The sequence below is a fragment of the Hemicordylus capensis genome, chromosome 2 (assembly GCF_027244095.1).
Source record: "Hemicordylus capensis ecotype Gifberg chromosome 2, rHemCap1.1.pri, whole genome shotgun sequence".
Taxonomy (NCBI): domain Eukaryota; kingdom Metazoa; phylum Chordata; class Lepidosauria; order Squamata; family Cordylidae; genus Hemicordylus; species Hemicordylus capensis.
Window position 1 is genome coordinate 257534566 of NC_069658.1, and position 240878 is coordinate 257775443.

Below are 240878 nucleotides of genomic sequence, written 5' to 3' on the forward strand. Positions count from 1 at the left end.
CAGCCCTATCTTGGAGATGCCAGGGAGGGAACTTGGAACCTTCTGCTCTTCCCAGAGCAGCTCCATCCCCTGAGGGGAATCTCTTACAATGCTCCCACATCTAGTCTCCCATTCATATGCAACTAGGGCAGACCCTGCTTAGCTAAGGGGACAAGTCATGCTTGCAGCCACAAGACCAGCTCTCCACCTCCTTGCACTATGCCTACAACTGGACTAAATTTGGTGATCCACAAATTTGGTTAGGTGATCCACAAGTTAGACCTTGTGCCTCAAACATTCATGTATCCACCATATTGGATTGGGGTGGATGACATCATTATAAACTACACCACTGAGATGTCCATGTGTGCCACTCACTATAACTGTACCTAATTTGGTTCAAATCAGTTAGACGGTCCACAAGTTAGCCCACTTGCACCTCAGACATTTGCATGTCTACTACCTTGAATCAGCACTGATGACATAATCACAAACCATGCCATTGAGGTGTCCCTGTGTGTCACTCACAACAACTTTACCTAATTTGGTTCAAATTGGTTAGACAGTCCACAAGTTAGCCCAATTCCCCCTCAACAGTTTACACATCCGTCATCTTGAATTCAGGTGGATGACATGATTACAAACTACGCTACTGAGGTGTCCCTGTGTGTCACTCACTACAACTGTACCAAATTTGGTTCAAATCAGTCAGACAGACCACAAGTTAGCCCACTTGGACCTCATATGTTCATGCATCCACCATCTTGGATTGGGGTGGAGGACATCATCAGAAACTATGCCATTGGGCATCCCTATGTGTCCCTACAGCTGTAGCAAATTTGGTTCAAATTGGTTAGGTTCACAAGTTAGCCCACATGCACATCAAAGGTTTACGCATCTGCCATCTTGAACTGGGGTGGTGACATCATCACAGACTACACCATTGAGGTGTCCCTATGTGTCCCTACAACTGTACCTGATTTGGTTCTTATTGGTCCAGGCATTGTGAAGTTGATAGTGGGGACACACACACGGAGTGCTGGATGATCTCATAAGCCTACTGGAAAACAGGCTAAAAGTCAAAGGTAGCATAAAAGAGAACCAGAAACTATTGCATAATAAAGATTATGACTGGTATCTCTTTTCTCCTAACTCTCTGCCCGCTCTGTTTCTCCAGTGACTAGGGGCGTGTATGAGTGGTTCATGCCAAACTGGTTTATGCCAACCCAGGGCCGGTTTGGAGGTTCAATCACAGACTGAACTGGGGGCAGACCAGCAGCTACAACGGGCTTTCAAGTATTCAAAGACCGAAGGACTACCATCTTGTATCTTTTGTTTTACTTTTTGTTGTAGATCTAGATAGATAATCTAGCAGCGTTGCTCTTATTTCTGGAATTAATTGTTTCCCGAAAATGGCCTCTGGGAAGCAATATTTATTATCTCATACAATAGGTTGTATCTTAACGTCTTCCATGGGGAGGATTCAACATGTGTTGGCAGATCAGTTGTGACAGGTGGCCACACAGCTGGGCTGTGAAATTGTCCTTGGAAAATTTTTGTTTCCTTTTTTAAAATGTATGGAGCTGTCATGAAATTCAGTGTGGGGTGTGTGCTTCCCTTTTGCTTCTGCAATGGGGATTTATTGTCAGTGTCTAAACTGCATATTCAGTATAATAATAACCATTTTCAGTTGAGCTTTGTTTCTTTTAAAAAGATTATAGTCATTGAGGCTATTCTCACGATCGGCCAAAGGCGGGCTAAGGGTGAGTGTAAGAATCACTGGGCTCGCAGGCAAGCCCAGTTTCCTCAAAGCGGGTAAGTCACTGAAGTAGCCCTTGCCTAAAACGAGGTTAACAGAGCGAGTGTTCTGTTAACCGTGTTTATTTGATTGTGTATTGCCGTGACGCAGCTCTGCGCTGTGGCAGCACATGAGGAGATCCCCGCCGGGAGGCTGCAAGCAGCCTCTCGGGCTCAGGAGTCTCTCCAACATGCCCCGCGCACTTGCGTGGGGCATCCTGGAACATCTGGAGGCCGTGCAGCCCCCAATCCCTGCAGCCCCCACTGGATCCGTGATGGAGCCAGCAGTCATGTGGGCAGCTGACCTGGCCACCCAGGCTGCTGACTTGATCGTCTGAGGGGAGAGCGGGCTAAGCCCACTTTCCCCGCTAACCCCCTTACGACGAGTCTCACTGATCGTGAGACTCGCCTCCATGTTCCATAGCATGGGTGTCTGGAGTAACAGGGGAAGAGGGCCGTTATGCACCTATTGAGCCTGTCCCACTGAATTCAGTGGGGCTTGTTCCCAGATAAGTAGGATTGCAATCTTTTTCCGCATCCTCACCTCCAGAACAGTGCACTGTTGGGAAATTTTTTGTGCTACAATATTGTTTTCCAATGTCTACAGCACATCCCATTGGTTTTGGGATGCAGCTTGACAGTTCAGGTTGTTGCACCGTTCCAGTCCAATTTGGGCACTGAAGGGGGTCATAAAAGTGCAAGATTGGAAAGATTTCAGTGCTGCAATATTCTTCTCCAAGTGTCTGCAGCCCATGCCACTGTTTGGGGGATGCAGATTTACCGTGGGGTTGTTTTAGTCCATGGCACTGTTCCGGACCATTTTTTGGCACTGAAGAGATTAACAAAAGTGCACTACTGGAAATATTTCAATGCTGCAATATTATTTCTCAGCATCTGTATCCCATTCTGCTGTTTGGGGGATGAATTTTGAGAGTTCGGGTGCCATTCCGAGCTTTTTCAGGCCATTGTGCCATTCCATTTCATGTTTTGCACTGAAGAGATTCACAAAAGTGCAAGTTTGGAAAGATTTCAGTGCTACAATATTGTCCTCCAGTGTCTGCAGCCCATTTCACTGTTTTGGGGATGCAGTCTGGGGGGCATTCTGGGCTGTCTCAGGCCGATGCACCATTCTGGACCATTTTTGGCACTGAAGGGGTTCATAAAAGAGCAAGAGCATGCGTTGAAGCCAGGTAAGTGTCAGAGCTGTGCTGCTGATGTGAGCGGGCTGCTGGGTGCAGTATAGCCTCATCAGGAAGCTGCCTGGAGCAGCAGCCACGCTGATAAGGACCTACTCCCCATAACCGCCCCAAACCGCAAGACCGATTCAGGCTAAACACACTCCTACAGGGTGCTTTCCAGATTACCCATAGATTATCCAGATTATCCACAACTGTGGTAAAATGCTTCGGCTTGGCAGGATCGAAATTGAAAACAATCCCCAGAATCTATAACGGAACATAAGCTACTTTTTTGCAACGGACATACAACGTTATAGCACTACATCACAGTGATAAAAGACATCCGAAATGTGAACGGCAACCTGCTGACAGCGTAGGGACTGCATTTTCACAACAAAGGAAGTACAGAAGCACACTTTGCAGATCCGTAGTGACACTGTGGTAAGGGTTAATCTGGAAAGTGCCCAAGAGAGGTTAAGTAACATAATGGATAATTTGGTCTAACAACTTGATCCTAGATATGACTGCTTGGCAGTAAATCTCATTGAGTTCCACTGGATACTTCCTGGTAATTAGGTTTTGGATTGCAGTCTAAAACTTAGTCCTATGCATATTTACTCAGAAGTTCCACTGGATTCAGTGGGACTTGATGCCAAGTAAGTGTGTATAAAAAATGAAGACTGTACATGCTTTTCTGTGGAGCTACTTGGCAGATTGCTGGTGGGGTGTATGTAGCTCCTTTAATAAATGCATTAAAGAGAGCATTTTGGCAAGTACAGGTCCTCCTAGCAAACTGCTGCAGTTCTGAAAAGCTGCACGGTTTTAAAGTCTACCTTCCCTGCATTGATTAAAGGCAGAGAAGCCCCGTCTGAGTCAAAAATGGAGATTAAAAATATGAATTATTATGCTGTTCTGGCAAAACTAACAGTATGTTAGGGTGAAAGAGGAAAAGCAAAAAGGTGACATGTTCGTGAGAAATTGGAAACCTTGAATTCCGTTTTGGAAAAACAAAGCTCACTCTTTGGGAGACGTTTTGCATGTGTTTGGTATGTTATAGTACAGCATGTTCTTAAAGCTACTATAATTCTTGACTGAATAATTAAGAGAAGATTCTATTTTCATATATATATATATATTAAGCGTTATGGTAATTATATTTATACCCATTTGTAAACTTGGTTTTTTGCACCTTTTTCTAGTAATTAAAATAAAATAACTGTCCATGGTGGTACACACACACACACACACACACACACACACACAGCAGTTCTTGTCAGCAGATTGAGCCAGCGTGGTGTATTATTATTATTATTATTACTATTTATATCCCACTCTTTCTCCAAGGAGCCCAGAGCAGTGTACTACATACTTGAGTTTCTCCTCACAACAACCCTGTGAAGTAGGTTAGGCTGAGAGATGCGTGACTGGCCCAGAGTCACCCAGCTAGTATTATGGCTGAATGGGGATTTGAACTCAGGTCTCCCCGGTCCTAGTCCAGCACTCTAACCACTACACCACGCTGGCTCACGGAGGAGGAGTGGGGATGCATGTGTGTTGAAACCTGGGGGGTTCTCTTAATTTTTCACCTAACACTTGCTCCGTGTCTAAGTGGGATGGTCTGTGTGAACAAGAATCTTTGTGAAATCATGGGGCTGTTGTTTTTGCTACTCAGGCTTCTGATTACTCCTGGGTTGAGCCCCCTCAACGATTACCCCCCAAGACCCCCCCAACACACTTGTGACCCACATTCAGGCAATGGATTGTTGGCAACCCTAATCCCCATGCCTGCCAACATGTTCCTATTTCCCCATTCAAGTGGGGAAAATTTGGTTCAAATCGATTAGGTGGTTCACAAGTTAACCCACTTGTGCCTCAAAAGTTTACACGTCTGCCAACTTGGATTGGGGTGGATGACATCATCACAAACTATGCTGTTGGGGTGTCCCTATGTGTCCCTTAAACTGTATCCGATCTGGTTCATATTGGTCCAGGCGTTGCAAAGTTGGGGGGCAGGGACCCACATACATGAACAGACACACATACAGAATGCAGAGTGACCTCATAAGCCTACTGGAAAATAGGCTAAAAATCCACCAGTCTTTCTTCTTGAGAGAACCCTAGGATCCTCTTTTGAATTTCACTTTGGAGATTTGATTTCCCTATTCCAACTCTACACACTGCTATTCACTGCTGGTTTCCAGCAAGTGGTTCCCACCCTGGCATCCAACACAGAGAGGAAAGCAGAGGAAGTGGAAGAATCATGACTCATTTTGCCCTGAATTCTCCTCACTTTTTTCTTTGTTCAAACCTGATGTTTATTTCTGCCTCAGAGGATCATGTGCCACTCAGAAGTTGGCTGTTTACGCCTACCAGATCCAACCCCCCGCCCCCCGCCCCGACCACACCAGCTATTTTAGCCTCAAGTGGGGTGTGTCTGTGCGTATGTATATATAGAACAGATGAAATAAAACCCCTCACTCATAGCTAGCAGGATCACTTCTCGTCTTGGAATTATCATTCCGTTCTTTCAGCACAACTACAACATGGGCAAGCTCCTGGTTTTGTGTGTTGCAATCCTTGCCTGCATCGGTATTGGTAAGACATAAATTTAATTTAAATGTTTTAACATTTCTTCTTGTGCATTATTAAAGGAACAATATCTGGAGCAATTCCTATTTCCTAGAAAAATAGGGGGTATTCATTTTATTATCGCTTGTTTCCAGAGCCTTTTCAGTCTGAAATATTTTTCATTTAGCCAGCCAAATTAAGCAATGTATTAATAGGAAATACAAATGTGTGTGTGTGTATTTCTATACTGCCCAAAACTTGTGTCTCATTAATTCAGATATATATTAACAGGAAAAGGAAGTGTTTGGTGGTTTTGGTGGTTTTGTTTGTTTTTATTAGCAAAAGCATTTCCATAAGTGATGAAGAATGTGCCCCCCTTTTGGATACTGGAGGGAGTAACCTTGCCCCAAAAGTTAACTGCCTCCTAGTAATAGAACAGAAATTTCAAAATAACTCTATAATGCAGTAGAGATCGGTGTATCACTGGCTATTAGTCATGATGGCTATGTGGAACCTCCATGTTCAGAAGCAGTATAACTCTGAATACCAGGTGATGAGGGAGCAGCAGGAGGGGAGGATTATATCCTTTTTGCTGGGCTTGTAGGCTTCTGAGAACCATCTGGTTAGCCACTACAAACAGAACACTGGACTTGATTGATCTCTGGCCTAATCCAGCAGGGTTCTCATGTTGTTATGCAAGCTTGAAATGCTTTTGGTGCCATCCCCCTGAAGCTGGGAGCCCTGTTCCCAGCCTTCTGTGCTTTGCGCTCTATACTACTCTCCTGTCTCCCCAAACAAATGGGAAACCCTGCATCCCAGGACCTCTTTGAAGTAACCTCTTTCAGGTCCAAAAGAGCTGCCTTGATGCTGCCTTCTCCTAGATGCTTTCCTAAACATTCCACTCCTTTCTTAAGCAACCCAAGAGTCCCAGCTGTACTTTATATTTTCCTCTCAGAATAACATTGCGGGGAAGGGTTACTCCCAAAAACTTTCCAGAAGCATAGCTGTGTTCATTTGTTAGGACATAGGAACATGGGGAGCTTCCATATACTGAGTCAGACCATTGGTCTATCTAGCTCAGTATTGCCTACACAGACTGGCAGCAGCTTCTCCAAGGTTGCAGGCAGGAATCTCTCTCAGCCCTGTCTTGGAGAAGCCAGAGAGGGAACTTGAAACCTTCTGCTCTTCCCAGAGCGGCTTCATCCCCTGAGGGGAATCTCTTGCAGTGCTCACACATCAAGTCTCCCATTCATATGCAACCAGGGCAGACCCTGCTTAGCTAAGGGGACAAGTCCTGCTTGCTACCACAAGACCAGCTCTCCTCTCCTCTCACACACACTCCTCTCCTCTCTCACACACCCACACCTTGTGGCATCTTAAAGATAGCAGATTTTGTTTTGGAATGATACATCTAACAAGAGTGTTAGCCCATAATCATTGTTTCCACTGATCTGACATAACCTCTTCTGAAGAGTAATGTAGATATGTTCATAAGAATTTCTTTTAAAGTAACTTTGACTATATGTACAATATCTTCCTTGTCCTCTTTACTGCTGGTTGTTTTTTTTTAAAGAAACCCTAATATGATGTATTATGGCAGAAGAGTGCTAAATTCCATTTCATCAGATGATGTGGACTCTGGCCTACACACACACTCACAAACACACATACACACACATTGCCACAATAAATCTGTGATTCATTAAGATGCCACGAGACTCTTTAGCTGTAAAAATTTCCAGTGAATGTTCTTGGTTTTGAGGACCTACCCAACTTGAGCATCATCCAAGGAGATTAAGTGATGGAGTGATCGTAGAGGTCACTGTTCAACCCCTTCAGCCATCTCAGTACATTTCAACAGCCATTGAGAAAAGCAATTCTTTCTGTTTCCCCATTTAAGAATGGTCCTTCGGGTTAGCAACCACTGTGCAAGCAACCAATTATTCGCGTGATAGGGCATTCCAGTGGCCATTTGGAAATCCAGTGTAGTCCTGTGGCTACTCACAAAGAACCAAGGCATTCCAGTGGCCATTTTGTGCCATTTTACTAAGTAGCCAGTCAACTGCCATTGGGATTGCCCTCCAAGCCTCCACATTTCTGCCTGTGCAAAAAAAATCTCCTCCTGTCTTCCTGATGCTTGGTTGCAGTACCTCATGCTTTAAAACCTTGCAAATCTCTTTAATGTGGAGAGTGAAGAGTAACAAGAATGTCAAGGCCCTTAGAGGAATGAGCAACTTGAAGGCAGTGTTTGCCTTGGAGGATATGGAATGGGGGACATTAACTGATAAAATCATATTTCTAAAGAGGGTGGCGGCCGTACATGGTTGATTAGACCAAAGGAATGCTGTGCAGTTGCTGGGAAATGTTGTTTTAAAAAATGACAAAATGGACACCAGTCAGGGATGGGCTGGGACAACCTTGATGCTGAGATAAGAAAATGCATGTCCAAACATATAGAAGTCTCATTCTTGTAAAGGCTCACTCACGCTCTCTCTCTCGCTCTCGCTCTCTCTCTCTCTCTCACACACACACACACAACACACACACACACCTTGGTCAACTGCCTTAAGACAAAGAAAATTCACTAGAACTGAAACAAATCTCAGGGGAAATTCTCAGACAATATTTTTACTTTACATTAGCATGGCCTATTTCTTTTATAGCTGAGCCCTGTGGTACCTGAAAGAGTAACAAATGTGGAACATGTTTCCAGTCCAGAAGTTGTTTTCATAAAGAGATGTTTATACAACAAACAGCCCTTGTGTCATGTAAACATCATGAGATCTCTACATGACATCACACAAAATGTCATGATCTTATCTTTTGGACATATATCTGGCCCCAAGTTACTTATCTCTCATTTTCTTCCCTTATTCCAATTTCAGTGGTGTCAAATTGAGGATAAGAGAATTAAATATTAATATAATGGGAGTTTCCATAGAGAATGAAAGCTGCTGAAGTAAATGCTTTAAATGTTATATACTGGCGTGGCATAACTTATGTATATAATTTGCTTTGAGATATATTACAGCATATTGTATGCTAGAGCACACATGTCGCAGTTGAAATTAAGAAGCTTTCTGTTAAGGCCATTTTTAAAGGAGAGATAAGGAACAAGAGAGCCTGGATGGGTCAAATATTAGAAGAACATGCAGCAGACAAAAGGACTGAATTGACAAATCGTTTTTGGCACAATCTGCAACTTCAAATTTGAATGGGGAAGAAGAACAGGGAGGAAGTAACTTTGGGCCAGATATGTGTTCAACAGATAACAAGATGAAGTGCGGGCTGTCTTCTCTGATAGAAAACAATTCCTGGACTTGGAAAGATGTTTTGGGTACTTGGACTGGGAGGGGGTGAAAGGATGCAATTCTGGACCAATCAGAAGAGCACACCTGTATGTTTTGGGGCAGTTTAGGCTATATAAAAGAGACTTCTCAATGTCCAAGGCCAGGTGAAGGGAAGACAAAGATGTCCATGCTGCTTGAGTAAAGAAAGCAATCTGACTCTTCAAGTCAGGACCCTGACTTCCTTCCATTCAGTGCCTGGCCAGCATTGTGTTGTAGGAGGCAGTGATACATAGTGGGTAAGTCTGTCTTCATAGCAATTAATTGAATGTTGATCGATAATTAAGGAAGAGGTAGGGCCGGGTGTGTGTGTGTGTGTGTGTGTGTGAGAGAGAGAGAGAGAGAGAGAGAGAAGGAACTAGATGTCGGAACTCTGGATTACCGTTTGTGGGTTGATTTATTCTAGCCCCTGGACTAGTAGGGGGAGTAGAGAAACTTCTATAAGCTTAGCGTCTACCTGATCCTTCAGAAGTGTTTTCTGGGAGAGTAAGATATGTTTGACCACACAATCCAAACCCCTCACAGATTCCTTCAGAAGAAAGCACAAGCAGACTTACCCTTGGGTCTGAATAGAAGAAGGGAAAGCTAGGGCTTCTGAATTTCTTCTATTTATTTATGAGCCTGTTTTCAACAGAAAATCATCAGTACAAGTAGGCCCTGCCCAAGCCCCACCACAGAAGGAAGACTGGGAGTGGCAAAGGCACTGCCACACCACCACCAGCAGCCTGCTAATGCTGTGCTTGGTGGGGTAGACAGCAAAAGTGGTGACAGATCCATGGCCTGAGTCCACTGAGTCACCACCTCCAGCCTCAGAGGCAGCAGGATGCCTCTGAGTCCCAGTTGCAGGGGAGTAACAGCAGGAGAGAGGGCACGCCCTCAACTCCTGCCTGTAGGCTTCCAGCGGCATCTGAAACAGGATGCTGGACTAGATGGGCCTTGGGCCTGATCCAGCAGGGCTGTTCTTGTGTTCTCGGAGTATCTGATGAGGAAAGCCACTTCAAATGAAACTCGCAGCATTAGGGATGCAGCCCCTCCCCTCCCTACTGCAAGTTTTCTTTTGTGTAGATTCACACACAGCTCACTTCTGTGTTTACCTTGTGGTCAATGGCTTCCTAGAGGAGACAGGATGCCATGTCTCCCTCTCCCACAAGGGTTTAGTAATTAAAGCACCCTCTGTGATCTGACTCTGTTGAAGTACACACACACACACACATGCACTTCTGCTTAATTGGTTTGTGAATCAGACTGCCCGTTAGCCATCAGCCTTGGCTTTCTATTCCTCCCACCCCGCCACGATCCCAACACACACACACACACACACACGTCCCCAGCATGTGTCAGCCCTCCTGCAGCATTGCCTCTGCTTTTGCAGCCCCATCCCAGCTTGGAGGGCATGCAAGGAAATGCTCGTTTCCGCAAGGGACTGCAAATCCTCCTCCCAGATATCCCCCCTCCAAAAACTTTCAAAGAGCAAAAAGCCTGAAAACGGAGTTTTCAACTCTTTGCTTCAGGGTAGAAGGCAAGGCCGCTAGGTAGCTTTGTTTTTGCATTCCATAGGTGTGACTTGCTCTTATCATGTAAATGTAAAGACTGATGTCAGTGCTTTGCATTGGATTTCCCGGAAAATTTGGAAAACCAGCATTTAAAAACCTCGGAAATAAACCAAGTTGAGCTGAAATCCAGCAGGAAAAGCCCGATTTGTGTGTGGGGTGCTTCCAAAGACACCGAACTGACCTCTGTAGTGAGAATACACAGCCTGCCTCACAGAGGAGATTTGGGGTAAAGCCCCTGTGTGGGAAAGCTCCAGTTGAGTTAGTTTAAGGGGGAAATTTCCATATTTCTTATGGGAGCCACACCTTAACAATGGCTTTTTGATTGAGCATATTCAGACTAGTCCATGGAAACATGATTAATACAAGTTTGGGCTGCAAAACAAAACAGGACCAGTTTTGAGGAAAGAACAAAACAAATGTTATGCAACTGTTCTTCAATGTCTGTGAGAAGGGTATTTATAAGAGCAGTTTTGGAAATCCTTTTCTAAGAGCTGGGGATGGATGATCATGAGTCAGAGAGAGTCTTGGCTGACCACAAGAAGAAGAGGAAAAAGCGACATTTTAGAGCAAGAGCCTAGCCACCAGACCAGTGGATTTCAGACCTCCTAATCTCTTCAGCACTAATTTGTCTACTCTCTATATGGTAGCTGCAGAATCTCTGAACACTCCTGAAGATTCTGGGCTATGTTCTAAGGCACAGCAACCATTCCTATGGTTGCTAGCCAGGCTTCTTAGACCTAGTTAGTCAAGCAGGGCCTCACAAATTGAGATCGTGAGGTCATTCACACAATCAAAAACTGTGTTCTAACTGGGTTTGGGAGCTGTGTGTGCTCCCAGTTTTAGGTTGTGTGGAAGCAAGGTAGGAGGAAAACCTGGGTAGAAGTGATTATGTGGAAGCAAGGTAGGAGGAAAAGCTACCCAGGTTTCCCTCCTACCTTGCTTCCACACAATCACTTTTACCCAGTTTTTCCTCTTACCTTGCTCCCACACAACCAAAAACTTGGGAGCACACACAGCTCCCAAGGCCAGTTAGAACACAGTTTTTGATTGTGTGAATGATCTCCATGTCTTAGAACACATACAACATCCCTCAGTAGCTGCCTCTTGCAGGGGAATCTGGCCACCATTACCAGTCCTCTCATGGAGTAACCTCTGATAAAAGCTGTCAAGGAACTCCAGAGTTGTTAGGAACCTGAAGACCATAGCTTCTGCCTGATTAAAGACCTAATGACATTTGGGTCAGACTCAGACGTGTAACAAGGGTGGGGCAGCCAGGGCATGTGCCCTAGGCACAGCTGAGGGGGGTGCAATGTGCCTGCCATGCCCCACCTGCACCCTCAGCACCACCAAAAAAAATCCCCCCCCAATTTGTTTTTAGTCTGGGCGGTGCCCGGAGCCCCTCCCCCTCCCTGGCGCAGGAGCGCAAAGTGCCTGCCATGCCCTGCCCACGCCCCCAGCACCATAAAAAAGGTGTTTTTTTTAAAAAATTGAGTCCCGGCGCCCCTCCCTGGTGCAGGAGTGCAAAGTGCCTGCCATTCTCCGCCCGTGCCCCCCGGCACCACAAAAAAAAGTGAAAAAAGTTGGGGGTTTTAGTCCCAGCGGCGGCACCCCACCCTGGCATGCCTCACGGCTCACCAGTAGCGAGATCTGTCTGGGCTGGGTGGGCGCTCTCCCATTGGCTCCTGGTGTCGAACAGAGGAGCGGAGAGCATGCGCCGCACTGCTGGACGACAAGGAGCAGCACAGCGTGCTGCCCTCATGTCGGGTGTACTGATGCTGCTCATGGCCTGGCTGAATGGGAAGTTAGTTTTTTTAAAAAACCATTTATTTTCTTTAAATTTACCCAGGGGTGTCAGGGGGAGGGTTGAGGAAAACAGGTGGGGTGGGGGCAAGCATGCTTACTGGCTTCTGGGAGGTTGTTTGGGGTGGCTGGAAGCGGGTGACCTCCCTATCCCACCCTTTCCACCTAGCCTGAGCCTTGTGTGTGTGTGTGTTTAAACTTTATTTTCTTTAAATTTACGAGGGGGGAGGGTTGAGGAAAATGGATGGGGGTGGGCGCGGTGGGCTTGCTTGAGCTGTGCTGGCTGGCTCTTGTTCGTTTTGGGGCTCAGCGGGGTTGTCTGGGGGTGGCGGCCGGCAGCGGGTGACCTCCCCACCCCCGACAGCAAGAGGTGGTGGTGGCAGAGAGCCTGCCTTCCCCCTAGCCTTAGCGGCGCACCCTGGGCTGGCTGGGGTGGCGAGAGAGAGCTAGGCTGGGGGACTAGGAGGGACGCCATGCGGGCGGACTCTGACTCTCTGGGAGCAGATTTCTGGGCTTGGTGCAGGCAGGCAGCAGCGGCAAGGAAGCTCTCGCGATGCCCGAGGGAGCCGCCTGCGCCTGCTGGTAGCTCTCTGCCATCCATAGCGGCCTCCTCCTCTCCTCCTCCTCCCAATGGCGCCCCCCTCCCCCAAGTCAAGCCAGGCCAGCCGCGAAAGGTGCCGAAGCTGGAAGCCTGCTCGGTGTCTCAGGGAGTGGCGTGGCGGAGGCGGCCGGCGGGGCAGAGCGAGAGAGAGAAGAGAGAGCCTTCCTGGCTTGTCCTGAGGTATGCGCGGGGCGTGGGTTAGCTGGCGCGGCGCCCTGGCTGGCGCTCACAGCAGGAGGAGGACTGGAGAGACAGAAGACGAGAGAGAGGTTCTTAACCTCCTTCTCCTTCTCTCGGCTCAGTCAGAGTGGAGGAAGCCGTGAGGCGATCTATGATATCTATCATAGACTCTTCCTGCTCCAGAGCGCTTACTGTGTGCCACAGAGTCATTATATACTGAGTTGCCAACTTAGTCCCAAGCCAGAAATGCTGCCTGTCTCTTTAAAAGTTCCGCAGCACCCTTGCTGTGTATACAGTCATTGTACCTCTTACTCATAGATGATCTATGGCCCGCCACCCCACGAGAGAGCAAAGGCTAAAACGCAGAGATGTGTAATTGATCTGATTGGCAAATAAAATCACAAGAGTATTCTAATGATGAGCTACTGTTGTATTATATTGAAACAAAAATAAATATTTTAAAACTGAACTTGAAAAACATGCTGTTAATAAATAACAAAAATGCATTCATCTTAACAATCAGTAATTCATAGTTGTTTGTATAAGTTACAGCTTAGTAAATGAAACTGTAAGAAAACGAAGATGTAAAAAGAATTCATTTTATTTGAATAAAATCACCTAGTTGGGTTTCTGCCTGTCTAGCAGCAGTTTAAAACACTGATGGCAAGTTGGCATGATTCAAATTAGACAATTCTCTTTTTCAAATTACTTTTAGGAAACTAAACATACATGCATGCATATATGAGTAATTACATTAATGTGCAATTAATCACAGACATCTAAACGTCTGCAGATTTAATGCTGGATATTAATTCTTATTTGTACTGCCCAAAACAACTCTCTGGGCAGTTTACAAATTGAGTGTCAGTTATGAATAAATAATAAATAAGTGCCTGTTTTACATTTGGTTTTTAGGACTTGTGTAATTGTTGATTTTGCCATGACTGAATAATAAAAAACAGCATATTCTCCCATTGTTTTACCCTTGGGAGTTTAGAGTTCTCCCAAATAAGTTGTGTTAAAGATCATTCAAGCCACTGGTTCACAATGTTCAGGTTTAAAATCTCTGGCTTCATTAATACAAAATGACAGTGATAGGCCTAGTTTGATGCCAGAATCTTTTTGGCATTTTCAGTATTGTGATTAGTATCCACAGTTGTACAAATTCTTCTTGTTCATACACGTAGAAGAGCCTTTTGGTTGCAGTGCAGCCACCTAAGGGCGCAGCGGGGAAATGACTTGACTTAGAAAGCCAGAGGTTGCCGGTGCAGTTCGAATCCCCGCTAGGATGGTTCCCAAACTATGGGAAACACCTATATCAGGCAGCAGTGACATAGGAAGGTGCTGAAAGGCATCACTTCATATTGCGTGGGAGATGGTAATGGTAACCCCCGCCTGTATTCTACCATCTTCACCACTGCAAGGATCCTTCCTGGTTAAATAGTTAGTCAGGATTAGTGAGCTCAGTGGAGCTTGACTTGTATTTTTGTAATTTTGTTTTTTGTATTTTGGAGCGAATATTATGGTAAAAGACAAGTTTTCTGAAAGATGCGTGTCAGATATTTGGACAGGGGGTGCCGGGGGGGCGCAATTTCAGTGCTTGCCCTAGGCGCCGTTTTCCCTAGTTATGCCTCTGAGGTGGCCCATAGCCGCCGCCGCCCCCCCCCCCCCCGACTAGTAGCTGTTGATAGACCTCTCCTCCATGAGAACTGGAAGTCCTGTGTGGGAAAGCTCCTGTTCCATTTTTTCCCCTTCAAAAATTCAAGTAGGGTGTGGTTTCTTGAGTTACTATGACTCAGATGCATGGAAAAAATTTCTCTCCACTACTTCTCATTCCCTCCTGAATGAAATTATTTTATTTGTATTTCATAAATTTTTTTCTAAAACCTTCCTTCCTTACCACAACCAAATATATGCTAGCAAATATGTAACTTTTGATTTGTTTTGTTTGCTTGTTTTTAACCCCTGCTAACTGGGCAAAGAGGCGCTTTTTACCGAGGTGATTCTCTTTATTTAGCAGGGGGAGAGTAACTGGCCCTATCCACCCCCAGCACAGTACTTCCAGTGACTGTTGCTAGTGTGTGTCTTATGTTTCTTTTTAGAATGTGAGCCCTTTGGGGACAGGGAGCCATCTTATTTGTTATTTCTCTTTGTAAACCACCCTGAGCCATTTTTGGAAGGGCGGTATAGAAATTGAATTATTATTATTATTATTATTATTATTATTATTATTATTATTATTATTATTTAATGTCCCCCCCCGATAATGTGTAGGGATAAAAGATGAAAAGCAAGCAGTCTTTAGATATAACACCACAAAATAAATGATGTGAAAGGAAGTCAGAAAGAATGACTTTCTATTAAGAAAGTAGTTGCTTAATATGGCGAGTCTAGGTGTACTCTGGCACTTCAAGAGTTTTTCTTTCTTTCTTTCTTTCTTTCTTTCTTTCTTTCTTTCTTTCTTTCTTTTTCTTTGCCCCTTTTGCCCTCATTTTCATCCCGTGGGCTTTTATTTTCTCCCTACACTGAGGCAGCAGCAAGGTGGCAAGGGGAGAGCAGTTCAGTTTGTTCAGGAGTGGAGAGGCCGGCAGCTTGCTGACGGTAGGCAAGTCCATAGCAGAGGAAAAATATAACTGTGGAAATCCACAGAGGCGGAGCTGTAATAGAGCACGTGGGCTAAAAGAACCTGCCGTACCCTGCATCAAGGAGCTGTGGAGTGTCTGGAAGGCTCCTGCCGTTGCCAGTTTCGTCCTTTGGTGGCTGGCCCAGCTCTGCCCCTCCTCCTTCTATTAGCTGGGCTCCCAGCCAATGGAAGGAGGGTGTGCATGTGGTCCATGACTACCACCAGCCGCCTCCTTTGGTGGCTGGCCAGGCTCTGCCCCATCAGCCAGGAGCCTGGCTGATGGAAAGTGGATGGGTAGAGCTGTGTAAGTGGGGTGCACATGCATGTGAGCATGCACACTGCCACGGGGGGGCACCATGGGGAAGCCACCCATGTCATGAACATGGGCCCACTCTCCTCTCACTACGCCCCTGGATGTCTGACTCCTGGCTCAGGGCTCACATTTAGCAAGTATGCTATGCCAGCTTTCCTGACTGTCCCGCCCGTCCTGCCCTCCTCCTGCAGAGAGACAATTCTCAGTTCCTTTCAGAATGGCCTTCATCAAACCAAGCTCAACAGGACTGCCAACCTTTGACGTAGCCCCTATATCTGTCCCTCGGACAACAAGCTGTGGTTTGTAGCAGACAGTTCTGTTAGCTCCATGCCATTAAAAGCTCCATCTGCTGGTTTCTGCAGATGGAACCTCTGTCACAAGGGCAGGAGCAGGCCAGGGGACAACTCTAGTCCATAGCACATCCCTGAGAAGTAGGGTGCCAGCTTTCCACCCTGCCTTGTGGTTGTGCCTTTCACAGCAGGTTTATGTAGAAACGTTATCACTTGCTAACGTCTGCACACGTAAAACTGCTCTCAAGAATCAAAAGCACAGGTCAAGAAAGTTTATTTTTCTGATTGGTTAGCAATAGTAATGAGGAGAGCTCGCAACCCCCACACTTGAATTTTCGAAACACTACCCCCTTCCCAGAGAAGCCAGATGTCTTGTCTTCTGTTGCCCTTATGCTAAAAGACTACATGCAAACCCCATCCTATCAAAGAAAGTCTTGCCACCTTTAGGGCAGAGAGAGACTGTGTGCCTTTAACAGCTGGATAGTCTTCAAGAGATGATTTCCCTGTCGTGAAATGCAGTGATGGGGAGAGCTTCACCTGGAGCATTTCCAAATGGGGCTTTTAACTCAGAGTGGAGGGTGTGCATTCACACATCAGCCAGATTCACACCAAAGTCCGTGCGAGATATTGGGGAGCATCTCACACACAATTCGAGTTTTTCTTTTGTGCATTAGGACATAGTTTGATTTATGTCCAGGATTTTTTTATTTTTTTTAAAACAACCCACTTTTTGCATCGGTTTCTTAGGGCAGATTTGAACTCACAGTAAAGCCTCGCAGTAAACCTGCTGTCTGGGAAAGCTCCAGCTGACCTTATGCCTGTCACACAACTTTTAAAGGCACAAGAGCAACATTAGGAGGAAAATGAGGCCTCCCTAAGGGGTTGCAGAGCAGACAGGATGACGGGGGCGGGGCTGTAAACCTTTAATATGGCTTGGATGTTTAATGATATGTTTTCAATTAAATTTTTGGTATCTAGTGGTTTGGAAACTCCTCCAAATACAGTTATTAGTAGTAGGATATTTAACAGCAAGCCACATACAGGAAATTTTGGTGTGGGGTAAGTAAAAACACCCACACAACCATCTGCACTGCCACACCAGTCTACACATGGTCTTCAGTGTGCTTTGTGTCCTACAGCAGGAAAAAAAATATTTCATATCATGGTTTAATTTTTAGTTGTTTGGTGGCTGCCTTGTGTGGTTTCCTGTTGCCTGCTGCATATGAATGGTATATTGTTGATGTTTTCATCTGATATGTTGGTTGCCGTTTGAGGGTGCTGTACAGTCCTTGGAGCACTATGGAGCATAAAGTGATGCATTATACTCCCCCAAAAGACACTTTAATAAAGGCAGTTAATATATATTTTTAATAAAATACGAATATGTAATGATAGCTCAATAGAACTATGGGCAGAAGCAATATAGCTTTGAAAACCAGGTAGTGGAAACAAAATAATGGGGGTGGGGATTGCCTTGGCATCCTGAGTGTGAGTTCCCCAGAAGCCTCTGGCTGGCCAGTGACTTCTGTGACTCCAGTGATTTGGAAGCCAAGGGGTCTAATTTAGGTCAGGATGCTTGACTAGATGGACTTCTTTTCTAATCCAGATGGGCTCATCGTAAGGTTAAACTACTTGTTCCACATAGACATTTGAAACTGCAGTCTGCAATGCCCCCCTGCTTTGTTTGAAAGAACAACTGGGGTGGGGGATGAGAGGATGGATGGGAAGCATACAAACTGCCTTGCACAAGGCCTATCTAGTCCAGCATCTTGTTTTTTACAGTGGCCCACCTGATGCCTCTGGGAAGCCCACAGGCAAGAGCTGAGGGCATGCCTTCTCTCCTGCTGTTGCTTCCCTGCAACTGGTACTCAGAGGCATCCTGCCTCTGAGGCTGGAGGTGGCTTATAGCCCTCAGACTAATAGCCATTGATTGACCTGCCCTCCATTAATCTGTCCAAGCCCCTTTTAAAGCCATCCAAGCTGGTGGCCATCACCACATCCCATGGCAGAGAATTCCATAGATTCATTGTGCACTGGGGAAAGTGCTTCCTTTTGTCCGTCATAAATCTCCTGGCCTTCAGTTTCATGGGATGACCCCTGGTTCTAGTGTTGCGAGGGAGGGAGAAAAACAAATCTCTGTCTCTTCTCACCACACAGGATTGCCAATTGTGACTGAAGCTATTCCTGGAAATTCCCCCTCCCCCCATATTTTTCACAATATGAAGGCATTCAGATGTCCAGGGTTGCTTTCAAGAATTGTCTGAAGATGGATGCTGTGTCCTAGGGGCTCCAGGCTACTCATGGAGGTGCTGATTTCCATGCTCATTTTATTTATTATTACCCTGTCAAACCTTATAACCCATATTTTAAATCCTCAAAATATAGATTTCTCTCCCCCCCAAAAAAAACAAACTGAGGAGTTGCTCTGAAGTTTTTCCTCTGTCTGCACCCGTCAGTAGCTATTTCTAAATATGCTGCCACCTCCTGGCTCCCTCCAAATCCCCTTTAGCTGTTCTTCCCTCTGAGCAGTTGCAGATGCAGGTTTGCTGCCCTCACAGCCATGCGCCTGGAACCCACATGGGAATCATGCGGGGAATTTCTTGCTGAAGAGGGGACCATTTGAAGCAGAAAACCCTAACCCTCCACTCCCTGTAATGTTCCTCGGTCCATTAATATAGGCAACAGGAATGAGGCAACATACAGCTTTAATCTGCAGAGAGACCTCCGCAGTTCACACAGCAGTTCTAAGCCTTGCTGTGCCCTCACAGCACTGTGCATTTTCTTAGGGTATGTCCATACATGACATTGTTAATGAATGTCCTATAGAAAAGAATATCTATACATTACAAAGTGATCTGTTATGAGGGTTACAACAGGCATAATACGCAAGAGAGTTTCTGAATGGGAATTTCCAGAGTTGTTAAAAGATGTTTCCCCAGATGGTGGGCTTAACCATGGAATTAAGTGGGGTAAAGTAGAACAAGTTATGAGGTAATATATTAGCCACATATAAGTGCAATAAAGATAATTCGAAGAGACCTGGGGGCCACTTACATACAGCTGCTTTAATAGGGTTCCTGTCGGTCCTTTCCCATTTTTTTCTGTGCGCCGTTCAAGTCTGTGTAGGGTGTACCACTCCCAGTGGTACTTTATGGTGAACATAAGGACATAAGAAGGCTTTTCATAAAGCCTTGGGTTTTTTGCTTTTTTTAAAAAAAGTGTTTAACATTTGCTTGGTGATCTTGTGGGACATCGTATGCACTCACCCCATGTGGTGTTCTGCAAGATGACCAAGCAAATGGTGTGGGGTTTTTTAGAAAATAAAAAAGTGAGGCTTTAAGTAAAGCCTACTTATGTTCTTATGTTCACCATAAAGTACCACTGGGAATCAAACCGAGTCAGGAGACTTTTCAAAAGGGAAAAAAAAGAGATACGTTTTATTAAAAGAGGAAAATAAAACTTAGTGCCTGTGAATATTGTCCCACAAGATCATCAAGCAATTTTTCTAAATAAAAAAAGCAAGGCTTTAAGAAAAGGTGCTGTATCAGCATGGCCCCTCCACACATCTCAGAAGAAACATCGATGTATATTCGATATATCGAAGTATCCCAGAAAGTCATTGTAAAAAGTGGGACTTTTTAGGATGGAGATAATGTGGGCTAGGCTCCAATGCGCAGGGGGGAAACTGATTCATGTATGGAGTGTTCCCCAATATCTTGCACAGACTACAATATAAATCTGCCCAATGTCTGAATGCATACCTGCCCTTCTCATGGTGCAGCAGAGTAAAATTGCCATCTTGGAATGGCCAGGGAGTCATGCTATCAGAGGCGTATCTAGGGAAAATAGCGCCTAGGGCAAGCACTGAACTTGCGCCCCCGTCCCCTAACACCCATCTTTCAGATAACTTTACCATAATATCTGCTGAAAAATACAAGTCAAGCTCGTTAATCTTTTCATATTTCAAAAAACTATTTAGCAGTGGACGTAGCCAGACCAAAAAATGCTGGGAAACTACAAATTTCAGTATACTGGGGCTCCTGAAATACCCAAATACTATGTGGAGGTGTACTTGGAAAACTAAACAGAAGTGCCTGTCTAATTCTCTACTATGCATCTACTAGCATCACTATTACATAAGTTTTAAAAATAAATGGAGAATTTGACTTTTCCCAGATACTCTGGAAATAATTAAAGTATATGCACAGTAAACTGTGTCACTGCTTGGAATATATTCTAGTCTTTAAGAAAGACAGTTAAAATGAGAGAAAGAGAGCAAGAAACTCCCAGTAGGCCTTAATACTAAGGATTCCACACTGATTCAAAGACAAACTCACCATTAATAGCCATATTATTAAGACATCACATTTAAATCACTTATCACAAGAAGCAAAATAAGAGCAAATGAATACAATCCTAGCTCATAAGCTTCAGCTCAGTATTCACAAGCCCTGATTCTCTGTACATAGTGACAAACTGAATATGTGTACAGTGACTTATATTTTAAAAAAAATTTAAAAATTACCTGTAGCCCCTTCATGGGTGGGATCTGCAAAGGTTCCTCTCCCTCCTCCTTCAAGTGGCGCCCGGGGCACCTACCCTGCCTGCCCCACCCTAGATATGCCCCTGCATGCTATGCTCAATGCACTTACAATCTGTGTACAGTGTAGACATGTATAGATCAATAAGCATGTACGGGTGGTCTTCATTATCTGTGGGGGTGCCATTCTTGGCTACAATCGTGGATAATGGAACTATGGATAATGAAACCTTGAGGCAATGGGAAATGGGGCATTAGGTTCCTGGAGGCTAAAAAACCAGCTAAAAGTAAGAGAAATAAAGTGCCATACCATGCTCTGTGGCTCTCCAGCTGTCCCACAATAACCCCACCCCACCCCAATTTTGGTGATTTTCCACACACACAAAATTGGGTGTGTGTGTGTGTTTGGTTAGAACATAAGAACAGCCCTGCTGGATCAGGCCCAAGGCCCATCTAGTCAGGCATCCTGTTTCACACAGTGGCCGACCAGATGCCACTGGGAGCCTACAGCAGAGGTTGAGGGCATGCCCTCTCTCCTGCTGTTACTCCCCTGCAACTGGTACTCAGAGGCATCCAGCCTGAGGCTGGAGGTGGCCCTCCGACTAGTAGCCGTTGATAGACCTCTCCTCCATGAAGTTATCCAAGCCCTTCTTAAAGCCATCCAGGTTGTTGGCTGTCACCACATCTTGTGGCAGATAATTCCACAAGTTGATTATGCGTTGTGTGAAAAAAGCTGTTGTTGGGGTTCTTTTTTTCTTTTTTCTTTTTTACAAAAGAGCCACAAAATGGCTCCTTTCAGCAAAATGGTGGCTGGAAATGCCCTTGTAGGTTATTTCTGGTCACCTAGGAATTGCAGATAGGCAGATTTTAACCCTTTTAAAAACTGTATATAATAAGGTCAGGTCTCCATTGGCCAACCACAGATATGCAAAACTATGGGTATTGGGATCACAGGTAACAAGGGCCACCTGTACAGTTATTCCACACTATGTTCAATGCATGTGTAGCAGTACACTTCCTAGCTATACCCTGCATTTGAGGAGGCCTGTCCCCAGGTTCACCTGTAAAATAAATGCATTACAGTCTTTCACACAAAAACATGTACTCTTTTATCTTAACATTTATATCCCATGCTTCCTCCCAAGGAGCCCAGAGCAGTGTATGTTCATCCTCACAACAACCCTGTGAGGTAGTTGAACACATGTACAGCATCATGTCTGAATACTATATACATCTATTATAGTTTCAGCATTCCATTGTTAAAGATGTGTGAGACAGATCACATCTACAATTTTAAACAGGCTGCAGGGGTGCATTACCTTGTTCAGCTTATATTTTCTGAAGAAATGTTCAGATTGATTTGAAGTGTCCTGCATTCGGGCAGGTCCCTTTGAAGATTATCCTCATGAAATTTCAGTTGAAAAAGATGAATAATAGCTGAGCTATGGTTCTTTGAAAAATGGCTCATCAAAAAATTGAATTGGGTAGCTTCTTGTCAGGTTTCTTTCAAACACACCCATTTTGGGAAGCAAAGTTCTTAGTGCTGCGGCCATTTTTACTTACAAGGTCTGTTGTATCAATTCCAGAGAGTAAGGAAGCAGATGCAGTTGGCCAGACCTGGCTCTTGGGGTTCTTCGTTGATAACATTTTTATTTTATTATTTCCTATAAGCAGCATAGAGACAGTCTCACACATTCTGAGCAGCATCTGCTCTTCCTTCAGTGAATTTGCCTTATCAAGTAGCTGCAACAAGGATCAGGCCTGATCTACAGGATGCTTAGGAGTCCCACTCTTGCGAGATAGGGATGAGGGGGTTGCCCTTTTATTTCACCTTCCTCTGTTAGTTTGACACCTGGCTTGGAATTTAGACAATGAGAGGGAATTTATTATAATTATACATTGTGTGGTATGTTTATGCTATAAAGAAGGTGGGGTCACTGTGTGCTGAACCATTTGATTGGCTGTAGTGACAGGAGGAGGTCATTGCTCAGTTTGTTATATCTTTTCATCTTTAAAAGATTCCCCTTAGGAGTTCTGGGGACTGTATTGGTTTGTATTCTTGTGAAAGGGGGAATTGGAGTGCTAGGGTTAGATTTCAAAAAATTTGTTGAAAATCTCTAGTGAACTATAAAGCTTGTTGGGTCACCTTGGGAAAATCTCCCTCCCCCTCTCTCTCTAACCTAACAGAGCAGAGGTGTTGTTAGGAGGGCCATGCTTTGGAACATCTGGAACTGAATAATGTGCAGTACCCTACTGGAACCATGAAGAGGCAGCCACTCCCAGTGCAGTCACGTCTGCTCAGTACTGTGCACTTCCAACGCAGGACAGGACCTCATTTATGGGAAGCAGAGTCCCATACTGCCCCAGAGATAGATGGAAAGGCATGCAAAGAGTGTTGGGAGGTATAGTCCTTTCCCCATAAAGCTCTATGGAGAGAAGTGCTGGAACAGACTACACTTCCCAGTACTTCCTGTGCACACCTCCACACCAGGGGTGTGCATGGACCGGTCCGGGGCCATGCAAAAGTCCTCTGGACCGGTCTGGAATTCGGCCGGTTCGGTGGGGGAGGGGGGAATGTGGCTTTAAGGGCAGGGAGGTAGTACTTAAAAAAAACCCCTGCCGCTCTTCCCCCTCCGGCGCTGGACTTTTCTAAAATGTTTTTGGTGCAGCAGAGTTCCTCCCTACCGCTCCTGCCCCCATAGTTGTCTTCCGCGTCGCTGCCGTGCGCATGCGTGGCACCAGCTTTTACTGCTTCTCAACTTGGAAGACAACGACGGGGGCAGGGGCGGCAGGGAGGAACTCTTCCGCCCCCAAAATGTTTTAGAAAAGTCCAGCGCCGGAGGGGGAAGAGCGGCGGGGGGGGGTAAGTACTACCCCCCTGCCCTTAAAGCCACACTCCCCCCAGTGCCGGACCACACCTCCGTGGTTTCATGCACATCCCTACTCCACACCAGAAACACTCAGTACTGCACAAAGACAGTAAGGGTATGCATGAACCACTCAATGTCGAGCCAATTCGCATTGAACTGGGCTGGTTCAGTGGTTCGATCACAAACCGAACCAAGGGTGGTTCAATCCACAGTCAAACTGAAACAAGCCCAATTCAAGCGGACCAGTTCAACATAGAAAAGCAGCTGCACAGGGGGAGCGGCAAGAAAGGTAATATAAGGTTCTTACCATCCAGCTGCTGGCGCCACTGCTCGATGCCCCCTAGTTCAGCCCAGTTGCCGCCGCATCCATCTTTAAGCCGGTCACCCACATGGCAGTGGTGCAGTTCCAGCTTCCGCGGAGGCCAGAACTGCACTGCCACTGCAAAGGCAGCCTACTTAAAGATGGATGTGGGGGCGATTGGGCTGCCCTAGGGTGTCGTGAGCAGTGGTGCCAGCAGCTGCACCAGGCCAGGTCAGCTGATAAGAACCTTAGACTACCTTTTTCACTGCTCCCCCATCGCCCTTTGGTGGATTCCCCGACCCCTTCATTTGTAAAAGGGAATCCTCACTGGATTCCCCTTTACAAGTATTGCCGCTTGAACTTCCAAACCAGTTTGGCTAAATGGACCAGCCAGTCGGTGTGACCGAACCAGTTTGGCAGTTCAGTTTAAATTCAATTTGAATTCGAACCAACTGTGTTTTGGGGTTTGTGCACACCCCTAAAAGACTGCACTGCACTGGAAGCAGCCTCCTTTGTGTGCTTCCAAAGGATTATTTGGCTTCAGACTTTTTGCAGCATAGCCCTGATTGCTAGGTACTAGAAGAATAACTAGGTATTTCTTTTTAAGTACTGAACTCAATGGAGCATGTATTGCCTTACATCATTACTGTCTGTGGCTTGAAATGAGGTATGCTGTGGTTAGTTTCAGCTTCACCATTATCTTAGAGCTAGATGGCTGGTAGAATGGTAGACTTAAGTCCCAGATGTGTCTCTTCACTGAAACACACACACACACACACACACACACAGAGAGAGAGAGAGAGAGAGAGAGAGAGAGAGAGAGAGAGAGAGTGTCTGAAGCCAGTATTGCATTTCATCAAGTATCCAACTGGCAACCAACACCATCCACATAGAATGCTGGAGTTGGACATGACCCTGAAGGTCATCTAATCCAGGCCTGCTCAACTTCGGCCCTCCTGCAGATGTTGGCCTACAACTCCCATAATCCTTGGCTATTGGCTACTGTGGCTGGGGATTATGGGAGGTGTAGACCAAAAACATCTGGGGGGCCTAAGTTGAGCAGGCCTGATCTAATCCATCCCCCTGCTCAGTGCAGGATGGCCACAGCCACATCTCAGAGTTAGGGCCACCATTCTGCCACTGTCAGCCATCTAGCTTTAAAGTAGTGCTGAAGCCGGAACCAAACACAATCCCATAGCATATCTATATTGTCTAAAAACCAGTGGTCTCCAACCTGGGGGCCTCCAGATGTTGCTGAACTACAACTCCATCAGACCCAGCTATAATTTATTGTGGTTGGGGATGATGGGAGTTGTAGTTCAGCAACATCTGAGGACCCCAGGTTGGGAACCACTGGTCTAAAAATTGTATCTGTTAAGGCTGAGGCCTTCAAATACGTCATGTCCTGGCATTTTGGAGCATGAGTGAAAGTGGAAAGCCCTTAACATGTCATGTTAAACCAAAACATGTTTTATCCATTGAATATTCTGTACAGTACTGAGGGTTTGCAGGAGCTGGGTGGTGGTGCTTCCTGGTAAGGACATGAAGAAGGTGTGGCTCTGGGAGTACCAATTCAATTAATTGACCCCATTTATGGGATCATGCTGATGGGGCATGCTGGTCTATTCTGACTCCCCTTTGTCAAAGTATCAAGTACTTTGTCGAAGTACCTTTCTTGTCTGGTTGTCAGTTTTCCTTCATTAAGAAAGCAAGAGCCCTGGATGCAATTCCCACATTTCCCAGGAGATAGCCAGAATAGCCCTGCTATGTGACCAGCTCACTCGTCTGAGACAGAGACTCAAATGCAAGAGGGGAGTGCTTGGGAATAGCTCTCCTGATCCTTATTTGGGGGTGGGGTTGCCAACCTCCCAGGAATTGGCCTCATTGTCCAGGTGACTATTGAAAGAGTCATGGAGATGTTAATATAATGGGCTTAATATTATGAACAATATTGGAGGACAATCCCTCTGGAGGCTGGAGTCAGAGTTGACAGTCCTGCTTCTGGATAGGAGTGTGCCCGAACCGGTTCGGAGGCCATGCTGGAGGCCTCCGAACCGGTCTGGTTCCGAACTGGTCCGGCGGCTCAGCACGGAGGGGGGTTGTAGCTTTAAGGGCGGGGGGGTAGTACTTAACCCCCCCCCACCGCTCTTCCCCCTCCGGCGCTGTAGTTTTTGTAAAAGTTTTTGGGGCGGCAGCGTTCCTCCCTGCCGCCCCTGGCCCCGTCGTTAGCCCTCCTGAGCTCAAGTACGCTACACGCATGCGCCCGTTCTGGCACACATGCGCACTCGCCACCGCCGCCGCGCGCGCTCTGTACACGTCACACGTGTACGGAGCACCAATAGAGCACCAATAGTCACCTACTACCCCCCACCCTTAAAGCTACAACCCCCCCCCGTGCCCATCCGGACCGGTTCGGAGGGATGCACATCCCTACTTCTGGATAGACTTGAACCCCGGTTCTTTTTTTTTAAAAAGGAAGCTCTGTCTGCACTCTGACCAAATGCAGGGCTGTCCTTAGGGCATGGCAAGCAGAGCAACCACCCCAGGCCCTGCTCTTCTAACCCCCATTAGAATTAACTGGAAGGGAGCCCCACACTGGCTGATTTGCCCCGGACCCCACACTCCTCCAAGGCTCTCTAAGGACAGCCCTGACCAAATGCACATAGTCTTTGTCAGCAGGAATAATTTGGGATGCACCAATTCCTGATCTGCAGGAAACAGAAAAGCTACCATATGTTGATGCCTGTGCAATCCAAATCAGGAAAATATATCTTTCAGCTCAGCAATCCTCTCCTCCCCATCACTACCATCACCATTCATTGCAAGCAAGGACACACACAAACAGGGCATACTGTACTAGCAAGCAGGAAAAACACATTCTCTGAGGCCTTGGAAAAGGTTCTGTTTTTCCATGAAGAGTTGAGGTTTGGAGAAGAGTTATTTTTTCCGGGCTGGGCACCCATTTTATTCTCCTCTTCCAGCTTTGCTTTTGCAAACCTCTGACTGCTTTCTGTCCTGGCTCCAGAATGAGAACTGCTACAGATTTTTCTTATTTTGCCCTGGAATAACACACTTATATTAGCTTCTCATACCACACACACACCCTGAGTGTGTATTTTTTCCTGAGAAACTTGGGGCTGTGGCGTTTTATTTGTGTGCCTTTTGCAGGGTGGATTGCTCATTAAAAGAACCTGGTTTGTTTACTGCTGAAGAAAAATAAGAAAAATAATCAGCTCATCTTCAGCTGATCAGACACATCAGAGTGTCTAAAAGAGTAGAGAGGGAAGAGATGAGGGTTGTTGGGTAAATTGCTTTTGAACCTCAGTTTTATTTATTTATCTGTCTGTCTATCTATCTATCTATTTATTTGATTTCTATACCGCCCTTCCAAAAATGGCTCAGGGTGGTTTACATAGAGAAATAATAAATAAACAAGATAGATCCCTGTCCCCAGCGGGCTCACAATCTAAAAAGAAACATAAAATAGACACCAGCAACAGTCACTGGAGATACTGTGCCGGGGATGGATAGGGCCAGTTACTCTCCCCCTGCTCAGTAAAGAAAATCACCACATTAAAAGGTGCCTCTTTGCCGAGTTAGCAGTTTTAAAGCTGAGGCTCACTTTCTTTTCCTTTTTCCTTTTCCCCCAACTCTAATGCAATATTTTCCTTCCTTCTCTTTCCCCACAGAGGAGAACCCATGAGGAAAAATATTTAGTCAGAAAATGGAATGGTTTTTTTTCCAGGTCCCACCCGTCTCCCCACATTTAAGACAGCCTTTTCTTTTTTTGTTCTTAGGGGGCTTCCAAGGCTCTTACAATGCAGACGGGATATTGGGTGCAACACACTTGTTACATAAAAACATTTCCTTTTGGAAAGTCTAGGAGATTTTCTCATAAGCCGTGAGGCTTAAAATCACATTGAACCATCCCTTATAGGGTTGCTGCTGGGTCCCAGGGTTTGACCTGAAGTTTCAATAGGAAGGAGTAAATTGGCAGGAAGGAGTAATTGGCAGGGTTGCCAATGTTCAACTGCCCAAATAAGGGACACGAGTGGGAGAGTATGTGGGAGTAATTGGGAGCCTGAGTTCTGTATGTGTTTCTACCATTTTCAACTTAAACTACAGTACAAGTTACAACTTAGATTGCTTCTCCTCTGCTTATTGATATAACCATGATTAGCCAAACTGGGTGTGATGCAATAATGTTTTCTAGAAAGAGAAGCGTTGTTAGCCAGTAAAAACAGGTTTCATACAGGAGGACAAGCTAGTAGTCATTGCTTGCATGATTTTTGTGATCCTGATACCTGGATAATGCTAAGCTAGCCAATCACTGATGGCTGCTAATGTTAATGTTTTTGTCTTTTCACCCAAGCTTTCCCAGCTTTTTAAAACTGTTTTTAATTTTATGGCTGATTTTATTTTATTTTATTTTATTTTATTTTATTTTATACATTTCTATACCACCCAAAATGCAAGTTCTCCATTTGCATTGTTTTAACTTTTTATATGTGCTTTAATTGTTTTATGAACTGCCCAGAGATGAAAGTTTGGGCGGTATAGAAGTTTAATTAATTAATTAATTAATTAATTAATTAATTAAATGTCCCCAATATGGGGCTGTTGGCAACCCTAAGCCTGCCAGAACTGTAGAGTTCTCTGGTAGGGAGGGAGAAGGGAAAGAAGTTGGGGCTCATTAATTACTCAATTATTAGTGAAAAAAACTGGTTTGATCTGAGCCATAGATTCTTCCCATTAGCTGAAAATAAGGGACAAATGGCATGCCATATGGAATAGTCAGTTAGGGCTGAAATAAGGGACGCCCCTGCTAATATGGGACTGTTGGTAACCCTACAGGCTCAGGGCAAAGGGACAGAATCAAGAGAAGAGGCTGTTTTTTGCTTGGCCTGATTGGGAGTTCTTTGCTGTTATCACCACGCTTATGCCTATCATCTCCCTGCCTCACTGGCATCCATCCCATCCCAACTGGGCTGCCCTGACTTACGAAGCACTGCCCCTCAGCTCCTAAGCTTTACCCCCTTAATGTTCTGAGCTTCTGGGGACTTGGAAACTCTACCCCCTAGCTTTGCTAGGGTTGATAACCTGTGATCTTAAACATACCTTATCAAAGAGCCAAACCAAGGATGTCCCTACAGGTAGAACCTAGGTGGGCTGTGACTGGTCATGAATGGCATGTCAGCAGTGGGACCTGACAGTCATTGGGCTTTTCCAAGCGGCATTATACCGAGCCCTTTTTAAAGCTTCCTTAGTATTTTCCTATCCATTCTGACACAAAGTCCATATGTGTCCCAGAGGCTTCCATGATCTCTTGTAGCTTCTCATCATTTTTTTCTGGCACATTTTCGTGCGAGAACTTTCCTTTAACTACATTCACTGCACCACTTGTAACTTTTGCTTATTACTTTAAAGTATTACTGTATTTACCTGAATCCAACAATAGGATTTTTCCAAGTTCTTTTCTGTTCGAAATCAGGGAGCCTTCTTAAATTCAGAGTCTTCTTCCTTTCGGATAAATACAGGTTTAACCTGTATTTTTAAAGCGGCTCGTCTTAAATTTAGTGTCTTTATTCAGGTAAATAAAGAAAAGTTGTGCCATAGAGTCAGTGTTGACTCCCGGCAACCACAGAGCCACATGGTTTTCTTTGGTAGAACACAAGAGGGGTTTACCATTGCCATCTCCCACGCAGCATGAGATGATGCCTTTCAGCATCTTCCTATATCACTCTGCCCAATATAGGTGTTTCCATAGTCTGGGGAACATACCAGCGGGGATTCGAACCAGCAACCTCTTGCTCCCTAGACAAGTTACTTCCCCACTGCAACATTAGGTGGAACATTCAGGTAAATACTGTGAGTAGAGGTTATGGGTTTGCAAGTACTGGCCAGCAGGTGGCACAGTAAATATAGCAAAAGGAAGTGAGGGCCCACTTCTTTTCCAAACAACCTTTTCAAATGGCATGGGGAGGACGGAAAGTTGCCAGCAGCCTTCTCTTTTCTCGTGCTTCTTGCGCGGGGAGAATCTGTCCATGAAAAGCTTGCAAGGGCAAGGTTGCTCCAAAAGAGCTGCCCGAACAGCAGCTGCAGCAAGAGACATCCTGCCTGAAGTGGCCACTTCCTCTTGCCTCATGAAAGGGCAGCCCCTGAATCCTCCCCAGCACCTGTTAGTGGGCACAAGCCTTGCCATGTCCCCCAGAATTTAGAGCAGGCCCAGGATTTTGGCTCTTCCACCAAGCGAATCATGTGATTCATGATTACCATTGTTGTTAGCCATCTTGATACCAAGTGGATAAGGCAAGATGTAGATCCCAATAATAAAGTAATACTGCTAAAAGTCACAAAAATTAATGCATCTAGTGATGACCACTAGCACAGTCCGCTTGACTTTAAAGGGGGATTAGACTCATTCATAGGGAACAGGTCATTAAGGGCTGTTGCCTGTGATGGCCTTAAGGAACCTCCATGTTCAAAGGTAATGTATCTCTGAATGTCAGTGGCGCTTTCCAGACTAGCTGCTCATCAGCAGCAAAATGCCTCCGTTCGGGCAAGTCTCATTCGGAACATAAACAGTAGGGGGAGCAGTCTCACAACAACTAACAGCCCCAAAAAACCACAACTTTTTCACCCCGGATATACAGCGTCCTTGCTCTATATCTCAGCAGTTAAATTCACAACAAGGCATTGGAAATGTGAACGGTATCCTGCTGTCCACATAGGGGCTGTGGTGTCATGACGCAGGAAGTGTGGAAGCACACTTCTGAGATACGTCCTGACCCCGTTGTAGGGTCTAGTCTGGAAAGTGCCTAGGGGAACAAAAGCAAGAGGACAATTGCCTCTGGAAAGCCTGCAAGAATGGCTGAAGGTATCTGGATGGCAGCTGTAGGAAGTAGTACCATAATAGAAAGTTAGAGTTGGAAGGGACCTTGGAGGCTGTTTACCCACTGCTCAGTGCAGGAGACTGCTACAGCATCCTTGTCATAGGGCTGCCGAGCCTCTGTTTGGAAATCTCTGTGCTGGGCTAGATGGGGTGTATCTATAAATGCAGCGGGGGGACTAGAAGGTAAATTTAGAGGGATCTCAAAAGAACAGAGACTATGCCCTTGTGGCTCTGGAGAACAGGAGTCTATCTTTCACATTTTACTCCGCTGTCTCATCTATAGGAACTTACGAACTTATTATATTTCCTCATTACTGACTGATTTCCCAGGTCATACAGATGCATTTTACGTCAACTATCTGCTCTCAGATCAGAAGGAGGAAGTAACATTTAAAGTTGCTAAGTTCTGTGAGGCAGCTAAGAAGGCTAGACAACAGATGGTAAACCAGATTATGCAAACGGGAAACTGCTGATTAGGATGAGTCCATGTTCCTGATTATATTATGTATATATTACTACTATATTATGTGTATTATTATGTATGTAAATTTTGGTCTATGACCGTAAATAAACATGATTGATTGAATGCAGTGGGGGGTGGGGCTCAAAGGCCTGGGGCCCCAGAGGGAGGGGGGCCACCAGGTGGGTGACAGCTTGCTCTTTGCTTGCCCCCCTGCACCTCTCTGAAAAAGAAGGCAGGGCCCACTCCAACTTTGCTATGCCCCTGGATGTACCTTTGGTCTGATCCAGCAGGGCTCTTCTTATGTTTTTAGCCATATTCAGAAATTGTGTTGTACCTGCACTCAGGTGTCAGTACACACGTTGTTTGAATGACTGTACTTGCATTTATTTTAAAAATGAACCTGGGTACAAGCCTCCTGAAATGCAGGACGCAGATAGGCAGTGTACTGCCGTACCTGTATTCAGCGTAACATGTAAATGACTGTTCCTACTTACAGATGTGTAGCCTGTACATAGACATTATTTCTCTGTGTAAACCACCCTGAGCCATTTTTGGAAGGGCGGTACAGAAATTGAATAAAAGCATCATCATCATCATCATCATCCAATAGATTATAATAGCTATAATCCAATAGCTTATAATAAAAAAGCAGGCTGGGTGAAAGAGGTCGAAAAATGTAACCAACAAATGCAAGATCTAATAATAACAGCAGAATTAATAAGTGAAAGAGCAAAGAAAATAAAAAAATTGGACTGCACCAGGCGACGATGAACTGCATGGCTTTTGGCTTAAACACCTAACAAGCCTCCATAAACAACTATCAAAACAGTTCAAACACATTTTGCAAGGAGGTGATATTGAACAATGGCTAACAACTGGCTATACCTCCCTCGCAGCTCAGGTGGAAGAGGAATGCTGCAAGTCCATCAAACAGTAGAGAAGGAGAAAAGAGGCCTTGAAGAATATATCAAGTACCGCGAAGAAGATTCATTTCAAATGGTCAATAATGAGAAACTATTCAACACCAATGAAACAAAGCAGACCTACAAGAAAGAACAATCAAGAACCGAGCAGAAAAAAGGAAAAAGAAGCCACTGCATGGTCAATATTTGCACAACATAACTGGAAAATCAGACATCACCAAGACCTGGCAATGGCTTAAGAATGGCTACTTAACTAAAGAAACAGAGGGTTTAATACTGGCTGCACAAGAACAGGCACTAAGTACAAATGCAATAACCAAAAGTCAAAAAATCCACAACAAACAGCAAGTGCCGCCTTTGTAAAGAAGCAGATGAAACAGTAGACCACCTAATCAACTGTTGTAAAAAGATCGCACAGACTGACTACAAACAAAGGCATGACAAGGTAGCAGGGATGATACACTGAAACATCTGCAAAAAATACAAGCTACCTGTAGCCAAAAATTGGTGGGACCATAAAATTGAAAAAGTTGAAGAAAATGAAGATGCAAAAATATTACAGGACTTCCGACTACAAACAGACAAACATCTGCCACACAATACACCAGATATAACTGTAGTCGAGAAGAAAGAAAAACAAGTCAAAATAATCAACATAGCAATACCAGGGGATAGAAGAATAGAAGAAAGAGGAGAGGAGAGCTGATCTTGTGGTAGCAAGCATGACTTTTCCCCTTAGCTAAGCAGGGTCTGCCCTGTTTGCATGTGAATGGGAGACTTGATGTGTGAGCACTGTAAGATATTCCCCTTAGGGGATGGAGCCGCTCTGGGAAGAGCATCTAGGTTCCAAGTTCCCCCCTGGCTTCTCCAAGATAGGGCTGAGAGAGATTCCTGCCTGCAACCTTGGAGAAGCTGCTGCCAGTCTGTGTAGACAATTCTGAGCTAGATGGACCTATAGTCCAACTCAGTATATGGCAGCTTCCTATGTCCCTAAAAAGAAATGGAAAAAATAACAAAATACAAAGATCTAAAAATTGAAACTGAAAGGCTGTGGCAGAAAAAGACCAAAATCCCATTGGTAATTGGCACCCTAGGTGCAATTCCAAAACAACTTGAAGAGCACCTCAACACCAAAATGTTGGGGCCACAGAAATCACCATAGGGGCCACAGAAATCACCATCAGCCAATTACAAAAAGCAACTTTACTGGGAACAGCCTATATTCTGCGACGATATCTATAATAACAGCAACAACACTGATAATAAAATTCAGCCATCCCAGGTCCTTGGGAAGGACTCGACGTCTGGATAAAACAAACCACTCAATAACACCTGTCTGACTGTGTAAATAAAATAATAATAATAATTTTATGTCTAAAAGTGTTAGACATAATGTGTGATGAGGACTTGAGTGGGAGCTTTCCTTTCTATACACAGAATTTTCCGTCGTTCTGTGGGTTTTAGTCTCATTGCTCCATTTGAACGAACAGCAGCATGTGAACCTTAATGACTTGTTCTCCATCAATGAGTCTAATCCCCCTTTAAAGTCAAGCGAACTATGACAGCGGTCATCACTACATGCATTAATTTGTGTGACTTTTAGCAATATTACTTTATTATTGGAATCTACATCTTGTATTATTTATTCATTCATTCATTCATCATTCATTCATTCATTTAACTTAGATACCACCCAAACTTTTGTCTCTGTGCAGTTAACATATCCACTTGTTATCCCGTTTCCCACCTAGAGGCATTGGGTGGGCCACTGTGTGAAACAGGATGCTGGAGTTGATAGGCCTTAGGCCTGATCCAGCAGGCCTGTTCTGATGTTCTTATGAAAGAAAATTGTGTTTAAAAAGAACTGAAAGACTGAATTGTGTTTTAGAAATGAAATGTCATATCAAATGTAATTACAATACCTCAAGGCAGCTCTGCCTTGGTTCTGCAAGCAGCTGCTCCAGGTCTTCCACAGACTCGGCACTCCTCCTCCAGTTCTTCTTTTCCGGTGATCCCAGAATTATTAACAAGAAAGGAAATAAACCTGACTTGCAGGCAAACAGTGTTGCAATATTACATTTGTCTGGAAGCATCACTTTTCACGGCCGCCAATTCAACCACAACCCCAAAAGGCAGACAAGCCATGACAGCCCCAAACCATTACATTTTACGGTCTTTGTGTCTAATTACCTGTCAGTGAGTCACCTTCTAATATCACTGACATCAACAACCCAATTAAGATATGCTGTTTTCAATGGTGCGGATCCACACTTTGCTGACTTTTCACATGTCACCACAAAATATGCCACCACAATAACACTCAGCAGCTGAGCTCACCAGAGACTTCAACTAGTTCATAAGAACGTAACTTAAGAACAGCCTTGCTGGATTAGGCCCGAGGCCTATCTAGTCTAGCATCCTGTTTCCCACAGAGACCCACCAATAATCATTGGGCTAGTTTGGGCAATACCTTCAAGTCAATGATACCTTCAAGCAAAGGAGGATAGAGTTAGTCTTTATACATGCCCTATGTTCTCTGTAGTCACCTAATGGTGCAGCGGGGAAGTAACTTGCCTAGGGAGCAAGAGGTTGCCAGTTTGAATCCCCAAACACCTATATCAGGCAGCAGTGATATAGGAAGATACTGAAAGGTATCATCTCATACTGCACGAGAGATGGCAGTGGTAAATCCCTCCTGTATTCTACCAAAGAAAACCACATGGCTCTGTGGTCACCAGGTGTCAGCACGGACCCGATGGCACAACTTTATGTTCTCCATAACTGGAGCGCATTGATTTCAAAGGTTTTGGGTCATCCTGCTCTGGGTAGAAAGAGGCTGATAGGCTTTATGGGAAGGTACAGAAGTGGATGAAGATCCTGGGCAGTTCAGACACCAGTTTGGGAACTCATGCTGACCCCAGTGGCGCACCCAGGACATTTGGGAGCCCAGACCTGAAGAGCTTTGGAGCCGCCCCCTCCCATCACGATGGGGGGGGTGAGGAGAAATCCCCCCCTTTTGCAGTGTAAACCCCGCCTCAACCACCACTGCATGGCAGTGGCACTAGCTGCGGGGAGCGGGGAGAAAGGGGAGCGATCCCTTTTACCAAGATCTTTACCCGGGGGGAGGGGGGGATGGAGCATAGCGGTGGTGGTTGCAGGGAGGGTGGGAGGGCGAGGAGGGGAGAGTTCCCCCTGTTACCGTCCGGGATAGAAAGTGGCAACCTCCTTCCAGCTCTGCTCCCTCCTAGTTTTTAGTACATATGGGCCTAAGACTTTTCAGGCTCCTGAGAAGATGATATAAGCTCAACCACTCACATAGACTACTGTGCAAAACTGAAATGGTTCTTTCACATGGCCTTCTCATCCTGAGGTCTTCTATGTTTGCCTTTTTAAAAGGCAGCACACAACTGGATGGTGCATTTAATTAGCCCCATTCTAAAATGTGCATGAAGGCTGGGGACTCCAAAAAAGGCAAAAAATGGTTCTTTGCTGTTTCCAGGATGCAGTTGTGCTGGCAGAATCTAAACCTTGCCCTGCCCTGCTTCCAACAGAGTGAGTCATATGTGCGGAGAATTGCCTCCACATTTTGCCGTAAGGAAAACTCCGCTTGGAGGGCCTTTCTGCACAATGGTGAGGAAAGTTTAAAAGAATCCAATGAGCTTTGCAAAATTTTGCAGAGACTTTTCAATGTTTCTGGAGTTTCACCACCAAATTCTGCCAAAAGTAAACTTTGAGGCAGCTTTGGAGGGCCATTGTCAAGCAAGGCATCTGTAGGAAATTAAGACTGGCTAAGCGTGCTTAGAATTGTTCCAGACAGAAAGAAGGGAAAGCAGCCCAGGGCTACTTGTTAATCTGCTGCCCAGTGGGGGAGAAGCCCCACTCTTCTGAAGTAATCACCTATTGCCCCGTTTTCCCCCAGCCATTCATTTCAGAAGAGGGGTGAATTATTGAGGCTGAATACCAGGAAAGCTGGTTGCAATATTTGGGGGAGCCTTCAGTGACAGAGAGGCTAATCAATGCTGTTTTAATTATTTGTTGGGAGGAAGCGGCTTTGAACTCGGGTGGAAAGTAGGGGTGCAAATGTTTCAAATAAATTCTAAGCATAATTCTATCCCTGTCAACAAGACCAAAGATTGTCAGAAGACTGTCTGGCCCCCATAGCTGGAAAGGTGGGAGTATCTGGGGCAAAGGGGGCAACAGGCAGGTGGGAAGGCAAACCGCTGAGAAGCGCAAAGTGTCTTCCTTCACTGAATTGCACCGACCGAGAGATTTCAGGAGAGCTGAGGAGGCAGGGGCGTGGGATTGGCTCTTGGAGATCACCCAATTCCCAGGACCAGGAAGATTCTGTCTTTGTTCTGTTGGTCTCCTGAAACTGCTTGCCGTTTCCACCTTCAGTCCACAGGAATGCTTGATCAAGACCTACAGCACTGGTCACAAACTCCCCCCCACCCCTGGCAACTTTGCACTGGTATGTGAGGCCTGACTCCTGAGCAAAGTGAAGCAAAAGCAGAGGGTGGGGGCACGAAAGGCTGCTTCCGCAGCTTAGCCGGAGCAAGCCTCCTGGGAGTTATTCACACTTGGCTTCAGGGTAAACGTTGAGCGAAGCCGCTTCGAAGTACACTCGCAGCATTGAGGGAAGCAGCCCCTCCCCTCTGCTCTCGGTTTTCTTTTGAAACAAGTCCACAGGCAGGCATCAGTGTTTTCCTTCTAGCCAAGGGGGAGGGGGAGACCTCCCTGCAGTGACAGATCTGCATTTCTGAAGAGAGCATGCCTCTTATCATGCTAAGGATTCTACATCAGTGCCTCTCCCATTTGCTCCAGCGTTTTCAGAAAAAATAGCTTAAAACCAGCATTTTAAAAACCTGGACATATGTCAAGATAAGCTAGAATTTGCATCACAAAGCCTGGTTTGTGTGTGGAGTGGGACCAAAAATCTTGAAGGGACATCAAGGTAAGTTTGGCTGGTGTGTGAACACATACACTCTCTTCTGAAGGAGATTCGGGGCAGAAGCCCTGTGTGTAAAGCCTCCCAGTTGCCCAAACAAGTGAGCCTGACCCAGAAGCATTTTTATTATAAGGGTCAGATGGTATCGGTTGACACTGGCCTATTTGCCCAAGGAAGCTTCCTTGGCTAGTAGTTCCCTCTTTTGGTCAGTGACATGAAGCAGTGCCCCTGCCTGACATCTCTCAGGTCACCAAGATTCACTGCAGGCTCAAGTTCAGGGTGTCAGCTACAAAAAAAAAAAAAAAAAAAAAGGCTTCCAACCAGTGTCCTCTCTATTTTTTTTCTTATCTGTGTGAAGAATTAGTTTTGTTCTGGGCGGCAGTATCAAGGCAGTGTGTGCACACATGCATTCAGAGTGGTGCATTCCTGATTCAGCCTGAGCGGGATCTAAAATTAGCTGAGTGGACATCAAAAACCATGTGAGCATGCACACATGTGCACACCTTAGAGGGAACACTGCTTCCAACAGCCCATAGCTCGAACAGACTGTGGGTTGCTCAGCCGGAATAGGATACACGTTTTCCTTGCACCTGTACAAATGTTGGCATTGCTGCTTTCTGCAAAAACCTACAGGAAACAGGCTGTAGGAATAGGATTCCTCCTGCTTACCCCATCCCATAAGGGAAGTGCCACTAACCCCACTGAGATTATCTCAGTGTCCTTCCAGCTGATCCATGGAAGCCTCAACCAGCTGCATTCCTTCACTTACTCACTCACTCTCTCTCTCTCTCTCTCTGCCCTAGGATCAGCTCTGCAATGTTTGAAATGCTCATTCACCGTTTTTGACATCCCCTGCCACACCTCAACCGTCACCTGCGAAGAGGGTCAGGTCTGTGCTACCATCCATGGAAGAGCAGGTAAGATGGCTGCTTCATCTTCTTAATTCCCCCTCCCCGCCGCTTTCCTATTTTAGCTCCTGTTATGTCTCCTAACATAACACTGTTTCTCTGTGATAAGCCTTTTGAGATTAGTTTTAAACATAGGGGAGGAGCCAGTAGGTACATATGAAGCTGTCTTATATCGAGTCAGGCTATTGGTCCAGCTTGCTCAGTATTCTTTGTTCTGACTGGCTGCAGCCAGTTTGAACAAAGACTGGCTCCCTCGCTCAGAGGTAGAGATGTCTAGTACACACATGTGCAAAGTATGCACACTCCACCCCAACAAAAAGCCAGGTTTTCCCTTTTAGTCTACCTTTTAGTCCCTTTTAAAAGGTTTTCCTAGTATCCTGCCTCAACTAGATGCTGCATCCATAATACCTATAGCAAGAGACCTGACTACCCTTAAGTTGGAAGTTCAGGGTTTTTGTTCTCCAGTACCATGTTGTGTGGTCACTAAGAGTCGACACCGACTTGATGGCACTTAATCAGTCAATCACCATACTGTAGATAAAGTTATCAGTTTTGAGGCAAACTTGGAAGTTCCCTACTCTGTGAAACATCCAAGGAAATGAGCATATGCTGCCATATACCGAGTCAGACCATCTAGCTCAATATTGCCTACACAGACTGACAGTGGCTTCTCCAAAACTGCAGGCAAGAATTTCTCTCAGCCCTATCTTGGAGATAACAGGGATGAAGCTTGGAACCTCAGATGATCTTCCCAGAATGGCTCCATCCCCTAAGGGGAATATCTTACAGTGTTCACACTTCTAGTCTCCCATTCATATGCAACCAGGGTGGAGCCTGCTTAGCAAAGGGGACAAGTCATGCTTGCTACCGCAAGACCAGCTCTCCTGTGGGAGATGTTTTTTATAAAACCACTGAAATTTCTATGCTATTAATTTTTCAACACCAAACGACGACCTTTTTATTCCCTCAGGCTTGTTTGGGGTTTTAGTTGCTGGTTTTAATTGCAGTGATGTTTTTGTAAATGTAAATTAAAGATGTGCACTTGTGGGTCTGCAATTGGAGGCTGTAATGGGGGGGAAAGAACAGCTGCCCTTGGTTGCCAAGCTAGAGGTATGTAGAAAGAGTTAATGATGTGCAGAACCAGTTTGATGACGAACCAATCCACTGCAAACTGGGCCAGTTCAAGCGGTTTGATCACAAACTGGTTTGAGCTGATTCATTGGCCCAGCCGATGGATTCTGCCAAAATGGTTTGTGGATCTGTACTTCGGACCGAATTAAATCTGAATTCGGACCGAACTGCACCAACCAATCTGTGCACACCCCTAGAAAGAGTAGTGACTGTGGCAACAGGACTATCTAGTAATAAACATGGCAGGAGGGGGGAGGATCATGGTCTACTGTCCTCCCTCCTCTCCTAAAAATCACCCTCCTGTAAAACTGCTTATCTTGCAACAGTAAATGAGTATTCATTTGAAGCACTCCTCTACACACAGTCCAAAAACTAATATTTGGGTCTCATTTAGAGGAGCAGTTCATACAAACACACACACACACACACCTGCATGCTAGGAGTGGACAGAGGGAGGGATCTGCATACTATGCAATGGTTTGTATGTGTGGACAAAATTAGTATCTGAACTAACCCAAAGACCACTGTCAGTCTCCAGCCTGACCTGTGTTTACTCCAGGTCTGCCAGTTATTTCTCTTTCTGCCCCAAACCTTTACAGAAGTGGTATGAGTTGGGGGGGGGGGCTAAGTGTGGAGCACAGGGCAGCTGCCCAGGCATGCTTGTTGCTAGATCTGCCCACCTCATGAGCTTTGTCTTCTTCCTGTAGCTGGCCACAAGCTTATCAAGAAGAGGAACTGTGTCGATCAGCAGAAATGCAACCAGAACGAGACTGCATCCTTCCTAGGGGTCAGCTACGTCACCACTTTTAACTGCTGCGAAGGCGACTTCTGCAATTCGGCTGCCACGGTGCCCTCGGCCCAGCTCTCCCTGCCCATGGCCTTGGCTATGTTGGGCGTTTGGCTCACTCGCTTCCTCTAATCCCTCTCCTCAGGAAGGAGAGCAAGCAGTTTCTACAGTGGGGGACAATAAATTTACCAAACACTGTGTAAAATAGCTCTTCCCCTCCTTTTCCTTTTTCCTCTTTAAGAGGCATTTGTTAATTAATTGAGGTTTGTATTCCTCATAATCCTTTGCTATCTTAAAACATATGAACTAAGTATACGTTGGTTGTGGGAAAGGTTTGGGGGGACTAGAGATGTGTTTGGAGAAGAAAGTCTCTCTTCCTTTCCCTTTTCTGTTGTCTCTTTATCCCTGACCTTGGTTCTTTCATTCTGGGTATTCATGCACAAATGAGCAATTTTTACCATCCCCTTTACCACACATCTGCACTCGAGCAAGTACACATCTTGCTCAAGTTCCACAAGGAGATATAGATTAGGGTGAACCAACACAGAATGAAATATCATCTGCTGATAGTCCACTTGGCAATTTGTAGTAGATCACAAGGGTTTCTGATTCCCATTAGCTTAAAAATATCCAAAACAGAGTCACCTTTGATCCACATTAGTCTGCTGAAACGAAGAAAGTTCAAGGAAAAACCAGGCATGGGTTTTTGTGGCAAGGACTGTGAGCTCCATCCTAGGACTGTAGGCAAATTCCCGAGCCAACCATGTGCTCAGTGGCACCCTGTGCCTTAATTCTAAGTGTATGTCCACCTCCTGGAGCTACAATTTCACACCTGGTGTACCTCAGTTGGTGTACCTCAAGGTTTTTGTAAAAACACAAAATAGATCCTCCGGGCCTCAAGCCTAGTTAGTTTGGTCATCCAGGCTCACTTACCAAGTGATTTGCAGCCACACTGTTGTAAATAGGTAATCACTTGGCAAAGAAGTGCCTCCATCCACCTGTATAAACTTTATCCCAAGCTAATGCCAACAAGGTCAGCCACTTGCTAAGGCCCCAAACCATTTTAAGAGTGAACTTAGTGAGGGGTGGGGGGGGTGGGGGTGTACCACTGCAAGGAACTCTGGGACATACTCTCACTTTGTAGGAGACCTGCCTTTGTTGTCAGCCAGAGTCTCCTCCAGTGGAGTTCTTTGAGGGCAATAAAAACCTGGAACTGAATCTTGTATTATCGTTCATCCTTCTTTTTCATCACCTTTCTCTTGCATTTCATTTTTCCATTACTTTTTGTTTTCCCTTCATTTCTCACTTCTTTTCATTCATTACAATCCCTTTCTTTCCTTTTCTTCTTAATATATATGCTTAAACTTTCTTTGTCTCTTCCTTCTCAGCCTTTTCAACCATTTACAGTTCCTCCTGCTTTTATTTCCTTCCTGTTCTCCCTTTTTTCATTAGCACTCCAAGTTCTTCCATTTAAATCCACTTACTGTATCAACATGTATTTTTTATGCCCCTCCCAAGAGCCTGTGGTCAACTTTCATAACTCACACACAAAATATGCTGACCACTCCTTGCTTTAAGCATGGCTCTGGGATTCATCCTGTTTTGATTCTTTATCTTTCCCAGACAGCAAGCTTTACTGCGGCTTTATTGTGGCTTTCTTTACCCCTGACATATATCAGGCTAGGCTCTAATGCACAATGAAAAAGCCAAATTGTGTGTCAAGTGCTCCCCAATATCTCGCACAGACTTCGACATGAATCCAGCCGATGTGCGAACACACACCCTCAATTCCTGTGGGAAAGAGAGCTAAAAGCCTCGTCTGGGGATGCTTCTGATGACAGTAACGTTTCATTGAGGAAGTATTCCAGAATGTAGATATTCCCCCTGCCCCAAAGTGCACTTTTTTTTTGGCATTGGGGGTGTGCCCTTCAGCAGATGCCAGTGTTTGAATACGGAAACCAAATATATCAACCAAACTGATAAATGTCTTTTTTTAAAGGTATGCAAGTTATATATGTTGCCAGTACACTGATCAAAATATAACAGCTCCACAACTGTCTGTCCATAAGGCAAACATTTAGACCCAGATGGGTGCTAAATGTACATTGTAACTGTTCTGCAAGCATCCAGCTGTGCAACTTCTGCTCTGCACACACATCTGGAAGGATTGTTGAGCTGAGCCTCCATTTCTGTTCCAGCTACACCACAAGCTGTTGTAGGCATGCCTGTGTGCAGCCACGTACTTCAGAATTCAGAGTCACACTCGGCTACTGGAATCTTGTCTTCAGATGTTGGCTGGGCAGCATTTCAAGCAAAATGCCCTATCAAGCCCCACATTCAGACCTTCCTCGTGCCTTCATATGCTGTTTGTGGGCTTAGGCAACTGGTGATGGACTAGGCAGATCCTTTGTCTGATTCAGCAGGTTTCTTCTGGCTTCCTTAAATTTGTTTCTCACAAATAGCAGTTCTGCCAACAAGGCATCCATTTCATGCCAACAATATAAATAAAGATCTGGAGACCATTCCAAAAGCTATATTTCAGGACTCTGGAGTGAGCAAATAAATAGGTTTTATGTCTTTCCTTACACTGAAGTACAGCTGAAATTGAAAATTTTGCATCAGTTTCAAATTACCAGTTTTTTAAATTCAAAATTTAGTTTTCACATGAAAATCCAAGTACATGAATTGAGATAACATTTTCCCTTCCAAAATTCATATTTAGTTATTAAAGCTCGGGAGCTACCCAGAAAATTACATCAAAAAATCACTTTCTATTTCCTTATCAGCAATAACAGCTTGAGAAATATTTGCTATTTAAGGAATAGACGGTTAGATACTAGAGTTTCACGTTTTGCTCCGGAGGGCAGAGGTGGATGCGGGGAAGAGAATGAAACTCAAAGGCACACCTGCACCTTACCCCCAAAGAGCTGAACATTCATTCAGATTTATACATTTCAAAATTTGGATTTGAAGGCTGAGATTTCATATGAAATCCAAACATTTTGGAATTCATGTGAGACACTTTCCCTTTAAATTAACTGTAGCTCTAAAGAATATCTTCATTTCTAGAAAAATAAATACGATTCCACATATTTGAGTTTCTTTCCCTCGCCCTCTTTCTCACTTCAACATTGCCTCATTTTCCTAAGATAATTATCATGTGCACCTGACAATGGCATTCATTTTTTAAAAAATATTAATTCTAAAGCTGTTGCTACAAAACAAAATAAAAATGAATTTACTCTACAGTACTCTAAAGATATTTTTGCTAAGATATCTCAGATATGGAGAAAGTAGCCTCCCCAGGGGCAGATTAGAGTCTGTAATCTCTAAAAGTGATCTGCTTCCCTGTTTTGGGTTGCTACTTGCCCCAAAACATCTGGAGGCAGATCTTTCAGCAAATATCGCTACTATTTCCACCCAGGCAGGCAAATGCAAGATGGCTTTGCAGTCACAGTCACAGCCAGCTCGCCAATGAGGCCAACTGAGGTCGCTGCCTCAGGTGGCGGATGGCCGGGAGGCAATCCCCATCCCTGTCAACCACCTCCATGCAGTCTACATCCAACCCATGCAGCCAGCCACCTCCGTGCAGTCTACAACTGCATCCCTACCACACCCAGAAGTGCACCAGTGGTGGACTGCTACACCTCTTCTTCTTTTGCTCTCCTTCCTTCTTTTTTAAAATGGTGGGAACCAGGAGGAAGAAGAATTGTGGAGAAGAGAATGTAAGCTACAGCAGTCTAGCCCACACTCTCATCTCCCATTCCTCTTCCACACTCTTTCCCTCTATCAGAAACAGTAGGAACAAGAGGAAGAAGAGCAGTGGTGCTGGTGCACTACTGGCCAAAAGGAAGAGCCTGAGGGAGGGAGAGCAACAGTGGTATTAGTGCTCTACTGGGTAACGGAGGGTGTGCAGCTGCCACCAAGTAGAAAGGCTGATTTGGTGCCTTGTAAGATGGAGCAGTCCCTTGTCATGCTGCCTCAGATATTGGTGGGGGCTTGGGCTGGCCCTGTATACAGTGCTTCCCTCTGGTGGCATCTCTGAGACCGGCAATGCTTCAGCTGGCAAGGCTCCAGTTGCTGTTCTGTTTTTTCTGAATCCGTGCCAAATAAAGTTTGGTTTGATGCTCGCTTCTTCTGCCTCAAGGTCTCTCATTGCTCTCACATTGTTCAATCGGAGCTTGCAGGCTTTTCTGCAAACCCCCATCTAGCAACCTAGCTGAGTTCTGGTCAGCAGGGCCTCCTGGCTCTGGAAGCAGGCTGCCAAATGCTGCCCCTCCCCGCCCCGTTCCTGCCCCACTACACCTTACTTGGCAACTGACAATGAGTTATGGCCAGTCATCAAGCATGAGTATTCTTCCTCTCATGGGGAATTTGAGAAGGAGAAGGGTGGGGGAGCAGAAGCAGTAGTGGAGGCGAGAGCTATGTTTGAGCATCTCTTCTCCTCTTCTTGCCATCTATAGTAGTGGTGGCAACAACAGCACCGGCTAGCAATGTCTGGGGGATTGTGCTCCCAGATGGAATAGCCTGTCAGCCTGTCACCTGAGCTGACTCCGTTCAACTCATGGAGGGACCAGCCCTGTTGATCAGGGCTGTCCTGAAGGATTGTCCAGGCTCTGGAATGGTTGGAAGAAACCAGAAGATCATATGCAGAATGCACAACCCCCCATTGCACACTCAACCAAAGTGTTTTTCAGTTCATAGGAGAGGACAAGGCACACCTGCATGCACACAGCCCCCTGAGAGCACTGACATCCATAAAGCTAAAGCATTAGAGTGCCTGCCTGAACGTCTATAATTGTGGCAAAGCCCAACATCCTGAACAAGGATGGCCAGCTCTCAACCTGGATGGTCAGATTCTCCCCAGACCCATATGTTACCATTGCTCCATGAACATTAGCTGGGAAGAATGTCCTCTGCCCCATGCTGCTTAGCATGAGTCTTCCACACTGAAGAATATCTCCTTCCATGTGCTCCAGAAGCCACTGCATTAGGGATGTGCCACTGAACTGGTCCAGCTCAAGGTTGAGCCGAACCACTCCCCACCCACCCCCAGTGGACTTGGAACCGGGTCAGGGGTTCTAATGTCCAAAACCAATTTTTTTAACACCACCTTCGGGGGGGCACTGTAATGACCAGGCCCCTCTCCCCACCCCGCTGGCCTCCCTGTCTCAATATTTATTTATTTAGTTAGTTAGTTAGTTAGTTAGTTAGTTATTACATTTATATCCAGCTCTTCCTCTGAGGGGCTCAGAGTGGTGTACATGGTTATTTTTATCCTCACAACAACCCTGTGAGTTAGGTTAGGCTGAGAGATACATCAAAATGGTTCAGGCCATTTTTGGCCCATTCTGGGACTCTCTGGTGGTGACCATTGTGGAAGCCACCGTGCATACGCACTGGTCGCACAGATGGCCAGCGCACATGCGCGGTGGCCTCCAAAATGGCAGCCACCAGTGCAGAGAGGCCCAGAATGGGTAAAAAGACCGGCGGGGGCAGCCGGTGGCAAGGGCGCAGAAGAACCCACACACACAGCAGTGCCCCCCGGAGGCAGTGAATTTTTATTATTATTATTACGTTAGAACCCCTGAACCAGCTTGAATTTGAGCTGAGCCAGGGAGTGGTGTCTGTTCGCCGGTGCGGCGGGGACGCAACTGAACATACCCGGTTCTGTTCAAGTCTGTTTTGGACTCAAACCAAACCAGGCAAACCAGTTTTGTACACAACCCTACTCTGCATTTTTGTAAAGGCTTCTAGGAACATCCTTTATTTTGTGTGGTGAGGACGTCAGAAGCCCTGCCCAGTTTGCTGAGCCCTGCCCAGTTTGCTGCTTTGGCCCAGCTATCTCCAGTCCTTAGCTCATCGCTAAGTCCCCTTCTGGAATGAGGCTGCAGGGCTGGCATGGGTTCAGGAGAATGGAGCAGCTGGGGTGCAGTTACAGGTTCAGGAGAATGGAGCAGCTGGGGTGCAGTTACAGGAAGTCAGACATGACTCACTGCCTGGACTGGAGATAGCTGGACCAAAGCAGCAAACTGGGCAGGGCTGAAGAGCAGTGTTCCCTTTAACACAAGGCTGCACAACTTCGGCCCTCCTGCACATGTTGACCTACAACTCCCATAATCCCTGGCTATTAGCCACTGTGGCTGGGGATTATGGGGGTTGTAGTCCAAAAACAGCTGAAGGGCCTAAACTGAGCAGGTCTGCTCTAACAGGTATTCCCAGATGTTGTTAACTATAACTTCCAGCATCCCCACCTGCAATAGCCTTTGCTTGGGGATTATGGGAGTGGTAGTCAATAATGGCACAGCAGGAAATGACTTGACTAGCAAGCCGGAGGCCGCTGGGTCAAATCCCCGCTGGTATACACCTATATCGGGCAGCAGCGATATAGGGAGATGTTGAAAGGCATCATTTCATACTGCACAGGAGATGGCAATGGTAAACCCTTCCTGTATTCTACCAAAGACAACCACAGGCCTCTGTGGGCGCCAGAAGTCGACACCGACCCGACGTCACACTTTACCTTTAGTCGATAACATCTGGGAATCCCTGTTAGAGGGAGCTTTGCTAGAGAGTCGAGGAACATTTCTGGGAAGCTGGAGACAGATCTGGGAGGTACAAGGTGGTTGGGTAGGGTCAGAACGAGCCAGATGGAACAGCAACTGACCTGTGGAGCTGCAAAGGTTTAAGTAGAAGCTAGCAGGTCTCCACACTTTACTTGACTCCTTAGAGTCCTGACACCTGGCCCAAGTTCTGTTGCCTTCTCTGAAGAATCCCTCCCTCCCGCCTCATTCCAAGCTGAGGTGTTGAGCAGCCAACCGTGTACTTCTTCAGTGCAGAGCTTGGCAGCTCTCCCTGGGACCTCGTGATGATGGCAGTCACTCTTTCCCACAGGGTGAGGGGACAGAGTCTGTGGTTCAAGTGTCCCCATTTCCTACTGGGGCTGTGCTTTCACTGGCTGCACTTGGGATGGTGCTGTGTTCTAGGGAGTCTTCCAGTTTAGGGTCCATGGTGGAGACAGCTGGGGTACCTCAGCAAGGATGTTCTTGGGGTCCCCGTCAAGAGGATCCTGGCTAACGACTTTCTTGGGATCCCCATCAAGGGGTTCCATGTCAGGACTGGCTGACGGCACCTTGGTCCTCAGGGTCCGCATTGGGAGTTACCAAACCAAAGCCCTCTCGGGCCCCTTGTCAGGGGATTTATCATCAGATTCATCATCATTGAAGGGCTCCCCAGATGGAAACCTCACACTACCTTCTTGAAACAAGAGGGCAGATAGGGGAAAGAACTAGGGATGTGTTCAAAGCATTTGGGCACTTCTATTTCCAGGTGCTGAAAAACTTCGAGCTGCCACAGCCGAATCATTTCAGCTGGGGGCAAAAGGGCACTTTAAAGGGTGGAAAGCAGGTCTTACTTGCCCCTCCCTTACACTTTCGCTGCCCCCCACCGCCCCAGAGCGGTACTGTTTGTATTTATTATTTGTTTGTTTGTTTGAATGATTTTTATACCGCCCTTCCAAAAATCGCTCAGGACGGTTTACATTTAGCAGTCGGGCTCTCTGTTTGCCCAGCTGCATTTGCTTAGAAACAGGGAGCTCCCTGTTCCCACCAGGGAATGGCATCTGAGCATGTGCAGAGGCCATCTTGAGCAGAGAGCCCAGCTGCTAAATACAAACAGCACCGTTCTGGGATGGTGAGGGCAACAAAGGTGTAGCGGAGGGGCAGGCAATACCCACCTTCCTCCCTTTAAAGTGTCCACTCTCCACTGCCCCAGATGTGCACGAAACACTACATGCATATCCCTAGAAAGAACCTGTTGGGGGTTTCCTATGTTTGAATTTGGTTTCTATCATTATCTGGGGCCGCGAACAGGATAGAAGCAGCTTGTCATGCAGTGCTAAGCACTACACCCAGCCCAAGTAAGAAGAGAACATGCTCTTGAAGCCCTGTGAATATGCACAGGCTTCCAGGAAACTTCTCATCTAGCACCTGGGAAAAGTAGGGCAGAAGCTTAGTTTGGCTGGCACAGCTCTCTGAAGGAAGTTGCTCAAGGAACCAGTAGGAGTCAGGCTTAACTCTTGCCAACCTGGAATGCAATGAGGACAGGGCAGGGAGGTGCAAAAAGTCAGTGTGTGGGCTGGGTGTGGCCCTCAGTCCATCAGTTGAGCCATCTGTGTCCTAAAGGAACATGCATATGTGTACAGTAAAATGATCCAGATATATAGATGCATGAAGCTGACCTCTACAAGCCATACAAGTTATTTATTTATTTATCTGGCACATTTCTATAGGCTCCCCATATACAGATCTCTGGGCAGTTTACAATCTGAAACACAGTAACCATCAAAACATTTAACACAATTTAAACAATTTAAAATATAGATTAAAACCTCTAAACTCAAAACTATAAATTAAAAGCCTGATTAAACAGGTAAGTTTTCAGATTTTTCTTTAAAACATCCAGAGAAGGGGAGGCACTAATTTTGTTAGGAAGCGTGTTTCAAAATTCCGGGGCAAGCCTTCAATAGGGGTGTGCACTGAACCATCCACAGCGGGTCAGTTTGAATTTGAACCAAATTCAAACCAAACCGCTGGTCCACAAACCAATTCATTAGACCTGGCCTGCAATTTGGTTCGTGCTGTCGAACCAGGCTGAACCGGGTTTGAGTGCCTTTTACAAGCAAAAGGGATCCCTAACTATAAAGAGGTTCAAGGGGCAGGCAGGGGTGGGGGGAGGGGAGAAGTCACCTTACCACCAGCTGCCTGGCTCTTCGCCAGCTCCTCCACAGCAGAGGTATATTGAAGAAAACAGGGAATGGGATGGAAGGCAGCATAAGTTTATAAAAATAGATCATGACATTTTATAATAATTAACAAAAAGATTACTGGTTTACTGGGTGAGGAAGATGTACTATGCCTAGCTCAAGAACAGTCAATCTTTCAGTATTGGTTCCCTCTCTACAAGGAGAGCCGGTCTTGTAGTCGTGAGCATGTATTGTCCCCTTTGCTAAACAGGGTCTGCCTTGGTTAGCATTTGGATGGGTGAGTACATGTGAATGCTGTAAGAGATCCCCCTTAGGGGACGGGGCCATACCTCAGTGGTAGAATATCTGCTTTGCATTTATTTTTTATTTGTTTTATTTATTTAATTGATTTTTATACCGCCCCAAACCAAAGTCTTCCTTTGATCTTCCTTACTGAATACGATCTTCCTTACTGAGTAGCTATTAGTGGGCTTGCTTGACTGACTATGAGGATGGTCTGATTTGGTATAAGGCAGTTTTCTATGTTACAATGAAATATGAAGAACGTGCTTAAAGGAACGACTGTTAAACACTTATGTCTGTGGTGTAAATATGCTCAAAATGTCTGATATATTACACTGAGCACCATTTCAAGTTTCAGCAGAAAGAGTGAAATCTGTTTAAATGTGGCTTCTCTGACTTTGATACTGTATTTACCTGAATCCAACACTAGGTTTTTTCTAAGTTCCTCTTTAAGACAACCCCCTAAATTGGGAGGTCGTCTTAAATTCAGAGCCCTGTTCTTATTGGGTACTTACAGCTATCTATCACCTGTATTAAACCTCTGTTTTTAAGGGAGTTATCTCAAATTTAGGGTCAATACAAGCAGTTGTATAAATGAGGACATTTTACCAGGAATCACTTTTTAAACCCCTGCAAAACTCTGCCATGACAAGCTACACCTCTGGAATTTTGTCTGCTATAAAACTGTTATTAGGGTTGCCAACGTCTTACCAGTTCCTGCACTTTTAATGTCAGCTGGATTGGTAGGTATCAGCCAGTCAAAACCTTCATGCCCCACACGGCTTCACCTGCTCACCACTGCTAGTCAAGCTGACATTAAAGGCATAAGAACAGGTCAGGGTAGGTTTTTGTGATCATTTGGCAGCCCTAACTGTTACAGGCCTCCTAATGCTGAAAAGATGGCCACCTTCAATAGACAGTATTTGGATTTTAGTGAAATATTACACAAACAGTCATTATTTACATGGAAAATAAAACAGACAGCTTCACTGTGGAAACACTGCTTCTATGTAGGGTTCTTCTATCTGAGGGTAGAAGTATAGATACAGTAAAGGTTTAGGGAAGTTTTGACAGAGTAGGAACTCCCTACTGGAAAAACACACAAAATCTGGAAAAAGTTGAAGTTGGAAAACACCGTGATGGTCAAACACTAGCAGCTGGAGTCCAGGATCAACTGACTCATGGTATACAGGATCTTTCTCTTGCTTGTCACAGCATCTCTGATCTGGCCTGGATATTCTCATACACTCGAACCATGTATCGTGGTTCAGAAATACCTGTAATATACATTGTCAGTGATATGAATAAGCCTATTGAAAAAACAGCCAAGGTAACCAAACACTGCATCAAAACAGCTGGAATTCTGTGACAGAATCAATTATATAAATCTTCATTTTTCTGTCAGAGTTAGTGTTAAGCAGGCAAAGCTGTGAGTCATCAGTTTCCACCTTCCCCTCCTCCTCCCCCTTTTCATGTGCATATCAGGTGCCTGTCTGGATTTAGGGAGGGTATCTGGGATATAAGAGTGTGGATTTTAAACAGTGAGACATGGAACACTGAAGTTGACATCTGTACATCGAAACAGCTGTTCTTTATTTGTAGTTTTTAAGAGAGAAGAATTTGGTGTAGATCCATTATGCATATTGTGTCACCAGTATATCAACTAATAAATGTTCACGTTTACTTATTGTGCATAACAGATTTTTCAGCTGGCTCTCAGGCAGGACAAAAAGCCCTGAGGCCACACTCTTTGTTCTTTTGAGTCCTGCTCAGCCCTCCGCAGACTTGTGAATCCTAATTTGTGGGTGGCGGCAGTGGTGGTGGTGTTGGTACACACACACACACAGACACACACGTTTTCAAGTGTTTATCTGCAGTCACAAAAGCTATACATTTGCTTCTATTTAGAAAGAGAAAATTGAGGTTCTCAGGATGTGGAGTTTTGATCCTGATGATAGATTTTATTTACTTATATTTATATCTTGCTTTTCCTCCAAGGAACCCAGAGAGATACACATGATTATGTTTCTCTTCACAGTCACCATGAGAAGTAGGTTAGGCTGAGGGATGAATGACTGGCTCAGAGTCATCCAGTGAGTGTCATGACTGAATGAGGATTTGAACTCAGGTCTCAGACCTAGTCCAACTGTCTAACCATTACACCACACTGGCCTCATTTTGCACATGTGTAGTGTAATCACAGTACACGCAGAGTCATGAGCACCAAACAGTCTCAGTTCCCAGATATCCCCATGATACCTTGGACCCCATCCTCTTCACCTGGTGTCCCAAGCACCTGACCCCCTACTGCTGCTTGCTCTTTGGTAGGGTTGCCATATTAAAACTTGGGTAGGGTTGCCTAATTGGCATATCATGCAAATTTTGCAAATAATTGGCATGGTATGCAAATTAACTGATGCACTGTCCCATTGACTTGTGTCTGCTCTGAACATCTATCACCAACAGTTGGGAAAGATCTTTTTATAGGACCATTTCATGCAGCATTAAACATCCAGACTATATATCCCAACACTTTGTAATACATCCATTCTGGTTTTAATCTTAGCCCCCTTCAGACATTATAGAGGACTATAACACTTACAGAGGGAAAGCAGGGAGGAAATCCCACCCCACCTCTGTCAATCACGCCCTTGCGCCCAATGAACATGCTTATGCTGCTATTTGTCTAAGGGGGTAGCACCTTAAGAACATTCAACAGCGATTCCGTGTGCTAGATTGAGGTTGCAGTTCATGGAAATGCCACTGAACACACAGACAGTGCTGCTTCCTTTAAACAAAGAGCGCCATAAGCCATAAGCGAGTTGTCACATGCGTGACAGTGGTGGTGGGGGACTTCCTCTCCGCTTTCCCTCTTGTAAGCGTGAGCGCGGCAGCCCTCTGTAACGTCTGAAGAGGGCTCTTGTGTAATTAGCTGTGTGCAGTGCTGTCATGGATCTCTCACCAACTACAGACTGCCACCCCATTCCATTTTCCAATACCTAAATATAAGGGTGTGCACAGAACCAGGCGGGGAAGTTTGAAGGCAGGGAGGGGGGTAACTTTAAGGGTGGGGAGGGTGCATTTACCCCTCCCTCTGCTCCCCCCCCCAAACGGCTCTCCATTAGTAAAGGTTCTGTCGGGGCGGCAGCATACTTCCCTGCCGCCCTGTTCCTTCTGTGGTCGGAAGTAACAGGAAGTATTGATTTAGCATACTTTAATGCAGCCCATCAATACAACTGAAGACGCCTACATAAAAATAATTCCCAACAGCAGAACTCAAGAACATGGATTATGAGCCCCTATTTAAGTACTCTTAAGTCGGCTTAATACTTTCTCTTTATGCTGAAGGGAATGCAGAGGCTATGAGCAAATTCTCTGACCTTTCTCCTGTCCGGCATCACCAGAGTCTGGAAAAGAGCAGAAGGGAAGGGAGAATTCATGGTGGCTTGCAGCAAAATAAGAAAACACAATAATATGAAAATATGAAAAATACATGAAGTAAACTATACTAAGTCTGACATAATATTAATAGATTACACTAAGTTTGACATAATATTAATAGCAGCCAGAGGCATAGCTTGAGGAGAGGGGTCCCATGTTCACCCCTCTCCCCAGCGGCCCTTCAGAGTGAGGGAGATAATGAAGAAAATGGGGAGGAGTGGAGCTGGGGGCCCCCTTAAGAGCTCCCCCCCCCCTTGGTTCTTTGAACCCATCTGCTCAATTATAGCTACACCCCTGATAGCAGCAACAGGGGGGGAAATGCACTGAGCTTTTTAGTTAAGGTTGCAATCCTATAAACACTTACCTGGGAGAAAGTCTCATTAAAACCAATGGAGTTTATTCCTGAGCAGGCGTACAGAGGAAGTTAGGCAGCTGTGGGAAAACCCTATGCAGTGCATCTTACTGCTGGAAAACTCACAAGTCCAAGAATTCTGTCCTCACCTGCTTTGGCTCACTAGACCCTTATCCCAGGCAACCCAGAATTCCTTGCTCCCAGGTGCACCATTAACCTATCAGATCCCCACTTTCCTCTCAGAGAATTAAGGAGCCCCAGGTTCTAGTCTATAATTGGGAAACCTACCTTCATGCCCCCCACAGCATGAAGATGTTGGGAGACCTACCTTTGTTGGGCTTCTCTTGAGGTTTCTGGCTGCAGGGAGAAATGGTAAAAATCAGTCCAAAAGCACAAAAAGATGCAGATATCATGCCCATTGATCTCCACTGAAGCAATGCACAACTCGAGTCTCCAAGCTTCTGAGGATGGGTCAAAGTACAAATATATAAGAAAGAAGAAAATTGCTGTTTATCCTTTTGCTTTGTGCACAAAAAGCGTGATCAAGATCAGGGACTTGTATGTATCTGCTACCACCTGCTGGTTGTACTGCTTAACTGGATAATCAGTCTTATGTTGGAGCCAGCTTCCCAGGGTGCTTTCCAGACTAGCTGCTCATTAGCAGCAAAATGGCTCCATTTGGACAAGTCGCATTCGGAATGAAAACAGCAGGGGGGGGGCAGTCTCGCAACAACTAACAACCCAACAAAACAGCAACTTAGCTCCATTTCACAGCAATAAAATTTGAAACAAAGCACTGGAAATGTGAATGGTACCCTGCTGTCCATGTGGGGACTGTGGTGTCAGGATGCAGGAAGTGTGGAAGCACTCTTCCGAAATGCTCCCCAACCCCATTGCAGGGTCTAGTCTGGAAAGCGCCCAGGAAAGAAGCAAGGGTTGTATCAAAATGGGAATGTAATTCAGATTTCTTCCAATGGGAGATGTTGGGGGGCATCTAGATGATGTTTAAACATGTCACATAACTTCTTAGCCCCATCTGCTGGTAATCTGGGGGTAAGTCTTGTCTGGCCATCCCTGGCTAGCCACTAGCCAACAGGCACCCTGCACAGCTGGCTTCCCCCTACATCAAACTGACTGCACTACAAACATGCAAAACTGTTTTTTCAGAGTTCAGGGCACAAAAAGATATATTTGTATTGAACACAGTGAAGGCATTTTCAACACAGTCATTTCACTCTAAAAATGTTACACACTGAAGCTATTCACACATGCGTGCAAAACCCTAAGGAAGCCCAGCTCGGTTTTGCACACATGTGTACTGCCTGGATTGGTCTTGATCCCGGCGGCACCATGGTGGCAAACCCGCCTATGAAGCCAACCTGTTAAATGATGTCAGGAGAGCGATCAGATGGTGGAAAGCAGACAGTGAGGATCCCGGCCAGCTCCAGGGAGGGAGGATCCATTATTGGAGCTCCGGGGGGAGGCGACGTGGGGTGATGCGACCTGGCATCCGACCCTCAGAGCTACCAGCAACAGCCGGTGATTGTCTGGGCGAGCGATCCGCCAGCCCAAAGGAAGGAACCTACTCGTCTGTGGAGAGGTAAGTTTTTAAAGGCTTCCTTCCCACTAACACTCTTGCTCAATTAGGGCTCAATCTGTCTTCACCCTAATTGAGAATAAGCGGAACATAGGAAGCTGCCAAATACTGAGTCAGACCTTTAGTCCACCTAGCTCATATTGCCTACACAGACTGGCAGTGGCTTTCTAAAGTTTCAAGCAGGAGTCTCTCCCAGCCCTACCTGGAGATGCCAGGGAGTGAATCTGGGGCTTCTGCATACAAAGCAGATGCAGGGGCGTAACAAGGCTGGAGTGGGCCCAGAGACAAAATTTTAAAATGGGCCCCTCACTGATACACACACACACACACACTTCACAATATATAGTCATGTGACTTGCCTCTGGGGGGCCCCTCGAGGTGTGGGGGGCCCCCAGGCAGCCACCTCCCCTTGCCTAATGGTAGTTACGCCCCTGCTAGAGAAAGACCTGCTGTTCTGGTCGCTCCAGGTCTTAACACACACCAATTTCGGAGGATGAATACAACTGAAGGAAGCCCGGGCAGGTGTGCGGCTGGGGGAGTCAGTCATGTGACCTGCCTCTGGGGGCCCCCAAGGCAGTGGGCCCCCAGACAACTGTCTCCCCTTGCCCGATTATAGTTACGCCCCTGAGCAGATGCTCTACTAATGAGCTACAGCCTCGTCTTCATAGACAGTGTGACCAGAATCTGTAATATAAAGCTGCTTGGGGCCTCACTGACTGACTGATATGAAACTCCCAGGCCAAACCATGAAAGAAAGGAACAAGCCATTTTCTCAGGCATGTTCTAGCCCTTGTCCAGTCCACACACACAAAAATAATTTTTTTAAAAATCCCAAACCCCAGAAAAATTTATTACTTTACAGAAAAATCCAGAAACATTCTCCCATTGGAAAGCATGGGAAACAGACCTCATAGAGTTAGGAAAAAACTAGAGACATGGTGAGCTAAGAAGTCAAGATGCTTGCAAATTCCAAGCCCTCACTACTCACTCACTGACTGATATGAAACTCCCAGATCAAGATATCTTATCTGCAAAAGGCTGCTCTCTCCTCCCACACATGTTAAATATTATCTGTTTGCTTCTTTTGGTTCTCAGCTTCTGTATTTAAGTGCCTTCAACTGGCATGCTAAATCGAGCACTGCGGATGGTGTATTACACCAAAATGTTTGCTCGGTTTTGTTTTAGCTTACATGTTTTGTGGAAAGTTATTTTAATATCTCTTAATATCTTTTATGCATTAAAGAGGTCATTTGAACTTTGTCTTTGGAGCAGTGTAATTCATATTTCATCACTGGTATATCGTCTTATTTGACATATTTGTATACCGCCCCGGACTTGCGTCTCTGAGCAGTTTACCGTGAAATAACCAGAACGAAAACAATAAGTAAAACATTAAGCGTTAAAACAATAAAACATTGACAAATTCTGTAAATCTAATTAAAAGCCTGGATGAATTAATGTGTCTTAACAGCCCTTTTAAATGCTGTCAGTGATGTAGAGGCTCTTATTTCAGCAGGGAGTGCATTTCAAAGCCTCGGGGTGACAATGGGGCGACAACTGTCCCTCAGTAGCCGCCAGATGAGCTGGTGGCAACTGCAGATGGGCCTTCCTGGATTACCTCAATAGGAGGTGAGGCTCATAATGGAGAAGGCATGCTTTTAGATAGGCATATGCACAAACCTGTTTGGAGGTCTTTTAAGGGCCTCCGAATAGATTCAAACATCCAGCTGTTCAGCCGGTTCGAAGGCGGGGAGGGGGTTGACTTTAAGGGTGGAGGAGGGTGCACTTACCTCTCCCACCTCTTTCCCCCTGTTGGCTCTCTGTTAGCAAAGGGTCCATCGGGGCAGCAGCATACTTCCCTGCCACCCCGTTCCCTCTTTGGCCAAAAGTACCAGGAAGTACCAAGCATGTATGTGCACACTGGGTGCATGCATGTGCACATAGCACTCACATGCATGCATGCTGGGCGTACAAGCAAGCGAGTGTGACATGCGCACGCATGTGCCCGGCGTGCACACGTACCCGGTGCACACAAGGCAGGGAGGTATGCTGCTGCCCTGACGGAGCCTTTGCTAACAGAGAGCGAGTGGGGGGGGAGCAGAGGGAGGGGTAAGTGCACCCTCCTCCGTCCTTAAAGTCAATCCCGCCCGCCCAGTTCTGTGCACAGACTGGTAGCCAGTGTGGTTCTTTTAATATAGGTGTAATATAATCTCTTTAAGAAGACCTAGAAACCAACCTGGCTGCCGCATTTTGCACCAGTTGCAGTTTCTGGCTTATGTACAAAGGCAGCCCCATACAGAGCGCATTGTGATAGTCAAGTCTGGAGGTTACTGGCATATGCGCTACTGTTCTGAGATCGTTTACCTCCAGAAATGGATGCAGCTGCTGTATCAGCCAACAATATTTATAAAATATAGAAGCAGACAAAACCCAGTTGAGAAGGTGAGACATAAAATTTCAAACATAATTTAGTACAGATATAAGGTTTATCTTTTGAAGAATGTACTGGACAATGATGGTTGTTTAATGGTTTATGGGAGGAGTTCTCAAAATGTGTTCCTTAGACTTTGTTGGATTACAACTCTCATCATCCCCAGCGACAAAAGTATTTGGCCATTGTGGCTGGGATTGATGGGAGTTGTAGTCCAACAACATCTGGGGACTCAAATTTGCGAACCCCTGGTTTATGGTAAGTGATCGTAGATGCCTTTGTGGGTATGTTGGTAATTTTAGGTAGAATTTTTTTAAAAATAATTTCTAAGTGAATCCGTAGCAGCACTGGCAGGGGGTGGGGGATGAAGGAGGCACAGAACAGGCAAAACACATTTCTGAGTGGGCAAGCGGCACCTCACATGTTAGATTTCTGAAACAGAAATAAGGGTCAGATAAACTACTTGTCTGAGGGGATGCTTGCCCACCCTTCTCCCTGCCCCAGAGCCACCCTTGGTGTCAACTGTATTTTTATGCATACAAAATTATGAGGCTGCTCTCACGACCAGCCTAACCCAGCCTGGGACAGCCCAGGTGGGGTTAGGCTGGTCATGAGAAGCACCGGGATCCTCATTGATCCCTCCTCTGCCAGCTCACCGAACCCGTTAACAAAACTTGGCTTGCACCCTTAACCCGGCTACTGGATATTGTGTGTCTCTTGGGGCTGCATGCAGCGCTAGGAGACACAGAAACAGGGGAATCCCCCAATGCAACGCACGTGTCCAGGGGCATAGCAAGGTTGGAAAGGGCCCAGAGACAAGTTTTTAAAATGCTTCCCCTCACTGAAGTAAATATATATACATGCCACAAGGTTTTGTAAATTGTGGACGATGCAAGTCATTTAATTTTACTAGAGAAAGACATGCTGTTCTGGTAGCTCCAGGTCTTAACACTCACATCAATTTTGGAGGATGAATACAACTGAAGGAAGCCTGGGTGGGGGTGCGCAGCTGGGGGAGTCAGTCATGTGACTTGCCTCTCCCCCCCCCGCAAGGCAGTGGGCCCCCAGACAACTGTCTTCCCTTGCCCTATTATAGTTATGCCCCTGCACGTGTCACATGTTGGATTGTGGGATGTGGGCAGCCAGAACAAATGAGTCCCAGTCGGAGATCCCTCCGTGCTCCTTAGTGGAGCATGGAACATGTAGGTGCGTGGGAGGCACAGCAGAGACTGACTGCTTTGTCTTCTGGGGGGGAAATACATGTCTTCTGGGGGGAATGGCCTTGCCCTCCCCACCCACCCATGGCAATCATGAGAATTGCCTCTATGAGTATATACATATTCTCATAATTATAAGATTGAGTACTGCCTACTCCAATTGGCAACAGTTCTCAGTCGGAGGTTTGCTCACCCTTGATGCTCATAAAACTGGGAGGGGCTGAACCTTCACCAATCCCCAATCATGCAAACAGGATTTACCTGCAACTCCTTCTCCACATCACCACTGCCAGAACAAGTATGATTAATAACAGCACTGCGACACAAACAGCCAGTGGGATACAGAAGTCCTGATTCCCTCTGCTTTCTTGGCATGAGCTTTGATTATGGCACGCTGACAAGCAATCTTTTGCTGTTCCTGCATATGAAGGGAAAGTGGGGAAGAAAGCCATGAAACCCTGGCTCCAGCATCTCCCCAACATGCTAAACTAAGCCATTTCCATCTTTTGGTTTCAAATATTCTGATGCAGGAGCAAGACCAAAGGACAAAGCCCAAGGCAAGTTAGGTGGGAAGCTAACAGCAAATGCGTTCTGTTCACTCTTTGGGCTGCGATCAGCAGGCAATAGGCTTGTTCACACACTCATCTGAATCTAGGTTTAATGTGGGTTACCAACATTGAAATGATTGTGAATGAATGAATACTTTAGTATGGTCTTTGACCCAACAACACAAAAACAACACAAAATATTGTATAAAGAGTACAAACATAATAGCAGAATCTTCATAGGACCATTAAGTATAACTTAAACCATCTCAGACCTAACTTTACATGCAGCCTCATAGAATTTGGCCAAACAAAGTGTTATGAGTGCACAGCAATCAGCTAAAAGGAAAGAAGTGTATTCCTCATCTGTTCTATAAGGCATATTAAGAACATAAGAAAATCCTTGCTGGATCAGGCACAAGGCCCATCTAGTCCAGCATCCTGTTTCACACACTGGCCCACCAGATGCCTCTGGGGAGCCCGCAGGCAAGAGCTACATGCCTGCCCCCTCTCCTGCTGTTGCTCCCCTGCAACTGCTATTGAGAGGCATCATGCCTCTGAGGCTGGAGATGGCCCACAGCCAGGGGCGTAGCAAGGTTGGAGTGGGCCCAGAGACAAGATTTTAAAATGGGGCCCCCCCACTCAAAGTCCAGGGCCTCCGCACACCCCAGGCCCCCAAGGATTTAAGTCTGATATTCCAAAATAAGTATGCTGCCTGGAAATACATTTCACTGAATACACACACGCACACCTCACAATATATAGTGATATACATTGAGTACTATACATTTGTTTTACTTTTAATGCCTAGAACACACTAGAAAGATGAATGATTAAAATGGGCCCCTCGCTGCAGATTAGCCAAGGAGACTTTCAACCATGCAGGGTGAGCCTATGTTTGTTTTCTCAGAATTCTGAACAAATTCAGTCAAGTTCGATTCCAGGAGGTTTTTCACAGGAGGCTTTTAAAGCCCTTTAAGACACATCTCCTCTGGAATGGAGGTGCTGCATTCACATGTTGGCCAGATTTACCCTGAAGTCCCTGCAAGTTATTGGGGAGCAGTTCACACACAAGAAAAATAAAATAAAATAAAAGCAGAAGACATGCTTCACAGTTCTCACTCAGACCTTCTGGGTTGCAAAACAACTTGAACATAAGTGCATTTATAAATGAATGAATAAAATAAATATAATACTGTTTCTTCCAGAAGTTTTTGTAATTTTCTGCCATGAAACAAGCCACTTATAGGACTTTTTAGATAGTTTTTTTTAAGCCAGCAAATTTTCCAAGCTGTTTAAAAATAAATATTCAGAGACTTCTCAGTCCCTCCCCCCCCATATCAAAGCCCTATGGCAAGCAGATCCCTATATATCCGGGTGGGGGGGTGGGGAAGGTAACCACAAAAAGGAGTTCACACTACCTGGCAGCAGGGGGTCTTCTGCAGCAGAGAACAGTGGAGGCCTCTCTGGCTGCCTCCTCCTTCCTGGCTGGCTTGGGCCCTACTCGAGTTCAGGCTTCACAGAGGCCTACACCAGACCTCCGTCGAAGCCCCGCCCACCCGCCGATCAGCTGAGAGGCGGGAGAAAAGGAGCTCTTTGCAGCTTGCCTGCTGCTTCGATTGCCGGCCAGGAGAACAAGCTGGAGAGACGGCGAACAGGGCAAGTGGCTGAGGGGCCTTGGGGCTGGGCAGGGGGCAATGGGGAGTCACGTGAGGTGCCTCTGGGGGGCCCCTCCAGGCAGTGGGGCCCCCAGACAACTGCCTCCCCTTGCCCTATCGTTGTTACGCGCCTGCCCACAGCTATCAGAATAGTAGCCATTGATAGACCTGTCCTCCATGAATCTGTCTAAGCCCCTTTTAAAGCCATCCAAGCTGGTGGCCATCACCACATTCCATGGCAAGGAATTCCATAGATTAATTATGCACTGCGTGAAAAAGTACTTCCGCTTGTCGGTCCTGAATTTCCAACCTTCAGTTTCATGGGGTGACCCCTGGTTCTAGTGTTGTGAGAGAGGGAGAAAAATTTCTCTCTGTCTACCCTCTCCACTCCATTCATAATTTTATACACTTTGATCATGTCTCCCCTTAGTCACCTCTTTTCCAAGGTAAAGAGCCCCAGATGCTATAGCCTAGCCTCATAAGGAAGGTGCTCCAGGCCCCAGATCAGTTTGACTGTCCTCTTCTGCACCTTTTCCAGTTCTACAATATCCTTCTTAAGATACAGCGACCAAAGCTGTATGCAGTACTCCAGATGTGGCCACACCATAGATTTGTATAAGGGCATTATAATATTAGCAGTTTTATTTTCAGTCCGCTTCCTAATGATTCCTAGCATGGAATTAGCTTTTATCACAGCTGCCATGCACTGAGACAACACTTTCAATGAGCTATCCACCACTACTCCAAGATCTCTCTCCTGGTCAGTCACCAACAGCTCAGATCCCATCAGCGTATATGTGAAGTTGGTGTTTTTTGCCCCAATGTGCATCACTTTACACTTGCTTACACTGAACCGCATTTGCCATTTTGTCGCCCAGTCTCCCAGTTTGGAGAGATCTTTTTGGAGTTCCTCACAATCTGTTGTGAATTTCACTACCCTAAATAGTTTAGTGTCATCTGTAAACTTGGCCACTTCGCTGGTCACCCCAACTTCTAGATAATTTATGAACAGGTTAAAGAGCACTGGTCCCAGTACTGATCCCTGGGGGAACCCCACTTCCTACCTACCTCCATTGTGAAAACTGTCCATTTATTCCTACTCTGTTTCCTGTCCTTCAACCAGTTACCGATCCACACATGAACCTGTCCCCCTCAGTGATCTTTTGGAGTTCTTTGAGAGTGTCAACAGGGATGTGGATAAAGGTGATCCAGTTGACAGAGTATTCTTGGCTTTCCAAAAAGCTTTTGATAAAGTTCCCCACCAAAGGCTCTTGAGTAAACTTAGGGGAACTCTATCAAAAGCTTTTTGGAAAGCCAAGCATACTATGTCAACTGGATCACCTTTATCCACATCCCTGTTGACATTCTCAAATAACTCCAAAAGATCACTGAGGGGGACAGGTTCATGTGTGGATCAGTAACTGGTTGAAGGACAGGAACTTGATAAAGTTCCCCACCAAAGGCTCTTGAGTAAACTTAGGGGAACTTTATCAAAAGCTTTTTGGAAAGCCAAGAATACTATGTCAAATGGATCACCTTTATCCACATGCCTGTTGACACTCGCAAAGAACTCCAAAAGAACAGTGAGGCAAGACTTTCCCTTGCAGAAGTCATGCTGGTTCTCCTTCATCAAGGCCTGTTCTTCTATTATAGAAGAGGAGGAGAATTGAGAGGAGAAATGAGAGAAATACAAATAAGCCAGCTTGGTGTAGTGGTTAGAGTGCTGGACTAGGACAGGGGAGACCCATGTTCAAATCCCCATTCAGCCATGATACTTGCTGGGTGACTCTGGGCCAGTCACTTCTCTCTCAGCCTAACCTACTTCACAGGGTTGTTGTGAGGAGCAACTTAACGATGTACTCCTGATTTTGATGACTGTGTGAATGAGGTCATTACCTGTCAAACTGAAGGTGATCTCCATTTTCTCAAAGCAACACTTCACCCTCCTTTCACTGGTACGCCTCCGTTCTTCATCTCTCGAGACCTCTTTTTTCAAGCAGATGTGGAATAGAGATGCCCTTTCCACTTTGAAGATGTTGTAGCCTCCCTTCTCATCTCTCTCCAGGAGTTTCTCTTTGCCTTCCCACCAGCTGGCCTTTCCCGGGACTGATGTTTTGACTGGGACGAAGCAGCTCAGAAGGTAGCATACAATATCAGCCCCATGGATCTCTATCACTTGCTTGGTTCCTAGAGAAGAGAGAAACATCCCCTCTGCAAAGGCCCAGAAACAGCCTGACCCTGGGCAAAGTCCACAGACATGCAGAGACCCAGGCTGAACATTTTCTAGTCTTGGTCAACAGTAAAACCTTTTCATGGGGAGGGCAGGGTTGGCCCATCCACTAGGCAGACCTAAGCAGTCACCTGGGGCATCAGTTCTTGGGGGACACATAACCAGTGCCAGAATATAGCACTGCCAATAATTCTTCCTCTCCCTCTTGTATTACACTCCTGAAGTACTGCATGGTGGTAGAAGAAGGTAATGTGTAATTCTGCACCCTGCTCCCCAAAAGGCCTACACATTCTGCATCCCCCGCAATACAGTCTTCTTTGATCACTGTACCTCAGCCCCGAAAACATAGCTAGCTGCATAAGCTGCTGCTCAACCTCTCTTGCATATGAATTGCCTGCCTCGGCATTCATTTCCCAAAAAGAAATGGTCTCAGACTTCCAAATTAACAGCAGCATTTTTTCATCAATGAAATGTTAGAATGTTGCCCCCATAAGACTGGGAACTCTCTCTCAGTGTATCCCCAAACCAGCGTGGGCTAGCCATTCGCTGGTTATCTGCACAGGTAGGTCACTGGCTCTCATGACTGAACAGCTTGTGGGGCTCAGGTTAAGGCTGGAGCCCCATACTTCTCAGCTTAGGGTGAGGGGCACAAAAATCAAACTTTGCCTAAGGCACTGAAACCCCTAGGGCTAGAGACCCTGGGAGGGGGCAGGAGAGAGAGTTCCAGCTGCAGAGGGCAAGGAAAAGAGCATTTCTTCTGATCATGTTTCTCAGCTCCCCTTTTCAACTCAGGCATATTGGCTGTCCCTTGCACCTAAGCAAATATAAAGGGCTATGGGGCTCCCTTTTCTCTGCACTGTTGCAGAAAACCTCAACCTTTTCCATTCGTTTTCCAACAGCACTGCCAAGGGGAAGCAGCTCACAATTTGCCAAGACAAACTAAGGGGGGAAGGGAGCCTTCTGCCCCAGACCCTTCTCAGAGTTTCCCAACCTTGGGTCCCCAGATGTTACTGGACTACAACTCCCATCATCCCCAGGCTGGGGATGGAAATTGTATGGAAATTGTAGTCCAACATCTTTGTTTAATGCTTGCTACTGCAAGACTGGAAATGACACTAGAATGACCATGGCGGAATTAAAGGAAGCTGTACAAGATAGGACGGCATAGAGTGCATTGATCCATAGAGTGACCCAGAGTCGGACACGACTGAACGGATAGAGAGAGGGAGACTGCAAGACTAGCTCTCCATCCCCAAGGTTGTTGGAAATTGTAGTCCAACAACAGGCAGGGGATGATGGGAGTTGTAATCCAACCTCATCTGAAGACCCAAAGTTGGGAACCACCTCTATAGGTCATGCTGCTGGGGTGGGGGTGGGGGTGTAAAAGGACACAACAAACCAGTCAGTCAGTCATCCTTTACTGTGGTCATAGACCAGTACTTAGTAAAACATACATACTTACAAAAAACTCGACACAACAAACCAAGAGCTTAGAAAATCTGCTCACTCTCCCACCACCCAGCACATTCAGCCACTCATACTTTTGCTTAAAACTCACATTCGCCAGGCTAGGAATATTGATGTACAAGAGTGTAAAAGTTGATACATTGGTGATGCAATGTGCATATTGACACTTCAGTTCTCTTCACAAAAGACCTTTTATTGTTCAAAAATCAATTCCTGTAGAAAGTTCGTATAAATCAATTTAAAATGTTTCAGTGTACACGCCATCATCAGTTTACGGTCAAACACAGAAAAAGACCTCTGCTGTTGCCCAGCTGCTAAATTCCTTAACCAGATAACACTCTGTTCCGTGACTGGCGGAGAGATAATGAGAGAAGAGGGAAGGAGGGGGCGGGAGGGGAATCAGATGATTTTTCTCACAGGCTCATGAATCTTATAGCAGCAACAGTCAGTGCTTCTCGTCTGTGCAATAAAGGATCTTTTTTTGAAGAGAACCAAGAGTGTAAATGGTCTCATGCATACATTAGACCGCTCTCACACATCTGGCAACATCTGTATTTTAATGGCTGATAGTCACTTTCAGAGCAGACCTGGCTGAGAGGCAGGGTAATACACCAGGGTGAAATACTATAGGTTAGGGTATATAGAGAGCAACCCTTGTATACCTGACAGATAGAAACCCTGTTCAGGCATTATACTATACATGTGTTCAGGTTTCGTGCTCATGTTTTTGTGTGAATGACTCTACACGTGTTCACTTTAAAAGAGAATCTGGGTATAGGTCTCTCAGATGCATGCTACGGTTAGGAAGCATACTACTGCACATGTGTTGGGCTTAGGTGTGAATAACTGTACATGCATACAGATCTATAGTATTAGGGTTATGGATCTTTGTATACCACTTTTCAACCAAAAATGTTCCCAAAATAGTTTACACAGAAAAAGACATAAGATAATTCTCTGTCCCAAAAGGGTCCACAATCAAAAAATAAATACAAGGTAATCAACCCCCAACAACCACTGGAAGAATACTGTGGGGGGAATGAATAGGAAGGGACAGTTGCTCTCTGTCAAATATAAAATAACCACCACTTTAAAAAGTGCCCAGCTGCAAGGTAACTTCCTTTCTCATATCCCATTATGATTGCTATACAGTGTGCCAAAATGGCTATTCCTTAGACAGGGACTTAATTTAGACAAAGCACACACCACTGGGGGATGTTGGGGCTTGAGATACAAGCAAACTCATACAAATACACTCCAAAAGGAGTCATCCTGATAGCTCAACAGGTGTGTAAAATAATAAAGTGGGGGGCAGGGGAGAGGACTGTGAACATGCCCTGGCATTTGGCCAGAGGAACCAAGAAAACTGGCAGTCCTTTTTTTCTTTTTCCTGTCCAGTCAGCAGCCCAGTAGGAAAGGGTACTGAAGTTAGGGCTGCTAAGCTGCAAGAAACCTGGATTCAAATTAAGCCATTCTCCTAACTCTGACCTCCTTTTCTTTGGAAGGCAGCTGCTAGACTGCTGACCTGAGCATTTTCGGAGTGGTATGTAAAACATCCTGCAGATATGTTCCTTAGCTGCCAGTTTATTTTCAATATATTTATCATTTTGTGTCTCTGGGCATTTCCCCTGAAATCCACTCTAAAGAGCCCATGTAGGCAAAAGAACAGGATGAGCAGAAATAAATAATAAATATTTGACATGCTGTTTTGATTTATTTATTCATTTATTTAACATGTTTCTATACTGCTTTTCTAAAGCAATTTTCACAAAGAGGTTTACAACGTTGTAAGTGGCCCTGGTTACCTAGGCAGCCTGCCCCCTACTACCTTCTCCTAGGCATTGCTGACTTTATTAATATAGTGATTGATATATTAATTTTCACTCACCTGTGACAACCACTAGATCGTAATACTTCTGTTGGAGCTGTTCACACCAGTATCTACCAGTATCGCTGTCTGTCACATTGTGGAAGTGAAGGGAGTAATTCTGAAGCATCTCAAGGCGGCTCCAGGCATCCGGGCCACGCCATACCTTCTTGCCTGCCTTTTTGAGAAAGAGTTTCTTTGTTCCATTGTAGCTGTCGTAGTACCACCAGCTCACTTCCTTGCCTTGCTCAGAACAGGGTGGACATGGACATGGCAGTTCCGTTGAAGAGCCTTTCTCTGCATAAAAAGCTTTTGGGAAGGAAAGGCTTAGTGAACGCCAGGCCCAAAAATGGCAGAAGGCATGAGAAACTAACTGATAGGCAGAAACAGATGAGCTATTCCCTGCTAGAAGAGCCAGAACTAGAGTCCAACCAGGACTAAAGTGAGGGTGCACTTGGACAGAGACCCAGAACAAATATCATGTTACAAAGGTCATGCAAGATATTGACTAGGGATACGACCTGATTGAAGACATCGTAACCAGTTAATCATATGAGCTTTAGCCGATTCATTAATTCATCAGATTTACACATGAATAAAAAGAATAGCTCTGAAGCCAAAACATGCAAAGCTTAGCTGTTGCCTTCAGGCCATGCTCTATCTGTCTATGCTGTGGTGTTTCTCTGCAGTTTTGGAAGGAGGTCCTTTCTAGCCCTACCTGGAGATACAGGGGCGTAACTACTATTAGGCAAGGGGAGGCGGTTGCCTGGGGGCCCCCATGCCTCAAGGCCCCCCCCCCAGAGGCAAGTCACATGACTATATAGTGTGAAGTGTGTGTGTATCAGAAGGGGCCCATTTTAAAATTTTGTCTCTGAGCCCACTCCAGCCTTGTTACGCCCCTGTGGAGATAGATAGATAGATAGATAGATAGATAGATAGATAGATAGATAGATAGATAGATAGATAGATAGATAGATAGGAAGCTGCCATATACCGAGTCAGACCTTTGGCCTATCTAGGTCAGTATTGTCTACACAGACTGGCAGTGGCTTCTCCAAGGTTGCAGGCAGGAATCTCTCTCTGCCCTATCTTGGAGATGCTAGGGAGGGAACATGGAACCTAGATGCTGTTCTCCATCCCCTGAGGGGAATATCTTACAGTGCTCATGTGTAGTCTCCCATTCAAATGCGACCAGGGTAGACTCTGCTTTGCTAAGGGGACAAGTCATGCTGGCTACCATAAGACCAGCTCTTCTCTCAGATAGATAGATAGATAGATAGATAGATTGATTGATTGATTGATTGATTGATTGATTTAGCATTTATATGCTGCCCACTCATAATGGCTCTATGTGGTTCAAAACAAAGAAAAACAAAACAAATATTTTTTTAAAAATCAAAATCAGTCAATTTAAACAATTTAGAACCACTAAAAGCCAGGCATCATCTCATACTCATACTGCGCAGAAGGAGGCAGTGGTAAACCTACCAAAGGCAACCACAGGGCTCTGTGGTCTCCAGGAGTCAAAACCGACTTGATGGCACACTTTACTTTAAAAGCCAGGCTAAAGAAATGTCCAAAGCCTGAACCTGGGACTGTCTGCATGCAAAGCATGTTCCCCTAGCCCTGAGCCAAACATATTGTATTTGTTTTAGGTGGTACATCTGAATGTCATTGCAGACATCTTCTTGGAAGAGGCATTCCATCATGTATATGAGAGAAGGGGAAGATGCCTCTGCTAATATGGGTCCTTGCCATCTGCAGTTCCTGTAAGAGTATCAAAAATAATAATTTAAAAGTAAAGGTAAAGTGTGCCATCGAGTCAGTGTCGACTCCTGGCAACCACAGAGCCCTGTGGTTGTCTTTAGTAGAATACAGGAGGGGTTCATCATTGCATCCTCCCGTGCAGTACGAGATGATGCCTTTCAGCATCTTCCTATATCGCTGCTGCCCGATATAGCTGTTTCCCATAGTCTGGGAAACATACCAGCGGGATTCGAACCGGGAACCTTATGCTTGCTAATCAACTCCGTTTCCCCACTGCACCATTAGGTGGTGCGCCCCACTTAATTGAGGCTCCTTTATCATCGCTAAAAGGGTTGAATCGATTAATCTAACCGATTCATTTTAGATTGTGAGCCCTTTGGAGACAGAGGACCTCATTGTTTTATTTGTTCTATGTAAACCACTTTGAGAAGTTTTTTTGTTGAAAAGTGGTCAAGTAATAGTAATCATAATAACTGGTTCAAAAGAACAGCCTGGATATAATTAAAACAATATGTAATGTCTTCTTGCTCAGAAGCTGAGTAGGGGCAGCACGTTAGACAGAATGGCACCATTACTATTAATCAGTGGTCCTGTACTGCAGCCTAACAGGAAAACACATTTAGCCATCGTGTTTTAGACACCGCGAAGGGGCCTAGTGTTTCAGGCCTTAGTTAAAGGGTTTCACTCTGACTTCCCCCCTCCAAATTCAAAAGAAAAAGTCAAATGCCAATGATCCAAATTGTTTTGACTGGGAGGGAAGAAGTGAAGGCCATGCACAGAGTGCAAAACAACAGGTGCTGTTCTCAGCAAAAATAGGGACCCACATAGAAATGTACAAAATGGCTTTCCTTAGGTCCACTTTTAGTCACTTGAGAGCAAATACCCACCAGTTCCATTTTCCATGATATATCCATAACAATCGTGTTCCATATCAATAGTGAGGGTCAGAGGGGAGAAGGCTGAGAGGTGGTATCCCCAGGGACAGGCCCACTGCATCTGGTGCAATGCTCAATGATTCCATGATAGGCCCAAGGCACTGCACAAATGTTTTTTATGTTCAGTGTACTTATTGATTTTGTATGCTGCTTTTTACCATAAGGCCCCAAACAGTAACATGAGTATGGGATTTAAGAGTGAAGGAACACTTCACACAACAAATATCCTCACAAGTGTTGCTTGCTGAGTGTTGCTGCATTAGGGCCCCTCATCAAACATTGTGGGGTGGGAAATTTAAAACGGCATGTGGTGCACTCCCTCCAGCTGAGTCCCAGTGCTTTTGCTCCCAATCAGTGTCATGGGAAGGGGAAGGAGAGGCAGTGGAGAAAGCACCAGGACCTTGCTGGGGAGCATATGTAAGAACACAAGATCAGCCCTGCTGGATCGGGCCCAAGGCCCATCTAGTGCAGCATCCTTGAGGCAGACTCAGTTTTATGGTCAAGAAATGGTTAAAGAAGGTCTGCATAAACCAAGCTGCTCTAATTGCAACTTGCTGGCAGCATAATAAACTCCTGTCCACTGTTGGTATGCAGGCAGGGGGCCCCTTGCTATCTGTAGATAACAAACTGCTGGTAGACACTTGCTCCAGGCCACAGCTGTAGGGAGTGAAATAGTTGTAGTGATATGCAGGGAGAAGGAGGGGGGGAATGCTTAAGTTATAGTTTAGTAGAGAAATTGTCTGATTGGTAGAAATTGTTAAGATGACGATTAATTGATGCTTACCAATGTATAGTACCCACTATATGTACATATAGTACCCACTATATGTAAATTGTTATGTGTATAAAAGGCGAGGCTGCAGTGTGATCGGGGTCGGGGTCTCAGCCTTTGGAAATTATTCCGCTGGGGCCATTTGCCGGCAAATAAAGAAATCTGCTTTCTCTCACCTTGGTGTCAGTCTCTGTCACAGAACCCGGGGAATTTCTGCTTCATTTCCTGGGGGCTCAGTCCAGGATTGGGGCCTCCTGCCCACTTGCCTTGAGTGCAAGTGTGTGGGGGGGCATCAGGCACCGCCCGTCGAGGAGAGCTAGGCGTGCCAGGGTTCCACTTGAACCTTGTTCAAATCGGTGGGTGGGTCAGGGAGCCCTCCTCCATCCTCAACGGCCTTGAAGGTGATCGCACCAACTGAGAGAAACCAGAACAGGGAACGGAGCTCTGCTGCAGGACCAGGTGAGACACTGCGATATTGCACCGGGACATTTGACCTCCTTCCTTAGAAGGAGAAGAGGAGACTGATCACCTCTTTCAGGGGCCCAAGTAGACTCCGTAGAGGGAGTCGAAACCACTGCCCAGGCTTGAGGGGAAGGGATAGTAGTGTGGCTGTGCGTGTGAATCTGACGGGTTGAGTGCGGATGACCTCTGATGAGCGCAGTTCCCAATCACGCAAGTGCATTTGGGTCGCTCAAGGGGGCTTTTGAATCAGCTCTTTTGTCTGTCACCCTGTGTGTGAACTGCCAGACCACCTTTACTGGCAGTCTGTTACACCCTTCCCTTCATTGTCTCTGTCTTTAATAGCTGTCTGAATCATGGGAGGGAAACCCACAAAGAGCACACCCCTAGACTGTATGCTAAAGAACTTCAAGTCAGGCTTTAGGAAGGCAGGAGATTATGGGATCAACCTTGACCCTGGCCAACTAAAGATATTTTGTACCCAGAAGTGGCCACCCTCAACGTAGGGTGGCCCGCAGGAGGTAGTACAGACCCAGATGTAACCCAGAGGGTGTGGAATGAAGTTACAGGGGACCCAGGGCACCCAGACCAATACCCCTACATTGATTCCTGGCTGGTCCTTGTGACCAAACAACCCCCATGGCTCAGGAGCTGTTGCGAGCAACAGGCAGCCCTCTTCGTGGCCATGAGGGCAGGGGCCCAAATGTGGGGGAAAGGAGGGGAAACTACTAGAGACCCCCCATTAGCGCCGCCAGCCATCCTGTCGGCACCTCCCCTGCCTCCTGACGAACCTGTCTATCCCCCGCCACCTTACCCGTTACTGGCTGCGCCCCAATGGGCTGAGGCCGGGGGGACCGGAGCATCAGAGAAATCATCAGGTGCAGAGGCAGCACCTGCCCGGGTCCCTGAAGAGGAACCAGAAGAGGCCCCAGGACCCTTGATTCAGCTCTCCCCCTTGTCCACCCGGGCCCAGAAAAAGAAGATGGGGGCGATCTTCCCAGATTCACCGGTCACCCAGGCCCTACTGCGAGAAGTACCAGGTCCCTTCTATTATGATGGCCAGGGGTCCCTACAACCTGGGCCCCCAGCTCTCCAGTATACTTCTTTCACTACTACTGACCTCCATTGGAAGACTCACAACCCCTCCTTCATGGAGAAACCCCAGGCCTTGGTGGACCTCCTGATCAGCATCATGCAGACCCACAACCCCACCTGGGGAGATTGCCAGCAACTCCTCATGAGCCTTTTCAGCACTGAGGAGAGACACCAAATCTTTGAAGCAGCGCGTAAAAGGCTGCGGGACACTGCCCCAGCAGATACCAATGATGCCACCGCCTATGCAGCTCAGCTCCTTCCAGATGTGGATCCCAAATGGGACCCCAATGATGCCACTCACTTGGGGTGCCTCAAGAAATATAGGGAGGCCCTGATCGAGGGTCTCAAGGCTTCCGCTAAGAGACCAATCAATATGACCAAGCTCTCTGAAGTCATACAGAAGCCCGATGAACATCCGGCGTCTTTCCTCGAGCGCCTGTTTGAGGCATATCGTCTCTACACCCCCTTCAATCCAGAGAGCCCAGAGAACCAGAATATGGTGAACACTACCTTTGTCACCCAAGCCGCCCCTGACATTAGAAGAAAGCTGCAGAAGCAAGAGGGTTTTGCAGGGATGAACCCTACCCAGCTGATGGCCATCGCCAACAGGGTCTACATGAATAGGGATACTGAAGAGAAGCGCGAAAAGGCCCGTGGCCAGAGGCAAAAGGCTAGCCTTTTGGCGGCTGCCATCTCAGACGGCATGGGCAACATGGGCGAGAGGAGGCGCGGACCAGAACGCAGAGAGGCTACAAGGGAGGAGGGCAAGGGATGTAGAAGGAGGGTCACTGGAAGAATGAATGCCCCAAGAGAAACTGGGAACCCCGGGATGGGAGGCCCAGCGACCGCAACACAAGCTGTGGCAGAGGGATACCATAGGGACGGGTGATGGATGGCCACTATCAGAGGGGCCCCGAGTGGCAGGAGCCGGGAGATTTTGTTGGCCTGGCCACCTGGGAGGAAGACTAGGACAGACCAGGCGGAGTGTATCCAGGGCGCTAATGACCTCCTGAGACTCCTCTGGACAAGTGGGTACCGAGTCTCGAGAGCCAAGGCCCAAGTCTGCCAGGACCGTGTAAAATACTTGGGGTTCCACATCTCCCAAGGCCAGCGGGAATTGGGACACAGTAGGAAGGAGGTGGTTTGTTCTCTGCCCCAACCCAAAACCAGGAAGGCTCTGAGGGAATTTCTGGGAACGGCTGGGTTCTGTCGAATCTGGATCCTTAACTTTGCTGAATTGGCCAGACCGCTCTATGAGTCCACAAAGGGGGGCAACAAAATGCCTTTTGAGTGGGCCAAGGAACAGGCTACTGCCTTCCGGGCTATCAAGACTGCTCTTCTATCCGCACTGGCCCTGGGACTTCCAGACATGGAAAAGCCGTTCCATCTCTTTGTCCATGAGAAGTCAGGCCTCGCCCTGGGGGTCCTCACCCAAGACACAGGGTCATGGAAGTGACCAGTAGCCTACCTCTCCAAGCAAATAGATCCAGTAGCCAAGGGGTGGCCGCCATGTCTGCGTGCCATCGCAGCCACTGCACTGCTGGTCCAAGAAGCTGATAAGTTGGCCCTAGGTCAGAATATGACAGTTTATGTGCCCCATGAATTAGTCACTCTGGTGGAATATCGAGGGCATCACTGGTTCACCAACCAACGCATGCTGAAATACCAGGGCTTACTTTGTGAGAATCCGCGTATCACCTTACGCACTGTTACCACCCTTAATCCAGCCACCCTACTCCCCACTGGGGGAGACACAAGGCACCATGACTGTGTGGAGACCATGGACCAGGTCTACTCCTCCCGGCCAGACCTGAAGGACCAGCCCTGGCAGAATCCAGATGCAGAGTACTACACAGATGGCAGTAGTTTTCTGTCTCCCCAGGGGCAGCGTAGGGCAGGCTATGCAGTTGTCACCATTGCTAAAACAGTTGAGGCTGCACCTCTCCCTGAGGGAACCTCCGCACAGAAGGCCGAGCTAATTGCCCTGACAAGGGCCCTCAAACTGGCGGATGGGCTGACAGCCAACATCTATACAGACAGCAGATACGCATTCTTGACTCTACAGGCCCACGGAGGCCTATACAAGGAGAGGGGCCTCATCAACGCAGGGGGCCAGAAGATAAAACACGGTGAGGAGATCCTCCGCCTCCTCAAGGTTGTTTGGTGTCCCCAGCAAGTGGCTGTCATGCACTGCCGAGGCCACCAAAGGGGGGATGGCAGGATTGCACGAGGCAACCGGAGGGCTGACCAGGCAGCCAGAAGAGCGGCTGAGGATCTACTCAAAGCAGATCCAGTCTGACAGGGGGCCCTGTTGTCCAAACCCCTCGACCTCTGGGATGAACTCAGGTGGCTGAATCAGGAGCCGGGGGTGAGCCAGGGACCAGGGGGCTGGTTCCATCTGCCAGACAACAGGCCGGTAGTGCCCAGAGGGTTGGGACACGCTTTGGTAGAACACTACCATCAGTCCACCCATATGGGAAAACGGCCCTTGTGAGGCTACTGCAGAAGTCCCTATATATCCACAACTTGTTTGCTTTAGTGGAAAAAGCTTGTGCACGTTGCATGACGTGTCAGGACGAATCCTAGACAGGGGCCCATTGTGCCCCCCGGGGTTCAGGCAGTAGGGGCAGCCCCATTTGATAATATCCAAATTGACTTCACTGATCTCCGTTCGCCATGTCCTTGTTCTTGTTTGCACCCACACGGGGTGGGTTGAGGCGTTCCCTACACGCACAGAAAAGGAGAGAGAGGTCACTAAGGTCCTGCTAGAAGAGGTCATACCAAGATTTGGCCTCCCCCTCACAACTGGGTCCGACAATGGGCCCTCGTTTTTTGCCAGGATCATCTAGCAGGTAGCCCAGGCCCTCCAAATTACCTGGAAACTCCATACAAGCTATAGGCCCCAATCCTCAGCGAGAGTGGAACGTATGAACAGGACAATCAAGACCCAATTGGTCAAATTATGCCAGGAGACCCACTTGACCTGGCCAAAATTGCTCCCCATAGTCCTTTTCCGCATCAGGACCAGGCCAGTTAAATCCACAGGCATCTCCCCGTTTGAGGCCCTGTATGGGAGGCCTCCACCCATTGTTTCCCGAGTGACCCCTGATCTGACCCAACTGGGGAACACTATAGTGGCAGGCCAGATCCAACAGCTGGGGAGCCGATTCAGGGACCTAAACCAGTGTATCCAGGAATGAATCCCAGTCTCCTTGATGCCCACAGTGCAACCGTTCCAGCCAGGGGACCGAGTGTGGGTAAAGGAATGGGACAGGCAGCCCCTCAGGCCCCTCTGGAAGGGCCCTTATACAGTACTATTGGCCACCCTGACAGCTGTCAAGGTGGAGGGGATTGCTGCCTGGATCCACTGGTCCTGCCTAAAACTGGCACCACATGAGTAGACCACTGAATTAGATCCTAAAAGCCCACTCTGACTCTGACTCTGACTCCACCGCAGGTGCCCTCAAACCCCAGGCCAACCAGAAGGAACCGAGGCAGTAGGTGATACCTTTGCTCCCCGCCGACCGGGACTGGCAGTGGACACAGGTCAAGATTCTGAGCGTCGGCTCCCTGCTTCAGTCCCACCAGAAGCAGATAGATCTACGCACGGAGGAAGAAGCCAGCACCACTGGATCCTATGACTGGCTCCCCCGGTCTATCTTCAGTTACTGTAAACCTACATCCCGCTCCCCCAGACTCCCCAGGGGCCCTAGTGTCTGTTAGGTTTGGCTGGGTGGCCAATGTACCCGCCTATAATAACAAATGAGACTTCCCTGGCTCTCAGCCTCCTAGCCAAAACTAACACCCAGCTCCGCACGGCAGTGTACCAGAACCGCCTAGCACTTGATTATCTGCTAGCAATGGAGGGCAGGGTATGTGGCAAATTTAATCTCTCCAATTGTTGTATCCAGATAAATGACCAAGGGAAAGCCATAGAGGAGATCATGGATCACATGTGCAAACTAGCACATGTTCCTGCCCAGACCTGGCAGGGTCTAGACACCTCTGATTGGTTTGGGGATTGGTTTGAGTCCATGGGAGGTTTGAAAACAATGGTGGGGGGAATTCTGATATTGCTGCTGGGCTGCACACTGATACCTTGTATACTGCCCCTGCTCCTCTCCTCAGGGCAACGGGCCCTTGAGTCAATGGTGGAACAAAAGACAGCTGTTCACCTCCTGCCTTTGTACCACGCACTGTCCACCAGGGACAATGGGCCGGTAGGTGCTGCTTCGGGTGGCAAAGGGGGGGGGGGGTGAGGCAGACTCAGTTTTATGGTCAAGAAATGGTTAAAGAAGGTCTGCATAAACCAAGCTGCTCTAATTGCAACTTGCTGGCAGCATAATAAACTCCTGTCCACTGTTGGTATGCAGGCAGGGGGCCCCTTGCTATCTGTAGATAACAAACTGCTGGTAGACACTTGCTCAAGGCCACAGCTGTAGGGAGTGAAATAGTTGTAGTGATATGCAGGGAGAAGGAGGGGGGGAATGCTTAAGTTATAGTTTAGTAGAGAAATTGTCTGATTGGTAGAAATTGTTAAGATGACGATTAAGTGATGCTTACCAATGAGAATTGTACCCACTATATGTAAATTGTTATGTGTATAAAAGGCGAGGCCGCAGTGTGATCGGGGGTCTCAGCCTTTTGAAATTATTCCGCTGGGGCCATTTGCCGGCAAATAAAGAAATCTGCTTTCTCTCACCTTGGTGTCAGTCTCTGTCACAAAACTCGGGGAATTTCTGCTTCATCCTGTTTCACACAGTGGCCCACCAGATGCCTCCTCTTGGTGGGGAGCCCCAACTGGGGAGTTAGGTCAGTGCTGTGGCCTCCCCAATGTGTGGTCACCCATTCTGCTTTTCCCCTTATCACTGCTGCCTACCACCTCTCCTCCTCCCAAGTTGTTTCTCCCCTTTTGCTACCACCACTGCCACTGCCCCATAAGGCAACATGGAGGGCATCACCACTGAAAGGGGTTCACCAGAGAGTTAGTTTTTCCCAGGGTCCCCTCAGAACTTGAACCAATCTATCCCCCCAGTAATACCTCCTTCGCGGTGGTCTCTCTCTCTCCCCGCTACTTCTTCTTCCCTAAATTTAGCAGGACTTATTCCCAAGTAGACATGCATCAGAGGTTCATAGCTCCGATTCTATACATTGTTACCTGAGAAAAAGTACAATTAAACTGACTGCTGAGTAAATATGCATAGATGATCAGAATGTAACTCTTGTTAACAAGTGCAAAGACCTAACATCTGAGTTGCTAATGTTTTTGTACTGCCCTACCCCCATCTCTCTCTATATATTTCTCTTAGGCGTACCCGTCACTAATCCTATATGTGGCAGCTCTCATGAGAGTTCGCGAGCAGCTGCTGGATGGTGATGGGGACAGGCAGGAGGGAAGAAAATGGTGGTGTCTGCGGTCGGGCCGGGGGCCCAGCAGGGGGTGGGGGGCGGCCAGCCAGCCAGCTGGCGGGTAGGCAGAGAAAACAGTGATGGCAGGCGGGCAGAAGAAGATGGCGGAAGCCAGGCGGGAAGAAAACAATGATGGTGGTGGGAGAAGGCAGGGGGGAAGTGGGGCGGGCAGGCAGGGGGGAAGTGGGGTGGGCGGGCAGGTGGGAAGTGGGGTGGGCGGTCAGGGGGGAGCAGAGGTGAACTAGAGGCACAGATGTTCTGCACCAGACCCAACTAGTTTTCTTCATATTTCATTTATATTTATATTTATAACACAAAGAAGAGTATATATAGGATTTCTAGGTGGTGAGTCTCTTCTCCAAGCAGTGACCAAACCCTTTTAACTTCAGCAAAGACAGCACATCATATGCCTTAAACCAAGGATTCTCAAACTTGAGTCCATAGAAGTTGCTAGACTAGAACCCCCATCATCCCCAGCCACAATAACCTTTGGCAATTGTGGCTGTGGATGATGGGAGTTGTAGTCCAGCAACATCTGCAGACCCAAGTGTGGGAACCCTTGGCAGGCAGTTGCCTGACAACTATAGATTCAGCTGGTGAAGCTTGTCTTGACATAGAGAGGAAGTTATTGAGGAAAGTGTCATATACTTAATTTCTCCGTGTCAAGCTCCTTGACACAGGAACAGGGTAAGCAAAATATTGAAAGCCCTACTAAAGCTGTTTCCCAAACTTTCACTAAAATGTAGTTACTCCTTGAAGGGTAACTGGATAACCTGATACAAAGAAGGTCAAGACTGCTCTACCTGATACAACTTTTCTCACCCCTACCTTAAGGACAGCAACCTAATGGTGCAACAGGGAAATGACCTGATTAGCAAGCCAGAGGTTGCCGGTTTGAATCCCCACTGGTATGTTTCCCAGACTATGGGAACACATATATCGGGCAGCAGCAATATAGGAAGATGCTGAAAGGCATCATCTCATACTGCATGGGAGATGGCAATGGTAAACCCCTCCTGTATTTTACCAAAGGCAACCACAGGGCTCTGTGGTCACCAGGAGTCGACACCGACTTGACGGCACACTTTACCTTTACCTTAAACACACCTGTTTCCTTTGCCTCTGATCATGCTAGGTGACAATGTTGCCACCAAATCCCTTGTTTTAAGGTTTCTAGCTGCAACCTGGAGGAATAGATGGAAGAAACCATACCCGCTTCACGGGGAAATATAAATGTACAGTGCAGATCTCTAGGGTGCAACCTGGCCATTGCGGAATATCACTTAATCTCTCCCCTCTTAGCATCCAAACCCCAGATACATGGAACTTTTAAGAACAGGCACCACACACTCACAGCCCCCTAAAGCTCCATCTTTTGGTGTTCTTGCCAACCCTTTTGCTTCCCCTCAAGACTAATGACATTCAAAAGGGAATATTTAGCTCTTACTTTCTGCTGTACAGAGGCGCAAAGACAAGAAGATGACAGCCAGTGCACTGATGTCAGCCATGGAGCATCGAAGAACAGCAATCATTTGGGAGAGATTATTCTGGTTGGTCACTGCTGGAAACAGGGTCCAGGACAAGATAAATCCCTTGGTCTGACTCAGCAGAGCTCTTCTTATTGGGCTGTTATGCCCACATGTCCACATGTTCTTATGCCCACATGTCCTCTTCTACGTTATATTTACATTATTTATTTTTAAAAAACAACAACAGACCAAACTGTAATTAAAGCAGGAAGGCAAATAGGACATACATTGGGATATCTCTGCATCTGGCACATCCTGAGAGTGCTGGGTGGGGTGGCTTATTCAAAAGGACATGAATTAGAATATTGAGGGGAAAGGAAAGGGAAAGTCACTGGGGAGATAAAGTTCCATATTTAGCATATCACTCCAGAGACACAACATGTGCAGAAGGCTTCACCCACCAGATAAGAAACGGAGTATGCAATAATAGGCAATGCACCTTTGGCTCTCACTTCCAAACCGGCAACCAGGAGGGGGAGCATCAGCATCTGGCTCTCCCCCTCCTTCATCAAACAGTTGGTCAGAAACGCTTTCTTTTCTAAGGTGGGATTGGTCTGTACTACACTGGAGTGGAGTGGGTTATATTTATTTTACTGAACGCACGTTTTAACTGCTTTAAATATTGTATTGCAGTGCATTGCTAAAACTACTGACTGTTCCTTTAATAGCCCAAGTTTGGTTGATATTTCACCAATGGGTGAATTCTGTATTCTCCACAGTGTTGCAAAGAAATCCCTTATCTTCTATAAGTAATTGTGCAGGACACAACTTTATTACTAACTAAAACATAGGCTAAGAAAATAATGAACAGACTAACAGTCTCTTAGGCAAAGAGAGGGAGAACCTCTCAGTTTGAATTCAGGACAGCAAGTGAGGAGCAGACAAACAAACCGAGACTCCTCCCCCAAGCCAGTACACTCAATACATTCAAATAGACATGCATGTCCTATACAAAGAGCAGAAACAATGCTTTAGCAAATCCCGACACAAAGAACCAATACTGCAGGTAGCAAAGCTGGTACTTCTGAAAGAAATCTACACATAATGGGAGAGCCTAATAAAGATATTACTCTGCTGTTACTTTTGGATTATTGTTCCCTAATTGACCAGAACTTCAGCTTCCTGCAGCTTTGTCACTTTTTGTATATTTGGAGAATACTTGACTTTAGCCATCCAGAAGGGGGATCCTAGCTATGGAGGAAGATGGCTTATTCCTACTTGATTTTATTCCTAGGTTTGATTTTATGGTAGTTTTAGTTTTATTTGTATACATACTGTTATATTTACTCTGTTTATTGTAATTCTGAATGGCTGTGTTATTGTCACTTCTGCTTCCGTTTGGCCTATGGCTGCAATAAAAGAACTACTACTACTACTGCTGCTCAAAATCAATTGTAAAATGACAGTTTATAAACACATGTTCAGAATAAAACAAAAACAGCTACAACAACTAAAAGGAGAGCTGTGGACAACTCATTGGCCAGAAGCCTGGATAAAAAAAGCAGTCATTGAAAGCCACTCTGAGTATTTTTAATGGAAAAATGGGGTATACATTTTAAACATAAATTGTGCAAATACACGTGATTGCATTCAGTTAGAACTCAGCTGAAACCTAAAGGGGAAGAGTGGCAATTCAGTCCCCAACTAGCAAAGCAAAACCAGTTTGGTAAAGCAACAAAGCAAGTGGTCTTGGGACAGTTATTTAGTATTGAAGAACTACAAGGGTTTATTTAAAGAAAAGGTTACAAACAAATGTGAAAAAGCCTGCAGCATAATTTCAGCTGTAGTTCTTGGCTGAAGAGAGATACCAAAACAAACCGCCATCTTTGGATAGACAACATGGAGATTAACACTGGAAGAACAAGGAGGGGAGGAGTCCAGCACGATTATCCATGACTCTAACCCCACTGTCATCACTATGAGACATTGCAGTTGAAAGCTGATGCTGCGAGGGTCCTAGCTCCAACAAAATCAAGGTTTTCTCTTCTATTACAGATGTTAAATTGACACATCAAAGCAAGGAAGCCTGCGCTAGTTCCAGCTACTGCTGCTGTGTACGGTCATTGTGTTTACTTTATCACAAACTGTACTTCTTGAATTTGTTAGCCTTTTGGTTGCACTGGTTACAGAGTGTTTTCACCCTTTATACTTTAAGCAAATAAGTGTTTGTGTTGCTGGTGGGGGATAATTTTATGAAGGAACTGTAGCCCCCTGTTGGACACCTGAGGAACTGGAGACTCTGGACAGAATTCTGGAGGGAGAAAAGTTGGAGTTCTGAGCAAGAGAGAAAAGAGAATAAATCACTCAATGTATGCACTATTTGTGTACAGTATATGCACATACAATTATGCAAGTGATGTTCAACACACGTTAAACTTCCTATTGTATCCTGCATTTGAGGCGGTCTTTAGAAGTACCCAAGTTCATCCAGATACCTGTGTAAGCAACGTCTGTGTATACAGCTTAAGAGAGATCTATCCAGAGCTTCGGGCTTCTGTCCTGTATTTTTACACCATATAACTAAGAGAGAGAGAGAGATTTAAGAAGTCTGCAACTGTATCCCAGGTTAAAGTAAAGTAAAGTTGTGCCATCGAGACGGTGTCGACTCCTGGTGACCGCGGAGCCATGTGGTTTTCTTTGGTAGAATAAAGGAGGGGTTTACCATTGCCATCTCCCACGCAGTATGAGATTATGCATCTTCCTATATCACTGCTGCCCAATATAGGTGTTTCCCATAGTCTGGGAAACATACCAGTGGTGATTCGAACCAGCTACCTCTTGCTCCCTAGGTAAGTTACTTCCCCGCTGTGCCTTTAGGTGGCGAAGTGAAGAAGCCACCTAATGGAGCAGTGGGGATGCAACTTGCCTAGGAAGCAAGAGGTTGCTAGTCCTGGTACTAGTATAAATAGTTCCATACACAAACACACACACACATACTAGAATTATAGTATATACTAGCAGACCCAGCGCAGAACGTCTGTGCCCTCTTCCCCCGGGCACCCGGCCCGCTCCCCCACCCCCGTTTCTGGCCGGCTTTCAAGCCAGCCCGGCCCCTCCCCTTCTGCTGCCACCTCCTCACCCTGGCGGCCGGCCCGCTGCTGCCTCCTCGCTGCTGCTGCCTCCCTGCCGCGGCTGGGCCCGCCCCCCCTTAACCTCCCCACCGTGGCCGCCATGGCTGCCATCTCACCACCTCCGCGGCCGGGCCCACCGCCGCCATCTCTCCGCCCCCGCGGCCAGGCCCGCCGCCGCCGCCTCCCCCTCCCCAATGTGGCCAGGCCCATTGCCGCCTCTCCTGCTTCTCCTCGCTGCCATGAGTCCGGCGAACAGCAGCCAACCGGCACCCAGCCTATCAGGTGCCTCCCTCGCCGGCACGCATAGCCTTGCCACATCCCTACGCATGGCTGGTGGCTGGCTAAGAGAATTAAGTATAATGATAGTTCTAGTACTAGTATATATGGAACTAGTATATATAAATCTGTTATTTTGTAAGGAGCTGTAAGGTTGGTAGTTTTTGGCTTGGTTGGTTTTTGGTTGGTTGGTTGGTTGGTTTTAGTGTGTGCTGTAACAAACTAAGTTAACTCCCTTCTAGAATTTGTCACCATGATTGACATCAGTCTCAGTTCAAAGAAAAGACAGTACTTTTTTGCAACACACATTCTTAACTTGTGGCATTTATTGCCATATAGAATTGCCACTCCCCCCCCCCAGTTCCTGTGTTTCTTCAAACACAGTTACTTGACAGTCGACTTTTATTATTTATTTACTATATTTTTATACCGCCTTTTTGCCTTGACAAAGGTACCCAAAGCAGTTTGCAATATTAAAAGAAGCAAATAACAGATTAATAAAACTTTATCTCAGGCTGTTGGTCTTTTCAGGAACTGAGGTCAAGAGCTCCCTGGCCTGGGTGCATCTTTTCTTTTGACATCACTGCTGGTACAAGCACCAGCTGCTGAATTTCCACCTGCCATTCAGCTGTCAACAGGCACAGGAATACTACCCTAAACAAGCTTGCAACCTTGAATCCCTGTGCTATATTATCCCTGTGCTATATTATTGTTTTATTTTATTTTTAAGGAAACAGGCACTCCTTGCAAACCTGAGCAACCCCTGCTAACTGGGCAAAGAGGCACCTTTTAACGTGGTGATTCTCTTTATTTAGCAGGGGGAGAGTAACTGGCCCTCTCCAGCCCCAGCACAGTACCTCAAGTGACTGTTGCTGGTGTCTATCTTGTGCTTCTTTTTAGATTGTGAGCCCTTTTGGGACAGGGATCCATCTTATTTGTTTATTATTTCTCTGTGTAAACCGCCCTGAGCCATTTTTGGAAGGGCGGTATAGAAATCAAATCAAATCAAATCAAATCAAATTAATAAATAAATAAACTAACTGGGATTCGTAATGATATGGACAGGCTCCCGAACCTTTAAGGAAATGTGATGAAAATGTGCCTTCTTGCGTATGTGCATAAAACCTAGAGAAGTGCTGGTCTTCTATGGATGTCATAAAAGAGCCTGTCTGACCCATTTTAATATTAGCAGTATATATGAGTGGGCAGAGGTTGCTTGAATGTTTTCTTTAAAAAAATATATCTGGTGGTCCTTTAAGAAAAACGGTGCAGGAGGTTCTATGTGAATGAACATTTAAAGTTACAACCATATGAACCTATTCTTGGCAGTAAACTCATGGAACACACTGGAATTTATTTATGGGTATTATTAAAAGGAACGGTTTGCCTGGTTGTGGATTTACTTGAGAAAAAATCCTACTGAACTTCTGAATAAAGTAAACCTATGTAGGAACGGATTGCAAGCATGCGAGCTAGGAGAGGTGGTCTTGTGGTAGCATGCATGAATTGTCTGTCCCCTTTGCTAAGCAGGGTCCGCCTGAGCTAGAAAGACCAATGTTCTCACTCGATATAAGGCAGCTTCCTATGTTCCTATGAACTGAAAATTGAATGGAGCCCCTTTAAGATTCAGGTGGATTTTATTTTATTTTTAAGGAAACAAGCACTAATGCAAACCTGAGCAAGCATACTAATTTTGGAAGCAAGTCCCACTGAACGCAATAACTTAGTTTCCAGTAAATATGGCAGGATTAGTCTGCATACCTAAATGTACTTGCTAGAATTGGTAGTAAATCCTATAATGCTCAGTGAGATTTATTCCCCAGTAAAAATAGGGTTGTGATGCCTTTTAGAACTATACCGGCGTGGAGTCTACGCTAAAGACAAACAGGCGCTTAAATCGCATTTTAGAATACTGGAAGCCTTTTGACCGCTTTGCGCTTCCGTATAAAACCCGGAACTATTGAGCCTCCTCTCTTTCCCCTTCTCTTGGTAGTGCTGCCCGGCTTCAGGTCCGTCCCAAGATGGCGAAGCTGCTGAGCTGCATTTTAGGCCCGCGGCTCTACCGGGTTTACCGGGACCGAGGGCCCGCCAGACCCGCTGCTATCAGGGCTGAGGCTGCCGAGGGGCCCCAAGGCGCCTTAGAGCCGTCTTGGGTGAGTCTATACCTCTCCCCTCCACACCCGATCATTTGGTATCTCCCACGTCACCCTTTATTGCACAGCATAGGGACTTAGGGACGAAACCATTACAGTGGGAGGTGGAAGACGAAGGCCAGTTCTGCTCTGCTTAATGGCAGTATACTCTTCTCTAAGTACTTAGATAATGATTTTGCTGGGTGATGGCGTTGGGGAGAGATCTGGAGAACTGAGCCCTTTCAGTTTCTAGAGATCTGGAGAACTCAGCCCTGCTATAGAACACACCCACCACGGACAATGCCGTTATTGAATGTCTGGACCTTTTTTCCGCTCTAGAATGCGAGACTTGTTCGGCGGCGGGTGGAAGGAGTTTGTGCTCCAGAATATCGGGGAAACGCTGGGAGGGGACCAGCACTGGAGGAAGAAAGTGGAGCTGGAGAGAAAGAAAGAGAGACTGGAATCAGCCCCTGGAATGTCGCGCCTCTTTATTTTCTCCTTCTCTTGTGCAAGGCTTCCGCTCCTTGTTGTGGTCCTTTCCTGGTACTAGGTTCTCTTCTAACAACTGCATGATGGGCAGAGGTCCAACAAGTGTAGACTTTTGGCATGGCCGTGGCGTGGTGATGGAAGCTGCCCTTATTTAATTTCTTTCTGTCATGAATCCTTCCAAACTCTGCATAGCTTTTAAAGCGTTTCTGTCCTGCCTCTCTGCTTCCTACGATGACTTGCAACAATAAGAACAAATTAAAACAGTCTTAAAGTGATCTGAAAAATTAACTAATGAAGTGCAATGATTACTAATATAGAGCTAAAAGCAGATAGTAGGGTAAAAAAGAAATAATTGTTGGCCAAATGCTTGAGAAAATAAAATCATTTTTCCTTCCACCTAAAGACCAATAAAGTTGGTGCTGTTCCAGTATTTTGGAGGAAGACCCTAGCCTCAGTTACCACCTGCCTAACTTGGAAGATGAAAGATGAGGGTACCTGGAGCCAGGTCTCGTTGTTAAAAGCTGGGCAGGTTCATATGTAAGTGAACGTTTGTTCAAGTTCGTTTAGGGTTTCAAAGGTCAAAATAAGCCCTTTGAATTTGTCCGGAAGCAAATTAAAAGCCAATGGCAATCTAATACTGTATTTGCCTGAATCTAGGATGAGTTTTTCCCCAGTTTTTTAAATATTAGAAATGAGGAGGTTGTCTTAAATTCAGAGTCCTGTTCCTCTTGAGTAAATGCAGGAATAACCTGTATGTAATCCCTACTTTTCGTTGGGGGGGGGGGTTGTCTTAAATGCGGAGCCTTACTCGATTTGGGTAAATATGGTATTAATGAAATGAGTTCAGTATCGGTGCCCATCAGTTAGCGGTGTTGGTTCAAGACCTGTTGCTGCCTGAGATGGACAATATTATATAACCCCATCTGTGGAGAGGGGTGGCATGTTGGCATTCTCAGGCCATGCTGCACATGCACCAATGGCAACATATGTCTGTGCACTCAGACTGTGCCAGCAAGCCAGGCAGTTGTAGCAGGGACACTCCTAGCTGAAGCTGGGGTAGGAAATAAGTGGATTGTCCCAACAGTACAAAATGGTGAAAATGAACAGCATGCCCCCACAGGGTGTGGAAGGACATTCTTGTGGACTGTGGGGTGGCACCTGTGTGGGGGGACAGCATTTGGTGCTCCCTGTGCCTGAAGTGACGACCTCACCCTGCCTCATAGAAGGGCTACCCCTGCAGTCGGTAGCCTAGTTGCTGTATTCTGAGCCTTCCAACCAGTCTTCAAATTCTGCATACAACCCATTGCTGTAATCTAATCTTGGTGGTCCCTGACCATAGATAGCTGTTGTAAGGTGCTTTATGTCCAGGAGTGGCCACAGCTGGCATATCACTCTAAGCAGCTGCAAGTATTGGGCATTCTGCCATGCAGCTTACCTGGGACTCCATACAATGTTCCCTCTAACAGGGATTCCCAGATGTTATTGACTACAACTCCCATAATCCCCAAGCAAAGGCTATGGCAGCTGGGGATGCTTGGAGTTATAGTCAACAACATCTAGGAATACCTGTTAGAGGCAACACCGACCCCAGACTAAGAACCAAAGGTAACAGCACCCCTTAACCTGCAAAAATCAGTTGTGAAGGGATAGTGTAACTCTAATCAAATTTCCGCCTCCTAGTTGAATAACCTTGGAATATATGAAGCTGTCTTATACAGAGCTGGACCACTGGTTTATCCAGTATTGTCTACTTTGGTGGACAGTGGCTCTCCCATTCTCAGAGGGTCTTTCCCAGCCCTGCCTGGAGATGCCAAGGATTGAACCAGGACCTTCTGCTGCAAAGCATGTGCTCTGCTGCTGAGCTGTGGCCCCTTCCCTTTTAAACTTCAGCGACTGGTTTCCACATTGATTTGCCTGCTGAGGAACTCTAAAATTTGCTACAGAGCCTCTGTGGTTTGTAGATGACTCGGACCAAGCTCTGGAGTTCATGCTGAGCTCATACAGAGTACTATTTGGAGGTGTTATCTTAGTCCACCATGTTCCTGCATAGATTGACTGTACTGTAGAAAATGGCCAACTTCCCTTGCTGCCGTAAAATGAAAGTGAAGGTTGGTTAGGCAAACTCTATTTCAGGGAAGCTTGTCTACTATTACTTAACCTTTGCATTGAAATCCAAGATTACTCAGGACACAGTTAGAAAATCAGTGTCTTGTTTCATTACTGATGCTTCTCTAGGCAAAATTATTGGGGGTAGTGGAGACAGTATTGGTTACATACTAGTGTACACAGCTTGCAAAATAAGTAAAGGGAGAATCTGGTTCTTTTTCTTGTATCTGTGGCATCTTTGTGCATATTTACTGTTTTTAAAATATCTTTTTTAAATCTACCCTGGTAGGAGAGGCAGAGACTGCATGAAACATTCTTCCTGGTGTGTGCCATGATGGCTTCTAGCATGAATGTGTTTTTGTGGGGTTTTATTTATTCCAGCCACGATGATGTTGTCAGAGTTAACTGCTATGGCCCCAACCTAGTGACGATAACGTCTCTAAATCAACCATGGTATTGTCAGAATGGCTACCACGCTTCTGTTGTCACCAACAAGTAGCAGTGAGTTAGTGTTTCTTCATTCCCCTGTAGAAAGATAAGCTTGACCAATCACAATGGCTTGACAGTTCTTTCATTGGCTGGTAATAAAGCTTTCATGGAACACCCTCAAATAGCCAGCATGTTTCTAGTGATATTTTTAATTTGGCACCAGTATAGTATAAGATCAATAAAATGGCTGCCATGTGACTTCCAATCTATATAATTAATTCACTTGGCCGGCCCTGCATGGCAAGGCTTTTGCAGCGGAACTCTCACAACATGCTGCGAGAGTTCCCGACGTTGGGTGGGAGGGCATTGGAGGATGATGGCCGGGCCCAGTCGTGGTGTGTGTGTGCGGGGTGGTGGTGGTAATGGAGGTGGCGGCTGGGCCCAGCCTGGCTGCGGTGGGGGGGTGGCGGCGGGTCTGGCCACGGTAATGGAGGCAGCGGCAAGGGACCAGCCCAGCCGCAGTGAGGAGGCAGCGGCCCCGCCACCAGGAAGAGGAAGAGGGCGGCCGAGAAGATGCGGGGGAAGGGGGAACTGCCGGGCCCAAAGAGCACACAGATGCTCTGTTCGGGATCAGCTAGTAGTAACTATTTTTGTACTACTAGTACCTATAACATGCCATTTCCCCTCATATACAGCACATGTACCATGTGTTGATTTCTCTGTTTCTTAACCTGCTAGACAAACAGTACAACATATATAATATGCCCTGGGAAATGAGACCAGCTTGTACAAAGCTTTGAAACGCCATTCTTCAGCCTTGTGCAAGCAAGCTAGTTTGTGCAGCAGCAGAGACAGACTTGCAGAATGTGTATGTGAGATTGGGCTTTGTAGGAGGAATAGACTTATTAATCACACTTGTGCCACACTTCCTCCAGGGAGGTCAGGGCAGCATGTGTGTGGTTCGCTTACATCATTTAGGAGATGTTTTCCATAGTCTTCGGGGTGTGCCAGCAGATGCCACAAAAGCAGACCACTCACCTGCCCTGTTTGCCCTTGCTTGCCAGCCCATGCGGAAATTGTTGTATTGGCATGTGTTACGCATGGCCCCAATAACACGTTTGTAATCTTGCTAGCTGGTTTTTGACTTGTCATAAGCAGTCATCTGTCCATCCTGGAAAAGTCAATCTGTCTGAATTCCAAAATGGCTGCTGCTATGTCCTCGGGGCTTAATTTGAGCCAGAGACTCACCAGGGTTCAGTGGTGGAATATATTATTTTATTTTACATTTGTATCCCGCTCTTCCTCCAGAGCGGTGTACTACATACTTACGTTTCTCCTCACAACAACCCTCTGAAGTAGATTAGGCTGAGAGAGAAGTGACTGGCCCAGAGTCACCCAGCAAGTCTCATGGCTGAATGGGGATTTGAACTCGGGTCTCCCTGGTCCTAGTCCAGCACTCTAACCACTACACCACACTGGCTCTCTTATGAAATAGGAGGAGAGCTAATCTTGTGGTATTGAGCATGAATTGTCCCCCTTGCTAAGCAGGGTCTGCATTTGGATGGGAGACTACATGTGAGTGCTGTAAGACATTCCCTTTAAGGGATGGGGCCATCACTCAGTAGAAGAGGATCTGCATGCAGCAGGTCCCAGGTTTGCTCCCTGGCATCTCCAGGTAGGGCTGGGAGAGACTCCTGCCTGTAACTTTGGAGAGCTGCTACCAGTCCTATATTCCTATGAGATACAAAGAACGTGTTTATAGCTCTCCCTAACCCTAGCCACATCACCCCAATCAAGGACTGGGCGCAACGCTTCTAGGGCAGATGATGTAGCTTTCAGATAGGTGTCTCCAAGGGCCAAATGACATGTGCACACAAATCCAGGCTTCCAACCAGAATGGACTCTCTTTGTCAAATGTGGCCAGAGAAAAAGAGGGTTGTAACCCTCGACTAACATCAGTACCTCTATCTGTGTGCCAAGTGCTGTATGGCAGTGTTCTAGCCCCTTGTCCCCATGCTCCTGCAGTCCTCTCTGTTTCCTCCCTTTGTTTGTTCCTTCCTTCCGGACCAACTTAGGAGGGGGCGCTAGAAGAAAAAGCCTTGCTTTCTCTTTCCAGCAGTTTCCTTGGCAAAACCTACCCAGCAACTGCTGATTATATTTCTCCTATTGGCCAAGTATTCCCTCTTTCTGAGGGTCTGGCCACATTGGGCATAAAACCATTACTTCCTGTTGGGAGCATGCATATGAAATCTGGACCTAATAGAGGATTATTCTATTGTTGGATATTGTGCCCATTCTTATACTTTGATGCAAGATCAAAATGGTTAGAGCTAGTTCAGAATACTGTGTGTCTGTTTCTTTTTAAAATGAGTGTTTGTATCTAATGACAAGCCACCGGGAATTCATTACAAAAAATATGGAAACTTTTTATTTTAACTTTTGAATGCCTTTCTTTTAACTGTTTTGGGATGAGTTTTCCTGTACAGTGAATGGGATTGGATGTTGGATGACAACTGGGGATTGGTGTTCTCCCCATTTTTAAAATCTGTGTGTGGAATGAGTTTTGTTCTGGGTAGCAGGATTAAGGCAGTGTGTGCGCATGTGCATTCAGAATGGGGCCTTCCTGATTCAGCCTGATCAGGATCTAAAATTAACTGAGCAGACGTCAAGAAATGTGTGAGCATGCACGCATGCCTTAGAGCAGTGATTCTCAAACTTGGGTCCTCAGGTGTTATTGGACTTCAACTCCCATTATCCTCAAGCAAAGGCCACTGAGGCTGGGGATTATGGGAGTTGAAGTCCAATAACACCTGAGGACCCAAGTTTGAGAATCCCTGCCTTAGAGGGAACACTGCTGACGATACCCAGGTTCAGATAAATAGTGACTTTGGGACAGTTGCTCTCTTATGTCAACCTGCTTCACAGGATGATTGTGAGGATAAAATGAAGGGGTGAACTGTGTGCTGCTCTGAGCTGAGGTAAGATTGTGGGGGTACTTAGCTAAGCTAAACTAAACTGGTGCTTCATTCTTTAGAAATAGAAAGTGTCCTCATCAAAATGGCTGCTTTGATAGAAATCTCAGAGATGTCGTCTTTGCATATTTTCCAGTTGCCATCTTTAGCAGGCTAGAATATTGCTACTTCCAGCTGTATGTAGCCTAATATGGGTGTGCAGATCCACCAAACCCTGCAAGAAGACACACCAGTTGTTTCTTTTTAAAGAAGCGTTTCCTTCTCAGTCCTATCATCGTGCTGATCTGCTAGCCCAGTAGTAGCCCCATCAACCCTAAGTGTGGCTCCCTGACTAATGGTTTATTGGGCCTGTGTGAAGCTTCGGCCGAAGCAGCACAGTCCCCCTGGCACCATGCTGAGATGGCCATTCCCACCATGCAGTGCTACACTTTGTTCAGCACAGGTGGGGCTCCTCTAAAGGGAAACGGAGCCCTCTTGAGCCCCAGTACCATCTTGGAAGGAAGACATGCATGGAATGCTGGGAAGCATAGCTCCTTCTCTCTTAAAGGGCCCTCTCGGCACTGAGAAAAGCACAGTACTGTGCAGAGGTCAGCACTGAGGGAAATGGCTCTCGCAGTGAAGCTGGTTTTGTCCAGGAAAAATAGTGGAGATCACTGTGCTAGCCCACCTTTAGATTTAAACCCAAACTTACCGAATGTGTCTCTCCTTTCATCAGGAATCATATTATCAGCCCCGGACCCTTGAAAAACATGCCGACAGCATCCTTGCACTGGTGAGTACCTACTTCTACAAGGTCTAGTTTACTCATGCAGCAAGATGAGGTGGTGTTAGAGTGGGTTTGTACCACTAAGGTTACAAGTGGGAGATGCCATTGTTGAGTGCTCCATATAAAAACTCCCTGCAAGTAAATAGCACAAAACAGAGAGAGGTTCTCATCCAGGCCACTTCCTGCCACACCAGTGTTCTACTAGTAAGGATAAATATACCTTTTTAAAAATGTTCCCTTGTATTAAAATGCCATGCCCCTACCCAACCTGAGGTGGCACCATTCATTCTATGACCTTTGGACACTGCCACCTCATTCTACTAAACTGGTAGGCCAGGCACAAGTTTCAGAGAATGAGGTGCTAGCATTCTGGACTGAACCACTTGAAACGGTGATGGGGTGGCGGGGGTCATAGTTTTTCCCAATTCTACTTATTTTGTTTTGTTAAGACCCTGTTCGCTGCATATAATAAACTAGTGCATTGTGGGAAGGGTACACTAAACCTTTTGTCTGACGTGCTGGTTTCTTCTGGGCACAGAGTTCTTTATGTAAGGGGGAAGTAGAAGCTCGTTGCCCTTCCCTAGCTCAAAAGTGGTATGGTCCAGGATGTCACCACCTCATTCTACATAGTATATATAGGACAGCTCTTAGCCCTTCCTAGGAAACTCTGGTTTCAACCTCTCCCTCATCTGGAATGTCACTGCCACCACCTGTTTCTAAGAGGCTGTTGAGAGAAGCAAGGTCACCTAGCGAACATGAAAGCATGTTTACTTGCAACCCAGTCCCTTGTGGTTTAAGCTAGTAGCCATGGATACCTCCTCTCCATGGCAGTCTGCACTTTCCAGCCTTGCTCTAACCAGTAACGGTCCCCAGGTTCCCTGGCTCTCATCTTTCTGCTTCTTCAACCCAGTGCACTATATCGGAGCCGCCCTGCCCCACCCCACCCCAAAAGTCTTTGGAACGTAGGTTCTCTGTGTAACTTGCACCCTTCCTTTACTCTGTCCTTGCAGGCTTCCGTACTGTGGTCCATTTCCTATTACTCCTCCCCGCTTGCTGTGTTTTACCTGTACAAAAAAGGTATGGGCTGCTGCTTGGTGTGAAACCCTTAGCAAGGTGTTCTGACCCCAGCATAGCACTAGACAGTGTCTGTTGTTTAGAGGTGGTTATACAGGGCAATAAACCCCAAATTGTATGCGAGAGCACACTAGGGTGCCACAAGAAAATAGAGTGCCTCCAGAGAGTTGCTTGTGAAAGAAACTAAACTCTCCCATGGGTCCAAAGACCTTATTCACAGAAGAGGCTGCCTGCAACTTCTCTGCATAATCTCTGGCTTTCCCTCCTTCCAGCCGACCTGTGCAGGGGTGGGCAATTCCATCACAGTGTAGTAGTTAGAATGTTGGGCTAGAAGGGGGAAGATCCAGGTTCAAATTCCTGCTCAGCAAAGAGTTGACTGAGTGAACTTAGATGAGCCATGCTATGTCTACCTTACAGGGCTGTTGTGAGGGTACTGTTTCTTTGGAGGGGAGAAACTTGTGCCTCTGCCAACTGGGTTTGAAATGGGTCTAGATAATCAGTTTCCTCCAAGACCACCTGGAGCTGTCTCAGGTGTCTCAGAATGAGTCCCTGCTTGCGGCTTGCCTCCTTCAGTCAGGAAGCATACCACAACATAAGGTGTGGTCTCCACTTCTTACTCCTATATATCATTGTTGCAGAATGCATCTCCAATCTTAATACTCCAATCTTAATAAAAAAGAATGGCCAAGTTATCGGAAATTTGGAAAGCACTGTTTAGAGGAGACTGGTGCACTTGTTTAGGGGTCTGTTGCTTTCAGAAGAATAGTGTTCTTTCTTAGGGAGCTGTCCAGCATCACAAGGCAACTTCAGTTCAGTGCCAAGGATCCCTTGTTAGATCTGTGCCATGGATGCAAATTTCAGGGTTTGAGGCAAGTGTGAATTTTAACTAGAATACTCATCCCCGCCCCCCTGCAAAACAACCTCTGTGTTCTCTAAGTATGATAGTCAGCCAAGAAGTAGATTGTGTTGTATGGTGGTAACGGAAGTGTCCAAAATACTTTAGGGACATGAAACCGGTACTGCTTACAACCAAGTCAGATAGGCCAATATTGCAGTTAGGAGGGGAACAAAGGCTTGCCTAAAGCCATCTAGTGAATTCAGTTTTGCAGGAGGTGGGGAGGGGGCTTTCCAATGTACAGCTCGGCTCTTAGCAAGTTAGCAAAGTTATGTGCATATTCTACTTCTCTTAAAAGTTTGAAGAAGCTTATCTGGACCTCCCAGTAGTCTTCCATCAAAGCACTGATTGCATCTCCATTTTCACAGGAACATAGGAAAGTATCTTGTACCGAATCAAACCATTGGTCTATCTAGCTCAGTCTTGTCTACACTGATTGGTGGAAGCTCTTCATAGTTTGAGGCCGGAGTCTTTTCCAGCCCTACCTGGAGATACTACAGATTGAACCTGGGACCTTCTGCATTCAGAGCAGATGCTCTACCACTGAGCTATAGCCCCATTCCCATATCCGCATATGTACACACAGCTTTAGTATGTCCTACATGTGAGAAGCTTGTTCCTTTTACAGGAAAACCATGAACTACTTTCATAAGGAAGGAGCTTACAATAGGCACAAGGGTATCTATCAGTCTTGAATGTTCCCTGTACTTCACAGTTCTTGTGTGTACTCTACAACCTCTTGATCAAAATCCAAGAATCTACCAGCTTTCATGGGGTGAAGAGCTCAGATCAGTTGGGAGCGCTTATGGTTTCTAATGCTAATATTGCACATTGGCATGTGCATGTGATGCATGATGCTGGTCACATGCTCGAGTTGGTCTTTTACTCTGATCAGGGTGGTGTTCCGTGGGTAGGGACTCCTATCATCTTCCCATTGTCATGGATGGACAAGGTAGGACTTGCAACCACAACCCACCTCTGCAGGGGTGAAGGACCTGTTAGGTTGGTCCATCCAAAAAGGTGATTGGATCCAATAGGATTCCAAGATGCCTTGGAAGGGTTTAGAGTTAGCTCTGCTAGTGATTCTGTCAGAGCTGTGATGCAAACATGGAATAATGAACTCACTAGAGCAGTAGACATAATTGCTCCCAAGTGTCCTCTCTGGTCTGCTTCAAAATCAGCCCTGTGGTATTCAGAACTATAGGAGTTGAAGTGGTGAGATAGACAAGTAGAGCCAAAGTGCAGGAAGACAGATCGCAACACAGAGCACATTTGAAGATCTATGCTCTGGCAGTGCACGTGGCAAAGAAGCGGTTCTTTTCTGCCCACATTGCTTCCACAAATTCACATCCAGCAGAGTTGTCTAGAGTTGTGAGGGGGCTAGTATATGCCTCTCTCCCTTGAATTTGAACTTGGAATCAGTCACTTGCTGTGACATTGTCAATGACTTTTTTGCAAATAAAATATCTCTTCTTTGGGCCAAACTGGATTCCGTAGTTAGTGCAGAGTCTACTGTAGAGGTGTCCAGCAACTCCTCTTATAGGATTGGTTCACTTTTAGTTTGACTCCTGAGGAGGTGGACAAACTACTTCAGACTGTACATCAGGGCTGCTCAACTTTGACCCTCCTGCAGATGTTGGTCTATAACTCCCATAATCCCTGGCTAATGGCCACTGTGGCTGGGGATTGTGGGAGTTGTAGTCCAAAAACAGCTGGAGGTCCTAAGCTGAGGGGGCCTGCTATACGTTCCTACAATCTCTTCTCTTGAAATAAGCCCAACTTGGCTTATTTCATCTGGTAATTGTATTATTGGAGAGGGTCTGGTAAATGCTTCTCTGAGCGATGGCTAGGTGCCTCCTTGTCCGAAGGAGGCTATCATTAGACTTTATTTGCAGAAACCTGTATTGGATCCCTCAGTTAGTTAATTGGTCCATTTCCAATCTTCCATGGTTGGACAAGGTGACTCAGCTGCTGGTGGCCTCTCAGTTCCAGGCAGTTTTGGATGATACAAATTATCTAGACCCATTTCAAATGGGCTTTCAAGTGGGCTGTGGGGTTGAGACTGCCTTGGTTGGCCTGATGGATGATCTCCAGTTAGCTACTGACAGAGGGTGTGTGACTCTGCTGATCCTTTTGGATCTCCCAGCAGCTGTTACCATAGTATCCTTCTGGGTTGCCTGAGAGAAGTGGGAATGGATGGCACTGTTTTACAGTGGTTCCGTTCCTACCTCTCTAGTAGATTCCAGATGGTGTTGCTCGGAGACTTCTGCTCTTATAGCAGAGACTGCTGCAAAGCAAGACCCAAGTATGGATTTCCACAAGGCTCCATACTGTCTCCAAAGCTCTTTAAAAACTGCTGGAAGAAACTGCTGGGAGAGATCATCAGGAGGTTTGGTGCAGGGTGTTCTCAATATGCCAGTGACACCCAAATCTCTTTCTCCTTACCAACCTCATTGGGAAATGGCATAACTTCCCTAAATGTCTGCCTGTAGGCAGACATGGGCTATATGACAGATAACCAAGTTAAATCCAAATAAGATGGAGGTACTGACTGCATGGGGGTCAGGACCCAAGAGATGGTTTAGATCTGCCTGTTCCGTATGGGGTTACACTCTCCCGAAAGGTCAGGTCTGTAGCTCGGCAGTGCTCCTGGATCCAAAACTCTCTCAGGTTGAGGCAGTGGCCAGGAGAACTTTTTATCAGCTTTGGCTGATATGTCAGCCACAGCCATTTCTGGAGATAAATGACCTAAAAACAGTGGTGCATATGCTGGTAACCTCCAAGCTCGACTACTGTAATGCACTCTACATGGAGCTGCCTTTGTATGTAGTCTGGAAACTACAGTTGGTACAGAATGTGACAGCCAGACTGGTCTCTGTGATGACGCAAAGGGACCATATAACACTGATTTTAAAAGATTTGCACTGGCTTCCAATAGGTTTCTGAGCAAAATACAAAGCGCTAGTCATTACCTATAACACCCTCAGCGGCTTGGGTCCAGGCTAATTAAGAGAGCACCACCTTTGTCATGAACCCTGCCACCTACTAAGGTCATGGGGGAGTTATGGTTCCCACTGGCTCATTTGGTGGCAACTTGGGACTGGACCTTCTCTGTGGCTGCCCCAGGGCTTTGGAATGCACTTCGTCTCAAAATAAGAGTATCTTCATCTCCGATTGCTTTTAGAAAGACCCTCAAAACACACCTGTTTTCTCAGGCTTTTAGCTGAAATTTATTTTAAGCTGTTGAAATGTTTTTATCCTTTAAAATTGTGTTAACTGTTTTTTAAATTGTCTACCACCTAGATACACATCAGGCAGTATATATAAATATAAAAAATAAATATCACAATAACATGTGCCTAGTGAAAATTTCACTTATAAAATAACCTAGTCACTCTAGTTCTTCTGCATGGTTGTGTAAGGAAACAAGCATTCAGCTCATGTGAAGACTATCTTTATGATGTGCCATTCCACCAATATACTTAATCTGACAAAATCAGAATGGCACAAAGCAATTGCAACAAAACAAAAGAATTCCAGGACACTAAAGTTACAATAAAGTGGCTTAATATTCCAATATATTGGAATAGGGGCAGGGGCGTAGCAAGGTTGGAGGGGGCCCAGAGACAAGATTTTAAAATGGGCCCTTCGCTGATATACACACACACACACAATATATAGTGCACTCACACGGTGAATATCTAGTTCACATTGAATCTAGTTTTTTTACTCTCTGCTCCTGCCGATCTCCAAGAGACTCAACATAATTCATAGGAGGTGCAACATGGGCGGGTGGGGAGTCATATGATGTGCCTCTGGGGGGCCCCTCGAGGCAGTGGGGCCCCAAGATGACTGCCTCCCCTTGCCTAATGGTAGTTACGCCCCTGAATAGGGGGTATTTATGTCTCTCCCTATCCTCCCCCAGTTCCCAACAGTTAACATTCTTGTAAGGTACACATAGAAGACTGGCTTTCTTGCTGCAAGTCCAGTGCACTAAAATGCTGGTGTACTGTCTTACTGCACCACACACATTCTTGGCACAAATAGGCACTTGTGTGTTCCTTGCATAAGGCCCTATAAGCATTTTGAGCACATCTTTCTTGCACTGAGATATTCTGTGTAGGAAAGAATGTCCAGTATGAAGGAGCATTTGAAGTTCAAATATGTTGTGGACTCTGTTTTCAATCTGTCTCTTTCCCTAGGGTATTTAACTGTGTCGAAGGTGGTTGCGATCTCTCACTACGCTGGGACAATGCTACTATTGTTGGCTGGGATTGCCTGCCTCAGAGGTGAGTGTCTGTTGGATCTGAAGGAGAATGCATAAGTCTCCTGAGTTTAAGCAGAGTAGAAAGGCACTACTTCGCTCACTTTGGAGGGGGAGGAATTTATTTTGAGGCCCGCGGGGCGGGGGTGGCATTTATTCAGTGTACACTGATTAATCCCAGACAGGGTGTGGTCTGAGGATACATGATACAGCCCCCTTGCTAAACAGGGCTGGGTCTGCTCGTTACTAAATGGGAGATCACCTGGGTATCTCATGTACATTGCCTTGTTCTACTATGGGAGAAAGGCAGGATACAAATGCACTAAAGTAAATGGAACTTTACAGAGTAACCTAAGAAAAAAGACAGGTCCCTGCCCCGGGGAGCTTCCAAACAAAATTTAAGCAGGGAGAGGAGGATCAGAGAACTAGGGGAAGGGAGGGAAGGCTAACGGAGCGAAGAGTAATGAATGAAAAACATATCCAGATGTAGTTGCATTGTCTTGAACTTGGTTTCAGTCAGGGATGAGGACAGAGGGATTGGGCCAAAGTCTTCACAGAAGAGATGGGTTTTGAAGAGGTACTTGAGGAAAGATAACAGGTGCATGTGTTGGGAAGGGCTCCAGACAGAAAAGGGGTAGCAACACACCAGGGCTTTGGTTTCCATTACTGAAAGTAACTATCTCACAGGCATTGGTCGTTGGACCAACCCTCAGTACATCCAGTTCATCAGCATCCTTGAGGACGCACACCGCTATGGCACACCCGATCACAAGGTAAAGGCAGCTGTGACTCTCAAGCATTGTCCTTGGTGATGCTTCAGTCACCTAATCTTGAAAGTCTTTGGGTTCAATGAAGGCTGCAGCCCATTAAGAGAACACATACTCTGCATACGTAAAGGCTGTCTACAGCATTTGCTGTTGAAAGATCTTGGGTAGCAGGGTTGGAGAGCTCTCCCGAACGTTGTAGCCAGCCTGGGTTGATAGTACAAGGCTAGACAACCTATTCATAGGATTTCCTATAAGGAGGTTCCTCTACATCTGCTAATGACTGAGGTGCTTGTATGTGTTGCTGTCCCACATCCACTGATGCTCAGCCCCCAGGTCCACTATCCATGATCTCTTTAGAGCAGAGGTTCTCAAACTTGGGTCCCCAGATGTTATTGGATTACTATTTCCATCATCCCCAGCTACAATGGCCTTTGGAGTTGTAGTCCAACATCTCGGGATCCAAGTTCTAGAATCCGTGATTTAAAGATTTCTTCCTTACTCTTTCCTGTAGCCTTTATACAACATAGTTATTTAAGTGTTGCTTCAACTCTTTTCTGCATCTACCAATAGCCTTCTCATCCTGTGGGGCGGGGAGACAGCAAGAAAAGAGAGGTTTATTTAATGTTCCGGCTTCATCTGAGATGAAAGAATGTTTTGCTGGAGGACATGCTGCTCTGGCTTCTACTTTCATTCTTTCTTTCTTTTTCTATGCCTTGCAGAAGAAACTTGCCACCTACAATTTTGACTTCAGAAGTTGGCCCGTGGACTTCCGGTGGGATGAGGTTACAAGTCGGTAGGTAGGAAGAAACCCTGGGAGTCCTGTCCCTCCTCAACCCCTGCTCCGAAGTCTCTTTTCAGTGAAGCCAGTTCTTTCTGCTGTAGTTCACTGTATTGTGTTGTGGTCAATGTTGAATGTACATAAAAACAAGTCCTTGTGGGCATTCCTTGGGCATGTTGATGCTGCTTATGCACACATATTCACCAGCAGCAGTTTTTGCATACTACTCTGTCAAGGTGTATAACCTCCCAAGTGATGTCGAGTAATATGTAGATGATCTGATCAGCAACAAGTCTTGCCTTGGGGACTTTGCACATTCACTGGCTAATGTGTGTAACTCTCTCCTCCTTCAGCATGACTTGGAGATCCATCTTCTAAATACTGCACATTCTCCATAGTCTCCAGGGACTGTGTACTATGGCCTGTTCTTATACTCGGGCTCCATCTCACACTAACCCCAGTATATACTCTCCCCTCTGAGAAAAGGCAGTGAAGTGACTCTCCTGGTCTATGACTCCTGCAGGTCAGATTCACGAGGTGTTTCCTTGTTACGGTCAGAACCAAAGCACCGCAGTGCAGTCAACGGCTTCCTGCATGCCATCAAGAAGTTGCCCTGCCAGATTGTCAGGTATAGCTCTTGCTCACTCACTTTGTCCTTTGTGATGGAGGGTGGGTGTGGCTGGGAGAACAGAGAATTTGGCATAGGCTGGAGTAAAGTATGAGCAGTGGCTTAGAAATATAAGGGTCTGCATGCTAATGCCCTGTCAGCTTCCATATTAATGGAGGCATTGGCCTGTAAGGAGCACAACTGAATGCTGGAATACTGGCGACCCTGAAATCTGCTCAGTTGTCAATTGGCCAGTGGAAAGGGGCATGGCAGGAAGGATGCTAAATGGTTGGTTCAGGGGACAACATTTGGAATCTTGGGACACAAAGGTGCAAACTGGCTGGCAGCTGATAGGTGCATATAGGGAAACAAATATGCATAGCAGAAATCTGATACTCATTAATTAGGCATTGCCCTGAAATACTGAGAGCTGATCACAAATATTGGGAAGGAAGAGTTCTTGCATGGATATGAGAAGTACATATATACAGATATGAACGTACAGTTTTTACTGCTGCTGCTTTGTGTTTTGTGTGTTGCTGATTTATATAGGGGTTTGAACTTTTAAATAGAGATATATTTTATGTTTTATGTACTTTTTGTATTTGTATTGTGCATTGTGTTAATTGTAAACCGCTTTGGGATTGTTTTAATGAAAAGTAGTATAGAAATCGAACAATAAATAACTAAAATATGAGTGGTACTTTTTTGAGATTATGTACAGCACTGGGGTGTCAGGTTTTGGGGGTCTTCTGCAAATTTCCCTCTGTGGGACCCCTGCTTACCTGAGTGCCCCCACTAATACTGAAAAAATAACCAGAAATACATATGGAGGGGAAAAAGGCAATTATATCTGTGAAACAAATTAAAGATGCTATATTAGAATAAAACCATATCAGTCAATAATCCAGTAAACTGGAACAAGTACCAATGGTCTAACAACAATTCAACACATCCACATACCCAAATATTTGAACTCTAGTAGTAAATAACGATTGTAGCAAGGAATGAGTATACACATGAACAAACACATGAACAAACTACAAATAAATGTATATAAGTCCATATGTGAAGTAATAATTGCTACGCTGGAGCAATTATTACACATATGGACTTATATACATTTATTTGTAGTTTGTTCATGTGTATACTCATTCCTTGCTACAATCGTTATTTACTACTAGAGTTCAAATATTTGGGTATGTGAATGCGTTGAATTGTTGTTAGACCATTGGTACTTGTTCCAGTTTACTGGATTATTGATTGATATGGTTTCATTCTAATATAGCATCTTTAATTTGTTTCACAGATATAATTGCCTTTTTTTCCTCCATATGTATTTCTGGTTATTTTTCCAGTATTAGTAGAGGTTCTGCTACCAATAGTCATTTTTCTGTACATTCTGTACATTTTGTACATTTTTCTTTGCACGGTGTTTTTTCACCCTATTTCCCCTATTTGGCGTGCATCCCGCTTTTTTGCCATTACCTGAGTGCCCCCACCACCACCAGACTTACAGTGGGAATTACCTTGGTGGGTGGGATGGAAAGAAGGTGGTGGTGAGGGTGTTACACTCTTGGCCAGCAGAGTCACACTGCTGCCACCACTACAGAGAGGCGATGGGCACAAGATGGCCATCAACAGTAAGCCCTTCTGAGGCCTTTGTACTGTCTGCAGCTGCTTCGTGCTACTGACCCAGTCTTGTGCAGCAGGTTTTGCACATTAAATAGAGGTTCTGGGTACTGTATGGCTGGTGTTCAATGATGAGACAGAGTTCTTGTGTGGGGACAGTGATTTGCTATGTTCTGGCTGGCAATTGGTTTGGGCTGTAGAACCTGGAGTGTTGGGAAGAAAAGGACCTGCTGTCTGGCTGGAGAGGTTGGGATGCGGTTCCTGTTAGCAAATAGATGGAATTGGAAAAGCCAGTTTTAGAGGGCTGGGTTACTCATGGGCTGTCACTGGGGAGGGGGGGTGTCTGTGTTTGAGTGATTGCTGAATTGTTGAGGATAAGTTGTGTAGATTTTCCATCCATGGTGGTGACGTCTGCAGTGCTGAGTTAGGCAGGGCAATTCCATACCACTGAGACTGCATGATCTTATATTACTATCCTGTCTGGTTAGCTTTATAGTGGCTCACACCTTTGGCCGGCGTATGCTGTACCCAGGCTCTGTATACCTCCTGCAGAAAGCCCTCATGCCCATGTTGCTTCAAGGACAAGCCCGGCTGGTGGAGGAAGTGAGTAAATACTAGCTAGAAAATCTGGCTCTCGGATTCTCCTCACTAGCCTAATACTTCCCTGATCTTTTCACTCCCCCCCCCAAACCCCACCCTTGAAAATAGAGTATCCAGAAGGCTTAAAGCCAAGCAGCAGCTGCTTCAATCCCAATTACACTCTTGTCTCTCTCCTTGCAGTGCAATGGAAAACGAGCCAAGTTGGCAGCTTGTGACGGAAATGAAATTGATGTCATATTCATGGACCGGAGAGAGACCTTTGAACCACAAGGCAGGAAACTGGTGAGCTTGGCACCAAATGAGAATCTAAAGAAAGCCCTTGTTGCCAAATGAGCCCCTAGTTGCTGCACTTTGGTTTCTTTACAAAGAAAGGAGGGGGTCCATCAGTCAGTGACAGAGCATCCATTCTGCATGCAGAAAGCCCCAAGTTCGATATAGGAAGGTGCTGAAAAGCATAATCTCATCCTGTGCGTGTGCAGGAGGAGGCAATGGCAAACCCCTGCTGTATTCTACCAAAGACAACCACAGGGCTCTGTGGTCACCAGGAGTCGACACCAACTGGCTGGCACAATCTTTCCTTCCTTTTCAATCCCTGGCACCTCTGTAGACAATACCTGAGCTAGATGGACCAATGGTTTGACTCTGTAGAAGACAGCTTCCTATGTAAACTGTCCCTGGTTGCCTCGGGTAATTCCCTATCTCTTTCATCTTAACTTTGCTTTGGGGATCAAATGCTTCCACCCATAGGCTAGACCTAGACCCATAGGCTTTGTCATGCTGCTGGAGGTGTAGACTGTGTCAGTGGGGACTGGGAAGATCTGGCTTCAAATCCCCTGAAGCTCAGTGATCCCCTTGGGCCAGTCACTCACTCAACTTAACCTGCCTAACAGGGCTGTTGTGCTTAGAACATGGGTAATCTGCATGTAAGCTCCTTGGAAAGAAGATGGGCTACAAATGTGGTGCACTTAAGAGATGCAGAAGAATTCTGGCCTGCCAGAGTTTTAAAATTGTTTTTTAAAAAAGTATTCTTAATTGGTTTTAAATCATTCTGAACTGTGTTAAACTTATCTTATTGTTTTAACCTATTTTAAATGGTGTGTGCTTGTATTTTGCATGTTGTACACCTCCCAGAGCCTTTGGATGGAGCAGTATAGAAATGTAATGAATAAATAATAATCCTGAGCTAATGTGAGTCTGCCAATAGGTTAGCTTGGCTTTAGCTCAACTTCCATTTCCTGGGCAGCCCCCAGGAATACATATTTGTGATTTAGTTGTCGTTATTTAGTGCCTCTTCATGCTTCTTTTCATCGTTCTGGAACTGCAAATGTTGGTGTTGGAATTGCACCCACTTGCAGACTAACATCATTTAACAAAAAACCGTTCCTGCTGTGGAGGCTGTCGAAGTCCATCTAACAAAATAGCACAGGGATTTTTATACCCCTTTCTTCCCTATCTTGTTCTTCAGAGGGTTAAAGAAGTTACAACTTGCAAGGTTCTGTCGTTTAAACAAAAACGCTCTGCTTCTCCAAGATAACTCTTGCCTTGTTGCCTACAAAGTTAAGCTCTGTCAAAGATAGCTGGCCTTGCAGTAGCAAGCATGAATTGGTCCCTCTGCTAAGCAGGGTCCACCCTAGTTTGCATTTGAATGGGAGACTATATGAGAGCACTGTGAGATAGTCCCCTTGGGGAATGGGGCCTCTCTGGGAAGAGCATCTGCAGGATTACATGCAGAAGGTTCCAAGTTCCCTCCCTGGCATCTCGAAGAGAGGGCCGAGGGAGATTCCTGCCTGCAACCTTGAAGATGCTGCTGCCAGTCTGTATAGACAGTCCTGAGCTAGGTGGACCAATGATCGGACTCCGTATAAGGCCGCTTCCTACGTTCCTAAGCACCAGTGTGGAAACACGAAGATTTCTTTCAGCAGCAACGTCAAGGATTTCAACATTGGGACTCATGTACTTCTTAATAGCTGGGGAGGTGGAAATTCTTGGAGATGTTGTTCTTCAGCTCCCTGTAGCTTTGACAGGACAATCTGTGCCTGCTGAAATTTTCCCAGTAACAGAGGGAATGTGGAAGTTTCGGGGGGGGGGGGGCGGAGAGATCTGCCCCAGAGCTGGTGTTCGACCATGCAAAGCAGGCAGGCCTGTACAGCAGCTTGCATTGGGGCAGCTGTTGGTATATGCAGCACGTCAGATGGGACAGGGCCAGAAACAAAGGGAAACTTGAGATGCTGGCCTGTTGGCTTGAGATGCATGTCTTCTCTGCGTTTGTCTCTGTAGGTGATCTGCTGTGAAGGAAATGCTGGGTTCTATGAAGTTGGCTGCCTCTCCACCCCGCTGGATGGTATGGTCCATCTTGGCTGCATCCCTTTTTTCACCTGTTTTGGTTATAATGGAAGTTTTCCTTTAAAACTTTGACTAACCACATTGCAATTCCTCATTTTGGAGGATATAGCTTGAGTTCTGTAGCTGAGCTAAACCAGCAGTTTTTGATGTGTCAGGCAGGGTGTCTGGGATTTTTCTGGGGACCAGCAAGTTCCTTTCTTCCACCTCCTAGGACAAGTCTGGGATTCAGCCAAGAGGCAAAAGTGCTTTCCCACCAATGCAGCTGCCACCAGTGCCCTGTCCTGGGGTGCAGAAATGTGATGACCATGTGGTCATCTACCTCCCTGCACTCCCTTCCTAGGAAGGGAAAGGACTAGCACTTAACAAGATATGGCAGGCTTCAAGCCTGCTTGGAAATGTTCTCCTCTGATTGTGAAGCATAGCTCCATTCATTCAGACTTAAAGCCATGAGTCACCACAAGATCCCTAAACTAGTGTAGAAGCATCTAACAAGCCCCCTTTTTAATAATTAGGTCTGCATCCCAGCCACAATACAGGAGAACCTTGTTATATGGGGATTCTATATTTGTGGTTTTGCGTATTCGCAGGTGTCTAATTGACACCCGGTTTCATTATCCACAGATACAAAGGGATTAAAACCCACGTATCCATGGTTCCTAGAGGGCTGGAAGTGACCCCAGGGGTCATCTCTGGCTGCCATTTTATCCATGGGAGCCATTTTGTGACTCACTTCAGCCACCTTGAACCCCTTGGAGGAAGGGTGAGTTGACAATCTCTTGCTCAGGTCTGTGGTGTCCTCTGCCAGTGCCATTCAGCCACAGCAGTGAGCATCCCTCCAGTGGCTGTTGCTGGTGTCTCCAATGTTTCTTTCTAGATACGGAGAAGGAGATGGTTCCCTGTTCCCGAAGGGCTCACAATAATCTCCTCCTCCTCTGTAAACCACTTTGCAAACTTCTTGAAAAGCACTGTGTGCAGTAAAGCTGGAACCTGAGGTGGCAACCTTCTTCCAATATTTTTTTTCCTCTTGAAAGGTTTCTGCAGGACTAGATAGAATGAAAGTAGTATAGGAGCAGGCTAACACACTCAAGCATGTCTGTCTTTCAACATGGGCGACTGGCGGGGGGGGCGGGGCGCAAAGTTGGCCAAACCATTTCTGAACATGGGGTGCTATATAATGCTGACTTCTCTCCCTAAGCTGTTCATCTTTCTCTCTTGTAGCTGGCTACTCTGTGCTGGGATGGAATCACCCTGGATTTGCTGGCAGCACGGTGAGCTATACTAAGCTTTTCAGTCAGATTAATAAATGGACAACCTCCAAACTAAAACTACGTAAATGGGCCCATTCAGAACCAGACATAGGTGGGGTCCTTCAGCCCCACCCTGCTATGTAGCTGCCCAGATATTGGAGCAAACACAGATTAAAAAGCCTAGAAGTCACTTATGTAGAAAAGTAGGTAGACAGGATTTTCATGAGGCACACTAGATTCCTGTTCTTCTCCTAGAAGCCTTTACTCTAGGCCTCTCCTTGTTCTTACGACCTTCCTATCTTGCCTCAGGGTGTGCCACTGCCTCAGAATGAGGCCAATGCCATGGATGTGGTGATGCAGTATGCCATCCATCGCTTGGGCTTCCTTCCAGAAGACATCATCCTCTATGCCTGGTCCATCGGGGGCTTTACAGGTACCAAACCAGATGTAAAGATACAATCTTTAGGTGGGGGAAGAGATGTAGAGAGTAGGGTTGGCCAGAAATGGACTGGCACTGATGTGAAAATGACAAGTGTGTAAACTTATAGTTAGGGACATGTGGAAATGGACACATGCATTCTGAGGCGTCTGTTACAGCTGTGTGTGATGCCCTTTTAGATGTCGAACTGCAGCATGGGTACAAAACAGGCCTAAGCCTGTTCTGTTATTGCACCCAACCAAAGTATTGTAGTTATGTGATCTGAGAGGAGAGTATCGGAAAGGATTCTTAGGCAACTAAAGATCCCAGGCTGCTTTGAAGGAGAAGGCTATTCTAATAAGCTCATTATTCCTTATGAGGCTAGGCTACAACATCTGGGACTCTTTACCTTGGAAAAGAGGAGACATGATTGAAGTGTATTAAATTATGTATGGAGTGGAGAGGGTGGCAGAAAACTTTCTCTCTCACACACACCGCACCAGAACCAGGGGTCATCCGATGAAACTGAAGGTCAAGAAATTTAGGACCGACAAAAGGAAGTACTTTTTCACACAGCACATAATTAATCTATGAAATTCTTTGCCATGGGATGTGTTGATGGCCACCAGCTTGGATGGCTTTAAAAGGGTCTTAGACAAACTCATGGAGGACAGGGCTATCAATGGCTGCTAGTCTGGTGGCTGTGGGCCACCTCCAGCCTGAGGCACAATGCCTCTCGATACCAGTTGCAGGGGAACAACAGCAGGAGAGAGGGCATTCATTTGCCTGTGGGCTCCCCAAGGGCATCTGGTGGGCCACTGTGTGAAACGGGGTGCTGGACTAGATAGACCTTGGACCTGATCCAGCAGGGCTGTTCTTATGTTCATTCCACTTACATTCACAGCATACAGTTAACTGCAGGTTCTCATTTTTCTCTCTTTGCTTTCCCAACAGCCACTTGGGCAGCCATGTCATACCCAGACACCAGTGCCCTTGTCCTGGATGCCTCCTTTGATGATCTCGTTCCTCTTGCCCTCAAGGTCATGCCGGAAAGCTGGAGTAAGGGGGAATGCAATATATACTTTGATGGTCAAGTGGCTTAGATCTTTTTTTTTTTAAACCTCTCCAGTCAGCCCAATTTCTCAACCCATGTGAACTAATATTTACTCATATTTACATAGTACTATTCCTAAGTGCAGAAGCCACCTCTTGCACATGACATCAGTGATCCTTACAATAAACTCAGGAAGCAGACCTCTGTATTGTACCTGGGAGGTAGGGGTAATGCTGAAATAAGTGGCCACCCTAGTAAATGTATAGCTGCAGCAAGATTTGCAGTGGGAATTACTTTGCTAATAGCTGATCATCTTAACCACTGCACTTGTTCCTTTCCCCACTTGCAGGTCTTTATAGGATATTCCTATTCTCCCCTTCATGGCTAACTGACTTGGCCTTCAAGTGGTATTTGCTGTCACATTACCCTAGCTTTTGAGTGCTTTTAACCACACAGAATGACCCCTAGCCATATTTCTCTTCCATATCTTTCGTGAGGGTTTGGGGGAGGGACTCAAGAACTCCCTTTACTATTTCAAGACTCCTATTAGAATTTTACCATGTTTGGGGGGCTCTCCACAGGAGGCAGTAACTCAATATGAGTTTACTTCCTTTGGAAGGAAAGAAAAAAATGCCTATTGTAACTATTTTTAAAAAATGTATAACTTGAGCAGATATTACAGAAGAAGCAACGGCAGCCCCAAACCCTGAAATCCAAAGCCAAGGCTGCAACACCATGTGCCTCACAGATAGTTAAGAAAGTTAAAATCATTGAACTTAAAGTCTCTTGCTTGAACATGACATGAAGCTGCCTTCTACTGAGCTGGATGTTTAATCCACCCAGCACTAGGCTGAATTGGCCTACAAGATCTTTCCCAGCCATGCAGATCCTTTTAACCAGAAGCCAGGGACTGGGCCTGGGGTCACCTGCCTGCAGAGCATGTATTCTTTTGCTGAGCCATAATAACTAGACAGTAGGTTCTTCACAGTCCTTCAGTGGGCTGGGTAAAATCAATTTGCTCTCTGTCTCCTTTTTATGTGAGTGTAACTCAAAGTACATTCAGGGTGGTTGGTCATCCAAACAGGCCGAGGTGATCTGCTGTACTGTCTGCCCATTGATGTCCATTGTCTCCCATCCATGACCAGGCTCCTCCCTATGTTTGAAAACGGTTAAGTGGGCTATTATGAAGGTTGTGGAAGTAAACTATTCTGAAAGAGAGGAAGTGCTCTTGTATCGGTGGCCTGGTCTCTCGAGGACAAAGGCGACGTAACTTCTTTCCTTGGTTCCACAGGGGGATTGGTCACTAGTACAGTGCGACAGCACTTGAACCTGAACAACGGGGAGCAGCTTTGCAGGTAGGCAGCAAGAGGAGCTGCGGAGGCAACAGGTCTTGGCCTGTTAGGTTGGGCAGGGGGCAAAATGGAGATGGTTGGATTCGGGGGGGTGGGCTGCATGAGAAGAGGGGAAATGGCAAAAGTTCCAGGTGCTAACATCTTAAATTGGAGTTGGAGTTAGGGCAGCGTGTCTGTGTCTGTGTCTGTGTCTGTGTCTGTGTCTGTGTCTGTGTGGTTTTTTTTTATTAAGCTGCCTTATATTAAGTCCAGTGCTGTCTATTCTGACTAGCAGCAGCAAAGTCTCCTGGCTGTTAATGCACATCAGTGAAATCTGGATGTGAAAATATGTGAGGGGCTATCATTCAAGAGTATCTAAAGTTGACATTTAAATCCCCTTGGCTAGTGTCCTGGGGCTGGGAGAGATGGAACAAAGGCAAATTGGCTTAGCTGCAGAATGCCACATTTCCTCCACAACTTTGAAAGTGTGTTTGACAAGGGTACCAGTGAGAAATGTAGGGTGATTGTAGTTTGGCATTTGAGGTTCCATATGGAGGCAGCTACATAGGTCTGGGATCAGTGTTCCCTCTAACAGGGATTCCCAGATGTTGACTACAATTTCTATAATCCCCAAGCAAAAGCCCTTGCAGCTGGGGATTCTGGGAGTTGTAGTCAACAACATCTGGGAATCCCTGTTAGAGAGAACACTCTTTGGAACCTGGTCAGCCCTGAGATGGGAAACTGCTCCAGTTCAGTTCTTAGAGTAAGGCCAGTATATAAACATCACAAAGAGAGATATTGACATCTGAACTGTTCTCATAATGTAATGGGCTCTGAATAGAACACAGAATGAAAAAGGTCTGACCCCTTTGTGGGTTGGAGTCCCTGCTTGCCATTAGAAGCTCTCCTTGAGCCCTGCTCTGATTTCCCAGCACTTAGGAAGCTACCATATACTAAGTCACACCTTTGATCTATCAGTATTCTCTATACAGACTGGCAGCAGCTTCTCCAAAGTTGCAGGCAGGAATGTGTCTCAGCCCTATCTTGGAGAAACCAGGGAGGGAACTTGAAACCTTCTGCTCTTCCCAGAGCAGCTCCATCCCCTGAGGGGAATATCTTGCAGTGCTCACATGTGGTCTCCCATTCAAATGCAACCAGGGCAGACCCTGCTTAGCTAAGGGGACAAGTCATGCTTGCTACCACAAGTTCTCCTCTCCTTTAGTAGAGTGCTTTTGTGGATTGATTAGCTCTTGTTTTTTGTTTGCCTTCTGAGAGAGTTTACAGACATTGTGTATTTAAAAGCCAGATTTGCAATGTACTCAATGTTGATTACACACATGGGATTCTTTCTTTGGCTGGATCCAGGCCCAGGACTTCAATGAGATAGCAAATTAAACAATGAGATAGCAAATTAAACACTCCTCATTAAACCATGATCTGGTCCTTGAGTAATCTGCTTGCAGAGTGATAGTTATTTACCCTTAAATCTGCTCTTCCTCTGAGGAACTTGGAACAGCTTGCCTATGGTTCCTAATGTTGTCCCCATTCAGGTACCAGGGCCCCGTGCTTCTGGTGCGCAGAACCAAAGATGAGATCATCACTACAACGTGAGTACAAAGTAGATGAGAGCATCTCTACAACATTGGGGAAATGCCCAGAAGTATAGCCAGCATTATTAACCTCTGTTCCAGTGGTGGTTGTGGTTGTCATGGTTGTTTTACATGTTATATCCCGCTCTTCCTCCAAGGAGCCGAGAGTGGTATACTACATACTTAGGTTTCTCCTCACAACAACCCTGTGAAGTAGGTTAGGCTGAGAGAAGTGACTGGCCCAGAGTCACCCAGCAAGTCTCATGGCTGAATGGGGATTTGAACTCGGGTCTCCCCGGTCCTAGTTCGGCACTCTAACCACTACACCACGCTGGCTGGTGAGATGTTAAAGGTGAAACCTTAAGAACGCAGCTGCTTCTTAAAATTGTCTTCCTTCAGAGCAGGGATAAATGAGTGATCTATGGGAGTTTTATTCCTTTAGTACATTATAGTTATTAATATGGCCTTAATTCTGTCCTTCCCTGCATTTTCAGAGTTCCTGAAGATATAATGTCCAACAGAGGAAATGATTTGCTCCTGAAGTTACTACAGCATAGGTGAGCATGAAATGTTACCCTAGACTGGAACTAGATGTGATGCAAATCAACCTGCGTTATACCCAAACAGACATTTACCTTTTCCCCTTCCATGGGTTTGTCCTTGAACCAACGTGTTTTCGCTGTTTTCCCAGGCAAGGGCTACTTCCACACAAGCAACCTCAGCTGAAGAAAGAGGCAGAATTTTGTTAGATCAGTTCCTCTTATGCTTTAAAGGCATTTAGTGGTGACTCTTAAGGACTTATCCATCTGTCTGCCCCATCTCATCTGGTTTGGTCTTTAGATGGCAAAACTATTCAGGGGTTAGGTTCACAAATAGTTCTAAACCAGCAGTTCAGCAGAGCTGCCAAATACCCAGGCACACACAGTAACCCTGCTTCCCATCTCGGCAGCAATATACTGAGATTGGGCGTGTCGTAAAAGCTCACCAATCTTAGCAGATCCTGCTCTACTTGCAGCACAGAACAGGACATCTGTAACTTAGATTTGAAGTGAGGGACAGATGTTTGGTTCCCTGCCGCGAGTAGGGCAGGTTATGCCAATATTGGTAGATTCGTTTGACATGCCCAGTCTAGACATTCCATTGCCAAGATTGGAAATAGGTCTTACATGCAGCTCCAGTGAACCATTGGTTAAGCAGTATATGTAAGCCTGTGTAGGGTATTGTAAGAACACATCTCAAGAGGGCACATACAGGGTGTTGGTTGGCTCTCCTGTAGAAGGGTTAGATCAACATAGAATCTATCTTCTTGGGGCCAATAAAAGTAGAAACCATGAAAAGGCTTAACAAATGTAATAGTGTAAGCTTTTATGGACCACAGTCCACTTCCAATGTGCCCCCAACTTTGATGGGTGGCAGAGGGGAGGAAGAAGCTAACAAACATCTACATCAGCAAACTTTTGTCGACCTCAGGTATCCCAAAGTCATGGTCGAAGAGGGCATGAGAGTTGTGCGTGAGTGGCTGGAAGCTTCCACACCCATGGAAGAAGGTAAGGTTGGCACACACTCGTCCCAGTTTCCCTCCTAGTGGTGGTAGTAAGTGGGTGGGGTACAACAGCATAAATTATTATCATTGTACAGAAGTACTTTTATAAGTGTTAAAGTAATCTTTTTTAAAAAATCCTTTGGGCTCTTTTCTCAGAATGCTGTCAAAGGAGAAGGGAAAAGGTTTAATTTCTAAAATTGGTGCCACGGTTAAGGACAGAGTAGGAGCCTTGCCATCCACTCTGGAAGGAAGTCTTGCTTAATTCTAAGCTTATGGGGCCAGGCTCTAGTTGGTCTGTAATAGTGAGGAAGGCATGCTTAGATGCATTAATCAAGGCACATTCACAATAGTTGCTTTAAAGGAAGTATTTGACCAAGAGTGGAAGGATAGCATTGAATGGGTGGGGAAAGAGGAGGAATGTTGGTGCTGTTGAACCAAAATCAGTTACAAAACATCACAAAAACAATCTAGAATTCCCAGATGTACTTTAGTAGTGCTATGTTCAATAAAACTTGCTATGTAGCCACCAGCTGGTGGAACCATTCTTGCTACCCACTGGCATTCAAACTTTTGAGTCCTCACAAGGCACACGAACACATACTAGCTCCTCCTTTGTTTGCACAGCCTCAGTGTATAGTCGCTATGAAGTAGAAGATGACTGGTGTCTGTCCGTACTGAAGTCCTACAAGGCTGAAAACGGAGATGAGTTTCCCTGGAGTGTTGGTAAGTCCTGCACTAGAGAGGAGTGAGAGAGGGTTGAAACTGGCATGAAAACGGGCTGTAGAATCAGGATGCCGCTTGAAATGGCTGGGAGAACTTCCAGATCCCAGAGTCGGGTGCTGGTTTGTTACCAGCATGGGAATAGGCCAGTGGGAAGTTCTAATCTACTAACCCTTCTATGACCATGTTGTGATTTTAAATTCAGAATTCATCAACTGGTGGGGAAAATGGAAGAGCTGTAGGCCACGATCTAACCAACATGGAAGAGTGTGTGTGAAAAGTACCTGCCAATGAGAATTGTGTGGGAGGGGAAACTCAAAAGTGGGAATTCTTATAAAAAGTTAGAGGCTTGAAGAATGTGTGCAGATTAACTAACCTGGAAGGGGAAAGACAAAGCAAGAGAGACTATTGTGACTGATAGGATTTTAACACATGCTCCAACACAAGTTGCTTCAACACTTGACAAGAGTGTTGGAGCAGCTTGACCAATAAGCTATTGGGAACTGGCAGAATATGGGGTCAGCCAGCTTTTCTCAAATACTGCTGTCTGATGCAGAGGTGTCCAGCAACTCATCCTATGTTATTAGGCTGGATCAGTTTCAGTTTGATGCTTGATGATGTGGACAAGCTGCTTGGAACGGTGCTGCCTCATCTGTTCTCTTGACCTTTGCCTGACATGACTTTATACATGTTTATCTGACATGGCAGTGGGGTTGTTGTAGAAGGCCTGGTAGAGATTATAAATGCTTCTCTGAGGGAGGGCAGGATGCCTCCTTGCCTTAAGGAGGCAATCATTAGACTTCTTTTGAAGAAGCCTGCATTGGATCACTCGAGTTAAGCAATTACAGGCCTGTCTCCAACCTTCCATGATTGAGCAAGGTAACTGAAATGGTGGTGGCCTCTCAGCTCCAGACAGTCTTGGAGGAAACTATCTAGATACCTTTCAAACTGGCTTCCGGGCTGGCTATGGGGTGGAGACTGCCTTGGTCGGCCAGATGGATGATCTCCAGCTGGGAATTGGCAGCGGGAGTGTGACTGTTGGTCCTTTTAGATCTCAGTGGCTTTCGATACTATAGCCCATCGTATCCTTCTGGAGTGTCTGAGGGAGTTGGGGGTGGGAGGCACTGCTTTGCAGTGGTTCTACTCATATTTCTCAGGGAGATTCCAGATTGTGTCCCTTGAAAACAATTGCTCTTCAAAATCTGAATTTTTATAGTGTCTCCCAAAGCTCCATATTGTCTCCGATGTTTAACATCTACATGAAACCACTAGGAGAGATCATCAGGAGATTTGGTACAGGGTGTATCAGTATGGTGATGACACCCAAATCTTTCTCCATGTCAACATCCTAGGATAAGGCATAACCTCTCTAAAATGCCTGCCTAGAGGCAGTGATGGGCTTTTTGTCAGCTTCAGCTGATACGCTTCTGCATCCCAGTTGGTCTCTGTATCATCTCAGAAAGACCATATTGCTCCTATATTAAGAGATACACTGGCTACCAATAAGTTTCCGGGCAAAATACAAGGTGCTGGTTATAACCTCTAAAGCCCTAAACAGCTTAGGCCCTGGGTATTTAAGAAAACATTGTCTTCACAATGAGCCCCATTGCCCATTGATCATGTGGAGAGCTTTGTCTGCAGTTGCCACCAGCTTGTGGTCTGGCTACATGGTGGACGGGCCTTCTCAGCTGCTGCCCCGACGCTGTGGAACATGCTCCCTGATGAAATAAGAGCCTCCCCATCTCTGAGAACGTTTTAAAATTCTCTAAAGACTTATTTTTTTCACCCAAGCTTTTTAACTGGGCTGTGGTTTTCAGTTGTGTTAAAGTCTATTTTTAATCTGTGTTGTGTTGCAAGCTGCCCAGAGATGGAAGTTTGGGGCAGTCTGCAAATTTGAAAAAATAAGATAGATACTGACTTGGAGTAAAGAGGGTTGGATCAATACAATTGGGGAATGCCTGGATTGAGGGGGATTCTGGGAATTAGCCACTGCTCAAGATGGTCTGTGGTGGGGAAGGGATACGAGGACCCCTCTCTTGCCTTGCCTACCTGTTTCAGCTATCTAAGTCCATCCTTCTCCTTTTCCAAACCAGGTGATGACATGACAGCTGAAGGGAGACGACAGCTTGCACTATTTCTGGTGAGTTTCCTTGGCCTAAGAGGGAGCCCTCCTAATCTGACACCTCCTTCCAGTTCCAGCACATTTGACTCCCACCTCACCTCAGTTTCCATATCAAGGAACCCAGGAGTTCCAAGTCATATCTGTTGCATTTAATGTTAGCTCATTTTCACAAATGCACATCTTGTGTTAATCTGGGTAGATAAGATAGTCATGACTTTGTCCCATTGAAATTAATGGGACAAAAGCAAGTCATGACTATTTATTCAATTTTTATACCGCCTTTCATAATGTATCTCAAGGCAGTTAACCTGACTAGTCTGGAATGGATATCCCAATGTTTAGGGGCACAGCAGCACTTGGTCTAGAAATGAAGTATCCCGAGGAAAAAGGAATTTCTTTCTCCACCCCCATCCCAAGACAATCCTAGGCTCACTTCATGACAGAAGCATTTTAGATTGCATGGCTCTTACTGATCTCTGTTAATGGTGTTGGCAAAAGTCATGTTGAAATTTGAGACCCTCGTCATTAAAGCTGTCCTGGTAGTAAGGGTTCAGTAGGCCAAGTTCATACATGCAACCGGCCTCCTCGATGCCTGCAGTATTGCACAAGCCGTGTTCAGGTACATGTGGAACATCTCCACTTCTACAGATGTTCTACTTGGCATTCAGTGTCTGAGAGTGCGCTTGAACGCCCCGTCCCCACTCTCCATACTTGTAGTGTTTGTCTGAAGAGGTAAACACTGTACTCGTGGAGGCGCCCTCTTATGATGTGCAACACTGTGGCATCTGTGCACTCTGATCACTAGGAGAATCTCTCCACCAATACAGTGTTTCTCTCCTTGGGATCCTTCCATGAAAATGTATGGTTTCAAGAATGTGTCACAGACTTCCAAGTGCACTGGAAGTTCCAAGGTTCAGGACTTTCGAGTCAGCTCTCGGATGCTGTATGCAGATGCAGGATCTCCATTTCTTACAATGCCTGTGGAAGACATAAGAACAGTCCTGCTGGATCAGGCCCATGGCCCATCGAGTCCAGCATCCTGTTTCACACAGTGGCCCACCTGATGCCACTGGAAGCCAACAGGCAGGAGTTGAGGGCATGCCCTCTCTTCTGCTGTTGCTCCCCTGCAACTGGTACTCGGAGGCATTCTGCTTTGAGGCTGGTCCTGGAAGCTAGGACTGTAGTGGCTTATAGGACTACAGTGGCTTATATGTATGCAAGTCCTCACAGCCAGTCGTCCTAACCTTTTCAATACAATACGAAGCTGCCATATCCTGAGGCAGAGCAGTGGTTCATCATGCCCTGTATCCTCTGCTCTGACTGCCAGCAGCCCTCCAAAATTTCAGGTAGAGGCTTTTCAAGCTCTGCTACCTAGAATATTTTTTAACCAGAGATGCCAAGGATTGAAGGTGGGACCTTGTACATGTAAAGTGCTACCACTTCCTCCCTGTACTTGATCATGAAGCAGAGCAGGTGCAGCAGCCTTTAAGTCTGATAATTTAAGTTGTTTGGGATCATGCTACATGTCCTTCCCCAGAGTCCCTAAACGTCTGTGCCACCACTGCCTGACTAGGCTTCTTCCCCTTGCTTTGAGAATAGACCCTTGAATAGAAACGCAGCTAATCCAGTGGTATAACTTGGAGCAGGCAGCCTAGACTCTTAACTCGTGCCCAGTGAAGACGACGGAGCTGTCAGGACTGAAAAGTTACTTGGGGAACAATTCCAAGCATGTTGAATCATGATTTGCACCGGGAACAAAAGCAACTCTGGGTTCACACCGACTGTTCTTGTGGTAGTGAAGAGAGGTTCTCGTGGAGTCAGCCACTTCTCCTATTAAACTTGGCCCTAGTCCCTCTTCTGTGTATCCCCTCACAATTGGCTGTTATAGTGAAGCAAGGGAATGCCTTTCATCTCCCAAATCTAGGAGGGCATGATGTCACCCTATTTTGTTCTTCAGTCTGTGTTGTATAGGAACATAGGAAACTGCCATATACTGAGTCAGACCATTGGTCTATCTAGCTCAGTATTGTCTTCACAGACTGGCAGCGGCTTCTCCAAGGCTGCAGGCAGGAATGTGTCTCAGCCCTATCTTGGAGAATCCAGGGAGGGAACTTGAAACCTTCTGCTCTTCCCACAGCGGCTTCATCCCCTGAGGGGAATATCTTAATAGGAATATCTTGTAGTATATAGTTCAGCACTCACTCCAGCTTCTAACCATTTTTTTTTCTTGCCCCACAGGCCCGTAAGCACCTCCAAAACTTTGAAGCAACACACTGCACACCACTTCCTCCCCAAGAATTTCACCTCCCATGGAGCTTATAGCATCCTTGCCTTCCCTGCAGCAGTCATGGCTTCCTGTATTGGTGTCTTTTTTTTTTCCCCTGCTTAGTGCATTTGCTTTTTCTGCGTGTGTGTTTGTGTATGTCTGACCCTCACCATTCTCCCTCTGCATGCTGTAAATTTGCACCCTCTCCCCTGTAATATTTATCCTCTAACCTCAAAACCTACACAGTTGTAGGGATTCACAATAAAGATGGTATTTTTTATACTTACTGAGTCTTACTGTTTCATCCTATATTGGCAAAGCGATGACCAGTGCTGTGTGTGGTGGTCCCAGAGAAATGCAAATAGTGTTCCTCTTTATATAGGCTGCAAACATCATCTGATTGTGAGGCTCTCCTGCACTGCCATTGGCCAGGCTGCTGTGTTGTCCTGGAATGTTCACAAATTCTTGCTGCTCTGCTTCTGTTAATGAGACTGCTCTGGGGTGTTGGCTAGGCCCCCTGACTAACTTTTGGGGCTTGTATGGGGAATCGCTAAATCTAGAGTGAGCAGTTCATTACAGAATACAAAGCTTCAGTCTTGGAAACTACTGACAGAGTTGAAGTCAAATATAATCAGGTTTATTTAGGGTTAGGATTATAGAAAGGAAATCTTGATTGATAAGCAACACAGTATTAATTTAATATAATTAACAAGACTAATAAGACTTAATATTAAATTGAAGCTCATGAAGAGGCGTTTTAGCTTGAGTTCCAAATTACAATCCGCTTTAGGCTGACCAGAGAAACAGGCTTAAAGAACAGCTTTAGACTTTAAAGAGAGCAAGGAGGGAGTAGAAGAGTTTGGAGCAGAGGTCTATTAATATATCTGGCTCCTTTCCGGTGGTGTGTCGGACACTTGTTGCTCAACTGGTGCTAAGGGACTTCTCTCTCTCCAGGAACAAGCAGGAAAACGGGATGCAAGAGTGGGAGACCCATGTGCCACTTGCACATCTGGTAGCCAGTAAAAGTCCAAAAGTGGTCTGATCCCAAGAGACCAGTTCCCTGTTGAAACCAAGCGTGCTGCCCAGATTAGGCCTGGAGACAGGGCTAACCTGAAGGTGGAAAGTGGGATGGGCACAAGTGCCAAGGCACAGCCAGATGGAATAGCTGGTGCCCAGACACACAAACATGCAACAGGTGAATCCAGAGAAGGGAGACACTGCTTGATAGTCTCTGTGATGGAAATATGCAGAAACCTGCCTTGGAGCCAAATGCTGAGCACACCTATATGCTGAAAAGGGTGACATCCCTGATGGATGAAAGAAGTGGAAAAGTTTAGACAGCCTGTATGAATGACTCAGAGCTTAACTGGTGTCAGGAAGACCTTTGGGGAAAAGAGAACTGATGTCTTTACCATAATGAGTGTGTTCCCCCATACTTCATGCCAGGCATTAATGCTTGGGTCAGAGAGATGAGCCTGCTGCAATCTCATCACTTCGTTCTTGGGAAGGTGATTAGCTCAGAAGGCTAACTTTAATCCTTTGTGCCAAAGTAGAGGGGAGTTCTAGGCTCCTCCCTTAGAGGAATAACTTCTTGTTAACTCATGTCTACTGCAGCATCCTCATCTGTGCTTAAACAGAGGAGATCATGAGGAATTGTTCTTTCAGTCCCAGGTTAGGCTTGACCTGAAGTTACCTTCCCATGCTACTAGCAAATAATGACTTATCTTTGTGAGTTAGCCCATGTAAGTAACTGTGAACCCAGGGGTTCAACTAGTCAAAGGAAACAGGCCTTTAGTTCCAAATAATATGCAGGGGAGCCCCCATTGAGATGATATTGTTTTGACAATTACAGTCACACATTTAGGCTATGGACTGAGTTGGAGGCCTTTAGGGTTCTGTCAATAGACAGGCACTGCCAATTACTACTTAGCATGAGAGTCCCATCTGAGTGCATCCATTCATTCCCTCACAGGCATATAAGACTCCTGTGTTTGCTGAAGACTATGCATGATGTAGTGTGTGATATGGTGTGTGCTGAGGGTTAGTATTGATATGAAAGGTTAGTAGAGAAGGGTATATTAATATTGGAGAAAGAGAGTTTCTCTTGCCATCACTCAAATGTTGTTTTTTACCTGTATGCACCTTTTTAACTAACAATACTAAAGTATAAACTAATACTATCTTAATGTGTCCATATGCTAAATATGTACACATTTAAATATATACATCAGGATATTTCTTCATTTGTATGATCTCAGAGAAGTTTGTGTCAGAACAGATGTCTTGGCATCATGCAGCTTTTAAAGGCACAGGAAGCTTGTTAGAAAAAAGTTGTCCAGCCTAGTCGAGCACAATGACAATTCAGTATAGCAACATTTTGTTCACAGAATGGAACTCCTGGTTGTCTTCATATTTATACCCCACCTTTTCCTCAAATGATCCCCAAGGCAGTGTACAATACATGACACAACACAAAAGCAACCCAATAGCTCTTTCTTCTCTGGCTGGTAGGGTTGTCAGCTTGAGCTGAAGCTATTTTCTCCAGTATTGTTTACACTATCAAGTCACACAAATATCCAGGGTTGCTTGCAGTAGTCACTTGAAGGTCACCGTCAATCCCACTGTCTAATCAAAATGAGCAGGGATGCTTTCTATCATCTCAGGGCAACTGGTAGAGAGAGCAGAGTTTCTATGCTTTTTGTTTTGTTCCTGTTCTGTGTTTTTCTAAAAAGGTAGGGAAAGAGTAAGCTCTTCTCTGCCTCCTGAAACTCAGTCATGACGCTGATCACAGCATGGAGCGAGTGGGAGGTCCCGGTTGAAAAAAATCACCACCACTTCCCACCCACCCACCCCAGCCCCGCTGCAGAGGTGTTCATGTTTCCATGTTAGGATGAACTTCTTTACAGTGGTTGAAGTGTGCAGTGTTAGTTGTAAAGGTGCTGATGCGTAAAGCAAGCCCTGATGCTTTTCTAAAACAGGGGATAGTGAAGCAGCATTTCTGGAGGTTTCCCAGTCATGATAATGGGGAAACTTCCAGAAACACAGCTTCTGCATCCGCTACTTCAGATGCACATAATGTACCCCAACAAGGGCAGTGTGACAATGGAATCAATCACCTAGCTGGGAGCTGGGTTCTCCTATGCTGGAGATGTTCTAGCAACCACTTGTTGGGGATGCTGTCACTCTGGATTTCTTGCCTCGAGCAGGAAGATGGCCTACAAGAGCTCTTCAGCCAAGCTTTTGAGCTATCTGGTAGTTTTTATGGGTATTTTAATTCGATCTTTTTATGTTTTAATTGTTAAAATTTCTTGGTTTTTATTGCTAGAGACTTTGGTAGTGGCCGGTATACAATTACATTAAATAAGATTGCTTCAACTCCATGATTCTAGTTTTGCCAGATTCTGCCCCCTTCAGTTGTGTGAACTGCCACCCAGGCCTGTTGCGCTGAGCAGTGCCCTGCATTTGGGCAGTTACGATGACAAATATTTATATACCACTTTTCAACCATAGTTCTCAAAGCGATTTACATAGATATAATTGAAAAAAATGGCTCCCTATCCCCAAAGGGCTAACAATCTATAAATGAAACATAAAATAGACACCAGAAACAGTTACAAAGCCACTGTTTTTGGACACGAAGGATCTTATTCTGTCTTCTATGGGAATCACGAATACAAATAGAAGTGAGAGAGCTAAGCGGAGTGACCGGACTGCAACCTGGAGATTTCCCCTTTATCTTTAAATCAGCAGTCAAATCCTGGCTTCCCCTCCTTTCATCTATACCCTGCCCCAACCTGCTGGTGACACCACTGTAGTCTTGTTTTCTAGGAAGAAAAGGGAGTGGAAATGGGTAAGAGGTGATGCCCTTCACTGGCGAACTTAAAGATAGTGGCCATGTCAGCCATGTTGATTTTCAAGTCACAACCTGGTTTTAGCCCTAGACTAAAATAATAGCCACTTCAGGCTGAGTAAAACCAGGACCACTACAATGAAGACATGGCCTGAAAAAGTATTTGTTTCATCTGTTTATTTATATAATGGAAAGTTTATCAAGCCAAGAAATAAGCTCACCACCACTGCAATTCTAGGCTGCAGAACCTTATCGCTACTCCCTGTGGAATTCTAAGTACATCGTAATGCTTTGTTTGGTTTTGCCTTACGTACAGAAATATAGTGTCCCCCTCCCTTTTTATATGGAGGGCCAGTTATATGAGAACATAGAATAAAAAATAAACATCCTCCCTATTGCACAATGGAGTCATGAGTCAGTGTGCAGTTCCCAGGTGTTCATCCCGCCCTTCCTCTTTGATGCAGCACATCTCTGTGGTTTTCCTCTTGCATGTTGTTCACAGACCTTTACCAGGGAATCGAAAGAGGGAGTGTGAATCTATTGGTTCTTTTGGATTTCTCAGTGGCATGTGATACCATGGTATCCTTCTGGATTGCCTGAGGGAGTTGGAGATAGGAGGCACTGTTCTGTAGTAGGGGTGTGCATGGAACTGGTTGGCCCAGTTCCAGACCGGACGTGAACCTGACCAGCCAAGTTCGTTCCGGCCCCCATTGAATCCCCCTAGTCCAGTCGGGGGGGGGGGTTGCAATTAAATTTTTTTTAAAAAAATTAAAATACCTATAGTCCTTTTGGGGGGCTTCCTGTAGGCCGCGGGTGGGTGGGTCCGTGAAGGTTCCCCCTGCCCCCGCCAGCCTCTCAAATTACCCCTGCAGCCCAGGAAAATGATTGTTTTTGACTCGTTCGGGCCTCTGTAAGTGTGCATGGTGGCCATTTTGGCCACCGCCGTGCAAGCATAAATGGCATGGCCCAGGGCCTCACAGAGGTCATTTCTGCATGCACAGCGGCCATTTTTTCCCCAAAGAAAATGGCCACCACCACACTTGCTCAAATGACCTTTGCGAGGCCCTGGGCCATGTGGGGCTTGCATGGGCCGGCAGGGGGAAGGGGAGCCTCCACGGAGCCCCACCCCACCCCATGGCCTACAGTGAGCCCCCTGAAGGGGCTAGAGGTATTTTAAATTTATTTTTTTTAAAAAAAATGCTGACTTGTCCAGAGGTTCGGTTCCGGTCCGAACAGAACTGGGGGTGGGGTTTATGTTCGATCCCGGACCCTCAAACCTCTGGACCGGTCCGCACATCCATATTCTGTAGTGGTTCCACTCCTGTCTCTCAGGCAGATTCCAGATGATGGAGCTTGGTGACAGTTGCATTTCAAAAAGGGAGTTAAGGAGAATCAATCAATCAATCAATTCGTGTGTGTGTATATATATATGTGTGTGTATATATATAGAAGGATCAAGATATATAACTGAGATTCCAGATTCTGGTTGAACATTAGTGGGGAGGGAGAGCACTCTCAAACAAACAACAAAACATTCTCAGTTTGGGACACATGAGTCTGATCAAGTCTCTGTAACCTGAGACATAACAAAAATCTATCCACTTCCTTCAGAGCCCAGCTGCATCCATGCACATCCCTCCCCATGAGATCCCACATCCAATTTTTGTATGTTTTTATTCAGTTTATATTCCACCCTGCCTAAAGTGGCTTAGGGTGGTCCTCTGAGTCTGGCTGAAAATGATTAAAAGCAGCTCTTTCCGTTGACCTGATGCTAAAAGAGCACAAGAAGAGATAACATTTCCTGAGGAGTCATTTTGGCTTCATGTTCAAAATGTGTATTTCTCGCCTGAGGATTAACAAGGCTGTGAAATAAATTTCAAAGCATCAAAAAGGAGAGTGAAATATGGAATCTTCTTTGCTGAGCATCCTGATGGAATTACTCATCTTGAGGAAAGGACTTGGTAAGAGCGCTATTTGTGGGCAACTTGGAGTTAAAAGATCAAGAAGTGGGAATAGTTGGAAGCTGAGAAGACCAAGGGTGGGCATGCAGTCCCCCCCACCCACCCACCGCCCATTTCTGTTTCAGAAATCTGTGAGACACAACTCACCCACCCAGAAATGTACTTTACCCTTTCTGTGTTTCCCCCCCTCATTTCCCCCCCCTAGTGCTCCCACTAGAGAAGATTTTGGTGGGGATGGAAGACTGGTTTTCAGCTCATGGGCTTCAACCCATAAATGGGTCATACCAGAAGCAGTGTAAGTGTGAGAGAGAAAGAGAGAGATTTTAGTAGTCTTATATAAGAGAGAGAGAGAGAGAGAGAGAGAGACCAGAGCAATGAGGGGAGATGTTTGTTTGTTATATTTGTATACCACCCCGAACTTATGTCTCTGGGCGGTTTACAACAACATAAAACAAATTAAGGCAAACGTTAAAACAATTTAAAACCACAGTTCTAGTTAAACAGCTTGGGTGAACAAATGCATCTTTTAATTAGATTTTTTAAGCTGTCAGAGATGAGGAGGCTCTTATTTCAGCAGGGAGCACATTCCAGAGTCTTGAGGCAGCAACAGAGAAGACCTGTCCCTGAGTAGCTACCAGATGAGCTGGTGGCAACTGCAGATGGACCTCTCCAGATGATCTCAATAGGCAATGGGACAGATAGTGAAGAATGTTCTCTTAACAATTAATGATTTGATTAAGGTCCCCTTTTGAATGTAAGGGATAAAGATCATTCCTGGGTCTTAAGAGATTGAAGACTATTGTTCTGGAAAAAACTGCAAATAACCAGGGAATTATTATTTTTTTTAAAGTTAGATTTATATGCAGGGGCGTAACGATAGGGGGGGCGGGGGGGGACGTGCCCCAGGCGCCACTTGGGAGGGGGCGCCAAAAAGTGCCCCTGCCAGTCCCCTGCTTTTGGCAAAAAAAAATTTTTGTGTGATTTTTTTCCCCCGTCATTACAGAGATCTCCGGTGGGCGGGAGCTCCCATTGGCTGCCGGAGAACACATGACCACCATGCTGGTTGTCTCAGTTCCTCCCTCCCTGCTTGCTGCACGCACGAGGAGTGGAGCGGAGCAGCTTGCGAGAGCTGCTGCTGCTGCTGGGGACGTTCCTTGACTCTGTCTGCCTGCCTGCCGTTTGCCCACCACACTGCCCTCTGGCTGCATTTTATTCTTCTGTTCTGCATTAACAAAGTAAGTTTCATTGCTCAAATCTCTCTCTCTCCCCTGTGTGTGTTGTGTGTGAGAGAATACCCCTACTCCCTTGCATAACGTCCTCCACAGCTCTTCTGTGCTTTGCATAGCAGGCTTCCAACCCACCCCCCACCCCTAAACCGAGGGTAGCTGTCTGCAAGTTGAGCCAGTGGCGCTCTCCTGGCTTGCATTGTGTGAGTTTCTGGCTTGCAATGTGTTTCTGGCTTGCAGTTTCTGGCTTGCATTTTGTGAGTCCCGGTGGGATTGCAAAAGGAAACTCATGCAATGCAAGCCAGGAGAGCGACTTGTGGCTCCACTTGCATTGCCCGAGTTTCCTTTTGCAATCCCACCTCTGCAAAAGGAAACTCATGCAATGCAAGTGGAGCCACAAGTCACTCTCCTGGCTTGCATGCATGAGTTTCCTTTTGCAGAGGTGGGATTGCAAAAGGAAACTAGTAGTACTAGTACACAAGATCTTTGCAGCTCTGCTAGTAATTATAACTTCTGAATCATCCCTTAGCATGGGGGGTGGGGTGGCAATTTAATTTGGAACTCATTAATATAATTTTTGAATAATGTTCAGTCTGTCTGGATTAATACTAGGTTTATTCTTTATAGCAGATTTTTATTAGAAACATACAGTCTACAACATTTTCAGCCTTGTTCATTTGGTGCATATTGAAGATGTTCTGTCTCCAAAACATAAGTACAGCATCTATATTTTTGAAGGGGGGGAAATCCCATTTAATACAGTGTGAACAAATTGGTCCAAAAAGTAGCAATGGGAAGTTTTTCTTTCTGCCCCTGTAGCTTTAATAAGATAGAGTGCACAAATATCACTTGATTAACAGCTGCGATATTAATTTCCCTTTTTGGTTGCTTGACTCACAGAGAGAATCATGTCAAGGCAGTGGAGAACCAATTAAATTGATTTTAATCTTTGTTAGGGAAGATAACATGCCTTTTTCTCTCCTTGTTTAAATAATTAAAAGTTTCAGTAGGTATTATTTCTGGCTTTAAAGAAATTGGTATCTTAATGTAATGGAATTCTTCTAATTACATACTTAATAGTTTTTTAAAAGTTAATCACGGTTTTTCATTCAATGTGTATTTTGTTTTACATATTAAACTTATATTTTCCTTTGAGAGAGTTTTAAAAATAAGAGGAAATTGGGAAGGCTTTTTTAAAACAAAGAAAAATCTCACCCCTACTTATTCATGATCTTTTTGATTTGCCTGTGTAATTTCAAGCAAGTCAGATGTAATTGCAAATAACATGCAGAAGATCCTAGGTTCAATCCCTACCTCCAGGTAGGGCTGGGAGAAACTCCTGCCTGAAACCTTGGAGAGCTGCTGCCAGTCAGTGTGGGCAATAGTGAGCTAGGTGGACCAATATCTGACTCTGTAGACAGCTTCCTACGTAATCAAACCATAACTTTCCCTTACGTTCAGTCCAATTGGATGTATTCACATTCACAGCTTACATCCAATAAACTGCTGAGTAAGCCCTCCAAACTAGGATCACACAGTGTGGTTTGCAATTCTGGTATATGAAGGGCCCAAACCTCAGTTTTGCTGTTCAGGTGCATAGGCAAATGGTGATTTAATTAAACCAGGAGGTTATTTATTAAGACTGTGTATGAGAGGGAAGCAGAAAGAGGAGGAGATCATGGCTCAAATAATGGTGGCTGAATGTGGCCATTGAGTTTCCCAGGAATACAACCAACGTAAAGCATGCTACAAATAGACATTATTATAGAATTAATAAACATAGAATATCTATGATAGACTAGAATATATGTCTATTATAATTTAAGTCTCTATTATAATATAAGCATAAATCTTGAATAGACTAGAATATCTATGATGGAAAAGACTAGAATACCTGTCTTGTCTTTTCCATTTTGGCACACAAAACCTATTACTATGTTTAAAAGCATTTATTTTCTGGCCATGAGGACTGCAAACTTAGGCTGTTAGTATGCAAGACATTTCTTTAAAATATATATTTCTAAAGAGCCTTGTAGCCTCATGTTTCCTTTTTCCTGTCCCAGTATACTTGCACGGATGCAGCCCACAACCCACATTTGACTATGACTGTGACACATTTCCATATTTCCGGGGGGGAAGGAGGGGGGGGCGCAATGTCAGTGCTTGCCCCGGGCGCCGTTTTCCCTAGTTACGCCTCTGTTTATATGTCGACCTACTCCCATAGGACTCAGGGCGGCTTACAAGCAAACATACACAACAACACAATTTCATAAACATATATCTTACATAGTCTCATAAACCACAACCCCATACAATACTCACTCCACATGACATAATAACCGAGGATCTAATGCTAGGCTGTTAACTTCTATTGATCTTTCTTCCAGCTGCCAGTTTATGGAAGATCAGCTGCAAGTCTGGGGAGCAGGTCTCTCTTCCCTGTGAAGGAGGGAGCCCTGGTGCACATTGGTTTTGGTTTCCTCTTACTCCCAGATGTGCCAACATTAAAAGTACTAGTGTGGAAATAATCTTGGCCAGTACAAGAGGTGAGGTGACTCCTGCTCGATTCAGCCGGCGCCTAAGGCTCAAGACAGAAGGATTAGTTCTCAAGAATCTGGTCATGAGTGATTCAGGCACCTATGTCTGCCGCCTCCTCAATGGTTCAGAACGTAACACCACCCTGGAGGTCAGACCAGGTATGTATCTAAAATATCTCCTCCTTTCTAATGGTCCAGTCCACTTCACGTCTCTGAGATCAACTAAATATGTCCCTCAACAATCCAGTCTTACAATATCGATACCTGATGAAAATAAGCATAACTGAGGAGATGCAATTCTCTCAGACAGGGCCCTCTTGAATGTTCAGTGTTTGAAAGTGGGTTGGAAAGCTCCCCATGCTAGAAGCAGCTCACCTGAACAAGCCAGGGAGGACACCACGTGAGGTGCAGCGACCTCTGGTTCCTGATAGCTCTGGTTGCGCCTCTCTCTTCCATCCTTCCTGCCCCGTCCCAGTGTTAACAAGAGCTGCACTGCCTACAGGCTGGCCATTTGTCAGGTAGCCACACAGGCTGGTTAATCATTGGCCAGCCTGAACAGCTCTACCTGATGAATGGTCAGCCTGGAGGCAACTCACTTCTCGTTAATGCTGGGGCAGGGTGGGATAGAAGAAACAGGCACAACTAGAGCTGCCGGAAACCAAAGGTGCCACTCCCCGACTGCTCGTCAAGGCGAGTCGCTAATCCCCCTTGCCAAAAATAGTCCTTGTCCAAAAAGGAAAGTAGATCAAGTATTAGAAGAGGAATAACACTTTCGAACAGATATTTCTCTACGTGAATGTAGAAGTGGTTCAATCCTAGTTTTAGGACACTCTAGTGCTGCTTGTTTGAATTGATCCTAAAAGTCAGGATGTTCCACTTGGAGAAGAGTTCTCAGCCATTTCCTCACAACTTGGTGTAGTGGTTAGCATGTTGAATCAGGATCGGGGAGACCACCTGAGTTCAAATACCAGTTCAGCCATGAAACTCACAGGGTGACTCTGGGCCAGTCACTTACCTCTCAGCCTAACCTACCTCACAGGGTTGTTGTGAGGATAAATATAACTATCTGCATGACTCTGGGCTCCTTGGAAGAAGAGTGGGATAAATATGTAAAAATAAACACACTATGGAACTTCCTTTTCCTAGAGAATCCCCTCAGCCTGAGCCAGTTCTGCAGCTTTGAGAATGAGATCCAATAGGTTCGAGAAGGCTTCTTAAGAGTCACAGAAGTCAGGAATCCTTAGGAGTTCCGGGGAATACATGGTGATGAGCAAGAATTCTCCTAAGATCAGATGGTCTGTTGACAATTGAGCAAAGTGAGATGTTTAAGTACATACTTCTCCTTTTTGCTTAAGCTGGTCTCCAGTCCCTCATGCCTTGGTAACTAAGCCAAAGACAGCTGCTTCTGTGATCCAGACCATGGCTTCGTTCTTTGCCATGGCTCCTGCAGTATGCTCTCTTGTTCTTATTGCCACCCAGAATCTCTGATGAACAAACTAGCAGTCCTTATCCAATTGATACTTGTCAACCTCATTTGTGCGGTAGGTTGTTATCGCTCTCTATGCTTTGGCTTATGTGAGGGAATCAGGTGCTAAAAGTATTGGTATGTAACATAACTGGAAAGCTGATCATGGGCAAAGGGCAGGGTTAATGTTAGAGTATCCCAAGAGGAGCAACGGAGTCAGGATCAGGTTGCTCTGAAAACAGAGGTTAAGTTTATTAAAGGACAGAAAGAAGCACACATGATTAAAGTAGTGTGTGGCAACCTCTCAGGGAGCCAGTCAGAAGCAACTGACTACAAAATGCTGGTCCTAAAGCATAGCATTGGATTCTAATTAATGTAAGCTTGTGAGGATCCTAGCATAGAGGGAGCGAGAGAGGATGGATGGATGGATGGATAGACAGACAGATAGATAGATAGATAGCCAGCCTGGCAGCCCTTTTTAGAACAGGGAACCTTCTAATTCATGGGTTCCCAACCTTGGGTCCCCATATGTTGTTAGACTTCAACTCTCATAATCCCCAACCAAAGGCCGCTGGGACTGGGGATTATGGGAGCTGAAGTCCAATAACATCTGGGGACCTAAGACTGAGAATCCCTGATAACTGATTGTGTATTTTTGGAGAGCTTTTGTTGAAAAGTGGTACATAAATATTTGTAGTAGTAGTGATAAAGGGGTGGTAAGATGAAGACAGAATTACAGTCAACATACCTGTCCTAACTTTCTATATAGCTGTTGGGCACTTACCACAAGGCTCTTGTTTGTCCTCCTCTGGGCAGGAGGAGACAGATAGACTTCACTCAGGGTTGTAGCTATAATTGAACAGATGGGTTCAAAGAACTCAGGACCACCACCCCAGCTCCTGAGGGGCCCCCAGCTCCACCCCTCCCTATTTTCTTTATTATCTCCTTCATTCCAAGGGGCCGCCGGGGAGAGGGGTGAACACGGGCCCCCTCTCCCCTAGCTACACCCCTGGCTTTACCGGTAGTTATGGACAAGGGCCCTAAGCAGTTCAGAAATGCAAGTCAGAAGACTCACACTGACCCATGTCAGGAATACCTTGGCTTGGGTGGAAGTTGCAGGGAACGGGGAAAGTGAGACCTTGCTGGATTTGGGGTGCATAGGTGTGTTGAGGGGGAAAACTGGGACAATGCACAGTTTGGTACACACATAGAATTCATGTACATCAAGGGGAAATGTAGCTTCTTTTATAGGCGTCTTCTTCTGCCCTAAAGGCAGAGGAAGCCATGTGCTGCTGGAAATGATCCTTGATAACTGAAAACAAAGGTTTGAGTGCATTGATACTGGGTGAAGTTCTCACACCCATTCAGACAAAAGGCAGGTAAAGTGTGCCGTCTAGTCAGTGTCGACTCCACAGAGCCCTGTGTTTGTCTTTGGTAGAATACAGGAGGGGTTTACCATTGCCTCCTCCCGCGCAGTGTGAGATGATGCCTTTCAGCATCTTCTTATAACACTGCTGCCCGATATAGGTGTTTCCCATACCAGCAGGGATTTGAACCGGCAACCTCTGGCTTGCTAGTCAAGTCATTTCCCCACTGCACCATTAGGTGGCTTTAGTTCTGTTTTAATGGTTAGAGTTTCTCAAGCAATTGCTCTGAGATTGTCTTCTCTCCTGCAAGGGAGGAAGGTGTACTGAGCTTGAATAGGTTCTGGAAGACATCAGCAGCTCTCATGATGCCATATCTTGCCTCTTCTTGCTGCAGGGATGCTGACTCAGCATTAGCCATGAGAGACGATTTTCAACTTTTGTTCTACAGCTGGCCGTGTCCTCATTCCTGACCCTTTGCATGTCTCACTATTCTCTCTGCCAGAAATGCCAAGTATACTGGTTCAGTATACCCTGATTCCAGGGTTCAGATCCAGATCATGATTGCAAAAGAAGTCGTGCAAGAAGAAAGAAGTATGAGAGTTCTGGCTGGCTTCCATTAACATGGCTTTTTCTCTTCTCTTCTCTCTTCAGGCTGCCACAACAATCTCTCTGTCTCCTTCCATCAGCTCAATCCCTCCACTTTGCTGCTCAATTGCTCTCACTGCCCACCACAGCGCAAGGCAGGCTCATTTCGCTGGACATTTGGCTCTAGCTCTAACCCGCTGGGCAACAGAGAGTGGGCTAAGAAGAACAATAATGGGGCCTCCGTAACTTTGCATCCCACAACATCCATCCCACAATACGTTTGGGGACTCTGGCAGTGCCGTTCTGTTGCCAACCCCACATGGGGGTCTGAAATCTGCTTGATTCCACCCACAGAAGCAAAGGATGCAGGTAAATTTGAATACACTGAAGAGTTGCTTGACTTTTGACTCATGTTCCAAGATGACACCTGTATATTTAAGAATAAGAATAGCACGGGGTGGGGGGGGGGATTCAGCCAGTAAAGCTTGTAACAATCTGACAATTACATTTAGAACCTCTGGTTATTACGGGCTGGAGCAAAATTCAGTCCTGGCTTTTCTTTTTGGTTCCTTTCCATTTCTGTCCAGTGTCATTCCAGCAATAAGCAACTTATTGCTGGAATGACACTGGATAGGGCCAGTTACTCTCCCCCTGCTAAATAAAGAGAATCACTTATAAAGTGATATATAAGTGCCCTCTCCGTGCGCACCAGTGAATGGCCAAGCACAAAAGCAACAATAAAACATCAAAAGACGGGGGAGAATTGTGGTCTCAATAGCAGAATAGAGGTGTGTTTACTTTAGAAGTAAATCCCATTAAGCTCAATGGGATTTACTCTCAGGAAAATGTGCATGAGATTGCAACCAAGTCATTTTGGAAATGGCAGGAGGAAAGGGAAACCATTCAGCATTATTTCAGGAAGTGATGTATTAATTGGGATTTTTAAAAAGTGATTTACTAAGAGGAGAAAACCACATTCGAACATGGTCTCTTCCATTCCAAGCTTTATGGGAGTCTCAACAGAAGTGGCAGGTGGGGGAGGATGCTCCAGAAGTTCAGCAAGCCGGAAGTGCACTAAACCAGAAATGCACTTCACTGAGATTCAGATTTTAAACATTAAACTTCAGTAGAAGGAATTTATCTATGTGGCTGCTAAGAGTCGACACCAACTTGACAGCACTTAATCAATCAGTCAATCAGAAGGGACAATGAGAGACAGGGTTGGAAGTAACCTGCAGTGTTCTCCAACACTGGTGTGAACATACTGGTGCTCCTTTTGCAGGCATAAAATAGTAGCATAGCATGTGCTAGCACAGTTCCCCTGCAAACTGAGCAAAGAGGCACCTTTTTAAAGTGCTGATTCTCTTTATTGAGCAGCGGGAGAGCAACTGGCCCTACCCACCCCCAGCGCAGCATCCCCCCAGTGGCTGTGGCTGGTGTCTTTCTTATGTTTCTTTTTTAGGCTGTGAGCCCTTTGGGGACTGGGAACCATTTTTTTTTATTATTATTTATTTATATCTATGTAAACTGCTTTGGGAACTTTTGTTGAAAAGCGGTATATAAATATGTGTTGTCGTAGAAGCAGTAGCACAGGACTAGGCAACCCTGTCTCTCCAGCTGTTTTTGAGCTATACTTTCCATAATCTCCAGCCCTAGTTTATTGTGGCTTGAGATGATGGGAGTTGTAGTTCAACAGCTGAAGAGTCAAGGTTAAGCTACTCCTGAGCGAGCACAAGAACTGCTAGGGATGGGCACCCAGCTATGACTCTGCATGCAGTTCATTGCGCAAGCCCACGGACATTCCTGTGAGGAAGTCCTCCATCTGGAAAACCCCTGGATAGGGAAGAGAAATGTGTGGGCTCTTGTTGGCTCTTGTTTTTAAGCATGCATCCTCGGCCACTAGCTTGGATGGCTTTAAAGGGGGCTTAGAAAGAATCATGGAGGACAGGTCTATCAGTGTCTACTAGTCTGGTGGCTATATGGGCCACTTCCAGCCTCATAGGCAAGATGCTGCTAAATACCAGTTGCAGGGGAGCAACAGCAAGAGCGAGGGCAAGTCCCCACCCCTTGCCTGTGGGCTCCTCAGAGGCATCTGGTGGGCCCCTGAGTGAAACAGGATGTTGGACTAGATGGGCCTTGAGCCTGATCCAGCAGGACTTTATGTTCTTATATTTTGCATCTGTTTCTGTTGGTCGAAAGACGTGATTAACAAAGCAACCACCACCACCTAGTGACACAACACTGTATTATCATTCTAAGAAGCATGTAATGGCTGACACCTGGAAGTTATCCAGATATGGCTTCATGCCGTGGGGTATCTGAAGAGCGAATCTACTTTGCAGCAGATTTGCAGATGTTTAATTCAGGAGATTAAATGGACCGTTCACATATGGTCGGCTCCTCTTCGCATTCCCTGCAGATCTTTTTCCTGTGTGCGTCCCCACAGCTTGCTCTAGGTTCTTTCTCCAACCAGTCACATCTCAGAGGAAGAGGCGAGAGACCTTTGGTTGCTGCTGTTAGTCGGATAGTTAGTTTGAAAGACCAGTGGGACAAGTTGCCAAGCAGCCAGATCAAACAGAACACTTAACCCTAACCTGCTGAATCTGACCCATATCTTTGCTGATTTTTATAATGAACTTGCCTTTGTGACTGCCTTCATCACGTTCCATACCCCAGACCATTTAAGAGGCCATGGAAGTTTAAAGTAGAAATCATTGCTTTCTCTCTGTGGCAAAGAAAAATGCAGCCTCGTGGAATCAGCTCAGACACAAAGGGCTCAAGTTACATTGGACCTGTAGTCTCCATTGTTAAGGCATCCTCCAACAACATCTCCATATGTAAAGCCTATGTTCCTATGGTGACAAGTGTCAGTTTTGAAAAAAGCTGAATTACTGGCAATAGCCCCTCCATACATCAAGGGAGAAGCAACGGGGCATACCAGAAAGCTTGGGGTTTAGAAGAAGAAGACGCTGCCGCAAATAGAGAATTTTTCTATCCCGGACATAATTCGGGCCAGGCTAAAATGCACAGCAGTTATTTGGGGGGAAACAGAATCGTCTGCGTACTGGTCCCTGATAGCTCGTGGAGACTTCAGGGTAAATCCAGCTTATATGTGGACTCGCATCTTCCATCCCGGAGGAGATGCAAACTAAGAGCCCTGTGTGTAAAAGTCCCTGAGGTCACTTGCTACAAGGGGGTCTGTTTTTTAATGCTTGGTTGTTGTAAAGCTTGTAAGTGTTGTTCATTTTATGAAGGAATTTTCCTTTATGAAATCTTATCTAGTCTGCTGGCTATAGGCCGCCTCGAGCCTCAGAGGCAAGATGTCTCTCAATACCAGTTGTAGGGGAGCAGCAGCAGGAGAGATGGCATGCCCTCACCTCTTGCCTGTGGGCTCCCCAGAAGCATCTGGTGGGCCATTGTGTGAAACAGGACTAGATGGGCCTTGGGCCTGCTGTTATGTTCTTTACAGCATTATGGGAATTTTAAAAAAATCACCCTGTATTTCTGTTTTCAAAGGCGACTTTGGCATCGGTGGAGATTTTGTTTCAACTAAGCCTACCTCTTCGGTGCCAGGCTGGTGGACTACAGCAGTAACTGCAGGGCATGATGCAAAGGGGAGTGAAGTCTGGATTTGGACTTTGCTGTCAGCTGGGTTAGCTCTAATGGCCATAGGCCTGGGAATGGCCATGTTGTTTTGGAAGAGAGGGCTGATACGCAGGTGAGTCAAGGTGCTTTGGCAGGAGGACTTTCAAGGGAGAAAAACTGAATGATTTTATAGTCAGGAATTGTTTGGCTAGTGATCCTATTTCCATCCCAGATGAGGGAGATAGGCTTCAATTTAGTAATATAGAGAAATCCATTTTGGACACACCCTAAGCCAGAGATCCTCAACGTTGGGCCCCCAGATGTTCTTGGACTTCAACTCCCATAATCCCCAGGCCCAGTGGCCTTTGGCTGGGGATTATGGGAGTTGAAGTCCAAGAACATCTGGGGGCCCAACGTTGAGGATCCCTGCCTAGGCCTTTCTCAGAGAATCATAGAGTTGGAGGGGCCCTGTAGGCCACCTAGTCCAACCTTCTACTTGATGCTGCGAAGGATCAGCACAGGAATGCCACTGAAAATGGCATCTGATGGCATCACCTTGTCTTTCTCCACTCCACCTCCTTGGTCGTCACTGGAAGGGTGGGAAACTCCATAACATTATGACATCTGGGCCCAGGGCCTCCCTACAAAATATGGTGTTATTTTCAGTGGTGCTCCCCTGTCTGTTGTAACATGTAGTTCTCCCCCATTCTTTCAGGAAATACAGAAGGAGAAAGAAGGAGAAAGGTGAGAAATAGTGAAACACGCCTCATTCTTGTCCTTTTATTAAAGGGCTTCATGGTTCTGCATAATGTATAATATCTCTTGTTGGATTCATATGGCAGGGAGCTCCAAACAAGACTCACTTATAAATCTTTTGTTTTTTTAGTTTATTTCAGAATATTTATTTATATTTAAGATATTTACTTCAGAATATCTTTCCCTGCCCCACAACAAAGGACCTGAGGCAGCTTATAATATGCCTAATAACACAAACAAATTAATCAATAAAACCAGAATATGCATCATCATCAACAACAACAACAATGTTGAATATCAAATTCAGATCATTGTAGGCATTCTTGGAAAATGTTTTTACATGGCCTTGAAAAGTTTATTACCCCTGTGAATCTTTGGACCATTTTCTTCTGTGTTACACACACACACACACACACACACACACACACACACACACACACACACACACTTTAGTTGACAGCCAGAGCAATGAACCACCTGCAAAGCAAGCAAATTTGCACTAGCACAAGAGGGTAGCATTGTGTTGCCACAGGAACATCACGGGTATGGAATGCATGCAAGGTAGAAGCATTATATTGTTGTGTACTAGCCCTTTAGCAGCCATGTGGTATTGCTGTGTGGTCTGGCCACAATCCTATATAGTTGCCTAGAGCAGGGGTTCCCATCCCAACCTGTGGTAGTCCAGATGTTGCTGAACAACAATTCCCATCATCCCCAGCCACAAATTGTAGCTGGGGATGATGGGAGTTGTAGTCCTCCAACATCTGACATATCACAGGTTGGGAACCCCTGCTTCTGCTCTAGAACCTTGAGTTTACATGCCATAGGATTACCCAGAAGCAGGGGGCTTCTCTCTCTCAGCCAATCCAGACTGAGCTCTGCCCTGTAAGCAGCTGACAGAAGCTGCTTACAGGGCAGAAGCTCCTGGATCCTTGTACTTAAATAAAAATAAGATGGGTTTTTAGAGTTAAGAGGGACAGAAGCTCCTGGATCCTTGTACTTAAATAAAAATAAGATGGGTTTTTAGAGTTAAGAGGGACAGAAGCTCCTGGATCCTTGTACTTAAATAAAAATAAGATGGGTTTTTAGAGTTAAGAGGGACAGAAGCTCCTGGATCCTTGTACTTAAATAAAAATAAGATGGGTTTTTAGAGTTAAGAGGGACAGAAGCTCCTGGATCCTTGTACTTAAATAAAAATAAGATGGGTTTTTAGAGTTAAGAGGCCCACCTGTCTTTTCACCAAGCAATCATCTTTCCACAATTCACCATCTTCATGAATTCATCTACTGGACTTTGATCTCTGTTGGAACTACAAACTCCAGCAAACTGCTGAGCTTCTGAGAATGTATGGTTATCTTTGCATGGTTGGAAGTAGAATGTGTGGTTATCTTTGCATGCTTGGAAGTAAAATAAAGACTTTATCAACCAGTGAAAATTTGGTTTGTTCAAGTACCACTCACTGGGATCATCTCATGTCTGGAACAAGCTTGGCTGTGCTAAAAACTGGGGGTTGCACTATAGTGCTCTTGCGCAAATGTCCCCATTAGAACAAATGAGGCATGCCGCTGTTGTGCAACTGTTGCACAAACAAGCTCCAGACTTAGCACAACTAGTTGTTAGCTAGTTAGCTAGTTGTGCTAAGGAGAACTATGGGAGGAGAGCTGGTCTTGTGGTAGCAAGCATTAATTGTCCCCTTTGCTAAGCAGGATCTGCCCTGGTTTGCATTCAAATGGGAAACTACATGTGTGAGAACTATAAGATATTCCCTTTATAGGATGGGGCTGCTCTGAGAAGAGTATATGAGGTCCCAGGTTCCCTCCCTGGCATCTCTAAGATAGGGCTGGGAGAGATTCCTGCCTGCAACCTTGGGGAAGCCGCTGCCAGTCTGTGTAGACTAGGGATGGGCCTGGACTGGTCCGGAGGCCATTGAAAAAGCCTCTGGACCTGGGCGGTCCGGTTCAGATGGGGGGGGATAGCTTTAAGAGTGGCGGGAGGGTTTACTTATCCCTCTCGCCGCTTTCCCGCTCTGGCGCCGTAATGCTAAGAGTAATTGGGGCGGCAGGATACCTCCCTGCCGCCCCTCCCCCGATGTTGCTGGAAATAACTCCCAGCAGTCCTTTGTGCGTGCGCACATCAGAGACGTGAAGCGCGCGCACAATGTGCGCGCGCACAAAGGACTGCTGGGAGTTTTTTCAAGCAACATCGGGGAAGGGGCGGCAGGGAGGTATCCTGCCGCCCCAATTACTCTTAGCATTACGGCGCCAGAGCGGGAAAGCGGCGAGAGGGATAAGTAAACCCTCCCGCCACTCTTAAAGCTATCCCCCACCCCAGTGCCGGACCGCAGTTGGCGGTTCCGTGCACACCCCTAGTGTAGACAATACTGAGCTAGATGGACCAATGGTAGAAGGCAGTTTCCTATATTCCTATGTATATTCCTAGTGCAACAGTCTTGCACGAACGCAATTCATTTCACGAGCAATTCATTGCTCTGGATGTCAGCCTTTGTTCTGCTATAAACACGGGCAGCTCAGAAGACAAAACAATAACACATACAAAAGCACATTAAAACATGAAGCTACAAAAAGTTTTTTAAACAAATATTAGCAATAATATTTTAAATAATAAAATCCATGCTCAAACTGAGACATGGTACATAGTAGCAGGAGCAAATTTGTGAACCAAATGTTACAGAGCTCAACACTGAAGAGGAGGAAAACATTCTTTTGTGTTGAACACACAGTGAAGGTGTTTCCAACTTGACCTTGCGGCTCTTCAAACATCACACTGGCCTTCCCCTCTAATTTTGCATGATTTCCCACTGTGTTACTTGCCCCCAGATCATTCCATCCAGTTGTCACTCACTCTCTTTTTCCCATTCTCTCCTTCATGGCATCATGGAAGAACAACTTTCCCTAAGTCCAGTCAGAGTTCTCCTGCACAATAATGAGGAGATATGCAACAGTTTGGATGAGGTAAAACTGACTGGTCAGAAAATCAAGGCTAGAATAAAGTGGGGTGGCCATGAGTTCAAGTCCCTGTTAAGCTTTTCTTTCTTTTTTTTCTAATGCTGATTTTCCCTCACAGGGATCTGCCTCCCTTCATTATGCACAACTTCAACATCCCTCAAGAATATCCTCCTCCATTTGGGCTTCGGACAGCACTACAGTGTATGCAGTAATTGTCTGATAACGGTTTCTGTCATTTCCTCCATGTACTGTAAGACCCAAATATCATTTCCTGACTCGCAACCACAAACATACACTTTTGCTGCCTCATTTCCCTCTAATGCTTCTGCTGGAGCTCTCCGGAACCAGTTGATATATTTGTGACTTTCCCCCCCTCTAATTTTATAAGTCTTAACCACCCCAAAATCTACTGCTTTCATAAATGGCTCTGCCCTTCCTTCCATGCTGCCCCCTTTGCATTGGACCACCTCCCCCTCTTCTTATAGACACCTTCTCAAAGGCCACCTCTTCCATAAAGCCATCAGCTTAAACCTTTAGGCATCACCTTGAACTATGACTAAGCTTATGCCCACGTAAGGGCATCTTTGCATATCTATCCCATTACCTCTCTTTGTCCCTTTCATCCTCCTCTTTCCTTCCCTCCATCTCTCCCATTGCCAAAATTTAGCTTGCAAGCTCATTGGAGCAGGGACTTTTTTTTTTTTTTTTAAATTAAGTTACGCTGCCAAAGACCACGTATATTGATGGCACTGTAGAAATAAATAAATAAATTAGCGCTGGGTCAGAAGAATGCTTGCAGCAGGAACTGGTCTTTTCTTTAACTGCTTTTTATGGTGATTTTAAAAAAAAACCCAACTTAAAGTATATATGAGGAAGGAAGGTTTATACCATTAAATGTGTCAAATTCAGAACTTTTGTTTAAATAAACAAACATGATCACCATGACCGTGTCAAAGAACAGAGAAAATGCAGTTCTAATACATGTTGGTTTTATATTTTGTGTTTCAGCAAACTACAAAAAGAGCCCATTTCCTTTCAAACCCATCTCCCTCCTGTCTGCCTTTACTGACTCCAATAAAACTCATTGGTGTAACTCTTCCTGCTAGATACCACTCACAAACTAACATTTGAGCGATTGATGGAATATGGGGTTTACTCCAATTCCCAAGCAATTAAACCATTTGTAGTAATCCATTAGTTCTTAGGAGGAATTGTTTTTGCATTCTGTCCGTGAGATGTATGTCAGCCTCTTGAACAAATCAAATTAGCCAGTCTTCATCTGGATCATTTGCTTGTGGGTATTTCAGCATATATGACGGCAGGCGCTTCACTGAATGAGTGCTCTCCACTCTTCTTGAATTCCAGAGTGGAGTACTGCATTCCTTCTGCTCCCTGGATGATTAAAAACAAGACACAAACAAGTGATTGGGGGAAGAATTATTTGAGGCTTCCTCACCTCCCCGCCAAATAATCAAGTGTTCTCAATCTCTTCAGACAAAGGCACTGCCTTAGGGGCAGTCTGCTCATGAGGCACACTGAGGCAATCCCTCAGATGGCAGATTGGCACGGGAAGCAATTTACCTGCCTTTGCCAACCTGGCACCACGTCCACTGACCCTCAAAACTTCTCCTGGCAGCATGCTAGCTGCCACCACCCCCCTCTCCATCCTGTCCCACTCTATGAAAAGCCAGAGGCCAGGGAAGGCAGAGGCCAGAAGGAAGGGTAGTGAGACCACAAAAGTGCTGGCCTAGAGCCTCTCCACAGAGACGCTCTAGGCCAGCAATGTACCCTCTGGCTCAAAACATTTCCTTCTTCCATTCCCTGGCCTGGCCTGGCTTTTCAAAAGCCAGGGTGGAAGTAGAAAAGAGCACGAGCAGCAGTGGTTCACACCAAGGAGAAATGGAAGGCACAGCAGGTAGGGGAGCATAAAAGGAAAGATAGGAGGCCAAGACTAGATGAGGATAGGTGAACAGAGTTGGGAGAATGAGTGGGGGGGGGGGAAGGATCCACTGGGCTGGCACTGGTGGAAGGAGACTGGAAGAGAGCGAGAGACACATACTTGACAGGATGGGAGTGGAAGGGAAGGCATCAGCAGGATCCTAGATAAGGAAGGGGAAATCTCACACAGTGTACTTTGAGCACCGCAGATATCTAAATAGATATTTGGGGGGCAGGGGGTTGGATGGCACATTTCACACACTTTGGGGAGAGGCAGTACATTCTCCCGGCCTCCGGCATGACAAGGTCTTGGGCTATCACTGCTCTGCCTAATGTGAGGAAAGAGCAATTAACACAGTTAAAGGTGGAGTTTTAACCCAGGACTGATGTTGGCTACTGACAAACTGTACATCTCTTTACATTTTGGCCAATAGCCACTAAAGAGGTGGGGAGATCCAGATTAACAGGATCTAGATTCACAGTCTGTGTACACCTACATTCTTCAAAACTGGGCAAAGAACAGTTTTGGGGAGGATGATATTCACTAGAGAAATGGTGCTGGGGAAATGGTTAAACCCCTTTCCCCAGTGCTGTGATCCAGATATGCCCACCCGTGACTGCTTTTGGCCACAATTTAAATACATTTATATTTTAAATAAATAAATAAAATAAAAAATCCAGGAGATCCAGCAACAGATCTCCATCATGTTGTCTAGTTCGGCCCCAGAAAGATAAGTAAATTAAATTAACTCCAATAATGCTCAGTAATCACAACATGCTGGGTCTCCTTGGTTCAATAATTGGGTGGGACGTGATAACAAATATAAGCAGGCTGAGTTTATCCTCAGTGACACTAGGAACTCTTACCTCTATAGAGCTATGATCATCAAGCCCAGGATCCTCTGTGTCTCTTCTGTTCGGGGATCCTTCTACTACTGGGATCAAAAGAGAGGATGGGAGATGTAAAACAAAAGGTATGTTCAGGTTTTGTGTTAAACTCCATACAGCTTTGGTCAGGAAATAGCTTGAGGAGGTGCTAGAAGCTGACTGGCTGGGAATGTCCCATGACCATTGCTGTTTCTCCATCCAGCATACCGCTGCCAGTCTGTGAAGCCAGTACTGAGCTAGATAGACCAATGGTCTGACTCGGTATATGGCAGCTTCCTATATCTCCTTGCCTCTTGAGTTTGCAACTCAGAACAAATGGAATCCTTCAGTGGGCTGGGCGAGGCTGCTGCCAGTTGCTAACCCCTATTCGACAGATGAAAAGAGTTTGTATCTCACTATCTTACCAAGTCTGACTTGGAAGTCTCTTACTCTGACTGGGAGATAGTTTGAAGGCTGATCTTCCCTCCTGCTTTGCAGTCTGACCTCCTGAGTTGTCCGTTGTTGAGCTCAGTTTCACTTTAACTGAGGTTTCTCAAACAATGCTATTGGCCTTCAAAATAACGCCTAGAAGTTGGTCTTGCTAGATCCACAAAAAAGCCTTTGTTGGATAGTTCAGTTCAGCTTCTCCACAGGCTAATTAATACAAATCTGGCAGAACCTGAACTGTAGAACTTCTTACAAATAATCTTCATCTTATTTGCATGTTAATTAAGATGCAAAACCTTCTGAGCTCATTTGCCGCAAAACTAAGCAAGAGATGCCTAGATAAGAATTTGCAAATGGAGCGGAGTGAAATTAAAATGTTAATTAGCTACTCAGCCTCAAGAGTATAGCATATAAAACAAGTTTTGTCTTTTTGTTTTTAATTTAAGCTTACATTTGGGATATTATCAAAATGAAGATGAGCACAAACAATGTATATACTCTTGCTGATTCGGCTTTCTTTTCACCATGGCCCTGGGCCAAATAGTGCAGAAAGGTACTGGAGAGCTCAAGATCATTGGAGAAATGCCGGAAGACTTGGGGGATACAACAACTCTGGCCTTCCTGCAAATGTTGGACTACAAATCCCATCATCCCTGACCACTGGCCACTGTGGCCAGGAATGATGGTAGCCTACAACAGCTGGAGGGCCAAAGAATAACAGCCCTACCTTAAATACTCACCAGTTGGCTGCTTGCTCCCATCTGTAGCTGGTTCCCTTGTTGTCGCACTGGGGATTTAAAAGATGACAGAGAAACACCTTCTGTAAATCTGCTTTTCAGAGGGTGTCTTCAGACAAGAGAAGAACAATTATGCACTTGAATAGGCATTAAAGAGGCGCAGCAGCAGTGTTCCCCTGCTAACTGGGCAAAGAGGCACCTTTTACCATGGTGATTCTCTTTATTGAGCAGGGGGAGAGTAACTGGCCCTATCCACCCCCAGCACAGTACCTCCAGTAACTGTTGCTGGTGTCTATCTTGTGGTGTGGTGTTTTTTTTTAGAATGTGAGCCCTTTGGGGACAGGGAGCCATCTTCATTTATTATTTCTCTGTGTAAACTGCCCTGAGCCATTTTTTGAAGGGCAGTATAGAAATCGAATTCATCATCATCATCATCATCATCATCATCATCTATCCCCTCTATTGTTTGTAATCGCCATGACCCCACTTTCACAAATACTAAACAAAACAGGCCTCGGATACCAAACATCTAAAACATCAAGTAAAATCAACCATCAGCTGTACATGGACGATCTGAAGTTGTATGGAAAGTCCCAGTCAGAAATCAAATCACTGCTAAACACTGTCCGTATATTCAGTAGCGATATAGCAATGGAGTTTGGACTAGACAAGTGTGCTGCATTAATAATGAACAGAGGGAAAATAAGAAAAACAGAATAGCAATAGCAATAGCAATAGCACTTACATTTATATACCGCTTTATAGCCGGAGCTCTCTAAGTGGTTTACAATGATTTAGCATATTGCCCCCAACATTCTGGGTACTCATTTTACCGACCTCGGAAGGATGGAAGGCTGAGTCAACCTTGAGCCCCTGGTCAGGATCGAACTTGTAACCTTCTGGTTAGAGGGCGGCAGTTTTACCACTGTGCCACCAGGGGCTCTTAGGAATAGAACTGCCCAATGGAAGCAAGAAGGAATAGAACTGCCCAATGGAAGCAAGATCAAGAACCTGGAAGAGAAAGAACCTTACAAATACTTGGGCATTCTCCAGGCTGATAACATCGCACACACTGAAGTTAAAAGAAAAATTGGAAGTGAATACATCAGGAGAGTCAGAAAAATCCTCAGTCCAAACTCAATGGCGGGAACATCATACAAGCCATAAACACCTGGGCTATACCTGTTATCAGATACACTGCAGGAATAATAGACTGGACCCAGGCAGAGCTAGAGACGCTAGATCGTAAGACCAGGAAAATCATGACCATCAATCATGCTCTGCACCCCCGCAGTGATGTCGATAGGCTATACCTCCCTTGCAGCTCAGGTGGAAGAGGAATGCTGCAAGTCCAGTAGAGGAGGAGAAAAGAGGCCTTGAAGAATATATCAAGGACAGTGAAGAAGATGCTCTTAAAATGGTCAAGAACGAGAAACTATTCAACACCAATGAAACAAAACAGGCCTACAAGAAAGAACAAGTCAAGAACCGAGCAGAAAAATGGAGAAATAAGCCCCTGCATGGTCAATATTTGCACAATATAGGTGGAAAATCAAACATCACCAAGACCAGGCAATGGCTTAAGAATGGCAACTTGAAGAAAGAAACAGAGGGTTTAATACTGGCTGCGCAAGAACAGGCACTAAGAACAAATGCAATCAGAGCCAAAGTCAAAAAATCCACAACAAACAGCAAGTGTTGCCTTTGTAAAGAAGCTGATGAAACAGTGGACCACCTAATCAGCTGTTGTAAGAAGATCGCACAGACTGACTACAAACAAAGGCATGACAAAGTAGCAGGGATGATACACTGGAACATCTGCAAAAAATACAAGCTACCTGTAGCCAAACATTGGTGGGACCATAAAATTGAAAAAATGGTAGAAAATGAAGATGTAAAAATATTATGGGACTTCCGACTACAAACAGACAAACATCTGCCACACAATACACCAGATATCACTGTAGTCGAGAAGAAAGAAGAACAAGTCAAAATAATCGACATAGCAATACCAGGGGATAGCAGAATAGAAGAAAAAGAAATAGAAAAAATCACCAAATACAAAGATCTACAAATTGAAATTGAAAGGCTGTGGCAGAAGAAGACCAAAATAATCCCAGTGGTAATTGGCGCCCTGGGTGCAGTTCCAAAAGACCTTGAAGAGCACCTCAACACCATAGGGGCCACAGAAATCACCATCAGCCAATTACAAAAAGCAGCTTTACTGGGAACAGCCTATATTCTGCGACGATATCTATAACAACTGACAATAAAATTCTGGCATCCCAGGTCCTTGGGAAGGACTCGATGTCTGGATAAAACAAACCAGTCAATAACACCTGTCTGACTGTGTAAACAAGCAATAAATAATAATAATAACAGGAATTCCCAGATGTTGTTGACTACAACTCCCAGAATCCCCAGCCAAAGGCCATTGCCGCTGGGGATGCTGGGAGTTGTAGTGAACAACATCTGGGAATCCCTATTAGAGGGAACAGTGCACAACAGCAGTTTAGATAGCAGCAAAGTGAGGCTATGCCCAGTTGGTGCTAATGTTGGGAATGGTCTGCCATTTGTTAGCACTTCCATCAGTCACTGCAGTCCATGCCTTAACTGGGCTACAGCCCATGCTGGTTTAAGGCGGTCCTCATGAAGGGTTGCCACTTCCCCACCCCTAGCAGATCTCTTGGGAAATTCTGTGCTTTTCCCAGGATAGCCACACAGATTGGGAAAGCTGTGCCGGTTCCATTCCTGCTTGTAATACTGCTCATCAAAGGCACCAGGGCCCCGTTCAGCAGAAAAGGATAGAGCCAGGTCTCACTATCAGTGAGACCCAGTTTGGGAAGGGAAGTGGGGAGAGTGGGCTAAGCCACAATCAGAAAAACCGGGTTTGCGGAGCGCTCACTCTGCAAACCCGGTTTAAGGGGAGGGGTACTTAGGCAGGTTAACTGCTGGGAGGCAACCGGGCTCGGCTGTGAGCCCGGTGGCTCCCACAATCATCTGAAATCGGGCTAGGATCCCCTAGCCCGATTTCGGCTGATCGTGGGAATAGCCTCAAAGTCTTTAGATTTTATCTAAAGAGATCTATAGAAGTTGTCGCTTGAAATGCACCTTTACAGGTTTTTTTTTTAGGGGGGGGGGGTTGTTTTTGAGGCCTATACCATAATTCCATATATCCTATATAATCTATTTTATCACATATAACTCATATCAATGAGCTTTGATATAATGGGGTGTCATGCTTTCCTATACAATGCAAATTGCTAGTTTGTGACATTTTGTACCACTCCACTGAACATTTCAAGGTCAAGATAGATAGCAAGACAATAGTTCTAGTCTTTAATCACAAAAGAGCACCAAAAAAGGGAGGGGGGGAGATGGGAATTTTATTCTAACAGCACAAGGGAGAAGATCAATTAACCTTTCCTTCCTTTGCCTAACCTCCCCACAGTCTCTCCTCAAGTGCCTTTCCCCTCAACTCAGGACTGTCCTGTTGGAGATCCAGCTCCAGATGATATCGACCTTTTGCCCCAGTAACCCTAATGACCACTAGGAGCTTTGGGAGTAGAGATAGATAGTTAGGGTCTCCTTCTCTGTCTCTATGACCCCTCTATTGATAGAATGTATTCAGGAACTTCCTGAGAGTGACTTCCTCCTCCTCCTCCTCCTCTTCCTTCCCAGAATGCTTCTAGCAATCTCTCTCTTGAGCCCCATACTTCTATTTGTCTCTCTTTGACCACCACGTAGCCAGTGGTTAGACATAGGTCTTTCCTATCATCATGGGCCTCGGAATAAAGTAGATTAGTTTAACCTTACATGAATCTCCATGCTTTTTATTTACAAGCTGTTGCCCCGGAGACTCAGTTAATTTCTGCTGCAATGGGAGTGAGTTAGCTCCTGAAATACTCTGCTATATAAGTAATTACCCCCAACAAGTCCTTAGGATGGGGCGACCAGGGCGATCACCCCAGCCCCTTGTGCTGGCAGGCCCCGCACCTGCCTCCCTGCCCTGCAGCAGGCGTGGGCTCTGGGATGCCTCCTCTGTGCTCCGCGTGCCGGCCCCATGGGGCTAGCTGGGATTGGGAGGCTTGCCTGCCATCAACTGAGGTTGATACTGTAACCTTGACTAGCAAAAGAGTGCTTAAGTAGTAAAGTGGAGGGAGGTAAGCTGTAGAAGGAGGAAGGTTCCATTCACCTGCAAATGCCTCCTTCTGTTAAAAGTTGATGCCTCACCCTTCTCTTCAGAGCCAGCTTGGTGCCATTTACTTTTAGGCAAGCAACATGCTGTCCTGCTCTGGCACTGGCCTCATCCCTCTTCCCCCTGGCCCACCTCACTTCCCTTGGTGTCCCACTGCTTCTTGCCGTTGTAGGCTGGCCAAACAGCAGGCATCCAGCAGCAGCTTTACCCGCTGGCCTCTCCTCGCCACTGCCACTGCTCCAGCATCAGCTCTCTCTGCCCCACACCAAACTTGTCACGAAATGGAGGCTGTGAAGCAGATGGGCTGGATGTGGGAGAGAGCGAGGCAAGGAGAGACTAGCAGGCAAAGTGGCTGCTAGTTGAATGCTCCCTGGCTGGCCTATAGCAGCAACCACTCCCAAATGTTTGTTACATTTATATGCCTGAAAGGCTCAGAGCTTTATTTAGAAATGATAATTCTGTCCCAAAAGGGTTCACAATCTTTATTTTTATTTTTTTTTAAGTTAATTGGGGGTTGGGGGGTGCAGATGACAGTCATAAGAACATAAGAATAGCCGTGCTGGATCAGGCCCATGGCCCATCTAGTCCAGCATCCTGTTTCACACAGTGGCCCACCAGATGCCTCTGGAAGCCTACAGGCAGGAGTTGAGGGCATGCCCTTTCTCCTGCTGTTACTCCCCTGCAACTGGTCCTCCTCAGGCCGATGGAGGGTACTTGCTGCTTGCCTCATCCTCTGCTGCAGCCTGATGACGATGACTGTAGAGGAGGACTATTTATGTCTCCACCATGTTACACAGAAATGTGCAGTCAACTGAAGAGACCTCGTTCCATTCATTCTCCCTATCTAGCAGAAGCAAAAAGCTCTTCACACGTGCCCACCACACCCTCGTTCAGCAAGGCTCCCCCGCTGCAACACCCACACACCACATTAAGATTATTTGAGACAAACAACTGGCCCATACTTAAGGCAGCCCCCAAACAAGCTCCTTGGGTGCCACTTTTGAGCAGCACTTGCACAAAGCACCATTTGTAAAAACTGAATGCACCAAATGTTGGGGAGATACGAGGGGGTGAGGCCAACGGGGGGGGGGAGAATCCCAGAGACAAGGGGAGCAGCAGTTGAGATAGCAGGGGCAGCCGGCAGGTGGGGAAGATGCCTGCCACAAAACAATATGGCCGCACTCATGGCACATTCACTGCCTGAGTCCTCACTGTTGCCTCATGAAGAGTCACTTCTGCTTCTCTTTCTACATGACCGAGGCAGTTCTGTACAGAACTGCTACTGTCACATCGAATGTGACCCTCAGATCTTCATTTTTACTTCACAACAATCCTGTGAGGTAGGTTACAGTAAGAAGAAGCAGTGACTTGCCCGTGACCACCCCATTAACCTTCATGGCTGAAGCAGAGACATATAGAATCCAGCCAATTTAAGATTACTGCATACACACGTACACATCATTTAATAGCCCCGTGCCCAGTATCCTTATGCCAAAAGGAAATCCTCCAGCTCAGTACCTGGTGCGACGTGATCGACGCCTCCTGCAGATGATGAAAACGACAGCACCCAGCAAGAGGAAGCCGAGAAGAACAGCAACACAGGCCCCGATCGTATGTGGGTGAACTGTATTTCCAGCTATCACAAAGAGAAAGGAAACAAAAACTTTATAGCCAAATTAGAAAGACAAACATTTGGGGGATGAGCCAAGTGAGAGCAACAGATTTAGAGTGGCCAGATGGAAAAATGGACCGGGCCCTGTGTCTTTAACACATTCACAGAAGAGGGAATTTCAACAGGTGCAGCTTTTCTTCCTCCAGCATGACAAGCTGCACCTGCTGAAATGCCTATCTGTACATCTGTCAAAGACACAGGAGCCATGCCCTCTTTTCCATTTGGCCACACTGGCTGCAGCTTTTTGAAAAGGGGTCCCTCACATACTTCTTCTTTGCTGAGATCAGAAACATAACTTTGGGCTAAATGTGTGCGGTGGGGTAAAAATGTCTCCATTGCAGCAGTCACAAGCCCTGAAGAAGTGTCTGCTAAATGGAACTAGGCTTGACACCTCTTTTCTGAAAAGTCTACTGCACCTTTAAAAGCTGCATAATTGCTGGAAAAGTAAGAGGTGCAGCTATTCCCATACTGCATCTCCATGCTGGGATAGATTCACATGTTGTATTCCTGTCTGCAATGAAGTCTTTAAAAGAATCATTGGCTGTGGCCATTCACAAAGATGGTCTCTTTTTGTTATTTTTTGGAACTGGAAGCATAAACAAGAACCTGTGGGTGTTTCTGTATTTTCTGGTTCACACACACGCATGTTCATCACTTGATGAGTGCGGCATCCAGTGGTGTCTTGCACATGTAAACAGCCATCACAGATTAAACAGCAGTTATAGATCTTCCATATCATCACCTCTTAGACAAGACCTGTTAATTTATTTATTTATTTTTACACTGTCAGACAGGTGTTATTGACTGGTTTCTTTTATCCAGACATCAAGTCCTTCCCAAGGACCTGGGATGGCTGAATTTTATTATCAATGTTGTTGCTGTTATTATTATAGATATCATTGCAGAATATAGGCTGTTCCCAGTAAAGTTGCTTTTTGTAATTGGCTGATGGTGATTTCTGTGGCCCCTATGGTGTTGAGGTGCTCTTCAAGGTCTTTTGGAATGGCAACTAGGGCTCCAATTACTACTGGGATTATTTTGGTCTTCTTCTGCCACAGCCTTTCAATTTCAATTTGTAGATCTTTGTATTTGGTGATATTTTCTATTTCTTTTTCTTCTATTCTGCTATCCCCTGGTATTGCTATGTCGATTATTTTAACTGGTTTTTCTTTCTTCTCGACTACAGTTATATCTGGTGTATTGTGTGGCAGATGTTTGTCTGTTTGTAGTCGGAAGTCCCATAATATTTTTACATCTTCATTTTCTACCATTTTTTCAATTTTATGGTTCCACCAATTTTGGGCTACAAGTAGTTTGTATTTTTTGCAGATGTTCCAGTGTATCATCCCTGCTACTTTGTCATGCCTTTGTTTGTAGTCAGTCTGTGCGATCTTTTTACAACAGCTGATTAGGTGGTCCACTGTTTCATCTGCTTCTTTACAAAGATGACACTTGCTGTTTGTTGTGGATTTTTCGACTTTGGCTCTTATTGCATTTGTTCTTAGTGCCTGTTCTTGTGCAGCCAATATTAAACCCTCTGTTTCTTTCTTCAAGTTGCCATTCTTAAGCCATTGCCAGGTCTTGGTGATGTTTGATTTTCCACTTATATAGTGCAAATATTGACCATGCAGTGGCTTCTTTTCCATTTTTCTGCTTGGTTCTTGACTTGTTCTTTCTTGTAGGCCTGCTTTGTTTCATTGGTGTTGAATAGTTTCTCATTACTGACCATTTTAAGTGCATCTTCTTCACTGTCCTTGATATATTCTTCAAGGCCTCTTTTCTACTGTTTGATGGACTTGCAGCATTCCTCTTCCACCTGAGCTGCAAGGGAGGTATAGCCTATCGACATCACTGCGGGGGTGCAGAGCATAATTGATGGTCATGATTTTCCTGGTCTTACGATCTAGCGTCTCTAGCTCTGCCTGGGTCCAGTCTATTATTCCTGCACTGTATCTGATAACAGGTATAGCCCAGGTGTTTATGGCTTGTATGGTGTTCCTGCCATTGAGTTTGGACTTTTGGGTTTTGCTGACTCTCCTGATGTATTCACTTCCAATTTTTCTTTTAACTTCAATGTGTGCGATGTTATCAGCCTGAAGAATGCCCAAGTATTTGTAATGTTCTTTCTCTTCCAGGTTCTTGATGTTGCTTCCATTGGGCAGTTCTGTTCCTTCTGGTTTTGTGATTTTTCCTCTGTTCACTTTTAATGCAGCACACTTGTCTAGTCCAAACTCCATTGCTATATCGCTACTGAATATACGGACAGTGTTTAGCAGTGATTCGATTTCTGACTGGGACTTTCCATACAACTTCAAATCGTCCATGTACAGGAGATGGCTGATTTTACTGGATGTTTTAGATGTTTGGTATCCGAAGCCTGTTTTGTTTAGTATTTGTGAAAATGGAGTCATGGGGATTACAAACAACAGAGGGGATAGTGAGTCCCCTTGGAAAATACCTCTTCTAATGCTAACCTGTCCAAGTGTCTCGCCATTGATTGTTAACTGTGTGTATTCCACATGCTCATGGCTTTTTAAATAAATATCTGAATGTTTTTGCTGACACCATTTGTTTCTAAACATTTTAGTTTCCATGTATGAAGCAATGAGTCGAAGGCCTTCTTGTAGTCAATCCATGCTACACAGATTTGTTTTTCTTCTCTTGCAATTTTCTAAGATCATTTTGTCAATCAGTAGCTGGTCTTTTGTGCCTCTGGTGTTCGGGCAATTGCCTTTCTGTTGGCTTGTGTATGGAGGCTTCCTTTCTGGAAGCTGCTTATTAGTTAATAAGTGTTGCATCATTTCATCTGCTATTATTCCAGTAAATAATTTGAACATGGTGGGCAGGCAGGTTATCGGTCTATAATGACTTGGAACTGCACCTTTTGCTGGGTCTTTCATTATGAGATGAGTTTTCCCAGTTGTTAGCCATTGTTCAATATCACCTCCTTGCAAAACGTGATTGAACTGTTTTGATAGTTGTTTATGAAGGCTTGTTAGGTGTTTAAGCCAAAAGCCATGCAGTTCATTGTCACTTGGAGCAGTCCAATTTTTAATTTTCTTTGCTCTTTCACTTATTAATTCTGGTGTTATTATTAGATTTTGCATTTGTTGGTTACATTTTTCGACCTCTTTTACCTAGCCTGCTTTCTTATTATTATCTATTGGATTGTCCCATAATTTCCCCCAGAATTGCACTGTTTCTTCTTTATTTGGTATTTCTATGTTTCTTGTAGTTTCTCCTTCTATGCTTTGGTAGAAACGTTTCTGATTTGACTAGAATTGGAGGTTCTGCCTGTGTTGTGTAATTCTGGCTTCGTATATGCTAATCTTCTTTGACACTGCTGTTATTTGCTGCTTTATTATTTCCAGGATTTCTCTAATTTTCCTTGAATCTAGATGGTATTTTTGGATCAGATACTGTTTGGTGTTTTCATTCTTCAGCTTCTTGTGTTCCATATCTTTCAATTTACTAGCATCTGATCTAAGCCTGGCGATTTTATTTTCTAATCTAATCTTCCATTTAGGTGATGTACTACTTTCTTTTTTTACAGGTCCACTGATCTTCTTTCCGAGCTCTTGTGTTGTTATTGATGCTGCAATGTACATTAGTTGGTTTGTTTCTTGCAAATTTTTGCTTTAGTTCTTTTTGCTTTTCTGTTAAACAACATTCAGGTTTTTGAGGTGAAGGCAAAGGGGAGGCTGCCTGGTTTTGATTTTGAAACAGTTCGGCAACAGTGGTATCCTCTATTTCCAATACTTCCTCCACCTGCGCCTGAGCAACTTCTTCAGTTGGTGGTAATTCTTCTTCCATATCTTGAGAACTGCTCTTTGCATTTCTACCAGCTCAACTTCTGTGAATACTTTATTTCTTATTATGAATCTTCTCTGGTCTGCTAGCCTTTGTTCTGTTATTTCTGTATCTGGATGCTTCTCTTTCCAAATCTGGTACGTTATTTTAAAATAACCTCTTCTAGTTGGACTAGACTTGTAATAGCAAATCATTATTTCCCTGTTGACATTTTTCATATTTTTTTTCCGGTTAAGCAACGTTTCTTCCAGTAACCCTGCAGTCTCCCACCCTGGTTGCTCAGCTGAAGATCCTGAGTCCTGTAGCCTATTTGCCACCAGATGTCCAGGGACTCCAGCACCTGGCGCAGTCCTTGTTGACCCGGGCAACGACCGATCTGGTATTGATTTATTAAAGTTACATCTCACCATATTGTTAATGGGAGAGGCACTCTTTGTCTGGCTCCTCTGATGAGACCTGTCTGGTATGGTTGGACCTCTGGCATAGTTCTCACCTTCCTCAGAGCACGCAAGCTCCACAACCACGCCAAGGTAGTGCCTCACTGGGGGATTATTATTTATTTACACAGTCAGACAGGTGTTATTGACTGGTTTGTTTTATCCAGACATCGAGTCCTTCCCAAGGACCTGGGATGGCTGAATTGTATGGTCAATGTTGTTGCTGTTAGAGATATCGTCACAGAATATAGGCTGTTCCCAGTAAAGATGCTTTTTGTAATTGGCTGGTGGTGATTTCTGTGGCCCCTATGGTGTTGAGGTGCTCTTCAAGGTCTTTTGGAACTGCACCCAGGGTGCCAGTTACCACTGGGATTATTTTGGTCTTTTTCTGCCACAGCCTTTCAATTTCAGTTTGTAGATCTTTGTATTTTGTGATTTTTTTCCTATTTCTTTTTCTTCTATTCTGCTATCCCCTGGTATGTCGATTATTTTAACTTGTTTTTCTTTCTTCTCTACTACAGTTATATCTGGTGTATTTGTGGCAGATGTTTGTCTGTTTGTAGTCGGAAGTTGTAGTTGGAAGTATTATTATGATTATTATTATTATTTTATTGATTTGTAAACCAATTTAAAACTTTCCTCTGCTTTTCTGAATATGAGCTGGTTTTAGTTAGGTTGCTATCCTTGTTTCTCCCTCCTTTGGTTGTTTGGTATGTGTTTTGGGATGGAGTTTCTCATCACTTTTATTGTTTTATGCTGTTTGGATAGATGGATAGTGCTGTTAGCTGTTTTGGATTCCCTTTGGAATATAAAGTGGGATAGAAGTTTTTTAATCCATCAATCAATTACATATGTATCTCGCCTTACCTCCATGGAGCATATATAAAGTGGCATATATGGATGTGAGTTAACTTTCCCCATTCTATCCTCACAACTCTGTGAGGTGGTGTAAATTAGGCTGAGTGATTGACTAGGTCAAGGAAGGTCGCTCAAACAGCTCCATAGTTGAGTGGGGATTTGAATATGGATCTCTCTGGGCAAAGTCTACTACACCACACAGTCCTTTTAAATTTAGTCCGTTCACACATTCAGCTTCCAGTCGAGGGTTAAATAATCAAGTGATAATAAATCATGTGATGTACATGCAGGTATGAATTGAGCCAATACCTATGGGATATACACAAGAACTCCATAACCCCCACCCACCCACCCCCACACATACCTGATGATGTTGTGTTAGGTGTCCTTGTGATCTCTTTGTGCCCTTCCTTCCTTGACATGCTTCGAGTGTTTTCCAAACAGTAGCTATGAAATTGTCCAGGGCAAGCCTGACTACTACACTTCCAGAGACCATAAAATCGGCTGGAAAGGGATTTTATAGTTATGCCATTCCTTCTCTTCTGGATATCTGCGTGTCCAGCATCCTTGCCATTCAATGTCCAGGTGGTATTTTTATTCTCTTTACAAAGCACACAGGAAAAGGTTACTGACAACCGCTGATGATGGCTTTCATTATGAAATTGGACAGTGAAATTCTTCCAAGAACCTGTCAGAAATAATAATACAAAAGAATTACCTTAGATAGTAATAATTAAAAAACATCTTTATTTGTTAGCTGCCCCATAACAAATTGTTGTCTAGGCAGCGTGCAACACAGCATTAAGACATGAACTAAAAACACACAAACACATTAAATCACAGACCAAAGCGGGGTGGGGGGGGGCATGCAAAGCAATTTTAAAACTTTTTAAAAACTTGTTTTAAAAATCAAGTTTAAAAATCAAAATTTAAAAGGCCTAAGTGAACAAAAAGGCCTTTACTGGTCTAAAAGAACAAAGTGATGAAGCCAGGCAAACCTCACTGGGGAGTTTATTCTATAAATGGGGCAAAGGTAAATTGTGCCACTGAGTCTGTGTTGACTCCTGGCGGCCACAGAGCCCTGTGGTTGTCTTTGGTAGAATACAGGAGGGGTTTACCATTACCATCTCCAGCGCAGTATGAGATGATGCCTTTCAGCATCTTATAGGAGTTTCCCATAGTATGTCTGGGAAACATACCAGCAGGGATTTGAACCAGCAACCTCTGGCTTGTTAGTCAAGTCATTTCCCCGCTGTGCCATTAGGTGGCTATAAATGGGGTACAACCACCAAAAAGGCCCTCACCCTAGTAGCCACCTGCCTCGCCTCTTTTGACAGGGGCAGTTAGAGAAGGGCCTCCGAAGAAGATCTTAAAGTCCAAGTCGGGACATATGGGGCAAGGCGCTCTCTCAGGTAACCCAGTCGCAAGCCATTTGGGGCTTTAAAGGTTAAAACCAGCACTTTGAACTGGGCTGGAAATGGACTGGGAGCCATTTCAGCTAACAAAGCATTGGTATAATATACTCAAAACGTCCAGTCCCAGTTAGTAATCTTGTAGCCCTATTTTGTACCAGCTGCTGTTTCCAGACTGTTTTCAAAGGCAGCCCCATGCACAAAACATTGTAGTAATCTAAGCGAGAGGTTACCAGAGCATGAGTAACTGTGGCCAAGCTATATCTGTCCAGGTTAGGTCAAAGCTGATAAAAGGTGATATACTGTATGTGGAGTCAATCGCAGTTCCTCCCAAGGCTCATTTTCTGTCCATCCTATTTTGGTACTAGAGAATCCAGCTCTTGTCTCCCAGCTACCAGAGAATCCCACAGACTCCCCTCTCTAGGGATGCCAGATTCCATGACTGCCCCTTTAGTTAAAGCAAACAGCAAAAAAAATAAAATAAAAAAATAAAAAAAGGTTCCTCCATTATAAGTCTCACAATTCTATGGCTTATAAATATGACAGCTGTTGAGCTAAACTTGGCATATGTGATCTACTTCATGAGGTCTACAAAAATGTGCTTAATTTCAAGGAGATGGGATAAATATTAGCACAGCTACAGAAAGTTCTTAAAAGTGCTGAAAATTGACCCCCTTTTGTTCAAATTTGATTGACTGATTGATTGATTGTACGTATTTTAATACCGCCCAAAATGTACATCTCTGGGCTGTTTACAACAGATAAAAACAACATTAAAACATTTGTTAAAAACAAAACCAGAAATTTAAAACACAACAATAATATTTTTTTTTAAAAAAAAAACAGTGCTCTAAAACAACATTAAAAACAATCAAACCAGTATATCCAGGTATATCACCTATTTCTTTCAAATTTTGATGAAAATGACTGATGTACTCTGTCAATTTTGTTTATTTTATTTATTTACTAGTATTTTTAAGCCCGTTATGATAACGGGCGCTAGCTTTCTATCCCGTCTTTTCTGTCTCTCTCTCTCTCTTTCTGTCTCTTTTTCCCCCCCTTGTCCCCTCTCTCTTTTTGTTTTTTGTTTTGTTGTTGTCTCTGTTTTTGTTCTTCCTTATTTTGCTTATACTTTTTTTGGGGGGGGGTGGATGAATAACGGCCAAAATGGCCCATGAGAAGGTGGCCGCCCCCGCCTATCGCCCTCCCGCGCACCCAGCTGCCGGAGCCCACCTTACCCGCTCCAGCCCGAAGGAGAAGAGAGGAACTCGGAAACAGAGCTATTCTCTGTGTTAAGCTGCTGCCCATACTGTCGCAATGGACGCAATAGGCGTCCTTTGCGTCCATAGCGGCAGTTTGAGCAGTGATTTAGCACAGAGAGGAGCTCTGCTCGTGAGCTCCTCTCTTTTCCCTCGGGCTGGAGCGGGTAAGGTGGTCTTCGACAGCTGGGAGGGCGATAGGCGGGAGCGGCGACCTTCTCATGGGCCATTTTGGCCCTTAATCTTTTTGGGGGGGGGAGCGGGGAAGGTGATTTTGGGCAGCTGGGAGGGCGGGTGAGCAGGCGGCGGCGGCTGTGAGCGGGCGGGGGCCTCGTTGGCGGCTTCGCCGCCACCTCGCCCAGCTTCCCTGTCCCCCGTCTCGGTCTTCCCCCGCCGCCATTGCCCTCGCCTTTTCCAGGGCGGCCGCTTCTGGTTGTCTCAGCCTCCTCTCGCCGTGCTGCAGCTCATGGCCGAGGTGGCGGCTCTGCCGCCGCCTCGGCCACTTTCCCCCGCCGCCACACACCGGCTAATGGCCGCCCGTGGCTGTGGGACACTGGTGTCTGAGGTCCTGTGTCCCTTGGGCTCTTCTGGGCCTGCGCTTCGCGCAGGCCCAGAACAGCCCAGGGAGGCAGGGACGCAGATCCCCAACATTCCAAAGCCACGGCCACTCACTTAGCCTTTTATTATATAGGATATAGCACATTTGTGCTACAAACTCACATCTCTGGGCAGTTTACAATAAAATAAAGGTAAAGTGTGCCGTCGAGTTGGTGTCGACTCCTGGAGACCACAGAGCCCTGTGGTTTCCTTTGGTAGAACACAGAAGGGGTTTACCATTGCTTCCTCCCGGGCAGTCTGATGATGCCTTTCAGCATCTTCCTATATCGCTGCTGCCCAGTATAGGTTTCCCATAGTCTGGGAAACATACCAGCGGGGATTCGAACCAGCAACCTTCTGCTTCTTACTCAAGCATTTCCCCACTGCACCATTAGGCGGCAGTTTACAATAAAACACAAATTAAAAACAAAGTTAAAATATTAAAGCATTACAACAATGTAAAACAATGATAACTTCTATAAGTCTAATTAAAAGTCTAATTCCTAGACATAGGCTTGTCTAGGAAGAGTGCCTTTTAGTGGTCTGATAAAGTTTCAGGCAGCAACAACAAAAACATATTAAGGTTTTCCGGCCCCATTAAAGCCTATGGCTAGCAAGTGCTGGCAAAGTAATACAGAGCACATGGCTGGTTTGACAATGAAGCTAGAATGCTGAAACACATCTGCCAGTCCTCTGACATCAGCCTTGGAAGCCAGCTAGTAGAGTCTATTGCCAAGGCAGGAAGGAGAAACATGAAATAGACAGGTAGTAAAAGCTAGGTAGGTTGTTAGCAACACAGTGGGGGGCAGGGGGGCTATGGGACCAGTTGTGGTTTGGGGGTTGTATGAAATGATTTTGAAAATGCACACACACTCACACTCACACAGAAACACACAGACAGAAGCACACATACACAGAAAAGCAAGCACACATACGCACTACACATGCACACAGCACCAATAGATACACAGACATGCCGTGCAAACACATAAGCATGCAACACACAAACACATGCACCACAAATGCATGAAACACAAAAGCACAAACACACATGCAATGCAAACACACATGCACAACACAAATGGACGGACACACACAACACATGAAAATGCACAACTCATCACATGACACAAATGCGTGCAAACATGCAACATGCACACAAACACATGCTACACACATATGCAACATGCATAAACGCACACACACAACACAAATGTTCCAAAACATGCAAAAATGCAACACAAAGATACCAATGCATGAATGCACAACACACAAGCACAACACACAAACGCATATCACACAAACATGCACACCATACAAACACAAAAATGCATGCATGCAACATCAATACTGGTCACATGACATGTCTGTTAAATGCATAACATGCAACACAAAAATACACACACCTGCACAGAAAACAAACATACAAATGAATGCATACAACAAACAGACAATACACACAGCAAAATAAACATGTGCACACATACGCAGACAAAAATACATGCAGACAAAAATGCAATCATACACACACAAGACAAGCACACAGACAAATACAGTGGTCCCTCGACTTACGAAGTTAATCCGTTCCAAACGCACGTTCGTAGGTCGAAATTTTCGTAAGTCGAAAAGCGCACCCACGGAGGTCTGGAAACATTCGTAAGTCGAGGAAACCGCATCTAAAAATTCGTAAGTCGAGGAAGCCGCATCTAAACTGGCAATGACTTCCGGTCATTTTTGTCGTTCGTAAGTCGAAAACTTCGGATGTCGAGTAGTTCGTAAGTCGAGGGACCACTGTATTTGTCTGTGTATACAATACACACAGACAAAAATACAATCATACTCATACAATCATGCACATGCAAAAAACACAAATGCATACACCAGCAAAGATGCCACATGTTGTCCTGCTCCTGGGTGCTTTCCAGTTTACAGGCCGCAACAGCAGTAAAATGCTTCGACTTAGCAGGATTGAACTGAAAACGTAAATAAAGAGTGTTGCGCAAAGCCACCAGCAGGGGGAGCAGTCTTTCCTAGCATGTGTAAACCTCCTACAATGGGAAAATACAGCTTTTTTCTTTTTCTTTTTTGCAGCATTGTAGCACTGTATCCTAGCCACCTAATGGTGCAGCGGGGAAGTAACTTGCCTAGAGAGCAAGAGGTTGCCGGTTTGAATCCCGGAAACACCTATATCGGGCAGCAGCGATCTAGAAAGATGCTGAAAGGCATCATCTCATACTGCACGGGATGAGGCAATGATAAACCCCTCTTGTATTCTACCTAAGAAAATCACATGGCTCTGTGGTCTCCAGGAGTTGACACCGACTCGACAGCAAAGCTTTACTTTATCACAAAACTCGAAATAAGGCATCAGAAATGTGAACTTGCTAACAGCGCAGGGACTGCAATGTTGAAACACAGGAAATATCGAAGCACACTTAATGGACACGTAGTGACACTGTTGTAGCATGTAATCTGGAAAGTGCCCTGTACTATCTAATGAAGCATCGGAGTCTTACTGTGGGGTTGGGTTACCAGATATTGTTGGACTGTAACTCCCACAAACCCCAGTCATATGGCTGGCGATGATGGGAGTTGTAGCCCAACAACATCTGACAACTCAAGCTTGAAAACCACTGCTTTAGGAACATAGGGAGCTGCCATATACTGAGTCAGACCATCGGTCCATCTAGCTCAGTACTGTCTACACAGACTGGCAGCGGCTTCTCCAAGGTTGCAGGCAGGACTCTCTCTCAGCCCTATCTTGGAGATGCTGCCAGGTAGGGAACTTGGAACCTTCTGCTCTGTTAACCCTCACAGCTGTTGACCCTAACAGCAATGTCTTACTGTATTGCTACAGGAAAACCCATTAAGATCATTCACATGACCAACAAGGCTGTGACTGGGGAGGGCTGAGGGGAAGGCAGGAGCCGACCTTCCTTCTCCTCACATGATCCAAGCCCGCAGAGGGCTCCACCGCTTGCACACCCACATGAGTGCGTGGCAGCAACCAGCATGCTGAGTGGGAGGTGGTGGGGCAGGGGGGAGACAGCCCAGCTGCCATATATTCCACAATGATCCCTCCCTGTCATCTCCAAGGTAGGGCTGAGAGAGAGACTCCTGCCTGTAACCTTGGAGAAGCCGCTGCCAGTCAGTGTAGACAGTACTGAGCTAGATGGACCAATGGCCTGACTCTGTAGAAGTCAGCTTCCTATGTAATATGTCACAGCAAGGGGGAGCTGGGGCGCACCAAGATAATTTGGGCTCTCGGGCTGCCTGGACTCCCCAGCTGCGAGGGCCCCACCATGCGCGAGCCCCCCCTCCCGCACGAGGCCCCCCCAGACCTTCTTTGCGGGGCCCACCCCACCAACCTCCACTTTTTAAAACTTCTTACAATGGCTGAGGGGTGGCTGCGGTGGGAGAGGAGCGAAGCAGTCCTTCTCCCCACTTCCCCCGGTGGCAGAGAGACCGGAGGGACACTGGCTGCGTCCATTCAGGCCAGCGTCTTTAACAAAGTGCAAGGCACGCCTGCACAGTTTAGAGATCGTCACAAGCTTGGGACGATCTAGAGAGAGTAAATAGAAGGCAATCTGTTGCCCCGAAGCCCCAATGCCACTGTTGTGCAACTTCCTGCTCCCCGCCCATAGTCTTACCAAATTTCACAGTAATCAAGATCCGTGATGAATCTTTAGAGCCATCAGAACAGTAGAAAGTGCCCGAGTCATCCATGTTGAAGGCTCTGAGAATGAGGATTGAGCTGCCATTTACTCGTTGCCCCATCCAAGTAGCGCGATGTTGAAACCTTTCCTGAAACACAAGGTCTTCTTGGCTAGCACCGATTGAGAAAATGGCCACTGCCTCCACTTCTCCCTTCACACCAGCACAGATGGGGTACTGAGGAATCCAGTACCATTTCAGCTGGGGTCCCTTCAGATCACAGGGAATCTTGACCTCTGATCCCACCTCCACCACTGAAATAACCATGATAAATTATTGTCTAACACCTCTTATTCCTCAGCGAGATAACAAGATGGTGACACGTGAAAATCATTTGTGAAAATCTGAAGTGACTCCACTTCTGGGATTTTTCAAAATATAAATTTAAACCCTAAAAGTCTGAAAGTCAAATTTTGAATTTTTGATGTGAGCTTTGAAATGTGATCATTTTGATTTTGGCAAACATCACAAGTTGCCAACAGTCATATGTTCTCAAATAACATTAAATGTTCATCCATTAAAAATACTGCCTAGCACTAAATACAATTTTATGTCAAAATATACATCAAAATACTGAATGCCATATATTGAAACTATATACACAGTATGTGAAACCACACACACACACACACACCAGATACAAATATGTATTTGATTTATATCCAGATAATAAGAACAAAAAAACAGCCCTGCTGGATCAGGCCAAAGGCCCAGCATCTTGCTTCATACAGTGGCCATCCAGGTGCATCTGGGAAGCCTGCAAGGAGGTAAAAGAGGGCAACCACCCCCCTCTGTTGGTGTTCCCTAGCACCTGGTGTTCAGGAGCATGCCCCCTCTGATCCTGATGGCAATATACAGCTATCAAGACGAATAGCCATTGATAGCCCTATCTTCCATGAATTTGTCTAGCCCTTTAAAAATGTTATTTTACTCCTTTTAAAACAGACCTTTAAATCTTTTTAAAACAATGAATGTTTCATATCAGAAATTTACAGAAGTGAAACCAGACTCTTTGTTATCTGGAAGAGCCAATTTATATAAGCTTGCCCTCATTCATTCATTCATTCATTCATTCGATTTATATACCGCCCTTCCAAAAATGGCTCAGGGCAGTTTACATTAAAGTAAAAACAATTAAAATCAATTAACAATTAAAATCAAAACTACAAAAACAGCATTAAACTAATTAACAGTTAAAACATTTAAACAGTTAAGAACTCTGGAGAATCAGGCTGAGCACTTACAAGAGTTAAAACAAAATAATTTTAAAACTCTGGAAGGCCAGACCAAACAGATAGGTTTTAAGGGCTCTTTTGAAGGTCAGCAAAGAACTTGGATTACGGATTTCTGCTGGGAGTACATTCCACAGCCCAGGAGCAGCTACAGAGAAGGCCCGTCTCTGAGTTGCCACCAGACGAACCAGTGATAACTGGAGATGGACCTCCTCAGATTACCTTGTGTGGTGGGGATGATATTCTGTTGCATTTGTGGCCACGGAGTGCAGGTATGAAATATGCACAAACATTCCAACTGGTCAGATAAGGTTCCAACTGTCAGAATATTCACACAGATTTTATGTGAGGAAAGTTAAACTTGACAGTTTGGCTGGGATTAAAACACCACATAGAGAAAACAAGCAATGGAGATTTGAAAGGCTGGGGAGCCATGGCAACAGAGGGTTGCTAGCTTTTGACCTAGTAGCCCCCTCATGGCACTGCACTACATTTGTATCGAGAGAAGGAAGCATTGTTTAAAAATGTACTCTGGCTCCATATAGAAAACTAATGCATCAGAAAGAAGTCTCATTTTCCATTTTGTCAAAATAGTTCCTTTCAGATATCCTGGGGCTGTGCACTGTGTTGTGTTGTGTCAAAGAAACTTCAGGTTAGAGGTCTGGAGTCCTGACCAGGGTTGTCTGTTAACCACAAAAATCAGTCCTGAATTGGCCTGCTCTTGTGCCATTAACCATAGCCTGAGGTGTAGAACTCGGCAGGAGAAGCATGGACATAAATATTGGACCCATTCACACATAATAGGAAACCAAAGTTGAATGGGCCAGAGGCTGCCAAACCTATATGTCCAAATGTGTAAAACTCTGGACCCGCATGGAGAGCAACCTGAGGTTTTGCTCTCCAAACTCCAATTTGAACCCTTGGGTTGTAGTGAGTTTTGCCGCTCCTACCCGAAGTTAACAGCTGCCTGCAGTATGTCTGAATGTGGAACTGCACGCTGGGCTGTCTGAAACCAGAGTTGAGGAAGGAAGCTTCTCCCTCTCTCCAGCTGTGATTGACTGTGTGGGCTGTCCTTCATGCAAGAAGGAAGCCCGCACAGCCAGTTCCCCCTCCTCTGCATTATGTACAAATGCAGACAGGAGAGCGGGGTGGGTGGAAAGGGGTACGTGGGTCCATTGAACCCGTGGTTCCGCGTTATGTGCGAATGCAGCCATTGTGTTGTGTTCAGCCACAGTGAATTAACTGTGCACTGCCCCCTTAAGGATGGCCCAGTCTCCCAACTCCATCCCTATCTTCCTTTGGCCAAGGCATAACCCTGCTGCAGACCGATGTTAAAAAGTCCTGCCAAGGAGCTGGAGAGAACCCTCTTAATAAGCCAGTGAAGTTCCCAAACACCCGTGTTTGTTGAGCTTGACTTCAATGAGCCAGGGTTTAACAAACCACACAATTCTCCTTCTTGTTCATTCTCCACATTAAGCTGCCGTTAAAGGCATGGCGCTACAGTGACCAACCGAGAGACTAGCAACCACAGTCCTGACTCGTATCAATTAAGCTCTTGCAGCAAATTAACCAATTGTTTTGTCTCAAAAGCTTTGCTGCGAAGCCACTTGGAGGGGAAAGGACGTGCTGCTTACCATCTTCAGTGTTTCCTTTCACAGCAGCCAGAGCAGCCAAGGTCAAAATTAAGGCAAGAACGGACTTCATGGGGGGTGAGGAGCCAGTAGTTCAGCGTAAGAGATAGAAACCCTCTACCACGTCTCTCAAAGGCAGAGTGGGGCCGTTTCCTTTCATGCGAAAGGGAAGCTGTGTCAATAACATGAAGAAGGAAAACCACAGAAGCCTTCAGCATTATCTTGCGAAAGAGGAAGGGGTGGAAAGGCCACCACAGAGGCCCTGGCTCCAGTAAGGAAGGCCTATTTTATTTTATTTTCTTATTTTCATATAATTATCCATATATGTAAGGACACCTACTGGCTGACATGATGCATACTGTTGTTGTTAACAACAACAACAACAACAATGGATATTTATATACTGCTTTTCAACAAAAGTTCCCAAAGCAGTTCACATAAATGAAAATAAATAAAAAATGGCTCCCTGTCCAAAAGGGCTCCCAATCTAAAAAGAAACCTATAGTACCAGCAACAGCCACTGGAGGGATGTTGTGCTGGGGCTGGATAGGGCCAGTTGCTCTCCCCCTACTAAAGAAAGAGAACCACTACTTTAAAAAGGTGCCTCTTTGCCCAGTTAGCAGGGGATACAGAGACATTTTGGAGGCCATTTTGAACAGCTGGTGGTGGCATAAAGGGAGGTCAGCGAGGGGGGGGAGGAACATCTGCGGACACACACACACACACACACACACCGCCGCTTCCAACAACTCCTCCAAAGGAGGCAAGTTTAAATAAATAAATAAATAAAATTAAATAAATCCGCAAAAACCACCACCACCGAACAGTCGGGGATATTTGGTCCAGGGTCGGACCAAACAGGGGATGGTTCAGTTCGATCCCAACAGTCGAACCGAACAGGTTCAATGTCGAATGCGTTCGCACATGCCTAATGCAAGTTTCTCTACTGGCCTGCTCTTGTGCTTGTTAACAGCAGCCTGACCCACAGAAATTAAAGAAGCAAACCTTTCTCTACCATTATAGTCAAGGCAGGGAAAGCTTCGCCTGCTCAGCTCTGTGTGCCACACTGCTGTCAGAAAGCCCAGGACCAGGGCTAACAAAGGAAATGGGCAAGCCTATCTGCAAAACCTAGGAGGTCCTTAGCAGACAAGTTACCACAGAAAGTACAGGCCGTCCTTGATTTAAGAAGCTCCAGATTAAGACATTTAAGAAGTATGTAAACTGCCACTTTGTTTCAACCTTACAACGCTCCTCGTGGGAGGGGAGGCCCCACTAGATGGCTGCTGGTGTGTGGAGGAGGAGGAGGAGGAGGAAAGGGCAACTTCTGAGGCTGCAGACCGATTGGCTTACTTGCCCACCCAAGAGGCTCCTCCCACCACCTTCACCATTCCTGCTCCTGCTCCTGCTCCTGCTCCTCCTCCAAGCTTAGCTGCCATGTGTGATGGCAAGAGAGAGACTGCACAGCCTGTTCTCAGCTCATACGCCCCTTCTTGCCCACCCTCCTTGGTTCCTTTTCTAAGTGTTGCCCAGGAAGAGGAGTTGGCAGTGAGCTACCCCGTGGCCTCTCTTCCTTCCATGGAAAAGTGAAAAGAAGTCAGGAAGGGACCGGGAAGGAAGTGGGTGGCAAAAGGAGGCAACTTCTCATTCTCCACCATCTAGTTCCCTGCTTCACGTCTGCAACATACCACCAGCTTTGACAGCAGTGGGGGAGGGAGATGGGATTCTGGCCCATTGTTTAGGAACCAAACCCCCATTGATAGCATTGTTTCTTATGGGAAAATAGGTTCCAAGTTACGCTATTTTTGACTTAAGACACAGTTTTCAGGCACCTGTTCTGCTGTGAGCCTGAGGACTTCCTGTATTCACTGAAGGTAAGAAGTTTGAATGCCTCTACACTCTAGAAAGTGCAACAAAATCTCACTGCCTCCCCCAGGTGTTTTCCAGACTACGAGATTTGCAACGGGTAAAGCATTGCAAAGTATGACAAAATAGTGCAATGGTTTAAAACCGAGAATAAAATGTTATTCAAAGCTTTATTGTAGGCTGGTAGCCATTCATATTTTCTGCCCATTGCAACATGTTTTCAAGGCAGGACTGTCCATATTCTCCTTGAAACATGTTTATCTGCTGCTGCTGCTGCTCCATTTGGGCCAAAGGAGCTGTGGGGTGGGTGGGTGACATGAAAATTGCTTTTGTAACTTCACGGCTGCCTTGCACACATCCACCAGCAGGGAGCAGCGCTGTTCCAAAACAAAAATCTAACTTTGGCTTGTATCTTTCCAGTTTTTTACAAGCAATAACCGGGGAGGGGGGGATTAAAAAAGAAGAAGAAGATGGGGAGTGGGGTGCGTGAGGAGATCTTTTGGGGTGACAAAACAAGGGAACTGCTTATTGGGAGGTGGGGAACGAAAGGGAATCCTGCGGCGAGCCAGGAAGAGGGAAAGACAGGAACTGGCGTGCCTCCAGAGAAAGAATGATATAAATAAGAGGGAGGAGCCAGAGGAGAGGCGAGCGTGCCTCCAGTGAAGGCTGTTTGATTGCACAGAAGTAAATTAATCATGATTCCGTTCAATGGGCTTCCTTTTAAGTAAGTGACTGTTCTCTCTCCCTGCCCTTTGCCTTGTAGTAAGCAAGTGGAATTGCACAGAAGTAAATGACTGAGTTCAGTGGGCTTCCTCTTCAGTAAAAGTGCAAAAGAAAGGGTTGGATTCAGAAATCTGCTCAGCTACACTAGTATGAATTTCTGGCCAAAGGAGCAAATTAAAAGGGGAATGCACAAAAGAACCCTGGTGGGAAAATGATGATGATGATGATGATGATGATGATGATGATGATGATGATAAAACCCCTCCAATCTCCTCCCCTCCCCTCCCCTCCCCCCCTTCTGTGTTGACAAGCTCAAGTTATATTGGAAGCAAGCAGAGGAAGAGGGAGATGTGGGGTCTGGGATCTGTGGGGAGGAAAAGAAAGCCGAGATTTCTCCCTGCTTGTTTCTCTCCCTGTGGCAAGGGGGTGGGGGAAGCAAGCATGGGCAGAAGCAAAGAACTGTCCATACTGCAACACACTGCAATACATAAACTCCATTGCAAACCTCCCTACCATGGAAAAATACAGCTACTTTCCTGCAGTGCTATTACCATGTTATAGGGCCATAACACATCATCAAAATTCAAAACAAGACATCGGACATGTGGACGGCACCCTGCTAACAGCGCAGCAAACACAATGTCAAAACACTGGCAATAGGGAGAGGGGCAGCTATGGGACACGTGGCAGCGGGTAATCTGGAAAAACGCCCCAATGACTGTCAGTGAACACTGCAGGGTTGTGGGCTTGTTTCTTTTTTTCCAAGTGGTTGAGAGTTTCCCCTCAGCTCAAAAGAGATAGTGGGCAGAATTTTGTCTCTTTTTTTAGTCAAGGTTGGAAATGTGCAATTGGCCAGAGTGGGGAGTCCCATTGGTTGACACAAGTAGGTCGTATGACTGTAAACAAGGGGGACGAGGCAGCTTTTGTAATCTGTCACTCCAGCTTCCTTTTCTCACTTCCTTTTTCTGCTTTTGTAAACCCCACAGGCTTTTTAAAAAATCCTCCAGGTGTCTCATTCATCCTTCTGCCGAAGTTCACAGCGGAGGGTGGGAAACAAAAAGAGAGAGAGAGTTGCCAACTGACCTGAAAACACAGCCTGTTCTACTCCTGTGCTTTTAAAAGCAACTCATGAACCTGGTATACAATTGGCCAGTGAATGAAGCTTTCACAGCATGGAGATAAATGTTTTAATAACTGCTGCTAACTGCTACACAGACCCACCTAATGGCGCAGTGGGAAATTACTTGCCTAGCAAGCATGAGGTTGCCGGTTTGAATCCTCGCTGGTACCTATATCAGGCAGCAGCGATATAGGAAGATGCTGAAAGGCATCATCTCATAATGAGCAGGAGATGGCAATGGTAAACCCCTCCTGTATTCTACCAAAGACAACCACAGGGCTCTGTGGTCGCCAGGAGTTGACACTGACTCGACTGCACACTACCTTAACTGCTACACAGCCAAGGACTATTAAAAACAGAGCAACAGGGTCTGGTTCAAAGTTTGGCAGCCAGAGGAATGGAATGTAAGGGAATACACACACACACTCAATCACTTGCTTGCTCCTCCAAGATTTTGGACTTGTGGAGACTTAAAAACAAGACAATTAGAATATTTATAATTTCCCTTCCTTTCTGTGGCAGTATTTGATACAATTTTGTGCTTCCCTCCTCAGTCAACGAATCACTTAACTATTTGATCGTTCTGACACTTGGGCTCATGAGTGCTCCCCAAACCTAATCTGGCTCCTTAGTTGCTGCCTCAGAAGCAAAAGAAATGCACACGAAAGCCCCTCTGAGCAGTTTAAGTGTGAGGTGGAGAGCACCAGTTTCCACAACACTCTGGGGCAGTCTCCATCTAGTCAGGAAGCATTCCTCTCACAAAAAGCACCTTACACTCTGATGTCCTTTACCTTTAAGTTCTTGTTTGAAAGGATGGCTTCCCCCTTGGAGGAAAGGAGTTCTGTCCATGCTCAGAGGCACTCAGCCCAGAGTGCCAGCATATCTGTAAACAAAAGGCCACAACCGCACACATACTCCAGAGCTGAGCCCTGGCACTGAAAAGAGATTCTGGAACTGAGTATTGCTGAGCCTTGGCTTATACTCGCACACTACTTTTTTTCAACAAAAAGCCACCAAGGGCATTATTTTAATAAGAGACCTATAAGTGCTCCTAATAAATTAAGACAAACGTTTCACAGAAGAAAACAGAGGTACTCTTATAACACTTCATGTTTAGGAAGGTAGGAAACTGCCTTCTGCTGAGTCAGAGGACTTGGTCTTTCTGGGTCAGTATCATTTACACTGACTGGCACCAGCTTTCTGGGGTTCCAGACAGGGTCTTTCCCTGCCAGTCCAAGGGAGGGATTGCAGTGGATGGCACTCCAAAAAGAGTATTCATTGCCCCTTCCACTATCCCACTCCTGACCAGAAAAATAGTAGCGCTAAAGGAGTCAAAGCAAATTGATTGTCAATAAGCAATCAATCATTTGGATCAAAACATTTCAAAGTCTGTAAAAAGCCTTCATCCATACCTCACATTCGCACAGAAAGATAGAGAAAGTGATGTTAATGTGAGGAGGAATGTAACAGTCAGGAGGCCTGAGCACCCTTCCTCCCGCTCCTGACCCCCATAGCTTCTTGGCCAAGGAAAGCAGGGGGAGGGGTGGTGCGTGGCAATGTACATGCATCTACATGCCTGCGCACTGGAGTCGTCAAGATCATTTCCTCCCCGTCCCCTTAGAGATGTAACTTCTAGAGATCTGTGGGAGGGACTGGAAAGCACATTAGCTTAGTGTGTGGGCATATTAAGAACGCTTAAAATGTTTTTTAAAGCTTCCCTGACGTCTCCTCAAAAGGCAGACCAGTAACAGTGTTTTACCAGGGATAAAGTGAGGTAAAGTGTGCCATTGAGTTGGTGTCGACTCCTGGCGACCACAGAGCCCTGTGGTTTTTCTTTGGTAGAATACTGGAGGAGTTTACCATGGCCTCCTCCTGCGCAGTATGAGATGATGCCTTTCAGCATCTTCCTATATTGCTGCTGCCCGAGATAGGTGTTTGTTTCCCATAGTCTGGGGAACATACCAGTGGAGATTCGAACCGGCAACCTCTGGCTTGATAATCAAGTCGTTTCCCAAAATAACCAGGGATAGGTGCCATAAAATAGGGGCTGTCTTTAGTAAAGAGAGGCAGCTGACACCTACAGAACTGGAGTGTGTAGAAGAACCCAGTTAGTTCCCATACCTTACTGAAGGGGTCCCCAACCTTGGGTGTGGAGATGTTCTTAGACCTCCCATAATCCCCAGGCACAGTGGCTGAGATGTGAGGAATTGGTGTCAACATTACGTGGACAGATTTCCAGGACTGACATTAACTACTGAATCCAGTGCAGGTTATTTGAGGACTACAGCTGGATGCTGTGGGGATGCAGATCTCGTGTAAGGTACTCATGGCATATTCATTTAGCCCATTTGTGGGATGCTGTTGATCGGCAACTGGATACATCACAGTGCATCAGGAATGGTTAATTTTGGGCTGGACATTTACTAGGTAAGCGGCATTTGGGGGAAGCGCTGTGCCTTGCAGAGATGCATCAGGCAGAAATTCATCAGGGGTATCTCTAGCAAATGATTGGAGAAGCTGCATCTGTGGGGTTTCTGCCCAGACACATCCTTCCCCAGCCTGATGTCCAGCTGAAAAGCTCAGCCCTCCCCCTTATCAATAAAAGTTCTCAAATCAGTTTGCAGGGGTTGGGGGGGGGCGTGATGTGTGGCCAGCTAAACTCAAAGTTGTGGCTTAGTGTGAATCTCCAGCCTGGGCACATGCCCTAACCAGCATCTTGCAGGTTGCAACCACAGACGTAAGAAAGTTCTGCAGCAGCTTTTTGGGAGCAAAGTCCTTCAAGGGACCAAAAGGGAGCCTGGAAGTTGTAGTTCAGACCGGCTGCAAGGTGAGAAACTGGCACAGCCTCCAACCTGCGGCTCACCTGGTGAACTGCTGGCTGCTGCCTTTCAGCCTGAAGAGATTTGCCAGCAAGAAGGGAGAGAAGAGAAGAAAGAAGAAGAAGTCAGCTCTGCAGTTCAGGGTGAGGACTTTTCCCACAGTCCTCCAGAGACAAGCCAGGGGCTTCCCCATACACCAAAGATGGGGTGAAGTGCTTTGGGGTGGAGGCCTGTGGACTTCTGCCCGAAAGCCCAGCCTTAATGGCACCACTGGATCTGCTAGAAAAGTAACTTGTACACTTCCTCCAGTTTAATTCACTCAGAATAAAAGAGTATGATCACATAGATACCAATGTGTTGGGGCAGGAAGCCTTGTTATCTGTGTTAGATGTGCGACCGTTGTTTCAGAAAACAACAACAAAGAGTTTTGTGGCACCTTAAAGACTCAACATATTTCTTTTGTTAAAAGTTAACAAAATTTAGCTTATGTCCGGGCCATTAATCCAAGGCAAACAAGATGTAATCCATGTATGTCATGCAGCCGAATGCTGGCTGGGCAAAAGCTACACTGAAAAAGACTTCTGTTTCAGTTTGGCTTTTGATACTTAGCTTGTCTTGCTGCCTCTCCAGCTCTGGGATTCCCCCACCCAGCTCTCAGGGTAACCTCTGCAGCCAACCACGAATTCTTTCTGCCCACTCGAACTGAGTATGCCAAATAGGGGAAAATGTTAGTCCTGCTTTCATGTGGAAAGGCTCATAAAGCTCCAGAAAGCGACAAATGCTGAGCACTTGAAAGATCCAGGTAGACAATGAGGTATGTAGCAATCAGCAACAGTGGTCGCGTCAGCAGTGGAATGGCATTGGGGTAGGACTGGTACGGCCATGCTTGTTGGAGGGAGGACTAATGGAGGGGGCATGGAAGGTGATTGATTTTCAGGTGGAAGGCAGCAGACTCATGAGGGCAAGGGTTCTCAGACTTGGATCCTCAGATGTGCTGGACTACAACTCCCATTATCTCCAGCCACAAAATTGTGGCTGGGGATGATGGGGGTTGTAGTATGGCAACATCTAGGGACCCACGTTTGAGAATCCCTGCACTAGAGTTTAGCCACTGAGCTTTTGGTGCTGGAGCTTGGCTCTTGAACATATGAGTAGCGCCCCTTTAAGATTTTTCCATTTGTCCAGACATTCTGTTTTATGTAGAACTGATTTTCATGCTGTCTTTCTGATTTTAAGCTGCTCTCCTGTTTTCTGCTGCTGCTCTTATGATTCTAGTTATTTACTTATTTACTTAATTACTTATTGATTGATTGATTTGATTTGATTTCTATACTGCCCTTCAAAAAATGGCTCAGGGCGGTTTACACAGAGAGAAATAATAAATAAATAAGATGGATCCCTGTCCCCAAAGGGCTCACAATCTAAAAAGAAACACAAGACAGACACCAGCAACAGTCACTGGAAGTACTGTGCTGGGGGTGGTTACTCTCCTCCTGCTAAATAAAGAGAATCACCACGTTAAAAGGTGCCTCTTTGCCAAGTTAGCAGGGGTACTTTTGGTCTTCAGATTTTGCTAATGTACCTTTATTATTAATTATTATTATTATTAATTTACACAGTCAGACAGGTGTTATTGACTGGTTTGTTTTATCCAGACATCAAGTCCTTCCCAAGGACCTGGGATGGCTGAATTTTATGGTCAATGTTGTTGCTGTTGTTATAGATACCATCGCAGAATTTAGGCTGTTCCCAGTAAAGTTGCTTTTTGTAATTGGCTGATGGTGATTTCTGTGGCTCCTATGGTGTTGAGGTGCTCTTCAAGGTCTTTTGGAACTCCACCCAGGGCACCAATTACCACTGGGATTATTTTGGTCTTTTTCTGCCACAGCCTTTCAATTTTAATTTGTAGATCTTTGTATTTTGTGGTTTTTTCTATTTCTTTTTCTCCTATTCTGCTATCCCCTGGTATTGCTATGTCGATTATTTTAACTTGTTTTTCTTTCTTCTCGACTACAGTTATATCTGGTGTATTGTGTGGCAGATGTTTGTCTGTTTGTAATCGGAAGTCCCATAATATTTTTACATCTTCATTTTCTTCAACTTTTTCAATTTTATGGTCCCACCAATTTTTGGCTACAAGTAGCTTGTATTTTTTGCAGATGTTCCAGTGTTGTTGTTGTTGTTCTTGTTTATTACATTTATATCCTGCTCTTCCTCCAAGGAGCCCAGAGCGGTGTACTACATACTTGAGTTTCTCTTTCACAACAACCCTGTGAAGTAGGTTAGGCTGAGAGAGAAGTGATTGGCTTAGTCACCCAGCTAGTTTCATGGCTGAATGGGGATTTGAACTCGGGTCTCCCCAGTCCTAGTCCAGCACTCTAACCACTACACCACGCTGGCTCTTTATATGTTTTCTTCTTACCTACTTTGGAAATATTATATGTAAACTGAAAAGCAGGTTGCAAATAATCACAACTTAGGGGTTCAGCTCTTAGATCAGAGGATCTGACTTTCAGGAAGGCTTAAGGGCCTCTTTCTCTTCTTTAGAAACCAAATGTGGTGACTGGATTAGAATGAATGAGAGTGAGAACAGAGAAGTGGCTAAGGAGGAACGGGATGCTCTCATTTATCTTTATATAAATCAGCTCTTGCTTCAGTTGCTTTGAACTGGGAATTGAAATCCTTCATTGGCCAACATGCTCATTCACATTACATATTTTTTGCTTTGTTTGTTTAAATATATTGGGTATCCCACCTTTCTCTTTTTAGACCCAAGACAGTTACATTAGCATTAAAATAACAATGAAAAAATAAATAAAAAGAATCTTATATAATACAGTCTAAAATGAAGCAAAAACATCAGAGCAAGGCAAAAATAGATGAGTATACATTAGCATGGATCATGGGCAGGAGAGATGCAAAAAAGCCCACTGGAAGAGCCATGCCTCCACAGCACATTGGAATGCTAAAGGGGGGGCAGCTAGATCTCCTGCGGCAGGGAGTTCCTCAGATGCCCCTTCTGTTTGTTGTTGTTTTTCTAAGAACACCTTATCCCACTTGAGGTCCATAGCCCATGAGAGACACTCAAAGGCAGTTTAAACCTATGTGAAATTGCCTGAACTGCATGAAGAAGAACTCGTTTCAAATCTCACGCCATCGTGAAATCACTAGGCAGCCTCAGGAAGTCACTATTCTCATAACACACACACACAAACCCATGTGCCATATAAGAATAAGACTTCTGGCCCAGCTTACTAAGATTCACTCTTACTCAGGATTACTGTGGTAATTTATGTAAAGTACTTTGACTTCTTGAAATGGGCTATATAAATGCTGTCATTATTTGAAATGATGATTATGAAGAATGAAAGCGTCATTTCCAAAGGTAGAAATTCCAGGCTCAAGTCAACCCTGAAAGGCTGGTTGCTTGGGCTGGGCTAGGCTGGGCAGGGCGAGGAGTGCGGGGCAGGAATCACAGTGGTTACACTCTGGTGAGGTGGGAAACACTCTGCACATGCTCAAACAAATGTGGTTCTTAATTGCTGGTTCATATGCTACAGGAGTCAGACTGTGCCTGTATTAGCTCAGGACTGTGCCCTGAGCTAAATTCACTGCCACAGGATGTGATGATACTAACCACTAGCTTAAAGGCTTCAAAGGGATTAGTCAATTTATGGAGGAGGAAGAGGAGAGGTCGATCGCTGGCTATTAATCATGATGGCGATATTGAACCTCCATGGTCAGAGGCTTCTGAATATCAGATGCTGCAGAGTGGCAGCACCAGGGGCGTAACTATAACGGGGCAAGGGGAGACAGTTGTCTGGGGGCCCACTGCCTTGGGGGGCCCCCAGAGGCAAGTCACATGACTGACTCCCCCAGCCGCGGACCCGCCCGGGCTTCCTTCAGTTGTTTTCATCCTCCGAAATTAATGTGAGCGTTAAGACCTGGAGCTACCAGAACAGCACGTCTTCCTCTAGTACCATTAAATGACTTGCATCGTCCACAATTTACAAAACCTTTTGAAAAATAATTTAGGATGATGTTCTATTGTGGCACATAGATAGATAGATAGATAGATAGAAAACTTTTACTATGCTTTTTGTTACCACTATTCAGCTTCATTTAAGATTTCTTTACTTCATGAGCTGAGCTTTGGTGGGGGGCATTTTAAAATCTTGTCTCTGGGCCCACTCCAGCCTTGCTACGCCGCTGGGCAGCAGGGGAGGGCTATTGCTATCAAGTGCTGTGTGTGTGCTTCCCAGAGGCCACAATGAGCTCTGACACAAGTGGAAGGGAGCAGGGGGTGAAAGGAGGTGGAGGAGAAGTATCTGCATTTTGGCATAGGAACATAGGAAGCTGCCTTCTACCGAGTCAGACCACTGGTCCATCTAGCTCAGTATTGTCTACACAGACTGGCAGTGGCTTCTCCAAGGTTGCAGGCAGGAATCTCTCTCAGTCCTATCTTGGAGATGCTGCCAAGGAGGGAACTTGGAAGCTTCTCCATGCAAGCATGCAGGCGCTCTTCCAGAGCGGCCCCATCCCTTGAGGGGAATATCTTACTGTGCTCGCATGTAGTCCCCCATTCAAATGCAAACCAGGGTGGACTCTGCTTAGCAAAGAGGGCAATTCATTTTTGCTACCACAAGACCAGCTCTCCTCCTCTGCCATGCCAGAAGGAAGACTGATAGGGCCTTTTTAAGGGTCTGAGAGGCCTGGGACAGAATGTTCGTTTGAGGCCCCCTCCTCACTTTTCTCTGTTTGACATACCATGCAATATTATGCACATGGTGGAACGTAATGTGTGCACAGTTGTGCAAGAGCACTGTTGCACAAGTGTAAATATTGTACAAATGGAGTTACGTGGCAGTGTGTCTATTATTCCACCACGTAGGTAATGTTGCATAGTATGTGAGCCACTGAAGCCTGTGTCAATATAAGCCCAATTCAGACATTATATTGTACAAGTGCACAGATGTCTAAACACTTGTACACATTGTTGTGTGAATGGATATAGCTCAGTTCATTATAAAAGTGAACCTGGGTGCAGGCCCCTCAAATGCTTGGTACAGACAGGAAATGCTTGGTACAAATTGTACAAATGCTGTGTATAGATCTGTATCTGTTTGTTTGTTTGTTTAAAATATTTCTATACCACCCAAAACTTGCGTGACTGGGTGGTTTACAATTAAAATCACTGAAAACATCAAATCAATTAACAATTAAAATCACTGAAAACATTTAAACCCCAATATTAAAAATATTAAAACTATAAACCTAATTAAAAGTCTGGGTGAATAAATGTGTCTTCAGTGCCTTTTTAAAAGTTGCCAGAGATGGGGGGCTCTTATTTCAATAGGGAGCGCATTCCCAAGTCCAGGGGCAGCAGTGGAGAAGGCTGCTGAACTGCAATTGGTTCAGAATGAGGCAGCCAGCGTAGCTCCTTCAACCCAAGAGTAATATGGGCTCTCCTAGATGACCCAGAGACCAACCTGGCTGCCTCATTCTGAACCAACTGCAGTTTCTGGACTACGTACAAAGACAGCCCCACATAGAGCTCGTTGCGGTAATCCAGCCTAGAGGTTACCAGCATATGTTCCATCAATTTGAGGTCGTTCATCTCAAGAAATGGATGCAGCTGGTGTATCAGCCGAAGCTGATAAAAAGCACCTCTGGCCACCGCCTCAACCTGGGACACCAGGAAGAGGTTCAGATCCAGAAGCACCCCCAGACCACATACCTATTCCTTCTTTTTAATGTGAAAGGAATTGAAATGCAATCCAGTTTGGTTAAGACTTTATTGGTATTAATTGTTAATATGATACCATCACTTTAAAAAGGAAAGCTTAATGGAACTCTGGGGAAAGGAAGTGGGGAGACCCCAGAACCTAGACCAGAGGTTGGCCTAGAAAGAGAGCAACAAGCTTATAAAAATATTTGCTCAGCTGTAGGAGGCAATAAAGGTTTGATTTCCCACCCCCCCCCCAACAATCTCCTTGCATTGTGGTGTAACGTTATTGTGAATTTAACAAACCTCACCCCCAAGAGACAAATTTATTCAGTTCTGGAGGAACAAATCCTACAAGAGGGAATTTCTTAAGACCATAATACAGTAAGAGGACCCCTGTTAAAAACTGCACAGGCTGTGTCCATTTCTGGGCCAAATCATGCTAAAATTGCAAGTAAGAGCCATTTTGCTTTACTCAAATATCTAGTGTAATATTTGAATAGTGTTGAACAAAGGGAATTAGAAGATGAGGGCCCACCCACATCACTGAAAGTGAAATATCAGATTGAGGAATTCAGAACTGTAACTAAAGAGAAGGGACTACAGATTAAGCAATGTCTTGAGAAAGTAAAACTATTAGAAGATCAGCTCCAGAAAAAACAGGAAACTTTGGGAGGAAAGAAAATCACTTGTTGGAGTGGAACCAAAACAGAGGAAAGATTTTAAAATAATTGGACAAATAGGTAACCTTCTGCAAAAGGACAGTCTGAGTTTCACCAGCTTGGCCTATCAGATGGGGTATGGAGTACAAAAGGGTTACAGTGAGGCAGAAATCATAGATGCTGTAAAGGGAAGGTCTGCCATCAAGTCGATTTGACTCCTCGTGCCCACAGAGCCCTGTGGTTTTCTTTTCGTACAACACAGGAGGGGTTTACAATTGCCTCCTCTCGTGCAGTATGAGATGATGCCTTTCAGCATCTTCCTATATCGCTGCTGCCCAATATACTACCAGCAAGAATTCGAAACAGCAACCTTCTGCTTGTTAGTCAAGCATTTTCCCGCTGCACCAGTAGGTGGCTCATAGAAGCTGTAATTAAGGATATTTCCCCTGCACTTAGCCTCAGAAGCTACCTGGAAGGGAAAAGAGATCTCAGCCCAGCAAAACCAAGACAAATTATGAGATTCCTACCACCAGGGGAAAACGATGCAACAGAGCTGTATGTATCCTTGTCAAAAGCAATGCAAGAACCCCAAGAGACACCCGGGATTTCCTAGTCAGACTAGTGGATTTGAGACCAAACAAAAAAGTTTGCCTCACAGCAAGCAGACTCTGGCTTAAGGTATGACCCTGCCCTTGTACAAAATATGTTCCTCCACTCCTTCCTGACAGGACTTAAGAGTGATAATACCTGGATCTTGATGCAACCTCATTTAAAGGACAGCCAGATCACTGATGACATTTGAAAACCTGGACATGGTTGCCAGTAAGGAATGAGAAAAGGACCAGAAAGGGAGAAGTGGGGACCAGGCTAAGACTGGGAAAACACTCAACTGTACAATATCTGCAACTAGAAGTTTAGCCTGAGGAGAGTGCAGTATTACAGGCACAGAGGCAGCTGTATGGTAGCCTGGGTCCGGGTCTGGCCCCGCCCAGCAGCCCCTCTAGCAACATCCCATGCACGTAACGTCACATGCATGGGGCGTGGCTCGGGCTCCAGAAGAGCCTGGAGAGAACTCCCCCTGCCCACACCTGGGCTATGGAGAGCCCCGAGCGAGCTCTCTCCTGTCCTTTACAGGCAGTGTTTGCCACCTGACAGCTTTTATTTCCCTTTCTCTCCCTCAAGTGCAAAGGGTGTGTGGCCTCGAGCTCTCCTCTGTCATTTCAGGCAGAACTTGCTGCCTGACAGCATCTATTTCCCTTTCTCTCCCTCGCTGGAGTGAAAGAAAGGGAAAGAAAAGGATGCCAGGCAGCAAACAGTGCCTGTAAAGGACAGGTGAGAGCTCGCTCAGGGCTCTCCGGAGTCCAGGCATGGGCAGAGGGGAGATTGCTCGGGGCTCTTCTGGAGCCTGAGCCATGCCCCCCTGTGGGCTTCAGAGGCCCTTCCTATTGGTGGCTCGGGTTCTTTGAACCCGTCCGCACAATGGTGGCTCCGCCCCTGAGTACTACCACCCAAGCAAAACAATCCCTTGATGAATGATATTAAGGAGCTGAAAGCCAGCCTTGAAGAAATTAAAGAAGTTAAAGCTGAAGTCAGCGAATATAAGAGACACTGAGAGCCTGTATCCAAGAAGGGTTTGCAGAACTGGCCAACAGAATGGACAAGAGGACACATGCATCATTGAAAAATACTCAGTGGGAAATGGCAGAAAGTCATTCCAAAGGGGCCGGGAGTGACCACTCAGGCAGCACGGTCCCAGAATCAAAGCAAGGCCAGGACCCTGCCTGTACCCTGCCTGTACAGCTGGATGTGGCAGGAGCTACTTATGCCTGCCATCTCACCCTTATGCAGAAAGCCGGAATGGTCCACTTGGTGGGAAAGAAATGTATTATTTGGTGCTTTCTCGACCAAGTCAAGACCCCAGCTTTGTATGATATGGGGACACAAGCAGTGGCACACCTAGATAATGTTGGCGCCCCCCCCCCACTACCACCACTGCCGTAAGCCACCACCACCACCTGCCACTGCAAGGCCCCATCATGACTAGTTCTGAGAGACCTGTGGGAGCCCTAACGCCTCTGAAGGTCCGATGCTTGTGGGCAGAAGTTGTGGGGAGAGAGAAATAAGGCAAAAGGGCGGGGGCTGCTTTATTCTTCAGTCACTTGGAGGGTCCCTCGGAGACAGGAGGCCATGGGCTGGCACCCCAAGGTCCGGGGATAAGAGTGCCTCTGGGCACAAGTATCCATAGTATCCAGCCAGAGGACAAAGGATAATCTTTCAGGAATTTCCCTGAGGAAGCTTGGAGAATTGCTAGAAATAGACAGTGAACTGGAACTGAAAGCAGCAGATTGGACTTCAATACCCTATGATTGATGGACTGAGGCCTAGTTTCAGTTATCCTTAGATGATGACATCTTGACTGTTTCTATGCTTGCCAGTTTACGTGAAATGGAGCACATGATCATTGACTACAACGTTACTGAGGAGTTTTGTAGCAGTTCAATCAGGAAAGCACCTATATCCCATTTCCTCAACAGAATGAAGCATGTTTTCCCACATGTTGACAATGGAAAAGTGGAGAACTTCGTAAACCTCATTAGAGGCAACACTTCTGGTCAATTATGTGACAAAGTAGGGAAAAGGTATAAAAACATAAGAACAGCCCTGCTGGATCAGGCCCAAGGCCCATCTAGTCCAGCATCCTGTTTTGCACAGTGGCCTACCAGTTGCCGCTGGAAGCCACAGGCAGGAGTTGAGGGCATGGCCTCTCTCCTGCTGTTACTCCCCTGCAACTGGTACTCAGAGGCATCATGCCCCTGAGGCTGGAGGTAGCCCACAGCCCTCTGACTAGTAGCCATTGATAGGTCTTTCCTCCATGAAGTTATCCATACCCTTCTTAAAGCCATCCAGGTTGTTGGCTGTCACCGCATCTTATGTATGTATGTATTGTCACCACATCGTATGAATGGATTTATAAAGAAAAGACCATATATGTGAAGTGTTGGACCCATGTACAGCATGCATTGTGGCCTGATGACCTATACCTTGAAGAAATATTGGCCTAGATACCAAGAGGAGCACCCTGCCAAGTAAATATCCCAATTAGTAACCCTACAAAACACGATAACCTCTTAAGAGGACAAACCCCACTGAGAAGTCTCCACCTCTAGTCTGAAACCCGGACTGAAAATATTTCAAGTAACTTCAAACTCAAGAGCCAATAGCAACAGGCCTACACATCCTGAATCCCATGAGATGAAAGGAGAAGAGGAAAATGTGTTGTTTGAACCAACTGTGGATCCAAGTCACTTCTCAGGTCTATAGAGAGAAATAGCCTAAAAAATGTTGAAAGAAGAATCAGGAGCATTTTCCAGAGATGAGGAAGACCTGGGACAAATTCCCACACTACAGTTGTGGAAGCATTTACACTGTGCCCTTGACATATGAGGGTTGAACATAATGTATGAATAGGACTATAATAACCTCAAATACTGAAATAACTCTTGAACCTGGAGTTATATTTAACTGACTAGTTATACTGCCTTGAATTGAAATAATTGATCTGATCATTTCAAATACTGAGCCTTTGGATATCCTTTGGATATCCTGCCTGCCTCCATGTGCGGGGCCAGGGGCAATTGCCCCCCTTTCCCCTCTGACAGGTCAGGTTATCAATGAAGCAAATGGTAATGAATGAGAATGAGAAGAAGTGAAAGAAACAGAAACCTTTAATAGACAGATGGTAGAATTGTACCCTGAACACCATTAGAGAAAAGGTATATGGATCACATTCAAAATTTCAGGGGCATGGGGGACTTTATTCCACTTTGATGGTGTGGGTGATTAAGGAAGACTTCATCACAAAGTTCACAATGGCCCATTTGGGGGCATAAAGTGTGCTGTCAAGGCGATTTTGACTCCTGGCACCCACAGAGCCCTGTGGTTGTCTCTGGTAGAATACAGGAGGAGTTTACCATTGCCTCCTCCCGTGCAGTATGAGATGATGCCTTTCAGCATCTTCCTATATCGTTGCTGCCCAATATAGGTGTTTCCCATTGTCTAGGAAACATACCAGCGGGGATTCAAACCGGCAAACTTCTGCTTGTTAGTCAAGCATTTCCCTGCTGCACCACTTAAGGTGGGCATAACCAAGATTAAATCACAAAAATGGAAAACCCACTAGTATAAATTTAAGAGCATTGATGATGATGATGATGATGATGATGATGATCTCATTTATATCTTGCAATAACTATAACCAATATTATCAGCACAGGCCAAAGCCCTTTAAACAAAGGGTTGTGTGCCTTCAGCATGTTATTTCATCATTAGTTACAATTATTGTCACACAGGGAGCAGAACTGGTGAGATGGTCAGAGATCTGAGTGCTTCAGAGGAATAAGAATTACCTGTAGGCTGAAACAGAGAAAGGCAGTGGTGGCAGTCCTGAAAATACCTCTTTGCCATCCATCACTTCATTAAGATCCTTGCCAAAACCCAGGATCTTGTTTTACTACCACTTATCAATTAAACTCCTATGCACTTCTCAGAAGTGGGGTTCCCCTGGGTATCTCTCTCTGACCACTGTGGGGAAGGGAAAAAAACCCCCAAAATATTGGAGTCATCTGGTGATAAAATGAGTGGAACAAATGCCTGCTGTCTCTAGAGAGGAAATAACTGGTCTCTCTGTGTGACAGTCAGAAATGTTGGGGGAAATCCAGCATGCTTGGACTGTAGATTGAGTGACTGGAAGGAAGGGGGATCCCAGGGTGGGAATCCTAAGGACACCACAAGGAGGTGCTCTGCAATACCAGCCACACTGTGAGCATCTGTACTCCATTGTGCTTGTGGCGTGAAGTTTGTGACTTTGACTCGCTGAAATGCTGTGATGGCATGGAATCTCTGGTGGCCCAAGACAGGGCACCCAATGCTGCCTGCTCCGGCCTCACCACCTTTTCTCCTTCTTGCCACCCTTGTCCTTTCTCCAGTGCAGGATGAATCGCTCCAACCATCCTTCCTCCTCGGCATACCAGGTTGTTTGGAGTCGCCTCTCCTGCACTGGGCAGTAGGGAGAAATATATGCAACACAAGGAGGGTACCGATGGTGCAAGGCGGTAGAGGTGAGGGCAGTGAGGCAGTCAGCGTCAAAGGCAGGGGGCAGCAGCTGCCAGCCACCCCTGATCATCTGCCACCTAAGGTAGCTGCCTCACCATGCCTCTTTATGGAGCTGGCCTGCACAGAATGTTGCCCATGGACGTTTCAGCTATTCAAAATATCTGTAGCCCAGCTTTTGTGAGGGGAGCTAAAGTTGTCACTTAGGCCTGCATAAAGTTTCAAATCTCAGCCAAAGGACAGGAATAGTTTTTGAGGGGAGCTGAGGAATGAGAAGAGGTCTCAGGAGACAGAGAAGCTAAGAACCTGGGGGGAGGGGAGGTTTGAGGAAGTAGGAGGCCCATGGAAAAGTCAGTGGGGAGCATTCGAAGATGCTAATGCAATAGGGGACTCTAAAGATACAACACAGGGCTTTAGGTCAGGAGATGCTTATGTAGGGGAAAAACAGGAGTGCTAGGATGGCTAAAGGAAAAATGGGACAAAGTAGGCTATGGGCTGGAAAAGGCCCAAAGAAACAATGATGGTGGAGAACATGAAGGAGAAGCCAAGGAGGAAGTGAGGGTGATCCCAAAATTTCATTGGATGCAGGGCCAAAAGGAATCGGAAGGAAATAAAAAAACAAGGGTGATCTGTAGGCTAAGGATACAAGGATACAGGTAGCTGGGTCTTCAGTCTAGACCAGAGTTGATGGACTACAACTTCCATCATCCTCAGCCACAATGAACATGGCTGGAGATGATGGGAGTTGTAGTTCATCAACATGTGGCCTAGACCCTAACAGGACTGAACATAAGAAAAGCCCTGCTGGATCAGGCCCAAGGCCTATCTAGTCCAGCATCCTGTTTCACATAGTGGCCCACCAAATGCCTCTGGGGAGCCCACAGGCAAGACTGCTGTACCTAGCTGCATGGAAAAAAGACCCCACTCTCATTACAGGTTGAGGGCCAAGAACCAGTGGAGGGGGAGCCAACTTTCACATATTTGTTGAAAAGCAGTATATTATTATCATTATTGATTGATTTGAAGTAACCAGCCAGTTTTTAGGCTTCCAGCTTCATGCAATGCATTTAGTATGCTAAGGATGTTCCTATCATCAGACCGGGAACTGACCCAATTAAGAAAGTAGTTATTATTATTTTTATTTATGTATTTATTTATTATTTGATTTCTATACCGCCCTTCCAAAAATGGCTCTGGGCGGTTTACACAGAGAAATAATAAACAAATAAGTTGGATCCCTGTCCCCAAAGGGCTCACAGTCTAAAAAGAAACACAAGATAGACACCAGCAACAGTCACTGGAGGTGTTATGCCAAGTTTAGAATGAAATGCTGAGCTGAAGGGAGAGAGTGACAGGCTCAAGGCCACAAAAGCAAGGCAGAGGTGGGATATGAATCCAGTTTTTACAGCTCCAAACCCAACCCTCCAGCCATCTGATTATACTTGTTTCAAGTAGTGCAGTATAGTGTTTAGACGTCCAGTTTGTGTTTTTGTTGTAGTTGTTGAACAGAGTTGTGCAGGAGGCTATTTCCAGGTCAGGTTTTGCAGGAGATCCAGAGAACCAAACTAGGCCAAAACAGATGGTGAGGAGCTCCAAAAGGATCTCTCCAAACTAGGGGAGTGGGCGACAAAATGGCAAATGTGGTTCAGTGTAAGCAAGCATAAAGTAATGCATACTGGGGGCAAAAAGCCCCAGCTGATGGGGGCTGAACTGTCAGTGACTGTCCAGGAGAGAGATCCACCCCAATTCAAGATGGCGGACAGGTGAACGTTTGAGGCACAAGTGGGCTAACTTGTGGACTGTCTAATCTATTTGAACCTAATTTGGTACAGTTGTAGTGAGTGGCACACAGAAATACTTCAATGGCATAGTTTGTGATCATGTCATCTACCCCAGTTCAAAATGGCAGATGTGTAAATGTTTGAGGTGCAAGAGGGCTAACTTGTGAACTGCCTAACCAATTTGAACCAAATTTGCTACAGCTGTAGGGACACATAGGGATGGCTCAAGGGCGTAGTTTGTAATAGCAATAGCACTTACATTTACATACCGCTGTATAGCCGGAGCTCTCTAAGCGGTTTACAATGATTTAGCATATTGCCCCCCAACATTCTGGGTACTCATTTTACCGACCTCGGAAGGATGGAAGGCTGAGTCAACCTTGAGCCCCTGGTCAGGATTGAACTTGTAACCTTCTGGTTACAGGGCAGCAGTTTTACCACTGCACCACCAGGGGCTCCTGGTGGTGCAGTGTAATGACATCATCCATCCTGATTCAAGATGGTGGACATGTGAACATTTGAGGTGCAAGTGGGAACCAATTTGGACCAAATTTGGTACAATAGTAGGGCCACCTCAAACACATAGTTTGTCGGAGTATTGAAAGGAAAGTAGGCAGATTAGTTCTTACTAGAACAATTTGTTTTGGTAGTCTTTTTTTTTTTAATGCCATGTTTCTATCGTGGTTTGGTCATGACAATCAGTCAGTCAGTCAGTCCGTGAGGCTCAAGCAGCTTTATATGATAGATTCGTATAATGTTTCTCTACTGCCTTTTGGCCCTACAGCCTCCTTAGAAACTCAGAAACATTACAAATATATTTAATCCCCGTAGACGTGCCTCTGTGGGGATGCGTCCCGGCAACCCGGCGGATTGGCTGGGCAGCCGAGGCGCCGGATTGGCTGGGCTGCGGGAGCCATTGAGATTGGCTGAGCGAGCCAGGAGGCCCTTGAGTTGAGCTGCAGCTGTGGGGGGAAATGGCGGCGGCCGCGGCAAGGAGGAGGCTGCAGTGGCGGCGGCAGCCACCCCAGCTGTGGGGAGGTGGTGGCGGCCACCGTGGGCCGCTGCAAGCCCCAGCCCAGCCATCTCAGCCGCGGCCTGGGCTGGGAAGAGGCGGGAGGCAGTGGGACAGACTGGCCCTGGCGGTGCCTGCAGGGACGAGTGGGGAACGGGCGGTGGGGCGCAGCCCCCTCACCTGTTGCAGCCTGGCTTCCCTGTTCGCCGTCGGAGAGGAGGAACGGGGCGGTGGCGCCCTTTTTGGCTGCCTGCTGTCCGGTGAGGCTCTGTGTGGAGGGAGGGGGAGGAACGGAAGGGAGGGAGGGCAAGAGAGTGTAGGCATGGAGGGATGGGGGGGTGGAGAGAGGAGAGACCGGGGCACGAGGGAGAGGGTGTGGAAAACAGCTGGCCACAAAGCGCACAAATGTTCTGTGCGGGTTGGCTAGTTACAAATAAAAGACATTGGATTTTATGTATTTCAGTTTACTATCAGAAGTTATGTCTGAGTGTTTTTCTAGTCTTTCTTTATCTCTAGGCCCATAAGTAGTGCTTTCACTTTGCAATATGGAGAGTGATAATTCTTAATAATGTATTTTTTTTCTGCCTTTCCGGCTTGCAGCTACATTGAAATGTCATCTCCCAAATGCCGGACAGAAAATGGAATCCAGCCACTCACCCATTTTGACAAGGTGAGTTACAAGAAACATTTATCAACCTTCTCTTCTTTTTCTTTCTTTCTTCCTCCCCTCAAGTCCTGAGAATGTAGCATTGAATCAAAAGAATGGAAGGGAGAGTCTTTCTTCTATGGGGGTGGGATTTTTCTTGGCCCATCTTTCCCCACTATGGAGCCGCAGCCACGCAATGTGGCTGTAGAGCTGTCTCTGTCAGGGTCTGGAAGGGACTGCTGGTCTTACTCCAAGGTGACAATAGGTGGTGCTGTATTCCAGGTTAGCTCACACTATCCACAGATACCTGAGGAACAGCTGGAAGAAAACTTGGAATTGCAGCATCCCGACCCCCTCAAGGCTTTGCACCAGTTAGCCGACTTGGGCTTCCCCCTAAACAAGCTACGGGATCGGCTGAGGTCTGGTCTCTCATTCAAGCAGAAAGTGGTTGAACTGGAGACACGGCAAAAGACCTTGGAGAACATCGTGTCGGTCCTCAGTCGGGAACTGGACAGAAGGGAGGAGGTCCCTGGAGACAGGCTGGGAGAGGCCATGGCTAGGATCCTCTGCCTGGAGGAAAAGGTAAGAGGTGATCTGATAGATCAGGGCCTGGAATAGCCAGGTTTCATGCATCCTTACAATAATAATACATAACATTTATAGAGCACCTTTAGAGAGTTCAAAGAAGACAGGAAGCTGCCTTCTACTGGGCCAGACTATTGGTCATCCATCTAGCTCAGTATTGTCTTACACCATGGGTTCCCAACCTGTGGTAGTCCAGATGTTGCTGAACTACAACTCCCATCATCCCTAGCCACTACCAATGGCTTACCAGGAACTGGATGTTCTATAGGCAAAGCAGGTGCTCCACTACTGAGCTGTGGCACTTCCTTGGGCACTTCATACTATCAATCTTAAAACAGCCCTTTAAAGCAGGTCAGTATTATCTCTGCCTTGCACATGTGGGGAGCTGAAGAGTGGCTTGCCTGAGGCGCTAATAAATTGCACAAGTTGAAAGCACGTCTTATTGATAATCCAAGTGCTCTCATAGGCTTCCATGCTCCTTGCTCTTGATATCTTATTATCTGGCCATGTGCTGATTATGTGCAATATTTGCAGTGCCACCTGCTGGACAGTGCTTACATTCCAAGAAGAACCAGCAGTCTTCACAAAAGTATGATTGGAAAGGGAGCAGGTTCTTCTCAGAACTGCAAGCGCTACCCGGCAAATGATGCTGCAAAAAACAGCAACCACCTGAGGTCTCCAATCAATGCATGGTCTTGTGGTAGCAGGCATGACTTGTCCACTTTGATAAGCAGGGTCCACCCTGGTTAGATATGAATGGGAGACTGCATGTGTGAGAACTTGAAGATATTTCCCTTAGGGGATGTAGCCGTCCTGGGAAGAGCAGACGATTCCGAGTTCCCTCCCTGGCATCTCCAAGATTGGGCTGAGAGAGATTCCTGCCTGAAACCTTGGAGAAGCCGCTGCCAGTCTGTGTCGACAATACTGAGCTAGATGGACCAATGATCTGACACAGTATATGGCAGCTTCCTATGGTCAGATCATGGAATTCCCATGTTAAGGATCGCAGAAGCCTACAGGAGCATGCATATGGCCAGTAAGACTGAGCTTTGGAGCACATGTTGAGGGGCAATTCAGAGGAATGCCCTCTTCACACAATTAAAGGATGCCACAATAGCATCAGGATGTCAGGGTGGGTGTGCTCTTGAAGCAACCCTGTCTTGCTCATTTGTTGTGGCAAGCGCTCATGCAAACCAGCCCAAAGAAGTTTACATAGCAGAGACATAAACAAAAATGGATGTGTGTCCCAAAGGGGTGTGTGTGTGTGTGTGTGTGTGTGTGTGTGTGTGTGTGTGTGTGTGTGTGTGAGAATGTAAAGACACAAAGACGGGGTGTGTTTGTGCGTGTGTGTGTGTGTGTACGCACACACAGAGAAATTCTCCCCCAGTGCTAGAGTTCTTTATAGGCAGGGGCCACACCGTTGCATCAGATTCAAACTTTTATTTAACACAGTATACCGGGCCCTCTCCAAACATCGAAATGAGGGAGAAGAGACCCCACAAAATTGTGGTTACGCAGTGATCAATTTGCTTGATTCTTTGCTGATAAAGTCACCCGCCTTCAGCTAGAGTTGGACTCTACTTCTATAGGATCAGATCAGATCAGAGGAGATTCCGCCCTGTGACGTTACATGGGACACCTTTGAGTTGGTCAAGGACATGGACACAATTCTTTCAATATGGGTGCGGCAACATGTTGCTTGGACCCTTGCCCCTCCTGGCTGGTTAAAACATTTAAAACAGTCAGTGGGAATGTTAATTCTTGGCTACGGGAGTTGGTTAACTCCTGGTTACATGCGGGTTTCGTGGAAGCAGTCCTTAAAGAGGCGATAGTTCACCCTCACTTGAAGAAACCCTTCCTGGACCCTGAGGTCCTTGACAACTATAGGCCAATCTCCAACTTCCCTTTTTTAACAAAGGTGTTAGAGAGGGTTGTATGTGCCCAGCTTGAGAGGGTCTTAGAAGAAACTAGTTATATTAATTCTTATCAGTCGGGCTTCAGGCCTCGGCATAGCACAGAGACAGCACTGGTCGCTCTGACAGATGACCTTCTTCGGGACCTTGACGAGGGTAGTGTCCCGCTCCTGGTCCTTTTAGATCTCTCAGCGGCTTTTGACACTAGCGATCATGCTATCCTTCTCGACCGCCAGCATGTGTTGGGTATTGGGGGCACTGTCCTACAGTGGTTCAGATCTTACCTTAGCGGCGTGTCCAGTCAGTATGCATTGAGGACAGATGCTCTGACCCATGGCCACTCCTTTATGTAGTTTCCCAGGGTTCAGTTCTTGCCCCTATCCTTTTTAACATCTATATGAAGCCGCTGGGTTAGGTCATTTCCCAGTCTGGGGTAAGATTTCATCAACATGCTGATGATACTCAGCTGTATATCGCCATCCCAGACCATTCTGGGGATGTTGTTTCTGTGCTTACTCGATGCCTGGAAGCTGCTAAGGTATGGATGAATCAAAAGAAGCTCAGACTGAATCCTACTAAGACTGAACTACTTTTACTCAGCCCTCGTACCAGCCAACAGCTGGATGTGAACTTTGTTTTAGATGGGGTGGCGCTGCCCTCAAAAGAGCTTGTTCATGATTTGGGGTCCTTTTGGACTTGCACCTCCTGCTTGAGCAGCAGGTGGAAGCTGCGGCCAGAAGTGCTTTTGTCCAGCTTCATCTGGTTTGCCAGTTATGCCCTTACCTTGATCGGCAGGCATTAATGACAGTGACCCATGCCCTTGTTATCTCCCACTTAGATTATTGTAACACTCTCTACCTAGGGTTACCTTTAAGGACGATTGAGAAGCTGCAGTGGGTCCAGAATGCAGTGACTCGCCTACTCATGGGTACCAGAAAATATGACAGGGTAACACCTTTCCTACAGTCATTGCACTGGGTGCCTATTCGCTTCTGAGCTCAATGGTCCTGGTTCCAACCTTCAAAGCTTTGCGAGGCCTGGCACCTGTCTACCTACAGATCCACCTCTACCTACAGATCCAGTTACATCCCATCTGGTTAGATCATCTCAGATGGCCCTTCTGTCGGTCCCTGATTTCCAAGATGTTTGGGGCTCTAGGACCTGTGAAAGGGCCTTTTTGGTTGCTGCCCCACTGGAACTCTCTCCCCCTACCGATCTGGCTAGCCCCTTCCTTACCAATCTTCAAATCGCTATTGAAGACTTTTCTTTTTCGCCAGGCTTTTGCCCTGTAGTTTATTTTTCTGTTCTTTGGTAGTTACTTTAGTTTTTAATTTAGAATGTAATTGTTAATGTTGCCTGTTTGCATGTTGTTGTGCACTGCCCGGAGTCTTCGGAGTGGGCGGTATATTAAATGTCGATTAAAAAAATAAAATAAAAATTATATACTCACGCCTTATCATATATGCTAATAGAGAGTGGGAAAGATGCACCAATACATTGTCCATCTTCCAAACAGCATTGACCAATCACGGTTAACTAACAAGATACTTTTTCTCCAGAGCTACTATGCATGCTTGGCCTTGTACTACAGCAAGGCCATTGTACATTGTTCAGAAACTGCACCTGCAGCATCCTAACAAATACCAGACAGTAAGGGAGTGAGGCGTAGGCCACATACTTTGATTCAAGTCTCCATCTTTGATTTCCCCCCAACCACACACACACCCATAGATATATAGATCTATATACAGAGATCTAGATCGAGAAGACACCAGCAACAGTCACTGGAAGAAATGCTATATCCATCAACTGGAAGAGATACTCTGATTCCAACTTTATTACAACTTCTTTTCTTCTCTTCCCTGTTTCCACACATTTATTCCAGGTGGAACAACAAGACGCTCTCTTGGCCCTGAAGGATATGATGATCAGCAACTTAGCAGCCCGGGTCCACACCCTGGAGCAAACCACATATGATGGACATTTCCTCTGGAAGGTCCCCGAGGTGGGGTTCAGAACTCGGGAGGCACAAATCGGCAACAGGCCTGCCCTGTACTCCCCCTGTGAGTGACTAAAAGTGTTGGGTGGAAGGCAGTGGGGAGGTGCTTTAGCTGAAACGTCACCTAGAAACACACTCCACACTTTCATTTGTGTGCAATCGGGAATTTATCGTGGGACAATATTTTGCCCAGCTGGTCTGCTCCATGTGATAAAAGATGTGAGGGCTTTAGGATGCTGAATGCAAAGGTGGGCCTTCCATGAGGCAAGGCGAGATGGCTTCCTAGAGGGGCATACTTTGGTGGTGCCAGCAGGGGAGCAAAATGCCTCTCCATGGGGGCAGCTCTTTGCTAAGCAGAGCCACAACTCTTGGAAAAGAGTCACTCCAAGACAGCCCTCCATGTCTGCTTCCATTCTGCAAAAAGGCAGAAGCCAGAGAAGGGAGCAGAACCAAGTGCATTGGGCCAGTAGAGTGCTGGCCTAGAGCGTCCCCATGCCTCTGCTCTACACACTGCCTCAAAACACTTCCTCTATCCACTTCCTTTCCTGGATTTCAAAACCCAGGGTGGAGCGGAGAAGGGGGAGCGAGGAGAGTGAAGGGGGATCATATGTGGCTGGGTGTGGTAAGTGGCAAAGAGGGGGATATAACAGGGTGGAGTGTGTGAGTAAGTACAGATGTGACCATCTGGCGGGGAAAGACAGAAAGAAGGAACTGATGGGCTGGATGGGATGTGTGGAAGAAATATATATAGAGAGAGAGTGGCGGGGCGGGGGTGTGGAGAGTGTTGGGAATTCTCTCTGGTAGGAGAAACCTTTTTCATTATAGCAGAGTGCACAGAGGCACAACACAGCAGAATTTGGTTAGGCATGCGTGTATGCTGAGAGTAAAGTAACTTGGAGCCAGTTCATAGTTGCAAATCAATATATATGGCATTTATTAGAGAACTCCATTCTAAATAGGAAAGTGAGGAGTTAGGATCTCTAATCTATCTAGCTAGCTGGATGCAAATGGATTCTGCATCTCTCTGCACACATGGTGCAGGGGAGAGGAGCTTGCATGTTGCAAGGTAGAAGGAACAGGAAGAGAAGGGAGAGAGGAAGGAGGAAGTATCCCTGAGATTAGCAATCTACATTCCAAAGGGATAGTGTCAGAGCACTAGAGAAGGGATGACCAATGTCTTGACCCTCTAGCCCTCTGACTCACTAGTCTGTCCTCCACTGTCTTTGAGACAAGAGACAGCGCAAAGTCCTTAACTTCCAATAGGGAGAACATTTGCCACACTTCACGTGTCACAGGAGGAGGCAGCAGATTGCTTTCCTGCCTCAGACACCACAGAGGTTTGGGTCACTTCTGATTGAAAGGTCTTCATATATGTTATAACAATAATTGCAACAATTTTGTATGATAGGCCAATATTATTATCTCCATGACTGTAGATAGGGGTTGAGAGAACAGTGGTGCCTAATTAGTATGATGCAAAGATTTGAATCAGTGACTTTCTGGTTCACAGCCTCTATGCTGCACTGTTGTATTCAACACAGTACAAACACAGCAAACACATAATCAGCAGCAGAACAAGTAGGAAACAAAAACAAATGTTGCAGAGAAATTACAGGAAGCCAGTTTAACTGAGAATCCAGAGTTTGATATTTATTACTAATTAAAAACATAGGCTAAAAACAACAATAAACTGTCTTCTTACGCAATGAGAAAGAGAACCTCTTGGTTTGAAATTCAAGGCAGCAAGTAAGAAGCTGACGAACAAACCAACCATGACAGCATCCCCAAGCCAGTACACAGAGACAAAACATACAAACAAGCACGTCTAGTACAAGAACTGAGACTATGCTATGGCAAAATCCCAATAACAACAACAGAAGTTAGACAATCTGCACAGCATATTGTTATAAAGCCCTCACCCCTGGGAAGAGCTGTAACTGTAGCTGCCATCCGGACAGAAAGGATTGTTATGTAGGACACCATTTATGCCTGCTAGGAGCTCATGCACAACAGCAACAGCAGCCTTCCATCATGTTTTTACAATTAATGATTATGATAATATACACTGATTTTATTGTTTTGATTCCATCAATGACCACGAAGCTACTTTGGGCATCCCATTTTGGGATGGAAAAGCAGAGTAAACCATTTTCAATAAACATAAATAAATACACTAAAACTATCTTCCACAGGCCTGGGGGAAATGTTTAAAATTCCTAATCTGCCAACCATCTAGAGATCTCATTTGTTCTGGCATCCAGAGACCTCCTTCCTGGAATTTCCCCCTCAGGGCTGCTCATGTCATATAGCTAAGTGGATTTTTAAAATGTCATGTCTTACCTAAGAAACTGCATGGATTTGAGTTCTGTGCAAGCACCAAGAACAGCTGGCAGCGGATTTAGGGCATTTTCTGGGAATTGCCATTCTTTGGGGAGTGCAGCCATGTCAGCAAAAGCAAGTTACGTAAAGGCAAGACACAGGTCTAAGCTGGAAGGCACCAACCAGCATCCGTCAGTAACATCCAATGAAATAAGACATGTGATGTGCAACATCATCACACTCAGTGTTTTCGCACCCTCTGCCCCGTGTCATTGGCTGCTGCTTAGATGAAGAGCAGAGAAATGCATGACATGATATCACCACACTCATCTTCTTCCACTTATCGCTAGTAGGGAGATGCACGGAAGGAAAGGATGTGAGTTGACAGCCACAATGCACTTCCAAATGTCTAGCTTGGACCCTTCCTCTGACTCTACAAAACTCACACAGGGGCAGTTCAGATGAGACTTTTAAACATGCAATTAGGATATCTGTGGTTTTTTGATTTGGAAAACAAATTCAGATGAACAATCCAGTTTGGGGAGAGTGAATGATCCTATCCTGGGCTCTGTTCTTACAATTTTAATCCAATAGTGGTGGTGGTGTGGGGTAGGGGGAAATGGCACTTAACAATCCAGACAATGATTAAAATGTCATGATAGTAACATTTTAAATCCTACATTATTTGACTCCTGGGCAGAGAATGTAAGTTTTTCAATTTGGATGATCATTTTTACAGGTGAAACTTGGAAAATTAGAATATCGTGTAAAAGTCCATTCATTTCAGTAATGCAAATTAAAAGGTGAAACTGATATATGAGACAGATGCATTACATGCAAAGCGAGATAAGTCAAGCCTTAATTTGTTATAATTGCGATGATCATGGCGTACAGCTCATGAAAACCCCAAATCCACAATCTCAGAAAATTAGAATATTACATGGAACCAAGAAGACAAGGATTGAAGAAAAGAACAGTATCGGACCTCTGAAAAGTATAGTGTACTGTGCTTGATTGGCCAGCAAACTCGCCTGACCTGACCCCATAGAGAATCTATGGGGCATTGCCAAGAGAAGGATGAGAGACATGAGACCAAACAATGCAGAATTGCTGAAGGCCGCTAATGAAGCATCCTGGTCTTCCATAATACCTCATCAGTGCCACAGGCTGATAGCATCCATGCCACGCCGCATTGAGGCAGTAATTGCTGCAAAAGGGGCCCAAACCAAGTACTGAATACATATGCATGCTTATACTTTTCAGAGGTCCGATACTGTTCTATTCTTCAATCCTTGTCTTCTTGGTTCTATGTAATATTCTAATTTTCTGAGATTGTGGATTTGGGGTTTTCATGAGCTGTACGCCATGATCAACACAATTATAACAAATTAAGGCTTGACTTATCTCGCTTTGCATGTAATGCGTCTGTCTCATATATCAGTTTCACCTTTTAATTTGCATTAGCACTTAGCACTTAGCAATAGCACTTACATTTTATATACCGCTCTATAGCCGAAGCTCTCTAAGCGGTTTACAATGATTTAGCATATTGCCCCCAACATTCTGGGTACTCATTTTACCGACCTCGGAAGGATGGAAGGCTGAGTCAACCTTGAGCCCCTGGTCAGGATCGAACTTGTAACCTTCTGGTTACAGGGCGGCAGTTTTACCACTGCACCACCAGGGGCTCCTTACTGAAATTTATGGACTTTTACTGAAATTAATGGACTTTTGCACGATATTCTAATTTTCCGAGTTTCACCTGTACATGTAGAAAAGTCTAATCATGCATTGAAAGTATTGTCTGAACCGCCCCTTAGCCAAGATATTAACAAATTTTGTCCACTGGAGGGCACCATAACACTTCTTAAAACACCGTTTTCTCCTCTCCCCACCCCCCTCCCGTCCCCCAATGCCACAGGGTTTTACACCAGCCGCTATGGTTACAAACTCAGCCTCAAACTCTTCCTGAATGGAGATGGGACAGGAGCCGGGACCCACCTCTCCCTCTTCCTTGTTCTGATGAAAGGGGAACATGATTTCCAGCTTAAGTGGCCTTTCCGACACAAGGTATGGGGGTTTTAGTAGCTGGCTAGCAAATATGGGCCCCTTCCCCATCACTTTGAGGAGTGGTGGTTCTTATTCCAAGATCATTCATGTGTTGAATGTGGGTTAGCTTTTAAATCTTTCAGCAGGCGTAGGCTGAAGGTTGACGGCAGTCCGCAAGGGGGCCACAGGGTTGGCTCATCCATGAGGCAACCAGAACCAGTTGCCTCAGGTGGCAGAGGAAGCAGCGGCAGCTGCCTCCCTTCCATTGAGCACCCACCCACTGGCTCCTTGCAGCCACCTGTCGTGGCAGTGGACAAAGAGCCATGTGATTCCTCACTTGACATGCTATTCGAGGAGAGGGGAAAGGAGCAGGAAAGGAAGTGTGGAGGAGAGGAGGAGGAGCTGCTCTAGGCCGTCACCACCCTCCTCTCCTCCACACTTCCTTTCCTGTTCTGGTCTTCCTTCCCCTTTTAAATAAAAGTGCACCAACCAAGGAAGGGAATGGGGTGCACTTGTCCACTGCCACCCCAAGCCAGGAAGCTGTGGGAGGCAGAAGAGGACGAGACCCAATGAGGGGAAGGCAGGTGAGATGGCAGAGGAGGTGGGCTCGTCCACCACCAGGGGTGTCTTGGGCTGCCACTGATGGGCCACCTAGTGCCTCTCATTTTGGGGATTCTTGCAAATAGTGCTGGACTTGGGTCTGGTTCAGGCAGGCATGTCTTTTTAGGCAAGAGTTGCATGCTCAGGATCACTTAACACATTATTCTATGCCTTAATGGTTAAAAGAACTCGGGTTTTCCATAGTGCTTTGTAAATTTAACCCACACTAATGGGCCAAAAGGATTCTTTATTGGTTGCGGGGAGTAGACGCGATGAAGACTGAAGTCAATTCACCACAGCTAGGGAGGATAGCAGTCTTTAATCCAAGAGAGAGATGGGACATAACTCAGTAGGGAAAGCACAGGCTTTTCAGGGAGAAAAGTGTCAGGCCTGGGAAAACCCTCTGCCTGAGATCCTGAAGAGCTGCTGTGCATTTAAAGATCCTAAGCAGCCCAGTGCTGTGGCTCCATATACAATACCACTGTCCCCATTTGACATACAGGAAACCAAGGCCAAGAGAGAATAGCTTGCTTGAGACCACATGATGAGAACACAGCAAAGGTGGAGGGGTGGGGAGAAGTCACTCACATACAAGTCAAAGGCCAAGTTCACAAGACGTTCTACACCGAGGCCTATTCATAGGGAAATGCCATCTTTGGGGCGGGGGTGGGTGGATGGAATAATTGCATACATTGCACCTCTGTGCAGAAGGCAGACTGGAGCACTCTTCCAAAATGGACGGGTTAGCCTGCTAACTTGCAGGTGCAGAAGGCAGACTGGAACACTCTTCCAAAATGGACGGGTTAGCCTGCTAACTTGGCTTTTTTACTTGAATTCTCACCTCTTCCATGTTCTCATTTTGTGTTCTTGGGCAAGTTACTTCCATGTTATGTGCCTGGCAAAGGGGAAGGACCACCTGCACCACATAGCTAGGAGCACCAGCCCAGTGTGTGTGGATCAAGCCAAACACGCTGTCCGCTGGGAAACACACAGGTTTTGTCCCCCAGGCTTCTAGTCAAACTTTGTGTGAAACGTGCATCCTTCAGTTGTCCTCTTTTTCAGGTCACCTTCACTCTCTTGGATCAAGTCAACAAGCAGCACATCTCCACCTCCTTCCGTCCCTTGGAATCGTCATCCTCCTTCCAGCGCCCTGTGAAAGAAGTCAACGTGGCCAGTGGACTCCCCGAGTTCTGCCCTTTGAACGTGCTCCATGCCCAAGGAGCCAATTATATCTGCAATGACACATTAGCCATTCAAGCTGTGATAGACATGAAAGTCTAGACTTGCGAACTTTCTTCATCCTGAACTGGAGACTCGAGCACCAGACATAGAAGAGGGGTTTCAAGATGGTCTCCAGAGACACTACAGTATTCTTGAAGGTGTCTTCTCAAGACAGGCACAATTGAAGAAAGGATGTTTTTGGAAGCCTTTCTTTCAAGAAGGCTCCCTTGCAATAACCTAATAGCCTGGCAGTGCATGCGCTGCAATAGCAGAGAGAAGAAACCTAAATTCTACGTTCTAACATGAGACACGTGTGTTTAAATATATGTAATTTATTCCAATAGCAGTATGCAAGGTTGTGCTTTGTTGATGGATTGCATTGTTGTCTGTAAAATTCATAATAGTCTGGGGCAAGGACAAGGATGGAAGAGGCAAGGAGGAATGAACTCAAAGTAGTTCCTTTTAAAAGATACATGGCATGTAAGTGTTCCCAACTGGTTGGGACCTGGCTGATGGTACAACAGGCATATTGCTGGTTTCGGACATGCTTGCGCTTTTCCTAAAAACCCAGGTCTGCAGTTTGGGTGTGTTCCTGGATGCCCAAGTGCTTTTTAGCAGCTGCATCCTTTCCTGGAGAATAACTCAGCTAATGTAATTCATGTTTTGGTGACAGCCAGATAGGATTACTGCAGAGGCTGTCAAACTTGGGTCCCCAGATGTTATTTGGCTATCACTCCCATCACCTCCAGCCATTGGCAAAGATGGGATTTGTATGTGGGGACCCAAGTTTGAGAACTCCTAGATTACAGCTATGCCTTCTATAAGGGGCTGCCTTTGAACAGCTTTCAGAAACCACAACTGCTGAAAAGATGACCACCACCAAGCTGTTAACGTGGGCTGACTGCAGGAAAGTATGATGCCAAGTTTGAAACAGCCTTGTAGGATTCTGCATTCAACTGAAAGAGCTGCTTTGACCTTCAAAGCCCTAAATGATCTGGGCCTAGGCTATCTTCTCGCATAAGAACTCATACTCTAAGATTATCCTCCGAATGCCTACTCTGTAGCATACAGCGGATGGTTCTCTTGGACAAGGCCTTTTGTGTGGTAGCACCAAGGATGTGGAATTCCTTCCTGGGGAAAGTTTGCTCTGTCCCCCTGTTCCTGGCTAAGGTACCTCGCTTTCAGAGATCCTTTACAGGGGGCAGGTCTCAGTTTATTTAGGGAATTGCTGGCTTTGCTCTTGGCTCTTTTTTACTTGATAATTCATTGTTCTCACTTGAATGTTACATTACATTGGAGACCCCTTTGTAGACATGTTGGGCCAAAAGTAAAAGTACATTAATAAAGCACATAAACAATTGAACAAGGGTATCTTTTCCCTTCACTGCTTTTCGATGCCAGGAGCTGTACCTGTTCATTTGCTGCCTGCCATGCATTACAAATCCAGAATCCTCCCCACCCCGCGCCCCCAATTGTAGCTGTTTATATTTATTTATTCATTCGATTTCTATACCACCCTTCCAAAAACGGCTCAGGGCGGTTTACACAGAGAAATAATAAATGAATAAGATGGATTCCTGTCCCCCAAAGCTCACAATCTAAAATGAAACACAAGATAGACACCAGCAACAAGCACTGGGGGTACCGTGCTGGGGGTGGATAGGGCCAGTTACTCTCCCTCTGCTAAATAAAGAGAATCACCACGTTAAAAGGTGCCTCTTTGTCAAGTTACTACACTAAAGGTGTGGCATAGTTACAGGTCAAGAGGGTTTCAGAGGGCAGTTTCACAGACTGCTCACTAGATGCTAAGTTGTATATGGCACTTATATTGGATATATCTTATATCCAAGATATGAGAAGCTGTCATATTGAAGCAAACCATAGGCCTTCCTAGCTCAATTTGCACTCTGCTCTGATGAAGATCTCTTAGGGAAAGATCTCTACCTATCTGGCTACCTCTAACTAGGCATACCAAGGGTTGAAGCTCACATCTAGAACGTAAGAACAGCCCTGCTGGATCAGGCCCAAGGCCCATCTAGTCCAGCATCCTGTTTCACACAGTGGCCCACCAGATGCTGCTGGAAGCCACAGGCAAAGGTTGAGGGCATGTCCTCTCTCCTGCTGTTACTCCCCTGCAACTGGTACAAGCAGGTGTCCCCCTGCACCATCCCTCCACAACAACCTTGTGTTATTCAAGAAAACAAAATACACAGGCTATCCTACTGACATCATACCTCAACAGCCACAGAGGCTGGCAGGAACTAGTGTAGGATGAAGCATCCTCCAGGTGTGGACTATAGGGTACAGTAGCCTTAAAACTGCACTTCTGATCTTTGTAGTTGTCATTTGAAATTATCCTGAGGAGCTACAGGTAGGGATAAGACACCACATTTCCATTACTTCTACAATTGGGGTTTCTTGACCCCTGGAGGTACAGTGAATAGAACCCTTGGTTCTTTATGCCTGCCTGGAACTGCAAAAACAGGGAGGGTTTCAAGTACCTGGTAGGCCACAGTGCATGCCTAGAAGGCCATGTTTGCTTACTGGTCACACAAAGGCTGCTGTCCCAACATACAGTTGCTCCAAGACAGGATTCCCAACCTGGGGTCCCCAGATGGGCTACAACACCCATCATCCCCAATCACAATGGCCAGAGGCCACTGGGACCCCCTGCTCTAAGAACAAACTCTGTCTACATGATGACATAGCTTCTCTTACACTTCAGAAGGCCTTCCCCAAGGTAGCTGCCACAGGAAGACAGCAACAGGTGGCTTCAAAGTGAATATCCGATAGCTTCCTACAAAGATCTCTTACGAACTCAGCTCCATTAACACAAAGAGCTCACGGGGAAGTATCCCAAGCCCATTAATTCATGAGACTTCAGATTAACACCTCCTTTTATTGGCCCTTTCAATTGCTGTATGACCTGAAATTCAAAATTAAACCATACATGGCATAACTTCACATCTAGAATTTGACAGAATTATTTTTGCCCCAAAATAATACACAACATGCTAAGTGCATTAAAGCAGAGGTCACCAGGCTAACAAGCCTAGCCCAGAGGCCTAAAAGCACAGGAATCAAGCCAAAAACGATTCAAGAACAGGAGTTGGTTTGGTCTTTTTTTATTTCCACAAAAGGTTCAAGAGGCAGTGAGTGAATCTAAAGTCCTACATTTGTCAATACGCCTATTCCCCAACAGAGGGCACTTCCCCTACAGCTTTCAAGAACATTCCTACCAAGGGGCCCCCAACTACATTACACAAACACGGACACAGTGCCACTGGAAGAGAGGAAGCAGCATTTCACACAACTGCATTCTTTTATCGTGCTGCTCCTCCAGGGCTGCTTCAGCCTGCAACTCCGCAGCGAGGTTATCTGTTGAGGTGGCAGCAGGAAAGCGATTCTTCTGAGTTTGGGGGTGGGAAAGTGGGTTTAACTCCAATCTCTCTGTCCCAAAACTGCAGCACCATAGAGATGTATGTGGCAGACTGAACAGTCATACAAGATAGTCTTTACAGATTCTTCTAGAGCCAAGATACGGGGCGGGGGGATCTCATTATAAGGTACACATGGTACACTAGCAAATTCTCCCTACATTAGATATAAATAATCAGGCGATGGGATTTGTAACTGCAGAAAAATAAAGGTGTCTCGTCTGGAAATCGCCCCGTTCTGGAGCAATGTAATATTAACTTGTCTGCCAAATTGGCAGCCCACTTCTGGAAAAACTACTTGCAATAGGAGAGCCTCCACTACCAGAATATTTTCTGCTTTCTGACTCCACTCTAGTCACCATCTTGGATACAAACTTTATTTCTCTCAATACCAGTTTCCAAGAGTCTGACGCAAAAAAAACCCATCAGCAACAAAGCAATGGACCTCTCAGTTCATACACAACAGGCTACAAACGTGAGAGAACCTTATTAAAAGCAGCAATTGGTGTCTAAAGGGCTAAAACGTCTGATTCCCTGCTAAGCACTAGAAACAAGATAAGCTATCTAATCAGAGGTGAAGGGCTTTCTAGAGGGTACAGAGTAGTAAGCAGAGTCAGGAAATAAAGATATTGGTGGGACTCCATGGAAGTGAAGATCCAATGTAGTGAAAAGACAGACAACCGCAAAATTTAAGGCCAAATTAAGGTGGGGTGCTCTTGTCTCGTGAAGAAGTTAAGAAAAGCAGGGGCGCCTGCACACAGGAACTTAAGGGAGGGCTTCCTCTTCAGGGATTGTGATTCCCTGTATATGAGATTCAATAGGCACTAGATCTCCAGCTTCTTGTTGATGAGGAGAGAGCAGGAACTGAGAGTCCCACCAAGTTTGGCCACCTCAGTGCAGGCAGCTGGGATGAGGGTATAATCTGGAAGCTTCTGGAAGGGCTAAGAGGGAAAGCAGACAGAAACGTGTTAGTTCTCTTTCCAAATACATCTCCTTAAACTTTAAAAGGCATCAAATCATGCCAAGAGGCCAGCAAAAGACAGGGAGTCTTTTAGGTGCCCATAGCTGCCTCTCAGCAGGATGAAGCAGTTATGTACCTGAAATGGAATCTTTCCTTTCAATCATTAAGCAGGTAGGGAGTTTTCCCCCTTCCTAGCAATGGTGACATCTGGTCTGCTCAAGAAGGCCCTAAGAAGTCATAAGACTGGCAGGACTTCCTTTCCCCCTGATAAAACTTACATTTGGTGTATGCAGGCAGAAGACAGCATTGTCTCAAATGCTCCCTTAAGTAGACAGGCCATACACTATGAAAACCATCAACCAAACCCATCTATATTACAAATGCTACCCTAAAATGAGCTCTCACAAATCCTCAAACATCTCCGATCAAAGCTCTGCTCCATACCTAGTGAGCAATTCAGACATTACCCCCTTGTGGGTGCCACTATAAGAACACTTCTGCATGGCAGCACTCCACACAGCAAGGCATCACTCCTATATGCATGAGGATATCAGATATATGCCTCACATTCAGAAGGAACATCTTTGGTGCAGCACTGAGATACATGAAAAGCCCAACACAAACATTACACCCTCACGCATGTAGGACTGCCAATGTCTCTCTTCCACAATAGCCTAAGAAACAGAGCTCCATCTACACAACCCTCCCAAACATGGTAGCTGCTTGCAGATTCTGAGGATAAGCCATCGCTGCCACATACAGAGGTGGTGGTGGTGTAGGAAGGGTGCACATTCACTGAGTTTACAGCACGCCCTGGCAAAATGACATGCTGCAAAGGGCATGCAAATACTCCACCTATGCACTCCATTGCCCTTCACATCTGCCTTTGAACCATTATTTCAAAGCCCTGCCTCCAACAGAACCCACATATATTCCTAGATGCTTCTGCCTGCCATGTTCCCAAGTCCCATTGCCAAGGTCTTGTGGTAGCAAGCATGACTTGTCCCCATAGCTAAGCAGGGTCTGCCCTGGTTGCATCTGAATGGGAGACTTGATGTGTGAGCACTGCAAGATATTCCCCTCAGGGGGTAGATGGAGCTGCTCTGGGAAGAGCAGAAGGTTTCAAGTTCCCTCCCTGGCTTCTCCAAGATAAGGCTGAGAGAGATTCTTGCCTGCAACCTTGGAGAAGCCACTGTCAGTCTGTGTAGACAATACTGAGCTAGATAGGCCAAAGGTCTGACTCGGTATATGGCAGCTTCCTATGTTCCTAAGGCAGCCCTCCCCCACACTTACTTGCAGGCTGTGAGGGTACTCCTCTGCACTGCGATGCAAGAGGATGCTGCTCTTCTGGCCAAGCCGCGCATAGATACAGTTGGCGGCCGGGTCATCGGGCACCGTCAGCGTTTCATAGTGGTGATCGGTTAACTGCTCCATGGTCTTGCAGGAAAAGAGAAACAAATGAATCAGTTGGAGATCTGCGTGAAGTCCGGAGCCAAACTAGTCACATAAACCTACCTCTTGCCCCTAGTCAAGATTAAGGTTACTGCGTGCATGTGCGCGCGCACACACACACACAGAGTGCTTTTTATTTGGTTTTTGGTCTTGGCTTGAGATGCAGAGCTATTTTTCTGGCCTTCCGCCTGCTGGATGGCAAGTCTAGGTTTGATTTTCTCTTTTGCCCAACTCCCTGTTACACTCATTGCTTATCTCTGCCTTCTTAAAATGCTGTTTTTGATCAACTGCAATGTAAGGCACCTTGGACACTTCGATTTGGAGATGGAAAGGCAGGGTAAAAAAAAAGGCTAATGATGACATCATCTGCTCTGAAACCAACTTAAACACTGCCTTGCTGGATCACATCATGGTCCCTTTCCCAGAGAAATAGACTGGCAGCAGATTCAGGACTGATGAGTCAAAGTGCTTCTTCACCAAATCCATGACTAACTTACAACATTTACTGAATATAAGTCATGGTGCTGGTAAATAGTTGGGATGGCCATCAATTAGTCTAATACTTTTTGAAAGTGATGGAAGCTCATGGCCATCAATATGTCATGTGTTGGTTAATACTGTAAGTTGATGGTGTACCAATAGCTATTAGCCATCATTTCTAGATGGCACCACAGACACAGTGTACCTCTGAATACCATCAACTGCATGCCCCGCTTGCGAGAGCCATCTGGCTGCATGCTCTTAGATACAAATTCCCAACTGGATGGATCATAACTGGAACTGGAAGGGATCTCGGAGATCAATACAACCTTCTACACTATGCAGGAAACTATTACAGCAATAATCCAGGAAGACTGTTCTTATGTCCACCCAATCCAACAATGTGGTTGAAGGATTCTCTCTCAAGCAAGAGGACAGATACAAGGGTACAGCTCAATAGCCCTCAAGGATTCAGAGTGTTACCTTCATGGCTTTCTTGGCTACATCACTGCTGCCAATAACAACCGTGTCAGACCCAGCCATACTGCAGAAGCTGCGGAGATGCAATGTGCCCGAGACAGGAACGGTAGACACCGCAAAATCCTGCAGAAAGATCATTTGATTCCTCCTGTTCAGTTTGTCAGATGCCTCTCAGTTAAAACCCATAAAACCTGCTTCCTCCCACACCATCCAGCACAAAATTCTGATGCTTCTCCTCACAATCTATCTAAAGTATTATACAGAAGAGGAGTCGACTTCTGTACGAGGAACAAGTGAAAATGGCAAGGTATAGGATGGAGAAACAAGATGGTGGTTCTCAGAAAAACTCTATACAGGGAAATGTCACCATGAGGTGATCTTTCACCACAATTCATCTGTTGTAATTGAGGTCTAAAACCAGAATTCTATCTGTTTTTATATCTCAGTACCTCACATGGCGACAACTGACGTACATCTCTGTAGACATTGACCAATGATGGCATTAGAGTGGCTACAATCTCCAACAAGATATGAGAGTATGTTTTATATCCGCACATAGTCAAGGAAGAATTAGAGGGAAACACTGCCTCGTATTTAAAGCCTGTCCTTAGAAGAAGAATCTCTTGAAGTTCTAGTGTATTCAGCCAGGGTGAGGACATGGATTATGAGTGAGGGCTGAGGGTCAAGACTTCAGAATTCTCTGGAAGTGGGTAAAATCTGTTTGGACATATCTGAATGCAGAGCAGAGTACATCACTGAGTGTCTGGTGTGAAAGGAGAAGGAATAGGATACTGTTCATACAAAGAGTGGTTTTCAAACCTGGGATTATCCAAAGACATCAGAAAAGGCAAGCAAGTGTCCTTAAAGGGCAGCTTGATTAACTTTACCAATCCTGCCTACAATGTGCAGTTGCAGGAGACTCAGGAATGTTAGGACATACACTCCGTTTATGTGCAGCAACAAACTCCTGGCCCTTCTGCTGTCTTAGTTATGTTCCCAGGTCCACAGTTCAATGTAATCCATATCATATAAGTTCTCACTCTCCACCCATTCAAAAGCTTCTGCAACAGCCAACATATCACATTTCTTGGCAGATGAGCTAATGTGGTAAGGGTTCCCTAAAGTGAGAAAGCTTGAAAACTACTGTATTAATGTATTTCAGGGTATGCAGATTTTAAAGACTGGTCCAATTCATGGTATAGAGGGTGTTAAAGGGCAAAGGGTGGGATGGATAATACACTACAGCAAGGTCAGACCGAACAACCACCTTGAATGCAGGGATGAAGAATGTTACAGTTCAAAATGCAAGCTCACCCTGAAAGCATCAGCAACCATCTCTGCTCCTCTGTGATTAGTCCACTTGGAAATGCCCACAAAGAACTCTCTACCTGTAAAGAGCATAAAGAAGATGGAGGACAGCAAGCCATAATCTCTCAAGACACAAAGAGGGCAAGCTAGCTCCCTCTGCATTTGACTTACACTTCAGAGGTGTGCAGAACCAGTTCTAAATCGAACCCAGTTCGAGTCAAACCCAGTTCAGCCAGTTCAAGCTTGAACTGGACCAGACCCCCCCCAAAAGGGGGGCTGGTCCAAGTTACAGCCAAACTAGACCCAGTTCGGATTAAACCGGTTTGGCCTGGTCTGGGATGCTTATAAAGGGGAATCTGGAAAGGTCTCTGCAAATGTAAAGGGGCCTCTGCTTGTAAAGGAGAATCCAGGAAGGAATCCGCAAATGGCCTCTGCCAGCCCGTGATGCTGGGCCGGTGTGGACTAACCAGCCAAGTGAACTAATCTGCTGAGAGAACCTGCTGCGAGAGTGAACTAGAGGAGCTCCCGTCACTGCAGGTAAGGTGTCCTCTCGCCCACCCTTTCATCCCATTTTATGAATACGGTGACTACTTATATACTGCTTTTCAAAAAAGATTACAGTTATTAACAGGATATTAATATATCCTTATTAACAGGATATTTTACTGTTTTAATTTCTTATCATTATTATGTTTTAAATTTTGTCAAAAACTTTTAACTAATTCTAATTTCAGTCTGTTTTAATTACATACATTCAATTATATAACTGTAATCAATTATATAACTGTAATCTTTCTCTTCTGTTTTGGCTTGTGGCTGTAACATTAAAGAACTGAACTGAACTGCTTTTCAACAAAAGTTTCCAAAGCAGTTTACATACCATACATACAAATAAAAATGGCTCCCTGTCCCCAAAGAGTGCACAATCTAAAAAAGAAACATAAAATAGACACCAGCAAAAGCCGCTGGAGGAATGCTGTGCTGAGGAATTTTAGAGTTTGGAATCCTCTTTGCTTGTAAAGGGGAATACTTAACGGATTTCCTTTTACAAGCATCCCAAACCGGGATCCCAAACCAGACTGACTGCATGAACCGAACTGGTTTGCGGACCAGCGGTTTGGTTCAAATTCAAACCAAACTGCCCAGAATGGTTCGGTGCACACTCCTACTACACTTAACCCACAAGTCCATGCAATTAAGTTGGCTTTCTAGCTCAGATCAGACCATAACTGGCCATAAAGATTCTCTGGAAACAGAACTATAATGGTGGTGCATAATCAGAGCATAATCTTTGGGCTCAGGCCCAAAGTGTATTTTCAAATAGGTCAAAGCTCAGGCCTGAAATAAACAAGGTAATAATGGTGATTGCCTCTGAGCATGCTCAAAGTGCATTGCCTAAATATCTACTTGCAGATATCTGGGATTAGAGAGAAAACACTTCCAGATGAAGGAATGTGACTTCCAAGCTATGTTAAGCCTCCTTTGTTTTTAAAGAAATTAACCAACCACTGGAGGTAAACCCTTAATGAAATCTCTTCAAGCTCTCTCCATTGTTCTCTTGAGTTATAATCATGATCATCAATCATGTATACAGCACTTCCAATTTAAGAGGTTATTTATAATGCTTACTCCCTCTCATAGGAAGCTGCCTACCACTGAGTCAGGGCATTGGTCTATCTAGCTCAGTATTGTCTACACAGACTGGCAGCGGCTTCTCCAAGGTTCCAGGCAGGAGTCTCTCTCAGCCCTATCTTCAAGAAGATGCCAGGGAGAGAACTAGGAAACTTCTGCTTGCAAGCAGGCAGGTGCTCTTCTCAGAGCAGCCCCATCCCCTAAGGGGAATATCTTACAATGCTCACACATGTAGACTCCCATTCAAATGCAAACCAGGGCAGACCCTGCTTAAGCAAAGACAACAATTCATGCTTGCAACCACAAGACTAGCTCTCCTCACAAGAACCCACTGAGGTTCTTCCTGAGCCTTTCTGGAAGGGTGGTATAAAAATTGAATAAATAAACGAATAAATAAATGTACCCATTTTACTAGGAACATCTGAATGCAAGGCTAAGCCAGCTCGGGCTCTCAGGTTCATGTCTAGGCCTCTACTTACTGCACTCCTCCCTGGTAGAGGGAACATTCACCTGTGAAAAGGACATCGCTCCCATCCAGGGTGGCTCCTTCATCTGTAACTTCTACCACACGCAATTTTAGCTCCTCCAAGACTTTCTTGATGCTGCTGATCTGAGGGGGAAATGGGAGAGGAGGAAGAAGGTGGGGAGGGGTGGGCTTTGCATTAGGCGGTGTTCCGATTTATATCTTGCCTTTCAGGACCAAGCACTCAACAAGGCAACTAAGACAACATGTTTTTTTTAAACCATCAGTAATAAAATAAAAGCATACAGTAAAAGCTAAGCAGCAGTCAGATCAAAATGAAAAACAAAGTCTTGCAAAATAGAAAATCTTCACAACACATTCCAAAATGGACAAGGGGTGTGTGTGTGTGTGTGTGTGTGTGTGTGTGTGTGTGAAAGTATCTTATGAATTTCCCCTGGCAGGAAGTTCCAAAGGGCAACGCCACCACTGGAAAAGCCTTGTCCTTGGAACTAGCCAAATTGGCAAACCATGGTTTAGCGTTACATCTGTCGACTTGCCAGACCTTTAACTGAGCTTTTCTTTTGTTTCTTTGAGACTCCTGGCCTGCTCTTTTTCACTAATGATTCATAGCCATTTAAGTTCCAGACATATAGGCTTGAATTTTATTTATGAAGTACCACAATGTGCTAATGTACTATTTGTTAACAATGTCAAAACCTTTCCTTGTGACAAAAGTGGGTTTTAGAAGTTACTATACATTTTTATTTTAAAAGGGGATGGGGCGGAGATGTAGTATCAGTGTTGTAACATCCATACTTTCTATCAGACAGTCCTTTAAGGACACTTTGTACATGTTCTAAGTATTTATTTAAAGGTGCAGAAGCTACTTTTGCACATGCTCAGAAGCACAGTGCCTTCAGGTCCTTTAACAGAAGACTCAGTTCTGAGGATAACGTACTTTTGGCATGTTCAAACTGAGTTGATCGAAGTTTTGAGACCAAACAAGGTGGCAACTTTTTGTGCACAGAATTTCTTTTACGAGAGCAATACCCCTATGGGAGATTCTCTGTGAAGCAGCCCTAAAAATGAAGGCAGCAAAATACTTCAAAAGATGCATTAAATAAAAAAGGCAGACCACAAATCAGAACATGAGAGTTCCTTTCTCTTTTACAGAGAATCATCTTCTGTCTGGCACTGGTTAACTTAAGACGGCAAATGGCTATGGGGCTTTTCCTCTGGAAGAAGAGGAAATTATTCCCCAAAGCTTAGGTGGGGTGTGTATACACACACGCTCCTATATCCAGTAAGTGACACCGAAGCAGAGATGGGTCATGAGGGGCGGATGAGGCATGATTCCAATTGCCGAGGCAACCAGTCAGGCGGCTGCAGAAACAAGGGTGGGATTAATCCCAGAGGCTCCTGCAGAGGAACAGATGGGACCAGCTATTGACAAGGTTTAACAAACAGCTCAACACTCCTGTCTGTCTCCCTTTGGGAGCAGGAATCCTGGGTCAGGGCTCTCCGCCAACTTAGCCACTCACAAATCCACCCAATATGCTTGTCTACTAGCCCCACTAGGCCCCAAGAAGCCAAGGGAACCTGACCTCCAGATCCCATTCCCCTTATGCCAAGCCTCAACAAGTTTCATTTCAGTCAGAAGAGCCAGCCCAGAACTTCAAGAGTCAAGAATGCCCTCTGCTCTATGCAGTGGGGAGTGGGGTAGCAGATTCCCCACCCTGCTGCCTCACTCATTCTGTTCATATCATCAATCTGGCTCAGGTGAGTGATGGATGGATGCGACCAGGAAAAGGAGTGAGCAAGCAAAGCAGGGGTAGGTAGCGCCTTCCTCCTCCTGATAGTGTTTGGCTGAGGCAGGCAATGGACCAATGCAACCAGGAGGAGGAGAGAGCAACCCAACTGCACCTTAATTGTTCCCTCCTCCTCCTGGCCACTTTCATCCATCACCTGGCCTGAGCCAGATGGGCATTACCAGGAAGAGTGAGCAAGCAAGGTGAGGATACTACCACCCCCGCCTCACCGCACGTTGCTGAAGGCAAGCAGCTTGGCCATCCATCATCTGGCTCAGGAGCCATGCTGAAATTTGAAGGGGCCATATAACAAGCTGGAAATGCTGACAAGCCTTGGAATGGTTGCACCTTGTCTTATGCACAGTCTAGATTCTGCATTCTGCTTGGACAATGGAGAGCCACATGCAGTCATGGGGACTTTTGATGCAACCACCAAGGCTTGAAAGTTTCTAGTCCTTATGCTTCAGGTTTTAATATGTGCTGGCAATCAATGCCTTGGAAATTTCAGAAGCTTTGGTGGGGAGCAGGACTTACAGTGGTCAGGGCAGAGGGGCACCTTCGTGCCCGTCATAGCTCTTAGTTTCTCCACATCACTGGCAAAAGCAGAACGAGAGAAATGCAAAACCAACAAGTATTTAATTTAAAGGGTCTGCCTTGTCATGGCGTAGAATTTGGGAAGAATTAACTTTCTTAAAATGCAAAGTATACATAGCTGCATCCCTAAACCTGGGATGACGCCTACAACATATTTTATCTATTGAATGAACTATGGAGAGGCACGAGTGCTGCATACTAAATTCTCTGTTGGTTTGTCTACATTTGGGGAGCCTTACGGTCTCATCCTATGCACATTCACTCAAAAGTAAGTCTCATTCCATTTACAGGGTTACCAGGTTTCAAGGTCTGAGTTGAAGTTTCAGAGTCTGAGCCTTCTTCCCCAGATCTCTAGAGAAAACAACATCAAGAGGAGAAGCCAGAATCAAGAGGGTAAACTGTTTCTGCTTGGCATGAGAACTTTTGCTGCTCTTTCTGTCCCTCATGTCCACCAAGCGCTCTCTCTTAGGCCCCAGGCATAGGCAGGGGTTTCCCAGGATACCCAGGTGCCATCCTTTGTCTCACCTAGAGATGTGAAGGCCTGGAAACAACCTTGGGGGGAAAACACGTGGTGGTAGTTTTTTGTGCCCTCCGTTCTCCCCCCACCTCAGCCTTCACATCTCTAGTTCCACCATGTGCCACTAGGCAATGGTATCACTCTTCAGTTCTCAGGCTCTGACCCCCAGGTCTCTGAAGACATGGCAACCATACCCAGGTAAGTGTGGCTACAACTGCAGTCTTAATACTTTTTAAAAACAAATTTAAGTTGTAATTGTTGGTGTTTGTTTTTTATTGTATGCTTTAAAAAAATAATAATAATGGTTTTGTGAGCCACCCAGAAAACAATTTGTTATGAGGTGGCGATAGAAAAATACTTACTATTACGAGGTAGTTGCCAGCCACCTCCAGCTGACTCTCTTGAAAGCAATCCTGGAGATTTTAATGGCTTGAGATTATGAATAATAATAGACAAAAAGATCCCAAGGAGTAATTTCAATCAGAGTTGGTAATTCGCTTGCCCTTTTGGGAAAGCATGCTGCAACAAACTCCAAGAACCCCCACCTTAATCTACAACCCCTCCCACTCCCAATAAAGACCCTCAAAACACACTCTAGGAATTTGGGGAAAGTACTACTGCTCTAGAAAGGCTTCAGAGGCCTACTTGGGATGTATACTCTTGGCCAGTCTTGTAAACAGACACTTTTCTGGTTGCCTGTGATGCACAATACCCTGTGCTGGGTGTTATCAATATACTGATGACACCCAAATCTATTTCTCCTTGTCATCAATATTAGGAAATGGAATTAGCCCCTTAAATGCCTTCCTACAGGCAGTAAAGGGCTGGAATGAGGGATAATAATAAACTGAAGCTGAATCCAAGCAAGACAGAGGTGCTCATTGTCGGGGGTCATAATCCACAAGATGGAATAGAACTTTCTGTTCTGGATGAGGTGATGCTCCCCCAGAAAGAACAGGTTCATAGCTTGGGAGTGCTCTAGGACCTGGGTCTCACCCTGGTGCCTCAGGTTGAGGCTGTGGCCAGGAGGGCTTTTTACCAGCTTTGATTGATTGGGCAAGTCTACCTGTTCCTTGAGAAGAATGACCTGAAAACAGTGGTATACCAGGTGGTAACCGCAAGCTTGGACTACTGCAATGCACCCTATGTAGGGCTACCTTTGTATGTAGTTCAGAAACTTCAGTTAGTTCAAAATGGGGCAGCCAGATTGGTCCCTGGGGTATCCCGGAGATACCACATTATGCCTGTTCCTAAACAGTTGCACTTGCTGCCAATATGTTTCCGGGCAAAGTACTGGTTATTACCTTTAAAGCCCTGAATATCTTGAGAGAGTGCCTTTCTCTAGAAGATTCCCACTCATTAAGATCACCAGAACGGGCCCGTCTTCAGGGGCCACCAATTCATCTGGTGGTGACCTTTACATTTTTTACATTTTTTTTACATGACCTTGGATCAGGCCTTCTCAGAAGTCGCCCCTGGGTTGTGGAACGCACTCCCGCGTATATAAGAGAATTATCTTCCTTGGAGACCTTCAGGAAAGATCCATCTTTTTAGCCTGGCTTTTACTGAGATCTAGCTTTAATTTTAATTTGGTTTAAATGTTGCTTTAATTGTTTTATTATGTGTTTTTAATTTTAATATAACCCCCCCAAGCCATTTTAGGAAAGGGGGTAAATAAATTGAATAAATAAAAATAAATAAAGCATTGCCTCCCAGGCAACCAGACAGAGAGGTTTCCGGAGAATGGAAGACAGACAGCTCCTAATGCAAGCATGCACGTTCAGGAAGATTTGTAACTTTTTGTAGATTTCAGACATTCAAGGCACTTCCAGTTAATGCAGGTGAACCATAGTGCGTTACTCACCTCCTCTCGCCGTGATGACTCCCACGGCCGCGTGAGCAGTGCAGTGTCTCCCTGAATCACTGCCAGATCCCCCACCAGTGCTGAATAGGGGAGGTCTTCATCTGCCGCCAGCTCAATGACTTGCAGCCCTAGCTTCTGCCGCAAGATGCCTGTGTAGACGCCATACTGCCGGTGGGCCTTGGCCAGGTCCACTGGCTCAGTCGCACCATTGGAGCCCTCTGCCTTCGTGTCTGCCGTGCCAAACGAGGAAGGGATGCAGCGGACAATGGCATGAGTGTACTTGCCAAAGGAAGAGATGCTGGCCATGGTCTGGAAGGGAAGATTGGAAAAAATACATATATGTACCATTCACCTGGAAAATGAGCCCTTATTCTCAATCACATCTAAATCACAACTGTTTTTAAAAATCACTGCTGCTTCTAACGATTTTTTAAATTTATAAAACCACACACATTTATTTATATGTTGCTGAAGTTTCATTCTGCTTTACTGGGTATTTTTGTGTTTTAGAAAGGATTTATTATGGCTGATATTGTTTTGAAGTGTTTGTCTTAATTTTTGTTATGAACTTTATCATCAAGATAAGCTGTTTTGGAATTGCTTTTCTATACTAGCAATATGAATTAATAATAATAATAAATATTATTATTATTATTATTATTGTTATTATTATTATTATATTTGTCTAATGTTGATACTATTGCTGTGATATTTTATTTATTAGTATTGGAAGCTACTATGGGCATAATTTAGTCTTCAATTTAGACAACAGATATGTTTTCCACTGGTTTAGGGATCATGAATCTCCCAAACTTGTACCCAGAGAAACAAAGAATAATTTTTGGCCCAGTGGAAGTTGAATTAGTAGTAATATGTGCTAATGATTAAGCACCTATGTCACATTGTAAATAGCTCTGGACGGGGACCAGGGAAATCTGGGCACAAATTCCTTCTCCACCATGAAGTTCACTGAATGAACCTGAGCCAATCACACTTTCTATTGGCCTAACCTCCCTCAGGGGGTTGTTGCAAGAATACAAAGGGGAAACCTGCATGACTCAATATTGTTCCAGCCCTGTGTGGACTAGAGGAGTCTCCATTGCTATGCTGCAACACAGGACCCCTATAAGCACTGGGGCCCTGAGCACCTGCTCCCCAGCCTCTACTTTCAAAGAAGCCACCTGAGATGCTGGGAATTGGACCTGGTTCCTTACACACACAAAACAAGTGCTTGCCATTATTAATTATTATTATTATTATTATTAATATAGCACTCCATCTAAGTTGCTCCAAGCTGCTCAGCAGAAATAAAAACATCAATTAAAATATTTAAACAATCAAACTAGGTCCCGTGTCCTCCACACTTGCATTTGCAAACCCTTCAATGGCACTGAATGACAGATGTGACGTTAATGAAATTGTTGAAAGCAACTCTGAACCTTTGGGATAAAGAGGGTTGTAAACATGACACACATTCATCCCTTGACACAGTGGAGGAGGATGGCAACCTGCAAGAAGAGGTCTCTGGGGGGGGGGGGCGGATTCTCTGATCCATCACCAGGGATCCCTCAGCAGCCACACCCATCACCCCCTTCTGGATTGTGTGAGAAGAGGAGCCTATCCCCACTGCAAGCTAAAAGTCTGATCAATGTAGGTAGGTAAGTAGGTAGGGTAGCAAACTTCGATCTGAGGCTTGTCTGGATGCAGATGCATGAAATGTTAGAAGTAAAAGGGAGGGAGCAGAATGCTTGGAGGGTGAAATGTTGTGGGGGAAATGACAGTTGGGATTTTGAGGCAGTTGTTTTTTTGACTGAGTTTTGAGGGCGGGGGTGGTGGTGGATTAAAGCCTTAGGTTAGGTGGGGTTGGGAACCTGTTAGAAGCCACGTGCATAATATAAAAAGATGAACGTAGCCCTGAACCATACACACACACACACACACACACACACACACACAGATATTCCCCTCAGGGGATGAAGCCGCTCTGAGAAGAGCAGAAGGTTTCAAGTTCCCTCTCTGGCTTCTCCAAGATAGGGCTGAGAGAGATTCCTGCCTGCAACCTTGGAGAAGCCGCTGCCAGTCTGTGAAGACAATACTGAGCTAGATAGACCAGTGGTCTGACTCAGTATATGGCAGTTTCCTATGTTCCTACACAGGGGAATACTTTGCATAGTTCCCTTGTTTTGTTCACAACAGAGCAGATGGCATGTAACACCCACATATCTTCAAGCTTTGAAGACCTCACTCAAAATCTGGAGCAAGGAAAGCTGGGGTGCAGCAGTGGATAGGACAGACTCACTCTCTCAGGAATAACTGAGCTGGAAATCTAGTCAGGGATCAGTTTCATATCCTTCCCTCCCTCAGGGTGCTTCTCTCCCCCCCCCCCCGCTTCTTCTTCAAAGTCACATGTCTGGACTCAGCCTTGCTAGGGCCCTAAAGAATGGCTCCATGGTTCCACCAACCCCAACCTCCAGAGAGGCTAGTCTTCCGAAGGCCAGACAGTAACGCCAGAGGGCAAGAATATATTTTCATCCCAGCACCAAACTGATTAGATAATTGCTTCCAAAAGGCAGGCAATCAACAGATCAATGTGCCCTACGCATAGGGACAAGCACAGCCGTCTACATTCTACAAGTCACATTTCAAACAACAGTGCTAGGCACCAAGTTCAACATCCCAACCATAACCTTTTTTTAAAAACACACCAACACATTTAAACACAAAGCTGCAAAGATAAGCTTGAAAGCATGTAGACAATGCTGGACAAAATATCAACCAACAGAGCTGGGCACAAGTAAACATATAGGAGGCTGCCTTCTACCAAGTCAGACCACCTAGCTCATTATTATTTACATTGACTGGCAGTGGTTCTCCAGAGTTTCAGACCTGAGTCCTTCCCAGCCCTACCTGGAAATGCCAGCAATTGAATCTGAGACCTTCTGCATGTACTGTATGACTGAGCAAAAGCTAGGAGCAGAATTTCCACAGGTCAAGGGGCAGGGCTTCAGAGGCCCACAGAGCTCTTTGCTCCTCATGTCTGACCAATAAAAGTTATTTATGAACACAAACTAAATCTGCTTCAGTTGCATGTTGTATACAGATTGTAAAATGCAGTTATTCTTGACAAGTTTGATATATTTTGGTGCAGAATGCTAATTTGTTTAACACAGAGTATACAACACAGATGCTTCCAAACTTCAGAGTTCCCTCTCAGATCTTGGAGTTTCCCATTGGTCATGTTTCCATGGCAGAACCAATAAATCAGCAACCCTACAGTGTTTGTTTTTAATTCCCAGTTTTTGCCAGAAGACTATGCATGGGCAGTTGTCACCGCTCAAAATTCTGTGTGTCTCTACACACATCAACAGCACGCCCATGTGTACTGATAACACATGGCTAAAAAGGAAACCCTGATGTGAACATTTTGGTTTTCCTGCTTTACTGGGGCTCAGGAATACACAGGTGTATCAGAAAACCCACACAAAATAAGAATGTTGCTGCTTTCATACATGCTACCCCCTCAAGACCGCAATATGTAATAGCATCAACATTCTTTTTGTGTAGTGTTTTACTGACACACACATGTGCTCCTGTGCACTGGTAACACAGTAAAGAAAGAGATCACAACTGCTTTTTGCAATTTTATCAATGCAACATCAACGTGCAACTGAAAGCTATGAAAAACTGAATATGCTCTAATTTGGGAATTAATCTTAGCGATTCTGATGTCTGGACCAGGAGGAATGGAACATCCAGCAGAGGAATAATATTCTGTTTCTATCCTGTCCAAGGAACAGAGTGCTACTCAGAGTGGTATACACAAGGATTCTCAATCCTGGGTGCTCCAATGTTAGCAGTCTATAACTCCCATCACCCCCAGCCACAGTGGTTGAAGGGCTGGGGGAGGGGGGGGAAGAGATGGGAGTTTTAATCAATCCAATAATATCTGGTCACCCAAAGTTGGGAATCCCTGCTATAAACAATTCTCCTATTCCCCTCCCTTTAAATCTCACAATGACCCTATGAGGTACCGTATGTTAGTGACTCTCTTGCTAATCCTTTGGCAGCTGTGCAAGCACTGCAGGCAGCTACTGGATGGTGACCAGCACCATCCCATGCTGCGTCACCAGCCCCTCCCCCACTGAGCCAGGGATAATGAATTGCTATTTTTCCCTTCAGGAGTGGTGCGCACACTTTCTCCAACGCTCCATGGAACATCGCCTATAATTAAGATGATCAGGAGCATTTATATAACACTTTCTTTCCCATAGAACATTCACAACACATTTCACATGGCAAAAGGAATATTATTATTTTTTAATGAAGAAACTGTTTCCTGTCTCCAAGGAACTCACAAGCTAAAAAGAAACACCGGGGTGACACCAGCAACCACCACGGGAAAAGACACCAGGCTACGATGGACAATTGCTCTTCCCCTACTAAATGTATATGAGGAAGTCACCACTTTCACAGGGTCTCTTTGACCAGTTCGCGGGAATTGATGCCTTTCGTAAACAATCTAATCCGGCCCCCTTTCATTATGGTGGATAGGGACACAGCTAGTGCAAACAGCCAGCAGAATGACTCCCATAGGAAAAGGAGAATTCATATGGCAAAGCCCTAATTGGCTCGATCCAGGATGAGCCCTCCTTGGCAACTGCCTGGTCAGGTGCACCTCTTGATGAGGTTAACAGCAATAAACCAATCAGTAAGGTGTCCCAGCACTTTATCCATGGACCAAAAAAAAAAGGTGCCCAGTCAGCTTCCTTTATTTGCAAAGTTCCCCATGAAGAAATATTTTTTATTCTTCCTTACAGATCTGCTCAGTTTCCTCATGTGTTCACATTTCAGAACAGCAGTAATTTGGACTCTCTCTCTCCCCCCACCGGACAGAATTCTGCCCAAAATAAGAGCGACTCACATACGAGGATGTGTGCTCAGAGTTACTGCATCTCCGCCTTCTCTTGTACACAACCCTATATTTTTTATTGGGGGGGGGGACTGTATCCACTGCCATTTGCTTTTGAAAATGTAACATTTCCTTTTTTTTTTTTTTAACAGTCTTTTCCTTATTAACTTCAGCAGTAAGGTGCTTCACTTCTGCACTATTTTTATGGCCACTTCAGCAGAAATTTAGCTGGCACTACAAATATTTACTCAGGGTGGAGGTCACCCTGCTCCACTTGCCTAAACTATTCCTGCTATTCATCCTCCAGGTATTCTCCCTCTGCCTCTGGCCTATTATTATGTACTAGTGTTTTCAAGCCCATTAAAATAGCGGGCGCTAGTAGGGGAGAGTTCCGCCGCCGCCGCCGCCAAGAGTGCCCTGCTCCCTCTTGCCCTCCCCCCTGCCCCACTCCCTCTTGCCCCTCCCCCCTGCCCCACTCCCTCTTGCCCTTTCCCCTCCCCCCTGCTCCACTCCCTCTTGCCCTCCCCCCTGCCCCACTCCCTCTTGCCCTTTCCCCTCCCCCTGCTCCACTCCCTCTTGCCCTCCCCCCTGCCCCACTCCCTCTTGCCCTTGCCCCTCCCCCCTGCCCCACTCCCTCTTGCCCTTGCCCCTCCCCCCTGCCCTACTCCCTCTTGCCCTCCCCCCTCCGCCCGGCCCCACTCCCTCTTGCCCTTGCCCCCCCCTGCCCTACTCCCTCTTGCCCTCCCCCTCCCCCCTGCCCTCCCCCCTGCCCCACTCCCTCTTGCCCTTCCCCTTCCCCTTCCCCCCTGCCCCACTCCCTCTCCCCCCCCCACATTTTTAAATTTTTATCTTACCGGCCCTCCGCTCCTCCTCCCGGGCGGCAAAGAGTTAACAGTTAACAGTTTTGGAAGCGGCGGCGAAGCAGCAGCAGGCGGCGGCGACTGGGTCTGATGCTGGCCACAGCGGGCCCGCCACGCCACGCGGCCTGCCGTGGCCGCTGCCGCCGCTTGTCCATCGTTGCAGCCGGCTGCCGGACAGCCACCGCTCCCCCCATTTTCCACCTTCTGCCCCTGGTATCGGGGCCCACTGCGGGCTGACCATCCGCTGCCAGGCCGGCCCCACAACCACCAACTGTCGCCGCCGCCGCCATGGGCCCCACTCGCCGCCGCCATCGCTTCCCCATCCGGCGCCACTTCCCCGGCACCGCCATCGCTTCCCCGGCCGGCATCAGCCCCAGTCATCGCCGCCTCCTGCTGCTGCTTCCCCTCGCCGCTTACTGGGACCCAACATGGCCACCGTGTCCCTGCGGCCGTCTCTTTCTCGGGCGCTCTGAGCATGCGCTCTGCGCATGCCCAGAACGCCCAAGAAAAACACGGGCGCAGAGACTCGGGCACACACTTTAGCTCTTTATTATAGAGGAGGATACATACAGTGTTTTTCACATACATGGCGCTTAGATTCATAAGCAAAACAAAAACAGGTCCATCCATTGTGGAGCTTGCAAGCGACAGTAAAGACAACAGTGGAATGGGAGGGAGAAGTAACAATAAACCAGAACCAATCCCCCAGTAAGCCACCTAATGGCACAGCGAGAAAATGATTTGACTAGCAAGCCAGAGGTTGCTGGTTCGAATCCCCACTGGTATGTTTCCCATACTATGTTTCCCATACTATGAGAAACACCTATATCAGACAGCAGTGATATGGCAAGATGCTGAAAGGCATCATCTCCTACTGCACGGGAGATGGAAATGGTAAACCCCTCCTATATTCTACCAAAGACAACCACAGGGCTCTGTGAGGGCCAGGAGTCGACGGCACACTTTACTTTAATCCCCCAATGCAAATGAACACAGTGGTGACAGACATGGTAAAGTTTCCTTTTAAATATCTACCTCATCAGCAGTGAAGGTTCTAATCTAAAGCATTCCACTTCCTACCATTCTCAGCTCAAGGGAGAAAATGTACCTTTGCAACCAGGTCCCCATTATATGCCTCCTAACCAGGTCCCCATTATATGCCTCCACCTTTTGCAGCAATGGGCCAATCTTGTGGCAGTTGTGGAAAATTATTCTTACAGATCCCTCCTAGGAAATCTCTTTCAATAAGGAGATTTCGTGGATGAAAAGTTATCAATTGATGACATGGTTGCTCCAATCGCTAAAGTATTTTCTCTTCTGGGAACAGAATTCCAGCTCAATTGCTGCTCAAAAAAAGACACCAGAAAGATCAAATTCATCAACTGAATGCACTTCTCCAAACAACTAATACCTTTCTGGTTTCTCTGTGTTAATCAGAGAATCAAGTTAATTGCTTCTCAGTGTCATCTGCAATTGATGAATCTTTTCTTCTACAGAGTCTTCCGATTGTTAAATTCCCAAACAGTCAGGAAGTTAATGAAAAATCCTCCTCAGCTAGGACATTATGAACTGAGAGGAAGCGCTTATTGCATCGATCCACGGATGTGCCGATCTATAAGAGTTGGCTGGGTTAAAACGTCAGCATCTCCTACCTCCCCACAAAGCAGAGCAATATATGCAGTTTTGCGTGCTATGGCAAGTGCAAATGCTGCTCTCTGGCGAAGGGAGCAAGCCCCAAAACTGTAGCTGCAGAGATGGGTGAGGATCATCCCCACAGCTGTATGGCAATCCCCACCGCCACAGGCTGAAAGGAAGGCTGCGGGCTGTTTGACTGGTGGGACTAGGGCTTTCAGTGGGGATGGCCAGGTGGGACTAGGGCTTTTTCAGTGGTGGTGACTAGACTGTAGAACTCCCTCCTGAGAGGACACCTGCCTGGCCCTCACCTCAGAAGCCAGCTCAAGCAGCAGGAAGCAGCCCTTCAGTCCGCCCAATTATGAGGGGACTTCTGCTACTCAAGGCAGGGAAAATGGCTGCATGACTGTAGCCCAGGGGTCCTCAAAATTAGGTAGCCAGATATTGTTAGACTACAATTCCCATCATCTCCAGTGGCACTCCACTGAAGCTGAGAATGGTGAGAGTTTTAGCTCAACAACTTCTGGGGACCCAAGTTTGAGAAGCCCTGCTGAAACTTCAGCATATGCCTGTAACAAAGCCAAAGGGCATACCCTTCGTCATATCACAGATGAAAACAGAGACATGCTTGTGCAACTGTAAGATGCCAAGGGCCAAAATTCACATTAGATTAAGCCTGTCATTAACTGGCAGGCTTAACACCAGAAGCCTGCTGAAGTGCCCATTTGATTATGCATGGGGCTGGGGGGGGGGTGGGTTTAACTCTTCCCCTGTATCAGTTGTTTATGTAAAATTCTCCCCCCCCCCATCCAATAGCTAATTGCTCCTGAAGCAGCTTTTTGCTACTGCCATTTTGGAGGGCAATTTTTGGCAGAAAATCAGTGTAAGGGGAAAACAATGTTCAACCCCCTCCCCCCACATCGGGACTCTTTCAGAGGCTTTTCTTTACAGCGGGGGGGGGGGTGCACTTGCAGCTTACTTCCAGTGTTAAGCCTATCAATTTGCGATGGGCTTAATATAACATGTAGTCTGAACATCCAGGAGGGCCATCAGCAGGTAAAGGTAAAGTCTGCCATCAAGTCAATTTCGACTCCCGGTGCCCACAGAGCCCTGTGGTTTTCTTTGGTAGAACATAAGAGGGGTTTACCATTGCCTCTTCCCGCACAGTACAAGATGATGCCTTTCAGCATCTTCCTAAATTGCTGCTGCCCGATATCATAACAGCAGGGATTCCAACTGGCAACTTTCTGCTTGTTAGTCAAGCATTTCCTCGCTGCGCCACTTAAGGTGATGCCATCAGCACCATCACCAGTAAGACCCACTTTGCTGAAGGTTAAGAAAACCACATGGCTCTGTGGTCACCAGGAGTTGACCGACTCGACGGCACACCTTTACCAAGGGCTGTTTTCATTTATTCCACAATAACCTATCCTGCCCTGGCTTCTGATGTACCTGTGTTAGTAAACTGCCATGAACAGTACACTTCTTTCAGCACAGGGGATGCACAATTTTGTTCCTGCAGCTGTCACTGCCATAATCCCCAACCACAATGGCCAATAGTCAGAGATTATGGAAGTTGTTCTCCAATATCTGCAGGAGGGCCAAAGTTGTGCAGCTCTGTTTTAGGATGTTTAGTAGGAATTCGCAGGAACTCTAGCCCGGAACTCTTCAACCAGAACCAAAATCAAGCCAGGCCAGTTTGAATCTGGTTCGGATTCTAACCGAACTGGCCGGTTTTGCATGCATCTCTAACATACACACATTTGTGTGTGAATGACTGTATCTCTGTTCATCTTAAAAAGTGAACAAGTCCCCTGAAATTCAGGATAAAGATAGGAAGTGTACTGCTGTACTTGTGTTCAACATGTTAACCATCATACCAGTGTATAGATCTGTCCCTGTGTACTCTGTCCACAGATTGTACAAGTGTTGAACATAGCATGTAAATAGGGCTCTGGTTGCATTCAATGCAGAACAGCTGCAACTCAAACACATTCAGCCACATATTACTATTTGGTAAGAGAATTATCAAGGAGAGGAGGGATGGAAGTGAAGTTAGTTTCTAATTGACACCTGACCTCAGCCTATGTGGGGGGCGGGGAAGGGTTAAGTTCCACATAGCTGCTGTGTCAGGTGGCTGGAAGTTAACTCTGAGGTCAATTCCAGCCATCATTTTGGGGAAAGGAGCCATTTTGTGGATCTTAAAAAAAAAAAAAAAAAAAACATCTTTCCCCTGCAATTTTTCCATGGGAAGATGGGGGATGGAGGACTTGGGGGGTGGGGTTCCTGGACAGTTGGAGAACCACAGAGCACAGAAGGGCTTTTTATTTTTATTGGGGGGGGGGGGCTTTTTTCACCGATTTTTGGTGATTTCCTCAGCCTCCAGGAACCTAACCCCCCCCCATTCCCATTACCTTAATGCGCCGTTATCCACGAAAACCTGTGGGAACAGAATCCCCACAGATAACAGAAAGCACACCTGTAATATGCTTTCTGTCTGTCTCCTGCATCTGAGGGGGCCTGTAGCCAGGTTACTTAAAAATGAACACGTATTCATATAACATGCACATGTGTACAGCTACTTGCATGCACATACAACATTCATACCTGAACAGAGCTGGGGACAGCTGAATGTATGATTTAAGAAACCTTCTTTTAAAAATAAAAAGAAGCCCATCTTCTAGGGTGCAGAACTGTACTGTCAATGTCAAAGTCCACCCTTTATGGAAAGGGCCATAGCTCAGTGACAGACCAGCTACTTTGAGGAGGAGAGCTGGTCTTGTGGTAGCAAGCATGACTTGTCCCCTTTGCTAAGCAGGGTCTGCCCTGGTTGCATTTGAATGGGAGACTTGATGTGTGAGCACTTGAAGATATTCCCCTCAGGGGATGAAGCTGCTCTGGGAAGAGCAGAAGGTTTCACGTTCCCTCCCTGGCTTCTCCAAGATAGGAGAGATTCCTGCTTGCAACCTTGGAGAAGCCGCTGCCAGTCTGTGCAATACTGAGCTAGACGGACCAATGGTATGACTCAGTAAATGGCAGCTTCCTATGTGCATGCAGACATTTCATGTTCAGTCCTCAACAACTCCAGGCAAGGCTGGGAAAGACCTGCCTGAAGCCTTGAAGAGCTGCTGCCAGTCAGAGTAGACAATATTGAACTAGATGGACCAATGGTTCAACTCCATATAAGGCAGCTTCTTACATTCACAGCAGCCCTATGTTCAATGCACATACTGAATTCAATGTAACATGTGAATCTATATACAGCACAAACACATGTACACGTCTGTACGGATACTTGAATGCACACATAACATAATGTCTGCTTGGGCTAGTAAAGCTATTCATGCAATTCTGCCTGTGGCTAAAACAAATCATTCCACGGTCCTGTTGTGCATTACAATCCCTCATTTCCAAAACATCATTTAGCTCCCCAAGTTTTCCATTATTCTTAATTCCCTCGTTCATCTCGGAAGTGAACTTGGTGCACAGATGGTTATGGTCAAGAGGCCGTTTTCAGTTAATCTCAGAGAGCACAGGGAAGAAAGCAGCCTCCAAGATGGCCTCAGAATGCAACAGTGCCCTTATCTCGGTCAGGAGACAAGCCCGTTCAGGCTAAAATATAGCAACAGACAGCACTTCCTTTGTAGCTGGGGTTGTTTTGGCAAAGGACTGGTTTACAGGAGGAGAAAACACTCTTTTCACCCAGAAATCCCCACATACATATACACCCTTCTTCCCCTGTGGGCTGGGTCTTGGAAATCACCAGCTGAGGTCAGCGAGGTCACCCGATGGAGGCCATTCTGCAGCTGGGGGTGTTTAGAAAAAGGAAACTGGGACCCCGCAGAGGAAAGAATTCCAGCCAGTGGGAACAGCCAGGATGCGCTAAGGCGGAAAAAATGTAACACATGTTTCCGTTTAAATTTATGTTGGAGGGAGAGAGAGGGAAAGAGAAAAGAAAGACAGAAGGGAGAGAGAGCACAATAGGATATCTAAGCAACCACATCTTGCAACTCTACATACAGCACCAACCTCTTCCCCAAAAGTACAACAATGGGGTAAGGCACTCTAAAGCCCCCCTCTCCCCCCCCCAGTGGTTATTTGTCCCTTAGGGCTCACAGAAGTGGGAAGAGGACAATCGTCCTGAGGACTTGAAGAAGACTTGGAAGGGGGAAGTACATCATTTCTATGGATTTGTAGATAGGGGCATGAGAGATACGTTCAACGGGGCTTGAGAAAGACAGGATTTGTTTGGGGACTTCTGTTCAACAGGGCTCTATGAAACTTCGGAGGGAAGCCACAGTTCAGTGGTCAAGAACCTAGGGTAGGGCTTGGAAAGGCCCTTCTCCATCTGAATCCCTGGAGAGCAATTGCCACTGTACAGTAATGAGCTAGCTGAACCAATGGTCTGACTAGGGATGTGCACGAACCATCCAACCAATGGTTTGGCAGCGGGGGGGGTGTGTTAACGTTAAGGGACCAGGAGGATGCTCTCCCCCACCCCCACCCCGCCGCATTTCCCCCACCGGTGCTCTCACCAAAATTGCTGGTGTGAGGCTGCCGTGTACCTCCTTGTCACCCCAGTCAGTGTCAAACCGGACGTGGGCCACTTCCAGTTTGACACTGACCGGGGCAGCAAGGAGATACACTACCACCCCACACCAGCGATTTTGGCGAGAGCGCTGGTGGGGGAAATGCGGTGGTAGTGGGGGTGGAGCACCCTCCTGGTCCCTTAAAGATTTTTTAAAAAACAGCTGCCGAACCGGTCCGAACACCAGACCTCCGAACTGGTCCAGTAAAAGGACCGCCAAACCGGTTCGGGCACATCCCTAGGTCTGACTCATTACAAGGCAGCTTTAAGGCTCTATCATGTGGCTCTATGAGGTTAGAGGAAAGTTATCTGGTCGCTAGAGTCCTTCACCTTGGTCCTGTCTCCCTCCTCTAGATGTGGACAGAGAGGTGCACTGTGTTGTAGTTATGGAAAAGTATATTAAGCTTTACACATCTAAAAACTGGGACAAACTTTTAACGAAGCATTGTTGAAAGGTACACTCCATCAGTCTGAACTGTAAAGCAGACCTATCGGGTGGATTCAGACAACTACATTATTCTGTACAGAAATGTGAAGGCCTACTACTATACCCTATGCATTTTGTGATCTTTAGGCCCCACTGTTTACAAATTTTGTACTCTGCACCCACACCAATATCTGCCAGCTGAACACTTTAGCCCTCTTCAGGGGTGAAAAGAAGCAAGGACATCATACTCTCGTACAGTGTCCCCAAAGCATGCCTGAAAGCCCTGCCCCGGGGTTGATGTGCTCAGAAGCCCCACACACCCTCTGTCCACACTTACAGCGTTTGTCTGCAGAGTCAAATACTGTAATGCGGACAGATTCTTTCCACTATTGCAATGCTGAGGCACATCAGCCAAATGCTGCAAGCATGGACAGCGGGGGGGGTGGCCTTCTGAGCACATTAATGCCAAGGCAGTGCTTGTGGGTGCACTCTGTATGTGGGTACAGCATCCCTGCTTTTTCAAACGTGTCTGAAGATAGCTTGTGTGGGCTCTTAGTCTTTACAGTGCCACAGGACCTTTTCTTGTTATTCAGACGACAACTGCAATTTGTCAGACTACATTGATTGTTTGAAGCTTTCTTCATGAGAGGGCTTATGGTGAGTCCATCATTAGTGTGGGGGAAAGCTGTCGTGTGTGACAAGATTAACATCACAGTGATGTATACAAATTGGGTCTGTTTGGACAATACTTCCCAACTCCATGTTATCAGCAAGCGAGCATGCCACCTCCCAACCAGGGTCCTGTTCCTTAATCACACAGGGGCATAGTTCATCTGAATCATCCCTTTGAACTTGCTCCAAATAGTATTCTGAAGCACAGGTAGATGAGTGATGCAGGAAAAGGCAAATTCCACAAGGGAAGTGGGAGGCCACTGTCACCAGGATAGCCCTGTCTCTACTCCTGCCCCCAGCTCACCTCAGATGCTGGGGGCACCTAACGGAGGGCCCTTGAAGAATTATCTTAGTGCATGAGCAATTGGATGCGTGTGACAGAATACCAGCTGAGTTATACACCTACATTCTGTCCAGTGCAAAAAAGTCCAACTTGGATTCCCAACCTATTGCACATGCTCACAGGTATTGTATTTTATTTTACATTTATATCCTGCTCTTCCTCTGAGGAGACCAGAGCAGTACACATGGTTTACTGGGAGTCCAAACAGTTCAACAGGTAGAAGAGCACAGGCAGATGAGTGGTTTGGATTAACTATCCCCTCGTGATTAAGGAACAGCACGCCAATGTCTTAATTGTGTGAGAACAAGGTCAGTCAGAAAGTATCTTCTGAACTGGCCAAGAGCTATTCACCTCTCAGACATACCCAGAAACCTTATATATCACCAGGACCCATAAGTGGGTCACGTCTCAACCTAAACTGAGCTGCAGCAGACATAGTGCAACCACAACTATTTTCATTCTCTTGATATTTTAAAGAGAGACACAGAGACAACATGACCAGCAGCTGCACTTTCAACATTATAGAAACAGGGTAGTTAGACAGGTGCACTTTCCCTCATTCCTACCTGATAAGCTACACCAGCCAAGATTTCCTCTTCTATGCAATGACGACTCAGCCATTTTTAAGAGGGTGGACGGGGACGCTGTACCCATCTACAGGGTCCCAAAAGCATGCCTGCAAGCCCCGCCCTGGCGCCGACACACTCAGAAGCCTCGCCTTCACGCTGACAGTGTTTGTCTGCAGAGACAAGAGCTGTAAGCGTGAAGAGACCACAGTATTTGCCTCCACAGACAAATGCTGCAAGTGTGTTGAGCGTGCGCATGAAGCTTTTGAACATGTCAGCGCTGAGGTGGGCTCACAGGTGTGTTCTTGGGACACTGTGTGCAGGTACAGGAGCCTTTTAAAACAGGGTGGATTTGATTTAAATCACTAGCAGGGTGGATAAAAATCAATGGTTTTTTAAAAAAAAAATCAGATATTTTTTATTTAAATTGGATTTTTTTGATTTAAATCGGATTTTTTTGATTTAAAAAAAAAAATCATTGATTTTTATCCACCCTGCTAGTGATTTAAATCGTGATTTAAATCAGTTTGATTTAAATCAAATCCACCCTGTTTTAAAACCATGTTTGAAGGCAGCTTTATTCTCCTTTATTTGGTTGGTCACCCTAAAGTCCAAAGCAGGAAGATGATGATGATGATGATGATTAATTCGATTTAATAAACATTTAGCATTAAAAAATTAGAAGTGAGTATCATGTGGAAGTCCAGAAAAGGCTGAAGACTATTCTAATGCATTTTATACATTTATATACACCTTCAACAGCATTCCCAAGATGGTTTCGTGAACATCATAAAAACACACAAAATGAGCCACAATTACAAGAATTAAAATAGAAGTAAAAATATACAAACTTTTAAAAAGCCTAGGAGGAGTTTTCAAAAGCCTTCACCTAGCACTGAGCAGGCAGCAGCAAGGGCAAAAGGCAAATTCCACCAGGGGAGGGGGGCACACACAGTCATCAAGGTAGCCCTGTCTCTGTTCCTGCCCCCAGCTCACCTCAGATGCTGGGGGCACCTAACGGAGGGGCCCTGAAGAATTATCTTAGCGCATGAGCAATTGAATGCGTGTGATAGAATACCAGCTGAGTTATACACCTAGTTTCTGTCCAGTACACAAAAGTCCAACTTGGATTCCCAACCTATTGCACATGCTCACAGGTATTGTATTTTATTTTACATTTATATCCTGCTCTTCCTCTGAGGAGACCAGAGCAGTATATGTGGTTAATGTACCCTGATCCTTTGAGCAACTGAGTGTCCAAACAGTTCAACACACACACACACACACACACACACACACACCTCTTCACCCCTTGAGTGGACAGGCAATGTACAGGGTGAAGTGCCACCCCCATGGATCACTCACAAGCTAGAAGGTCAATTCTCCCATCCTCACTTTCTTCTTCAGATCATGCAATAAGTTACAGGGTTAATTTAAACCAAATTGATTTAAATCATGATTTAAATTGCTTCACCGAAAGACTCGATTTAAGGATTTAAATCACTAGTCAGGAAAATCGAGTGCAAGTACATTCTTGTCTAATATAACTTTTCTGTAGGTTTCATTTTTAAAAGGTAGGTACACACTGCAAATAGGTACACACTTCTCATTATGCCGTTTCATTCGGGCAACCAGGCCTTAGATTTCTTTGTTGCACTGTTTGCATTTTGCATACAGGCCTGTCTTACCCACAGAAACTTCATTAAAATATTCCCAAATGAGGTCTCTTTTACAGCCTACTACCATGATAGGCATTTCCCCTTCTACCGTGGAGGATATATTCCAAAAATGTTTCCTCAGGAGTGCATGAATATGTTCTTCTGTTCACTTTTGTTTTCACTTTCTATCCCCTGCCCCTTCATCCCTTGCATTTATAATAATTTATTGCTCCTCCTTGCTCAGGTCTACTCCATCTCCCCAAATTATCTATTCATTTATTGATCACCTTTGCCACTGCACTTGGGGGGGGGGGGGTGGCGCTCTGTGTGTGTGTGTGTGTGCGCGCGCGCGCACACACTGCATGTACACCACCTGCAGAATAGGATTGATTGGATCTGCTATCTTTCATCCCCATATATGGCTCTTAACATGTTCACAGAATATAATGAGAAATTATGATTAATATTCCTGATGATTTTAAAAAAATTACAATCCAATTGAAATTTAAAAAATCAATTTAAAATTTAAAAATCTGATTTAAATTTCAAAAATCCTTTTTTAAAAAACCATTGTTTTTAATCAACCCTGATGGGATGGGAGCAGGGAGATTGGTTGCCAAGGCCTCAGCAGGACTTTTATTTCCCTCCATCTAGCCTATTCTGGAACAAAACAAACCAAGTGGGAGCCAACACAAAGAGTCCATTTTAGATCCAAAGTTCCTCAGGGAAGGGATCTGTCCTCTTGTATTCTGGAAAGCACTAAGCACTACATCAAATAAACAAACAGCTCACTCACACTTCCTGCACAAGTCACAGACTCTTACTGCACTCTGGTTATTTATTCTCAAGGTAAAATCTGGACCCTACAGCACAAAGTGTGAACACCTACACAAGTTTATTGAGAATCAGTTTTGTTAATCAACTGCAAGGCTCAAAGTCCGCCTCCTAGGAGGTACAAATCAACATCTCGTTACCCCAAAAGGGCCATAAAATAGAAGCAATCAAGAGCAACGCACACACAAACACACATTAGGGCCTCCAAGTGGAATACAAGGCTTCTCGAGAAAAGAAATGTTTCCCACTTCTTTAATCCAAAATCTCAGGGGTGGTTCCCTCCCCCCACTCCGCTCCTTCTCTGCTAATTCATTATTTCATTTCCTGCTGTCCAAGGCCAGAAAGGCGAGAGAATTGGCCATGACCTACCCACACCCCAAGCCCTGCCTCTCCCAAAAGGCAAGGCAACGCAATCCATCAGTTGGAGGATTTGAGGGGGGGTTTGGCCAGAGGAAGGGAAAGAAATCAAACACATGGGGTCAGAAATAATAAACTTTGGCTATTGCAATCTCATTCTGAATCTTGAACTCTGTGAGATCAACTTCCCAGACAGCCTCAAAGACACATCCCACCCACTGCAAGGAAACTGTTTAAGATAACAGAGGTTTGGGAAGCCTAGCAGAACAGTTTCAAGAGAAGAGCTGATAAGCTTAAATACACACAGTAGGGGTGTGCACGGATCAGTTCAGAGGCCATTCTACTGGCCTCCGAACCGGTCTGGAGAAGGGGTGGTTTTGGTTCGGGAGGGTTAGGGTGGGGGGTTCCATTAAGGGCGGGGGGGGCTTTACTTACCCCTCCCGCCCTTTCCCGCATTGGCGCCGTAAATATTGTAAGAAATCCGGGCGGCAGGATCCCTCGCCACCCGCTTCTATTACCGATTATGGCTCTGCTCCTCTGAATTTTAAACATCGGGGGGCGGCAGGGTGCTTTCCTGCCGCCCCCTCGAAGCCCCCTGCTGCCGCTGAAGCCCACTTAAATCTCGCCCGGACCGGAGGAGAAACCACGCTCGGGCAGGCGGCAGCGAGACGTCCGTCCTCCCGCCCACTCCCTGCCTTGCCGAGTGCGAAGTGCAGGGAGCCTTCTGCGCACGCGCGAAGAAGGAACTAGGAAGCCTTCTTCGCGCGTGCGCAGAAGGCTCCCTGCACTTTGCACTCGGCAAGGCAGGGAGCGGGCGGGCGGACGGACGTCTCGCTGCCGCCCGCCCGAGCACCGTTTCTCCACCGGAATCTCCGGTCCGGGCGAGATTTAAAGGGGCTTCAGCGGCAGCAGGGGGCTTCGAGGGGGCGGCAGGGAAGCACCCTGCCGCCCCCCAATGTTTAAAATTCAGAGGAGCAGAGCCATAATCGGTAATAGAAGTGGGTGGCGAGGGATCCTGCCGCCCGGATTTCTTACAATATTTACGGCGCCAACGCGGGAAAGGGCGGGAGGGGTAAGTAAAGCCCCCCCCCGCCCTTAATGGAACCCCCCACCCCAGCACCGAACCGCAGCTCCGCGGTCCGGTGCACATGACTAACACACAGAGATCTAGATAGGAGTACTACCCTAACAGTGGAGGCTTAATCTGAGGGATGGAGCTGTAGATCTGTGGCCAAATATCTACTTAGCATGCAGAAGGTCCCAGGTTCTCTCTCTGGCATCTCCAGACAGAGCTGAGAAAACTCCTTACCTGAAGCGCTGCTACCAGTCCGAGTATACAATACTGAGCTAGATGGAGCAATGGTCTGACTCAGACAGCAGCTTCCTACATTTCATTCAATCTAAGCCCAGGCTTAGCTCCAGAAACTATTTTCAAAATCAGAACCAGTCCAAACCAAGCCACATAAAATAATAATTCTTCTGAGTGTATGCAAAATATATTCATTCTGCACCAAATAACAACAGTCAACTTTTTAAAAAGAAAGAAAAAAGAAATTAAGCATAACACACTGCAAGGACTCCTGGCCCAAATCCACACCGCCTTCCTTCCCAAATAACCTGGGAATTTCAGTAACTCTACATAAGAACATAAGAACAGCCCTGCTGGATCAGACCCAAGGCCCATCTAGTCCAGCATCCTGTTTCGCACAGTGGCCCACCAGATGCCGCTGGAAGCCACAGGCAGGAGTTGAGGGCGTGCCCTCTCTCCTGCCATTACTCCCCTGCAACTGGTACTCAGAGGCACCCTGCCCTTGATGCTGGAGGTGGCCCACAGCCCTCCGACTAGTAGCCATTGATAGACCTCTCCTCCATGAAGTCATCCAAACCCCTCTTAAAGCCATCCAGGTTGTTGGCTGTCACCACATCCTGTGGCAGAGAATTCCACAAGTGGATCACGCATTGTGTGAAAAAGTACTTCTGTTTGTTGGTCCTAGACCTCCTGGCAATCAATTTCATGGAGTGACCCCTGGTTCTAGTGTTGTGTGAGAGGGAAAAGAATCTCTCTCTCTCTCTCCACTTTCTCCGCACCATGCATGATTTTATAGACCTCTATCATGTCTCCCCGCAGTCATTTTTTTTCTAAACTAAAAAGCCCCAGGTGTTGTAGTCTTGCCTCATAAGAAAGGTGCTCTAGGCCCCTGATCATCTTGGTTGCCCTCTTCTGTACCTTCTCCAGTTCAACAATGTCATTTTTAAGATGTGGTGACCAGAATTGTACGCAGTACTCCAAGTGTGGTCGCACCATAGTTTTGTATAAGGGCATTATTATGTTAGCCGTTTTATTTTCAATCCCCTTTCTAATGATCCCTAGCATGGAATTTGCCTTTTTCACAGCTGCCGCACATTGAGTCGACACTTTCAATGAGCTGTCAACCACAACCCCAAGATCCCTCTCCTGGTCCGTCACCGACAGCTCGGATCCCATCAGCATATACTTGAAGTTGGGGTTTTTCGTCCCAATGTGTATCACTTTACACTTGCTAACATTGAACCGCATTTGCCATTTTGTCGCCCACTCTCCCAGTTTGGAGAGATCCTTTTGGAGCTGCTCACAATCTGTTTGGGAATTCACTACCCGGAAGAGTTTGGTATCATCTGCAAATCTGGCCACATCGCTGCTTACCCCTGCTTCTAGATAATTAATGAATACATTAAAAAGCACCGGTCCCAGTACAGATCCCTGGGGGACCCCACTTCTTACTTCCCTCCATTGTGAAAACTCTCCATTTATACCTACCCTCTGTTTCCTGTCTTTCAACCAGTTAGCAATCCACACATGTACTTGTCCCCTTATCCCATGACAGCTAAGTTTCCTCAGGAGTCTTTGATGAGGAACTTTGTCAAAAGCTTTTTGAAGTCCAGGTAGACTATGTCAACTGGATCACCTTGATCCACACACTTGTTGACACTCTCAAAGAAGTCCAAAAGGTTGTTGAGGCAAGATTTACCTTTGCAGAAGCCATGCTGGCTCACTTCCAGCAGGGCCTGTTCTTCTAGGTGCTTTGCAATTTTTTACATCATCACTGTGACTTAAAAACTTTCACTTCCAGAATAAGTTTAGTGGCAAACCTCACTCCTACCTAAAGGAATTTGGGTTAAAATGTCCAGCCCATCTCTAGTAATCTTTGAGCATCATAAAGTCTCCTGGGCAGAGGAGGATAGAAGATAAAACGCTAAGAGTTGGAAGGTGAGAGTCCTAGTGCCCAAAAGCCAGGACTCCTGGGTTCTGTCACCTCTGAAGTACCATTTTGATGTCATGGGCTGTGGTGCCCACTAATTAAGGGGATAGCTGTATGCTGCTTTGCCCTAGAACAACCAGGGGTGTAACTAGGGGACAGGGGGGCAGTGTCTGCCCCTCTCCCTGGTGGCCCCTTGGAGAGAGATAATGAAGAAAACAGGGAGGGGTGAAGCTGGGGCCCCTGGGTTCTTTGAACCCATTTGCTCAATTATAGCTACACCCTTGGGTGGGACTCAAGATGCCCAGCCCATGCAGGCCATAGGCTCTGCTGAGAAACTGTCTGCACCCATCATAACCCACACACGTGTGTCTTTCCAGAAGATCCAGAGATCCTGGTTTCCATCCCTCGACCGAACGCATGAGATGCCCACTCCCTTTGGAAGCTGGAAACAGAGTTTAGTGAGCTTGTCTCCAGACCCAGCTTCCTCGCCACCTGCAATCCCGCTCCCTAAAGCCAGCAGAAGCCACTGCAGCGTCCTGGTTCCCAATCCTTACCCACCCCCCCAGAAGGCCACACCCCCTACGAGACTCCCCTCCCAGAGGAGCCCTGGCTTTAGCTTCCCTTGTTCTCCTAGACTCCACTCTCCTCCTCCCAGTTTATCCACTCGTTATCCAGAGAACTCAGGAGTCCTCCTGCCACTCAGCCCTTCCCACTGAGGCCCTCCCAAAATGCCCCTCACTGAGGACACAGGTGTGTCTTCCATCCCCCCCACCCTCTGCTCGAAGAGGCCTCTAACCCCACGCCTCCTTCTCAGAAATGAGCCTTCTCTTCTGACCTGTGCTCTCCCCACTGGAAAAATAACCCAGGAGTCCTGACTCGTATCGATCCCAGCCTCTCTTAAGAACGTGACCTCGAGCCTCCCTTGATCCAGGCTACTAAAGCCCACACCCCTCCTGGCGAACCCAGGAGTCCATCACCCCCACCCCTCCTTTCATTCCCTTCCCAAGGACCCCTGCTCCTCTCTCCCTCCCTCCCTCCCTCCCAGCTCCGCTGCTCTCCTCCCCGCCTCTTACCTCTCCCAGGGCGAGTCCATCCACCAGAAGTCTCCCCCTCTCTTGCTGCTCAAGAAGCTGGAGAAAAGAGGGACTTCAGCGTTAGGGCTCCGCCGATCTCCTCCAAAGCCCCTTCGCCTCCAGAAGGGGAGCGCCTCTTGGCATGCAGGATCCCGCACTTTCCCCAGCTCCTCGGACAGTTGCAAACGACTGGGGGTGGGATCGGCGCCCAGACGCTCACCCCCAAAAGCAGCTGCTTGTGGGCGAGGGGCGCGCCGGCTTCGCCATTGCTAGCGCAACGGGGGGTTGGGATCGCATTGTCTCTGGGCTGGAGCTGGGAGGGGGAGGGGGAGGGGGAGAGGGCGTGGCTCCCGCAAGCCACGCTCCTCCGCCCAGGAATGGTTTAGCAGCAACCCCTCCCCGTCTCTTTTCCACCCCTCCCGTCGATGCTGCCAGAACTGATTGCAAAAAAGTGGGATGGTGATTAATGACTGGATTGGAAGGAAGGAAGGAAGAAAAAATTGGGAGTGGAGTTCAAACGGTGGAGGGGGAAATATTGGAGTTCTTCTAGTGGAGTCTTTGTGAGTGATGCCCTGGTTAATTTCGGTAAAAAGAAACTGCCTGCCTTAAGACCACACCCTCTCTTGCACCTGGAACTGTGCATGTTATTTATTTATTTAACCTATTTTTATTATACCGCCCAAAACTTACGTCTCTGGGCGGTTTACAACAAAATAAAAACAGAAAAAGTAAAACATTAGTTTAAACAAAAACAAAAAGTTTAAAACATTACAGCAATTTAAAAAATTTAAAACAATATTTTAAAACAGCATTAAAACCATTAAAATAATATTAATTAAAAGCCTTGGTGAACAGATGTGTCTTTAAAAGACTTTTTAAAAGCTGTTAGAGATGGGGAGGCTCTTATTTCACTAGGGAGTGCTTTCCAAAGCCTCAGGGCAGCAGCAGAGAAGGCCCGCCCCTGAGTAGCCACCAGACGAGCTAGTGGCAAGTGAAGACAGACCTCTCCTGATGATCTCAGTGGGCGGCGGGGTTCATGACGAAGAAGGCGTTCTCTTAAATACCCAGGGCCCAAGCTGTTTAGGGCCTTATAGGTTATATGCAGCACCTTGTATTTTGCCCGGAAACATATCGGCAGCCAGTGAAGTTCCTTCAGTACGGGAGCAATATGGTCTCTCCCAGATGATCCAGAGACCAACCTGGTTGCCGCATTCTGGACCAGGTGTGGTTTCCAGACTACATACAAAGGCAGTCCCACATAGAGCATATTGCAGTAATCCAGTCTGGAGGTTACCAGCAGATGTACCACTGTTTTGAGGTCGTTCATCTCAAGAAATGGACGCAGCTGGCGTATCAGCCAAAGCTGATAAAAGGCACCTCTGGCCACTGCGTCAGCCTGGGACACCAGGAAGAGGCTTGGATCCAGAAGCACCCCTAGACTGCGTACCTGTTCCTTCTCGGGAAGTGCGACCCCATCCAGAACCGGCAGATAAAAATTGTCTCTTGAGTTTTGACACAATGAGTACCTCCATCTTACTTGGATTCAGTCTCAGTTTGTTATCCCTCATCCAGCCCATCACCTACTCCAGGCAGGCATTTAGGGAGGTTATGCCCTATCCTGATGATGCTGACATGAAGAAATAGATTTGGGTGTCATCAGCATACTGATAGCACCCTATACCAAATCTGCTGATGATCTCTCCTAGCAGTTTCATGTAGATGTTAAACAACATCAGAGACAATATGGAGCCCCGAGGCACACCATAAAAAATTCAGATTTTGAAGAAGAGCAGTCTCCAAGGGACACCATCTGGAACCTGCCCAAGAGGTAGGAGCGGAACCACTACAAAGCAGTGCCTCCCACTCAACCCCCTCAGACGATCCAGAAGGATACTATGGTTGATAGTATCGAAAGCTGCCGAGAGGTCCAAAAGGACCAACAGAGTCACACTTCCTCTGTCAATTCCCAATTGGAGATCTTCCATCAGGCTGACCAAGGCAGTCTCCACCCCATAGCTTACCCGAAAGCCAGTTTGAAATGGGTCAAGATAATCAGTTTTCTCCAAGACTATCTGGAGCTGGGAAGCCACCACCCTCTCAATTACCTTGCCCAGCCATGGAAGGTTGGAGACAAGCCTGTAGTTACTCAACCCTGAGGGATCCAAGGTAGGCTTCTTCAGAAGTGGTCTAATAATTGCCTCCTTAAGACAAGGAAGCATCCTACCTTCCCTCAGAGACGCATTTATAATCTCTACCAGGCCTTCTACAACAATCCCCCTGTCAGATAGTATAAGCCATGTTGGGAAAGGGTCAAGAGAACAGGTGGTAGGCTGCACCGTTCCAATCAGCTTGTCCACATCCTCAGGAGTCACAAATTGGAACTGATCCAACCTAATCACACAAGTGGAGTTGCTGGACACCTCCACATCAGTCACTGAAGTAATTGTGGAGATGGAGTCTAAGTCTGCCCAAATAAAAGATATTTTTTTCACAAAGAATTCATTAAACACATAACAGCGGGTAATAGTTGGTTCCAGATTCTGATTCGAAGGTGGAGGGGCACATTACTAGTCCTCTCATAACCCTGAACAACTCTGCTGGACGTGAACTTGCAGATGCAATACAGGCAGAAAAGAATCACTTCTTTGCTGCATGTATTGCCTGAGCATAGGTCTTCAAATGAGTTCTATGTTGCAATCTTAATTAATTGACGGATGGATTAAATTATTTTTAACCTCTGTGTCTGAAAATGGTATTCAAGGTATTTATGTAACCTCATACCCCTTTATTAAGGACCAACTAAAAATCACAAAAGAGTAGCTAGTTTTCAAGTTTCACAGAACCCTTCTTCAGACTCAGTATATAACACAAAGAAAAGAAAGACAGGGCATAGTAGAAGCACTTTCTGCAGCACTATGAACCTTCTCTCCTATAATCTTTCCACCTAATTCCAGATAGTGTCGATCCTGCCGTGATTTGCTCAGTAGGAGAAGGAATGCACTCTGGTTGTGCCCAGAGGCACTGTCTCTTTATTATGGTGCATATCCTGAGGTATGCCATTGAAAACCATCCTCTGTATTGAGCTCTGGGTGTTAGGAACATAGGAAGCTGCTATATACTGAGTCAGACCATAGGTCCATCTAGCTCAGTATTGTCTACATAGACTGGCAGCAACTCCAAGATTGCATGCAGGCAGGAATCTCTCTCAGCCCTATCTTGGAGATGCTAGGGAGGGAACTTGGAACCTAGATGCTCTTCTCCATCCCCTGAGGGGAATATCTTACAGTGTTAGTCTCCCATTCATGTACAACCAGGGCAGACCCTGCTTAGCTAAGAGGACAAGCTGTGCTTGCTACCACAAGACCAGCTCTCCATCCTCAAGGCTTCTGCAAGGTTGCAGGCAGGAGTCTTGTGGACCTCGATTTGAACCAAATTTAGTCCAGTTGTAGAAAGGTAGGCTGATTAGTTTTTACTATAACAACTTGTTATTTTAAAGTGTTAAGTCTCTATAAGTCTGAGATGCTAGTCTGAATGTCTAAAGAACTGAAACATCTGGGCACCTAATATTCCAAACATGTGATTCAAACTTGTTAGTAGCATGTGTAAGAAATCTCCAAAGTCATCTTCTTATGTAGAATTTGTTGAGTTTTGTTTTTCCAGATCCAAGCTGAGGAACCACCAAATGCCTAGAGCTTTCTCCAAAGCAATTTTCTGCACCCAAGATGAAGTTCTTATAGTCTCTTGATGGTCATTAGCTACATCTTAGAACTTGGTAGTCCTCCAAGAGGAAGAGGTCAGTATCTGTTGGGAGAGACTCAAGGCTGCCAAGAGTTCTTCTGCTTTTCTCAAGCAAGAAATGTTTGCCCATCAGAAAGCTGTGGAATCCTAAGGAAAGAGAAATAACATCTGTGCTCTAGAAATCAATGCAGTTTTCATTAGAAAAAGATACACATAGTTTGCAGTCAGGAGTTCTAGAGAACCTATCTAAATGCAATCGTGTGGTTTCATAAGAAAAAGGTTCCAGATTGTGGGACCAGAGATAGTGATGTAGTCCCTTATGCAAAATACCTGGAGCATTCTTTCCTTTCTGAAAGGAAGAATTGTGTAAGTGGCCAATGTGCTTGTTGAGAAGATCCTCATCCCCATGCAGGAATATGGACAGACCTCTGCATAAGGTCTCTCCATAACCTCCTACAATACTCTTCTGTCTGACCAGGAGAGTCTAAAACATAGTGAAGACAAATGACTAAAGAGTGTTGCAATAATTGGATGCCATTTAGGAATCTGGTAACACGGGCATGTCCACCAGAGCCCTTTGTTCCAAGAACTTGATGCTTGTGGCACATGTAGAACTGTGTGCAAAGAACACAGCAGGGTGACATGCAGCCCTACAGCTGGGTCAATTTTCTTGCTCAGTGGCAAACCTGACTGACTTGAAGGGTCAGGGACACAGATACGTGGCCGTTTAGGGATCCTAAGCACTGAACAGCCAAGTTAGGGACTGTTCTGGGTGGGCAGCTCCTGGTTTTGTTAGTTCCTTCTGGGCAAGAGGCCATCCGTTATTTCTCCAACACTGCTTTTCCAGTCACTTTCCTTTCTCTCGCCCTATCTTGCTAGGTTCACCTCTCAGGTTGCACGGCTGCTCAGTTTTGTCCCCCCTGCAGATGTTGGCCTACAGCTCCTATAATCCCTGATTGTGGGAATGGCCACTGTGTTTGGGGATTGTGGGAGCTGTAGTCCAAAAACAGCTGGAGGACTGAAGTGTAGCAGCCCTGAATTAGAGGCATCACTTGCCAGAAGGGGCTGCAAGATGATGGTTGTGAAGTTTCCCTTCTATTGCCTCCCTTCTCCCTAAACTGAGGAGCGGGATATCGGATATCGGTGCTTAAACAAAGGCTCTCTTTGTCCAGGGTTAATTATTCCTCTCCCTTTCTGCTCTCAAAGAAGGTCCTTCTGCTGCTTCTCTGTCTCAAGGCCAAGGCCCAAATATCCCACCCTCTGGGAGCAGCCATTTTGGGCAGCTCTGGAACATGTTCACATCATTGCCTTGAATGAAGCTGTCTCCTGTTGGACTGAACTACAGCTTTCAGCTTATAAGCAGAGACAAGTAGATAGAACAGAGGAGAATGGGCTGTGTGAAAGACCTCCAAGTGCATATACACATCTGCCTCATCAGACAGACACAATAAGCATGCTTGCGCATGCACGCACACACGCACACACACACCCCACACACACACTTTTTGCCAATGGTGTATTTCATCTTCACCTGCACAGTAAGAGCCATGCTCTAGCACAGGGCTTGTCCATGCTGAGATGGGCCACTACTCACCAAAAAGGTATTGGCAATATTGGCCAATCTTTTATCTTCTACTATGCCTTGTGGGCAAACTGGGGTGTCTAAAATAAAACTACTTCATAAAACTGAAGTCTCACACCTTTCTAGTGAACACATTAGAAGAATGCTTGCCTAGTGGGATTTTCATGTTCTTGCACTTGACCTAAATGTGGAGTAGAGACAAAGGGAAATGTAGGAGGGCGGAGATATGCTGCTATGAATTGGTCATTGAGAATATCAACTCTGCACTTTTGCTGTTATGAATTGGTTATGGAAAATAGCCACTCTGCACTTTTCTTAGTGGTAATATTAACAGGGCATTTCTTAATGGAAAGAATAACAGCCAGAGTTATTTGAGAAGGCATATTGCTGGCAAGGCCGGAGTGTTGTGTATATGTACATATCACAGGAATGGCGTTGGCGTATGTCCTAATCTACACACACAACAGCAGAATGAAATGGGAATGCAGTGCTAAAGCTCTGTAGTACTAGAATGGGCTGTATCATTTCAGCATACAAGTAGGGGTTGTCATTTGTGAATGTTCCCCTACATGAAAAGCTCCTTGCAAATAGAAAAGTAGCACAACAGAGAACAGACAGGGCTAGACTCTTTCTCATTGGCCTGATAGTTGTCTACTTGTGATAGTGGGTGGGGAAGATGGTGGTAGCACAGCAGCTCAGCAGAGATGCTCTGTCCAGTTATAGCTATTTTTAGCTGCTTTAGCCCCCCGCTTCTTTCTGTTTTTACCAGCTGAAGGACTTTATCTGAGCTCTTTTTAAAAATTTTCCTACTCACAGCACTGTGAAGGAGTTGCTGTAATTACAGATTTGTTTTTTAATCAGTCAACAACAGGAATTGAAGAGAACATGGGTATGAAGATGAGACCACATATATCCCCACATCAGCAATTAAATGCAAGGGCAGGGAAGCAACAACTCAACAATTAGTGTTTACAACTCTAATAAACTGTCAAGTCAGAAGTCCAAATCTAAGATTTCCCGTACCTTGCAGAGGGATCAGATATCCTCCCCATCTTTGACAGCTTTTAAAAAGTCTTTAAAGACGCATCTGTTCACCCAGACTTGTAACTAATATTGTTTTAATGGTTTTAATGCTGTTTTAAAATATTGTTTTAAAATTTTTAAATTGTTGTAATGTTTTAAACTTTTTCTTTTTGTTTTAACTAATGTTTTACTCTCTGTTTTTATTTTGTTGTAAACCACCCAGAGACGTAAGTTTGGGGCGGTATAAAAATATGTTCAATCAATAAAATAAAAATATCTCTTTTTCTTGCTCATGAATATGCAAATTGGGGTTGTTGGGATAATTATAGAAAATTGACACAATCTCTGTGCCTTTTATTGAACTGTATGTCCAGACAGCTTAGCATACAATCTCTTTTCTGGTTACCGAGAGACATTTATTATAAGAGAGTAGTTGTTTTATTCCAAAATCCTGAAATCCCAGACAAACTGCTACAACGTCACAGTTGTCTACTTGCAGGAAATATTTTATTTGAGGGAGTATATAGAATAGCATTACCCACTCGCAGCCTGAAGTGGTGCAGTCCACTACCACTTCAGAATTCTACCATGGGCCAGTTCAGACAATACGTCATTTGCTGGCCCTAGAACATGCAATAGATACATGTGCACTCTGAGAGAGCACACGTCCTTTCACCATCTTGATGCAACAGAACCCCTTTCCATAACTGTGTGAGAGCTGTTCAGACTATTTATCTATTCATACTAGAAATATTAGTTTAAGCTAGTACTTTTAGAGCATGCAATTAAGGAAAAAGTGTCTGGTACATCAGGAAGGAGGAAGGATATGTTGGAGTTTGTGAATGTTTAGCAAAACACCAAGAGGAAGCTGCCCACTCCAGTTATGAAGTAGTGCAGAGCCTTATTGTTGGGAGTTAGTCAAGAACAAACATGGAGATTGTAGTACAGTATAAGTTAAATAAGATTTATTAGGTTAAGTACATTTGAGTTAGGAAAGACCTATCCTAACTGTGAGCTACACAATTAATAGGAGGGCGGAGAGAGAGATGCTCCCATCTGCTCTCTAAGAAAAAAGGAAGTAGGACTGACTGGCTAGAGGAAATACCTGAGGAGTCAAGGCAGCGGTCATAGAGTAGAGGCAAAGCAGGGACAGGTAAGGGGGCCCTCTCTAAGTACCTCTACTCCCACCACCCCAGTGGTCATTAGGATTGTTGGTCCAAATGGTCAATGCACTGGAAGTCCATCTCCAACAGAATGTGCACATTCGCAGCACACACACATCCTTACATGCAAGGTCTGGCAGACGAAGTATTGCCTAAACTAGCCCCATCATTCCACTGCATGAATAGACCATGTTTAAGTCTCTGACTCCAGCCATCTTCAGACGATATCAATGTGAGCTGGTCAGGAGAGGAGAGCTGGTCTTGCGGTAAAGGGAAAGTGTGCCGTTGAGTCAGTGTCAACTCCTGGTGACCATAGAGCCCTGTGGTTGTCTTTGGTAGCAGTGGGTAGCTAGCAAGCCAGAGGTTGCTGTTTCTAATCCCCACTGGTATGTTTCCCAGACTATGAGAAATACCTATATTGGGCAGCAGAGATATAGAAAGATGCTGAAAGGCATCATCTCATACTGCACGGGAGGAGGCAATGGAAAACCCTTCCTGTATTCTACCAAAGACAACCACAGGACTCCATCGCCTTGTATTAGCAAGCATGTATTGCGCTCTTTGCTAAGCAAGGTTGGTCCTAGTTTGCATTTGAATGGGAGAATACATGTGAGCACTGAAAGATATTCCCCTTAGAGGATGGGGCCGCTCTGTGGAAACAAGAAGGTTCCAAGTTCCCTCCTAGCATCTCCAAGATAGGGCTGAGAGAGACTCCTGCCTGCAACCTTGGAGAAGCCACTGCCAGTCTATGTAGACAATACTGACTGAGCTAGATGGACCAATGGTCAGACTCGATGTAAGGTTATGTTCCTATGTTCCTAAGTGTGATCGCCACTTGGAACGCCCAAAGTGGAGAGGCAGCCCCACTTTGATGCTGTCGTAAACCCTTTCCTGCCTGCTGCCCATGGTTATGTCTCCATTTATCTGAAGGGGAAAGTGCCGTAACTGTGATGTCTGGCGTTTCCATGAGCGGCAGTACAGATCTCCCGAGGCTGCCACTCACGGAAGCGCTGACCATCATGGTTATGGTGTTTTTCCCTTTAGACGAACATAGACGAACTTGAGCGGACTGCAGGAAGGGGTGAGTGACAGCACCGGGGTGGGACTTCTTCCCCGCTTTCAGAACTTCAAGCAGCACTCATAGTTACATTGATAACATCTCAAGAGGGCTTCTGTAGTGTGTTTAAGTGTCTGATCCTGCATATCTAACTCTGACATTTGCCCCTGCTCAAGCATTACATTGTGTGCGCATACAGGTCATGTCTAACACATGTACATGTTTTTGTGAGAATGACTGTACATTTTGAACATGAACCAGGATACAGTTAGGAAGTACATTCATGTGTGTGCCTTGAATACAGTGTATGAACAACTGTTTGTACATACAGATCTGTACACAAGTGTAGAGTGTGCATAGATTGTATGTGCACTGAACATAATGTGGGGACAGAGCTTCTTTTCTTTTCTTTTTTTGGTGTTTTGTTCTTATGCAAAGAACATAACATCCCAATAAGACACATATGTCATATATATCTCTGAGGTGCTCCTAACATTCTGTGGAACAAGACCTGTGTGGGTTTAGCTCATGAAGAGAAATAGGAAGGAGGGAGGGGATGTTCTCATCAGTCAGCCTGTGTTTTGATGTTTATATCAAAGTGTATGTCTGAAGTGAACCACCATCTGTCTGTTTTGTATTTCTTGTTCTTTCTTCTCCTTTCTGTGATAATGTGTCTTTTTCAAGCCTAATGTGTTGTCTTCAGAGTCCTCCCTCTTCAGAAATCTACTGTTGTGTTTCTGTCTTGTGTAGCTATTAGCGAGTTGTATCTTATGGTCTGTCTGCACTTTGTGTAGTTCATTGTGTCTGTGTGTATGCACATATGTATGCTGAAATATTGTGCCCAATCTAGTACTGTTTCAATGTGTCTATGTTTATCTTACTGGGAAACTTGTGAACTTGTAAGGATCTAAACATCACCTGTGTTTATGATGAGGCGCCTTAATTACTTGCCCACAAGTCTTCAGCTGGAATCCAAAGTACAAACGTGTGGGTGGAAAATAACTAAACACACAGATGGAGATTTGCTTGCTGTTTCTGGGACTTTGATTACCATTGCCAAAGAGACCAGCCAGAGCGAAATTTAAAAAGAGGGCTTGTTTCTTCAGCTATGCAAACTGCTGCATCAAAACCAGTGACACCCCAGAAGAGCACATGGTTCTGTCTCAAAGCATACATTTTTTTAAAAAAAATTTAATCTCATATTTTGCCAGTGTGGCTTATTTTCCAAGGTTTGGGCAGTGATTCTAGTGTGGAATCTGTGTAGTTCAGTTCTATGTGTTGTTGAAGACGCATACAACCATACATGAATGGATAGGGTAACTTGTCTGTTTCTGTGTTCTCACTGCATTTCTAAAGTTATACTTTTATTTGTGTCAGTGGTGCATGCATGTGCATTATTGTTTGTGCTCTGTCTTGATCTAGAGAATCACAGAATCAGCAGGATATTGTTTACACTATGCCCATAGATGGACAATGTTTATAGACAGCAGATCAACAATGGTAAGTACACTAGCTTGAGGTACATGAGGATCCTGATGGGCAGGGCCAAAGCCATGGAGATTCCTTAGTTACATCACACAAGTGCAGAAATTGCTACTGGGCATGGAATTCAGCATTCTGAGAACCTCAGTTTCAAGTTTCTAGCCCTTAAGGCCATGACATTTCAGAAACAAGGATGAACCATTATTATTAGTAGTAGTATTTACATTTTATATCCCACTCTTCCTCCAAGGAGTGCAGAGCGGTGTACTACATACTTTAGTTTCTCCTCACAACAAACCTGTGAAGTAGGTTAGGCTGAGAGAGAAGTGACTGACCCAGAGTCACCCAGCAAGTATCATGGCTGAATGGGAATTTGGACTCGGGTCTCCCCAATCCTAGTCCAGCACTCTAACCACTACACCACACTGGCTCTGGTATGGTAGTGCTGCCTGCAGAAAGTTATTTCCATATGCAGATTGGCCACAATCCAAGGCAGAATTAGATGTGCTTAGACCAATTGAAATAATTGTAATCTGCTTTGGATTGCAGCCATTGTGTTTGCTGATTTGCCTCTAAATTACTTTAATGTGTGTGTGCATGCAAGAGAGTAATCTATGACTGTCGGTCTGACATAGGTCTTGTATACGTGAATAATTTAGCGCTCCTAAACCTTGGCTTCTGCAGTTTTCCCATCCTATATTTTGTCGCAGTCTATTCACTTGAGAGCTACTCTGCTCCGGCTTTTATTAATAGGTCCACATGTCACAGACCTCTAATTTGTGATGAGTGCTCTTTTGCCCTGTTTCTTTTTCTAGCTTGCTTTATTCCCCTGATGTGGCCCCTAGGACTGTAGGTGACCTCAGCAAATACGAGTTTTCTGGTTAATAATAATGCAAGGGGAATTTAAATCACAGATTTTGTAGGTGAGGTGTTTAACCTTTTGGCCCGATACTGGTTCTCTCCCACAATTCCTCACCTCAGGCCTTTTGCTTTCAGCAGAACTTATTTTTGCTCTTTAGGCCAGCAGTGGGGAAGGGCGGGGGGAGAGACCACTGCCTGAAATGTGGGGTAGGGGCAAAGGAAGCCTAGCCCTTTACCCCGTTTTGACTTCAGGAGGAACATGGTTTAACTAAAATTCAGGGGGAGTCGAGCAGTGCTTTGGGGTTTCTTTATGCCCCCCTACTTTTCCCACCATAATTTGAACACTGGGGAAATAGGCGTGGGGAGTAAAACTAACTGAGGGGTTTTCTGGGGCTGGGGAGGAATTGGTAGGCAGAGAACAGGTTGGGCAACAACTTCAAACTTGCTAATTATCCCCAGGCTTAGTGTCTTGAAGCACTGTTGGGGTTCAGATCCCCTATCTGCCTTGCAGTGTGTAGCTTCACTCTTGCCTTTAAGAAAAGTGTGTCTGGAGGGTTCAGATGCCAACAGGCACACACCAGCGTATTCAAGAAGACAAACAAAAGAAGGATCTGTGTTGGAGCTAAAGGGAGAAAGACACCGAGGAGTGATCTACAAAGAAGATTCAATTGTGAAGCACAGGAATACAACCATATGGGTCATTCCTCTTCTGCAAGGCGATTTGACTTCTCTGGGACCACACTGATGGAAAATCACACAGAAATTTGTATATGGGTTGACTCCTGAATAAAGTATAGGATCTGAAGCAATACAGAAAAGCTTTACCATTAGGTTCTGCCTCCTGTGCAAAATAGTTTCAACTAATCACCCTAGTTGGAGTCAGGAAGCAGCTTAAGGGTCAGCTTGACAGTTACCTACAGAGGCTTACCAGGGCCCACTCAAGGTGAGGGGGCCAGGGCAAATTCTCCACTGAGTGCTCCCCACACATCCATGTGGGCCTTGGTAGGCTTCAGGGGCGTAACTATAATAGGGAAAGGGGAGACAGTCGTCTGGGGGCCACTGCCTTGGGGGCCCCCTCAGAGGCAAGTCACATGACTGACTCCCCCAGCCACGCGCCCGCCTGGGCTTCCTTCAGTTGTATTCATCCTCTGAAATTGATGTGAGTGTTAAGACCTGGAACTACCAGAACAGCATGTCCTTCTCTAGTACCATGAAATGACTTGCATCGTCCACAATTTACAAAACCTTTTAAAAAATAATTTAGGATG

The 240878-nt window shown here is 45.7% G+C and overlaps 7 protein-coding genes and 1 long non-coding RNA gene across 25 annotated transcripts; 4 read left to right on the top strand and 4 right to left on the bottom strand.

The window, feature by feature from the left end:
* Positions 1–5370: 5370 nt before the first annotated feature.
* On the top strand, positions 5371–44123 carry LOC128347348 (sperm acrosome membrane-associated protein 4-like). Its single transcript, XM_053301837.1, has 3 exons — positions 5371–5549; positions 37967–38080; positions 39910–44123. Exons 1-3 carry the CDS (start codon positions 5498–5500, stop codon positions 40119–40121), a joined length of 378 nt encoding a protein of 125 aa, XP_053157812.1. The 5' UTR covers positions 5371–5497; the 3' UTR covers positions 40122–44123.
* A 4112-nt stretch (positions 44124–48235) lies between these two features.
* Positions 48236–77852, bottom strand: LY6G6F (lymphocyte antigen 6 family member G6F). Of its 5 annotated transcripts, none has more exons than XM_053288292.1 (7): positions 77725–77852; positions 65862–66149; positions 62173–62463; positions 58335–58491; positions 53157–53185; positions 52416–52480; positions 48236–50312 (listed from the first exon to the last, which is right to left on the bottom strand). In XM_053288292.1, the coding sequence occupies exons 1-7, from the start codon at positions 77807–77809 to the stop codon at positions 50022–50024; spliced, it is 1206 nt and encodes a 401-aa protein (XP_053144267.1). In that variant the 5' UTR covers positions 77810–77852; the 3' UTR covers positions 48236–50021. The 5 variants fall into 5 exon arrangements, 3 of the variants coding, with proteins under 3 accessions (XP_053144267.1, XP_053144268.1, XP_053144269.1); XM_053288293.1 differs by lacking the exon at positions 77725–77852 and adding an exon at positions 75910–76027; XM_053288294.1 differs by having other exon boundaries at positions 50098–50312; positions 52416–52442.
* A 1468-nt stretch (positions 77853–79320) lies between these two features.
* On the bottom strand, positions 79321–80946 carry LOC128347741 (uncharacterized). Its single transcript, XR_008317689.1, has 2 exons — positions 80886–80946; positions 79321–80080 (listed from the first exon to the last, which is right to left on the bottom strand). It is a non-coding gene; the product is annotated as an uncharacterized LOC128347741 (long non-coding RNA).
* Positions 80947–83091: 2145 nt separating this feature from the next.
* Positions 83092–115583, top strand: ABHD16A (abhydrolase domain containing 16A, phospholipase). 5 transcript variants are annotated; one of them, XM_053301967.1, is made up of 21 exons: positions 83095–83306; positions 83625–83828; positions 89997–90053; positions 91058–91124; positions 96219–96305; positions 96968–97053; positions 97767–97840; positions 98349–98453; positions 100553–100667; positions 100845–100946; positions 102942–103005; positions 104226–104275; positions 104564–104687; positions 105627–105731; positions 107018–107081; positions 108608–108664; positions 109141–109203; positions 110117–110193; positions 110814–110912; positions 113003–113049; positions 115270–115583. In XM_053301967.1, exons 1-21 carry the CDS (start codon positions 83175–83177, stop codon positions 115351–115353), a joined length of 1863 nt encoding a protein of 620 aa, XP_053157942.1. In that variant the 5' UTR covers positions 83095–83174; the 3' UTR covers positions 115354–115583. The 5 variants fall into 5 exon arrangements, with proteins under 5 accessions (XP_053157943.1, XP_053157942.1, XP_053157944.1 ...); XM_053301970.1 differs by lacking the exon at positions 83625–83828 and adding an exon at positions 84178–84311 and having other exon boundaries at positions 83177–83306; XM_053301971.1 differs by lacking the exon at positions 83095–83306 and adding an exon at positions 84178–84311 and having other exon boundaries at positions 83711–83828.
* Positions 115584–120224: 4641 nt separating this feature from the next.
* LOC128347324 (uncharacterized) lies at positions 120225–136537 on the top strand. 2 transcript variants are annotated; one of them, XM_053301790.1, is made up of 9 exons: positions 120225–120315; positions 120829–121108; positions 122112–122343; positions 124722–125030; positions 128355–128657; positions 131805–132006; positions 132589–132617; positions 135531–135601; positions 135714–136537. In XM_053301790.1, the coding sequence occupies exons 4-9, from the start codon at positions 124955–124957 to the stop codon at positions 135813–135815; spliced, it is 783 nt and encodes a 260-aa protein (XP_053157765.1). In that variant the 5' UTR covers positions 120225–120315; positions 120829–121108; positions 122112–122343; positions 124722–124954; the 3' UTR covers positions 135816–136537. The 2 variants fall into 2 exon arrangements, with proteins under 2 accessions (XP_053157765.1, XP_053157766.1); XM_053301791.1 differs by lacking the exons at positions 120225–120315; positions 120829–121108 and adding an exon at positions 121331–121403.
* A 90-nt stretch (positions 136538–136627) lies between these two features.
* LOC128347322 (uncharacterized) lies at positions 136628–189451 on the bottom strand. Of its 2 annotated transcripts, XM_053301787.1 has the most exons (8): positions 161644–161677; positions 160408–160557; positions 157478–157795; positions 150924–151247; positions 145301–145418; positions 139588–139634; positions 138401–138468; positions 136628–136987 (listed from the first exon to the last, which is right to left on the bottom strand). In XM_053301787.1, exons 2-8 carry the CDS (start codon positions 160475–160477, stop codon positions 136880–136882), a joined length of 1053 nt encoding a protein of 350 aa, XP_053157762.1. In that variant the 5' UTR covers positions 160478–160557; positions 161644–161677; the 3' UTR covers positions 136628–136879. The 2 variants fall into 2 exon arrangements, with proteins under 2 accessions (XP_053157762.1, XP_053157763.1); XM_053301788.1 differs by lacking the exons at positions 157478–157795; positions 160408–160557; positions 161644–161677 and adding an exon at positions 188702–189451.
* On the top strand, positions 180717–193993 carry LOC128347323 (TNF receptor-associated factor 2-like). Its single transcript, XM_053301789.1, has 6 exons — positions 180717–180729; positions 181819–181888; positions 182147–182446; positions 186248–186425; positions 190602–190750; positions 192392–193993. Exons 2-6 carry the CDS (start codon positions 181829–181831, stop codon positions 192608–192610), a joined length of 906 nt encoding a protein of 301 aa, XP_053157764.1. The 5' UTR covers positions 180717–180729; positions 181819–181828; the 3' UTR covers positions 192611–193993.
* Positions 193994–195429: 1436 nt separating this feature from the next.
* DDAH2 (dimethylarginine dimethylaminohydrolase 2) lies at positions 195430–229041 on the bottom strand. 8 transcript variants are annotated; one of them, XM_053300383.1, is made up of 7 exons: positions 228705–229041; positions 207547–207855; positions 202811–202910; positions 200675–200748; positions 199364–199483; positions 198242–198385; positions 195430–196928 (listed from the first exon to the last, which is right to left on the bottom strand). In XM_053300383.1, exons 2-7 carry the CDS (start codon positions 207850–207852, stop codon positions 196812–196814), a joined length of 861 nt encoding a protein of 286 aa, XP_053156358.1. In that variant the 5' UTR covers positions 207853–207855; positions 228705–229041; the 3' UTR covers positions 195430–196811. The 8 variants fall into 8 exon arrangements, with proteins under 8 accessions (XP_053156358.1, XP_053156362.1, XP_053156353.1 ...); XM_053300387.1 differs by lacking the exon at positions 228705–229041 and adding an exon at positions 228467–228587; XM_053300378.1 differs by lacking the exon at positions 228705–229041 and adding an exon at positions 224828–225020.
* Between the last annotated feature and the right edge of the window lie 11837 nt (positions 229042–240878).

Bases quoted from the DNA above. Each gene is read 5' to 3' on its own strand.
- LOC128347323 (XM_053301789.1), top strand. From the start codon at position 181,829: ATGTCATCTCCCAAATGCCGGACAGAAAATGGAATCCAGCCACTCACC. The intron at 181,889-182,146 runs GTGAGTTACAAG...GCTGTATTCCAG, and splicing joins CACTCACCCATTTTGACAAG to GTTAGCTCACACTATCCACA. The intron at 186,426-190,601 runs GTGAGTGACTAA...CCAATGCCACAG, and splicing joins GCCTGCCCTGTACTCCCCCT to GGTTTTACACCAGCCGCTAT.
- LY6G6F (XM_053288292.1), bottom strand. From the start codon at position 77,809: ATGATTGCTGTTCTTCGATGCTCCATGGCTGACATCAGTGCACTGGCT. The intron at 62,464-65,861 runs GTGAGTGAAAAT...TCTCTTCTCTAG, and splicing joins CGATCTAGTGGTTGTCACAG to GAACCAAGCAAGTGATAGAG. The intron at 53,186-58,334 runs GTAAATCCTGTT...TTCTCCCTGCAG, and splicing joins ATGTGGAGAAGGAGTTGCAG to CCAGAAACCTCAAGAGAAGC.
- LOC128347348 (XM_053301837.1), top strand. From the start codon at position 5,498: ATGGGCAAGCTCCTGGTTTTGTGTGTTGCAATCCTTGCCTGCATCGGT. The intron at 5,550-37,966 runs GTAAGACATAAA...TCTCTGCCCTAG, and splicing joins CCTTGCCTGCATCGGTATTG to GATCAGCTCTGCAATGTTTG. The intron at 38,081-39,909 runs GTAAGATGGCTG...TTCTTCCTGTAG, and splicing joins TACCATCCATGGAAGAGCAG to CTGGCCACAAGCTTATCAAG.
- LOC128347324 (XM_053301790.1), top strand. From the start codon at position 124,955: ATGAGTGATTCAGGCACCTATGTCTGCCGCCTCCTCAATGGTTCAGAA. The intron at 132,618-135,530 runs GTGAGAAATAGT...GCATCATGGAAG, and splicing joins AAGGAGAAAGAAGGAGAAAG to AACAACTTTCCCTAAGTCCA. The intron at 135,602-135,713 runs GTAAAACTGACT...TTTCCCTCACAG, and splicing joins TATGCAACAGTTTGGATGAG to GGATCTGCCTCCCTTCATTA.
- ABHD16A (XM_053301967.1), top strand. From the start codon at position 83,175: ATGGCGAAGCTGCTGAGCTGCATTTTAGGCCCGCGGCTCTACCGGGTT. The intron at 97,054-97,766 runs GTAAAGGCAGCT...TATGCCTTGCAG, and splicing joins ATGGCACACCCGATCACAAG to AAGAAACTTGCCACCTACAA. The intron at 105,732-107,017 runs GTAAGGGGGAAT...TTGGTTCCACAG, and splicing joins GGTCATGCCGGAAAGCTGGA to GGGGATTGGTCACTAGTACA.
- DDAH2 (XM_053300378.1), bottom strand. From the start codon at position 224,944: ATGTTTAAAATTCAGAGGAGCAGAGCCATAATCGGTAATAGAAGCGGG. The intron at 200,749-202,810 runs GTGAATGTTCCC...TGCTCTTTACAG, and splicing joins GAGCGATGTCCTTTTCACAG to GTAGAGAGTTCTTTGTGGGC. The intron at 199,484-200,674 runs GTGAGCTTGCAT...ATCTTTCTGCAG, and splicing joins TGGTTGCTGATGCTTTCAGG to GATTTTGCGGTGTCTACCGT.
- LOC128347322 (XM_053301787.1), bottom strand. From the start codon at position 160,477: ATGAAGTCCGTTCTTGCCTTAATTTTGACCTTGGCTGCTCTGGCTGCT. The intron at 145,419-150,923 runs GTATGTGTGGGG...TCTTTGTGATAG, and splicing joins ACCTAACACAACATCATCAG to CTGGAAATACAGTTCACCCA. The intron at 138,469-139,587 runs GTGAGTATTTAA...TTTTGATCCCAG, and splicing joins TGGGAGCAAGCAGCCAACTG to TAGTAGAAGGATCCCCGAAC.